Source organism: Leptopilina heterotoma, unplaced genomic scaffold, assembly GCF_015476425.1.
Source record: "Leptopilina heterotoma isolate Lh14 unplaced genomic scaffold, ASM1547642v1 Lhet_244, whole genome shotgun sequence".
Lineage (NCBI taxonomy): Eukaryota > Metazoa > Arthropoda > Insecta > Hymenoptera > Figitidae > Leptopilina > Leptopilina heterotoma.
This window is the reverse complement of record NW_025110959.1, coordinates 362412-650769: the sequence shown is the minus strand read 5'-3', so window position 1 is coordinate 650769 and position 288358 is coordinate 362412. Positions and strand designations below refer to the sequence as shown.

The 288358-nt window shown below is 23.2% G+C and overlaps 1 protein-coding gene across 1 annotated transcript; it reads left to right on the top strand.

The window, feature by feature from the left end:
- The first annotated feature begins 51692 nt into the window (after nt 1-51692).
- Nucleotides 51693-284864, top strand: LOC122503104 (dipeptidase 1-like). The gene is made up of 13 exons (XM_043613533.1): nt 51693-51884; nt 84538-85202; nt 100938-101216; nt 209743-210023; nt 210292-210448; nt 235972-236104; nt 250319-250469; nt 258588-258657; nt 267579-267755; nt 279361-279445; nt 279739-279814; nt 279902-280040; nt 283460-284864. Exons 2-13 carry the CDS (start codon nt 84939-84941, stop codon nt 283547-283549), a joined length of 1902 nt encoding a protein of 633 aa, XP_043469468.1. The 5' UTR covers nt 51693-51884; nt 84538-84938; the 3' UTR covers nt 283550-284864.
- The last annotated feature ends 3494 nt before the right edge of the window (nt 284865-288358 follow it).

Here is a 288358-nt window from a genome sequence, read left to right as displayed (position 1 = left end):
AGTAAGAAGAATATAAAGAGATTTTCGTCAGACTTTAAATTTTAAATAGAAGTAAAAGTATATAGTCAGAGAATTTTGTTTTTAAATAGCAAAAAATAATTTTGGACTAGTAATTATTTTTAAGTAGAACAAAACTGTTCGAGCCAGACAAATTTCACTTTTAAGTAGAACAAAGATTCTTAGTCAGACAGAATATATTTTGAAACCTAATTTTAAGTACAAAAAAAGAATTGTAATTTGACAAATGAATTTTTTAAGTAGAAGAAAATATTTATAGTCAGACAAATTGGTTTTATAAGTAGAAGAAAATATTTTAGTCAAATAGAAATTTTTAAGTAGAACAAAAGATTTTCAATTTATAGTCACACAAATTTAATTTCCAAGTAGAACAAACATCATTAGTCAGACACTAATTTGTAAGAAGAATAAAATGTTTACAATTCGCTAAATTTTTTTTATGTAGAAGAAATGATTTGGACGAAGAATAATTTTTAAGTGGAAAAATAGGTTTATAGTCATATTAATTTATTTTTTAAGTAGAAGAAAGATCTTTGGTCAGACACTAATTATTAAGTAGAATAAAATTTTTACAGTTCTCTAAAATTGTTTTTTAAGTAGAGTAAATGATTTTTGTCAGACTTGCAGTTTTAAGTAGAAAATAAGGTTTATAGTCACGCTAATTTATTTTTTAAGTAGAACAAACAATTTTAGTCAGACACTAATTTTTAAAGAACAACATTTTTTACTGTTCACCAAAATTAATTTTTAAGTAGAATAAATAATTTTAATCAGACAATAATTTTTAAGTAGAACAAATTGTTTTTAGTCACACTAATTCATTTTTCAAGTAGAACAATGATCTTTAGTCAGACAAATTAAATTTTAAATTAATTTTTTATAAAATCAAATTTAATTTTAAGTTGAAGAAATATTTCCATGTGAAATTTAATTATTAATAAGTAGTAAGTAATTTTTTAGTCAGACAAATAATTAACTGAAAAATTAATTAACAATTTCAAGACACTCATCTTCGAACAAGAACAAAAGAAATTTATAACTTCATTTTTAAATAATCTCTCGAGTGAATAATTATTTCTTTTTTTTTTGCCGAGAATTTTTTTAACTTGAAGTTTTAAAATCTTTTGTTCCCATCTACTGAGATATTTTCCCCCCTTTGTTTTATTACGATATTTCACAATAGAAAGTGTAATTAACTGAAGTTTTAATTGATTTTTTTTCTACTGAATAACTGTGTGCGCTAATGAAACAATGCATTTGTAATTTTCGAAATTCTTCGACTGTATATAATCATAAATGGCATTACTGGATATACACAGTCGAAGCAGAAATTCCTAGGGGAGCAGGAAAGTGAGTTGTTTGTTGAGAATGTAACTTGAATGGAATTCACATATACGTTTGGTAATTAATGTCGCTCTACACTATTCACAACTAGGACCAAGGGAGACCAAGTGGGGGGGGGCTACAAGTATAGCCAAAAGTCCAAACATTCTTCACCAGAATCACATGTTTATTTACATATATACACTATAACTTTTCCCTGTTCCTATTTTCCATAAATGAAGAAATAAATATTTCCTTCACACAAAGAAATCTCATCAACTTTTTTCAAGTGTATTAAAAATACCAAGCCGGTTATACAATGAAATTAAAATTAGTACTTTTCGTAAAAAGTCTGATAATTAAGAGTGAAGTGAAGAGCTTTTAAATTACAATTTAATCCAATAAGAAGTGGGTAGGTCGGTTATATCTTGAAAAGCAATGCAATTATTTGGAATGCTTTTAATTTTTACCGAAGGGTTGATCTTTGAGCTCTTTCTTGGTTTAAAAAAAAAACTTTTTTTTCCTGGAATATTTTTCCGGGATCGAGAATAATTTTTGTGTTACGAAAAAAAAAATCGCGATGAGAGACTTGCACAGACAATAGTTGTAATCGATCGAGAGCTTAAGATCATAAACTAACATTTATCTAATTATCAACTGCACGATATGCGTTAATGCAGATCCAAACGTAATCCATGGGGAGTATAATCCTCTCCACTGCATTGAAAAGCAGCCGCGAAGCGAAGCTTGCCTCGCTAATTGCCAATTATCAAGTTTTACGAGAGAAAACTGATCGAACATTAACTTGTCTCTATATTATTCTTTTTTTACTCCAATTTTTTTTTTAGTTACATTTTGTAAAATTTTTTTCTTACAGTTTTTTTGTAGTACATTTTTTTTAGTTGTTACATTTTCTTCGTTACATTTTTTAGTTTCATTTTTTGTAGTAAAATTGTTTTTACTAGTTACATTAAAAAAAAAAAAATTTAGTTACATTTTTAGTAACATTTTTTAGTTACATTTTTTGTAACATTTTTAGTACTATTTTTTATTTATATTTATTTCACTTTTTTATTTTTATTTATTTTTTAGTTACATTTTCTATAGTAACATTTTTATTGGTTTATATTTTAAGTAGAATGACGATTTTTAGTCAGACACTAATTTTAAAGTAGAAGTTCTTAAATAGTCCGACAAATTTGTCTGAAAAAAACTTTATTCTACTTTAAAAGTAGAAAAATAGATTTTAAACTTTGATTCTTACGTAGTAGACGAGTTTTAGTCAAATTAATTTGATTTTCAAGTAAAAATAGGTATTTCGTCAGACAAATTTAGATTTTAAGCAGAATAAATATTTTTTCGTGGAATTTTTATTTGTTAGTAGTACAAAGGCATTTTCGTCAGACAAGAATAATTTATGAAATAATTAATTACGTATTTAAAAAAATTAATGTATTATTTATTTATTTTCTTATTTATTTGTTGATTATAAGTCAGACTTTCATATGAGTCCAATTTTTCAAGTAGAAACAATGATTTTAGTCAGACAATATTTTTTAAGTTAAACAAACGATTTATAGGCACAATAATTTTTTTCAAGTAGAACAAAGATCTTTAGTCAGACACTAATTCGAAAGTAAAAGTCGGACAATTATTTTTAAGTAGAAGAAAAATTTTGTTGTCACACTAATTTATTTTTTAAGTAGAACAAAGATTTTTAGTAAGACACTAATTTTAAGTGGAAAAAATGCGCTTTGATCAGAGAAATTAGTTGGAAAAACTAAAAAATTAATCGGAAGGAAAATTTTTGCCAAAAAAATAATTTTTAAGTAGAACAGAACGTTTCTAGTCAGGCTAATTTTTTTTTAAGTAGAACAATTATCTTTAGTCAGACAATAATTTTTAAATAGAATTAAAGATTTCTACTAGTTCACGCTAATTAATATTTCAAGTAGCATTTTTTTTTTTTTTTTTTTTTTTTTTGAAATCAAAATAAAAAATAAATCAAACTGGGATGTACACATTATGCGGAGGTTCTGAACTTGTTATTTAGTTGAGTTTGTGGTGACTTGACGCTAGCTCGAGCTTCATTAAAAGCCACTAGACCGCGAGGACAGGCATCGTGGGTGAAAGTAAGGGGGTTCAGTGCACAATTCAATCCAGAGGCAAGGGGCGTATAGTTCATGGAGTCCGCAAGAGGTAAAGGGCACAGAACTGAGGGAAAAAAAGAAGAGTAAAGGTAAAAATAAAAAAAATGTCTGCATATTTAGCAAGCGGAACAGTAACAAGATTGTCTGCTGTAGCGGCCAGTCAAGTGCCATCGACTTTGGCCCAACAACCCCTTTTCTATCCCAGTTTCACACTCGATGTGACGATGAATATTTCATTATTCCCAAACGCATAATATACTACACACATTTTACCATCATCATCGTCATAATCATCGTCACACGAAATTATCGCATCATTACTATATTAGAAATTAACTTAATTAGTAATTATATAATTATTATTTTATTTTATCAAAAAAAACACGATTTTTTTATTGTTTTTATTATTTTTATTATTCTTATTATTTTACGCCCTTATTTATGCAGTGACGATTTATTTATTCAAGTAGGCGATTACTTTTCTATTCCCACTTCGAAAAATTCCATAAAATTTCCGTAGAGTTTCCATTGAAACTCTGCAAGTTTTTTATTTTTTAAATATATTAACATTTCCAGGGTTGTCATAGGTCAGGGAAATCAAAGAAAAGTCAGCGATTTTTTATTATTGAATTTTATTATTTATTGAATTTAGAAGAAGTTACAAATGATTGCCGAAATTCAATTTATTTTCAAAATTAATAAAATTCTTCGCAGAAATTCAATTATGTTCAAAACTTTAAAAATACCACGTCAAAATTTCAATTATCTTTAAAAATAATAAAATTCTTCTCCAAAATTTCAATTATTTTCAAAAATTTTCCACAATTCAATCATTTTTAAATATCTACTATTTTATAATAAAATTTTTCAAAAGATTTCAATTATTTAAAAAAAGTGTTGATAAAATTTAAGAGCAAACATTAAATTATTTTCATAAATAATAAAATTTTTTACCGAGATTGAATTATTTTCATGAATAACAAAACTCATAATAGAATTTCAATTATTTTTAATACAATTTTAATCGAATTCCTCGAAAAATGTAATTATTCTTGAAAATTTTATTAAAATTCGTCGAAAAAATTCAATTATTCAAAAATTTGTTGATAAAATTCTTTTATCAATGTTGGATTCAATGTTGAAAAAAATTTATTTATTCAATGAATTATTTATTTTTGTCTTTAAATAATTGAATTCTTGTAGAATTTTCTAATAAAAATTGAATTGAAAATGAATTTTAATTAAAATTTTACATAATACTTGAATATCAAAAGCATTATAGAATAAATTTTCGAAAATAATTGAATTTTGGATATTTTTGAAAATATTTACATTTTTCGGAGAATTTACTTAAAATTGTATTAAAAATAATCGAAATCCTATGAGAAATTATATTATTTAGGAGAATAATTGAATTCTTGCAACGAATTTAAATACATTTTTTTTAAATAATTAAAATCCTGTAAAGAATTTTATTATTTATGAAAATAATTAAATTCTTGCAACGCATTTTATTACATTTTTTTTTTAAAATAATTGAATTAGTTTAAGAAATTTTATTAAAATAGTAGATTTTGAAAATATTTGAATTTCAGCGAAAAAATTCATTATTTGTGAAATGCGTAATTAAATTCTTGCAAAATTTTTTGAAAATAATTACATTTTTCGGAGAATTTACTTAAAATTGTATTAAAAATAATTGAAGTCCTGTGAAGAATTTTATTATTTATAAAAATAGTTAAATTCTTGCAGCGAATTAAAAAAAAAATTTTTTTTAAATAATTAAAGTCCTGTAAAGAATTTTATTTTTTATAAAAATAATTAAATTCTTGCAACGCATTTTATTACATTTTTTAAAAATAATTGAATTAGTTTAAGAAATTTTATTAAAATAGTAGATTTTGCGAATATTTGAATTTCAACGAAGAATTTTATTATTTGTGAAATGTAATTGAATTATTGCAAAAATTTTTGAAAATAATTGAATTTTTGATATTTATGAAAATAAATACATTTTTTGGAGAATTTACTTAAAATTGTATTAAAAATAATTGAAATCCTATGAAAAATTGTATTATTTATGAAAATAATTGGATTCTTAGAACGAATTTTATTAAAAAAAAATTTAAAAAAAACGAAATTTATTTTTTTTTTATTTTTATGTTATTTTATTTTATTTTATTTTTTTTTTTTTATTTTTTAAAATAATTGAATTCATGTGAAAAATTTTATTACTTGTAAAAATAATTGAATCTTGGGAAGGGTTTTATTAACATTTTTGTAAATAATTAAATTTTTTTTTTTTTTTGACAAATTTTATGGAAATTTAAATTATTAGAAAACATGAAGATATCAATAACTCCGAGTCTTTGACTCGGAGTGATCGATATCTTTATGTTTTTTAATAATATTCTTGTAAGAATTTCTTTTATTTTATTTTTATTTTATTTCATCAAGATTTTAATTAGTAACTTTTTGAAAATCTTAATGTTTATTTAAAAAAGAATTTATTGTTATTTCGAAATAATTTTACAATTAAAAAAATTTGTAATTAAATTTAATTGAACAGAATATTCTTTATGGTCAGGAAAAAATTCAGAATCAAATAATTCTTATCTCGGATTTTTGTTCAAGTCAAATAAATTGTACCTGTTTTAACTTATAATTGCAGTATCTGAATTAAATATGAATTAAACCATTTAATGGACAAACATAAAAATTATTTGATTTAAGTATAAATAATTATGTAATTGATTGACAAATAAGAAGTTATTAGAATTAGAATTTTTTTATTAAAAAAAAAAATTTCACAGTGTATTCTTATTGTTTACGCAAAAAAAAAGTATTTTTATTTTTAAATATTATTCTTTTGCAAAAAAAAAATAATTTTTTTAGGTGAAAGAAATAGTATTTTTTCCCTATGTACTATTGTGTTTACTCGAGCGGAATTGTTGCATCGATTTCTAGACTTTAACATGATAATACACAAGAAGATATTCTCGCGCAGATCTGCCTTTATTGTTATTATAATATGTTCCTGACAGGTGTTCATTTGGCATATGACTTGGAAATTCAGTTAGACGTTGCTCAAAGTTAGAGCGTGTTACTTGATCCACATTTCACTTATAATAGTACTACTATGTTTTTAATGAGAAAATTTAACGAATATTTAATACTACAATAATCTACTTTGCATTTAGAAACTAATTTATTAATTATCATAGTTCCCTGATAAATACATACTTGCTCTCCTAAAATTGATGAGAGATAATCAAATGCAAGTATTTAAGAAAATGAATAAATTTTACGGACAAAAAACAAAAATTTTTAGAGCGAAAAATTTTTTATGCAAAAACAGAGTTTTGACAAAAAAAAATTTGATTTTTCCTCGATTTCCAACACAGAACTAATTTTAAAAAAAATTTAATTTAATTGAAATTGCATTGAGAATAATTGAATGCCCATAAATAATTTTTAAAAATAATTGAATTGTTGCAATTTTTTTTTAAGAATTTAATTAGAATTGAATTGGAAAAAATTCAATTCTTTTACAAACTTTTATTCAAATATCGCAAAAATAATTGAATTATTTCGAGATATTTTCTTAAAATTGGTATTGACAATAATTGAACTCTTTCGAGAAATTTTATTAAAATTATATTGAAAATAATTGAATTTTTGCAACAAAATTTTATTATATTTCTGAAAATAATTGAATTTTTGACATTTTTTTTTTAAAATTTAATTAAAATTGTATTGAAAAAATTCAATTCTTTTTCAACAAAATTTTATTAAAATGTAAAAATTTATTATGTAAATTTATTATGTGTCTGAAAATAATTGAATTTATGACAACTAATTTCATTGTTAACTATTCGAACTATTTACTGTTATATTGAAATGTAAACGTCATGACGTCAGAAATCTCACGTCAGTGAAGAATCGCATCGATTTTATTATTAACAAGAATGACCCTTTGAAATGAATGCACTTGTGTGCATATTGTTATTTTACTTGAATAGCAAATTAAAAGGAAAATGTCATTTTTTTCTATTCTCCTTATTTTCAGTTTCTCTCGAAATAAATAAATAAATAAATAAATAAAAAAAAACAAAGTAAATTTGTCGAAAATCCGTTATTAAAATTTTAACCCACTCTCCGATATAAACGGCAATGAATATTTTTTAATCTCTGTCATGAATATTTCGTAACTGATATAAATCAACATTTTTGTCATGTGTTTATAATGCTTTAAATAATTTTTTTTTAAATCTATTTTATTGAGACCCGAGATGAATGGATATTCATACGGAAAATATATTTAATGAAAAAATATATTCTGTAAATAAACTATATATTTTCATATTTAATTCTAGCTTTAACCGTCAGTCTATTTTTTCATGTTTTAAATCTCTTCATAGATATTAAATTCAGTTTTTTTTAAATTCTATTCATTTTTTAATAATTTATTCCATTTGAAATATTTTTTATCGTTATTTTCTCCGACAAATGACAGGATATTAAAAGCTTTTTTTCTCCAATACAAACAAATAAATAAAAAAAAAAAGGATGACTTTTCTGTCAGTTAAATAAAAGACAATTAAATTTGCAGATTAAGTTCCATAAAAGTTTGTTACACTTCATTTCCTATTTGAAATTCTGAATCTCTTTTGCATATTGCTTTTTTTTCGTAATGTTATTTATTCAATGAACGTTTCTTGCCACTGTATTCCAGATGGAAATTGTCTGCGCGCAAAGCAACGCGAAGAATACTGTAGGAAATTAACTCATATCTTTCATGGTGTATATATATATATATGTATATACACACAGCGGGAATAAAACTAAATGGTTATGGAGTTCGTTAAACATCGGACCAATATTTATACACTGTCGTCTCATCCACTACAAGGGGGAAATTTTACAAAACATTTTAATCGTTGAATATTTTTATTTTCTCTGTTTAGCATTGCGAGTGTATTATTTCAAAAAAAAACTAAAAATATATAAAATTATTTTTACCCAAGAGAGAATTAAAGAAGAAAAATTTTAAAAATAAATAAAAAATTAAAAAAACAAAAAAAAATCGTATTATAACTAATTAAATTTTTTTTATTTTCAATAATATTAATAAAATTTAAATGATAAATAAACAAATTGATAATTACAGGCCTTTAGATTATTCATTTTACCTCTAATTAATAGAACTCATTAAAAAAAATTTCCTTTTTTTTAAACTAATAGAATTCTTTAAAACAATTCATTTATTTTCGAACATTTTATTAAAATTCTTTCCAATAATTCAATTTTTTTATAAATCGTACCATTTTTCGCAGCGATTTAATTATTTTTAAATTTCAACACAATCACAGTAAATCGTGAGGTATTAAAAAGTGTTGCAGATTAAATTAACACCAAAAAAGATTAAAATAATCAAATTTGGTGTTATTTTTTACAATGAATGAAATTTTAGTTTATTAAATTTTTTTATAACTATAAAACATGAAAATATCGATAACTCCGAGTCTTCGACTCGGAGTCATCGATTTCTTCATATTTTATAATAATTAACGATGACCAAGTAATAAAATCATTATTTTATATTATAAGAATATTATACTTTTTCAAAATTATTTTCATTATTTCAATTCAATTATTATTTTCAAAAAATTTTAACTACAATTTTACTTTATATCAATTATTTTTAATAATTTTCGAAAAAGTTCTTTGAGAATTTTCAAATTCATTCGTTTACAATTCAATTTGACAAAATTTCAATTATTCGGAAATTCTGCAATTAAATATTATATTGAAAAATAAGAACTTGAAATAATTCCAATAAAAATCTTATTAAACTTTTAAAAAGAATTAAATCTACAGAATTGTTCGTCAAAAATATAAAAAATTAAGAATTTCAATGATTTTAATTTGAAACTATTTCAAAATTTAATTATTTCTAAAAATACACGTTATAATGCTTTTAATATTTAATTTTGAATTTAATTTAAATTATTTAAATACAAAAATAATGAATATATTAATTTAATGTTTCTTAAAATTAAATTCTCATAAAAAATGTTATCAACAAATTTTTTAAATCATTAAATTCTTTGGACGAATTTTAATAAAATTTTTAAGAATAATTACATTTTTCGAGGAATTTGATTAAAATTGCATTAAAAATAATTGAAATTCATGCAATGAGTATTATTATTTATGAAAATAATTGTATTCCTAAAAGAATTTTATTATTTATAAAAATAATTGAATCCCTGTAAAAAAGTTATTATTTATGAAAATAATTGACTTATTGCGAAGAAATTTATAAAAAAAATTTGTAAATAATTGAATTCCTGTAAAAATTTTTATTATTTATGAATTTTATCGGGATTTTTTTTAATAATGGAATTCTTTTGGAAAATTTTATTGAAATAGTAGATATTGAAAATCATTGAATTTTAGAAAACTTTTGAAAATAATTGAAATTTTGACATGAATTTGATTAAAATTTTGTAAAATAATTGAATATCTGGAGAAGCTAAATTCGTTGAATTTTTATAAATCGTTGACTTTGGTGTTTTATTTAAAGTAAAATTTCATTCATAGTTAAAAATAACACCAAAATAGATTATTTTAATCCTTTCTGGTGTTAATTTAACCCTAGAGGGATTAGACTGTTGCAGATTATTTTAATCCATTCTGGTGTTATTTTAACACCTCACGTTTTACTGCGTGTATTGAAATAAAATTCTTCCCAAAAATTCAATTATTTTCAAAAATTTTGACAAAATTCTTTAGAAGATTCTTTAGAAGATTCTTTAGAAGATTCTTTAGAAGATTCTTTAGAAGAATTGAATTATTTCCAAAAAATTTTGATAAAATAATAATTTGAAATAATTTTTCAACAAATATTCAATTAAAAAAAGAATTCCGTTCATTTGAACGTTTAAATTTAAAACTTTATATAGAGAAAATGTATTTAAATTGGATCGTTTTTCTATATATAGAAACAATAAATTGACTATAAAAGTAGTAGCAGTATTTAATTCCATTTGATAAATTTCATCCTCAAATGGAATAATACATACAATGTACATTAACGTTTTATATACATTATAATCTTTTGAAAAGAGGACTCTCTCTCTCTCTCCTCCTCCTCTTTTTTCCATTCTCTCATTACCATTGAAATTATTTTTGTGTGAACGACAAGAATAATCTGTTTGATGTAGTGGTGGTTTCGGTGGTTTCGGTGAGAAAGCGGAAGAGAAAAAGTAAGTTTGTTTTACAAGTGAACAAAGAAGAATGTAACTTTGTACCGACTGAGAGAGACTTTAATAGAACAAACTTTAATATCCGTTAGTCGCATGAATTTATTTTCAACGAAGTGCATTTAAATTATTTCTTACGAACAAAAGCAACTCTCTTTCATATAAATTTAAAGTAATGAAAAATTTCATGTAGTTGCGTATTTTTTTTTTGCAAAATTAAAGTTTATCTTTCTTTCGTCTCTATAATAAATTATGAATATTGAATCGATCTTCTTTTTTTGTTAAGCAGATATTATTTGTATTCAGAATTTAGAATTTTAAAAAATCATTTCGAGAATTCATTTCGAGAATTTATTTTCAGTATTTATATAATTTATAATTATATTTTCTATTTCCGTTTATAGCAAAATAGATTCTTTCCTAAAAAAATATTTTATCGAAAGTACTGTTGAGCAAAAACCTCATTTTTATAAACTTTTAATATTTAGTTCTACTTTAAGTGGAAGAAAAAGATTATAGTCAGACAAATTAATTTTTCAAGTAGGAAAAAACATTTTAGTCAGACAATAGTTTTACTGCAAAAAGAACAGTTTTTTAGTGACACAAATATATTTTTTAAATAAAGTAAATATCCTAAGTCGGAAACTAAATTTTAAGTAGAAGAACAGTATTATTGTCCGACAAATAACTTTTTTAAGTAGAAGAAACCGTGTTAATCAGACATCCAGATCTTAGTAGAATTTTCGAGTCTTCTTAATTTTATTTTTAAGTAGAAAAAATGTTTATAGTCCGACAAATTTGTTTTTTAAGTAAAAAAAAAAATTTTTAGTCAAATTAATTTACTTTTTATGTAGAACAACGATCTTTAGTGAGACATTAATTCTAAAGTAGAAAAAAAATTTTACACCTCGTCAAAGTTGATTTTAAGTAGAAGAAGAGACTTTAGTCAGAGAATAATTATTAAGCACTTAATAGTTTTTATTTATTGAGTGTAATTATATATAAATTTACTCAATAAATAAAAAAATGTAGTTTATATTTATTAAGTAAAAGTTTACCGTCCGTCAAAATTATTTGCTAAGTAGAAGAAAATTTTAAACTCCCACAGAAAAACGTGAAGTGTTAAAATAACACCAGAAAGGATTAAAATAATCTATTTTGGTGTTATTTTTAACTATGAATGAAATTTTACTTTAAATGAAACACCAAAGTCGACGATTTGTAAAAAATCAACGAATTTAGCTTCTCGAGGGAGAATAGTAAGTTAGTAAGTAAGTTATACTAACTTACTAACTAACTTACTAACTAACTTAGTAACATAGTTAATAAATTCAATTGTGTTCAAAAATTAAAAAAAAAATTCGTAAAAATTTCAATTTCCTTTATAAATAATAAAATTCTTCTCTGATATTCAATTATTTTACAAAATTTTAATCAAATTCTTATCAAAATTTCAATTTTTTTTTAAAGTATTCTAAAATTCAATGATTTTCAATATCTACTATTTCAATAAAATTTTCCAAAAGAATTCCATTATTAAAAAAAATCCCGATAAAATTCATAAATAATAAAAATTTTTACAGGAATTCAATTATTTACAAATTTTTTTTATAAATTTCTTCGCAATAAGTCAATTATTTTCATAAATAATAACTTTTTTACAGGGATTCAATTATTTTTATAAATAATAAAATTCTTTTAGGAATACAATTATTTTCATAAATAATAATACTCATTGCATGAATTTCAATTATTTTTAATGCAATTTTAATCAAATTCCTCGAAAAATGTAATTATTCTTAAAAATTTTATTAAAATTCGTCCAAAGAATTTAATGATTTAAAAAATTTGTTGATAACATTTTTTATGAGAATTTAATTTCAAGAAACATGAAATTAATAAATTACCTATTTTTGTATTTAAATAATATTGTGATTAGAAATATAGTGATTTTTGTTTGTTTGACCGTATTAAATATTCATTTGTAAGATAATGAAAAGGCCTATTTTACGGTTTGTTATATAATTAAATTTTAAAAAAATTTCAAACTAAAATCATTGAAATTCTTAATTTTTCATATTTTTGACTAAAAAATCTGTAGAATTAATTCTTTTTAAAAATTCAATAGATTTTTTTATTGAAATTATTTCAAGTTTTTATTTTCCAATATACATATATTTAATTGCAGAATTTCCGAATAATTGAAATTTTGTAAAGTGGAATCGTAAACGAATGAATTTGAAAATTCTCAAAAGAATTTTTTCAAAAATTATTAAAAATAATGGATTTATTGAAGAATTTTAGTTAAAAACACTAGGAAAAAATTTAATTTTAGAGAAGTTACAAATTATTGCAGAAATTTAATTATTTTCAAGAGTAATAAAATTCTTCTTAAGGATTCAATTATTTTTACTAATAATAAAACTCATCGCAGCGTTTCAATTATTTTTCATAGAATTATAATTGAATTCCTTGAAAAAAGTTTATGCAAGTTTTAATAAAATTCGAGAAAAGAATTCAATTATTTAAAAATTTGTTAATAAAATTCTTTATGAGAATTGAATTTTAAGAAACATTTAATTATTAAAAATATTATTTACTTTTGCATTTAAATAATTAAATTCTTGTAGAATTTTCTAATAAAAATTGATTTTCATTTCATAAAAATGAATTTTAGTTAAAATTTTAGATTATAATTAAATATTAAAAGCAATAAAGCGTGAATTTTTTAGAAATAATTGAATTTTGAAATTAATTTTTTTGAAAAAGTTTAATTGAATTTTCTTTTATATTTATTTGAAGTTTTTATTTTCTAATATGCAGTAAATTATAGAATTTAGGAATAATTGAAATTTCGTGAAATTGAATATTGTAAACAAATGGATTTGAAAATTGCCAAAGAACTTTTTCGAAAATTATTAAAAATAATTGATATAAAGTAAAATTGTAGTTGAAATTTTTTGAAAACAATAATTGAATTGAAATAATGAAAATAATTTTGAAGAAGTATAATATTCTTATAATATAAAATAAATGATTTTATTACTTGGTCATCTTTAATTATTATAAAATATGAAGAAATCGATGACTCCGAGTCGAAGACTCGGAGTTATCGATATCTTCATGTTTTATAGTTATAAAAAAATTTAATAAACAAAATTTCATTCTTTGTAAAAAAACACCAAAATTGATTATTTTAATCTTTTTTGGTGTTAATTTAATCTGCAACACTTTTTAATACCTCACGATTTACTGTGCCGACAATAATTTTTAAGTAGAACAAATATTTTTACAGTAATTTATTTTTTAAAGCACATTTACGAGGATTTTTTAGAATTCTAAAAATTTGTAACAATTGCAAATAGGAAAGTAGGTAAAATAACAGAAGGAGGAGAAAAGAGAGAGTGAGAGAGAGAGCAAGAGTTTCAAGATATAAATGTGAATAAAACTGGCCACTGGCCAGTGGGCGTTGAAGATATTATTTTTTGGCGAGCGTTGTGTAAATATGAAGGTGATATTCTTTCGTGATAAATATGTAAGATGTATTTCTTCTTAGTTTCAACGACCACTCGAAAAAGTTTCTCCAAAAACTGGTAAATTTACAACAAGTAAAAATGAAAAATTTTTCTTACTGATATAAAAAAAAACGAAAGAAGAAAAAGAAGAAATGTTTAAGGAACCTCGCCCCTCTCCTTTTCAACACGCAGTTTTCCAAATTATCCGAATGAATTTTAAAATAAACAAAATTGAAAAACTTTCAAGTCCACGCAAAATTTTGTGCTTCTTTAAAAGGTTTTCAAATTGACCAAACTTTCTTAATTTTTCATGAGCAAGAGAAGGCAGAGAAAAGTTAGATCTCTCCAGATGTAACTTGTTCGCACCAACGAGTGTTCTTTCTCTCAGGCGCAGACCTTTCCCAAGGTCTTTGCTTCGCCTTCAGTTTACTGTTTGTTTAGCATTCACTTAAAACTCTCGTGTACTTCCCTTTTCTCGTGGACACTATTCTCTCTCCCTCTCTCTCTCTCTCTCTATTTCTTTCACACATTTTCTTTTCCGCGCAATGTTGTCTTCTTTTTCTCTTTCTCTGCTAAGTTTCACTGATGATGAATCTGGAGTGAACCTCTGGAGAAGTTGACTCTCTTCATTCTCTTTTTCCCAGACTTGAAACCTCAACCCTTTCCTTTCCTCTCCTCTCCTCTCATCTCGTGTCCTTCGTAAAATCTCAAGCTTCGCAGAGCCTCATTACACTGACAGAGTGTGCGTCGAGCATCACATTGGGGGCTTCGGGTTTCTTATGCTTGGTCTTGAAGGGTTGATTGTCTCTGTTGAGAGAAAGAGAGAGAAAGAGAGACAGAGAGAGAGAGAGAAGAGGGATGGAATGAAGGGGATAGGGTCACTGACAACAGGTCACAGAATGTTTTTCTTTTCTTTTTTTTCTGAAAAGAAAAAAAAGGCAGGGGGATTTTCACCACAAAGAGCTCCTGAAAAATTATTTAACAAACATATGGCTCCTCATTTTCAGTTATGAATACCGAAGCAAAGGGGAAAATACTGTCTTGCCATTCTTCATACAGTAATCTGTATTTCAAACATTAAAGTACCTATTTCGTTCAAGGAGGGTACTGCTAAAGCAGATGTAAACTCATAACTAAAGAAAAATTTAAATGTAAAACAAAAATATTTTTACTATTTTTAATTTGTATTTTATTAACATTTTAATACAGTTTTCCTTGCGCATCTCAACAATTTTGATACGTTTTTTTTTGTGTATTTAACAAATATTTTTGGCGGACTATAAACTTAGTTAATAAATATAAACTACAATTTTTTTATTTATTAAGCAAGATTATATATAATTGTACTCAATAAATAAAAACTATAAACTACTTAATAATTATTGTCTGACTAAAGTCTCTTCTTCTACTTAAAATCAACTTCGACGTGGTGTCAAAATTTTTTTCTAATTTAGAATTAATGTCTGACTAAAGATCGTTATTCTACTTAAAAAGTAAATTAATGTGACTAAAAACTTTTTGTTCCACGTAGAAAATAATTTAGTGTGACTAAAAAACTTTTGTTCTACTTAAAAGTTCCTGTCTGACTAAAAACTTTTTTTCTACTTAACAAACCAATTTGTCTGACTAAAATATTTCCTTCTACTTGAAAAATCCATTTGTTGGACTACAATTCTTTTCTTCTACTTAAAATTTAGTTTCGAACTAAATATCATTATTCTTCTTAAATAAAAAAATGACATTGTCTGACTAAAGAACTTTGTTCTACTTAAAAGATAAATGAGAGTTACTATAAATCTTTTTTTAACTTGAAAATTAAATTTGACTAAAGACCTTTTTTCTTCTTAAAAAGTCAATTAGTATCACTAAAAACCTTTTGTTCTACTTAAAAAATTAATTAGTCTGACTATAAACCTTTTGTTCTACTTAACAATTATTGAATTGACTAAAATTTTTTCCTCTACTTAACAAAACAATTTGTTTGACTAAAATGTTTTCTTCTACTTAAAAAATAAATCAGTTTAACTAAAATACGTTTGCTCTACTTAAAATGTAATTAAATTTATTCTGTTTAAAAGTTAAATTAGTCTGACTCAATTAATGTTGTTCTACTTAAGAAAGATTATCTGGACAAAATAATTTGTTTCCTACTTAAAAAAAAAAATTGTCTGACTGTAAACTTTTACTTCTACTTAAAAATTAAAGTCTGACCAAAATCTTCTATTCTACTTAAAAATTAAAATTTGTGTGACTATATAAATATTTTATCCACTTAATAATTCAAGTCTGACTAAAATATTTTGTTCCACTTAAAAAAAAATTTGTTGGACTATAAAAATCTTTTCTACTTAAAAATTAGTGTCTGACTAAAAATTATTGTTCTACATAGAAAATAATTTAGTGTGACTAAAAACATTTTGTTCTATATAAAAGTTACTGTCTGACTAAAAAAATTTCTTCTACTTAACGAACCAAATTGTCTGACTAAAATCATTTCTTCTACTTAAAAACCCCATTTGTCGGACTACAATTCTGTTATCTTCTACTTAAAATTTAGTTTTAAAATATATTCTGCCTGACTATAAATCTTTGTTCTACTTAAAAGTGAAATTTGTCTGACACAAACATTTTTGTTCTACTTAAAAATGATTACCAAGCCGAAATTTTTTTTGCTAATTAAAAACAAAATTGTCTGACTACAAACTTTTACTTCTACTTAAACTTTAAAGTCTGACTATAAAATCTTTTGTTCTAATAAAAATTTAATTTGCCTGATTAAAGACCTTTTTCTTCTTAAAAAGTAAATTAGTATCACTAAAAACCTTTTGTTCTACTGAAAAATTATTTTCAGACTAAAAATTTTTCTTTTACTTCACAGTCTAATTTTTCTAATCAAACAGGAATTTTTCAACTTATTAAAGTCTGACTAAAAACTTTTCTTCTATTTAACAGGCTAAGTTATCCTATCAAACTGCATTTTTTACACTTAAAAATCATAATTTTTTGACACTAAAGATTTTCTTCCACTTAAAAATCCAAGTCTGACTAAAATATTTCTTCTATTTAAAAAACAAATTTTGTCTGACTATAATCATCTTTCTACGTAAAAATTAGTGTCTGACTAAAAAATTTTGTTCTACTTAAAAAATGAATTTTGACAAGCAACCTTTTGTTCTACTTAAATATTACGAATTAGAAATTAGTGTCTGACTAAAGGTCTTTGTTCTACTTGAAAAAAATTAGTGTGACTATAATCAGTTTGTTCAACTTAAAAATTATTGTCTGACTAAAATCATTTTTTCTACTTAAAAATTCGTCTAATAAGAAACTCTGACTTATAATCAATGAAAAAGAAAATAAATAAATAATACATTAAGTTTTATAAACAGATAAGTAATTCTTTCATAAATTATTCTTGTCTGACAAAAATGCCTTTGTACTACTTACAAATAAGAATTCCAATAAAAAATATTTATTCTACTTAAAATTTAAGTTTGTTTGGCCAAAAACATTTTTTCATTTAAAATTTCGCAAAAGCAAAGAATAATTTTCAAAAAATTTTATTGTTAAACAAAAATATTTTTACTATTTTTAATTTGCATTTTATTAGAATTTGAATACACAAATTTCCTAAGAATAATATCCAATTGAGTCAAAAAAAGTATCAAAAATGTTGCATTAATTTTGATACGTTTTTTGACTAAATTTATATCCTACGGTAAATGTTAAAATATTACGTTACCAAAAACATTTTTAAATCAGAAAAGAAGAAAAAAATTTCAAATTCAAAAATGACTCGAACGTATGGTCTAAAATAATATATATTACAAAAATTAAATTTTAATTATTAAAAATTCATAATTCTAAAGTGAATAAATGATGAATTTAAATTGGTTTTCAGAGTATTTGGTTTAATTTGGTTTTTAGAGTATTTGTTGCAGATATTTAAACAGGAACAAAATTTTACGAAATTTATATTTTTTAAAAGTGATAAAAAACAATTTTCAAATCAGTGAAAAATATATTTTTCAAATTATATTTTTTCTCCATTAAAATATAAAATCTAAAGTTATATTTTATTATGTTCTCTAATCTACTATATTTTGTTGGAGAATATTTTAACCAACAAAATGTTTTTCTTTGCATTTCAACGAACGACAAATTTTAGTAAAATTTCTAAATTGAAAAATGTTAAAAAGGCATTTAAAATGATTTTAAAATCAGAGAAAAATTATTCGAACTATATCTTTTTAAATTGTTTTCTAAATCAGTGTAGTATTTTTTCTTAAAATATTTAGACTGAAAAAAATTCGTTCATTTGATCGTTCAATAAATTTTGGTAAAATCTCGAAATTTCGAAAATTTTGAAAAGTTAGAAAAAACATTTTAAAATCAGAAGAAAAAGAATTCGGAAAATTCAAAATATTTCAATTTTTTAAAATCTTTCTTCTCTTCCTTTTTTCATTTCTTTCGTTTTTTTTTAAATATTTGTTATACTTTTCTAAATAAATTGAAAGAAAAAAAATTTCTGCGAAATAGTAAAGAGATTGTATAATAGTGAAAATTTTTCTAAATAAATTGAAAGAAAAAAAAATTCTACGAAATAGTAAAGAGATTGTATAATAGTAAACATTTTTAATTTTTTAAAATCTTTCTTCTCTTTCATTTTTTTAATAATATTTGTTGTATATGTTTCTAAAGAAATTCAAACAAAAAAAAAATTGGAATAGCAAAGATATTGTATTAATAGTAAACATTGTTAATTTTTTAAAAACTTTCTTCTCTTTCGTTTTTTCAAAATATTTTTTGTATTTTCCTAAATAAATTGAAATAGAAAAAAAAAATTCCACGGAATAGTAAAGAGATTGTTTGTTAATATTAACTTTTACTGCGTCCGTTCATTCTCTTAATGGTTTGTGATTTGAATACAGGTGCGCAGTGAAAAAAAAGGAAAAAAAGCACAAAAAAAGAGGAAAAAAAAAACGGTACAAAAATATAAATATTCATGAAAAATAGAACAATTCAGGCATATAGTTTTAGTCTTCTAATATTGGCACTCGTTCATCGATCTCGCGTTATCAGGGCTTGAACTTTTGCATTGGTAGAATACTTTTCCCTTACACTTTGAATAAAATGTACTCTGTATACATATTGAGAAATGGAGCAAAAAGGTAAATCAGAATAAAGTAAAGCTTTTTGAGGCAAATCGGAAAATACAGAGAGATCACTTAAGCCGGATTTGTGCAACTGCACTCTTCAATTTCAGATACAAAATAGAAAAAAAAACATTGAAAATAAATGTCAAAGATTCTTTTTCCAAAAAAAAAAAAAAAAAAAATACTCAAGTTTTCTGTCAGTATGAAAAGAAAATAAAAAAAGAAAAAAAAAGAACGCACAAAATGAAACAAACTCTTTTTGGTCAGAGTTGTATTTTATCTCACACTTGAATTCACTTTCCATTAAAACTCCAGCTTCAGTAACTTTCATTCTTTATGGAGCTTTGTAACTATTGAGCAAGAATTTTCAAAATGTACGAGCTCTTCAAGGTTTATACCTGTAAAGAAGACTATTGCTTTATCATTTTTTATGAGACAGTTATTATGGGAAAAAATGTTATTTTTTTTCTTTTGCGCAAAAAAAAAGAGAGAGAAAGAGGAGAAAAAAAACAACCCGTTGGGAAATGATGTGGGAAAAGAGGAAGCAATAACTTTGTTCAAAACTTGGCAATCGGACTTTAAAAGCCCCTCATTATATTCGGTTCCATGGGCAATGCCTTACACTATCTCTGTCTTTTGAACTTTATTACGAGCAATTAAGTCTTTATTGGCTGTGGCTGTGACGGAAATCATATATAGTTGTGCCACAACTTTCATTTCATTGTTTCTTTATATTCATTCGTTATACTTGAAAAGGAATTATGCAAATGACAAATAAAATTACACAAACTTCGTCATTAAGTTGAAAATTAACGTTCAAATGTCACCTGCTTCATTGATTTTTAATTTAATTTATTTTCTCTGCAGAAATAGAAGAAACTATTTTTTTAATTATAGAAAGAAGTTTTATTAACTATTTGTATCAGTAGAAGAAGACAGTTATAATTAATTTTAATTTTAGATTTTTCTCTTTATATTTTTTATTAATTTATTTCTATTTAAAATTCAATGTTTTGTTATAATAATAAATTCGATTTTCTACAAATTTTGTGTTAAGTAAAAATTCAAATTGACTAAAATTAGTGTTTTAAGTAGAAGAAAACATTTTAGTCAGACACTAATTTTTAAGTAGAAAAAAAGTTTTTAGTCCAAAAAATGTTTTTTTTTTTTTTTTGAAGTAGAAGAAATGGGATATAGTCAGCCAATTTTTGTTTTTAAGTAGAACAAAAGATTGTATAGTTAGACTTTTAGATCTTAGTAGAAGCTTCGAGCTTAACTAATTTGATTTTTAAGTGGAAAAAAAGCTCTTCGGTCATAAAATTTGTTTGTCAAGTAGAAAAAAAGTTTTTAGTCAGACAATAATTTTTATTTATTGAACAAAAGGTTTCTAGTCACACTAATTCATTATTCAAGTAGAACAATGATTTTAAGTCAGACACTAATTTTTAAGTAAGAAAAAAATTATTTTGTTACACAAATTTACTTTTTAAGCAGAACAAAAGATTTTAGTAAGACTTTAATTTTTAATTAGAAGTAAAAGTTTACAGTCAGACAATTTGGTTTTGAAGTAGAAAAAAATTTTTTTTTGTCCTGATAATCATTTTTAAGTAGAACAATAGTATTTAAGTCGGACTAAATTCACTTTTAAGCAGATGAATTTAATTACATGTTAAATAGAACAAAAGTATTTTAGTTACACTGATTTAATTTTTAAGTAGAAGAAAACATTTTAGTCAGACAAATTGACTTTTTAAAGTAGAAGAAAAATTTTTAGTCAGACAGTACTGTTAAAGTAGAACAAAAGGTTTCCAGTCACACTAATTCATTTTTTAAGTAGAACAAAAATTTTTAGTTGGACACTAATTTTAAGTAGAAAAGTTAATTATAGTCAGACAAATTTGTTTTTTTAAGTAGAATAATGATATTTACTCAGAAACTAAATTTTAAGTAGAAGAAAAGAATTATATTCCGAAAAATGGATTTTTTAAGTAGAAGAAAATATTTTAGTCAGACAAATTGGTTCGTTCAGTAGAAGAAAAGTTTTAGTCAGACAGCAACTTTTAAGCCGAACAGAAGGTTTTTAGCCATACTGTCAAACGAAAATTCCTCAAAAAAAAAAAAATTCTGTCACAGCGGAAAATTCTAAGAAATGACCTGCTTTAGTGTTTGAAAAATTTGACTTTTGCGACTCGTCAAAGAAAGAAAAAGTTTTTGAAATTCAAAGGACTAAATTCGAGGAGAGTAGTGGGTTTTTGATGAATATTCATGCGCAACTGAAATTTTAACTGTCTGTAATGATAAGGAAAACGTGAATAGTAAAGAAAAAGGGGCCTTGGGGGAATGAGACTTGTTTCCTTAACATGTTGCTTCAAGGAATAACGACCAGTGGCTGCGACATTATCTATTGTAGTTATTCTAATGCAAAGATATCTTATGCATTCGTTTGTTAACGTATTTGAAGAATCTCACTATCCATACGATTCTTATTCCTTTTCAATTTCTCTCTCTCTCTCTCTCTCTCTTCCTTTTTTTCTCTCATTTGATTCTTTTTTTTAAATTCAAAAACAAAAAACAAAAAAGTGAGAAACAAAGACAGAGAAAATAATTTAACAATCTTTTAATAAATATCAAAATTCTTTCAAGAAATTCAATTTCTTTCCATGAGTACACATAATATCCAACTTCCAAATAAAAATTATTTTGTTAAAAGATATTGAATTTTAATAAACAAAAAAATGGTTTATTTATAAAAAAAATACGTCAAAAACCACTTTACCCATGAAATTTTAATTTGAAAAAATTCTACTTATTCTCCAAACCTTTTTGAACAGTATTCCGAAGAGAAAAAAAAATAGCACGCATTAAGAAGTAGCTAAAATAATTATTTTTTGATATTGCGTACAAAATAATTCACACGTAATACATACATTATGTTTGAATTATTTCGTTTGGAGTTTTAAAAAATAATTTCTTCACCTATTTCTTAATGCGTGCCATTTTTTTCTCTTTGGAATATTATTCTAAAAGGTTCAAAGAATAAGTAGACTTTTTTTCAAATTAAAATTTCATGGTTAAAGTGGTTTTTTACATATTGTTTATAAATAAACAATTTTTTTGTTTATTAATATGCAATATCTTTAAAGAAAATAATTTTTAATTGAAAGTTGGATTCAAGATAAAAATAATGCAGGTCGAATCATTGAAAAAAACAAAAATTTTTTCTGAAATTAATTTAAAGAAAAAATGTAATCAAAATTTTCAATTGTTAATAACAAGAGTAAAATTTTTTTTTTGCAAATTCCTTTTACATAGTGATATAGGAAAATTAAAATTTAGGAAAAAATAAAATTTTTCAAGTTTTAGGTGGCAGGTTTCAGAAATTCTGTCTCTATTTCCAAAAGAACTGTTTCAAAAATTATTAAAAATAATTGATTTAAAAGGAGAATTTTCTTTAAAAAATTCTTGAAAATAATAATTAAATTGAAGTGATAAAAATAATTTTGAATAAATTGCAGCAATAATATTCTTATAATATAAAATAATGATTTTATATTCCGATTTTATATCGGTCATCGTGTAATTATTATAAGTTGTTGAATTTCACAAAAAGGTTTGAATTTTAATTCCTATTGAAAAATATTAATTAAATGTTTATTTAAAAAATAAGTTATTGGTTTTCAAATTAAATTAATTAAATTATTTGAATTTTCCCAGAATTTTTCACGAAACAATTGTCAATTCATTAGTAAGTCTGTGAAATTCGTAAAATTTTGGTTTGGAAATCAGGAAGAAACAAAATTAATTGTTTGTGGCAACCCTGAAGAGAGAAAGAAGGATAAATAAAGAGAGGGGATTAAAAAAAGAGGGAATGAGAGAAAGAAGGCGAGATAAAGAGAGAGTAAGAGAGATTTAGAGGAGAGAGAAAGAGTCTCTTGCATACATCTCAACCATCGTCACCAGCAGCAATGCGCTCCTTATTGGCAAGTTCGCGAGAAATTTTTCCTGGGGACAGAGAAATTTCCGACTGTTGCGAAAAGAGAGTGAGTGACAGAGAGAGAGAGAGAGAGCGTGCCGCCTCGGGGAATACATTTCAATCCGTGTCTTACTTGAACGTACACATCTCTTCCTTTTGCAATCTCCGACCATCTCGCCCAATTCCGTCAAGATTCTTCTTTTTCCGGCTCTTAGATTGTCCCGGTTTGCGCGGAGAGTTTTTCTTGATTGGATTTTCATCGCGGTCGCTTGCATAAAACATTCTCCCACCTTTTATTCATTCCCCCTTTATTGTCATCCCATAGTCTTACAGAGAGTCTTTCAACTTTTTCATTCCCTAAATATAGTATATCGCAAAATGTTCAACTTATATTTTTGTCTATCAACTTTTACCGCGACACTTTTCCCCAACCGCATATATGCAGCAAATGTTTATATCACTTATGAAAATTAGATGAAATAATTATTATTTCTTTTTTCTGCGCATAAATGATGACGAAATGAATACAGGATTGTCAAAAAAATTTTCATTTTGTTTTTCCCCGATTTCCAGATAAAATTTTAACTTTTTCCCTGAGTCCAGGGTGGCCACCAAAACTCGTGAATAAAATTCACGTCTATTTCCCGGTTTTTTTCAAGGTTTCTGGGAAATTTCCAAGGTTTTTTTTGTTGGTTCAAATTTTACTATAGTAATACTTAAAAAATTCAACTATTTCCACATTTTTTATAATTTTTTATTGCCGAATTTTTTATAGGCTTTTCTTACGATTCCGAACAATCAATCGTATAGATTTTAAAAAATTCAGGGTTGCCACAAATATTTAATTTTATTTTTCCCTGACTTTTCCCTGATTTCCAGACAAAATTTTCACTTTTCCCCTGACCATAAAGAATATTCTGATTCACTCTAAAAATTATTAGATACTCAAAAAAAAAAAACATTCTATTACATTTACTTACGAATTTCTTAAATTATAAAATTATTCGCAAACATCAATAACTAAATTTTTAAATAAGTATTTAATTATTATTTTTCCATAGGAATTAAAATTCCTCAAAACATTCAAATTCAAACATTTTTAAAATTCAACAACTTATAAGAATATTATTATAAAACATGAAGATATCAATTACTCCGAGTCGAAGACTCGGAGTGTTTGATATCTTCATGTTTTATAAAAATTTTAATTTCCATAAAATTTTTCAAAAAAAAATTAAATTATTTACAAAAATTATAATGAAATTCGTTGCAAGAATTCAATTATTTTCATAAATAATAAAATTCTTCGCATGGTTTCAATTATTTTTAATAAAATTTTAAATAAATTTCTCGAATAATAAAAATATCTTCAAAAATTTTTTGAAAGAATTAAATTAGGTACATTTCACAAATAATGAAATTCTAAGCTGAAATTCAAAAATTTTCAAAATTTACATTTTTAATACAAGTTTTTTAAAGAATATAATTATTTAAATAAAATGTAAAAAAAATTCGTTGCATAAATTCAATTATTTAAGAAAAATTGATAAAGTTTCGTTGTACACAGAAAGAAGTGAGTGTTATTTTAACACTGAATTCGGTGTTAAAAGTGTCTGCATCAAACTTTAGCTCGGAAGTGTTATTTTAACACCGAAAATAAGGTAAATTTTCTATTATAGAAAATTTATCCTCACTAAAATTACCCTACCAAAATTTACCCGCATCAAAAACAACACTCGCTTTTCTCTGTGTAAGAATTCCATTATTTTCATAAATTATAAAATTTTCTGAGGATTTCAATTATTTATAATACAATTTGAAGTAAATTACTAGAAAAATGGAATTATTCTCTTAATTTTTTTGTAAGAATTTAATTACATTTCACGAATATAATGAAATTCTTCGTTGAAATTAAAATATTTTCACAATCTACTTTCTTAATAAAAGTTCTCAAAAGAATTCAATTATTTAAAAAAAAAATGTAATAATATTCGATGCAGGAATTCAATTATTTTCATAAATAATAAGATTCTTTGCATTATTTCAATTATTTAAAAAAAAATTTGAAAAAATTCATTGCAAGAATTTAATTACTTTTATAAATTAATAAAATTCTTCACAGGATTTCAATTATTTTTAATGCAATTTTAAGTAAACTCTTCGAAAAATGTCACTATTTTCAAAAATTTTGTTAAAATTCTTCGAAAGAATTCAATTATGTATTTTTAAAAATTCATGCTATAATGCTTTTAATATTCAATTATTATCTAAAATTTTAACTAATATTCATTTTCAAATCAATTTTTATTGGAAAATTCTACAAGAATTCAATTATTTAAATACAAAAATAAATAATTTATTGAATAAATGAATGTTTTTCGAAACTAAATTATCATAAAGAATTTTATCAACAAATTTGATTTTTTTCAAAAAATTTTAATAAAATTTTCAAGAATAATTAAATTTTTCGTGGAATTCAATTAAAATTGTATTAAAATTAAAAATAATTGAAATTCTACGATGAATTTTATTATTCATGAAAATAATTGAATTTTTGTAAAAAATGTTATTATTTATGAAAATAATTGAATTATTGCAAATTTAGAATTTTATCAAAATTTTTTTTTTTAAATAATTGAATTCTTTTGAAAAATTTTATTAAAACTGTAGATATTGAAAATCATTGAATTGAGAAAAATTTTTTGAAAATAATTGAAATTTTGCAAAGAATTTTATTAAAATTTTTGAAAATAATTGAAATTTGGAGATGAATTTTATTATTTTTAAAGATAATTGAATTTTGACGAGAATTTTTTTTTATTTTTGAACATAATTGAATTTTTGCGAAGAATTTTATTATTTTTGAAAATAATTGAATTTCTGCAATCATTTGTAACTTCTCCAAAATTTAATTTTTTTCCAGTTACTTTTAAATAAAAATCTCTGACTTTTCCCTGACTTCCCTGACCAATTTTACTTTCCCTGACTTTTCCCTGAATTCCCTGATTTCCCTGACCTGTGGCAACCCTGAAAAATTTTAATTTTTTTAAAAAATAACATTTTGAAAATGGTCAAAAAAAATTTTTTTTGGTTTTAATAATATATAATACTAAAATTCAAGGTTTTTAAAAAAATTCACGTCCAATTCACGGTTTTTTCAAGGTTTTCAAAGTTTCAAGGTCCGGTGGCCACCCTGCAGTGTGACCCTAAAGAATATTCCGATTCACTTTAAAAATTATTGGATACTTAACAAAAATGTTCTATTACATTTATTTAGGAATTTCTTTAATTGTAAAATTATTCAAAAACATCTATAGTTTTCTTTCAAATAAATATTTAATCGCTACTATTTTTTCATAGGAATAAAGATTTTAAAAAATTTCAAATTCAAACGTTTTGATTCGTTTTTTGTCTCAATTTGATACCTATGGGAGAAAATAAAAATTTCCTTTCTATGTCCTTTAATAGTTTTTAGTAGAAATTTATTTCTGTTTTGTTTGCTCTTTTTTTCCTTCTGTATATGGTTTCAAAAATAGTTTCACAAGTTTCTTCGGCTGAAAAATATATGCAAAGCTGTACATTTTTGATGCAAATTGAAAAAGGTACGAAGTTAATAAGTTCGATCTTGCTGCTTTTCATGAGAAGTGAGTTTTTGTTTGACTTATTCTTAGATGAATATACTCTTTCATGTCAGATTAACATTTTCCGGATTATCTTTATATATATATAGAGAAAGTAAAATATCAAATGAAAGCTACATCTTATAACGGTCAGGTATTTCAATTTTTCTTTTTCCCCTTTATTCAAGAAAATAGAAATTAAACGTCAACTTTAAGTTCTAGAATAACTGCACTGTTTCTTTTTTAAAACAAACGAAAAATTGTATAATACAAAATTAACTTTAGAAAAAAGATGTTTGACTATTTTCTTTTATTTACAATTTTCACTTCTTCTTTGCTTTCTTTGTAATTTTCTAAAATTTTTACACATTTTTGAGGTGTTTCACTTTCGAAATTCATCAAAAAAGATCGATTTTTCAAAGTGAGAAAGAAAAAGAAAGAAAATTTGAGAAAGTGAGGTTAATTTTTAGAAAATTTAAAGAAAAAATTATTATTATTATTATTGACAAAAATGTAACCAGTCTTCAAAATTATTTTCATCATTTCAATTAAATTAATATTTTCAAGAATTTTTAACTGAAATTCTTCTTTAAATCGATTATATATTTTTAATAATTTTCGAAAAAATTCTTTGACAATTTTCAAATCCAATTGTTTATAATATTCATGTTTACAAAATTTCAATTACTTCCTAAATTCTTCAATTAAATGCATATTAGAAAATAAAAACTTCAAATAATTTAAAAAAAAATTAACAAGTAAACTTTTTCAAAAAAATTAATTTCAACTTTTTTAAATTAAAAATTAAAAAGTTTTAAATTTTTATATTAAAATTTTAACTCAAATTCATTTTTAAATCAATTTGTATTAGAAAATTCTACTAGAATTCAATTATTTAAATTTTAAATACAAAAATAAATAATTTATTCAATAATTGAATGTTTCTTAAAATTCAATTCTCATAAGGAATTTTATCAATTTTTATTATATTATTTATGAAAATAATTGAGTTCCTAAAAAGAATTATATTATTGATGAAAATAATTAAATCCCTGTAAAAAATTTTATCATTTATGAAAATAATTGAATTTTTGCAATAATTTGTAACTTAGGGGGCATTCAAGTATTACGTAAGCATTTAAGGGGGAGGGTCTAGCTATTGCTTATTTCCATTAGAAAAAATGGCGCTAATGCATATAAAAAATCTTACGATGGGGGAGGGGGGGTCTAAAAACCTGAAAAATATGCTTAAATTATACTTGAATGTCCCCTTATACAAAATTAATTTTTTTAAAAAATATTTTTTTAACTAAAATTCTTCTTTAAATCCATTATTTATAATAATTTTTGAAAATATTCTTTAAAAATTTTCAAATTTATTTGTTTACAATTCAATTTTACAAAATTTCAATTATTCGGATATTCTTCAATTAAATATTATATTTGAAAATAAAAACCCTTCAAAAAAATAATTTCAAGTAAGAATCAAATAAACTTTTTCAAAAAAATTAATTCTTTTACAGAATTGGCAGTTAAAAGAATTCAATTATTCAAATACAAAAATAAATAATTTATTGAATAATTAAATGTTTTTTATGAGAATTAAATTCTTTATAAGAATTAAATTCTCATAAAGAATTTTATAAACAAATTTTTAAATAAATGAATTCTTTTGACGAATTTTAATAAGGTTTTTAAGAATAATTACATTTTTCGAGGGATTTGATAAAAATTGCATTAAAAATAATTGAAATTCCGCAATTAGTTTTACTACTTTCGAAAATCATTGAATTCTTGTGATGAATTGTATTTACGAAAATAATTGAATCTCTGTAAAAATTTTATTATTAATGAAAATAATTGAATTATTGCGAAGAAATTTATAAAAAATTTGCAAATAATTGAATCCCCGTGAAATTTTTACTATTTTATGATAATAATTAAATGTCTACGTAGAATTTTATTAAAATTTTTGTAAATAATTGAATTCTTTTGGAAAATTTTCTTAAAATAGTTGATATTGAAAATCATTGAATTAATAGGAAAATTTAATTTAAATAATTGAAATTTTGCCAAAGAATTTTATTAAAATTTTTAAAAGTAATTGAATTTCGGAGAAGAATTTTATTATTTCTAAATATAATTAAAATTTTGACACGAATTTTTAAAAATTTCTAAACAGAATTGAATTTTTGCGAAGAATTTCATTACTTTTGAAAATAATTGAATTTCTACAATCATTTGTAATTTTTCAAAAAATTTTCAAATTATATCGTACAATTTATGAACTTTTCGTCCTTTTACTATCAAAATTCCGGACCTTTTTTTTAAAAAAAAATGATTTTTACCATCTTGAAAACGTAAAAAATATGCATAACTGAAATTAATTAACTACATATTTTCTAGCAGCTACGAGAATATCAGTACACATCATGTAGAGCACACACATATCTCTCAACTTCCTCTTAACACGAGAACTATTACATCAACGTTTCGCAATTTAAGCACCGTGCCAAATAGCATGCTTCATCTTCCTCCTCTTCTTGAGTTGAGGTGAGGGGTGACGAGTCAACTCGTTGAATTTAGTCAAATTTCGTATATCACTTGAAGGAAAATCAATATTCATCGAGGTACCCTCTCCCTCTCTTTTGCTCTCTCTCTCTCTCTCTCTCAATTTGCTAAAGCACATCAGAAATATCATTTCACTGTGACTCTCTCGTGACAAAGCAACTCGAAATGTTTCTGGCTCTTATATTCTATTTCTGCCTTCTTTACTTTTTGTTCCTTTTTCCTCCCCCCCCCCCTCCTTCCCTCCACCATTCTTTGTATATTGCCTTTGCCCGAATAATTTTCCATTTCCGTTTTGCTGGTCCTTCCGTCCATGATAACAATAATAATGTAAATACCCAAGAAAGAGAAGGGGTACAATGTGTACCAGCATCTTCGAGTGCATCCAGAGTCAGAAACGAGTTGTAGTCATCGAATTGGAAGAATTCAAGAACTTTGCCAGAATCGACGATCTTGCTTACGAACCAGACAACTGCTTATTTTCAAAAGAAAAATACACATTGGGTCATTTAATATTGCCTCAACATGTATGACAATATGAGAGAGAGAGAAAAGGAAACTTTAATGAAACCGCACCAAACGGATTGTTTTTGTATTACATTAAAAAAAAGGGTAGAGAGAGAGAGAGAGAGAGAGAGAGAGAGAGAGAGAGAGAGAGAGAGAGAGAGAGAGCTGTATTTTTTCCAACTAATAAAAGTTACATTATTTCCAATGCGAAGATCAAAAAGATTCCTTTCTGATACAAGATATTCCGAAAAGGTATTTAAAATAAATTCTTTTTATTCCTGGGGTATTTTCTTTAACGGTATAAGAAATATTCAACTATATGATACTTTCAGAGAGTTGCTTCTGAATGGTAGATTTTCGAATTGAAGTGTTTTTTCAAATGCGAATATTCTTAAAGAGAAAATATATTTTACTGTATTTGTTAATATTTTGAAAAGTGTCTCAATATGTATTACAAAAATTAATTAACTTTAATAATCTTCGTATTCATTCTTTCATTTTTTCTGTCCCTCACACTCTGAAGTTATTTTTTGTGTATGTTTTTTTTAATATTGTTTGTCAAATCAAAAATATGCAGTGTTTCATAATTTATAATAAAATAATCTAATTAAAATTAAAAAATTAGAAAACAATTATTAACAAATAAATTTTGTTCTTTATAACAAATTTCGTTTGACTGATTTAAATTATGCAAATTTTTCTCCTATTTATTTATTTACGATCATTGAGTCATTATTCGTACATAAAGTACTAAAAGTATTTAACAGTTGTAAAAATAAATTAATTAATAAAATAATTAATTTTTATTAATTTTACTCTGCTTTTATTAATTTGAAAATGTAAACATGCTAAATTTTTGTAAAATTAGAAGGTTAGTTTATTCAGAAAACAAATAAATATCACATAATATTCAATTGATTTTTGTCCATGGCTTTTAAACCCCCAAGACCTATAATTTAAAAAAAATAAAAGTAAAAAGTTTAGTAAAAAGCCTAGTGAAATGTCCAGTGAAATGTCTAGAAAAAAGTCCAGTAAAAAGTATAGTAAAAAGTTAAGTAAAAAGTCCAGTAAAAAGTCCAGTTAAAAGTTTAGTAAAAAGTCCAGTAAAAATCCAGTAAAAGCCCAGTGAAATGTCCAGTAAAAAGTCCAGTAAAAAGTCTAGTAAAAAGTACAGTAAAAAGTACAGTAAAAACTTAAGTAAAAAGTTAAGTAAAAAGTCCAGTACAAAGTACAGTAAAAAGTCCAGTAAAAAGTGCAGTAAAAAGTTAAGTAAAAAGTCCAGTAAAAAGTCCAGTAAAAAGTACAGTAAAAAGTAGAGTAAAAAGTTTAGTAAAAAGTCCAGTAAAAAGTACAGTAAAAACTCCAGTAAAAAGTCCAGTTAAAAGTTAAGTAAATAGTCTAGTAAAAAGTAAATACGAATAACTAAATTATTAAAAATAATTTAATTAAATTTACTTTAAAAGGGTAAATGTACCAATTGTCGAGGATGGTTTCAGTTGTCGAGATAGCAGACTTTGTATTTTATTAAAACATTGTAATACATTGTAAATGCAGTAAGTAATAAATAATTATTTTAGTGTGCCTTATCAATGTAATGCACAATGAATATTTATATTACATCAACAAATAAATGAGACATTTTAGACAAAATATATATTGGTTATCATAATGGTAGATTTGACAAATGGGACACCTTCGCTAATTAGTATAATTACCATATTTTAAATTTAAAATTAAATTGAATAAAGGAATAATTAATTTAATTAATAAAATAATTAATTTTTATTAATTTTACTCTGCTTTTATTAATTTGAAAATGTAAACATGCCAAATTTTTGTAAAATTAGAAGGTTAGTTTATTCAGAAAACAAATAAATATCACATAATATTCAATTGATTTTTGTCCATGGCTTTTACACCCCCATGACCTGTAATTTCTAAAAGCTCTAATAAATTTTAAATTTAGTATAATTTTCAAAAATTAACACTGTATATATTTTAAGTATAGTTTTCTCCTTATGAACAGACATTTACTTTTATTACCTGTTTACTGAAACTGGTTGTAATATGTTCGAAAAGTTGATCAAAATTTTATGCGCAGAGCAACTCAAAAATTAAAATTACAATAAAAACTATATTACTATAGGTGCAGCATTCAGACTTTTATCAAAAGTTGTGTTTTACCTAATAGTACTTATGATTATAAGTATTACTGTCTGATAAATCGGTTTAAGTTTTAAAATAAAATTCTAATGGCTTTTTTGACCTTGGCTATTTCACCCCGTTCTACTCTTTTTATTATATTTATTTTATTTAATTAATTTAAATAATATGTTTAGTTACAAGTTAAGTAAAAAGTTAAGTTAAAAGTCCAGTGAAAAGTACAGTAAAAAGTCCAGTAAAAAGTCCAGTAAAAAGTCCAGTAAAAAGTTTAGTAAAAAGCCCAGTGAAATGTCCAGTGAAATGTCTAGTAAAAAGTCCAGTAAAAAGTCCAGTAAAAAGTTTAGTAAAAAGTACAGTAAAAAGTATAGTAAAAAATTAAGTAAAAAGTCCAGTAAAAAGTCCAGTTAAAAGTTTAGTGAAAAGTCCAGTAAAAAGTCCAGTAAAAAGTCCAGTAAAAAGTTTAGTAAAAAGCCCAGTGAAATTTCTAGTAAAAAGTCCAGTAAAAAGTACAGTAAAAAGTCCAGTAAAAAGTCCAGTTAAAAGTCCAGTTAAAAGTTAAGTAAAAAGTCGAGTTAAAAGTCCAGTAAAAAGTCTAGTTAAAAGTAAAAATTAATAAATAAATTATTAAAATTAATTTAATTCAATTTACTTTATTAGGGTAAATGTGCCGATTGTAGAGAATTGTTTTCAGTTGTCGAGTTAGCAGACTTTGTATTTTATTTAAACATTGTATCACATTGTAAATGTTATAATTAACAAATAATTATTTTCGTGTGCGTTATAAATGTATATTTATAACGTTATAAAATATATATAAAATATATTTGCGTTATAAATATATATTCATATTACATTAACAAACAAATAAGACATTTTAGACAATATTTATTGGTTATCATTATGGCAACTTTGGCAAATGGGACACCCACTGTATTTGGTATAATGAACATATTTTAAACTTAAAATTTAATTGAATATTGTATTAATTAAATTAATTAGTAAAATAATTAATTTTGCTTTCTCGTGAGGAAGCTTTGTAGTCGTTTAATTTACAAAATTTTTAAAAATGCTTTTAACAAATTTTCTTCTATATGGGACTATGTTATATAAGACCCTGAACAATTGTCCGAATGTATGTATGTGTGTGTATGTGTGTCTGTGTGTGTGCGTGTGTGTGTGGATCCCGATTTTTGTGAACACGATAACTCGAAGAGGTTTTAACGAATTTGGCTAAAATTTACCAGGTATATTTATCATAAAAATATCTCGAAATGGTTTGGTAGACTTTAAAAAATTCTCAAAAAAAAATTTTTTTTTGACTTTTTTCTAAAAAATTTTTTTTTTTTTTTAAATTTTTTTAAGTTGTTTATTGAAGTTAATATATAATAAAATCTTATTCTTTGCATCAAGACGAATCGATTAGTATATAAGAAGTATAAATTGTATGAGAATTTATAGAGTTAATCACAATTAAAGCTGAAAAAATCGCATTTTTATCAAAAAAATGAGTTCTTTCCGCAAAATTATGTTGCTGTGTAAGAAAATCTTACTCATTTATTTCTAAAATCTTATTCATTACACCAAGACGGATCGATTGGTATATATGAAGTATATGTTTTACTTAAATTTATAGAATTAAAACCAATTATAGACAAAAAATTTGCACTTTTAATAAAAATTCATTTTTTCTTAAAAATCATGTTGCTGTACAATAGAATGTTATTATTTATTAAAAAATAAATCAAAAATCTTATTCTTTGCATCAAGACGAATCGATTGATGTATATAAAGTATATATTCTATTGAAAATTATAGAATTAATTACAATTAAAGTTGAAAAATTCACTTTTTAACTAAAAATTTTTTTGTTTATTTAGATTCATATTACTGTATAAGAAAATTTTATTCTTTCTATTAAGACGAATGAACTTTATTTTATAAATGTTAAATTGTATTAAAAATGATGTAAAAATAAAATATAATTATCGTTAATGCTTCCTTCACGAGGAAGCAAATTTTTTTTGCTGATCGTAAAGAGGAAGCAAAATGTTCATGTAATGAACATCTGGATTTACAACTTGCTTATTAATATTACTCTGCTATTATTAATTTGAAAATGTAAACATGCGAAATTTTTGTAAAATTAGAAAGTAAGTTTATACAGAAAACAATTCATTTTCACATAATATTAATTTGATTTTTGCTAATGGCTTTAACACCCCCGAGACTTGTTTTTCTAAAGTCTAACAACTCTTAAATTTAGTTTAATTTCCAAAAATTAACATTGTATATATTTTAAGTATAGTTTTCTCCTTATGTACAAACATTTACATTTATTACACATTTATTTTATCTGGTTGTAATATGTTCGAAAAGTTGTTCAAAATTTTATACTCAGGGCAACTCAAAATTTAAAATTACAATAAAAACTATATTACTATAGGTGCAACATTCAAACTATAATCAAAAGTTGCGTATTACTTAATTGTTGTACTTATAATCTAAATGGCTGATAAATCGGTTTAAGTTTTTAAATAAAAGTCAATCGGCTGTTTTGGACCTTGGCTTTTTCAGCCAGTTCTACTCTCTTTATTATATTTGTTTTAAGTAACAAATTAATTAATGTAATATGTTAAGTTACAAGTTAAGTAAAAAGTCCAGTTAAAAGTTAAGTAAAAAGTCCAGTAAAAAGTACAGTAAAAAGTCCAGTTAAAAGTTAAGTAAAAAATCCAGTAAAAAGTCCAGTTAAAAGTTAAGTAAAAAGTCCAGTAAAAAGTCTAGTCAAAATTCCAGTAAAAAGTCTAGTAAAATGTCTAGTAAAAAGTCCAGTTAAAAGTTAAGTAAAAAGTCCAGTGAAAAGTCCAGTTAAAAGTTAAGTAAAAAGTCTAGTTAAAAGTTAAGTAACAAGTCCAGTAAAAAGTTAAGTAAAAAGTCCAGTGAAAAGTCCAGTTAAAAGTTAAGTAAAAAGTCTAGTTAAAAGTTAAGTAACAAGTCCAGTAAAAAGTTAAGTAAAAAGTCCAGTAAAAAGTCCAGTTAAAAGTTAAGTAAAAAGTCCAGTAAAAAGTTAAGTAAAAAGTCCAGTAAAAAGTCCAGTTAAAAGTTAAGTAAAAAGTCCAGTAAAAAGTCGAGTCAAAATTCCAGTAAAAAGTCTAGTAAAATGTCTAGTAAAAAGTCCAGTTAAAAGTTAAGTAAAAAGTTAAGTAAAAAGTCCAGTGAAAAGTCCAGTTAAAAGTTAAGTAAAAAGTCTAGTTAAAAGTTAAGTAACAAGTCCAGTAAAAAGTTAAGTAAAAAGTCCAGTAAAAAGTCCAGTTAAAAGTTAAGTAAAAAGTCCAGTAAAAAGTTAAGTAAAAAGTCCAGTAAAAAGTCCAGTTAAAAGTTAAGTAAAAAGTCCAGTAAAAAGTCGAGTCAAAATTCCAGTAAAAAGTCTAGTAAAATGTCTAGTAAAAAGTCCAGTTAAAAGTTAAGTAAAAAGTTAAGTAAAAAGTCCAGTGAAAAGTCCAGTTAAAAGTTAAGTAAAAAGTCCAGTTAAAAGTTAAGTAACAAGTCCAGTAAAAAGTTAAGTAAAAAGTCCAGTAAAAAGTCCAGTTAAAAGTTAAGTAAAAAGTCCAGTAAAAAGTGAAGTAAAAAGTCCAGTAAAAATGCGTTATAAATGTAATGCACAATGAATATTTATATTACATCAACAAATAAATGAGACATTTTAGACAAAATATATATTGGTTATCACCATGGTTTCCATTACTTATTTATTGTATTAGACAATAGCAAGCAAAACAATTTTTCCTAAAAATCTTTTCTTTCACGGCTCTATTTTTTCTTTCTTTCTCGAAAAATTTTGTCCATTCAATAAATTTTCATTCAATAGAATTTCGATTCATCAAAATTATAGAGAGAGAGGGAGTCAGGGAGAAAATCTTTTTCGTTTTTAAAAGACAAGTGCAGAAAGCCATATATTTAACGAAAATCTACTAATAAATTTTTCTAAAGGGACATGAGTGCAAAAGTTGAAACATATAACGGGTTAATAGCAATACAAGAAAGATCCTGCTGACAAAGCCGTTTGTTTATGTGAACTGGCAAGCCGATGTCGATCGAATACTCGAAAAGCACGTGAAACTAAGAAAAGTGATTCTCCTGGGATGGAATGAGAGAGAGAGAGGGAGAAAGTTCGCGCAAAAACCTTGCTGCAGGAAAATATATCACACTCAGTCTCTCTTTCCACGGCCCTGGGAGAATCATATCCTCCATCTTTGGGTGGTAAAGTCCAGTCTTTAAGTGAAATGTGAACTTATATCGTGAAAGCAGGAGGAACAATTTTCTGTTATTTGTTTTTCCATATATATAGATATAAACGTATGAAAAATAAGAGAAAACACGGTTAGACGAATGGTCTATATTTTTTTCCAAAAAAAAGGAAAAAAAATAAAATCGACATCACAAACATTCATGTTTATTATAACCGTGCTACGTATCTATATAGGTCTATCTGTCTGTCTATCCGTTTGTTCCTGTGTGGGACGCAATAACTTGTTGACATGATAACTCTCGAAAAAATTATTCCATCGATCTCTTCTTTTGTTGTACATCAAGTTGCAGTTAAAATGAAAAAATTCGCTTTATGGTCATTTTTCATAGGGTGAAATTAAAAAAAAGGGCTAAAAGTTTTTTTTATAAATCTCTTTTCTTTTTTTTAATCTTTTTTTTGCACCCAGAGAAATTTTTTATTTAAACCAAGTATATAATTTATTTCAGTTGAATAAAAAGTATATTTTTTCTCACCGAATGCTAAATCATTTATTTGTTCTTCGTAATCACAGTTTATCACATTTTAGTAATCACATGAATTTGAGATAAAAAACAAATCAAAATTTGATTGAAATGAAAATTTTCTTGGATACAAATAACATTTTTGTTTGAACCAAATAAATTTTTGGACTAAAAAAATTGTTTAATTCAAATGAGAATTTTCTTCAACACAAATAAAATTTTCAGTTAAAAAAAAATTTGATTCAAATACAAATTTTCTTTTACACAATTAAAATTTCCATTCGAACCAAAAAGAATTTTTATTTGAACCAAATAAAATTTTACACTGAAAAAAATTATTTAATCGAAGTATAACAATTTTTTTTAACACAAATAAAAATTTCATTTGAACCAAATAAAATTTTACAGTGAAAAAAAATTTATCTGTTTCAAATCAGAAATTATTTTGGACAGCTAATAAAATTTTTATTTAAACGAAATAAAAATTTTGAACTGAAGAAAGAATGATTCAAAATATTATATGATTCAAATAAGAATTTTCTTCCACGTTAATAAAATTTTCATTTGTACCAAATAAAATTTTACACTAATAAGAAATTTATTTGATTCAAATAGGTAAGAATTTTCTTTCATACAAATAAAATTTTCATTCAAACCGAAAAAATTTTTTTATTTTGAACCAAATAAAATTTTACGCTATAAAAATTTAATTGATTTCAATAAACAATTGTTTGTCTAATATTAAGTAAATATTTATTTAAATTAAGTAATCTTCGAATAAAATGTGTTTAAAAAAATATTGTCAGTTTTTAAAGCAAATGCAATTTAATTGATTTAAATATTTCTTTTTTCTACGATTAAAAATTAATTTTTCTTTGATTCAAAGAACATTTTTGTATTAAAAAAAAATTTCTTCGATTAAGAAAAGTCTAATTCATTAAAAAAATCTATTTAATTCAAAAATAATTTATTTTATACAAAAAAATGTATTATTTTGTTTTAAAAAAAGTTTATTTGCGTTGAAAAAATATATACCGAAGAGAATTTGTTTGAAGAAAACAAAAGTTGTTTAAAATGAAAGAAATTTGCATTGAAAAATTCTCTTTTAGTTTAAAAGAAAAATTTATTTTCAATGAAACAAAACAACGAGTCTAAAAACCGAAATTCCCCAAAAAAATTTTTCTTCTGGAGTAAATTGAGAGTTTTGAAAACACGATTTCCTCCCTTTAAATTTTTAATTATTTTGCAAACTACTGTCTAGCAATAATTTTTATTCTTTAAATGATTTATGCGTTTTGCAATAGAATTTTTTTTTAAATTCTTTATTGCAAAGCATAAAAAAGCTATCAATTTTTCTGTAAAAGCAAATTTTTCGTGTACTTAAGTTTATGAATTTTTTTTCAATATTTAAATGTTTACATTTAGTTGAAAACATTGTGGGATTATTTTTTTTTAATAGTTCTAGAATATAGCCATCAATTTTAGTAACTTTTTAAAATTACATACCAAAAAAAGAGTGGGTGATGTTGACTCTGGATTGTTGAATATAACCCGTATGATCACTTTACGATTTCCACTTCATGAAGTCTATAAAAAATAATACAATAAACGAGAATTAAAAGAAATATATAAATTAAAAATATTTTAAAAATTACGTTAAATAGTAAAAATTGTACACTAAATATTTTTACATATTCTCAAAATTTTAATTAGTAAAAATGTTCACTAATTTTAATTAGTGACTTTTTGCTCTTGAATTAGACAATTTCACTAATAAATAGTAATTTTTACTAATTTATTGGTGAAATTTATTAATTCTAAAGCAAAAATTCACTCATTCACTAATTCAACTAATAAATAGTAATTTTTACCAATTTATTGGTAAAATTTACTAATTCTAAAGCAAAAAGTAACTAATTCACTAATTCAAATAATAAATAGTAATTTTTACTAATTTAAATTTCGAGAGCAGTTAAGAATTAATTTTTTAAATATTCAGAATAATTTTTTTAATAAAATACAAACTAAATTAAGTAAAAAAAATATTGTCGTTTGCTAAACTTGATAGTTTGAAGCTTTAGAAACACTAAAATCATACTTAATTTAGTTTAAATTAATAAAAAGAAAATAAATTAATTAAAATAAATAAATTAATATAAATAGCATGAAGTAAAGTAAATAAAATCGAATAAAGTAAATTAAAATAAATACCATGAAGTAAAATAAATTAAAATAAATAAACTAGATTGCTTTTTAATAAATGTACCGATTTCTTTCAGCAACAGTACAGTGGTTGTAACTTCAAAAAATAATTTCAATAAATTCTCTTAATTGTTCAATTAATAAATAAAAAAACCACAAACGAATAATAATGTCACTGAAAGTATTCGCTTCTATATATTTGAAACATAATATCTCAAGTTCCCTTGAGTCTGTGTAAAACCATATTTCACAGAGACTTGGAAATATGTTCGGATGCTTTGCAAAAAGTTTCCTTGAGAGTTTGAAACTTGCACATAATGTGAAGTGTATACTTTGTCAAAATATTTTTAATTCGAACTGGGAGAGAGGGGGAGATTATAATTTTATTCTCTTCAGTTCAATATAAAATTCTCATCAATCCCTTTATAATATCGGAAATTGCAAAATTTTCACTATATATTGTTGAACAATATTCGAGAACAAAAAGGAAATGAAAATTGATCTTATTTAGAAGACCATTATCTAGAGGTTACTAAACCTCTCGATCTAAAATACGATCGATAGTGCAGAATATATATTCTACATATTATTTAAGTTTACCTCTCTATATATAGGTAAACTTAAATATGTAGTTCGTGTTTCAGATAAGAAAATGGTTTATTGATTGATTGATTGTAATTTAATCGACTGGATCGGGATGTGAGAAGAATGGATTTTAGATTGGGATGAATTACGTAAAAGAATTTATCAAGTCGATCGTATTTTTTTATTTTTAAATTAATTTTTATGTAATTCAATTTTATTTATTTCAACTTTATATTATTTATCTTATTTATTGATTCCATTTTTATAATTTTATAGTTAAGAAAAAAAATTAGAACTATTTTTTTTTATCTAGGAATAAAATTTCTTGCTGCTTTTTTTAACGCAAAAAATTTTCACCTTCACTAAAAAAATTCTCACATTTTCATTTTCAATCAAAATATTTTCACTTTCACCAAAAAAATTTGTACTTTTACTGTTAATTAAAAAATTCCCACTTTCAATTTCACCCAAAATATTTTTACTTCCTATGAAAAAATTTCCACTTAGAATTTTACTCAAAGAATTTTCACTATTAAAAGATTCTTAATTTCAATTTTGCCATCAAATTTACATTTTCAATTTCACCCAAAATATTTTAATTTCAATATCACGAGCAATATTTTCACTTACAGTCAAAAAGTTTTTTCACTTTGAATTTAACGCAAAATATTTTCACTTTAACTCAAAATAATTTTAACTTACACTTTCAATAAAAACAATTACACTTACAATTTCACAGAAAAATTTTTCATTAAAAGTGAAATGGTTTTTGGCGAAATTGAAAGTGAGAATTTTTTTTGGTGGAAATGAAAATTTTTTAAGTGAAAGTGAAAATTTTTTGTTTGAAAATGAAAATATTTTAGGTGTAATTTAAAGAGAAAGTTCTTTTCGCAAAATTGAAATTTTTTTTGGTGAAATTGAAAATAAACATTTTTTTTTGATGAAAATTCTTTGAGTGAAAGTTACGTAAACGCACCCCAAAAAGTTTTTTCACTTTGAATTTAACGCAAATATTTTCACTTCAACTCAAAATATTTTAACTTTCACTTTCAAGAAAAACAATTCCACTTACAATTTCACAAAAAAATTTTTTATTATAAAAGTGAAATGTTTTTTGGCGAAATTGAAAGTGAGAATTTTTTTTGGTGGAAATGAAAATTTTTTAAGTGAAAGTGAAAATTTTTTGTTTGAAAATGAAACTATTTCAGGTGTAATTTAAAGCGAAAGTTTTGTTTCGCAAAAGTGAAAATTTTTTTGGTGAAATTGAAAATAAAAATTTTTGTTGGTTAAGTTTTGAGAGTGAAAATTTTTTGAGTGAAAGTAAAAGTTACGTAATCGCAATATTTAGTAATATTTAGTAATATTTCACTAAGATTTTAAACGTATTCAAATGAATAAATTTTTTTTGTTAAATTATTTATAAAAATTACTTCATTACATTAAATAGCAAAAATCAGTCTTTTATTTACTTGATAATTTTCATATAAAAAATATTTTTTAATAAAATATACGAATTGAAAGCAGTAACAAAAAAATTTTGGAGTTTATTTAAACGTTTAAGTCGTTAGAGACATTTTGTGATAGAAGAGATTAATTACAATTAAGTTATAATTATAGTTTATCAATTAGCATAAAATTTTTTGAAAGTAAAAAAAAATTCTTTTAAATATAATATAAAGTTCAATTAAATTTGACAAAAATAAAAAATTCCAATTAATTGAACTAAAATTTTAAATCAAATTCAATTTTAAAATAATTCTTGTTAAAAATTGAATTCTTTTAAAGTAATTTAATTGATTGGGAAAATTGTATTATTTTTGAGAATAATTTAATTCTTGTAAAGAATTTTATTACAAATTTTTTAAATAATTGAATTTTTTTGAAGAATTTTTTATTAAAAATGTTGAAAATAATTAATTTCTACCAAAAAATTTTATTAAAATTGTATTTGAAAATTTATGAAAATAATTGAATTTTTGCGAAGAATTTCTGTGAAATCTTTTTTTGAATAATTGAATTTTTGTGTGAAATTTTATTTTATTTTATTTTATATTGAAAATAATTGAATTTCAACCAAGAATTGCATTATTTGTGAGAATAATAAATTGTTATAAAATTCATTTCTAAAAATGAAATTTTGTTAGAAATTTCAACGAGAATTCAATTATTTAAATACACAAAAATAAGTTGATTGAATAATTGATAATTTCTGAAAATGATTATAAAGAATTTTATCAAAATTAAAAAAAAATAATTTGTTTCAAAGAATTTTAATAAAAATTTTAATCATTTTCGAGGATTTCATTTAAAGTTGCATTTAAAAAAAATTGAAATCCTGAGAAGAATTCTATTTAATCTTTTTTTTAAAATAGTTTGATTTTTTTGGGAAATTTTATTAAAATAATATTGAAAATAATTGAATTATAGTCGAAGTTATATTATTAGTAAAAATAATTAAATTCTTGCGAAATTTTTTTTTTAATTTTAGAAAATACATAATTCAATCGTTTCAAAGAAGTTGATTCAATTTTTTTGAATTGTTTACAAGAATTATGTAGAAATTAAAAATTAATTTAATTAATTAAAATTAAAATTAAATTAATTAATTAAAATTAAAAAAATTAAAAACTTTAAATAAATTTTTTATTAGCAAATCGTAAAATAAACTCGAGAGATAGTTAAGATTCACAATTAGTTAACTGCAGAAATAATATCGACTGATTTTTATTTTCAAGGTAAACATAATTTATGTTTCGAAAGCAAAATATATATATATATATATATGCTCGACAGAGTTTACCTATTCTGATGTTTGGTTCGTAAATCTCAAAGCTTGCGAGGCCAATAATATATAATCCATTAGAGAGACCCCGTTCATCAGTCATGCAAACTATCCGGACATGTGTACGTATAGTGGAAACATACTCATATTCAAACGGGTATATACGGGGAAAAAGTAATATTAAAGCCGACAGCTTATCAGTAGAGGTTTATTTATTGCGATGGATAGCGGTCGCCAGAAAAGCTCGCTGAGCTTTCGAATCGTCTAATTCAACCGTATATGTGTGTATAGTTAATTGCAAAAAATATTTTTAATTTCCTCTAATACATTTTTTTTCTATTTTCTAATTATTATTTATTTTAAAACTTTATGCATGACACACACACTGAGAAAATATTCAATTGAGAAAAAAAGCACAACATAATTAATACAATTATTTGTGACAAACAAAATTCGTATTTGTGCCAAGAAAATTAATATTTGTGACAAATAAAATTTATTTGTTTGAAATAAACTTATATTTGTGCCAAAAAAGAAATTAATACTAGTGAGAAACAAATTATTTGTGACATTTGTGTGAAACACATTTATTATTTGTGACAAAGAAAATTAATATTTTTGACAAGTAAATTTATATTTGTGCCAAAGAAAAATTTATTTATTTCAAATAAACTTATATTTATACCAAAAAAAATTAATATTTGTGACAAACAAAATTGATATTTGTAAAAAATAAATTTACACTTATAAAAAATAAATTTACACTTGTAAAAAATAAATTTACACTTGTGAAAAATAAATTTATATTTGTGTCAAATAAAATTTTTTCTTTTTTTTTTAAAAAAAATAAATATTTCTGTGAAGAAAAATTATTTCCGAAACAAAAAAAAAATATATTCTAAAAGAACTTTTCCTCTTTTCTTGTCAGAGAAAAAATTACAATTATTAAAAAGAGTGTACACTTTTTAATTGTAATTTTTTTTTCTAAATATTGCACTAAAATATATAAACTCGTGAAATAAAGCGGATTCCGTTTCGCAGAATATCAATTCCCTCAGGGGCAATATGTAATATAGAGAAATTCACAGAGAAGAAAATATTGTACGAACCAAAGTATGAAAATTGTTTTTCTTTTTTCCTTATCGTTTTTGTATTAAAACGGCGAATAATAAATAAAAACTAAGCACACAGCGATGAAAATTACCGCAAAAGATTGTATTGATAATTTTTTTTTCCTCTCTTTTTTGGTTGTGAAAAAAAATTCCCGTTTTCCAAATTGGATTCAAGTGCATAAATGTCGAATAGAAAAAAAAGAAGAATGATAGAAGCAAAAGAAGGCGAATTTTAAATTTTGTCTGACTAAACGCAATATGTTCTACTGAATTCAAGATTAGGGGGGAAATTTTAAAACATTTCATCACTTGGTCTTGTATTACAAGAAATTTCCATCGAGCCATGAACCTACAAATAGTTTTGTATCTTTTTTAGTATTTTTATGTTTCTCTTAATTTTTTTATGTTTTCTATTATTTTTTTTCTTCTTTCTTGTTTTGTGTTATTTTTTTAATTTTTCCTATTTTCTTTTTGCTTTTGTATTATTTTTCTAGTTTTTTCTATTTTTTTTTTGATTTTGTATTATTTTTCTAGTTTTTCTATTTTTCTCTAGTTTTTCCGTTTTTTTTTTTTTGCTTTTGTATTATTTATCTACTTTTTTCTATTTTCTATTTGATTTTGTATTATTTGTATAGTTTTTCCAATTTTCTTTTTGCTTTTGTATTATTTTTCTAGTTTTTTCAATTTTTTTTTTATTTTGTATTATTTTTCTATTTTTTCTCTAGTTTTTCCGTTTGTTTTGCTTTTGTATTATTTTTCTACTTTTTTCTATTTTCTTTTTGATTTTGTATTATTTGTCTAGTTTTTTCTATTTTCTTTTTGCTTTTGTATTATTTTTCTAGTTTTTTCTATTTTTTTTTTTTTTTTGATTTTGTATTATTTTTCTAGTTTTTCTATTTTTCTCTAGTTTTTCCGATTTTTTTTTGCTTTTGTATTACTTTTCTACTTTTTTCTATTTTCTTTTTGATTTTGTATTATTTGTCTAGTTTTTCCTATTTTCTTTTTGCTTTTGTATTATTTTTCTAGTTTTTCTATTTTTCTCTAGTTTTTCCGATTTTTTTTTGCTTTTGTATTACTTTTCTACTTTTTTCTATTTTCTTTTTGATTTTGTATTATTTGTCTAGTTTTTCCTATTTTCTTTTAGCTTTTGTATTATTTTTCTACTTTTTTCTATTTTCTTTTTGATTTTGTATTATTTGTCTAGTTTGTCCTATTTTCTTTTTGCTTTTGTATTATTTTTCTATTTTTTCTCTAGTTTTTCCGTTTGTTTTGCTTTTGTATTATTTTTCTACTTTTTTCTATTTTCTTTTTGATTTTGTATTATTTGTATAGTTTTTCCTATTTTCTGTTTGCTTTTGTATTATTTTTCTAGTTTTTTCTATTTTTTTTTGATTTTGTATTATTTTTCTAGTTTTTCTATTTTTCTCTAGTTTTTCCGATTTTTTTTTGCTTTTGTATTATTTTTCTACTTTTTTCTATTTTCTTTTTGATTTTGTATTATTTGTCTAGTTTTTCCTATTTTCTTTTTGCTTTTGTATTATTTTTCTAGTTTTTCCTATTTTTCTAGTTTTTCTATTTTTTTTTAGTTTTTCCGATTTTCTTTTGCTTTTGTATTATTTTTCTACTTTTTTCTATTTTCTTTTTGATTTTGTATTATTTGTCTAGTTTTTCCTATTTTCTTTTTGCTTTTGTATTATTTTTCTAGTTTTTCCTATTTTTCTAGTTTTTCTATTTTTCTTTAGTTTTTCCGATTTTTTTTAGCTTTTGTATTATTTTTCTATCTTTTTCTATTTTCTTTATGATTTTGTATTATTTGTCTAGTTTTTCCTATTTTCTTTTTGATTTTGTATTATTTTTCTAGTTTTTTCTATTTTTTTTTTATTTTGTATTATTTTTCTATTTTTTCTCTAGTTTTTCCGATTTTTTTTTGCTTTTGTATTATTTTTCTACTTTTTTCTATTTTCTTTTTGATTTTGTATTATTTGTCTAGTTTTTCCTATTTTCTTTTTGCTTTTGTATTATTTGTCTAGTTTTTCCTATTTTCTTTTTGCTTTTGTATTATTTTTCTAGTTTTTCCTATTTTTCTAGTTTTTCTATTTTTTTTTAGTTTTTCCGATTTTTTTTTGCTTTTGTATTATTTTTCTCCTTTTTTCTATTTTCTTTTTGATTTTGTATTATTTGTCTAGTTTTTTCTATTTTCTTTTTGCTTTTGTATTATTTTTCTAGTTTTTCCTATTTTTCTAGTTTTTCTATTTTTCTCTAGTTTTTCCGATTTTTTTTTGCTTTTGTATTATTTTTCTACTTTTTTCTATTTTCTTTTTGATTTTGTATTATTTGTCTAGTTTTTCCTATTTTCTTTTTGCTTTTGTATTATTTGTCTAGTTTTTCCTATTTTCTTTTTGCTTTTGTATTATTTTTCTAGTTTTTCTATTTTTCTCTAGTTTTTCCGAATTTTTTTTTGCTTTTGTATTACTTTCCTACTTTTTTCTATTTTCTTTTTGATTTTTTATTATTTGTCTAGTTTTTCCTATTTTCTTTTTGCTTTTGTATTATTTTTCTAGTTTTTCCTATTTTCCTTTTGGTTTTATATTATATCTATTTTTTTTCTATTTTTTTTTTTTTGCTTTTTTATTATTTTTCTACTTTTTTCTATTTTCTTTCTGTTTTTATTTTACTATTACTTTTCTAATTTTTTAAATTTTTAGTATTTTTTTTTCTCTTTGGTTTTTAAAAAATTTTTTATGTCCCTAAAGTTCTGAACGTTCAAGTGAATAAAATTTATTATTTTTTTTTTAAATTTAAATTTTCTTACAATAATATATTGTGTCCGGGGTTAAAAATTAATTTATAAATTTATAATGTTTGATATTGTTTAATTTACGTTTTTCATTTTTAATTGAGGTGAATAATTTTTGAAAATAGTTTTTAGTGAAAAAATAGTTCCTCTAATTGAACATTGAGAAATTTTTGAATGTTTTTTCTATTTTTTTTTCTGTTTATTTAAAAAAAAGGAGAATAAGATAAGTGGACCATTTTAAATCTCTTTTACTAGTATTGAATAATAATTTAATTTGAATTGGAAATTTCGTTCGGAATAAACAAAAGAATATAATTAGAGTCTATCGATTTCAATTGTTAAAATATTTTAACCTCAGAGCATCGCCAGTTCACTTTTAAGTCAAATTGTGTCTCGAGAGATTTCGTCTCCGAATAATACACGACTACGTCTGCATTTCAGACAAGTCTAAATTCTGAATAGAAACTATTAACGTCTCGAGTGTTAAAAATCAATCATTCAGGAAAAATTTTCTTTCCTAAAAATACGAATTCCACAATTTAAATTAGTTTCCCAAAATAAATAACAATAAAACAGTGAAATAATATTTAATACCTATATAAATAATAAAAGTAAATAAAAATAATTTATTTATTGAGATAGACAATAAAATAAATTAAAATAATGACTGAAATTCTTAGTTTTTAGAAGTATTTTTGGACCAAAAGTCAAGTCCCGTAAATAAATAAATAAAAATAATAAAATCAATAAATATATAAATAAAATTAAAATACACAATAGAAATAAAATAAAAGGTTCGTAAAATTAAATTTCCCTTTTATATAGAACATGATGCAAATAATAATAAAACCGAGTGTGAAGAAAAAAAATATCTGAATTTAACGATCCTAAAACAGAACTATATACTATTGTATTAACAACTTTTGTTGAAAGTGATTTGAAAGTTTTTTTTTTTTTTTTTGAAAAAAAACCGTCTCGAATAAAAAAGAGTATGGAAACACTCTCGAGTTTTCAGGCAGCTGTATTTTATAAAGACGAACAGTAATGGGATATTTTTTCACGTCTGAAAAGAACTAATCGTAAATCTTGTGTCGTTGAACATTCTGGTTCGCAATTTGTAGAAGACTTTTTTTTACACTATTACACTTAAGGATCGGCAAGAATTACAACTTTCATCGAAGCCAAAGAATTACAAATGTTCAATGTTTTCTCAACTAAAAAATATTTTCACCCGATACCACGATTAGTTATTATCAATTTCTTTACTATCTCCATTTTTCTATTTTAGAAACATTGATATTTATTCTCCCGCAAATATAAAAATATTGTAACAATTTTCGTATTTAATATCGGTTTAAATATTATATTAAATAAAATATATAAATCAATTCAATACAATTAAGAGAAATTTATTAAATATTTATGCATATATTGAATATTTATTTCATTTGTTATCTATATAAACACAGTGGAAAATTTGGGTCGACTGAATATTTGCTACCACTTTTCTACGCAAATATAAATATATAAATAAATATAAATATAAATATAAATATAAATTCAAAATCCAACTTTAAAATAAAATTAAAAATAAAATAAAAAATGAAATTAAAAATTAAATTTTAATTAGAAATCCAAATGTAAAATTAAATTAAAAATTTAAAATTCAAATGAAGAGAGTACCAATAATGCAGGATAAAAAATAAAAAATTCATAATTGTTTGAAGTTTAAATAATTCCGATTCATTATAATATTGTAATAAAAGATGCAAGAGGAAAAAAAATGATAACTGCGAGATTTTAGCTTTTAGACGCCTTGTGATAATTAATTCACAAAAAGTATTTTCATTTAATGAGTGACTAATCGTATCATGTGCTGTGCTTGTAGAAAAAACCGTATTCACGGGGGACTCGAGCTTTCTGCGTACTGCAGTGCAGTACCTTGTAACATGATAAAATATTTATAATGCTCTACATCAACAGCTTTGAACCTACTGAATAAAAATAAAGAGCACAAAGCATAAGGGTATTGAAGTAAGAGTTGTTGCTTTTAAAATTATACACACACACACACACACACTACTTTTGTACATTAATTGAAATATACATAATCACCAATTCAAAAATAATACTTATATTATAATTACATTATTTTAATTTGCTTGTAATTTTTTGTCTGTAAAAAAGAAATTCTCTAAAAAAATTATAATGAATTTTTCCTATTAGAGGAACTTCAAATAATACGTAATGATTTTTTTGTTGTTGAAAATTTTACCTCCTCTTCTTCTGTTTTATACAGTGATGCCACTTTTTCTACTTGACCCCCCCCCCCTTCCCCCCTAATTACGATTTTTTTTATTTTGTCAAAAAAATTTTATAGTTTTATTTTTAAATTCTATTTTATGAAAATACTACGAGAAGAGGCAAATTTTAGCCCTCGAATAGACGTTAATTTACGAGAAAAGTATTATTAGTCGATTAATAATGGAAATAAAGTAAACAAAAATTATTTATTTTATTCAGGGTTGTAATAAAAATTTAATTTTGAATTTATTTGATTTTTACCTTACTTTTCGAAAAGTTTTAAATTTTTCCCTTATTCTACATAATAATTTTAATTCTAAGTTTTTCTAAAATTCAATTATTTTTCTAGTTTTTCACTTTTTTCTTGAAAAAGACATTATTCAAATGTCCAAATAATTGAAATTCTAAACTCAATTATTCAAAACTTGAATAATTTTGATAAATAAATATTTAAATACTTAGAGTAATATAATTTTCCACAGGAGGATAAAATTTTCAAAACTTTCAGTTTACTTTTTCGAGATTCAAATATTTTTCAGAATTATCAATTAAAATTAATTTCTAATTAAATTATTTTTAAATTTTTGAGCAAGTTCTTTGATGTTAAAAATTCAATTATTTTCAATTTAATTTAACAAAATTTCGATTAGTCGAAATTTTTTTAATTGAATATTAATAACGAAAAATTTCAAAAAATTACTAATAAATGAGGCTCCGGATCTTAAAAGGACACTTTCCGCATAGACTTTACATGGTGAAAGTGCCCTTTTCAGATCCTGAGCCTCAAATAACTAATTTTGAAAAAATTTGATTTAAAACTTTTTTGGACAACTAAATTGTTTAAAATTTTTAATTAAAATTATTCAAAATTCAAATCTTGACAAATTTCAAGTCAAATCTTTTAAAAATTGAATTATTTATAAAACTTTCAGTTAAAAGTATTAAAAAATTCAAACTTTCAAAAACAATGATTTGAAACCTTTTCAAAATTCAATTATTACTAAAAATTCACGCTATAATACTTTCTCTTTTAATTAGAATTAATAAAATTGTTTACTAATTGGAATTAGTGACTGAATTTTTTGCTTTTGAATTAGTAAATTTTACTATTAAATTAGTAAAAACGAATATATATATATATATTAGTAAAATCTGCTAATTGAAAAGCAAAAAGTCAGTCACTAATTCAAATTACAAACCATTTTTACTAATTCAAATTTAGAGAGTTTAATATTCAATTATTATTTAAAATTTTAACTGAAATTCATATTTAAATCAATTTTCATTAGAAAAATCTGCGAAAATTCCATCATTTAAGTACAAAAAAAAAATTTATTGAATAATTGAATGTTTCTTAAAATAATTGAACTCTTATAAAGAATTTTATCAACAAATTTTTAAATAATTAAAATTCGAATTTTAATAAAATCTCTGTAAAAAATTTGATTGAATTGAAAAAAGTTTTTGAAAATAATTGAAATTTTGACAGGAATATTATTAAATTTTATGAAAATAATTGAATTTTGAAGAAGAATATTATTATTTATAAAGATAATTGAAATATTGACGAGAATTTTTTTAAACTTTTGATCATAATTGAATTTCTGCGAAGAATTTTATTATAGTTTTGAAAATAATTGAATAATCTTGAGACGAATTTTAATAATATATTTCGTTTTGAATAATTGAATTCTTTTGTGAAATTTTATTGAATTGGCAAAAAATGAAAAAAAAATTTCATTAAAATTTTTGAAAATAATTTAATTCTTTTAAGAAATTTAATTAAAAATGTATTGGCGCAATAATACTGAAATTCTAATAAATAAATTATTAGAAGGCTTTTTATAATAATTGAATTTCTTTTATGAATTTTTATGAAATGCAATTATTTTTAAGGAAAATGTATTTACATTTTTCGAGAAACTCCTTTAAAAATTTGTATTAAAAATAATTGAAATTCTGCGATGAGTTTTATTATTTATGAAAATAATTAAAAACCTATAAAGAATTGTATTATTCATGAAAATAATAATAAATAACGCTGATCAAAATATATTGTATTTATTGACATAAAACAATTTTACTGTATAACTTTGATGATTTTATTTTTTTGCAATATACAAAGTAAACACCAGGTCAATTTTCAGTAGTCTGTTACATAATTTTATAATTGTTACAAATAAACAAGAAATGTAAAAAAAATTTTATTTTTTTTTTATTTTTCGAAAGTAGATAAAATTTTGTTAATAAGTGACTTAAAATCGCGATTCGATTGATGCAAAAGTCGAGTAGATTTACAATATTATTTATTGCTTGGTCACCCCGGGTGGTCAGTTAGTAGCGCGAAGGTTAAAACCATGATTTTTTCAAATTAAGAAAGTAGAGAGTATTTTTTTTTTTTAATGCTTAGTGTCGACGCCAACTTTACGGACCTAATACAAAAACAAAAATTAGAAAATAAAAATTCTAAACAAACATTAGTGATTGATAAATAAAAATCAGAGTATATATAATTCAATGTAGCTTAATAAATCTACATAAATAATTGAGTGAAAGGGTTCCACAGATTTTTGGGGAAAATCTCGCAGGGAAGAAGAGAGAGAGAGAGAGAAAGAAAAATAGTGTGATGGATAGAATATATAAGGGAGTAAGAAGAGGAAAAGTGGATGCAGGACAAAATGCGCGAGGGAAGGAGAGAAAGAAAGTTCAGCCGGACGGGAGAACTTCCGGGTGGCCACGAGCTTCTGCGACTTTTCCTCGCGGAATCCGGAGCTTGCGCGTGCTTTTCTGCGGAGGGGGTGGAGCGAACCGAACTGAGGTTAGGGGAGTTTTCGGGGCTTGTCGGGTTGCCATGGCAGCTTCCCGGCCGGGCAGCAGACCCCAGTCGTGTCGCGGCGGTTGCCGAGTGCACTCCAAGTCGCAAATTCTCGTGTGTACATACAATATATAAACTGTGATACATCACTCTTCGCTTTTCGTATAAATACTACATCAACTGTCACTTCGACTCACTTTTTTTAAAAAAGTCACTTTTTTTAAGAACCAATTTTTTCAAAATATTCACTTTTCAATACGTAAGTTCAAGAAAATAAATTCTTGCTTTTTTAAAAATTATTTACAAAAAAAAAAATATTTTTTATTGTGTGACTCTGGAATTAAGTGCAAAATTTATCATTTCTCCCCATTGTGTATTATATTCCATTTTTCAATTGTGCTCGCATTTATTTGTCATATTGTTCTGCATTGCAAATAAATAACAGTGGATTATGCAGCGATTTGGTATAAATAAAAATTTTAAATAATAAAAATAGAAATTATAAATTTTAAATAATAAAAGTTGAAATTAAAAATTTCAAATACTAAAAGTTGAAATTAAAAATTTTAAATACTACAGTTAGAAATTTTTAATTTCAAGAACTAAAATTCGAAATTAAAAATTTGAAACACTGGAAATAGAAATTAAAAATTTTAAGTACTTGTTGATTTCGAAAATATATTCTCAACTTCGGGAAAAGACAGTGGATTATACAGCAATTTGGTATAAATAAAAAATTTTAAATACTAAAATTGAATATTTTCAATATTAAAATTAAAACTTGTAGGTTTCAAATACTAAAATTCAACATTGAAAGTTCCAAATAGTAACTTTAAAAATTGTAAGTTTTAAATATTAACATTAAAAATTTTAAGTTTCAAATATTAAAATTGAAACTCTTAAGTTTTTAATACTAAAATTACAAAATTGTCAGTTTCAAACACTAACATTAAATATTGTAAGTTTCAAACACTAACATTAAATATTGTAAGTTTTAAATACTAATATTAAAAATTGTAACTTTTAAATACTAACATTAAAAATTTTAAGTTCCAAATACTAACATTAAAAATTTCAAGTTTCAAATATTAAAATTGAAATTCTTTAAGTTTTAAATCCTTAAATTGAAACTCTTTAAGTTTTAAATACTAACATTAAATATTGTAAGTTTTAAATACTAATATTAAAAATTGTAAGTTTTAAATACTAACATTAAAAATTTTAAGTTTCAAACACTAACATTAAATATTGTAAGTTTTAAATACTAATATTAAAAATTGTAAGTTTTAAATACTAACATTAAAAATTTTAAGTTTCAAACACTAACATTAAATATTGTAAGTTTTAAATACTAAAATTAAAAATTGAATGTTTTAAATACTAACAATAAAAATTTTAAGTTTCAAACACTAACATTAAATATTGTAAGTTTTAAATACTAACATTAAAAATTGGAAGTTTTCAATACTAAAATTACAAATTGTAAATTTTAACTACTAAAATTAAAAATTGTAACTTTTAAATACTGAAATTAAAAATTGTAACTTTTAAATACAAAAAATTTCAAAATACGATTTTGCAAATATTCTTATCCTGAAGGAAAAAACAGTGGATTATTCTGCAATCTGGAATAAGTAAAAAATTTTAAATACTAAAATTGAATATTTTAAATAATAAAATTAAACATTTCTAAGTTTTTAATACTGAAATTAAAAATTTTAAGTTTTAAATACTAACATTCAAAATTGTAAGTATTAAATACTAACATTAAAAATTTCAAGTTTCAAATATTAAAATTGAAACTCTTAAGTTTTAAATACTAAAATTAAAAATTGTAAGTTTTAAATACTAAATTTAAAAATTGTAAATTTTAAATACTAAAATGTCAAAAAAAAGTTGATTTCGCAAATATTCTCAACTTCGTGAAAAAAAAACAGTGAATCATGCATCAATTTAATATACAAATGAAAAATTTAAACCACAAAATTTAAAAAAAGTTAGTTTAAAAGTAATAAATACTAAAATTTAAAGCTACGAGTTATTTTTGCAAATAAATTTTTTCAACGTCGAGGGAAAAATTTAAAACATATGTTTTCCAACTTTGAGGAAAAAAATTGCAAACATATTTTTTCTCAACTTTGAGAGAAAAATATTGCAAACATTATATTTTCAACTTCGAGGGAAAAATTGAAAATATATTTTCTCAAAACTTGGAAGTAAAAAATTGCAAATATATTTTCTCAAAAACTTGAAGAGAAAAAATTGAGATGGTTTCTATTTTCAGTGAATTTGGAATTTAATAATGTTGCTATTGACAAAATCATTATACTAACAAAGGGGGCTTGTTTTTATAGTGGATGGCACAGTAGCATTTATTGTATTGGAACGATTTTGAGATCTAATTGCCTTTCCGATTGGGGGTCTGTTGTATCCTTTAGTTCAGACCTGAACGAGGAAATTAATTCGGGAACAATTGGAATAGTTTCAACGTGTAGATCATCATTGTTTCGAAAATGTAGGTTAGAGAACAGAGAATAGTTGATAATTAACCAGTGGTTCAAAGTTCAATTTCTATTCAATTCGACTTAATTTTTCAACGGTAAACAATAATTTTAAAGCAGATCATTGTTATAACACACTCGGTGTAAATAATTTGTTATATTAAAGTTCTTGGTACACTTGCAACTGTTCTTTGAATTTTAATTGTATAGTGAAAACTGAATTTTGCTTTAGTGAGAAGTTTTACTGATTTTTAATAGTTTTTTAGTTGTTTTTCACTTTAGTGAGAATCTATACTGACTTCTAGTTGCTTTTTTGTCGTTTTTCAACTTAGTGAGAATTTTTACTGATTTTTGGTCGTTTTTTAGTCGTTTTTCACTTTAGGAAGAATTTTTACTGATTTTTGGTCGTTTTCCACATTAAAACTTTGTTAAAATAAAATTAGAACTGCTAAAGAATTATAATAATTATAATGAGTAACGATTAAAAGTTCCCCCACCCTCCACTTTTTAATTTTTTTTTGTTTACTCTACAAACGTAAAATAATGATAAAATTTCATAATAACCGGCAATTCTTAATTGTTTTATGCTGATGTAGAGGAATGAATTAACATTAAATTCTAAGTTTAATAAAAGTTTTCCAATCAGAACTTACAACTAATCCAAATACGAAAGATGACGAAGAGGTCATGGTTGGCGATGATAGCTTTAAGAGATGCGAAACTTTACTTTCAATTTACCAAATTGAAAATCTTGTAGAATTTAAGTCAGTCAAGCGGAGCGTTTTAAGTAAAGTGAGAATTAAAATCAATCCAGTTTTTTTCCCTCTCCTTAAAAACGAGTTATTTTAAACAAATCTTTTTTAAAAAAAGTCTTTTAAAACTGTCATTTGAAAAATTAAAAATTACATTTAAAAATTAACGAATTAAAATTCTAAAATATTTAAATATTGAAACTTTAAATTACATGTAAAAATTAAATTCAAAAATAACGGATTCAATTTCAAAAATATTCAAATATTGAACCTTGAAGATTAAAATTGACGAAAACAATAATAATGTTTTTTTTCGAAAAAAAAACTCGGGTGATTGCTTCTTATTTTTCCGACTTGATTCAGCAGAAACGAGTTTCCAGTTCAAGAACGAGTCTATACATTTCTATCTAACGTGTCCAATAGCCGCGAGGAGATCGTAATTTTGCCCAGTCAAGTTTCTGCAATATTGTCGAATGACACTACATTTCAAAATATTCCATGTGGAAATTTCATAACTTTTTTTTTTGTTATCCACAACATGTAGTTTGTTTCACTTAAAATAGAGTTGTAAAATTTATCAGTTTTATTTCTTAGTAGAAAAACTATTTTTTTATTTTATTTAACTGCAATTTTCTTTATTTAACTGTAATTTAATTTATTTACCTGTAATTTTATTTATTTAACTGTAATTTTATTGTTTTAACTGTAATTTTATTTATTCAACTGTAATTTTAATTATTTAATGTGTGATTTTATACATTTAATCATCAACTTTCTAAATTTGAATTAGTAAAAACTAAAAATGTTTACTAATTTGAATTACTGACTGCGACTGTTTGCTTTAGAAATTAGAATTAGTAAAGTTTACCATTAAATTAGTAGAAATTACTATTTAATGGTAAAATAAAAAAATTTATTAGTAAAAGTAGTAAATTTGACTAATAAATTAGTAGAAATTACTATTTATTGGTAAAATAAAAAAAATGTATTAGTAAAATTAACTATAATAATCGTCTTATTTGACAGATCGAAAAAATGCAGGTATATTTTTTCTTGATTTATAATAAAACAATATTTGAAATTATAAAATATAAAAAAATTATAATTAACAAATAAATTTTGTTTATTATTTGCTTTTTTTCTATAACAAACTTCATTTGATCGAAATTATGCAAATTTTTCTCCTTTTTATTTACAAAAAAATATGAGAAAATTGTTAATTGTTAAAAAATTATAATTTAAAAATAGGGGATATTTTATGCATAATTTATATTTTTTAATAACAATACTGTTTAGAAACTCATTTTTTTTTCTTTTGGAAAAGAAACATTACATATTCTATTCTATTTGTCAATTACAAATTTTAATTGAAAATGAAATTGAAACTTTTTAAATTTTTAGAAAATAAAGGAAAAAATTTTACTCAAAAAAATTTTCTGTTACATTTATTTACGAATTTCTTTAATTGTAAAAATTATTTGAAAACATCAATAACTCTTTTTTGAATAAATATTTAAATATTATTTTTTGGTAGGAATTAAAATTTTTCAAAACATTCAAATTCAAATCTTTTTAAATTCAATAACTTATAAAAGTATTGTTATAAAACATGAAGATATCGATTGCTCCGAGTCTTCAACTCGGAGCAATCGATCTCTTCATGTTTTATAATAATTAAAGCTGACCAAGTAATAAAATTTTTTTTCATTATTTTGTAGCATAAGAGTATTGATACTGTAACTTAATCAAAATTATTTTCATCATTTTAATTCAATTATTATTTTCTAGAATTTTAAATTATTTTTTATAATTAAATTTCATAATTAAATGTTTTGCATAAAATTTTATTAAACTTTTTTTTAAATAATTGAATTATTTTTGGAGAATTTTATTAAAATAGTAGATATTGAAAATCATTAAAATTAGAAAATTTTTTGAAAATCATTGAAATTTTTCCAAGAATTTTATTAAACTTTTTGAAAATAATTGAAATTTGGAGAAGAATTTTGTTATTTATAAATATAATTGGAATTTTTTTAGAATTTTGAACATGATTGAATTTCACAGGAGGAATTTTATTTTTTTTTTTTTTGAAAATAATTGAATTTCTGCAATTATTTGAAAATTCTATTATTTTATTTAAAAATTTTTTCTAAAAAATAAATTTTGTTTTTAAATCAGATTTTTTATTTTATAAATATATTTTAATAAAATTTTTTAAAAATAATTGCACTTTTCGCGGAATTTATTTAAAATTGTATGAAAAAATAATTGAAATTCTACAATGAGTTTTATTATTTATAGAAATAATTTGAATTTTTGCATCGATTTTAATTGAAAAAAAAAATTAAATTCTTAAGAAAAATGTTATTATTTAGAAAATTAATTGAATTCTTGCCCAAAAAATTGATTAAAATCTTTCAAATCATTTAAATTTTGTCAACAATTTTATTATTTATGAAAATAATTGAATTTTTGTGAAGAATTTTGTTAAAATTTAAAAAAATAATTGAATTCCCTTGAAAAATTTAATTATTTATAAAAATAATTGAAATCCCCTAAAGAAATGTACTTATTTATGAAAATAGTATTGAATTCTTTACAAGAATTTTGATTTAAATCTTTGAAATAATTTGAATGTTACAAAGAATTTTATTAGTTTTTGAAATACTTGAATTCGTCAGAAGAATTTTATTATTTATGAAAATATTTGAATTTTTGTGAAGAATTTTGTTATTTATTAAGATAATTGGAATTTTGACGAGAATTTTCTTAAAATTTGAAAGATAATTAAATTTTATGAGAAGAATTTTCTCACTCTTGAAAACAATTGAATTTCTGCAATTATTTCTAATTTTTCTAAAATTGGATTTTTTTTTAGTGTTTTCAAGAAAAAATTTGAATTACAAATTTTTAAATTCTATCATTTTTAAAATTGCTAATTTTATCCTAAAAAGTTAGCCGCGAGTTATCAAATAATTTTCAAATCATAATTTTAAAACTGTAATTTCTTTTTCCCTTTCATGTTTTAAATTCGGAATGATAAATTATCCTCGTATTTTTTGACACTGAACGAACAGGACATCAACAAATTTCTAAAAAAAAAATAACCATCGATATATTACGATAGAGACATAAAGATAAGAGCTACAGGTGATTATATGAATTTATAAGGGCATTTTTATTTCGTGTTTTACTTGGACGATAACATCCGATCCAATGTTTCAATAAAAAAAATAAAAAGTTACACTACATATACTTTTGTACATAGTGAATCCTATTATAAACTATAAGGCTATTTTTGTTCACTGTGTAATACACTATCTATGATAATCTTGCTTATTAAGAATTCATCAACTTAGGTAAAGTTAATTACGATGCTCGGAAAGTTTATAGAAAATTAATGTAAATAATTTTCGCGACTAGAATATTAAAGTCCTTTCAACAACAAAAAAAAAAAAATTCGGATTATAATAAAATAATTCCTCTATAATAATTAATAAGAAAGAATTTTATTATAAAACCTTTCCAACAACATTTTTTCTAATGTCTTTTATGTAATATTTTTTTTATTAAAAATTTTCTTCTGTAAAATTTTTTCTATTAAAAATATCTTTCTGTAAAATTGGTTCTATTAAAATTATTTTTCCGTAAAATTTTTTCTAAAATATCTTTCTGTAAAATTGGTTCTATTAAAAATATTTTTCCGTAAAATTTTTTCTAAAATACCTTTCTAAAAATATCTTTCTGTAAAATTTATTCTATTAAAAATATCTTTCTGTAAAATTTGTTCTATTAAAAATGTATTTCTGTAAAACTTTTTCTATAAAAAATGCTTTTCTACAAAATTGATTCACTATTTTCTTTTATAGAAAATGGTTTTCCAGGTTTTCGATAAAAAATGCGTTATCATAAAAAATATTTTCAAACCTTCTCCACATTTTAAATAAACATAAGGAAAAAAAATATTCCACTTTCTAATGTGACGAGAGTTTAATAAAAAAAAAAAAGCTCGAGATTTAAATTGACCTTTTAAAAGCTATATTCGAACATTTTATTATTGCTAATTGAAATAAAATATTCCGTCATTCATTTAAAATTTTTAACGATTTTATTTTCAAAACTAACGACATTTCTCACTCTGATTATACGTATCAATTAGTTTCGATATGTATAATATAGAATATAGAATATAAATTAAAATTATAAAACAGTATCCCTATTTATGACTCGAAATAAAAAATCTATAGAGAAATTTTATGCGATTATTTACTGAAAGCATAATATATAAATAAACGAAAATATCAGATTCATATTGTTTTATTAATTACACGAATTGTAAAATATTTATTATGTAATTAACACGTCATGTAATCTGATTTTTGATGTATTAATTGAATATTTGATTAAAACTACTGTCAGTAAATTGAAATTCGTGTGTATAAAGGGAAAATTTCATAAAATACATGCTACAATATTGCGCATAATATTATTGTAAATAATTAATTACACTGTTGTCTTGAAAGGTATATCAAATTAATATGAAATTGATAATAAAATTTTTAAATTTATGGGGAAATTTTGATTAAATTATGTTACTGATTGAAATATATTATAGTATCAATTCGTTTGCAATTTGATATTTTCGAATTGACAGTGAATCCAGAGAAAGGGGATTATTTATCTCGTGGATTAATGGATATTTATTTGTTGTGAATAAGTTTTATTTGTTACTAATAAATTTTATTTGCTAGAAACTAATTTTATTCGTCAGAAACTAATTTTATTCGTTAGCACCTAAGAAAATTAGTTAGAAACTAAAAAAAATCGTTAAAACTAATTCTATTCGTTAGCAACTAAAAAAATTAATTAGAAACTAATTTTATTAGTTAGAAACTGATTTTATTTGTTAGAACTAATTTTATTCGTTACAAATAAATTATATTCATTATAACAAATAAATTAAATTTGCTATAAATAAGTATAAAATTGTTACAAATAAATTTAATTTGCTACAAGAAAATATTATTTCTTTATTGAATACTATTTATTACAAGCAAATTTTATTTGCTTCAAATAAAAATTCTGTTTTCGACCCAAAAAAAAAATTTATTTGTGCCAAGTAAAGTTTTAATAAGTTTAGTTTATACAAATAAAACTTTTATTTTCCTTAAGTTTCAAACGTTCAAATAAACGAAATTTTTTTCCCTCTAAATATTTTTAAAACTTACTATATAGATGAAATGAAAAATGACATAAACGCTAAACTTTTTTATTTACATAGTTACAAATTAATTTTTTTTTTAATTAACACAATAATTTTTTTGTAATAAAAACACAAATTAAATGAAGTATAACAAAAATTTTTTCATTCACATGAACGTTTAAAATTTTAGGAGCATAAAACTTTTATTCGAAACAAATTAAAAAATTAACACAGAAAAACTGTGAAAAAAATTTATTTAATTAAAATAAACGAATAGAAGTCTAAATAAATTTTTTATGACGTAATTTTTATTTAAATCAAATAATCAATTTGAATTTTCTGCAAATACTGAAATTCTGATTTAGAAATAAATATTGGTTCAAATACAATTTATAGGATTTATGGAAAAATTATTATGCAAATAATTATTTATTCAATAATAGCCAAGTAATCGGTGAATTGACTCAAATACATTTTTCCATTTTTTAATTTAATTTTTTTTTAGTTTTAATTATTACATTTTGTTAAAACCTGAAACACTTTTCTGTGTGTTGTAAATCAACGAACTAAAAATTCATTTCATAATTAAATTGATTAATTTGGTAAATTGATTTATTCAAAATTAAATTTTTTCTTTTAAATAAAGAATAAATAAATTTTGTGAACAAATAAATAAATTAATAAAGTACAAAAATTTTTAAAAATACAAAAAATACCAAAAAATACCGAAAAAATTATAGAAAAAACTAGTAGATAAATTTTGAAAATAATTGTAAGTTAAAATTTGAGAAATGTCTGAAAAACATTCTATTTGTGTAAACCCTAAAGTAAAGTATCTTTACTTTCTCCGCGGCAGTTTGATTCTCTGAGCAACTAGTCTGCAAGATTAAGAATGTATGTGTTTGTGAGTGTGTGATTACTGTGAACATGCAACAAGAGAGGATGTGAAAAAAGGAAAAAATAAAGATTGCTCTATGTTCTTATGAATCCCTACATATAAGATTGAATAGGGAGCCCGAAGGGTTTGTTGCGGTTTGGCTCATCGTTTGTCAGTTTGGGAAAAAAATCTTTCCATATAACAAAAATCTCTTTCTCTTATATTATTATTTATCTCGTCAAATTTTTAACTTTTCTTCAATATTTGTTTTTTTCCTATTATTCTTAAACTTTATTCAAGTATTTTTAAAAAATATAAACTTTCTTTCTTTTCTGCTTCTTTTTCAAATTTAAAACTTCATTTATAAATATTTTTAAAAAATATAAACTTTATTTCTTTTCTGTTCCTTATTCGAATTTAAAACTTTATTTATAAATATTTTTTAAACAATTTGACTTTTTTGAAAAAAATTTGAATTTGAAGAAAATATATTTCTTTTCAATTTCAATCTTCTTGTTCTTTGATTTTCAACATTTTTTATGTCCCTAAATTTTTTAAAGTCCAAATAAACGAGATTTTTTTTATCGCTTTCCTTAATTTTAATTTTATTCCAAACTATTGTTTTTCATATCCATAGAAATTAATTTTTTACTAAGTAATAATAATTAATTAACAATCATTTTTATTGACATTACGTTTAATTGAAACTAAGTTTTCAGTACAGAGTAATTTCTAAAAAAAATATTTGGACAGAAATAATTCTTTCATTCGAATGTTCGAATATTTAGGAAAATCATTTTTAAATATTTTCTTTTAAACTTTAACTTCTTCTAAATGAAAAAAAATTTTTAACTTCTTTTAAATTAGAAAAAACTTAACTTCTTTTAAATTAAATTAAACTTCTTTTAAATACAAAAAAAAACTTTCAACTTCTTCTAAATTTAATTTTCAAAAGATTCTAAACAAGAAAATTAATTGCAAAAATTTGTCATGATTTTTCAAGAAAAATTCCATGTACACACACACACACACAAATGTATAAATATTGAGAAAGCTTTAGAAAAGTTGTTAAAAGTTTATAAAAGAATTGCACGACTACAACGACGACGACGTTGGAACAAACGAGAATCAACTTTAAGATATTTATGCGTCCAAAAGATCTCGGATCAAAGTTTCAAAGTGATATCTTTTTTTTTTATTGAATTCCCTCTGTTTTATTATCGTTTAATGTATTCACATTTTTCTTTACGGCAATGCGGCACCGCGAATAGAAGAGTAACGCGAGTTTGAAATTCACTCGCGATTTTTCAGATCTCTCTCTCTTTCTCTCTAACGAGTTACGAATTTTGCATTCACAACTTTCGAGAAATATCACCTTCCCCAGCATTTCCAGTACTTTAAGCAAAAAAAAAAAAAAAAAAAAAAAGAGAGAGAAAAAAAGTCTACTCACCATTATTTCGAAAGTTGTTATTGTTTGAGATTTCTATCCCTTTTTATAAAAATTTTATTTATTTATTATTCGTTAATAGACAATAATTTCATTAAGTCGCCCAGACAAAAAATAATGTAGAATTTTACTAGAAATTAAGTTTCAATGAAATGTAATGAAATTTAATTAAAGAAAATTAGGTAAATATGTAAAATTAACAAGATGTCCTCAAAAATTTGATTTTTTTCACTGATTTACAGACAGAATTTTGACTTTTTCCCTGACCCCAAAGAATATTTTGAAAAGTAGAATAAAAAATTTATAACTAAATTCAAAAAAATTTTAAAGAAATTAAATTTTTCCAAAAGTATAACTTTTTCTGAATTTTCAATTAAAAGTAATTCAAATTCAAATTTTCTAAAATTAAAAATTGAAACCTTTTAAAATTCAATTATTAATAAAAGTTTAAAGGCAACAATTATTTTTTGAATTTTTAAGAATTCAATCTTATTAATATTTTCAAAGTTAAATTTTAAATATTTAATATTTTTTCTATCCTTTTGATAAAAGTAATATCACTTTTGTTCTAATTCAATCAAATTTTTACTACTTCATATACAGAGAATAAATATTTTCATACCATTTTTGCAAAAAATTTGGAAATTAGGTACTTCATTTTGCACAATTTTGCGTAGAAGTAAATTCTTTTTCAATTTTAAAAGAGAACATTTTTGTTAAAAAAATGTTTACAATTTTTGTCATTTCATAATTTTAAGTTTGAAATAATTTAAATTTTCCACATAGATATTTATTAAATATTTTTGTAACATAATTAAATGCTTGAAGAGAATTTTATTACAATTTATCAAAACAATTTTCTGCATAGAATTTAATTCTTTATCAAAATAATTTGAATTTCTGTGTAGAATATATTTCTTAATTAAAATAATTGAATTCTTAACAAGAATTTTAGCTAAAGTTTTGGAAATGAATTGAATTCCCACAAAGAATTTAATTAATTATGAAAATAATTTAATTTTTTTCAAAAATTTTACTAAAAATTGTATTAAAAATTATTTAATTTCTGCTAAGAATTTAATTACTTATGAAAAGAATTGAATTTTCTGCAAAGAATTTTTTATTATTTACGAAAATAATTGAATTACTGCGAAGAATGAAATTCTTTATGAAAATAATTGAATTCTTGTGGAGAATTTTATTAAAATTTTGGAAATTAATTGAATTCCTGCAAAACATTTCATTATTTATCAAAATAATTTAATTCTGCGTATAATTTAATTTTTTATTAAAATCATTTAATTCTTACCAAGAATTTTATTAAAGTTTTAGAAATTATTTGAATTTCTGCAAAGAATTTTATTATTTACCAATTAAAATATTTTCACGAATTTCACTAAAATTGTTTAAAAAAATTATTCAATTTCTGCGAAGAATTTAATTCTTCATTATAATAATTGAATTCTCTGCAAAGAATTTGATTAAAATTTTTGAAAATAATTGAATTCATGCAAAGAATTTTATTAATCAGGAAAATAATTGAATTATTTCCAAAAATTTCGTTCAAATTGTTTTAAAAATAATTGAATTCCTGGGAAGAATTTCATTATTTATGAAAATAATTTAATTCTCCCTAGAATTGTTTGTTAAAATAATGCAATTCTTACCAAGAATTTGATTAAAGATTTGAAAATTAATTGAATTTCTGCAAAAAATTATATTATTTACCAAAATAATTAAATTCTTTTCACGATTTTCACTAAAAGTGGTTTAAAAAATTATTCAATTTGTGTGAAGAATTGAATTCTTCATTATAATAATTGAATTCTTGCGTAAAATTTTATAAATTAATTGAATTTCTGCAAAGAATTTTATTATTAACCAAAATATTCGAATACTTTTCACAAAATTTCACTAAAATTGTATTAAAAATAATTGAATTCTTTTCAAAGATTTTACTAAAACTCTACAAAAAATAATTAAATTGAATTCTTGCGAAAAATTTTATTATTTCTGAAATTAATTGAATTTCTTCGAACAATTTAAAACTTTAATAACCTTCGGAGAACACATGGGGTCTTTTTGACCCCACGCTTTTTTACGAAAAGCTTTTTATCTTTTTTTAAATATTTTTAATAAGGAATTTCAAGTATACAGACTTATTCTACAGAGTTTAAACTATAATTAAAAAAATTCTTTAGCTTGATTAGATGAGTAGTTTAAAATTGGTTGAGCTTTGAAAAATAGTCTAAAAAAGAGGTGTGTTCTCCGAGGGTTAAAATAATAGAATTGCTGCTAAGAGCTTTATTTAAATTTTTGAAAATAATTGAATTCCTGCGAAGCATTTCTTTGTTTACAAAAATAATTGAATCCTCAAGGAAAATGTTATATTAAAATTTTAGAAAATAATAAATAATAATTTTTAAATAGATAATTACCAATTAGTGAACAAGTGAATTTAAAAAATTTTTTAAATCAGTTTTTATTCAAAAATTAAATTTGATATTCTCTAAATAAAAAAATTTTCTAAATTTTATAATAATAAATTGAATACCACGTTTTGCACGTGAACATTTGCTGGTAATGCAAAATAATGCAAGATAATACAAAATAATTTAAAATAATACAAAATAATATAAATAATAATGAAAGAAATAAATTGATACAAAAAATATAACATTAAAAAATAAAGTATAGAAAAAAAACCTCCTGATCTTACATTCAAGAGATGAATGTAATAAGAGATAAGAAACTTGGATAAAAAAGAAATTTATGAAAAGAAAAACCCATTAGCAAGTTTCAATGAAATATAATCCATCCAGACTTTATCATTGTTCAAACAAAAGGAAGAGGAAAAATAAAGGAAAACCAACATGTATATAATTCTTCCCGCCAATTCAATATTATGATTCAATATTCCTTCTATTTTTCGACAACTGAATTCCTCACAGTAATAACAATCAATGTAGAACAAGATTACTGTGTGGCGAACGAACAGTATATTCTTTTGCTCAACACGACCCACTAACCAATAGAGACTCGGCCAAGAGGTTAAACTCCGAAACCCTATATGCGAAGGGTGAATACTCTTGAGTTGCTGCAGAAAGGAGTGTAAATTGTCTTGGAAAAACGATACAAGGCGAGAGAGAGAGAGAGAGAGGGAGGGAGAAAAGGGGAAAGATAAGACAAGCGAGTAAAGTATAAGAAAAGAGGGTTCTAGAAAAGACACTTGAGCCTGATAGACAGAGTGACTATAAAAAATCAATCGATAGCTTCTTCACGCAAGTTCAATACGTCTATTTCCAAAGGAAGAATTTATATCCACTAAAGGACGTCTGTCCGTGAAAGATTCTCTTGTAGGATTGGATCTTGGAATTCTAGACAAGCCTTGAATCGATGACAACTTACTTTGTGCAAGTGGATAAATTCGTTTTCAAGAAAAGAATTTTCCTTTTGCCAAAAAAAGAGATGAAGAAAAAAACCGTCGAGGAAAATTATTCATGATAAATTCAGTATAATCTTAATAAATAATTAATGCTCCGACTATGGAAATTAGTGGGAAAATTATTCCACCTGATACGATAGTTAAATAAAATATTACTAGCTAACTTCTTTCTACCCTTTTTTTAAATAAAATTAGAAATTTTAAAAATATAATTTAAAAATTTTCTCTAATTTAAATTTTTGTTGAAAACACTGCAAAAATTCAATTTTGGAGAAATTCGAAATAATTGCAAAAATACAATTTGAAAAAAAAATAAAATTCTTATAAAATTCAACTATGTTCAAAATTTTAAAAAAATTCTCATAAAAATTCCAATTATCAAAATTCTTCTCAAAAGTTCAATTATTTTCATAAATGTCAAAAAAATTCTTGTCCTAATTTCAATTATTTTCAAAAATAAAATGCATTTTTCTAATTTCAATGATTTTCAATAATATCTACTATTTTAATAAAATTTCCCAAAAAGAATTCAATTATTTAAAAAAAATTTTTGATAAAATTGTGATGCAAACATTCAATTATTTTCATAAATAATAAAAATTTCCCAGGAATTCAATTATTTTAATAAATAATAAATTTTTTTTAAGGAATTCAATTATTTTCATAAAAAATAATTTAAAATTCTAGAATATAATAATTAAATTTTTCTTCTTTTTCTAAAAGAAAATAATAATTTTGTTAAAAAAATTGTGATTCATAAACAAAAATAATGCAAAGTAAATAAATTTTCTATTTCCTAATCACAATTGTTTAACAATTTTCTAATTTTGCTTAGAAGTAAGGAACAAAAATCTGTAGAATTTCAATTTGACAAAACATAATATTTAACAAAATTGTAGTCTTTTATTGAAAAGAAGTGAAAAAAATTCTGATGATTTCTATTTGTCATTACAATTTTTAATTAATTATAAACTAAAAAATAATTATAACAATATAATATACAATCTAAACACATTTTTAGTTTTAGTTATAGTATAAAAAATTTTTTAAAAATATTACTAGTTTTGAAAATTAATTATTGAACAATTTTAAATGGTAATTTTGAAAATTATTGAATTTATTTTAATTTTTTAAAATTCAATAATTTTCAATATTTTCAATGCCATATATTTCCGAAAATTCAAATACAATAAATAATAACATTAAAATTTTTGAGAATCATTTTTATGTTTAATTAAATTGAATACAGTGAAAATTTTATTCAAAGTATTAAAGGAAACATCAAATTATTAAAAACTAGTCTGTGAATTTTTTTTTTCATCATAAAAAGTAAAAAAAAATCCATAAGTAGAGTAAAAATTGTAATTTTTAGAAATAATTGAATTTTTGGATACATTAGATTAAAAAGATTTAGAATAATGGAAATTTTGAAAAATAGATTTGAAAATAATTGAATTTTAAGAATTTATTAAAGGTTTTTTTTTTAATAAATGAAGTTTAATAGACTTTTGTTAAAATTTTTTAAAATAATGGAATGTCAAGATTCTTATAAAATTTTTAAATAATAATTGAATTTTAAACAACTTTAATTAACTTGACTCGGAGTGATCGTTAAATTTCACTATTTATTAACTTTAATTAAAGTTTTTTTTGAAAATAATTGAATGTTAATACTTTTATTAAAGTTTAAAAAAAATAATTGAATTTCAAGAAACTCTCATTAAAGTTTTTTTTTAAGTAATTGAATTTTAAAAGTCACTGTTAACTTAAAAGTATCAACTATTGAACAATTTTAATTGAAAAATTTTAAAAATCATTGAATTCATTTTAATTTTTTAAAATTCAATTATTTTCCATATTTTCAATTTCATATATTTCCGAAAATACAAATTCCTACATACAATAAATAATAAATTTCCGAAAATACAAATTCCTACATACAATAAATAATAACATTAAAATTTTTGAGAATCATTTTTAACATTTTGGAAAAAACAATCATGTTTAAAATTTTTAATTAAAATTTTTCAAAAAATTTATTATTTTCTTTTATATTTTTCAATCTTTCAAAAATTTAATCATATGTAATAGATTTTACCAAATTTAAATTGTTAGGAATTTTTTAATTGTAATATAAATGAAAAACTACTATCTTTCAAAAATTATTTTAAAATATTTAAAACCAATTAATTTTAAGAATTTCTTTATCATAATTTTTTGAAAATATTATACCTTTTAATAATTTTAAAAAAGAACAGTTACAGTTGCAATTATCATAAACAATTGAATTTTTGTATTTGAATAATTAAATTCTCGAAAAACTTTCGGAAAATTATTTTTAAAAATACAGATTTAGAGATGAAGTTTAATTAAAAATTGTAGAAAATAATTGAATTTTAGAATGGTTATGTTGTAATTTTTAAAAATTATTAAATTTTAATTGTAACTGTTACAAAATTTAATTATTTTTAGATGAAACTTTATTTTATTAATGATTATTTCGAAAAACATAAAAATATTCAATTCTAGCTCTCCATAAAACTCATTGATTTTTCAAGTTTTACAGAAAAAATCTTGAAATAATTCGATTTTTTCAAAAACTTTAATAAAAGTCTTTTAAAATTCTATTATTTTCAAAAAAAAACTTTAATGACAGTCTTTTAAAATTCAATTATTTAAAAAAATACTTGAATAAGAATCTTTCATAATTCAATTATTTTCAAAAAAACTTAGATAAAAGTTTTAAAATTCAATTATTTTCAAAAATTTTAATAAAATTATTTTAAAATTCAATTATTTTTTAAAATTGCAATTTAACACTTTAAATTGAATAATTTTCATAAAACTCTTTAAAAATTCAATTATTTTGAAAAATTTTAATATTGTAAATTTTTGCAACAGTGATTTTTTCAAAATTCACTCTTACTAGAAATTTTGACTGAAATTCTTTGCTAAATCAATTATTTTGAATACATAATTAATTACATTATTTTCTGAGAATTTTCTTTGAGAATTTATTTATTCAAAAAAAAGAAAATTCATTTTAATTAGTGTAACATTCAGTTGTTGCCATAAATAAAGAAATTCAAATTTTTTTTTATAAAATTTATGTTGATTTTCAAGTATTAAAGATGGAAAAAAATTCAAGGGCAATTTAGTTTCCAAGATTGTCAAAGGACAATAAAAAATCAGATTTATTTTTTCCTTCTTAAATATTCTTTTTTACAAAATAATAATAGGCTGTAATTAAATTATAAAAGTAGCAAAAATATTGTCATTCAATTGAATGTGAGAAACTTTAGGTGAATTTTCGTAAAAATATATATATATTTTTTTTTTAATTTTCTGACTTTTCCCTAATCTAATTACTTTCAAAAACGCAGCTTATTATTAAAAAAGAAAAAAGGAAACAAAAATAAATAACTCTTTCTCTCTCTCTCTCTCTCTCTCTCTCTCTCTCAACGAATAAGCAATTCTACTTGTATCAAAATGAGTTTTCGACAATGAAGAAAGTAATTTGAAAACGATGATATTTTCCAACAATAAAAGATAGAGAAAAGAAGAGAAAGAGAAATATTCACAAAATACTCTCTTTCTCTCTCGCAGCTTTTCGGCGAGATCGTCGAATGAATAAAACAGCACAGACTGCTCGGGAAAAATCGCACTGACGAGTCTCTACCTGATCATTGAAAGCCCGGAAAAGCTTTGGTCTTGAAGTACTAAGGAGGAAGGAGATTCCTCCTTAGCAAAGAAGGAAGAAGAAAGTGGGCTGAATAAGGACACGTACGCGAGATCGGAAGTGAACGAGAACGAGATGGAGGCTCGGAGAATTGAGCTGAAAAGAAAAGGGACGAGTTAAAGCATTTCCAAAGCAGATAAAGTTTGAATGCGAAAAAGAGAGAGAGAGAGAGCGAAACGAACACAATGATAAAAGAAGAAAGTTTTTTCCCCTCAAAATTTTGAATTCCCAGCTGAAAAAGTTCTATATATAGAATTTCACTAGAATCATTCTATTTGAATTCTAGTGAAAATCAAAATATTCTACAGAATTTCACTAGAACGATTCTATAGAATTTCTACATGAATTCGACTAAATTTTAGTCATTTTTAATTAGAAGGAATATAAATTTCGTGAAATAACTTTTTTTAACATTATATTATTTTATGGTTATTACAGGGCTCGAACTGGGTCCGTAAATTCCGTAAAGGTTCAAAAAAGATCAAAAAAAAGTATACGTAAATTGTACGATATAATTTGGAGAATTTTAGAGAAATTACAAATGATTGCAGAAATTAAATTATTTTCAAAAATAATAAAATTTTTCGAAGAAATTCAATTATGTTAAAAAATTTTTAAAAATTCTCGTCAAAATTTCAATTATTTTCGAAAATTTTAATAAAATGCTTGTCAAAATTTCACTTATTTTCAAAAATTTCCCTCTATTCAATAATTTTTAATATCTATTATTTTAATAAAATTTCCCAAAAGAATTCAAGTAATTAAAAAAATTTTAATAAAATTCTAAGCAAACATTTAATTATTTTCATAAAATAACAAAAATTTAACAGAATTATTCAATTATTTACAAATAATTTATAAATTTCTTCGCAATATAATTCGATTATTTTTATATAAATAATAAAATTTTTACAGAGATTCCATCATTTTTTTAAATATAATGAATTTTTCTTTAGGAATTCAATTATTTTTATAAATAGTTAAACTCAGCAGAATTTCAATTATTTTCAATAAAATTTTAATCGAATTCTTCGATAAATGTAAATGTTTTATTAAAAATTTTATTAAAATTCGTCAAACGAATTCAATTACCTATTTAAAAATTTGTTGATAAAATTCTTTATGATAATTCAATTTTAAGAAGCATTTAAATATTTAATAAATTATTTTTTTGTATTTAAATAATTGAATTCTAGTAGAATTTTTTAATAAAAATTTATTTAAAAATAAATTTCAGTTAAAAACAAATAAATTTGAAAATTCTCAAAAAACTTTATGAAAAATTATTAAAATTAATGGATTTATAGAACAATTTTAGTTCACACTAAAAAAAATTTAATTTTCGAGAAGTTACAAATTATTGTAGAAATTCAGTTATTTTTAAGAGTAAAAATATTCTTCGCAAAAATTAAATATTGTTCAATAATAATAAAATTCTTCTTAGGAATTCAATTATTTTCCATAAATAATAAAACTTAATGCAAAATTTCAATTATTTTTAATACAATTTTAATTGAATTTCTCGGAAAATGTAATTATTGTTAAAAATTTTATTAAAAATTGTCGAAAGAATTCAATTATTTAAAAATTTGTTGATAAAATTCTTTAATTTAATTTCTTTAAAATTTTATGAGAATTCAATTTTAAGAATCATTTAAATATTCAATAAATTATTTTTTTGTATTTAAATAATTGAATTCTAGTAGAATTTTTTAATAAAAATTTATTTAAAAATAAATTTCAGTTAAAAACAAATAAATTTGGAAATTCTCAAAAAACTTTATCAAAAATTATTAAAATTAATGGATTTATAGAAAAATTTTAGTTCACACTAAAAAAAATTTAATTTTGGAGAAGTTACAAATTATTGTAGAAATTCAGTTATTTTTAAGAGTAAAAATATTCTTCACAAAAATTAAATATTGTTCATTAATAATAAAATTCTTCTTAGGAATTCAATTATTTTCCATAAATAATAAAACTTAATGCAAAATTTCAATTACTTTTAATACAATTTTAATCGAATTTCTCGGAAAATGTAATTATTGTTAAAAATTTTATTAAAAATCGTCGAAAGAATTCAATTATTTAAAAATTTGTTGATAAAATTCTTTAATTTAATTTCTTTAAAATTCTATGAGAATTCAATTTTATGAATCATTTAAATATTCAATAAATTATTTTTTTGTATTTAAGTAATTGAATTCTAGTAGAATTTTTTAATAAAAATTGATTTAAAAATTAATTTCAGTTAAAAACAAATAAATTTGAAAATTCTCAAAAAACTTTATGAAAAATTATTAAAATTAATGGATTTATAGAAAAATTTTAGTTCACCCTAAAAAAAATTTAATTTTCGAGAAGTTACAAATTAGGTATTGCAGGAATTCAATTGTTTTCAAGAGTAATAAAATCCTTCGCAGAAATTTAATTATGTTCAAAAATAATAAAATTCTTCTTAGTGATTCAATTATTTTCCCAAATATTAAAACTCATCGCAGAATTTCAATTATTTTTAATACAATTTTAATCAAATTTCTCGGAAAATATAATTATTCTTAAAATTTTTATTTAAAAATCGTCGAAAAAATTCAATTATTTAATAATATTTTGATAAAATTCTTTATTAAATTTGAATTTTAAGAAACATTCAATTGTTTAATAAATTATTTATTCTTGTATTTAAATAATTGAATTCTAGTAGAATTTTTTAATAAAAATTGATTTTCATTTCATAAAAATGAATTTCAGTTAAAATTTTAGATAATTATTGAGTATTAAAAGCAAATATAGCGTGAATTTTTTGAAATAATTGAATTTTGAAACTAATTTTTTTGAAAAAGTGCAATTCAATTTTTTTTATTATTTGAAGTTTTTATTTTCTAATATATATTTAATTGAAGAATTTACGAATAATTGAAATTTATAAAATTGAATATTGTAAATAAATAGATTTTTAAAATTTGCGAAGCACTTTTTTGAAAATTAATTGATTTAAAGAAAATTTTTAGTGAGAAATTCCTAAAAATAATAATTGAATTGAAATGATGAAAATAATTTTGAAGAAGTACAATATTCTTATAATATAAAATAATGATTTTATCAATTTGCTATCTTTAATTATTATAAAACATGAAGAAATCGATTACTCCGAGTCGAAGACTCGGAGTGATTGATATCTTCATGTTTTATAGTTATGAAAAAATTTAATTTATTCTTTTAAGTAAAATGTTTTCTCATTTTACTTGGATTGGTTATATTTTTGCCAGTAATTGGTCCGTAATTTTTCATTTTTTTCCGTAAAGTCAATATTTTTAAATAAAAAAAAAAGTTAGTTAAAAAGTTGAAAAAAAAGATTAAAAAGTTAGTAAAAAAGTTAAAAAGTTAGTTTGAGCTCTGTTACTAAGTTAAATGAATTATACATATATTTAAATGATATAAACAATTTTTGCCTAAAATTTGTCATGGAAATCAAATGTAAAATTTTAATTACACAATAATATAAAGATTTGAGAATATTATTTCACGAATTTAAATTCTTTCTGCTTCAAAAATCACTAAAATTTAGTAGAATTCATGTAGAAATTCTATAGAATCGTTCTAGTGAAATTCTATAGAATATTCACTAGATTTCATATAGAATGATTCTAGTGAAATTCTTTAGAACTTTTTTCAACTAAGTTAACACAGCTTTCATTTTTTCTTCTTCTAATTTTTCCAATACCTAATAATTTAATACGATCGATAAAAATTTCGCAAAGAAACAATTGAATCTATCGTCCCCTTTATACTGAATTATCTCAAAGTTGTATGTATATTCCTTTATTCCCAAATGTTATTTCAAGGGATTAAAACCAATATTTTACGAGAAATTCAATAATAAATTCAATAATAAATTCAATAATATTCATTTAAAGTAACCATAAAAAAACGTAAAAGAATAATAAAATTCAAAGTGCCCCATAAAATGAAAATCATAAAATCGAGACTTCTATGAAGAATCTGAGTATAGTTGTGGTATGGTGGTAGTAGTAGAGAGAGGAGAAAAAAAAATGAAAGTAGTCTGTTGATATCCCCAAATCCCAGAGAGCGTAGGTATATATAAGACATGAAGAATCTGAAGGGACAGATCTGAGGGTGCACTTCACATGAATTATTCTAAGCCCTTTTATGGGTGCCATCGAATTTGTCCACACACAATCCTAGAGCCGCCATGGAGTAGGAAAAAGAAATTCATACGTCTATTTGTCCCACTACCCTATTGGAAAATATTTTAATGTCATTCTTGAAATCCAGAACCATTTGTTGGACAGGCAAGACTGATGACTCTATTGAAGTTTCGACCATTATATGTGATCTTAATGGGCAATGTAAATAAATCTCAAGATACACACATTTCGGGAGAGAGAGAGAGAGAAAAAAAAAAGAAACATTCATTATAATCTTTTGGTATTAATATAATTAATATTATGATATATGTGTAATACTCTCCAACCAACACCTACATTTGGTAATAAAAATGAATAATATCCTTTGAAATTTGTAGCGGTACATGGAAATGTGTATTTTAATAATTATACATGGACGATAAACGTAAATGCAAGTACACCGAGAAAAAATTGTTCCGTTCAACAAATACTTTTACATTTTTAAAACATTTTTTTTTTATAACATTTTTGTATTTTCAATACACACCGAAAAAAAAATGTTTTCAATTTTAGACAATTCCTCTTCTTTTGCAGTATAAATATATATTTTGCACTAAATTTTTCCTATCTATAATTGAGAGGATTTTCCTCTTTTAAATTTTCTATATTAAATGCCACTTTTCAAACAGTTTGAATCTGCGTTCAGAAAAACAAAAAACAACATAAAAATCTTCCATCTAGTATGAATTTGTTTCAATTTAAGAGGAATAATTTCAATCAAAGAAGAAAGATTAAAATTCATCTTTTAGTTAAAAAAAACTTTCAAATGTAAACAAAAATTCCTCGATTTTGTAGATGAATATTCGTTTATTGAAAATAAAATGTAAAAATAATTGTTAAGTGGAACTTTCTTCTCACTTTGAGATTAATTTGAGAAAATCTATGAAAGAGAAACACTTTCGCGCGCCTGAAATTTTACCTTCGTTTTTAGTTGAAAAAAAACTTTCTTTTTGAAATATAATTTAAGATTTTTTTAAAAAATTTAACTTTTCGAAACTATAATTCTTATCAAAAATATACAAAAATATTTTATAACAACTTTTAAAAGTAATAGAATTAAATTCTTTCAAATATTTAATTTACATCTATAAAATTAGACAAAACTTTTTATTTTTTCAATTTTTAAAATTATTTTCGTGAATTTAATTATCTTAAAAAAAATTTAATTACAACTTTTCAAATACATAATTATATTTAAAATTTCTACTGATAAAATTATTCAAAACTTATGTAATTTAATTTTTTTCTTAAAATTTCTGTGATAAAGCTTCTAATGTTCAATTATTTTTTTAAAATTTTAACTGAAATTCATTTAAAATTCAATTATTTTACATAATTTCAATAAGTCTTTCGAAATTCAATTATTTTTTAAAACTTTAATAAAAGACTTAAAATTGGATTATTTTAAAAAATTTTAATAAAACTCTTTTAAAATTTAATTATTTCCAAAAATTTTTTTTTTTAATTCTTTTAAAAATCATTTATTTTTAAAGAAAACTTTAATAGGAGTCTTCTAAAATTTAATTATTTTATTAAATTTTAATAAAACCCGTTTAAAATTTAATTATTTAGAAAAAATTTATTGAGAGTCTTTTAAAATTCAATTACTTTTTAAAACTTTGATAAAAGTCTTAACATTCAATTATTTTCAAAAACTTTAATAAAACTCTTAAAATTCAATTTTTTAAAAGAAAATTTAAAGAGTGTTTCTTAAAATCCAATTATTTTTTTTAATTTTAATGAAAGTCTTAACATTCAATTATTTTCAAAAACTTTAATAAAACTCTTAAAATTCAATTATTTAAAAGAAAATTTAATGAGTGCTTCTTAAAATCCAATTATTTTTTAAAATTTTAATAAAAGTCTTCACATTCAATTATTTTCAAAAACTTTAATAAAATTCTTAAAATTTAATTATTTTGAAAAAACTTTAAAAGAGTTTCTTAAAATTCAATTATTTTTTAAAATTATATTAAAAGTTTTAACATTCATACATAAATCATAACATTTTTTCAGGGATTCAATTATTTTTCTTAATATAATGAAATTATTGTAGGAATTAGATTATTTTCTTAAATAGTAAAACTCATCGCAGAATTTCAATTATTTTTAACAAAATTTTAATCGAATTCTTCGATTAATGTAAATGTTTTATTAAAAATTTTATTAAAATTCGTCAAACGAAATCAATTATTTTTTAAAATTTTAATAAAAGTCTTAACATTCAATTATTTTTAAAAAAAACTGTAATTAAAATTTTTTAAAAATGAATTATTACTCAAAAATTTTATAAGAGTCTTGACATTCTATTATTTAAAAAAAAATTTTTAAAAGTCTTCTAACACTCATTTATTCTAAAGAACCTTTAATAAAGTCTTAAAATTCTAATATCTTTAAATTCTCTAATAAAAGTCTTTTAAAATTCAATTATTTTCAATGCAATTTTACAAAATTTCAATTATTCTAAAACTTTTTAATTTAATGTATCTAAAAATTCAATTATTTCTAAAAATTACAAGTGTTAATCTACTTATGGATTTTTTTTTGCTTTTTAAAATAAGAAAAAAAATCATAGACTAGTTATGATTTTTAATAATTTGATGCTTTCTTTAATACTTTGAATAAAGTTTCCACTGTATTCACTTAATTAAAAATAACTAATTGTTAGTTGAATTCATCTTTAGTTTGTGTCAAAATAACCAAAAATTCTTAGTGGCAAAAATTAAATTAATTAAAATAATTAATTAAATCATTAATTTAATAAAAATTCAATTAATAACATTTTTAAAATTTTTTAATTTTGTTTTAGACCAAAAATTAATTATTCTCTTTACTAATAATTAATCATTTATTTACTGAAACAGTTTTTTTTAACTTATATTTAATTTATTTTTATTTATATCAAACCACAAAAAATTCTACTTTATTAATAAATTTAATTATTTAAAAAAACGTTTAATATGTGAAACACTACAGATTCTTTTTCATTAGTTTATTATAACTTTTATTATCTTTTTACTTATATTATATTATAACATCAGAGATGTTTTTGTTGGGATTAAATTATTCTGTGATAAATGGTTTATAACTATTATATTTATTAGTAAAATTAATATAATTTCAAAAATACTTTACATGTTTTAATGTTCTTTGGATAAAGCTAAAATAAGCACCCAGTTTATTTTTAAAATATAAATGTTTTTTAGCATCTGTGTACAGATGCTTAAACTGTAATCCAATTATCATAGCACCTGTTTATTAACTTTCAGAGTTTAATTTTATACCTAAATATTCTTTTTTTAAAAAAAACAACATAAATATCTTTTTAAAATAAAATCTTGGTGCTTGTTTAAGATTCATTAAAAAAATATTAAAACATGTAAAGTATTTCAGAAATTATATTAATTTTAATATTTTAATTAAACAAGGCAAACTGAAGAATTTTTTAACTGATTCTAGAAAGTTACTTAAATTTCTTTCTTCTAAGTTTAATTTTTATAAGTTTAATTGCTGAAAAAATAAATTATGTTTTAGTGACTTAGAGGGGAAAGATGTTTATTTATTAATTGCAATTACTTACAAAAAGAAAAAATTATTTTTATCACTAAAAAGTAGTATTTTACATAATTTTTAAAAACTTACGTCTATAACCTCCTTATCCTTATTTTAATCACAAAACTTTTTTCACTTCTTATCACTTATGATATTTTATATATATTTTTTATTGTTTTGTCACTTTTCACTTTTTATCATCCGATATATTAAGAATATTATTAAGAATGATGAAGTATATTTAAGAAAAAAAAACACGTGTTCTTCACTTTGTAATCTGTAATGTTCTGTAATACTCTGCAATGTTCATCATCCATGTATAGTACTCGTAATCGACCACGTGGAATAAATTAGAACCTCAAAACTGCGCGCGCACAAAAATTTGAAATTATTTCAGCCAATAGCGATCGTCATCATCGTATATCAACCAATCGCGACCATCATCATGTCATTTTCACAACCAATCACGACCGTCACTCTCAAACTGCAGCCAAAAAATAGCTATTTTTCTATTAAGGATTTTCACAACCAAGCACGACCGCCACTCTCAAACTCCAGCCAATAAAATAGCTGTTTTTTAACTAATTGTCAGTAGAAATATTACTATTTGAATTAGTGACTTACTTTTTGTTCTAAATCAGTTATTTTTAAATTCAAATTTAGAGAGTAGGTAACTGTTGTGATTTTAATTAATTAATTTTTTTTTTTGTAAAAAAACCTTGTTTAATATTAAAATTGATATTATCGATCAGCCCCGACTCAGGTTAAGAAAACATATAACAATTTTATATAATTATAAACCTTGTCTTGTTTTTATGGACTAATAAATAAATTCTTAATTATTGTATTCCTTTCTTCTTATATGGACCGTTGGGTGGTCTAAATAAAGATTATAAATACCCTCCGCAACTGTGTAATATTAAATTTGGTAATAAAAATGAATAATATCCCTTGAAATTTGGTGCGCCAAATGGAAATGTACTTTAACAGTTACACATGGACAACAAACATAAACGCAAATAAGATACGTCCATTTAATCGTAACTAATGCAACTCGCGTATGACTCTAGTAATACGAGAACATTAATAAGAGGATAACATATATGCGTTCAGGTGTGCATATGCAGTAGGTGGACTATCTTCTATGCAAATGTCGTGGAAATTCTCATGTTGACTGAAAACTCCAGTACAACTTTGCGCGCACGTGAACATCTCTCTCTCCCTTCAAATATACGAAAACTTTTGATATAATTACCCATTCAGTATTATATATTTGAATTTCAAGAACAATACTAATATATATTTGCATTTCAAATCAATTTCCATTGGATAAATATTGAAAGAATCATGCTTTTATACTGTTTATTATGGTTTGAGGATGATATAAATATTATTTGAATAGTAAATAATTCGAGGATGGGAGTTTATGTGTATGAATTAGTTCGGCGTCATTAGAAATAAGGAAATATCACCCTGGAGGAATGGCATTGTTATGGTTGGATGCATAAATGGTTACTGATGAATGGATTATTGGATGTATTCACCGTCTCTACTTCACTATTACACAGACAAACAGAAATTAGTTTTCCTCCACAGTTGTGTGTAGAGAGGAGAGGCCGTATAGAATAGTATGGCCTAGGGAATTAGCATTCAATGCCATCTGATTTTACTTTAAAGATTTCAAAAACTCTTTGACTTTGAAAATTCTATTTGCAAATTCTATTTGCAAATTCTATTTGCAAATTCTATTTAAAAATTCTTTTTGAAACATCTTTTCAAAGTTACTTTAATTCTCTTTTAAAGCAATAGCTTATAAGAGTGATTATATGCGATAAAACTGCATTTCGATAAATTCCAATCTTCTTCCTTAATCCTCCTCGTACTTTTAATTAATCGATATTCCTTTCAATTTACTTCAAAATTTTCTCAATTTTCTCAAGTCTCTAATTATGTAAAAATTAGTAAAAAATGAATAGTGTTGCAATGCTAAAATTTTAGCTACTTTATCGAATTTGAGTCATTTTATTTTACGACTATTAGAATCGTAATTAGTACTATTGGAATAAAAATTAGTTTTACGTGAATAACCCTAACGTGCCTCTAAAGTTCTCAACGTTTCTCGAAAGTTCTCTCATTTCTATACGTCTCGGCGAAATTCACATTTATGATCTAACGACTTAAACGAATTTTCACTGAAGAAGAAATTTCTTTGATTCAAATAATCGATTATAGTTGTCTATTATCAAATAATCCCTTACTTGGATCACGATCATCGTTTAATATAAATTTTAACCTAAAAAAAAACATTTACCAATAAATATTTACTATTAAAAAGAATTTTTGTTTAAATAAAAAAATGTGTAATTACTTCAAATAATTTTTATTTGAATTATCATAAATTAAATTTGCTTATTTGCTTCAAATACTAAAATTATTGGTTCAAATAAAATTCATTTTAAATTCAATTTGATGACGCAGTTTGTGATCGTTCTCTTAGTAGAAATTTTTTAACTAATTAGTTTTTTTCTAAGAGTTGAAAAAAGCAAATTAGGTTTAAAGTTTTTAAAATAGCGAAAATAGTTTTGAAATATATATTTACAATTTTAAGTTTAAAAATAAAAGATTAAAAGTTTAAAATCTTTACGTTAAAAATTAACACTTTTTGCAAAAGTAGAAGAAATTCGTATACGTATTTTATATAGAGCGAACTATATAAAATCACAATTTATAATGTAAAAAAAATATGCGGTTCATTGAATGGCAGAAAAGATCTAATCAGCAAAAAAAAAGAAACCACCTCAATTATAAAAAGAATCGTATATATTTAAAGCTTTTACCAATTTATTTCGAGGTTTTCTTTAAATTTCGTATTCAAAAGACATTCCTTTCAACGGAAACTATTTTACGAAATCAGAGAAATTTTATTAAATCAAGGAAAATTTCTTCCCTTGCAACGGAAAGCATTTTATGATTATATCATATATATATAGGATATGATATAGCAATATGTTTTTAAACCATAAAAGCTTTTTCGAGAATTTTTTTTTCATCTTAAAAGAGCACATTTTTTACTTTTTTCCAGCGGTATAAATTCCCTACTTCCCTCGCGGTATAGAATTACTTTTCAAATTTACGCCCGAGAATTATTGCATACTCGAGTTTAAATATGATTATTTTTAAGAATCAAATTCACTTTTTCCCAGGGTCTCACAAATAGCGTTTTAAATTAACAGGCATCACAGGTCTCTACCTTTTCCTCTTTTGTTCCTTTTTTTTCAATTTTGTCACTTTTTTGAAACTTTTTTTAAGATTTTGTCACCTTTTCCCTTTTTTCGATTTGCATCTTTTTGTAATTAAAAATAAAGAAGATTTTCTGTTTTTTTTTTCTTTTTGAAATATATTTCAAAGTGTCTCCAAAAATTTTAGACTCAATGATAGAATTTAGTGCGTTTTATTTTTATTTAGATTATTAATTATTAATTATATTTTTTAATATATTTTATATTACAGGATTGTCACAAAAATTGGATTATATTTTTCCCTGATTTCCAGACAGAACTTTGACTTTTTCCCTTACCCTAAAGAATATATACTTCTTCAAAATTATTTTATACAATTTTTAACTCTAAAATTCTTCTCGAATTCAATTATTTTTTGATAATTTTTGAGAAAGTTCCTCAAAAATTCAATTTTTCATTTAAAGAGAAAAAAAGTTAACCAAAAATATTTCTGAAATCCACTTGTTTAGAAAATGAATTTCATGAAATTTTAATAATTTTAAAATGTTTTAATTAAATATAATATTTAGTTAGTCCTTCATTTTGTCATAATTTTAATGTATTTTCAATTAATTTAATATTCAAAAATACAACTAAATTAAAAAAAATATAATTGAATTGAAATTGAATTGAGAATAATTTAATTCTTATACCTACAGAATTTTATAAGAATTTTGGAAAATAATTGAATTCTTTCTAAAAATTTTATCATATATGTACGAAAATAATTGAATTCTTAGAATTTTTTTTGACGAATACAATTAAAATTATTCTGAAAATAATTGACCTCTTATTATACAGAATTTTATTAAAATTAATTAAAAATAAATTAATTCTTTCCAGAAATTTTATTAAAATTTTATTGAGAATAATTTAATTATTATAAAGAATTTTTTCTAAAAATTTTTGAAAAAAAATAAAATAAATAAAAAGTAATAACAAATTTTGAATTTTGTTATTTTTGGTAACTACTAACAATTTACACTAATGAATTTTACACTACTTTAAATGCATTTTTTTTAACAAAATAAATTCTCAAAGAAAATTTTAAAAATTTTATTCAACTATTTTCAAAAATTTTAATAAAACTCTTTTGAAATTCAATTATTTTCAAAAAAAAAAATCTTTAATGACTTTCTTGAAATTCAATTATTTTTTTAAAATTTTAATAAAAGTTTCAACATTAAATTTTTTTCAATACGAAATTTAATGAGAGTTTTTAACATTCAATTATTTTTTACAAATTTTATAAGAGTCTTAACATTTCATTATTTTCCAAAATTTCAATAAAATTCTATTAAAATTAAATTATTTTCAAAAATTTCAATAAAAAAGTCTTAAAACTCGAATATTATTAAATAATAAATTTAATAATTAATTAATTAATTAATTCTTTAATAAAACTTATAAAATTCAATTATTTTCAATTCGATTTTACAAAATTTCAATTATTCACAAACTTTTCTAAATTTCAATTATTTTTATTGAATTTTTAAAGAAAATTATTATAAAATTATAAAATTATTATAAACTTCGCTAAAATGTTACTATTACCCAATGGGAAATTTACAACTGGCGTAGTACTGCGCCAGCACTGGCAGCACTGGCGGCAAGGCTGAGAGCCAGCACTGGCATGGCACTGGGATGATAACGCCGTCTGGCGCTGCCGAAGTACTGTCTGTCAGTGCTGCCAGACAGCGCTGGCGCAGCACTGGACCAGTGCTGGCTGAGAATATTGCCGCAATAAATGCCGTATTGTTATTAGTTAGTCGTAAATTCATAATTATAAATAATTTAACAACAAAATGGCAAATAATATTAATAAATAGTTATTATTCATAAAATATTTCTCTTCTTAAAGAAATTGTATTAAAGATGGAGACTAACAATGGATATAGTAAATGAAGTAGAAAAAAATTGTTTATAACATTTAAAAATTAAATAATAAACAATTACAGTAAGTGTGCATTACATTTTCATATTTTAGTACCTAACGATTGGAATCTAGAAATATCGCAAACCTATGAAAATAAACAAAATTGCTGACGAGGGGAATCGAACCTACGACCTACGGAGTAACAGACTAACTCTCTAACCACTATGCTAACGACACATGTGTACAGAAAAGTAGTAATATCTCAGTATCATTCAGACATACAATTATTGAGTCAAAGATGAGAAAAAAATAGGGATACGTTAGAAATAATAAATTAAACTAAATTTTTAATAATTAAATTAAATTACTTTATTCATAGTAAGAAGTATAATAGTATTTTAATAGGAACCAAATTATTATTGAGATTAAAGTTTAAATTTTGTTTATAATTTTAATTTGTTTAAATAATGTATTATTTACAAAGTTAGACAATTGTGTTAAATTGTTATTATTAAATTTAATAAGAATAAAAAATGAACAACTTAAAAGTAAAATATTAATTTTTTTCAATAAATTTATATTTATAAACATTTATAAACTTTTTTTATAATTTTTTTCAAGTTTATGTCAAAAAAGCAATGTTGGCAAAGAGCGTTGTGAACAATTTTTCTATACTCAGCCAGCACTTGCCGCCGTGGCTTGTCTAAGCTTTGGCGAAACAAAAATTCTGTACTGCGCCAGCACTAATTGTCGAGGCTCGGCTAGACTACGCCGAACAATCGTCTGAGTACTAAGCCAGTGGTGAACATCGGCACTACACTGGCATTTCCCATTGGGTATTAGTAGAAGTGTAAATATAAATTTTTTTGAATTTAAAAAAAATATTTTTTGAGTTATGGAGATTCAAAATTTTTACTTTTTGAAAATATTTTTTTTTCCGATTTAATATATTGATAGGTAAAATTAATCAAATTAAAAGTATGAATAGTGATGTTTAAAGGGTTTTTCACGAGCTACAAGTTGGTGATGAAAAAAAAGTTGTTTTCTTTTAATGTGACCTCGAAATTCAATGTCAAATTCTTATTTTCAATATATCTCAAAATCGTTTTTTTTTTTTTTCTAACCTATCCCAATGGAAAGCTTACCTTTTTTCCCATGAGCCATGTAAAAATCAGAGTGGGACCTTGAAAATGTTTGCAAAAAATAATAATTTATCATTATTTTATGTAGAAAATGATGATTTATAATTATTTTTTTCAAAAATTTTCAAGGTCCCACTCTGATTTTTACATGGCTCACAGGAAAAAAAGGAAGCTTTCCATTGGGATAGGTTAGAAAAATATTTAAAAAAACTGATTTTAAGATATATTAAAAATAAGAATTTGACCTTGAATTTCAAGGTCAAATTGGAAAAAATCAACTTTTTTTTATCACCAACTTGTAGCTCGTGAAAAACCCTTAAAAAATCACTATTCATACTTTTAATTTGATAAATATTATTTTAATATCAAAATGGATTAAAATAATTCGACGAAGGATTATTTTTTTAAACTGTTTTAAAAATTATTTGATTTTGATTTAAAGACACTTTTTTCACGAAAAATTCATAATTAATTAATTTAATCTTCTTTGGGGTTATTTTAACTTATTAGTGTTATTTTCTACCGAATTTGTCTCAATTTAATATCTGCAGAAAAACTCTTTTTTTAAGGATCACACTTTTCTTGAAAGTATCAAATTAATAGCAAAACTTTTGAATCAATTTTTAATTTGATCCACATTTTTGGTATTAATTTGTTGCAATTTGATACTTTTAAGAAGAATTAACAGTGACAGAAGATACTGTGCTGCCTGTATAATTAAATAACTAATAATTATAATAAGGAAATTATAATTAAGAATTATAATAAGGACCTTGCAAATTTTTGCAAAAAATAATAATTAAATAACTATAATTAACTTTGTAAAGTAGATTTTTTTTCCCAAGTACACTTGAATAAAATTTCTTTTTTTTCTCTTTTTTCCAAAAAGGCAAAAGGCAAAAGAAAAATGTCAAATCACCAACGAAAGATTGGCTCTCGAGTAAGAATCGACAAAGGATTGAAAATTGGACGCAGGAGATGGTGAAAAGAATGAAATAACGATCCGAGCACGACCTAAAGCGAATATATTTTGACCCCGGGGGGCCTCCACAGGAGACAAGCTCTCGAGGCCAGGGTAGAGAGTGAGGATGGACGAATTCGAGGACTGTAGTGACTTTCCTGCAGAGACAAAGTTAGCGTGCGATTTATTGTCGGGACGTGTGACTTTGACTACTACTACTACGACGAAGTGGTTTCAAAATCCCTGCGCACTGATGATGATGAAAATAATAATGCGACGACAGTGATTGTAAAGATCACGGGGGTCTTTGGGCGTGGATTTGGACGATTATGCATCACGGGTCAAATTATGGAACCGGGCCCCAGGAACGGGTACATCAGCAGCAGCAACAGCAGCAGCAGGCGGCCCGGACTGGGATTATTTCGGAGAAATGTCCCTATGAAACCTACACGACACAGATCCCGGATTGCTGTGCAGCCGCAGCTGCAGTTGCTGCCCAGGATCCCTATCCCCGCCCACCCAGTAGCTACGATGGAATGTGTTTCGACGACTGTCATCGCAGAACGCCTTATCAGGAAGATTCCTATTCCCAGGTAAGAAGAACGTGATAGTAATCTTAAAGTCTCGAGGAAGGCGAATCGATTTTTTTCTCTCAACACCCAGAGAGAGAGAGAGAGAGAGAGAGAGAGAGATAGTCCTCCTTCCGTTTCCCCCCCCCCCTCGCTTTAGATTAATGAAGTCCTCTCAGAAAGCTTTTTATTTCCACTCAATTATGGTCCATTAAAGAACCTTTTATTGAATTAAACATGTAATTACCCGCTCCTACATTAACTTGTAACATAGGCGTATCAAATTAATTTTTTTCAACGTCGCTGAAGCTAAAGTCAACAATTTATCTAGTCTCGGCTGCTAACAGTTTTCTCAGCAAGGAAGTGCTCTAAAAAGGAAATTTTAAATACTAATACTACTCCTGATAGCTCAGAAGAAATTTATCTTTAAAAAGCATGACTCTTCACTCTAAATTTTAATCAGTGGAAATTTCACTGATTTCAATTCAGTGGACGAGTTCTCTTTAATGAATCAGTGGAATTTCACTGACAATCAGTGAAAAACATAATTTATTCAATTGTATTCAATTGTATTCAATTATATTCAATTACATTCAATTGTATTCAATTGTATTCAATTATATTCAATTGCACTCAATTGTATTCAATTATATTCAATTGCATTCAATTATATTCAATTACATTCAATTGTATTCAATTGTATTCAATTGTATTCAATTATATTCAATTATATTCAATTGCACTCAATTGTATTCAATTATATTCAATTGCATTCAATTGTATTCAATTATATTCAATTACATTCAATTGTATTCAATTATATTCAATTATATTCAATTGCACTCAATTATATTCAATTGCATTCAATTGCATTCAATTGTATTCAATTATATTCAATTACATTCAATTGTATTCAATTGTATTAAATTGGTAAAAACCAATTGAAACACAGTAAAACGAGAGGTGTTAAAATAACATCAGTGCGTTCACGTAACTCTCACTTTCAATTTCACCCAAAAAATGTTCAGTCTCAATTTCACCAAAAAAAGTTTTCACTTTTACGCAAAAAAAATTTTCACTTTAAATTTTTACCTCCATTCAAAACATTCTCACTTTCAATTTCGCCAAAAAAAACATTTAATTTTCAATTAAAAAATTTTTGGTGAAATTTTAAGTGGGCATTTTTTTTAATAGAAGGTGAAAATATTTTCGGTGAAAATGAAAGTAAAAAGTTTTTGATTAAAAATGAAAATATTTTTTGTGAAATATTGACAGTAAAAATTTATTGGCGAAATTGAAATTAAAAATCTTTTAGAGGAAAGTGAAATTTTTTTGGGTGAAATTGTAAGTGAAAATTTTTTCATAAAAAGTGAAATTATTTTGGGTGAAATTAAAAGTAAAAATTTGTTGGCAAAATTGAAATTAAAAATCTTTTGTAAAAAAAATTCTTTGGGTGAAATTGGGAATGAAAATTTTTTTAATTGACAGTAAAATTAAAAATTTTTTGGGTGAAACTGAAAATTTCATTATTGAAAGTGAGAATTTTTTGAGTGGAGGTGAACCTTTTTTTTTACGTGAAAGTGAAAATTTTTTGAGTGAAAGTGAAAGTTTGGTGAACGCAGCCCAAAATGGATTAAAATAATCTGAAACAGTTTAATCCCTCTAGGATTAAATTAACACCAGAAATGATTAAAATAATCTATTATTAATCTACTATTTCAATAAAATTTTACAAAAGAATTCCATTATTAAAAAAAGTTTGAATAAAATTCTACGCAAACATTCAATTATTTTCATAAATAATAAAAATTTTTAAAGGAATTCAATTATTTACAAATTTTTAAATAAATTTCTTCGCCATAATTCAATTATTTTCATAAATAATAACATTTTTACAGAGATTCAATTATTTTTATAAATAATAAAATTCTTTTAGGAATTCAATTATTTTCATAAATAATAAAATTCATTGCAGAATTTTAATTATTTTCAAAAATTTTATTAAAATTCGACAAAAGAATTTAATGATTTAAAAAATTTTTTGATAACATTTTTTATAAGAATTTAATTTCAAGAAACAGGAAATTAATAAATTACTTATTTTTGTATTTAAATAATTGAATTCTCGTAGAAATTTTTAATAAAAATGGTTTTAAAAATGAATTTCAGTTAAAATTTTAGATTATAATTAAATATTAAAAGCATTATAACGTGGATTTTTAGAAATAATTAAATTTTGAAAAAGTTTCAAATAAAAATCATTGAAATTCTTAATTTTTCATTTTTTTCACAAAAAATTCTGTAGAATTAATTCTTTTTTAAAGTTTAATAGGATTTTTATTGAAATTATTCAAAGTTGTTATTTTTCAATATATATTTAATTGCAGAATTTCCGAATAATTGAAATTTTGTAAAATTGAATTGTAATCGAATGAATTTGAAAATTCTCAAAGAAGTTTTTCAAAAATTATAAAAAAATGCATTTATTAAAGAATTTTATTTAGAAACACTAGAAAAAAATTTAATTTTAGAGAAGTTACAAATTATTGCAGAAATTCAATTATTTTCAAGAATAATAAAATTCTTCTTAAGGATTCAATTATTTTTACTAATAATAAAATTCTTCTTAAGGATTCAATTATTTTTTACTAATAGTAAAACTCATCGCAGCGTTTGAATTATTTTTCATACAATTATAATTGAATTCCTTGAAAAAAGTAATTATGTTCATGCAAATTTTAATAAAATTCGATAAAAAGAATTAAATTATTTAAAAATTTGTTAATAAAATTCTTTATGAGAATTGAATTTTGAGAAATATTCAATTATTCAATAAATTATTTTCTTTTGCGCATTTAAATAATTAAATTCTTGTAGATTTTTCTAATAAAAATTGATTTTCATTTCATAAAAATGAATTTTAGTTAAAATTTTAAATTATAATTGAATATTAAAAGCAATATAGCGTGAATTTTTAAAAATAATTGAATTTTGAAATTAATTTTTTTAAAAAAGTTTAACTGAATTATCTTTTATTATTAATTTTTAAAATTTTAAAGAAATTCTTCGTAATAATTCAATTATTTTCATAAATAAAAAAATCCTTTTTAGAAATTCAATTATTTTTATAAATAGTAAAACTCATCACAGAATTTCAATTATTTTTAATAAATACAATTTCAATTAAATTTCTTGAAAAATGCAATTATTATTTTTAAAAGTTTTATTTAAATTCGTCGAAAGAATTTAATTATTTAAAAATTTGTTGATCAAATTCTTTATGAGAATTCCATTTTAAGAAACATTCAATTATTCAATAAACTATTTATTTTTACGTTTAAAATTTAAATAATTGAATTCTCGTAGAATTTTCTAAAAATAATTGATTTAAAAATGTGAATTTCAGTTAAAATTTTGACTGGAAATCAGGGAATAGTCAGGAAGAAAAATTAATTTCTTTAAATACTCTGGATAATTTCAGTTTCATATATGATGAAAAGTAGCCTATTTTTAGATTTTACTTTAAACTAGATTATGTCAATTTTAGGATTTAAAATCATACTCTCAAGTCTAAAATCTAGTCAAAGTGTTCGAATGTAAATAATTTAGTTTACTGTCAATCAAAAGTGGTCTGAAAGTAAGATATTCATTTTTCAGTGTAGTCTTTTTCTAATTTACATTTAGTGAGTGATTCAATAACACAGTTTTTCTCAGAATATCAAAATTGAGACAAAAAACGTTTCAAAATTGTTGCATCGCAACAATTTTTGATTCGTTTTTTGTCTCAATTTTGATATTCTGAGAAAAACTATGAAGTGAATTAAGTTAAGAAAATAATTCGCATGAAATTTTTCCAGTTATAGAATAATATTTCTTTTACGGTTTTCCAAAGAAAAGATAAATAGATAAATATTTAGCTCAGTTTATGAATTGTTTATAATTTGCGTACGTGACGAGTTTTAATTACAAACTCTAATCTTATTGGAAGTGCCGAGCTCCCCGAGCGTTCTTAAAGTGCAGAGACTAATTACTTAGGTGTTTAGCAATAAGAGCTAACCCATCCTAAGATCCTTACTTTGCAATTATAGAGTAATTACAAGGAGAAATTGCATGCATTACGCACAGCTCAAATATCACAAGCTGTGAATACTCATCTGGAATAACATGGCTATACTAGACATTAAACTGTTATCTGATATATACACAAGAACTTATAATCTTAAATCATTCTATTAACATAGGATTACCAACATTCAGCCCTAAAACGAAATTTAAAAAAAAAAAGAAAAAAAAATTAATATTTAAATTTAAAACTTTATTCTACTATTCTGCTCGAATCACTCTTCTATTTACTATACATTTCATTTGCTTCCCTCTATTTTACTGTATAGAGAAAAAAAAGTGTTATTTCAACATCAAAATAGTGTTGGAAAAAAACTATCAATTCTTTTGTCACTTTTTTAAAAGACGTCATCGTGAATGAGCATTCGTTAAAACAACACAATTTTTTTCAGTCGATTCGCCATTCGAAGAAAAATAATAAAAAACAATAAATAGAAAATATTTTTCGTTGGCAAAAAAAAAAGAGAGGAAACGAACCAAAAAATATTGACCATTTTCTGTTTGAAAATATATGTAGAAAATCCTCAAACATCAATAATAAAAATTTAATAAACAACAAAAGATTGCTTTTGTGAGGAAAAGATTTTCTTTGAATTCTTTGTGGGATTTTACAAAGGGCAAAACATCTTTAAAAACAAATATATTTACGAACAAATATTTTTTCTTTTTATTGCGAAACAAAAATTCCTTACTAAAAACAAAAAATTGTTTATTTATTAAATAATCTTAATTAATAAATAATAATGTTCGATACATTTTCTTTACTGCTATTCTCTTTACTTAAATTATATTTCAATAATAATTTTAATTTTCAAATTTAAATTTCTTTAAATTTCCAATTATAATTTTATTTTTTAAATAATTTTTCATTTTTTTGAGTTTTGATATATTTAAATAATTTGGTTTTAAATAATAATTTCTAAATACACATTTATTTCGACACTTTTTCACTCCTCACTGTCAGTTAATTTCCAATTTCAAGTCTGACAGAAAATTCACCGCGCAAGTGATAAATTACCTTCGACACTTCAATTTTGTTTCTTGCACACAACCTAATAGAGACAATTTTTTCAATCTAATGGGGATTAAATGTTTTCGAAACAATTGACATATGTCAACGCAATTACTATTCGAAGCAGGTATCAAAGAATTAGTTTCAAAAAGAAAAAAAAAATTTTTTTTTTCTTTCCTAACTATAAATAATGACACACTAACTTTTTATAGGGGCTTGTGTAAGCGGATTAAACCCCATAAAACTCACATTTTTCTAATAGGGGTTCTATCCTTAAGCCTGTCCTGAATACTAACTGTATTGACGACAATTTTACCTACCAGACTGTATAGGATTTCTTTTTCCCTTTATATATAGTCTAGCAAAAAAATAATATTTCTCCTTTTTTAGAAAAAAAAATAACACTGATTCAATTATAATTCCTTTTTGATAACATTTATAATAGTGCGACAAAATCAATTCTTATAGAGAGGGAAAAAAAAAATCACCAGTGTTGTTGCCGCTTAACCGGATGATGCTCTTCACCCCTTTGAAGTTTTTAAGGACACTTGAAAAAATCAATTGCTCCCTTGACGATGAATTAAACTATTTAGAAAAGTGACTCTTAATTCAACTGTGTGCCTACACAAAGAGTCGAGGTTTCAATTAACTTTTCGAGTATAGTTAAAATATTTTTATAAAGCATTTTTTTTAAATTATGTTCGGAAGATACAAAAATACCCTTTAGCGTTTATTCTACAATTCTTCAAAAGAAGAAAAAACATTAGTCACTTGTTTACAAATTTTCTTGTAAATTATAAAAAAAAATTGATGGAATCAAACAACATTGGAAATGTTTATTCAGAGTCTCTACACCCAGATAAAGATAAATTTAACTTAAAGCCAACTAAATTATTTATTAGTTTCAAATAAATTTTAATTAGTTTAAATAAATTTTAATTAGTTCAAATAATTTTTATTAGGTTCACATTGACTTGTACTACTTTCAGAGTAACAATAATGTTCAATATTTCCAAAAACTATAAAACAATTTTTACTAAGTCGGACTAAAATCTGCTTCTACTACTTCTACAATTTATTAAATATTTTGTCTGACTGCAAGTTGTCTTGAACTACTTCTACATTAACTGGAATTAAAATGTCTTATTGCAACTGCTGTTTACTCCTGACTCAAAAACTATAAAAATTGAAAAGTCTGACTACAATTTACTTTTACTACTGACACTTCGATTATATAAAAATTAAATTGCAGTCTGACTAAAATTTGTTTCTACTGGTAGTATTTGAAATAGTTATTAAATATCCTGTCAGACTAAAATATGTTTCTACTGCTACTGTAATTATTAAATAATTCGTCTGACTATAAATTGACTTAAACTACTTCCATATTAACAATAATTTTTAATGCCTTTAAATATTAGAAATAAATATTTCAGAAAGTCTGACTAAAATTCGCTTCTACTACTACTTAAAGAATTAAATACATCGTCTGACTGCAAATTGACTTGAACTACTTCTACATCTTTTTTTTTTCTTATAAAACATTCGATTTTTGAACTGAAAAATAGTGCACAATTTTTTATTTTGTTTTTAAAATAATCAGAAAGTTATAAAATATTTTTTAAAAAAACATAAGAATTAAAGAATTTAATTTAGTCTGACTAAAATATGCTTCTACTACTGTAATAAAAACTTGGCAATTCTTTGTCTGACTAGAAATTGACTTGCACTACTTCTCCTTTAAGTAGAATTAAAATTTCTTAAAAACTACAAACAAAAATTATAAAAAGTCTGATTATAATTTGTTTGTACCACTAGAATATTAAATACATAGCCTGACTACGAATTGATTTGCACTACTTTCACATTAATAAAGAATTTTCATTGTTCTCAAAAAACAAAAAAAAACAAAAATTGTTGAAAGTCTGACTAAAATCGACTACTACTACTGAAAATAATAAATACTTCGTCCGACTGCAAATTGACTTGCACTACTTTCACATTAACAAGAATTTTCATTGTCCTTAAAAACTACAAACAAAAATTGTAAATAGTCTGACTAAAATCGACTACTACTACTGAAAATAATAAATACTTCGTCCGACTGCAAATTGACATGAACTACTTCTACATTAACAAGAATTTTCATTGTTCTCAAAAATTGTAGAAAGTCTGACTAAAATCGACTACTACTACTGAAAATAATAAATACTTCGTCCGACTGCAAATTGACATGAACTACTTCTACTTTAATCATAACTTGAATGTCTTATTAAAATTGTTCTTTGCTGCTGATACAAAAACAATAAACATGGTAATGTCTGACTACAATTTACTTTTACTACTGACACTTCGATTGATTTAAATTAAATAATATTGTCTTCTACTACTGAAAATATTTAAGAATCTTATTAAATATATAATTTAATTTAAATTTGTAACTACTGCTATTACCAAACTAATTAAATATTCCGCCTGACTATAAATTGACTTGTACTACTTTAAAATTAACTAGAATTAATTTTTACTCTGACCAAAATTTGTTTATACTACTGATGGTATTAGAAATAGTTATTAAATATCCTGTCTGACCAAAATCTGCTTCTACTACTAATTATGGCCTTAAATAATTTGTCTGACTGCAAGTTTACTTGCACTACTTTAATATATAACAGGAAAAAACAACAAATAAAATTTATAGAAAGTCTGACTAAAATCTGCTTCTACTACTACTGAAATTATTAAATACTTCGTCTGGCTACATATTGACTTGAACTACTTTTACATTAACCGGAATTAAAATGTCTCATTGCAACTGTTGTTGGCCCCTGTTTAAAAAAATTATAAAAATTGAAAAGTTTGACTACAATTTACTTTTACTACTGACACTTTAATTGTAAGAAAATGAATTGCAGTCTGACTAAAATTGATTTCTACTTCTGTGAATAATAGAAATAGTTATTAAATATATTATTTTATTGAAATCTGACGCTACTACTACTACTAAAATTATTAATTAGTAAATAATTCGTCTGACTACAAATTGACTTGTACTACTTTCAGGGTTACAATAATTATTTATGTTTCCAAAAACTATAAACAAAATTTTTAGTAAGTCTGACTAAAATCTGCTTCTACTACTTCTAAAATTATTAAATATTTCGTCTGACTGCAAGTTGACTTAAGCTACTTCTACATTTACTGTAATTAAAATGTCTTATTGAAACTGTTGTTTCCTACTTATTCGAAAACTGTAAAAATTGAAAAGTCTGACTACAATTTACTTTTACTAAACCCAAAAAGAAGATGAATTCAACTCAAAGCCAACAAAATTATTTATTAGTTTCAAATAAATTTAATTTAGTTCATATAATTTTTATTAGGTTCAAATAAATATTATTTTGTTGAAATAATTTTTATTTGGTTGAAATAATTTTTATTTGGTTAAAATAAATTCTATTTAGATCAAATAAACTTTACTTTCTGAAATATTCTATTTGTTTGCATTAATTTATTTCATAAATTTTATTCGGTTAAACCACAAATTTAATTTTTATTCATTAAAATTTTTTTTCAAAAGATATAATGAAGTAAGCTCTGTAAAAAAGTTGTTTTTTATCTGATTTAAATAAATAATATTTGGTTTAAATCAAATCATTTCTCGGAGTTTAAAAAATAAAACGAACTGATTAAACTTCCACTTTGATGATTTTTAATTTCCATGAAGATTTGAATATTGAAATAAACGAAATTTGTCTTGTGTTTAAATATTTTTTTTAAAAGTTACCATAAATAGTATAATTTATACTAAATAAAAAAAAGTATAATACATTTTTTTTATTGAAAAATATTTTAAAAAATTATTCAGTGCAATAAAAATTAATACGCTAAATTTAAAGAAGTCAAAGTCCACAACGTTTATCAACGAAAAAAAATTTATTTAATCCATTCAAGTATTATTTTTAATTTAATATTTAATTGTAAAATAATTATTATCAAAATATAAACATCAATCACTTTTTTTTCTAAATATTTTTGTGTCAATATTGCTGCGTCATTTTTAATTAATTTACTAAGTAAACAATTTTTTTTCTTTGATCAACGTTGTGGACTTCAACTTGATAATATTTCGATATATTATGATTAATTTTGTTTGATATCCGATCAAAAATATTTTAATAAAATTTTAATATGGAAGAAGAAATAAATAAATTTCCTTCATTTGAACATTTAGAATTAGATATGAAATATCGAAGAATTTTATTTAAAATACTGAAAAATTAGTTTTTTAAAAATATTGTAATTGTATTGTTAGAAAATAATAATCTTTGAAAATACTAAAGAAAAATTTTTAATAATTTAAATTTTGTTTTGTTAAAGAACTTTTTTTAATGTATGAAAATAATCGAGTTCTTGAAAAATTTTAATTGAAAATTTTGAAAATAATTGAATTTTTCGATTTTCTTTTTACGGTTGAAATCATCTATAAATAAATTATATTACAAGCATCATTTTCTGCATCTAATGCTAATCATTTTTAGGTGTGAATTATAAGTTTTTTAGAAGCAATAATTTCCAAAAATTATTTATTAATATTTTCTAGATTCTAATCTTGATTAATGAACGGTAACTATTACTTATATTACAAAAATAATGAAAAATCGCGGTTCTTTTGTAACACAAAAATTTTGTTTTATATTCGTTAAGAGTTATTATTATTTTTTATAATTTAATTTTTTATAATAATATTAATTTATTTATTTATAATTGAAAACTTTTCGAACTTTTTTTCTTTGGAATGAGAAAAAGTCAAAATTCTGCTTTCCAGAAATCAGAATTTTGACTTTTTCCCCTATAAGGGGAAAAATAAAATGAAACTTTTGTGGGAACTCTGTAATTAGAGTTTAATTCTAATAGGATAAAATAAATTTATCTCTAATGAGTCTCCCTCTCTCTATAATATAATATATTGTGTAGAATTAAATACATATATATTGATCTCTTTCGGTTGACCTAAATCGATCAAATTCTAATCTGCTCTCCTTACAGATGAATGACCTCATAGCCTAGAAACATTCGAATTAAGGGTTCTTTATCATTTCCGCTTTTCTCTCGTTCGCTTTCAACGCGGAAGTAACACAAAATCAAGAATATTGAACACTAAAAGTTTAGATAAAAAATTAAAAAAAAAGAATGAGTGGAAACATATTTCTATTATATACGCGTCAAAAATTGAAAAATTAATGTCTGTTTGATTAAGAATATAATGTAATAATGATAAATTAAGGAAAATGAAATTATTCCCTCTCTATATATTTTGAAATTTAATCGCATTAAATTCATCTGGCATTATTTGCTTTGAAAATCGAAAACCTTTCAAATGAAATTGTCCGAATTAGCATATTCCATTTTCTAGGCAGGAAAATCAGATTTTTAGTACAATAATTTCATTGAATGGTTCGCTGGTTTTCGATTCTATTACTCTCAAAGCTGTTCACACAGTTTGGAGTTTAAACATTCAGTGAACACACTGAAAAATAAAACTATTTTGCCGAGTGTCACGTCTCTAACGTAACTTAAATCTTTGAATTCAGGTGTATACCTGACTGTACTCTCTCTCTCTCTCTCTCTCTCTCTCTCTCTCTCTGGGAGCGACGACGATACCTCCTTAAACGTTAAAGAGGGTGTCGATAGAAGATCCTCTAAAGAGGATCGTGATGTTAAGATTCAATAAGACATCTTGCTTTTCAATTCCAAGTGGTAAGCGTCACAAGTACGTTTTTGTTTTTTTCCCCTCTTTATTTTATTCTTTTTACGAGTGTTCTCTATTTTTTATGAGATGCACTTCAACATTCAAGGCGGTTGGATTTATATTTAAATGCTGACTTGAAGAATTATGTTCCTAGTTTCCAACTTTTGAATTAACGACATTTTTGGTACTTTCTCAATTTGTACTTTTTATTATAATCAAATTATTCTTATTATTATTAGTATCATTACTGTTATTATTAGAATTATTACTGTTATTATTAGTATTATTACTGTTATTATAATTATCACTATAAACTATTATTCGACTTCAATTATTAACTTCGAGTGTATGAAAATAAATTTCAGTCTGACTAAAATTTGCTTCTACTACTGGTATTCGGAATATTTGTCAAATATATTGTCTGACTAAAATTCTCTTGTACCACTACTACTACAATTATTCAATATTCGGTATGACTACAAATTGACTTGCACTACTTCCACATTAACATGAATTTTCAATCTCTTCAAAAATTAGAAACTGCTTCTACTACTACTAAAATTATTAAATACTTCGTCTGACTACAGATTGACTTGAACTACTTCTAAATTTACCGGAATTAACCTGTAGACTGCCGGGAATTGATAAAATTTATTCACCTTCAAAAATTTCAAAATACTGTGGCTATAACTTAGGAATATCTTGTAGAAAGTCCCATTCACACGTAGAGTCTATATATAGACTTCCCGGCGGTCTACAGGTTAAAATGTCCGATTAGAACTGTATTTTTCTGCTAATAGAAAAACTTGTAAAAAATGAAAAGTCTGACTACAACTTACTTTACCTACTAATAAAAATTAACATGCACTACTTCTACATTAACTAGAATTTAAAGGTCTTAAAAAATTAGAAACAAAAATGATAGAAAGTCTGACTATAATCTGTTTGTACTACTGGAAGATTAAAAAAAAATTTCTAAATTTTGTCGTATCAATTTGATTATTTAGTTATACTACTATTTGAAGTATTAAAAACTTCGTCTGACTACATATTGACTTGAGCTACTTCTACATTTACTGAAATTAAAATATCTTTTGAAAACCATATATTTTTGCTAATACGAAAACTATAAAAATTAGAAAGTCTGAAAAAAAAACTAGAAAAAAATTAGAACTTTTACTACTAAAACATTGATTCTATGAAATTAACCTTCAGTCTGACTAAAATTGGGTTTTACTACTGGGAGCATTGGACAAAGTTAATAAACATCATGTCTGATTAAAATCTGCTTCTACTACTAATAAAATTTTTAAATACTTTGTTTGCCTACAAATATACTTTTACTACTTGTATTTTTATCAGAATTGAAATGTCCTATTGAAACTGATGTTTGCTGCAGATACAAAAACTATAAAATTGGAGAGTCTGACTAGAATTTACTTTTACTACTAACACTTTAATTGCATTAAATTAAATTTCAGTCTGACTAAAATTGGTTTCTACTACTGGTAGCATTAAAAATAGTTATTAAATATATTGTCAGATTAAAATATGTTTCTACTAATATGTCTAAAAATAAAAAAAATAAAAAATAAATAAAATTCGCTTCTACTACTACTTAAAGTATTAAATACATTGTCTGACTACAAATTGACTTGAACTACTTCTACATTTTTTTTTTATTATTTAAACTGTTCTTTGTTACTGATTTGAAAGCGATCAAAAATAAAAAGTCTAACTAAATTTTAATTCTACTACAGATACTTCGATTGTATGAAACTAAATGTCAGTCTGACTAAAATTTGTTTATACTACTGATGGTATTAGAAATATTTATTAAATACCCTGTCTGACCAAAATCTGCTTCTACTACTACAGAAATTATTAAATACTTCCTCCGATTACAAATTGACTTACACTACTTTCACATAAACAAGAATTTTTAATATAAAATGTCAAGAAAAATATCAATCCTTCAAGTCATATATGAAAAGAATAAAAAACACAAGTTTAACGTTTCGACAAATTGTGTTTTTTATTATTTTAATATTTGACTTGGAGGATTTATATTTTTCTTGACATTTTATATTTTCTTTTACCAAGTAAAAAATTCTACAACTTATTTAAGAATTTTTAATGTCTTTAAATACTAGAAATATGAAATTTTAGAAAGTCTGACTAAAATCTGCTTTTACTACTACGACAATTATTAAATTTTTCCTCTGACTGCAAATTGACTTGAACTACTTCTATATTAACCGGAATTAAAATGTCTTTTTAAAATTATTGTTTGCTAATAATTCCAAAACTATAAAAAGTAAAAAGTCTGACTACAATTTACTTTTACTACTGACACTTTCATTTTATAAAATTGAATTTCAGTCTGACTAAAATTTGTTTCTACTGCCGGTGGTATTAGAAAAAGTTATTAAATATCCTGTCAGACTAAAATATGTTTCTACTGCTACTATAATTATTAAATACTTCGTCTGACTGCAAATCGACTTGCACTACTTGCATTGTTACCAGAATTCAAAAATCCTACTTAAACTGGCCTTTGCTGGAGATAAAAAACTATGAAAATTAGAACGACTAACTAGTAGTTACTTTTACTACTAAACCTTTGATTGTATAAAATTAACCTTCAGTCTGACTAAAATTGATTTTTACTACTGGTAGCATTAGAAATAGTAAATAAATATATTAATATTATATTAATTTTAATAAATATATTGTGTGACTAAACTCTGCTTCTACTACTATTGAAATTTTTAAATACTTCGTCTGACTATAAATTGACATGTACGACTTTCACAGTACTAAAAATTTTCAATAATTTCAAAAACTAAAAATAAGAAAATTAAGTCTGACTAAAATTCATTTTTCTACTACTTGAAGAATAAAATTCTTCGTGTTCCTACAAATTGTCTTTAAATACTAAAAATAAAAATTTTAGAAAGTCAGACTAAAATATGTTTCTACTGCTACTATAATTATTAAATAATTCGTCCGACTATAAATTGACTTACACTACTTCCATATTAACAAGAACTTTTAATGTCTCTAAAAACTAAAAATAATAATTTTACTAAGTTTTAATAAAATCTGCTTTTACTATTGCTAAAATTATTACGTAGTTCGTCTGACTAAAAATTGATTTAAATTACTTCTACATTTACCGGAATTAAAATGTCTTAGGTCTGACTTAAAAATGTTTATACTACTACCGAAATTATTAAATACTTCGTCTGACTACACATTGACATGTACTACTTCTACATTAACTGAAATTAAAATATCTCATTGCAACTGTTGTTGGCCCCTGTTTAAAAAAATTATAAAAATTGAAAAGTTTGACTACAATTTACTTTTACTACTGACACTTTAATTGTATAAAATTGAATTTCAGTCAGACTAAACTTTTTTTCTACTACTGGTAGTATTTGAAATAATTATTAAATATCCCGTCGGACTAAAATACGTTTCTACTGCTACTATAATTATTAAATAATTCGTCTGACTATAAATTGACTTACACTACTGTCATATTAACAAGAACTTTTAATGTCTTTAAATATTAGAAATAAAAGTTTCAGAAAGTCTTACTAAATTTTACTTCTACTACTGACACGTCGATTATACAAAATTAAATTTTAGTCTGACTAAAACTTGTTTCTTCTACTGGTAGTATATAAAATAGTTATTAAATATCCTGTCTGATAAAAATCTGCTTCGACTACTACAGAAATTATTAAATACTTCCTGTGATTACAAATTGACTTACACTACTACTTTCATATTAACATGAATTTTTAAAGTCATTTTAAAATTAGAAATAAGAATTTTATAAAGTCTGACTAAAATCTGCTTTTACTACTAATTATGTCATTAAATAATTTGTCTGACTGCAAATTTACTTGCACTACTTTAATACTAACAGGAAAAAACTAAAAATAAAATGTATAAAAAGTCTGACTAAAATCTGTTTCTACTACTACCGAAATTATTAAATACTTCGTCTGACTACACATTGACATGTACTACTTCTACATTAACCATAATTTGAAACTGTTGTTTGCTCCTGATTAAAAAACTATAAAAATTGTAACGTCTGACTACAATTTACATTTACTACTGACACTTCGTTTGCGTAAAATTAAATTTCAGTCTGACTAAAATTGGCTTCTACTACTGGTTGTATTTGAATTAAGTAATTATTTAATTTGTTATTATTTTATTAAATTATCCTGTTTGACTGAAATCTGCTTCTACTGCTACTAAAATTATTAAATACTTCGTCTGACTACAAGTTGACTTGAACTACTTCTAGTTGAAGTTCTGTTAGTCCGTATTAATTTTTCAACGTTGTTTAATTCTATCAATTTTCTTTTAAATTTACAAGAAATGCTGTAAATTTCGAAAACTTCGAAATTTCGAAAATTTCGACCTTTGGCAACTTGGATATCAAATTAAGACAAAAAACGAATGAAAAGTATTGCGAAGCAACATTTTTGATTCTTTTTTTTTTGTCTCAATTTGACATCCTTAGAAAAACAGTGAAAATATTTTCCCAAAAAAAAAAAATACAAGAAATGTATTTTTTTCCCCTCCTTAAAATACGATAAAAAGTGATTATACATATGTTACGACCCCTCATTCAGAAAATGATTTATGATGTTTATCAGAAAAGTTTAGTTCTCATATTGTATATATGAAGTAGGAAAGGAATTTGTAGTTGATAGTCTGGGAGTGTGTATAGTGATCGATCGATTACTTAATAGAAAGTTGTCGAGTTAAAGGGGATGTGTGTGTGTGTGTGTGTGTGTGTGTATTTCTGTATATTAAGGGTATGTTTGTGTTTGTGTGCTTTCAGCGACCACAGTCCAGATTGGGATATGAAGACCAATCTCGAGTGGGATTCACCGCGGATTCCAGGTGCACCAGCAGACTGGGTTACGATGAGACGAGGGGCGGCTACCTGGACCAAAGTGATCCGAGAATGTACTGCACGGGAGGTTACTGCATGGGTGATACGATGATGGCGACAAGGGGAGTTTGTGGCGAGGACGTTGAGCTCGACATGCAGAGGCATATTCAAGCTTGCGCTTGCACCTGCAACCACATGGGTTACGGAAATTACATGGACTATCAGGTGAGACACTTGAATTCACTCATCTCTATATCATATAAGAAAATATTAGTCGTCACACACCTCATTTTTTATTCATTCAATTTTTTTAAGGGTGTACTCTCGATATTTCGAGCGCAAAACTGCGCAAATACTAAAGAGAAAATTAACAAATGCTTATTCTTTATCTCGGGAATATAACTCTGAAATATGTTAATTAATTCGCTAAATTTAAATTAATAATTAATTTAAGCTAAATAAAACGAAAATAACATTCGGACAATGAATAAAATATTGATTTACTCCAAAGTTTCGAAATCTAAATAATTTCCTCTTCAGGGAGTCTACCCAAAAAAATATGTACAAAATTAAAATAATAATAAAAAATAATTTAAAAATAGATAAAATAAAAATTAATGAATAATTATCTAACCAAAAATTAATAATTAAAATAGACGAAAACTTAATTTTATGCCCTGACAATCTGGAGTAGAGTCTGGAGTCAGAAAATTATAAAGAAACTTAATATTAATAAAATAAATTTTTAAAAATAAAAATAATTGATAAATTAAAAAATTTTTGAGAGAAATTAATAATTAATAATAAAAGAATGGAAATTAGTAACAAATTAAAAATTAATAAAGAATCACTATATAAAAAAAATTAAATTTATGAAAAATTAATGAAAAATAATAATACAATTATGAAAAATAAATAAAAAAATATTAATAAATAAAAAAAATAAATAAACACTCGATAAATAAATAATCCGTTTTCTGTTTAAAAATTATAAATAAATAACACATAGATAATAAACAATTAAACAAATAACGGTTCACAATACAATAATTCACAATAAAATGAAATAAAAATAAATATTGCTAAATTAAGTAAAAAATTAATGAAAATGTTTTCTACTATAAATCCACAAAAAAATTGTTATTTTAACACAATTCTGGTGTTATTTCGCAGAAACCACCCTCTAACTCCAAAAAGGTACCTCCTTTATAATATAAAAAATAAAGTTTTATAAAAACTTTTTTCACATAAATTTGAGGGTCGAAAAAGTATTTTGAAAATTTAATTTAGAGCCTCTTCAATTTATATATGTATTAGATAATTAATAAAATCTTGAAATAATTTCAAAAAAATCCGAATTAAACTTTTTCAAAAAAAAATAATTCTACAGAATTGTCAGTTGAAAGTATGAAGAACACAGATTTTCTAAAGATTTTAATTTAAAACCTTTTCAAAAATCAATTATTTCTACAAATTCATGCTATAATGCTTCTAATATTCAAGTAATATCTTAAACTTTAACTGAAATTCATTTTTTGAATAATTTCACTTTTTTTAAAAATTGAATTCTAATGTAGAATTTTATCAGCAAATTTTTAAATAATTGAATTCTTTCAAAGAATTTCGATAAAATTTTCAAAAATAATTGCATTTTTCCAGAATTTTTATTAAAATGGCATTAAAAATAATTAAAATTCTGTGATGAGTTTTATTATTTATGAAAATAATTGAAGTATTGCGAAGAATTTTATAAAGAATTTTTCAATAATTGATTATTTTTTAAAACATTTATTCGAATTCTTTAAAAAAATTTTTGGTAAATAATTGAATTCTTTTGGGAAATTTTATTAAAATAGTAAATATTAAAAATCATTGAATTGAGAAAATTTTTTAAAAATAATTGAAATTTTGACAAAGAATTTTATTATAATTTAAAAAAATAATTGAGTTTTGGAGAATAAGTTTGCAATTTATAAAAAGAATTGAAATCTTGACAATTTAAAAAAAAATTTGAAAATAATTGAATTTCTGCGAAGAATTTTATTTCTTTTTTTTGAAAATAATTGAATTCTTATGATGAATATTATTATTTGTAAAAATAATTAAATTCTTACAATGAATATTATTAGTTGTAAAAATAATTGAATTTTGCAAAGAATTTTATCAAAATTGAAAATTCCGAAAAATAATTGAATTTCTGGAGAGAATTTTGATATTTATCAACCAGAATTTATTTTCAAAAATTGATTTTGTATATAATCCGTTAAAAATTCCAGAAGACAATTAAATTATGATAATTACAATTAAAATTTTTACGGTACATTTGAAGAATATATGAAAAATTTCGTAAAAAAATTGAAATTTCCAAGAATTTATTAAAAATAATTTAGCAAATATCAATAATTTTTTTTTACACACGCGTATAACGCAGTAATAAAAAAAAGCCACAGACAGAAAGTATATGCAAAATGAGAAATATTTAATCAAATTGTTTTCAAACTCGAAATTAATTTACTAACTAAAACTATTTTCCCGTTAAATTCTTTCCATTAAAATTATTTTCATTAAACTTATTTCCAATAAAAATCATTTCCATTAAACTTATTTCCATTGAACATATTTTCGATTAAAATTATTTACTCTATTTAATTTCTAATATATATATATATATTATATATTTTAATCAAAGTGCATTTATTCCTTCTCTAAATTAGCCAATTAGAGGAGACACTGATTTTAGACAGTCGCATGTTAATTTATAATTCGTTGTTGAACAAGTTTTCTACAGTTTCCACAAACTTTTAGATAATGGATTATAAATGTAAAACGAACACAATTGACCGAAATTTCTAGTTTCAGAAATAAATGAAAAGTGGAATGGAAATTAAAACTTGAAAAGCTCGCAATTAATAACTTTCAACTTTTTTTTTCCTTCGTTAATTTCATTAATTAAATTTGAATACCTACAATTATATATTACGATCAAACCTTTTTTTCTATTTTTTTATTTTCAAATTCGAAAGTCGTTTCTTAATTTGCATATAGTTGTACATAGTAAAGTAACGCTGCGTGTTATTATACAGAAAGCGTTAAAATTATTCATCAGATGCAAAAAGAAGTCAAGTTACATAAATTCTCCCGAAAAAAAAGAAGAGCGACAAAAAAATGAATAAAAATTAATGTTTTTTGTAATTTCTATAAAAAATTTCTATTTTCATAGAGGATTTCTCCTCCTGATTCAAAAACTTCATACGAAAATTTGTAGTAAGTCTGACTAAAATATGCTTCTACTACTATTTCTGGAAATATTAAATATTTCGTCTGGCCTAAAATTGACTTGCACTACTTCCACATTCAATTTTAAGAAATTTCAATTACTCCTAAATTATTCAATAAAATGAATATTAGAAAATAAAAACTTTAAATAATATAAAAATTAATTTAATTGTACATTTTAAAACAAATTAATTTCAAAATCCAATTATTTCTAAAAATTCAAGCTTTATCGCTTTTAATATTCAATTATTGTCTATTTTAACTGTACTTCATTTTTAAATTAAATTTTATTACAAACTTCTACGAGAATTCAATTATATTAATACAAAAATAAATAATTTATTGAATAATTTAATGTTTCTAACCATTCAATTCTCATAAAGAATTTTATCAACAATTAAATAATTGAATTCTTTCGACGAATTTTAATAAAAATTTTTAGAATAATTACATTTGTCGAGAAATTTGATTAAAATTATATTAAAAATAATTTAAATTCTGACATAAATTTTATTATATGTGAAAATAATTGAATCCCTAAGAAGAATTTTATTATTTTTAAACATAATTAAATTTCTGCAACGAATTTTATTGCTCTTGAAAATAATTAAATTTCTGCAATAATTTGTAACTTTTCAAAAATTCAATTTTTTTTAAGTATTTTTAACTAAAATTCTTCTATAAATTATTTATTTTTGATAATTTTTGAAAAAGTTCCTTGAAAATTTTTAAATTTATTTGTTTACAATTCAATTTTACAAAATTTCCATTCTTCGGAAATTCTTCAATAAAATATATATATATTAGAAAATAAAAACTTCAAAAAAATAATTTCAAGTTGAATTCAAATAAACTTTTTCAAAAAATTAATTCTTCTACATAATTTGTTAGTAAAAAATATGAAAAGTTCAAATTTTCAGAGATTTTAATTTTGAAACCTTTTCAAAATTCAATTATTTCTAAATATTCACGCTGTAATACGTTTAATATTCAATTATTATTTAAAATTTTAACTGAAATTATTTTTTTTTTATCAGAAAAAACTATTAGAATTCAATTATTTAAATACAAAAATAATTAATTTACTGAATAATTGAATGTTTCTTAAAATTCAATTCCCAAAAAGAATGTTATCAACAGATTTTTAAATAATTGAATTCTTTCGACGAATTTTAATAAATTTTTTAAGAATAATTACACTTTTCAAAAAATTCGATTAAAATTGTATTGGAAATAATTGAAATCCTGCGATGAGTTTTTTATATTTGTGAAAATAATTGAATCCCTAAGAAGAATTTTAATATTTTTGAACATAATTAAATTTCTGCGAAGAATATTATTGCTCTTAAAAATAATTAAATTTCTGCAATAATTTGTAACTTCTTCAAAATTCAATTTTTTTAGTGTTTTTAACTGAAATTCTTCTTTAAATCAATTATTTTTAATAATTTTTGAAAAAGTTCTGTAATAATTTTCAAATCCATTTGTTTATAATATTCAATTCTACGAAATTTCAATTACTCCTAAATTCTTTAATTAAATGTATATTAGATAATAAATTGAAATTTACCGATGAATTTTATCATTAGTAAAAATAATTGAATCCCTAAGAAGAAGTTTTAAAAATTTCTGAACAGAATTGAATTTTTGAGAAGAATTTTATTGCTCTTGAAAACAATTAAATTTCTGCAATAATTTTCAACTTCTCCAAAATTAAATTTTTTTAGTGTTTAAATTTTTCTATAAATTCCTTCATTTGTTTTTAACAGAAATTCCTTTTTAAATCAATTTGTACTAGAAAATTCTACCAGAATTCAATTATTTAAATACAAAAAATAGTTTATTGAATATTTGAATGTTTCTTAAAATTCAATTCTTTAATAATTTTTAATAGTTTTCGAAAAAGTTCTTTAGGAATTTTCAAATTCATTTGTTTACAATTCAATTTTACAAAATTTCAATTATACTCGTAAATTTTTCAATATTAAATATATTATTAGAAAATAAAAACTTTAAATAATTTCAGAAAAAATCCGCAATTAAACTTTCGCAGAAAAATTAATTTCACAGAATTGTTAGTTAAAAATTTGAAAAATTCAGATTTCCAAAGATATTAATTTGAAACCTTTTCAAAATTCAATTTTTTCTAAAAATTCTTAAAAAAAAAATTAAAATTAAATTTTTTTAAGAATAATTATATTTTTCGAGAAAGTTGATTAAAATTGGATTACAAATAATTGAAATTTCTCTAATTATTTATGAAAATAATCGTATTCCTAAAAAGAATTTTATTATTTACAAAAATAATTGAATTCCTGAAAATAATTTTATTATTTACGAAAATAATTGAATCTTTGAAAAAATTTCTTATGTATGAATAATTGAATGAATGTGAAGAAATTTATAAAAAAATTTATAAATAATTAAATTTCTGTAAAATTTTTATTATTTTATGAAAATAATTAAATAGGTTTGTGTAGAATTTTGATGATTTTTTTTTTAAATAATTGAATTCTTTTGGAAAATTTTATTAAAATAGTAGATATTGAAAATCATTGAACTGCGAAAAATTGTTGAAAATAATTGAAATTTTTCTAAGAACTTTATTTATTAAAATTTTTCAAAATAATTGAATTTCTGAGATGAATTAAATTATTTCTAAAGACAATTGAAATTTTGATGAGAATTTAATTATTTGTAAAGATACTCGAAATTTTAACGAGAATTTATCAAATTTTTTGAACATAATTGAATTTCTGCGAAGAATTTTAATACTTTTGAAAATAATTGAATTTCGGCAATCATTTCCAACTTTTTCATGAATTTTTTAATGTCTCCAAAACTACAAACAACATTTTTTGAAATTCTAACTAAAATCAGCTTCTATTTAAAAAATCTAGTCCCAAAAAAAATGATTTAGAAGCTAAAAGTCAGGTACTGATTGTAAAAACAGATTTTTAAATTAAAAAATTTTTAACCCATTCAAATTTAGACAGAATTAAAAAATTTGCTGACAAAATTTTTAATGTCAGGGAAATTTAACGCGTACATTTTATGGTATTGCACTCTTAATATTCTTGGTGGGGAAAACTACTTCCTGAAACTCGCAAATGAACTTAAAACACTTTATATTCGCGCAATGGAGAATGGAATATAATTCAACGCAATTAAAACATTCATGATGATCGTATTACTCTTGTGGATATATGAAAAGGACTCGAAAAACTTTCATTGCGCACAAGTCTCTTCTGGTCGATTCGTGTATTTCATCTTTTATATTTTACGCTTCGCTTTGACGTGCTCGCGCAAAAATCTTCTATAAAGTTAGAAAAACCACCAGAGGGTTGATTTAAAAAAAAAAAAAAAAAAAAAAAAAAAGAAGTGATGAAAAAGCAAAGCAAGTCCGTGATACAAGTTGGAAAAAGAGTGCTGACGTGTAGTCTAATAGAAGATCTAAAAAGAAGAAGCCGACATTGATAAAAGTGAAGACCATCACTTAAATCCACGTGATTCGATGATTTAACCCAGATAAGAAAATTCCCCCGCGTTTTTCTTTTTTCACAAAATTCCCTTTGGTAATTTTTTTCTATATGTATATATATATTTTTTTTAAATTTGATTTAAGAAAATTTTCCCTATTACAAAAAATATGAAACATTCTTGTGCTTATTTTCAACATTAAATAAATATAACTGCGGGAATATAATATTTACATTTACTGAATAAACGCTCGCGGAATCATGCGAGTTTTGTTCAGATGAGAAAGTTTGCATAACAAAAAAAAGAGATAAAAAACATATTAATTTAGCAAACATTCATATTTCCGCCGGTAAATGCTAATTATTTTGGATAAATAAAATTATAATCTATTTTATTAAAATTATCATGAATATATATTGTAGAAATTCATTCATACATTGTACAGAAATGCTTATTAAATTCCCACAATTTATTTTCATGAACTATTTATTAAATTTCAAAACTGCTCCTTTTATTTCATTTACAATTTAATTTTATAACATTGCAAAATTATACATTTCCCCGAGGTAATTTCCTTTTACGTTCTCATACTTTATAAAATGTCTAATAAAATGTGAAGGACCTTAAAAGTTTGGAAATTACATTCATCATAAATATTCATATACACATTCGCAACCTTTTATATCCGGAATTCCTTCTTGCCAAATTATTTTTTCAATTTTATTTTTCAAATTTTTTCAAATTTTCGTACATTTTTTTTTTTGCATGTTTCTTTTTTCTGAGTCTAAAGAATATTTTCATTCACTCTAAAAATTATTTGATACTCAAAAAAATGAAAAAGATTTCAAATTCTACGGGAATTCAATTATTTAAATACAAAAGTAAATAAATTATTAAATATTTCTTAAAATTAAATTCTTATGAAGAATCTTATAATGATTGTAATATTCAATTCTTATCTAAAATTTTAACTCAAATTTATTTTTAAATCAATTTATATTTATAATTGAAAATTCTACTAGAAGTCAATTATTTAAATACAAAAATAATTAATTTAATAATTAAGTGTTTCGTAAAATTAAATTCTTAAGAAGAATATTATCAACAAATTTTTAAATAATTAAATTATTTCGACAAATTTTAATAAAAATTTTTTAAATATAATTACATTTTTCAAGTTGTTCAATTAAAATTGTATTAAAAATAAGTGAAATCCTGTGATGAGTTTTATTATTTATGAAAAAAATTGAAGAATTGAGAAGAATTTTAAAAAGAATTTTTAAATAATTGATTATTCTTTAAAACATTTTTTCGAATTCTTTAAAAAAAAAAATTTTTTTAAATAATTGAATTCTATTAGGAAATTTTATTAAAATAGTAAATATTAAAAATCATTGAATTGAGAAAAATTTTTGAAAATAATTGAAATTTTGCTAAAGAATTTTATTAAAATTTTAAGAAATAATTGAATTTCGGAGAATAATATTGAAATTTATAAAAAATAATTGAAATATTGACAATTTAAAAAAAATTTTGAAAATAATTGAATTTCTGCGAAGAATTTTATTTCTTTGGATTTTGAAAATAATTGAATTCTTATGATGAATAGTATTATTTGTAAAAATAATTGAATTTTGCAAAGAATTTTATCAAAATTCCGAAAATAAATTGAATTTCTAGGGAGAATTTTGATATTTATCAACTGGAATTTATTTTAAAAAATTGATTTTGTAAATAATTTCCGTTCAAAGTATGGAAAATTCAAATTTTTTTAAATTTTAATTTGAAACGCTTTTGAAAATTCAATTATTTCTAAAAATTCACGTCGCACTAAAATGTTTTTAAAAATTCAATTATTATCTTAAATTTTAACTAAAATTTATTTTTAAATCAATTTTTATTAGAAAATTCTACAAGAATTCAATTATTAAAATACAAAAAAATAATTTTTTGCAGAATTGAATGTTTCTTAAAATTGAATTCTCATAAAAAAATGTTACATAATTAATTTTTTTTGAAAAAAGAAATTTTTTTTTAAAATATTGAATTTTTCGTAAAATTTTCATTATTTATAAGAATAATTAAATGTTCTCGTAAAATTTTATAGAAAATTTTTTTTTAAATAATTGAATTCTTTTTGAAAATTTTATTAAAATAGTAGATATTGAAAATTATTGAAAATTGAGAAAAAGTCTCGAAAATAATTGAAATTTTGACAAGAATTTTATTAAAATTTTAAAAAATAATTGAATTTTTCGTGAAATTTTCATTGTTTATGAAAATAATTAAATGTTCGCGTAGAATTTTATCAAAATTTTTTAAATAATTGAATTCTTTTAGAAAATTTTATTAAAATATTAAAAATATTGAATTGAGAAAAATTCTTTAAAATAATTGAAATTTTTACAAGAATTTTATTAAAATTTTGAAAAATAATCGAATTTTTCGTGAAATTTTCATTATTTATGAAAACAATTAAATGTTCGCGTAGAATTTCATCAAAATTTTTTAAATAATTGAATTCTTTTAGAAAATTTAATTAAAATATTAAAAATATTGAATTGAGAAAAATTCTTTAAAATAATTGAAATTTTTACAAGAATTTTATTAAAATTTTGAAAAATAATCGAATTTTTCGTAAAATTTTCATTATTTATGAAAACAATTAAATGTTCGCGTAGAATTTCATCAAAATTTTTTAAATAATTGAATTCTTTTAGAAAATTTAATTAAAATATTAAAAATATTGAATTGAGAAAAATTCTTTAAAATAATTGAAATTTTTACAAGAATTTTATTAAAATTTTGAAAAATAATCGAATTTTTCGTAAAATTTTCATTATTTATGAAAACAATTAAATGTTCGCGTAGAATTTCATCAAAATTTTTTAAATAATTGAATTCTTTTGGGAAATTTTGTTTTAAAAAATTTTAATTTTATTCAATTGAGAAATATTTTTGAATAATTTTACAATTTTTAAAGATAATTTAAATTTTGATGAGCATTTTTAACAAAATTTTGAAAATAATTAAATTTCTGCGTAGAATTTTATAACTTCAAAAAAAAAATTGAATTTCTATGAAGAATTTTATTAGTTTAGCAAATAATTGAATTTTTGTGATAAACAGGTTGTTATTTATGAAAATAATTGAATTTCGCAAAGAATTTTATTAAAATTCCTAGAAATTATTAAATTTTTGTGAAGAATTTTTATATTTATTAATAATTGAATAATTTACAAAATTACAAAATAAGAAATAAATAAATAAAAATTAATTAATTAAATTAATTAATTAATTATTAAATTAATTAATAAATAATTGATAATTGAATTCTTTCCAAGAATTGCGTAAAAATATAAAAAATGTCAACTAATTTCAACAAAATTGAAATTAGAATTTTTAAAAAAAATTAAATCTACAGAACTATTTATTAAAATTAAGAAAAATTCAGAATTTCCAAAGAGTTTGAAATCTTTTCAATTTAATTCTTTTTGAGAGTTTTGAACTAAAATTTTTCTCTAAATCCATTATTTTTAATAATGAATTAATTATATATCAAAAATTGTAAATAATTTCTGAAGATTTCTACGTAATAATTTTATGATGTGTAGTTCTTTAAGAATTAAGTTATTTAATAAGAAATTATTGTCAGAAATAAAAAAAAAATTGAAGGTTTTGTATCAGAATTCGTGGTAGTTTCACAATTTACGAGGCAAATAAGAAAGTCACAAAAATTCAGAATTCCCTTATGAATTTTAAACATTTAATTTTTCTCGAGTACTTTTAATAAAATTCCCTGACCTGTGGCAACCCTGCATTTGTTCGTCTCTCTTGACATTAGTTGAAGAAACTTATTGTTAGCGAATTTTCACTACCCACTTCCTCATTTCACTTTATTGTTGGCTAGACATCTACCTGCATCCGATTTTATGAGGTTTGAGGTTATAGCGGTTTTCGGAAAGTGGATAATTCAACTACACCAGCGGGTTCAAGCTCTTCCATTTAATGGAAACACTCACTTCAATTTTAAAGGTCACCTTCGAGCGAAAACTCAATTTACTGCTCTTAAAATTCGAATAACAATTCCTTTCTTCCCCCCCTCCAAAAAAAAAAGAAAATATACTTCTATTAATTTTAGAACAAAATTAATTTCACAGCAAAATACACGAATGATATATAATTTGTGTTTGAAAATAAATTATATATTCTCTAAAAAGCAAAGTCTAACGATGCTCTAAAATATGATACCTGCAAAGGCAAATATTATTAAACAGCTGCTGATATTTGATAGATAAGACTTGAACGACAGTTTTCCAGTTTATGAACCTAATTAGTTTTCGAGTTTATAAAATAAAATCTTGAAAGTTTTCTCTTTATCGACAAAGTGTCATTTGAGAAAGTCAATTATAACACCAATAGACAAGCCTCAATACACGTTTTATCAAGTTCACATGTAGTATTCTTCAATTTCTGTGAAAATCACTGGAAAATTATGTCACTCTCTATCTATCAGAGGAGCTAAAAATCTATTCAATATTTTACTCGGATGGAACACTATTTTCTTGAAAAAAAAACTTGCTCTATAAAAATATCCTTTTGCTTTCACTGTCATGACATGTCAGTTTAGAATTTTTCAACTTTCAAACGGCTTTTCCCATATTAGAGCTTATAGTTATAAACTTTCAATCTCAAATTTTTGCAGGTCATGTCAAACTTTGATTAAAGCTCATTAGCTTGTTCAAATAATTTCGAAATTGATTTTAGTTATAATGGGGATTATAAAATAAAAGCAAAAATGTTAAAATAACTTTTCTTTTCAAAGTACATTATTATATATATATTTAAAATTATGTACTCTCTAATTATATACTCTCTTTGAATGAAATTTTATAATAAAACTTTTATATTGCAATTAAAAAATAAGTAGGAAAAAGAAGTATAATAATTATTTATACACAAAAACCAATAATTTTAAAAATAAAAATGAAACATACATTTTTATTTTATGAGAAATGTGTGAAAAATACTGCAATATAGACTCAACATTTTTGATAGAGAGCCAAATGCATTTCATAAATAATTTTTTAGGTCAAAGATTTTATCTCTGCTTTAGAGTACATCAATTCACCCTTGAAAATGGATTCGTTGAATAAACTACTTTTTCTGTATTGTTAAACATTTTTACAATATTTTTTTATTATTGGCCTCTGGTTAATTATGCGGTCTTATCCTAATTTCTACAAATAATTGCAGTTATTTTTTATCTTCTTAAAGTGAACGAAATTTATTTATTTCTTCTTTTTCAAATTTTATTGAAATAATATTGAATCACGTTTGGAAAAAAATTATAGGTAAAGATTCTAAATAATTTTTTTTTGCTTTTTAAAACAGTCATTAATTTCTTTAAAATCCAATAAAATTTGTTTCATTCACAGTGTCTCTAAGAATAATATTAGTCAAATTATAAAAAAATTCTGACTGCATATTTATTTGTACTACTTTCAAATTAAGAAAAATTTTAAGTGTCTTACTAAATAGATTTCTCCTGCTGATTCAAAAATTTCATACAAATTATTGTAGTAAGTCTGACTAAAATATGCTTCTACTACTACTACTGGAATTATTGAATACTTCGTCTGACTTCAAATTGACTTGCACTACTTCCACATTAACAAGTGTTTTCAATGCCTTTAAAAACTGTAAATAAAATTTTAAGAAAGTCTGACTAAAATCTGTTTCTACTACTGTTGAAATTATTAAATACATCGTCTGACTACAAGGTGACTTGAACTACTTTCATGTTAACAAGAATTTTCAACGTCTTTAAAAACTAGAAATAAAAAAATTAAGACTGACTGAAATCTGCTTCTACTACTACTTAAATTATTAAATAGTTCGTCTGACTACAAATTGACTTGCACTACTTTCACAGTAACAAGAATTTTCAATATTTCCATAAACTACAAACAAAAATTGTAGAAAGTCTGACTAAAATCTACTACTACTACTACTAATGAAATTAATAAATACTTCGTCCGACTGCAAATTGACTTGAACTACTTCAAAATGTGAACTAGAATTAATTTTTAGTCTGACTAAAATTACTTTCCACTACTAATAGTATATAAAATAGTTATTAAATTTATTGTCTGATTAAAATCTGTTTTTACTACTCCTAAAATTATTAATTACTTCGTCTGATTGCAAATTGACTTGAACTACTTCTACATTTAACGGAATTAAAATGTTTAAAAAAATTACATACAAAAAGTATAGAAAGTCTGACTAAAATCTGTTTGTTCTACTGAAAGATTAAATACATCGCCTGACTATGAATTGACTTGTACTACTTCCACAGTAATAAAAATTTTTAACATCTTCAAAAACTAAAAATAAGAAAATTAAGTCTGACTAAAATCTACTTCTACTACTACTTGAAGAATGAAATACTTCATGTGACTGCAAATTGACTTGAACTGCTTCTATAATTACTAGAATCAAAATGTCTTATTAAAACTATATTTTTCTGCTAAAACGGAAAATATTAGTAAGTCTAACAACAACTTACTTTTACTACTATTACTTCGATTGTATAAAAATAAATTCCAGTCTGACTAAAATTGGTTTTTACTACTAATAGTATTTAAAATCGCTATTAAATATCCTGTCTGTCTAAAATCTGCTTCTACTACTAATAAAATTATTAAATACTTTGTCTGTCTGGAAATTGACTTGTACTACTTGCATTTTTATCGGAATTCAAATGTCCCATTAAAACTGGTGTTTACTGCAGTTACAAAAACTATAAAATTGAAAAGTCTGACTAAATTTGGTTTTTACTACTTTGAGCGTTAGAGATAGTTAATAAATATATTGTTTGACTAAAATCTGCTTCTACTACTACTAGAATTATTAAATACTTTGTCCGATCACAAGTTGTCTTGAACTACACTTCAGAAAAAAAGTTTTTGTTCATTTAACGAAATCGTTTCCTTTGATTTGTTTCTTCAATTGAAATAAAACAATTCGATGAAACTAATTTTTTTAAATTACCAAAATTTTTTTAGGATCAAAAATTATAAAAAGAGGAAAGTCTGACTATAATTTACCTTTTCTACTGATACATCAATTTCTTTTAGAAAATTTTGTTCACTTAAACACGTTCTAAACTTTTGTGGCTCATTTTTTTACTAATTGCTTAAGAAATAGTCATTTTAAACAATAATTATTGTTTAAATATATTATTGTTTATCTTTAAACTAATTTAGATATAGAGAGTACATGGCAAGTGTTAGAAAAATTTACTCATTTTTTTCGAATTGTTTGAGAAGAGTCTAACAATTTTTCTTAAATTCTATTTTCCTCCAATGATGGTAAAAATGAAATTGAACGGGAATTTACAATAAAAAAGTAGGACTAAAACCCTCGTGATATTTCTCTTTCTCTCTCTCTCTCTCTCTCTCGCTCTGTTTTCATTTGACCCGAGGAGAAAAACGGGAGGCGAGCAAACGACTCTCCACCTCTCTTCTTTTTATTCCCCTCCCGAAAGATCCATTTTCAAACTTCACTATTTGCCGAACTCCAGGGCAGTATAGCCCTGTGTGTCTCTGTGTATTGGCAATCCTGGAGTAATGCCAGGAAGCTGAGGATACAAAAAAGAAATATAGACACACGTGTGTCTGTGTTTGTATTATGTATACATATAATGCGCTCTCATATATACGAACAATGCAGCAATACATCGCAGGTGAACAGGTGAGCCAACTCACCAAAATCAAACGAGGTAAACCAGCGGCCGAAACTTTTGAAAACCATTTGTGCCAAAGCAGAAATCCTATGCTGAATATTGCTGCAGTGCGCACCAAGCAAAATTTCCTCGTATTTGTGAGAGAGAGAGAGAGAGTATACACACACGAATGCTAGACAGATGGGCTAATATATGTAAATGTGTAAACACACCTGTCACTCGTTTCCACATTCGCTTTTGCAAATGAGAATAGATTAGTTACAAAATAAATAAATGATTACGGGTACAAACAGCAGCCTACGAATCAACGACTATTTTTTTTTTTTTTATTTTTTGCTTCTTTTTTTCCCCTCCTGTTAACAAGCACCAACAACATCGTGCACCATTTGTGAATATGTATGCAACATACAATGGATTCACATTGCCAATAACAACTTTAATCAGTTTTCATTTAAATGAAAATTCCATTTGATAATATGTAAAGTATTTTCTCTTTTAATTGATATTGTTTTTGTTATTAGAGTCGGCTTTTTGAATTTTCAAATGAGAAAACAAAATTTCAATATAAACAATCATTATAGGGATTATAATTTACACACGTTAATTTGTTGACTGAATTTTATGTTCTTTTTAACTAACCTCATTAGGCGGTGAATGCTTACTGTGTTAATAAACGAATTTTCATACACTGACCGCGGATACACAAATGACAAGAATTAAAAATTAAAGACTAAAAACGAAATATAAATTTCCCGAAACCACTTAGAAAAATTTTCGAGTTTTACTCTTGTTTTTATGGAATTTTCAACAATATATAAAACAAAATCTGATTTCTCTTCTAATACAAAAACTACTAACAAAAATAGTAGAAAGTCTAATAAAAGTCTGATAATAATACTATTCAAATTATTGAATGCTTTGTCTGACTATAGATTAACTAGCACTACTTGCACATTAACAAGAGTTTTCAATGTCTCTAAAAACTACAAACAAAAGTTTAAAAAAGTCTGACTAAAATCTGTTTCTACTACTGCTAAAATAATTAAATACACCGTCAGACAACAAGGTAACTTGAACTACTTGCAAATTAACAAGATTTTCAGGGTTACCACGCTTTTGCTCTTTTCAAATTCCCTCACTTTTCCATGTTTCATTTCCATCAATAACTTCATTTTTAAATAAATATTTATCACTATTATTTTTTCATATAGAAATTAAAATTTTCAAAAATTTCAAATTCAATAACTTATAAGAATATTATTATAAAACATGAAGATATCGATAACTCAGAGTTTTCGACTCGGAGTAATCGCTTTCTTCATGTTTTATAATAATTAAAACTTGCTACTTTCTTACTGTAACATCTTCAAAAATTATTTTCATCATTACGATTATTCATTTCTAGAATTTTTAACTAAAATTCTTCTTCAAGTCAATTTTTTAAAAATAATTTTTGAAAAAGTTCTTTGAGAATTTTCAAATTATTTTTTACAATTTAATTTGATAAAATTTTCATTATTCTGACAGTACTCAATTCAATATGTATTGAAAATTAAAAACATTAAATAATTTTAAAAAATTACATTAAAAACTTTTTGAAAAAAATTAATTCTACAGAATTCTTAATGAAAAGTATGAAAAGTTCAAATTTTCAGAGATTTTAATTTTGAAACCTTTTGAAAATTCAATTATTATTACTAAAAATCCATGCTATAATGCTTCTTAATATTCAATTAAAATGTAAAATTTTTGACTGAAATTTATTTTTAAATCAATATTTATTAGAAAATTCTCCGAGATTTCAATTATTTAACTACAAAAATAAATATTTTATTAAATAATTAAATGTTTCTTAAAATTGAATTTTCATATAAAGAATTTTATTAACAAAATTGATAAATAATTGAATTCTCTTGACAAATTTTAATCAAATTTTTAAGAATAATTTTATTTGTTGAGAAATTTGATGAAAATTGTATTAAAAATAAATTGAAATTCTGACAAGAATTTTATTATAATTTTTGAAAATAATTGAATTTCGGAGAGGAATTTTATTTTTTATATAGATAATTGAAATTTTGAGGAGAATTTTTGTAAATTTTTGAACATAATTTCTGCGAAGAATTAGAATACTTTTGAAAATAAATAAATTCCTGAGACGAATTTTATTAAAATATCTTTTTAAATAATTGAATTCTTTTGTGCAATTTTATTAAAATAGTAGACATTGAAAATAAATGAATTTTGACAAATTTTTTAAATTAATTAAATTTCCACGAAGAATTTTATGAAAATTATTTTGAAAAAAATTTTATTGTTACAAAGAATTTCATTATTTATGAAAATAATTCAATTTTTTGAAGAAATTGAATTAAAAATGTATTGAAAATAATACTTAAATTGTAGTAAATAAATTTTAGCAAAATTTTTTAAATTAATTTAATTTCTTTGCTGAATTTTGATAAAATTTTTAAGAATAATTTCATTTGTTGAGAAATTCGATAAAAATTGTATGAAAAATAAATTGAAATTCTGCCAAGAATTTTATTATAATTTTTGAAAATAATTGAATTTCGGAGAGGAATTTTATTTTTTATATAGATAATTAAAGTTTTGACGAGAATTTTTGTAAATTTTTGGAACATAATTGAATTTTTGCGAAGAATTAGAATACTTTTAAAAATAATTTAATTCCTGAGACGAATTTGATTAAAATATCTTTTTAAATAATTGAATTTTTTTGTGAAATTTTATTTAAATAGTATTAATGTCTGTAAAAATTAGAAACAAAAATGTCAGAAAGTCTGACTAAAATCTTTTTCTACTACTACTGAAATTATTAAACTGTTTAATTGTATGAAATTAAAGGATTTGAAGTAGTTCAAGTCAATTTGTATTCAGACGAAATATTAAATAATTTCACTAGTAGTAGAAACAAATTTTAGTCAGACAATATAATTAATAACTATTTTATGTACTACCAGTAGTAGTAGTTATATACTAAAAACTGTTACTACTACTATCACTACGACTAAAATTATTAAATATTTCGTCACACTATACATTGACTTGAACTACTTCTACATTTGCCAGAATTAAAATGTCTGATTGAAACCGTTATTTACTCTCGATACAAAAATAATAAAAATTGGAGAGTCTGACTATAATGCACTTTTACTACTGATATTTCGTTTGAAGAAAATTAAATGATATTCTCTGGATAAATTTCTCTTCTACTACTAATAATATTTTTAAAAATTCTTACTAACATCGTCTGAACAAAATTTCCTATTTCTACTAGTTAATTTACCGAAAGGTCTGACTACAAATTGACTAATACTACTTATCCAAATTCACAAGATACAAGAGTTTTGAGTGCCTCACTGAAACTCTCTTTTACTACTGATAAAAATTTACAACATTATGATAAGTCTGACTAAATCTAAACTTTTACCACTAAATCTATCTAAAGTTAGGGGAGTAAAAAATAATCTTACATGAAATGTGTGAGGTCACCAAAAAATATTACTAATTCTCAAATATATATAGAAAAGGGGATTCTAGAAAAAAACTTTTCAAATATGCTTACTCAATACTTTCTTGGCCCCTTTCTTTTTCGTTCATATATTATTTCAAAATAATTTTCCTTTCTGTCAAAAGAATTTTCTTTCAAACAAAAAATTGCCCTTTTTAAAAGTAACAATATTCTTTTTTTTTCTCCAAAACAAATAATTATTATCATTTGTAAAACGCCGGTTGTTACTTGATTTTACAAGACAATAGAAAATCATTAGTATGTGAGATCTTAAGTAAGCTCAACTCTTATGTAAATATATCAAGTATTTACTTTTGCCTAATTTAATTCTCCACCGAGGTAGTTTGAAAGGCAGTGCAGTATAACAATCGAGGAGAAGCGTTAAGACCCACACACACACAAATATACACACAGTAGGAAGACGTTGGATTCAAGAGAGAAAAGGGAAGTTTAATAGTGACAGGGAAGGTCTAATACTCTTCCCAGTCTAATGCTATTAAAGCGAAACGAAGCTTGCGACGCTGAAATGGTCGTATTGCCGCTTACGTTAACGTTCAAGCTTAATAAGCCAAAACACATTGAGGTACATCTTGGGTTCACGCAGCAACCCATAAGCATAAACGTCCCTCTCTCTCCCTTCCCCCACCCCATCCCCTTCTCTCTCTTTAATCTTCAACCTTTTTTTCTGATAGACCCCGTTTCTACATTACGACCAATAAATATTACACCGTTAAATAACATACCTTTAACGTAATAAACTATTAAAAGGGAATATAGTAAAAAAATTATTCTCATATATCAAAAAACGGTCTGACGTTACTTTGACTTGCACTACTTTGACATTAAAAAAAAAATTTTCAATGTCCCAAGAAAATTAGAAACAAAAATTTTTGACAGGCCGGACCATAAACTATTTGTACTAATAGTGGATTAAATTGGTCAACTGACTACAAATTCACTTGCACTATTTCCAAAAATTTCAGAAAGTCTGACTAAAATCTGTTTCTACTACTACTGACATTATTAAATATTTCGTATGACTACAAGTTGACTTTCACTATTTTCACATTAACAAGAATTTTCAACGTCTTTAAAAACTAGAAATAAAAAAATTAATTCTGACTAAAATCGACTACTACTACTGAAATTAATAAATACTTCGTCCGACTATAAATTGACATGAACTACTTCTACATTAACAAGAATTTCCATTGTCCTAAAAAATTACAAATAAAAATTGTAGAAAGTCTGACTAAAATTGACTACTACTACTAAAATTATTAAATACGTCGTCTGACTACAAATTGATTTGCATCACTTTTACATTAACAAGAATTTTTAACGTCTTCAACAAAAAGAAATAAGAATTTTATAAAGTCTGACTAAAATCTGCTTCTACTACTAATCAAATTAGTAATAAAATAGTAGTATTCAATAATTTGCCTGATTGCAAATTGACTTGTAGTCTGACTAAAATCTGTTTTTACTACTTATAAAATTATTAAATACTTCGTCTGACTGCGAATTGACTTGTACTACTTCCATATTAACCGGAATTAAAATATTTTATTGAAACTCTCCTTTGCTCCTGATTTAAAAACTGTAAAAATGGAAAAGTCCGACTATAATTTACTTTTACTACTGACAATTCGATTATAAAAAATTAAATTTCAATCTGACTAAAATTTGTTTCTACTACTGGTAGAATATAAAATAGTTATTAAATATATTGTCTGACTAAAATCTGTTTCTACTACTACAGAAATTATTAATTACTTCCTCTGAATACAAATTGACTTGTACTACTTTCACATTAACAAGAATTTTTAATGCCTTTAAAAACGTAAAATAAGTTCGCCTGACTAAAAATTGACTTGTACTACTTCAATAATAACAAAAATTTTCAAAGAGTTTAAAAAATATAAATAAATTTTTAAAAGTCTGACTAAAATCTGCTTCTACTACTAATTAAGGTATTAAATAATTGGTCTGACTGCAGGTTGACTTGCACTACTTTAAAACATTAACAGGAAAAAAAATACAGTCAAATTTTTTTAAAAGTCTGTCTAACATCGACCATTACTACTGAAATTATTAAATACTTTATCGGACCGTGAATTGACTTGCACTACTTCTATATTAACAGAAATTAAAATGTCTCATTGCAACTGTTGTTTGCTATTGATTCAAAGAATATAAAAATTGTATAGTCTGACTACAAATGTACTTTTACTACTGACACTACGAAAATTTGTTTCTACTACTTGTAGTATGTAAAATATTCATTAAATATATTGTCTGACTAAAATCTGTTTCTACTACTACCGAAATTATTAAATACTTTGTCTGACTTTACATTGACATGAACTACTTCTACATTAATTATAAATTGAATCTCTTATTCGAATTGATGTTTACTTCTGATTCAAAAAGTATAAAAATTGACAAGTCTGACTACAATTTACTTTTACTACTGACACTATAATTGAATAAAATTGAATTTCACTCTGACTAAAATTTGTTTCTACTACTGTTAGTATTAAAAATAGTTATTAAATATATTATTTTATTGAAATCTGCTGCTACTGATACTAAGATTTTTTTTTACATTCAATATTTTGAATTTCCAAAATTCAATATAACATAGTTTTTCTATCAAAATTGTTGCAATGCAACAATTTTGATACGTTTTTTTATCTCAATTTGATAGCCTTAGAAAAACTCTAATTCTAATTATTCAAAATAAAGAAAATTTTAAATTGCCAATTGTTTAGAGAAAATATATATATATTTTTTTTTTTTTGAAAAATCGTTTATAAACTGTATAGCACTCGAGAGTAGACTGCTAGCCACGATCATAAAATACTTGAGCAAACACGATCTCCGACGTTCCATTAGGACGAGCATCCCTTCCTACAGATTCAGAACGATTTATATGCAACGAGCTCATCCCTCGTCATTTTGAGTCTCGACATTGGCCTAGACAAGAGGCCAAAGTTTCAGCCCCCCTTTTATTACTTTCACACGCAGCTCACGGCGGGTCTTCGAATTTTTTTTTTCCCCGACGACCTTCAGTAAAACTACCAAGTCAATTTTCTCGAACTCAATTTATCAACTTCTTACAATCTCAATTTTCCCTTTATGTCGAATACCTATTTAATAGCGCTCCGTAATTATTATTAAAGAAAAAAGAAAACCCTTTCTCTCTTCATCTAGAATCTCGAGAAAAAAAATTATTTCATTAAATTTTTAAAACAAAAATAAATTATAAAATTTATATTCTAATTAAATTTCAGTCTGACTAAAATTGGTTTATACTACTGGTAGTATTTGAAATGGTTATTAAAAATATTGTCTGACTAAATTCTGCTTCTACTACTACGAAAATTATTAAATACTACGTCTGACTACATATTGACTTGAACTACTTCGAGATTTACTAGAATTAGTATTATTACTGTACCTTTTTTAATGCTTCTAATACAAAAACTTTAAATAAAATCTGACTAAAATTTACTCAATAGTATTCGTAATTATCCCTTATGATATTTAATAACATTCATCATTGAAAAAAAGAATCCAGAAATCAATATTTTACTCCAAATTATTAAAAAAAAAGTTAGTTTTAAATTAGATTATTATAAAGGAATTTCAAAAGTAGATCTAAAATAACAGGAATTATATATGAAAAAGTAAACTTTGACTAATTACGAACGGAGAGCGTTCGATTTTCAATCATAAATTAAAAATCCCTTTTGCAATTAATATATCGTCCAAATAGCAAACGACTGACTCTCATTCCAAATTCTTTCATTAATTATGAAATTAATTACAAAAGCAAAATCTGAAGTCGCTCATCTATGAGGAAGTAATTAATTTTCGTGGAAAATGTAACCAGCTGAAAGGATTTGAAAGATATTTGAGATTTAATTCAAGTTTTAATATTCTCCAATAATAAGCCATACTCATGAACTTGCTCTCTAAACTCATTATTATAACATTATAAAGTTAATTAATCATCTGTTTATTAAGAACAATAATGGTAAGAAAAAATATTTTCTCCATAACTACTATGACTTTTTTCCATTAATTTACTTTTACTACAAAAATTTCGATTCTATGAAAATAACTTTTCAATCATACTTAAAATCTGCTTCTACTTAAATTATTAAATACTTTGTCTGACTACAAATTTACTTGAGCTACTTCTACATTTACAATACTTTAAATGTCTTATTAAATTTTTTTTTGCTGCTCGTGCAAAAACTGTAAAAATTGAAAAGTCTGACTATAATTTACTTCTTCTACTGACACTTCGATTGCATAAGATTAATTGTCGGTTTGACTAAAATTTATTCCTATTACTGGTAGTAGTTAAAAAGTTATTAAATATAAATGTGTCTGACTACAAATTGACTTGCACTACTTCCACAGTAAGAAGAATTTTTATCATCTGCAAAAATTATAAATAAGAAATTCTGTCTGACTAAAATCTACTTCCACTACTACTTGAAGCATTAAATACTTCGTCTGACTAAAAATTGAGATGAACTACTTCTACATTTACTAGAATTCAAATGTTTTATTAAATACATTGTCTGACTACAAATTAATTTGCACTACTTCTTCACAAACAAGAATTTTCACAGAGTTCAAAAAATACAAAAAAAATTTTTTGATAGTCTGACTATATTCTGCTTCTACTACTGAACGTTTCAATTTATTTGATTCAAACAAATACACAGTAAATCTTGAGGTATTAAAAAGTGTTGCAGATTAAATTAACACCAAAAAAGATTAAAATAATCAATTTTGGTGTTTTTTTACAATTAATAAATAATTTTCAATTACGCCTAAATTCTTTAATTAAATGCATATATTAGAAAATAAAAACTTCAAATAATATAAAAGAAAATTCAATTAAACTTTTTCAAAAAAATTATTTTCAAAATTTAATTATTTCTAAAAATTCACTTTATATTATTGCTTTTAATATTCAATTATAATTATAATCTAAAATTTTAACTGAAATTCATTTTTATAAAATGAATGAAATGAAAATCAATTTTTATTAGAAAATTCTACAAGAATTCAATTATTTAAATGCAAAAGTAAATAATTTATTGAATAATTGAATGTTTTTTAAAATTCAATTCTCATAAAGAATTTTAGTAACAAATTTTTAAATAATTGAATTCTTTTTGTCGAATTTCATTAAAATTTGCATGAACATAATTACTTTTTTCAAGGAATTCAATTATAATTGTATGAAAAATAATTGAAACGCTGCGATGAGTTTCATTATTAGTAAAAATAATTGAATCCTTAAGAAGAATTGTATTACTCTTGAAAATAATTGAATTTCTGCAATAATTTGTAACTTTTCTAAAATAAAATTTTTTCCTAGTGTTTTTAACTAAAATTTTTCAATAAATCCATTATTTTTAATAATTTTGAAAAAAGTTCTTTGAGAATTTTCAAATTCATTCGTCTACAATTCAATTTTACAAAATTTTAATTATTCGGAAATTCTGCAATTAAATATATATTGAAAAATAAAAACTTTAAATAATTTCAATAAAAAACCTATTAAACTTTTAAAAAGAATTAATTGTACTGAATTTTTTGTAAAAAAAAATGAAAAATTAAGAATTTCAATGATTTTTATTTGAAACTTTTTCAAAATTTAATTATTTCTAAAAATCCACGTTATAATGCTTTTAATATTTAATTATAATCTATAATTTTAACTGAAATTAATTTTTAAAACCATTTTTATTAAAAATTTCTACGAGAATTCAATTATTAAAACACAAAAATAAATAATTTATTAATTTCACGTTTCTTGAAATTAAATTCTCATAAAAAATGTTATCAACAAATTTTTTAAATCATTAAATTCTTTGGACGAATTTTAATAAAATTTTTAAGAATAAGTACATTTTTCTAGGAATTCGATTAAAATTGCATTAAAAATAATTGAAATTCTGCAATGAGTATTATTATTTATGAAAATAATTGTATTCCTAAAAGAATTTTATTATTTATAAAAATAATTGAATCTCTGTAAAAAAAGTTATTATTTATGAAAATAATTGAATTGTTGCGAAGAAATTTATAAAAAAATTTGTAAATAATTGAATAACTTTTTGTTTAAAAAAAATACTTTTTATAAATTGTAGTTTGAAAAAATAATAGTTTAAAAAAATTGTAGTTTGAATAAATTCTAGTTCGACAAATTAATAGCTTCAAAATTCGAAAAAAGACTAATTTCAATAAATTCTAGTTTAAAAAAATAATATAGTTTGAGTAAAATCTATTTCAAAAAAAATAATAGTTACAATAAATTTTTGTTTGAAAAAATAATAATTTGAATAAATTGTAATTTGAAAAAATAATAGTTTAAGTAAATTCTAATTTGAAAATTTTTTTTATTAAATTCTAGTTCCAACAGATTGGTGGAAAATGTTGGATTATTTTTTTTGGGAAATAAAATATTGGGAAAATTGACCCCCCACCATTGAAAATCATTGAATTTTAGAAAACTTTTGAAAATAATTGAAATTTTGACAGGAATTTGATTAAAATTTTGTAAAATAATTGAATATCTGAGAAGAATTTTATTATTTATAAAGAAAATTGAAATTCTGATGAGAATTTTTTTAAATTTTTGAACACAATTGAATTTAGTAACTATGTTACTAAGTTAGTTAGTAAGTTAGTAACTAACTTACTAACTTTCTATTCTTCCTGGAGAAGCTAAATAGTCGTTGATTTAAATAATCGTTGATTTTTTACAAATCGTTGACTTTGGTGTTTTATTTAAAGTAAAATTTAATTCATAGTTTAAAAGAAGACAAAAATAGATTATTTTAATCCTTTTTGGTGTTATTTTAACACCTCACGTTTTACTGTGTATATATTATTTGACTCAAGTAAACAATTATTTGATAATAGAGAAGTAATCGGTTGCCAAATTAATTAAATTGACTAAAATAAATTTTTTTCAGTGAATTATTTCTTTAAATAAAGATAAACGAAAAAAATATGTTTCAAAAATATTCCAAGTTTGATTTAAACAAATTATTACGTTTAATTCAAATAAATGGTTTTCTCAAAAGATGTGATTGATGTGAAGAATTCTCAGAACATATTTCGTCTCTAATTTATTTCTGAAGATAATGAGCCAACATCTGTTGTTACAATTAATAGGAGGAGATTTAATATTTGAAAAATTCGTTCATTATACATTATATATATATATATATAAACGGAGTTTGTGTGTATATCGAAATAAAGAAAAATGACAGTTTTCCCTCTCTCTCTCTCTCCCCAAATATCATATTCGATTAATTTCTCTGTCGACTATTGCGTTACACTCGAATGCCGGAATAGAGAAGCGCCACAGCAATAAACGTCGTTATTTCTTCCTGTCATTCGCAGCGGTCTAGAACTCGAGAGATTTGCGATTAATTCGCGCTATTCACAGATATCATGATCCACTTAGTGAATTCACGTTTGAATATTATAAAGGCGCACAGCCTTCGAAAAGCCAGGGACCTATCACTGATCTCAAGTTCATGCAGATTGTTCCAATTGTTCGAAAACTCATTAAGATTTATGTTAGTAATATCTCGCTCAAAAGACGTCGAAAGAGAGAGAGAGAGAGAGAATGAGCGACTGATTTGATAATAATTGATAACTGCCGAAATGATTTATAACTTCGTAAAAGACTAAAAAAGAAAAAGAATTCAATTTTCTATTATTTATTTTATTATTTCATCTTGAAAATAAAATGATATTAAAATAAATAAGTTTTCAAAATGAAATTAAATCGAGATTTTTCAACTCTTGAATATATTCCACTGTTCCCTCTATAATTCACTTCAGAATTACCGCAGTAAATTAATCTGTCATTGACTGAAAAAAGCTTCCTCTCATGTTTAAATTAACCTTTGAATTCTGTTTTAGTCTTTTTATCCTTTTATTTCGTCACGAATTCACGTTGAAGTACACCTCTGATATGAAGGGTACATTTGATTTCGCACCCTTCGCACGCAATTCTACTTTCACTCTCAAAAAACACTCTCTCTCTCTCTCTCTAACATTTTCTATTTCTGTCTTTATTCATATTGTAACTTTCCTTTTCTCCGAGCATTTCTTTTGTATACGTTTAAATGTTGAAGGCACGAGACATATGTTGTTGAAGCAAACAATCGTAATATGGAAGCGAATGAAAAAAGCGAGAGACGATGAAAAAGAAGAATACGTTTAATGTAAAGGACACACAGACGTGAATTTTTTTTCACAACAAAAAAAAAAAAGGGGAAAAAAATAGGCTCGAAGAAAAGAAAAGTTGTGTGTGCAGTATCTTGATGTAGTTAAAATTGAAGGACTCGACAATTGTCGGTGGGTTAATTGAATTTTTTTTCTTCTCTCTTTTTTTTGAAATCTCGATTTGATCGATATGCACTTGTATTTTTTTTTAAATTGTACAGTTAATTGGATTTGCTTGGCGATGGACCAACTGTGAATATACCCAGGTGCGAATTTTGGTCGGCCGCCAGAGTTGGAAGGTCGGGCGCAGGTCGGCCCATCTATGGCTGCCAATAGGTCGGCAGCCAAAGTCGGGCCGACTTTGGTTACTGTTTCCACCCAAGTTTGGGCCGACTATGGGTGCCAAAGTTTAGAGAACCTAATTTTAGTTGGTCGGGCCGACTCTGGCCTCAGTCGGGCCGATGGTCGGTAAAACTATGGCAGCCAGAGTTTAGAGAACCTAATTTTACTTGGTCGGGCCGACTTTGGCCTGAGTCGGGCCGATGGTGGGTTAAACTATGGCAGCCAGAGTTTAAAAAACCTAATTTCAATTGGTCGGGCCGACTCTGGCCTGAGTCGGGCCGACGGTCGGTAAAACTATGGCAGCCAGAGTGCAAAAAACCTAATTTCACTTGGTCGGGCCGACTCTGGCCTGAGTCGGGCCGACGGTCGGTGAAACTATGGCAGCCAGAGTTTAGAGAACCTAATTTTAGTTGGTCGGGCCGACTCTGGCCTGAGTCGGGCCGATGGTCGGTAAAACTATGGCAGCCAGAGTTTAAAAAGGTTAATTTCTGTTGGTCGGGCCGACTTTGGCCTGAGTCGGGCCGATGGTCGGTAAAACTATGGCAGCCAGAGTTTAAAAAGGTTAATTTCTGTTGGTCGGGCCGACTCTGGCCTGAGTCGGGCCGACGGTCGGTGAAACTATGGCAGCCAGAGTTTAGAGAACCTAATTTTAGTTGGTCGGGCCGACTCTGGCCTGAGTCGGGCCGACGGTCGGTAAAACTATGGCAGCCAGAGTGCAAAAAACCTAATTTCAGTTGGTCGGGCCGACTCTGGCCTGAGTCGGGCCGACGGTCGGTAAAACTATGGCAGCCAGAGTTTAGAGAACCTAATTTTAGTTGGTCGGGCCGACTCTGGCCTGAGTCGGGCCGATGGTGGGTTAAACTATGGCAGCCAGAGTTTAAAAAACCTAATTTCAATTGGTCGGGCCGACTCTGGCCTGAGTCGGGCCGACGGTCGGTAAAACTATGGCAGCCAGAGTGCAAAAAACCTAATTTCACTTGGTCGGGCCGACTTTGGCCAGAGTCGGGCCGATGGTCAGTTTGAAGTTGCAGCTTATAAAATCATTTTTGTTCTTAGGCTTTCATGTAAGCGTAGCGTAATGGTTAGCGTGTTAGACTTCGGTGCGTTAGGTTGCGAGTTCGATTCCTGCGAGCGTTAGAAATTTTAATTTGTATTTATGTGTAAGATTGCGTTTAGTGTTAAGATGTATACAATAAACAAATAAATAATGAATAATAATAATTAATAATAATAATAAATAATTAATAATTTTTTGCAATCGGTCGGCCGACTTTTGGCTGCCAAGGTCGGCACGACCAAGGTTGCCAAAGTGAATCCGACCTTCTTTCTCATGGTCGGCAAAGCTTTGGCACCCCTGGTCGGCCCGACTTTGGCAACCATAGTCGGCACGACCATGTCAGCCACTGGACGGCGGGTGTTACAATTCGCTAGTTCGGCCGACCTTTGGCTGCCAAGGTCGGCACGACCATGGTTGCCAAAGTCAAGCCGACATTCTTTCACATGGTTGGCAAAACTTTGGCACCCCTGGTCGGTCCGACTTTGGCAGCCATAGTCGGCCCGACCATGTCAGCCACTGGACGGCGGGTGTTACAATTCGCTAGTTCGGCCGACCTTTGGTTGCCAAGGTCGGCACGACTATCCACTTGGTCGGCGCGACCATGGCCCGACCAACTTTTCGCACCTGGGTAAGGGAAAAACGTTGCTACAGGCATCTTGTTTCTTTAGTATGAGTCTCAGACAAATTTATTTTTACGTTCAGATAAAAAAAAAATATGTTCTTTCTCATTTGATTTTTGAACTGAAAAATAGTGGACAATTATTATTTTGTTTTTGAAATAATCAGAAAGTTATAAAAAATTTGAAAAAACATAAGAATTAAAGAATTTAATTTAGTCTGACTAAAATCTGCTTATACTACTAGAACAGAAACTTAGCAATTATTTGTCTGACTATAAATTGACATGCACTACTTTTACATTGATTAGAATTAAAATTTCTTAAAGAGTACAAAGAAAAATTATAAAAAGTCTGATTATATTTTGTTTGTACCACTAGAATATTAAATACATCGCCTGACTACGAATTGATTTGCACTACTTTCACATTAACAAGAATTTTTATAGTCAACGAAAAACTACAAAAAAAAAATTGTAGAAAGTCTGACTAAAATCGATTATTAAATCGAAATTATTAAATACTTCGTCTGACTACAAATTGACTTGCACTACTTTCACATTAACAAGAATTTTCATTGTCCTTAAAAACTACAAACAAAAATTGTAGTATGTCTGACTAAAATCGACTACTACTACTGAAATTAATAAATACTTCGTCCGACTGCAAATTGACTTGCACTACTTTTAAAATAACAATAATTTATAACGTTTCCAAAAAGTACAAAATTTTTTTTAGAAAGTCTGACTAAAACCTACTACTACTACTGAAAGTAATTAATACTCCGTCTGACTACACATTGACATGAACTACTTCTACATTAATCGTAACTTGAATGTCTTATTAAAATTGTTCTTTGCTGGTGATACAAAAACAATAAACATGGTAATGTCTGACTACAATTTACTTTTACTACTGACACTTTAATTGTATGAAATTTAATTTCAGTCCGAATACAATTTTTTTCTACTACTGTTTGTATTAGAAATAGTTCTAAATATATTATTTTATTAAAATTTGCTACTACTGACATTAAGATTATTATATACTTTGTCTGACTGCAAATTGACTTGTACTACTTCAAAATTAACTAAAATTAATTTTTAGTCTGAATAAAATTACTTTTCACTACTGGTAGTATTTAAAATAGTTATAAAATATATTGTCTGACTATAATCAGTTTTTACTACTGCTAAAATTATTAAATACTTCGTCTGACTGCAAATTGACTTGAACTACTTCCACATTTACCAGAATTCAAATGTCTTATTAAAAATATTATTTGCGAATTCTTGTAAAAAAATATTTTACACTTCTTTGACCTATAATTTAATGGAAAATTTTTTTACTTTTGGGGTGAAAAATACTTTTTTTTAAACGTTGTTAAAAAACGATATCAGGGTTGCCACGGTTTTTCTCTACGAGAATTCAATTATTTAAATACAAATAAAATGCAAATAAATAATTTATTGAAGAATTAAATGTTTTTTAAAATTCAACTCTCATAAAGAATTTTATCAAAACAAATTTTTAAAATGGTATTTAAAATTCTTTTGACGAATTTTCATAACATTTTTAAAGAATAATTTCATTTTTCGAGAATATAAATTAAAATTGTATTAAAAATAATCGAATCTCTGTAAAAAATTTGATTGAATTGAGAAAAGCTTTTAAAATAATTGACATTTTGACAAAAATTTTATTAACATTTTTGAAACACTTTTAAAAGTAATTGAATTTAGGAGAAAAATTTTATTATTTATAAAGAGAAATGAAATTTTGAAAAGAATTTTTTAAAACTTTTAACCTTAATTAAATTTCTTCGAAGAATTTTATTTATGAATTACAAAGATATTTGAATTCTATCAAAGAATTTTATTAAATTTTTTAAAAATAATAATGTAATTTTTGCACAAAATTTTGTTATTTTGAAGATAATTTAATACTTGATAAGAATTTTGTTATAACTGTTGGAAATAATTGAATTCTTGGAATCATTATATTAAAATTTTTAAGAATTGATTTGTTTTGAAGACTTTTATTAAGAACTTTTAAAAATATGTAAATTATTTCAAAACATTTAATTAAAATTGTATTGAAAATAATAGCATTCTTGAGAAGATTTTTAACAACGAATTCTTAAATAATTAAATTCCTTTGACGAATTTAAATAAAAGTTTTAAGAATAATTGCATTTTTCGATGAACTCGATTAAAATTGTATTTAAAATACTTGAAATTCTGCGATGAGTCATATTAATTATAAAAATAATTGAATCTGTTTAAAAAATTTGATTATTTATAAAAATAATTGAATTATATTAAAATTGATTATATTTAAATAAAATTAATTTTGAAATATTTAAGAATAATTAGATTTCAAGAATACACTGAAAAAAAATGTTAATTGATTCAAATATCCATTTAATTGACTATTATCAATTAAATATTTACTTGAATCAAATAATATTTACTAATTGGAGTCAATTATATGGTATTTGAACCAATAATTTCAGTATTTGAAGCAAATATGAATTGAACCATTTAATTGCGACTAATAAATATTATTTGATTCAATTAAATATTTAATGGATAATAGTCAATTAATCGGTTAATTGAATCAATTAAATTTTTTTTCAGTGTAAGCACAATAACTTTAGAAAACAATAATTTTCCAGGATTCTGTTCAAAATTCCCTGACATTTCCAGGTTTTTTCAAGGTTTATAAAATTCCCTGACATTTCCAAGTTTTCCAGGTTTCCAGGTTGCGTACCAACCGTGGATATTCTTCATCGGCTTTTTTTATTTACAGACTGCACACTTTTGTTTATCATTTAAACTAAAAATAATGTTCCTTTTGGTATCAAATTCATTAAAAAATCAACTTTGAAAAATTTAAAAATCTAACGTAAGTTATTTATTAATTTTTTAAACCATCAAAACTTTTATAAAGTTATATAACAAAAATGTTATTAAGTGATGAAATTATTTTTAAAAAAATGCTATTTCAAGTTTAATTAATGTTTACATATATTTCTGAGCTTTCTACTAGATTACCTTCGACGGCATGATCTCAAAACACGATGTTTGCTGAAACCGGATCTACTACTTATCTAAATAGAATCCGGTAATTACGGAGCCGATAAATACAACAACCTTGATACAAAGCACGCTGTCGTGCATCGTTAGGCATCTATAATCTGAAACTGTAGCTTCAGGCTGATGCATATTCGAAAACAATTCAAATTCAAGTGCAAATTAGTTATTCCTATTTCTCCGGAAATGAACAATTATGCAATCATGAATAACAAATTAGCTATTTATAACAACCTTAAGGGGAATTCAATAAATTAAATCTCTCTCTCTCTCTCTCTGTCTCTCGTTAACTTGAAGTGAAAATTTGCGAAAAAAAAGATAAATAAAAATACAAACCTATATACAAGTTCATTTTGCAGCAAGTTTTCACATTGCTTCAAATGTTTCTAAAGTTTTTTAAACTTTCAGCGGCTTTACGCAAGTCGAATATTTCCTATTTTTTTCTTCTTCTCTTTTTCCTGTTCTTCCTCCTTCTTTTTTTTCTTGTTTTTGTTTTACAAACTCAATTTTTTGAAATGCTCAAAAGTTTTAAGGACTTTTCTCGTTTGGCACGGCTATAGTAAGACTCAAGAAAATCGCGGTAAGAGTTGTTGACTCTCGTAGTTAGAGGAAAACTCTCAACGAAAAACTCAAACAAGGATCTTTAGAGATTTTTCTTCTTTGATTTATGGCAACCACATGAAATATAGAACATTATAAATAATGCAAGAGGAAATCTATAAATTCTATCATTTCTAATCCTTTAATCTTGCGACTTCAAAAAGATTACCCACATACAAGTGTAACAGTTTCCGCAGGTCTGACGCTATCTTTACTTTTACTACTCGAAAGGCATTTCTCGATATGACGCTAAATTGCTTTTTATTTTTGATTTTTAAAATCTATTTATTAATTTATTATTATAGAATAACATTCTCTTTATTTCTTTAATAAATAAAAAGATCAAAAAAAAGAAAATTTAAAAATTGAAACAAAATCAAAAATTTAAAAATATATGTTAAAAAAAAGTGCAGTATAGCGAAAAAATAATAAAATCCGGAAATTATTTGAACTGACAAATAAAATAGGTTATATTTTTAATTGTGCATGCGTGAAATCGAAATCCTGAACTCTCGGAATAATGAAATTGAATACTACAATATTACCCAAACAATATTTTGCAACGATTTTTAAAAAATTGTTTTTCCAATAAAATTGCATGTTTTGTTTAAATCAAACTATATGACTAATGAGAGGGTTTTTTTTTATTTCTTTTTCTTTTTTCAACGTTATGTTTAAAATTGAATATTGAACTTATTTCAAACATTGAGATTTTTTTTGTGCACATATCAACAACAAATGGAAAAAATTTTTTTGATTATTATCGTTTAATAGTATTGTATTACAAAAACTATGTATTGTTTTACACGTATGCATATTTAAGTGCGGCAATAACAATAACCAAACTTTTATTGATTCATTGTTGACTGAAAAATTAAAATTTTATTTCTCCCTGATTTTTACAAAGGAAAAAATTTTCAAATCTTTCAAAATTTAATTCAAAGATGAAAAAGTTTGAAAAATTTTCAAAAGAACGATTCTTTAGAATTTCTATATAAATTTTAGTAAATTTTAATGTTATTTAATATTGAAAATAATATAAATTTCGTGAAATAATATAGAGTTTAAAAAAATTATTTCAGGAATTTGATATTTTTTCTAATTAAACCATTAAAGTTAACTAATATTTATTAAAATTTTTGTAGAAATTCTTGTTAATTTACTCCCACTCTCTAATAATATGTTTATAATTTTTGAAGACTAAAAAATCTTTATATGAAAGTAGTTGAATTATTTTTTTAGTCAGAAGGAGTATTTTATAATTTTAATAGTAGTAGAAACAGATTTTAGTCAGACATGATATTTATTAACAATTTAAAATTTTACTAGCAGTAATAAACAGTTTTAGTTTTTAAATCATCATTAAAAAACAGTTTTAAGAAAACATTTGAATTCTTAGTAATGTGAAAGTAGTTCAAGTCAATTTGCAATCAGACGAAGTATTTAATAATTTCCGTAGTAGTAAAAAAAGATTTTAGTCAGACAATATATTTTATAACTATTTTATATACTACCAGTAGTAGAAACAAATTTTAGTCAGAGTGAAATTTAAATTTGTATAATCGAAATGTCGGTAGTAAAAGTAAATTATAGTCAGACTTTACAATTTTTACAGTTTTTAAATCAGGAGCAAACGAGAGTTTCAATAAAATATTTTAATTCCGGTTAATATAGAAGTAGTTCAAGTCAATTTGCAGTCAGAGGAAGAATTTAATAATTTTAGTAGTAATAGAAGCAAGTTTTAGTCAGACATTTTACAAATTTTGCATATAGTTTTTTACTGTTAATGTGAAAGTAGTGCAAATCAACTTGTAGTCGTGTGAATTATTTAATACAACTATTTAATACTAATTTAATTAGTAGTAGAAGCAGATTTTAGTCAGACTTTATGAAATTCTTATTTAAAACGTTTTTAAAGACGTTAAAAATTCTTGTTGATGTAAAAGTAGTGCAAGTCAATTTGTAATCAGAGGAAGTAATTAATAATTTCTGTAGTAGTAAAAGCAGATTTTGGTCAGACAGGATATTTAATAACTATTTCTAATACCATCAGTAGTATAAACAAATTTTAGTCAGACTAAAAATTAATTCCAGTCAATTTTAAAGTAGTGCTTGTCAATTTACAGTCAGGCGGAATATTTAATTAGTTTGGTAATAGCAGTAGTTACAAATTTGAATTAAACTATATATTTAATAAGATTCTTAAATATTTTCAGTAGTAGAAGACAAATTCAACCAGACAATATAATTTAATTTCAATCAATCGAAGTGTCAGTAGTAAAAGTAAATTATCGTCAGACTATACAATTTTTATAGTTTTTGAGTCAGCAGCAAACAAAAGCTTCAATAAGACATTTTAATTACGATGAATGCAAAAGTAGTCCAAGTCAATATGTAGTCAGACGAAGTATTTAATAATTATAGCAGTGGTAGAAGAAGATTTTATTCAGACTTTCTAAAAATGTTGTTTGTAGTTTTTTTTCTGTAAATGTGAAAGTAGTGCAAGTCAACTTCTAGTCAGACGAATTATTTAATACCTTACTCAGTAGTAGAAGCAGATTTTTGTCAGACTTTATAAAATTCTTATTTTTAGTTTTTGAAGACGTTAAAAATTCTTCTGAATGTAAAAGTAGTGCAAGTCAATTTGTAATCAGACGAAGTAATTAATAATTTCAGCAGTGATAGAAACAGAATCTAGACTTTCTAAAATTTATTTCTATTTTTTAAACTCTTTCAAAATTCGTGTTTATTTTTTGTAAATTCAATGTTTAAGTAGTACAAATAGATTATATTCAGACATTCTATTTGTTTGGAGCTTTTTCGGAAATTTTACTTCTAGTTATTATAGAAGTAGTCAGGGCTCGAACCAGTGAAAGTATTTAAAAATACGGACTTTACAGACCAAAAATGAAAAATTACGGACCATTTACGGACCAATTACTGGCAAAAATATATAAGAGAACATTTTACTTAAAACTATAAATTAGATTTTTTCATAACTAAAAAACGTGAAGATATCGATAACGCCGAGTCTTCGACTCGGAGCGATCGATTACTTCATGTTTTATAATAATTAAAGATAAAGTGATAAAATCATTATCAATTCAATTATTATTTTCAAGAATTTTTAACTAAAATTCTTCTTAAAATCGATTATTTTTATATAATTTTCGAAAAAGTTTTTTGACAATTTTCAAATCCATTTCTTTACAATATTCAATTTTACGAAATTTCAATTATTTGTAAATTCTTCAATTAAAAATGTATTTGAAAATAAAAACTTCAAATAATATAAAAAAAAATTCGCAATTAAAATTTCTCAAAAAAATTAATTCCACAGAATTGTTACTTAGTTAAAATTTAAAAATATGAAAAATTCAAATTTTCAAAAATTTGAATCTGAAACCTTTTCAAAATTTAATTATTTCTCAAACTTTACGCTCTAATACTTTTAATATTCAATTATAATCTAAAATTTTAACTGAAATCCATTTTTAAATCAATTTTTATGAGAAAATTCTACGAGAATTTTATTATTTAAAAACAAAAAAAACAATTTATTTACATATGAATTATTAAATTGAATTCTTTTAAAGAATTGTATCAATCAATTTAAAAATAATTTGAATTCTTTTGCAAAATTTTATTAAAATAGATATTAAAAATAATTAAATTAGGGAAAATTTTTGAAAATAATTGAAATTTTGCCAAGAAATTTATTAAATTTTCTGAAAATAATTCAATTTTAGAGAAGAATTTTATTATTTATAAAGATAATTAATAATTTACGCAAAAGAATTGCATTAAAAATTTTGAATGCAATAATTTTATTTTTTAAAGAAATTTAATTAAAAATTTTTTTAAAAATAATATTTAAATTCTAATAAATAAATTGTAGCAAAGGTTTTTAAAATAATTGAATTTCTTTGATAAATTTCAATAAAATTTTTAAGAATAATTACATTTTTCGAGGAATTCGATTAAAATTGTATTAAAAATAATTGAAATTCTGCAATTAGCTTTATTATTTATCAAAATAATTGAATTCCTAATAAGAATTTTATTTGCCAAAAAAATTAAATACCTGTAAAAATTTTATTATTTATGAAAATAATTGAATATTGCGAAGAAATTTATGAAAAAAAATTTGTAAATAATGAATTTCCTGTAAAATTTTTATTATTTTTTGAAAATAATTAAAACTTTGTGTAGAATTTTATTAATTTTTTTTAAATAATTGAATTCTTTTGGAAAATTTTACTAGAATAGTATATGGATACATATTAAAAATCATTGAATTGAGAAAAAATTTTGAAAATAATTGAAATTTTTCCAAGAATTTTATTAAAATTTTTGAAAAATAATTGATATTTTGGAGAAGAATTTAATTACTTCTAAAGATAATTGAAATTTTGACGAGAATTTTTAAAAAATTTTGAACATAATTGAATTTTTGCGAAGAATTTTATTACTTTTGAAAATAATTGAATTCCTTCAATCATTTGTAATTTCTCTAAAATTATCCAAATTATATCGTATAATTTACGTACTTTACGGACCTTTTTCAATCAAATTACGGACTTTACGGACCTTTTTTCAAAAAAACGGACTTTTACGGACTTTTACGGGATTTACGGACCTAGTTCGAGCCCTGGCAAGTAGTGCAAGTCAATTTGTAGTCAGACAAATATATTTAATAATTCCTTAAATATTACGAGTAGTAGAAAGAAATTTTAGTCAGACTGAAATATAATTTTATGCAATCGAATTATCAGTAGTAGAAGTAAATTGTAGTCAGACTTTCCCATGTTTGTTTTCGTATCAGCAGCAAAAAAATAATTTTAATAAGACATTGAAGTTAATGTAGAAGTAGTTCATGTCAATGTATAGTCAGACGAAGTGTTTAATACTGTTAGTAGTAGAAGCAGATTTTATCCAGACTTTATAAAATTCTTTCTTCTAGTTTTTGAAGACGTCGCATGTAATTAAAATAAAGAAAACTCTTCCACGAGAATGACTGAAAATCATAGTTATATTCGACCAATTGTCACTGATATTTTTCTGATTCAAATTTAGCGTGTCCAAAAAGAGAATAATTTTTGAATATTGAGCTAAAATTCTTAAATTTGGAAGTTGCAGTAAATAGTTTTTTTCACCGTCAATAGATGGGGTTTTCAATAAGGAAAATTGAGTTTTCTCTCGTGTCTAGAACATGAGAGCAGCATCATGAAGTACATAGTGGATGTATGTATGTCGATAGTGGAAGGAAAGTTTGCTTGTGACTTTTGACTGTGCATGTGGAGGTGAGATGGTAGCGTAAGACGCGCGGTCCTAGCAGCAGGCAAAGTGGTGATTATTTAAATATTCGTCGGTACTCTCATCCCCGGGTGAGCGGAAATATTTCACGGACCCGAGCATATTACGCCAGTAACTTACACCAGACGTGTTCCAAGCCAGATGTTTCTGTGCCACGATCAAGGGAGGTAAATGCCCCGAGGGGTTGCGAGTGACTTCGGGTTACTTCGGTTATATACACGGTTGAATGATAAGGGGCTGTGCGGAGAAAGCGAGCAAGTACTTCAGCCCTCGCGAGAACGAGAGCGTGTACCGATATGCTATAGGTGGATTGTAGATTGTTGTACTCAGCGGCATTGATGTCAAGGTTTGGGTCGTCTCGAAGCGTGGGAAGCACGAAATCAATAGAATAAAATCGTTGTCGACAGTCACCCTCCATGTCTTCCACCTTTTCTCCCATTTTTTTCTCCTTTTTTTTTTATTCCCCGCGCCTTATTTTTCCTTACCTCTCCAATCGTCATAATTCTCGTTTCCCGACGATCGAGATTTATTGCGAGACATAAAAACAATAAAAAAATGCGAGACGTGCAAAACAATACATGATTTTTGTATTACATGTTCAAGGCTCGAACCAGTGAAAGTATTTAAAAATACAGACTTTACGGTCCAAAAATAAAAATTACGGACCAGTTACGACCAATTACTGACAAAAATATAACCAGTCCGAGTCGAATAAAAGAACACTTTACAGAAAACTATAAATTAAATTTTTCCATAACTATAAAACATGAAGAAATCGATCACTCCGAGTCTTTGACTCGGACTGCTCGATGTTTTATAATAATTAAAGATGGCCCAGTAATAAAATAATTTATTCAAAATGCATTGAAATATTGAATATAATTGAATTTGTTGCAAAGAATTTTATATTATTGACGAAAATATCTGAATTTTTTTTAAATAGTAGAGTTTCTTTAATAATTTTATAATTAGAAATTTTCAAAGTACTTGAATTTTATGAAAAATTTCTTTCAAGTTTTTAAAATAATCGTATTTTTTAATAATTGAAATTAACATTTAATACTTTTTATTAAAATTTAAAAAGAAATTATTAAATTTCTCTCAGAATTTTATTAAAATTTTTTTAAAGAATTTAATTGATTCAAAGAATTTTACTAAAGTATTGAAAATAATTGAATTCTTTCGAAAAAATAGATTCTTAAATTCTTTTAAACAATTTTACTAGAGTTTTTCGATAATAATGTAGTTCTTTTAATAATATTAATTGAAAACATTGAAAATAATTAAATTAAACAATATATTCTTCAACTTTAAAAAATAATCGTGAAATTTGATGAAAATCGTATTACAAATAATTGAAATTCTGCTAAGAATTTTATTAAAATTTTTGATAATAATTGAATTTCGAAGAAAAATTTTATTATTTATAAAGATAATTGGAATTTTCACCAGCATTTTTGTAAATTTTTAAACATAATTTGATTTTGAGAAGAATTTTATTAAAATTAATTTGAAAAAATATTGAATTGTTACGCAAAGAATTTCTTTATAACTTTGGAAAATAATTAAATTCTTTAAATTATTTTGTAGCAAAGGTTTTTAAAATAATTGAATTTCTTGGATAAATTTTAATAAAATTTTTAAGAATAATTACATTTTTCGAGGAATTTAATTAAAACTGTGTGAAAATAATTGAATCCCTGTAAAAAAGTGTTATTATTGATGACAATAATTGAATAATAATTATGAAAATAATTTGTAAATAATTAAATTCCTATGAAATTTATATTATTTATGAAAATAATTCAATAATAATTTATGAAAATAATTTGTAAATAATTGAATTCATGTGAAATTTTTATTATTTATGAAAATAATGAAATGTTTGCGTAGAATTTAATTAAAAAATTTTTTTAACTCATTGAATTCTTTTAGAAATTTTTATTACACTAATAGATATTACAAATCATTAAATTGAGGAAAGATTTTAAAAATAATTAAAATTTTGCCAAGAATATTATTAAAATTTTTGATAATAATTGAATTTCTGAGAAGAATTTCCCTACTTTTGAAAATAATTGAATTTCTGCAATAATTTGTAACTTCTCCAAAATTCAATTATTTTTAGTGATTTTTACCTAAATTTTTTTTACAAATCCATTATTTTTAATAATTTTTGAAAAATTTCTTTGAGAATTTTTAATTTCATTTGTTTATAATTCAATTATTCGGAAATTCTTCAATTAAATATATATATTAAAAAATAAAAACTTCAAATAATTTTTTTAAAAAAGTCAGCAATTAAATTTATTTTAAAAAAATTAATTCTACAGAATTGTTAATTAAAAATATGAAACATTCATATTTTCAAGAATTTAATTTGAAATCCTTTCAAATATATTTCTAAAATTTTAACTGAAATTCATTTGTAAATCAATTTTGAATAGAAAATTCTACGAGAATTCAATTTTTTAAATACAAAATTAAATAATTTATTAAATAATTGAATGTTTCTGAAAATTTAATTCTCATAAAGAATTTTATCAAAAAATTTTTAAATAATTGAATTTTTTCGACGAATTTGAATAAAAATTTTAAGAATAATTGAAATTCTGCATTAAGTTTTATTATTTATGAAAATAATTGAATTCCTAAAAAGAATTTTATTATTTCCGAAAATAATTAAATCCTTGTAAAAATTTTATTATTTATCAAAATACTTGAATTCTTGTGAAGAAATTTATAACAAAATTTGTAAATAATTGAATTCCTGTGAAATTTTTATTATTTTATGAAAATAATTAAATGTTTGCGTAGAATTTTGTTATAATTTTTTTTTTAAATAATTGAATTCTTTTGGAAAATTTTATTAAAATAGTAGGTAGATATTGAAAATCATTGAATTGAGAAGAATTTTTTAAAATAATTGAAATCATTGAAATTTGTCAATAATTGTATTAAAAATTTTGAAAATAATTGAATTTTGGAGAAGAATTTTATTATTTATAATAATAATAGAAATTTGGACGAGAATTTTTAAAGAAATTTTGATCATAATTGAATTTTTTGGAAGAATTTTATTACTTCTGAAAATAATTGAAATTTAGCAATCATATATAATTTTTCTAAAATTCCCCAAATTATATCGTACAATTCACGAACTTTTCGTCCTTTTTAAATCAAATTACGTATTTTAAGGACCTTTTTTCAAAAAAACTAACTTTTAGGTTAGTTCGAGCGCTGCAGGTTTGACAAAAAAAAAATGTAATTTTGTCATTTCCTGATATTGAGGCGATATTATTTTTAAAATATATAAAAAATTATTTCCCACGCACTTTAAGGATATTATTAAATTAAAAGCCTCTTATACTTGGAGCTTTCTTCTAAAAAAAGAATGTAGGAAAATATTTTTAATAACCATTTTTAGAACGCTACTTTTTTATATGAGGCAAAAAATATTGTGGTCCCTAAATAAAAGTAACATCCTATTACCGGTTCATTTTTACAGTATATAGTCAAAATGAGCAAGATAATGTCATTTTAATAAAGGCAAAATTACATTTCAACTCGTTAAAAGTTGTGTAATAACTATTAAAAGTTAACTCACAAAGTTATTTATGCATTTTGCTCGTGTTTTTGAAAGAGAAACCCCACATATACTGCGCAAAAACGAATCTTATGGATTAGCTAACGTTAAATAACCATAAATGCGTTTAAAGTGATTCACTTTCAGGGGGCGATAAAATTTTTACTCGATATATAATTAGATGTATAATTTTACTTATATATATGTATTGCATAGAGAAAATATTCTACAGAATTTTTTTATTTCTGTATTTTATATAAAACAAATTTTATACACAAACAAAAAGGGTTGTCAAAAAAATTTCAATTCGTTTTTCCCTACGACTTTTCCTTCATTGTTATGAATTTCAGATTTTAAAGCTTTTGAAATTCGACAACACAGTTTTTCCAAGGATATCAAATTAAGACAAAAACCGTATCAAATCGTTGCTTCGCAACAATTTTCATACATTTTTTGTCTCAATTTGATATCCTTATTAAAACTGTAAAATAAAAATTACTACTAAAACTTCTCAGAAATAAATTGCTACAATCTTTTACCTAAAATTTACTCTAAAAAATTTATCAAATTTTAAGAAAATTCTTTGAGAATTAATATATTAAAAAATTGAAACTTCACTTAAAATAATTTTGAAGTCCATTTGCTTAAAATTCAATTTCACGAAATTTCAATTTGAGAATTTTTCAAAAAATTATCAGTTTACACTTTTTTATCAAAATTTATTAAAATTCAAATTTACAAAAACTTTAGTTCGAAACCTACTGAAAATTAATTATTTTTCAAAGTTGTAAATGCAACTCTACTGTAATTTAATTATTTTTCGAATTTTTTAACTAAAATTCTTCTCTAAATCAAGTATTTTCAATTTTTAAGTAAAATTATTTGCTAAATAATTACTAAATAATAATTTTTATAATCATTTTTCAAAAATTATATTATTTAATAAAAACTCCATGCATTTTAAGAAATTTAATAATTTTCTTCTATTTTCTATAAAATTTCCATGACTTTTCACTGAATTTCCTCATTTCCCTAACTTGTGGCAACACTGATAAATAATTTTTTTTCCTAATCATATCAGAATTTTTTTTACTGGAATCACAGTGATTTTCTCATGTAATATTAGGGAAAAAAGATTTTATTTTTTTAAAAAGGGATTCAGTTTAAAAGAAAGTAAATTTCAGAAAAAAATTAGTAAAATTAACTTGGGACTTGGCAAAATTTTTTTCAAAAATAGTAAAATTTAATATTAAAAATTTTGATTTCCAGAATTACTTTTACTATTTTCAAAGACAATTTTTTTTTTTTTTTTTGATAAAAATTAGAAGAATTTATTTCAAAAAAATTAAGATTTACTACTTTTATTATTTTCAAAACAATTTTTTTTCATAAAAATTAGAAGAATATATTTTAAAAATATTAAAATTTACTCTAAAAATAAGAATATTTAATATTTTAATGTTCGAGAAAAATTTTGAATAACTTTTATAAAAAAATTTCCTTCAAAAATAGTAAAATTTAATATTAAAAGTTTTGATTTCCAGAATTACTTTTACTATTTTCAAAAACAATTTTTTTTTCTTTGATAAAAATTAGAAGAATTTATTTCAAAAATAATAAAATTGACTCTAGATAAGAATATTTAATATTTTAATGTTCGAGAAAAATTTTGAATAACTTTTATAAAAAAATTTCCTTTAAAAATGGTAATATTTAATATTAAAAGTTTTGATTTCCAGAATTACTTTTACTATTTTCAAAAACAATTTTTTTTTCTTTGATAAAAATTAGAAGAATTTATTTCAAAAATAATAAAATTAACTCTAGATAAGAATATTTAATATTTTAATGTTCGAGAAAAATTTTGAATAACTTTTATAAAAAAATTTCCTTCAAAAATAGTAAAATTTAATATTAAAAGTTTTGATTTCCAGAATTACTTTTACTATTTTCAAAAACAATTTTTTTTTCTTTGATAAAAATTAGAAGAATTTATTTCAAAAATAATAAAATTGACTCTAGATAAGAATATTTAATATTTTAATGTTCGAGAAAAATTTTGAATAACTTTTATAAAAAAATTTCCTTTAAAAATGGTAATATTTAATATTAAAAGTTTTGATTTCCAGAATTACTTTTACTATTTTCAAAAACAATTTTTTTTTCTTTGATAAAAATTAGAAGAATTTATTTCAAAAATAATAAAATTAACTCTAGATAAGAATATTTAATATTTTAATGTTCGAGAAAAATTTTGAATAACTTTTATAAAAAAATTTCCTTCAAAAATAGTAAAATTTAATATTAAAAGTTTTGATTTCCAGAATTACTTTTACTATTTTCAAAAACAATTTTTTTTTCTTTGATAAAAATTAGAAGAATTTATTTCAAAAATAATAAAATTGACTCTAGATAAGAATATTAATAATATTTGAATGTTTGAGAAAAATTTTGAATAACTTTTATAAAAAAAATTGACATTGAAAATAGTAAATATTGACCAATTGAAAATCATTATTTACAGAGTAAATTTTATAATAGAAGTACATTTTTTTGAAATTTAGTAAAATTTACTTTGAATTTAGTCAAATTTATTCTGAAATCAATAAAATTTGGCAAAAATTCCAAACAATTTGAATTTTTTCTAGAAGTAAAAGTTATTTTATATTTTTTACCTTTTAGGAAAAAAAATTCTAAATTTATAGACTGAGAAATAATAATATAAAAAGATTTAAGTTTCAAAATGCTGGAATTTTTCCAAAGTTTTCAAAAAGTAAAAATTTTTTTTTCAAGTATAAAATTTTGTTCTGTAACTTACAAGAAATGACAATTTTTACAAGTTTTTCTTCAAAATAAGGGAAAAAGGGGAGAAAATTTATGATTTTAGGTGTTTTAGGGAATTTTATTAATTTGAGGGGATAAAAAAGGGGACAAACTGTGATCCCTGTTATTATTTTTATTTTTTTTTATTATTTTTACTTTTTTTATTATCTTTATTTTTTTATTGTCTTTATTTTTTTTTATTATCTTTATTTTTGTATTGCCTTTATTTTTTTTATTATCTTTATTTATTTATTTATTTTTAATATTTCGTAAATTAATTTTCTTCTAAATTCTAATTATGTTTAGAATTAATATTTAGGAAAAAATTGACCAAATTTCCGAAACAAACTTTCACTATTCTCCGCAGAGGGAATAATTATAACTTTGTAAATCCCTTAAGCTTATTGGGGAAGTTGGCGATAGTTTCGTCCAGCCAGAGAGTGAGCAAGAGAGATGAGAGGAAAAAAGTAAATAACAAAAGAATTTTTGTTGCACTTTAAAAATGCAATGAGAGAAAAAAGAAGGTGAGGATGAAAAAAATAAGAGTAATTCCACGGTGACCAAGATGCGTTCATGGTAGACAAGAAGAACTTGGGGAAAATCCTGACAAAGTATCGAACGAGCAATTAATTTACTGTCGTGCAAAGCTTTACACACGCTACTGCCGCAGTGGCAACGGTGGCGCGCGTTTCAGTATCAACAAGGCAACAAATTACATTAGTGACAGTGCGCTGGTGTGCACCTCTACTTTTGTGATAATTTTACCATAAATTTTCTAAAATATCAATTCAATATTAATTACCGTATTCTTCTATATAGCTTCATTCGATATTTATTTTTCCCCATATTTCCTATTTTCCTTGCCCCGATTAAATTCCTCTTCATCATATCATTAACTCTCAATTCATTTTGACTTTTACCTGTAACAAAAAAAACGGTTCGAATTATGTTCATAAATCTCGTGCAAATAAAATTATATGTAATATAATAATAATATAATAAAATAATATAATAATATAATACTATAATAATATAATAAAATTATATAATAATATAATGTAATAATATAAAATATTTTAATAAACATGTCCCTAAAGTTCTGAACGTTCAAATGAACGAATTTTTTTGTTACTTTTTTTGAAATTTGAATTTTGGTAGAAAATATTATTTAATAAAATATTAATAAAATATTTATTAATATAAAATATTAATATATTAATAAAATATATTAATAAATATATTAATAAAATATTATTTCATTCAAAGAGAGTAATATTGAAAAATATCAAAAAGGAAAAACTTTCGCTCATTTGAACGTTCAAAACTTTAGAAACATTAATAAACTGAAAAAAATCTCTGAAATTAGCGTCGAAAACTATTATTTGAAGTTTTTAGATATAAAAATGTCTCTAATTTCCCTTTTTTATTCAGGTAGGAAATTAAAAAAATTTTCAAGACAATTTTTTAATGTAAAATCCTTGAAATGATTATTTGAGTTTTTTCGATTTCGTTAAAAATATTATTTTTGACACTCAGCGTCGACGCTAACTTCAGGGATCACAAAAAATTACTACTGCAACTTTTCCATAATTATTTTCAAGATTTCAAATTTTTTATTAAATTTTATTATTTAGGTATACTGGAGGTTTTAACTAGAAATCTTTTCTAAATTAACTATTTTTAATCATTTTTGAGAAAGTTCTTTAAGATTTAAATGAAATTTAACTTTTTAATTTAAATTTAATTTAAAATTTTTAAAATTATAATTTTCTAATTTAATTTAAATATTTATTGTTATTTTTTACGACAACTTAAATTTTTAAAAATTACAATTTCAAATCTTCTGAAATTAAATTAGTTCTTAAAATTGCAACTGTAGGTCTTCCAAAATTCAATTATATTCTAGAATTTTGAATTAAAATTCTTTTTAAAATTAATTATTTTTAGTAATTTCAAAAAAAAAAAATTTTTAATTAAAATATTAAAAAAAAGAAAGATTGAATTTACAATACGTCAAAAATTCAATTATTTTTCATTAAAATCTTATGATATTTTGAATATTTTGAAAATTTTTCAATTAAATATATTCAAAATTTGAACAATTTTCAAGAATTTCAATCAAAACTTTTTAAAAAACTAATTAATTTCAGTATTTTAAATTAAAATTACGATAAATTCTCATTTTTTGAAATTTCCAAATTGAAACCATTTGAAATTTGATTATTTATAAAAAATACTAAATTAAAATTTCGTTACATAATTTTAAAAAAAATTGAATATTTTAAACTAATTCAACTAATTTCAAAGAAATTTTTTATTTAGACAGAATTATGTCTTCAGAATTTTAATGTAAAAATATTTAAAATTTAATAAATTTTCTAAGATGTCAATTTAAAATCTCATTCAATTCAATTGTTTATAAAAATTATGAATTGTATGTTAGTAAAATTATTAGAAACAAATTGAATTTTTTTATCGAGTTTTTAAAAAATATTAAAAAGTAATAAATTTTTTTGGAAAATTTTAATAACAATTATAAAAATTCATGATTTCTCAAAAAGTTTTAATGACAATTAGTTAAAAGTAGATTTTCCAAATTGAAACCATTTGAAATATGATTATTTATAAAAATACTAAATTAAAATTTCGTTACATAATTTGAAAAAAAAAATTAAATATTTAAAACTAATTCAACTAATTTCAAAGAAAAAATGTAAATAACAATTTTCCAAAAACTTCTGTCTTCTGAATTTTTATGTAAAAATATTTAAAATTCAATAAATTTCCTAAGATTTCAATTTAAAATCTCATCCAATTCAATTGTTTATAAAAATTGTAAATTGAATGTTAGCAAAATTCTTAAAAAAAACAATTGAATTTTTTTATCGAATTTCTAGAAAATATTAGAAAATAATCAATTTGTTTGGAAAATTTTAATAACAATTATAAAAATTCATGATTTCTCAAATATGTTCTATAATGACAATTAGTTAAAAGTAGATTTTTCAGAAAATCTAAATTTATTTTTTTAATTATTTGAATTTAAAAAAACAAAAATTTCCCATAACAAAATTTTCCTTTTTTAAGTTAAATGAATTTTTAAAAAAAACCACTTTTCCTGTTTTCTGGGAATATGTCATTGAAAATATTGATAATTTCATTTTAAAAAAATTCTAAGAGTCACTTTAGAAAAAATGTGAATACAATTATTTTTTGAATCTAATCTTCATTATGTTTCACTTTAAAAAGTTTTCATTTGAAGATTTATTATTAAAACTTCTAAAAATTCAATTATTTTCAGAATTTGCAAATAAAATTCTACAGAATTCAATTTAAAAATTTTAATATGATATATTTAGAAAAAAAAATAAAATTTTTAATGAGAGTTTACAAAATTTGAATTATTAGAAAAATTTATTATTACCTTATAATTAAAAAATTATTTATTTCAAAAATTTAATTGTCTTGAAAAAAAGATTAAAAACTTATTAGAAAAAGATTTTACAAAAATTTTACTCTGGTTATCTTTTTCGCTCTATAAAAATCGAAATAAATTACGCAATTTATACCAAAAAATTTGATATTTTGTTGTTGCAATATTTGAATAAGAAAAATCGCTAATTTTCAAAGTTGTCAGAAAAGAATAATTTTAATTTTATTTAAATAAAATTTATTTTAATTAATCAGAAAAAGTATTACCATCCGAGGACAATTTTAGGAAACAAAAAATTTTTTTCGCAATTGAATATTTTGATTTGAATGAATCAAACACTGACGTGTTTGCGAAAAATTGCGAAAAAAAATTGCGAAAAATTTCCTTAAATTATAAAACCTAAATTTTCTAATAACCGAAAAGTTAATTTTTCATCTCCTAAAATATAATTAAAATCTTAAGTACAAAAATGTTTTTTTTTAGGGAAAGATTTAAAACTTGTTTTTATAACCCGAGCTTGATTAATTTCGTGGTCGATACGGTCAAAGTTTCTAACTCCATTAAAAGTGAGCGGCTAACTAAATCATCAAGTTTTAGATATGGGAGATTTAAATTCTCACTCGGGGATATGTTAAAATTTTTATAAAAATTCATTCATTTTAGAAAACTATGTTCTTTAATAAAATTATAAATAACGAAACTAAATTATTTGCTTTTTACTTTTATGCACTCAATTAAAAGTAACAATACAAACAAAAATGAGAATTAAAATATAATGAGAATAATAAAAAGCAAAAGCGAGCAAATGTTTTCTAAAATAATAAAAAAAGAAATATTTGAAAGAAAAATTTTTTTAATATTGAAGAATTGCAAGAACAGTAAAACATGACTTTTAATTCGTTGAATAACGGAAAAATGTGAAAATCAGCTCTTGTGTGAGGTCCAAAGTGTTATTAAGAGGAGAAAATTGCCTATCATTCTCAGCGAGAGAAATGATTTAATCGTGAAGGCGCTTCTCGTCCAATATCCGAGAAAATTATGAAGACAGTCTCGGATCGCAGTGGCGTAGTAATATTATGCCAAAATTATGGATCAAATTGCTCTCGAACGAAATAGAAATTATTGAATTCCCATTGAACTCTCGTTTACTTATTTTTCCAAATGGCGCACGATCGAAAAAAAAGGAAAAAAGAAAAATAAATGAAAGAGAGAAAGAAAGAAAAAAAAGAAAGATAGAATGAAGGAAAGAAAGAAAGAAAAGAGAAAAAAAGGGAGAAAATGAAAAAAAAATCAGACATCCGAGTTCTCTCGTATCGCTCCTAAACGCCTAACCAATAAAACCCACTGCGAGAGAGTAGAGGGCAAATGGGCCAGGCTATTTATCATACTCCAACTTTTCATTATCTCGTGTTTGCGTAAATGAAAAGCTCATTTGCAAAATTTCCTCGACCCCGCGTTTCGCTCGTAATTTGGGATTTTTCGACCTCTTCTTATCGGATCGACGATAAACTAGAAATAAATTTTAAACCCGCTGCGCCGCGTGACTGTGGGTCGCGTGCTCGTAAAATAATACAACTTTCAAAAATTATATACACTTTTAGTTTCTTTTTTTTCTATTTTTTGTTTTGTTTTGTTTTTTTTTTAGAGAGAAAAATAGAGAAAATATTGTAGTTTTATAACTTTTTAACGAACAAAGTCATAACTGGAAAACGAATACATCTTCTTTCGAGAAATAAAGTGAACGCGCATTAGGGTCAATATTACGATATTCATAAAATTGTTTATACATTTTTTAACAAGATATTCTTTTTTTTTTTTTTTATTAAAACGGTATTTATCGTACAAAAAATTTATGTTAATTCATAAATAATATTTTGATATAAATATTATGAAAATACAGATACAAAATACGAAAATGGTAGAAAAAAAAGTAATTTTCAATATTGAAGAAAATTGTTTTTCTTTTATTGGAATTTTTCCAAAAATTCTATACTCGATATCAAAAAGTTGAGATATTTCCAAACAGACACAGTGTGTTTATAAACTTACAGCCAAAAAACAAAACAAAACAAAACAGTTTGTGTAAATGGTGCGATTCGCAATTCACCCTAAAGTTCCAGAATTATTTACTTTAACTTTTATTCTTATTTTACATCTTTAATTATTTTATTTTATATTGCGTAACTTATTAAAACATTTATGTTCTATTTAAATTTTATCTTTCAGATGCAGTTTCATATTTTTAAAAATATTTGCATAGATAAAAAATTTCGTTCATTTGAATATTCAAAGTAAATCATGATTCGACTAAAAAAATCGATCTTTTTTCAATTGAAAAAAAATTTAATCATTATTATTTTTCCATTGGAATTAAAATTTTAAAAATTTCAAATGTAAATCTTTTGAAATTCAACAACTGATAGGAATATTTTTTAATAATTAAAGATGCCCACAAGCGATAAAATTATTATTTTATTTTTTAATAATACTGTTACTGTAACTTCTTAAAAATTAATTACTTCTTAAAATTATTTTCATTACAATTCAATTATTATTTTCTAGAATTTTTAACTAAAATTTTTCTTTAAATCAATTATTTTGAAAAATTTTTGAAAAAGTTCTTTGAGTATTTTCAAATTCTATTTGTTTTCAATTGAATTTTACGAAATTTCATCGATTATTCGAAAATTCTTTAATTGTATATTTTTACGAGAATTCAATTATTTAAATACAAAAATAAATAATTTATTCAATAATAAAATAAATTATTTTGTTTTCTTAAAAAAATTCTCATAAATAACTTTATCAACAAATTTTTAAATAATTTAATTCTTTTGACGAAGTTTAATACAATTTTTAAGAATAATTACATTCTCGACAAATTCGATTAAAATTTTGTATTAAAAATAATTGAAATTCTGTGATGAGTTTTATTATTCATGAAAATAATAAAATGTTTGCGTAGAATTTTATAAAAATTTACTATAAATTATTAAATTATTCTTTAAATTTCCTTTTAGATACTTTTAATAAAATAATTCTAGATATTAAAAATCATTAAATTGAGGAAAATTTATGAAAATAATTGAAATTTTGGCAAGAATTTTATTAAAATTCTTGAAAATAATTGAATTTCAGAGAAAAAATTTATTATTTATAAAGATAATTGAAATTTTGACGAAAATTTTTAAAAAAATTTTAAACATAATTGAATTTCTGCAAAGAATTTTCTTATTTTTGAAAATAATTGAATTTCTGCAAACAGTTGTAACTTCTCTAAAATTCAATTTTTGTAAATTTTTTAAACATTTTAAGAATGAATTGAATTCTTTTGAGAAATTTTATTGAAAATAATTGAAATCATGCGAAAAATGCAAAGTAATTGAAATTGTGAAAAGAAATTTATCATATTTAAGAATAATAAATTATAAATTCTACTTAAAAATAATTTTAAAAATAATAGAATTTAAAAAATTTTATTTCAAATTTTTATTAAAAACACTAAAAAAATTCAATTTTGAAGAAATTACAAATAATTGCAGAAATTCAATTATTTTCAAAAGCAATAAACTTCTTCTCATAAAATTCAATTATATTCAAAATTTAAAAAACAATTCTTGTCAAAATCCCAATTATCTTTATAAATAACAAAATTCTTCCCCAAAGTTAAATTATTTTCAAAAATGTCATTAAAAATCTTGTCCTAATTTCAATTATTTTCAAAAAATTTTTTCATTTCAATGATTTTAAATATCTACTATTTATATAAAATTTTCCAAAAAAAATTTAATTATTTAAAAAAAATTTTAATAAAATTGTACGTAAAGATTTAATTATTTTCATAAATAATTAAAATTTCACAGGAATTCAATTATTTACAAATTTTTTTTTATAAATTTCTTCTCAATAATTCAATTATTTTCATAAAAATAATTTAAAATTCTAGAAAATAATAATTGAATTGAAATGAAAGAAAATAATTTTGAAGAAATTACAGTAACAATATTTTTATAATATAAGATAATTTTAACTTTTAACAAATATAAAATAATGATTTAATCACTCGGTCATCTTTAATTATTAGAAAACATGAAGAAATCGATCACTCCGAGTCTTCGACTAGGAGCAATCGATATCTTCATGTTTTATAACAAATACTTTTAAAAGTTATTTAATTTAAAAAAGGTTTTAATTTCAAATTTTTTAATGTCTCAATTCCTGTCGAAAAATAAGAATAATTAAATATTTATTTAAAAAAGAAGTTATCGATGTTTTTGAATAATATTACAATTAAAGAAATTCGTTAATAAATTTAACAGAACATTTTTTGGAAGTAAAAAATTTTTTCCTTTATTTTTTAGAAATTTAAAGTTTCAATTTCGCATTTTGAATTAAAATTTGTAATTGACAAATAGAATTTATAAACATTTTTTTCCTTTACTTTTAAGAAGCTTTGAATTTTATTAAAGCAATTGTAATTAAGAAATAGAAGTGATGGAAATTATTTCCTTATGAAAATTGAAAATTTTCTACAAAATTATTAAGAAACGGGAATATATATGTAATTTTTTCCCCCAAAGAAAAGAATCAGTTTGTGAACAATATTGTTATTGAGAAATAAAAATTATGCATAAAATATTATGATTTCTTAATCATAATTTTTTAACATTTAACAATATTTTTTATAAATAAAAAGGAGAAAAATTTGCATAATTTTGATCAGTTAGACGAAATTCGTTATAAAAAAATTGTAAGAAAGACAAAATTTATTTGTTAATAATTTTTTTTTAATTTTTTAAATTTAAATAGTATTAATTTTATTATAAATCATGAAACACTGTATATTTTCGATTTGTCAAACAATATTTTTAAAAAATGCACAAAAACTAACTTCAGAGTGTGAGGGACAGAAAAAATGAAAGAATGAATACGAAGATTATTATATAGTTAATTATAGTTATTTATAGTTATTTATAGTTCATTATTGTTAATTATTGTTAATTATAGTTAATTATATTTAATTATAGTTATTTATAGTTATTTATAGTTAATTATAGTTAATTATAGTTAATTATAGTTAATTATAGTTAATTATAGTTAATTATATTTAATTATATTTAATTATAGTTAATTATAGTTAATTATAGTTAATTATAGTTAATTGACAGAAACAGAAAAAATTGAAGGTTTTGTTTTCGAATTCGTGGCAACCCTAATTTTCTTGAATCAAATAAATTTTATTTGAGTCAATTAAAGCATTTGAACTAATAATTTCAGTATTTGAGGCAAATATTATAACTGAATGAATTGAACCATTTAATTGACATAAATAAATAATATTTAACTCCAGTAAATATTTAATTGACAATCGTCAAGTAACCGATTATTTGAATAAAATAAATTTTTTGTTCAGTATGTAAATATCGCAATAAACGATTGTTTTATAATATTTAAAATCGAAGTATAAAATATATATTTATCCGCTTGCATACATGATGCACAACACGCAAACTAAAATGTAGAGTGCTAACTCCGATATCTCATCCCTCACAAACCACTTTACCCTCTCGAAGCAGCCCTTGGGGATGCTCACTGGAATCAATGAGCAGGTGAATTCATTGGATTTTACTCAATTCTCTATGTATGTGTCTCTTCAACAATAGTGAGAAATTGACCACAATAATATTTACCGCACAAGTTGTTGTATTACCCACATCTCAATAGTCATGCACATTGAAAAACTTTCCATTCAATGAATACTACACAAGAAAATGAATTAATTTATATTTCTTTTTTTTTTTTTTCATATAACAAAAAATTTATTCCATTTTTCTTTGACATCTATTCTACCTCAAAAGGGAATTATTTGTTTTTTGTTATATTTCAAAAAAAAAGACAAAGTTTTCAATAAATTTACCAATACAATATAATAAATACAAATGTATTTATTATATTAAATTTATTGAAAACTTTTTTTTTTCATTTGCGACAGGAAAAGGCAAAGAATAGAGAAAATATGGTTTTGGTTTGGTTAAACTGGGAATAGAGAAAATATGATATTTATAAAGGAAGAAATTAGGTGTTAGAAAATAACGAAATCATTTAACACAAATTTAACGAAAATTTATTCAGCTATAAACAAACGCGGGTATTTTCCGGTTGGAAAAATTGAATAAATGTGTTCAGTGAAAATTATATGCGTCACCTATGCAAATATAGCGAAGTTCTATTTTTGAATTTTTAGAAAAAAAATTTATCTAAAAACAAGCATATATTAAAAATTAAATCCACAAGAATCGACAGTGCAAGTGAAAAAATAGATTGAAATAATTTGCAATTACAAATTAAAAATTACAAATTTGCAATAGTTTCATATTTTTAGTTAAACTACTTCATAAATACCAAAGAAAATTTAAAAACAATTTTTAAAAGTAAAAAAAAATTCTTAAAACATAAAATTTAGTTCAATTAAATTAGACAAAATTTCCCATTAATTTGGACTAAAATTTCAAATCAAATTCATTTTTAAATTAAATGTTAGAAACTTCAACGAAAAATCAATTATTTAAGTTGAATAATAAATGATCGATTGAATAATTGATCATTTCTTGAAACTGAATTCTTTCAAAGAATTTTAATAAAATTTTTAAGCATTTTGCGGGAAATTTATTTAAAATTGTATTAAAAATAATTGAAATCCTAAAAGAATTTTATTATATTATTTATGAAAAAAAATTGCATTCTTGCAACGAATTTTATTAAAATTTTTTTAACCAATTGAAATCCTGGGAAGAATTTTATTATTTATGAAAATAATTGAATTCTTGTAACGAATTTTATTAAAATTTTTTTACAATTGAAATTCTGGGAAGAATTTTATTATTCATGAAAATAATTGAATTCTTGCAAATAATTAATAAATAAATAATAATAATAATAATAATAATAATAATAATAATAATAATAATAATAATAATAATAATAATAATAATAATAATAATAATAATAATAATAATAAATAATTAATAAATAATTAAATTCTTTTAAAGAATTTTTTATTAAAAATATCGAAAATATGTAAATGTGTCATTCATTTCGTTTTTACATCATTCATTTCTTTCGAAAAATTTTAGGATAATTGTATTTCAATTTTCAAATAATTGAAATTTTATGTGAAAATGTTATTACGCATTTATGAAAATAATTGAATTCTTGCAACGAATTTTATTAAAAATTTTTAAACCAATTGAAATCCTGGAATGAATTTTATTATTTATGAAAATAATTGAATTCTTGTAACGAATTTTATTAAAATTTTTTTTACAATATTGAAATTCTGGGAAGAATTTTATTATTCATGAAAATAATTGAATTCTTGTAACGTATTTTATTAACATTTTTTTTACAATTGAAATTCTGGGAAGACTTTTATTATTCATGAAAATAATTGAATTCTTGTAACGAATTTTATCAAAAATTTTTTTTAAATAATTTAATTCTTTTGAAGAATTTGTAATTAAAAATATTGAAAATATGTAAATTTGTCATTCATTTCGTTTTTACATCATTCATTTCTTTCAAAAAATTTTAGGAAAATTGTATTTCAAATTACTGAAATTTTATGTGAAAATGTTATTATTTATGAAAATAATTGAATAGTTGCGAATTTTTTTTTTTTTTTAATTTTCGAAAATAAATAAATTGTCTTAAAGAATAAAATTGTAATAAAATTTTTGAATTATTTTTTGAGAATTTAATTTCAAATTACATTAAAAATATTTGAAATCCTTCAAAGAATTTTATTATTTCAGAAAATAATTGAATTCTTGTAAAGAATTTTATGAAAATTTGTTTAAAATAATTATTCTTATGAAGAATTTTTTATAATACAAATTTTGAGAATTCTTTTGAGAAAAATAATTACAATTTTATTGAAAATAGATGAATATACGCAAATTTTATCAAAATTATTAGAAATAATTCTTTTTGCTTCCTCATGAGGAAGCTTTGCATTGGTGACGATTTTCAATTTTTCAAAACAAGGTTATATGGACTCATTTTCATCTAGAACATATGTATATTCAATTATGAGCAAATGTCCAGATGTATGTGTGTGTGTATGTATGTGTGTGTGTATGTGTGTATGTGTGTGTGTGTGTATGTCACAAAAATTGTGTACAAATTATCTCAGACAAATTTTGATGGATTGTCCTGAAATTTTGCAGGTTTATTGCAGTCATTAATACCTGAAATCTGACACAAGGATTTTCAAAAATATGTACAAAATTTTTTTTTATACAATTTTTTTAAAATTCAGAAAATTTTTTTTTTTGTATTTTCTGAAATAATTTTTTTATTTGTTAATATTTTTATTAATTATTCTCAAAATTACATTCCTGGCAAGAAAACGAATCGATTGATGTATACAAAGTATATATTTTATCAAAATTTATAAAATTAATAAATATTTTTCTTTTTCACAAAAAATTCAAATTTGGTATTTTTTTCATAATTAATTTAATATTAATATTAATATTTTGAAATGATTATTCTATCATAAAATAGAAGCAATTGGCAAATGAAAGTGTAAATTTCACCAAATATTTATACAACAACTTATAAATGATTTATATAATTTTATTTTTAACCAATCTTCTGGACGAACCCTTTTGTACATAATTTTTCAAAAGTTTGCAAAACCGCAATTTTTATATATTGAGGAAGCTTAATGGTCATAAAATGAACAACTTGTTTTCTTAGAATTCCATAAAAAATTGTTTAAACAATTCATTTCGTTCAAAAAATTTTATGAGAATTGTGTTTTTAAATAATTGGAATTTTCTCTGAAAGTGATATTATTAATGAAAATAGTTGAAGTTCAGCGAAAAATTCTATTAATTCTTTTTTTTAAATAATTGAATTCTTTCGAAATTTTTTTTGTTTAATTTTTTATTTAAGTCTTTTTCCAATTTAAAAAGAATTTTATCGAAAGTTATCTCAAGATCACTGATCACAAAAGAAGGGAAAATTTGAAACAATTTGTTGAGAATTATTCAACTGTATTTAATTTCGAACAGTCTAAATTCCAAATTTAATTCTAATTCATAGGAAACTTCCTTCAAGAAGGAAATTTACAAATCAAATTAAAATTTGGAATTTCCATTTAATTTCGAAATTCCTTTTGGAAAATGATTTACCGCATTTTTTTATTTTTTTTTTTATTGAAAACAGCACTTAAAAACTTCACTCGGAAAAAGCAGTAGGGAGCGAAAGAAAAATTAAATACAAATTGAATGAACATTTTCGATCGAGTGCAAGATGACTTGAAATTTTCAGATAAGAATTAAATGAATTTTTCTAATTTAAAAAGAATTTTTCAATTTGTATCATTCTTGCTAGTCACTGTAACTATATATATTTAGTTTCGATATAATAATTATTTCGCTTTATTGATTTCGAGATATATTAAGTAGATGCCCGCGAGACAATTTTGTCACTTGATGATTATTCAGATAGATGTAATTAAATGGAAATTCCACAGATAAATTGACGAATTAATTGAGTTAATATTGAAAATGAGGCTGTCAACTGTCGTTCCATTTTGTACTATTGTGATGCCCTCGTTGAAAATAGACTCGCATCTCATCGTCCCGTGCGTATACATATATAGAGGACAAATTTTGTGGAGGCAATAAGAGCGCGCGATAACAATTGACTCGCACACACGGTATATATGTATATTATAGTATTCGCCCTTCAGGCCTTACTGAGCGTGAATTAAAAATTCATGAGCCACTCATTCCCCGGATTATCGGGGCAAATGCCGACGCTGTACGGAAATTTGCAAAAGTTTCTCCAATGTTTAACGGCTACTCTCCTGGGCCATGGTATAAACGAATTTTTAATGGAAATTGACTTTAAGGGTGTGAAGTTTACAGTAACGATAAAAGTTCTTTTAAATCGACTGATAAAAAAAACACACGAGTCAAACCAAATAGACAAATCAAACAAAATAAATGAACCAAAAACAAAAAAAAGGAAAATAAAAATAAAAAAAAACAAACAAGACAAATAAAAGGAATGAAATTCAAAAACAAAACTTTTTCAAATGTTTTTCTTTCTACTTTTTGTTTGTTCTGTTTGGTTTCTTTATTTTTATTATTTTTTGTTTGTATATTTTCTTAGGTTTCTTATTTTTATTTTTTATTTTCTTTGTCTGTTATCTCTATTTTTATCAGTTTTGTTTGATTTCTTCCTTTTTATTTTATTTTTTGGTTTGTTTATTTTGTTTGCTTTCTTTCCTCAATTGCAGACTTTGCACTCAATAATTAATTTTAAAAAAATTAGCAACAAGTAGCTTTCAAACTAAAAAAGTAGTAAAAAAATAGCTATCGAAAAATTAAACTCGACAACCAAAAAAAAAACTCGTTTTAATCACTTCAGAAAACTGACAAAAATTCCATTCTATATTTTATTTTTCTGACTTTTTCCTAATTTTCATCAAAAATATTTACTTCTCTCTTATCCCGCTAATAAATTGAATTTCTGCAACAAACTTTATTATACTCATGAAAGAATTTAAATATTTATAAAAATAATTTAATTCTTGCAAAGAATTTTAGAAAAATTTTTAAAATAATTCATTTCTTTCGACTAATTTTATGCAAATTCTAATTAAAATAATAATTGAATTCCTAAGAAGCTTTTATTATTCATGAAAAGAATTAAATTCTTAGAAAGATTTTTACACAAATTTTTTAAATAATTAAATTCCGTTTGGAAATTTTATGAAAATAGTTTATATTAAAAATCATTGAATTGCGAAAATTTTTTTTAAATGATTAAATTTTACAAAGAATTCTATTCAAATTTTTGACAATAATTAAATGTCTGTGTGATATTAAATTTTTTAAATTTATTAAATTTTTTTTGAAATAATTGAATTCTTAAAAAGCATTTTATTATTTATGAAAATAATTGAATTCTTGCGAACGATTTTATTAAAAATTTTTTTAAATAATTGAATTTCCAAGAAAAAATTCATTACTTTTAAAAATAATTGAAATCTTGTGATGAATATTGTCTTTTCTGAAAATAATTGAATTTTGCAAAGAATTATATTAAAATGCCTCGAAATAATTGAATTTTCAGAAATAATCTTGTAATTTATCGACGTAATTGAATTCTTTCAAAGAATTATTCATGTAAAAAATTGAATTCTAGGGAATAATTTTATTAAAATCTAAAAAGAATAATTGAATTATTTCAAAAAAATTAAATTAAAATTGTATTTAAAATAATTGATTTCTTTCGAACAATTTTATTGAAATATTTGAAAATAATTGAATTCCTGTGAAAAATTCTAATATTTTTGTAATTAATTGAATTCTTCCAAAGAATTTTAAAAAAATTATAATTGCATTTAATAATTGCTTTTTTTGAGGAATTGAAATTAAATTTTTAAGAATAATTATATTTTTTTTATTGTTTATGAAAATAATTGAATAGTTCCTAAGAATTTTATTAAAATTTTCAAAAATAATTGAATTTCTGAGAACAATTTCATTATTCATGAAAATAATTGAATTATTGCGAATAATTTTATTGAAATGTTTAAAAAGAATTGAATTTCTGTAAAAAAATTTTGTTATTTTCGAAAATAATGAAATTCTTTATAAGAATTTTTTAAAAATTCTTTTAAATAATTAATTTTTTTGAAATTTTATAAATATTGTAAAAATATTATTTTAAATAATTGAATTCTTATAAAAAACTTTATTTGTGAAAATAATTGAATTTTTCCATTAATTAATTTAAAATAGTATTAAAAATAATTGAATTTCTTCGATGAGTTTCATTATTTATGACAATAATTGAATTCTTGCTTGTAAATTTATCAAAAATTTTTCTAAAAAATTGAATTTCCTGGAAAATTGTTATTGTTAGTGAAAGTAATTGAATTATTGTGAAGAATATTGTATAAAATTGATAATTAAATCTTTGCAAAAATTTTATTATTTATGAAAATAATTAAATTTTAGGATGAATTTTATCAATTTTTTTTTATATAATATTGAATTCTTTTGCGAAATTTTATAAAAATACTAAATATTGAAAATAATTGAGTTTCGAATATTTTATGATGTTTAGAATTAACGAACTTAAAGCAGTGGAAATTTAAAAAAAAATCAGAAATAGTAGCTTTTAGTGGGTGAAATCTATAAAAGTTCCCAAATAGTAGCATAACGAAAAAAGTAGTAAATACTAGGTTTTAGTAGATGAGTGCGAAGCCTGCAATTGTATTTTTTTATTATTGGTTTGTTTATTTTCTTCGAATTGTTTATTTAGTTTGATTTCTTGATTTTTTTGTAGGTTCACTATATTTCATTAATTATCACAAAAAATATTATTTTCGGATTTTTGAATATAAATTTTTAATCTTTTTAACAAAAAATTAAAAATAAAATCCTGTACGATAGATTTTTTTGTCACAAATATATAACATTTTTAGTTTGACATAAAAATGTTTACATTTGTGCAATCTTTAACCGTGTTATGGCTTCAGATCCTAAAGTGGATTAGTCTGCAGTCGTAAAAAAAATCGTCACAAACTTATCTTTGTTGTAACAAAAAGAATATTACAGAAAATAAAATATTATCGCAATGATACGTGATTTTAAAAAGTTTAAAATATCTCTCTCTCTTTCTCTCTCTATTTTTTTCTTTACTAGAAACCAAAAATTGAAAAAAAAAAAGATTAAAAAAAATCATCATATTTATGAAAAAAAAAAATACTTCGCATAGTAAGTAGTTCATTTTTATCAGAGGTATTATTTCCGATAAAGTCTTTTATAATATAAAAACATATTTTCGATCAAGCCATACACTTTGTGAATTCTAAAGCCGTAAACCCTTGTCTTCTCGCCAAATAGGTTAATAAAGGTGGCGTTCCCAGAATAAATCGATAAAAAAAAGTTCCTTTTCGGAAAAATTTCTAAAACAAAAATTGAAAAAAAACAAGTTCGTTTAATAAATAAAAGAATAAATAAATGAACACTTTTTTTGAGCAAAATTAATTACTACGGTTCAAGAGTGAAAAGATTGGAGAGGGGGGGGGGGGTAAGCGAGAGAAAATGAATTTAAACTAATTTTAATGTCAATCCCACATTTTCCATGTACTTAACAAGTCAAGATTGCGAATTACCGTTATTAACTCGCCCACGGTGTGTCGTAGACGGATAATAAGCTCGAGAATCTCTTTGTGTCCACATTTTTGCTCAGGTAATTAAAAAGAATTAAAAAGAATTTCTCGCGGAGTCAAGTATTTCTTTTCGTCCAACATATAACGTGGAAGCCACGTTAAGAAGACGGCTACTTTTTAAAAGTTGAAAATTAGTTTGTAAGGGTGAAATAATTATCTCAGTAAGAAAGTGCTGCGAGATAACGAGATCTATTATTCCCAGCTGAGATCCCCGCGCCTTTTATTTCAAGGGGAGCAAGGATTTTTTTATGAAAAACACATATATATATATATATAAGAACAACAACTGTGCGCGAAAAAGAAAAATATTAATCAATATTTCTTATTCTTTCACTAAAATTGCATATATTGCTCTATGAAGAACAAAATTCCTCCCCAACGAAATATTGGAACAAAATTTTTTATAATAAAATCAAGAACAAAATTTTTCACAACAAAATATAGAACAAAATTTTTCCCAACGAAATATAGATAAAAATTTTTCACCACGAAACGTAAAACGAAATTTTCACAACAAAATATAGAAGAAAATTGCTCACAACAAAATATATAACAAAAATTTTCACAATTAAATATAGAACAAAATTTCTCCCAACGAAGTATAGAACGAAATTTTTTACAATAAAAAAACAAAATTTCTCACAACAAAATAATAGAAGAACATTTTTCCCAACGAAATGAGACCAAAATTTTTAACAAAAAAGTAAAGAAGAAAATTTCTCACAACAAAATATAGAACGAAATTTCTCCCAATGAAATATAGAACAAAATTTCTCCCAACGAAAAATAGAACAAAATTTTTTACAATAAAAAGAAGATCAAAATTTCTCACAACAAAATAATAGAAGAAAATTTTTCCCAACGAAATGAGACCAAAATTCCCAACAGGAAAGTGTAGAAGAAAATTTTTCACAACAAAATATAGAACAAAATTTTACCCAACGAAATATATAAAAAAAATTTTCACTACGAAATGTAAAACGAAATTTTCACAACAAATAACAAAATATAGACCAAAATTCCTAACATGAAAATATAAAAAAAAATTTCTCACAACAAAATATAGAACGAAATTTCTCCCAATGAAATGTAGATAAAAATTTTTCACTACGAAATGTCAAACGAAATTTTCACAACAAAATATAGAAGAAAATTGCTCACAACAAAATATAGAACAAACATTTTCACAATTAAATATGAAACACAATTTTTCCCAACGAAATATAGATAAAAATTTTTCACTACGAAATGTAAAACGAAATTTTCACAACAAAATATAGAAGAAAATTGCTCACAACAAAATCTAGAACAAAAATTTTCACAATTAAATACATAATAAAAGCATTCTCAACAATATATAGAAGAATATTTTTTACAACGAAACGTAGAACAAAATCTTTTCCAACTAAATATAGAACAAAATTTTTCACAACAAAATCAAGAACAAAATGTAGAACTGAATTTTTCACAACAAAATCAAGAACAAAATATAGAACGAAATTTCTCCCAACGAAATATAGATAAAAATTTTTTACTACAAAATGTAAAATGAAATTTTCACAACAAAATACAGTAGAAAATTGCTCACAAAAAAATATAGAAGAAACATTTTCACAATTAAATATAGAACAAAATTTTTCGCAACAAAATATACAAGGAAATTTTTCACAACGAAACGTAGAACAATATCGTTCCCAACTAAATATAGAACAACATTTTTCACAACGAAATCAAAAACAAAATGTAGAACAGAATTTTTCACAACAAAATCAAGAACAAAATATTTTTCACTACAAAATATATATATATATATATATATATATATAAGGAAAAATCTTTTTATTTATCTTTAAAGCCAATTTATAAGAATAATTTACTTTGAAATTACCTACAAGGAATACAAGATTTCCATCAAGTTATTATAGCACAACCTTATACGATAAACCCGAACATCCATTATATTTAAAATGCGATAAAATTCAAGTTATTGGGTCGTTCATGACTAAAATATATTCCGATACTCAGCAACTTTATGACTTCTGTTCGTAAAGTATGGAGAAAGTAAGAAAAAACAGCTGACAAGCAAAAAAAAAAAAATAGTAAATAAGATTTTCCCAAGAAGAATTATTCAAATGTTTAAAATACTTGAATATTTTAAAATCTGTTTCAAACAATAATTCAAAATACATTCAGAAAAAAAGTAATCTCATATTTAGAGGAAAAATCCTCTTCTAATCATAATTTATCCTCTAAAAACAAAAGTATTACACTTGAATGTGAAATATTTTTATTCTTCGTTGGCTAATAATAAAACGAAAAATTCTTTTCGAGGCTCTGATGTCAAAAATATTAAATTCAAATGAAGTACCTAAATAAATTTATTAATTAATAAAGTAAGTAATTTAAATTTATATTTAAACATTAAACAAAATTTATTTGATTCAAATAATCTATAAATTCAATATTTAATTAAATCAATTACATGGTATTTGCCTCAAATAGCAAAATTATTGCTTCAAATACCATTTAATTGATTTAAATCAAAATTATTCATTTATTATCATTACTATTGTTCCAATCAATTAACAGAAAGCTATCGACATTCCAGAAAGCTATCGACATTCATTACTATTATTATTATTAATTATAATAGCCTTTTATTTATTTTATTTATTTATAATAATTAAATATATTTTAATTAAAAACATTTAATTTTTTGCATCAAAATAGCTTTTCCTTTTCAGTTCCTAACTAAAAATATAATTAATATCAATTAAGGAAAAATCTAACGGACATTCAAAACAAAAGTTAGTCCAATGTCATAATATCGTATTTTCAAAGAAAAAGATAAATTAAATTTGAAATTTGTTTTAGTGGATGGGTAAAGAATTTAATTCTCAACAATTAAAACAATTAAAAGTTGCTTTTGAATAGAAATTATAATTTTGTCATTAGGAAATTTTTATTCTTTTTAGAGTGTAAATAGAATTTTAAAAAAGAAAAAAAAGAAAATAAATAAAACTAAATAAAAATAAAGAAAATAAAGAAAATGAAAAAAGTGAACCTATTAATTACAATTAACTGTACCTTGGAAAATGAGAGAAAGTAAGAAAAATGTTCTAAAACTGTACAGATAAAAGGCATAAAAAAGAATATTAAAAAAGACATTTTAATTATTAATAGAAAATATTCTTCCTCTATATAAGTTCTATAACATAAAATAGGACGAAAAGAGGATTTCAGGCCTTTCTTGCAAAAATAGAACAAGTAAAATGCTTTGTTACCCTCGGGCTGTGCCAAAGTCGTCACAAATGGAACAGGATTTTCTACTCCGGTTCCAATTTTCCAATACATGTTATAATATTTTTTTAATCTATTTTACTTTTTTATTTACTCTTATTTATTTTCAGTATAAAAGTAATTATTTTAATTATGTTTACTATCCTCTAAAATAGAAAAAGAAAATAATTTTTTTCATAAATATTCGAAAATTACATAATGTTAATAATCAAAACCATTCAATCCTAGTAGTTTCTTTATAATGGGAATAAAAACGAAGACAATCCAACGAAGATTGTATCCTTTACTAATAAACTGAATATAAACAGGGTTGCCACAAATATTTAATTTTTTCCCCTGATTTCCAGACAAAATTTTGACTTTTTCCCTGACTCTAAAGAATATTTTGATTCACTCTAAAAATTATTAGATACTCAAAAATATTTTTTATTACATTTATTTACAAATTTCTTTAGTTGTAAAATTATTCGAAAACATCAATAACTTCTTTTCTAAATAAATATTTAATCATTATTATTTTTGCATAGGAATTAAAATTCTTCAAAACATTCAAATTCAAACCTTTTTAAAATTCAACAACTAATAAGAATATTATCATAAAATTTTTCAAAAAAAATTAATTATTTACAAGAATCTTAATAAATTAAATTATTTTAAAAAAATGTAATAAAATTCGTTGTAAGAATTCAATTATTTTAATAAATAATTAATCGATTATTCGAAAATTCATCTTTAAATCAATTTTTATTAGAAAATTCTACAAAAATTCAATTATATAAATTCAAAAATAAATAATTTATTGAATAATTGAATTTTTGTTGATATTGAATTCCCTTTAAGAATTTTAACAACAAATTTTCAAATAATTGAATTCTTTTGACGAATTTTAATAAAATTTTTAAGAATAATCACATTTTTCAAGGAATTCGATTAAAATTGTATCAAAAATAATTAAAATCCTGCGATGAGTTTTATTATTTATGAAAATGATTAAAATTTACTCAAGAATTTTATTAAAATTTTTCTAAAATAATTGAATTTCGGAGAAGAATTTTATTATTTATATAAAGATACTTGAAATTTTGACAAAAATTATTTTTTAATTTTTTAACATAATTAAATTTCTTCGAAGAATTTCATTACTTTTGAAAATAATTGAATTCTTCCAACGAATTTTATTCAAGTTTATAAAAATAACTGAATTTCTGTAAAGAATTTTATTATTTTTATAAACAATTGAATTCTTGCAACGAATTTTATATTTACGTTTATAAAAGTATTTTAATTTCGGCGAAGAATGTTATTATTTATAAAAATAATTGAATTCTTGAAAAGAACATTGTTAAATTTTTTTTAAATAATTGAATTCTTTGCGACGAATTTTATAAAAGAATCTTAAATAAATAAATAAATAAATTATTGAGAACAGTTTTATTATTTTTAAAAATAATTGAATTATTGACAAAAAATTTATGAAAAAAATTTGTAAATAATTGAAATCCTGGGAAATTTTTATTATTTATAAAAAAAAATTTGTTTGCGTAAAATTTTATTAAAATTTTTTTAATTAATTGAATTTAAGCGAAGATTTTTGCTATTTATAAAGAGAATTGAAATCATGACAAGATTTTTTTTTTAATTTTTGAAAATAATTGAATTTCTGAAAAGAATTTACTAACACTTGAAAATAATTTTATTCTCGTGATTAATATTGTTATTCATGAAAATAATTGAATTTTGCAAAGAATTTTATTAAAATTCTTGAAAGCATTTGAATTTTGTCGAAGAAATTTATCTAGATAATTGATTTCTTTCTAAGAATTGCGTTAAAATTTTGGAAATAATATTAAATACAATATTAAAAAGTTTAACTAATTTCAACGAAATTTAAATTAAAATTGTATTAAAAATAATTGAAATTCTGCGATGAGTTTAATTATTTATGAATTTTCATAAATAATTTTCAAATAATTTAATTATTGAGAAGAAATTTATAAAAAATTGTAAATATAATTGAATTACTGCGTGAAATTTCAATTATTATTTATGGAATTAATTAAATGTTTGATTAGAATTCAATTAAGATTTTTTTTTTATTTGAATTCCTTTGCAAAATTTGATTAAAATCATTGAATTGAGGAAAATTTTTTAAAATAATTAAATTTAATTTAAATTAAATTAAATTATTAAATTATTTTAATTAATTAATTTTAAATTAAATTTCGGAGAAGAATTTTATTATTTATAAAGATACTTGAAATTTTGACGAGAATTTTTAATAATTTTTGAATATAATTGAATTTTTGTGAAGAATTTTATTACTTTTGAAAGTAATTGAATTTCTGCAATTATATTTGTAACTTCTTCAAAATTCAATTTTTTTTAGTGTTTTTAACTGAAATTCTTCTATAAATCTATAATTTTTAATAATTAATTAAATATTAATTTAAAAAATGTAACTAATTTCAGAAGAATTTGAATTATTATTTTTAGTGCATGAATTTCAAAATATTGAAGTACTATAAAAAAATTCTTGTCCAAATTTCTTCGTTCCTAGTTTTAGAATATTTTATACTTCTTTATTACGTGTGAAAATTACAAATTTCTGAAATAAATCATCATATTTATCATCATTAATTATAAAACTTAGAAAAAAAATACCAAGTCTGACCTCGAAAGGAAATAATTTAATTTCAAAAAACAATTGCAATTGGCGTGGAGAAATTTGTAGTGTAGTGTTTTTGTATATATGTATAGCTATGTATTATAACATTTTCAGCATTGCATGTAAATTAGAGTTGAAATGATTCGGATAAATTTAATACCATACTGAGTCATAAATTCCCAGTTGAAATACCAAAAACTGTTCCAATTTATTGCGGATCTCATTTACTCTGAAGTTGCAGTAAAACTGAGGAAATTCGAAACAGTAAATTTTATAATGAACACAAATACATCTGTTTCTATTGTATCGAGAAGTATAATAATCTCATATTGAAAACAAAGCATAAAGTATTGATTAATTTTTCTCTTCTCTACATTTTTTCTCCGGAAAAGAACTTTAGACGCGTTTAGTAAAAAGAATTAAAAAAAAAACTCCCCCGAAGAAACCTCGAAAAATGAAAAAAAAAAGTGAAAAAGAAATAAAAAACCTAAAATATATATTTTCATTTTCACTTAAAAAATAATTTTCGAAAATTTTTTTCATCGACAAAAGAATTTCGTCTATTAAAATATTAAAAACTTAGGGATCAACATTTTTTTGTTCAATAGTATAAAGAGACATTGTTTCAAAAAATTCTACCAACAAGAGAGTTTAAAAAAAATTTTAAATAAATTTTGTTTGACGAAAAGTTCTTTTTTCCAAAATATGAATAAAAATCTACAAATGAAATAAAGAATTAAAAAATAGATTTTTACAGAAAGGTTTTCAAATTTTTCGCAACACTTTTAATTTAATACCACAAGCATTGAGCTTCAGATTAAAATGCATAAAATACTTTACTTTTAAATGATAAATAATTTAGGTTAAAAATAGAAAAAAAACTACAAATTGAGTTCACACTGCAGAAATACAAATATTCTGATTTTCGAATTTTTAATTGACTCAATATTATTGTATAACAAAGTTTGAATTTAAAATAGAAATCAAAAGTTCAGAGATATAGGGAAAAATTGAAAAATAATATTTTGATTTTTCCACAATTTTCCCAAGTTATAAAAATATTCTATAAGATTTTTATTAAAAGGACAACTTTATAAAATACATTTCATATTTTTTTTTATATAAAATCAAAATTAAATTACAAAATAAAATAGAAACATTTCCACGTCATTGTAAAAGTTTACAAAGTCCACTGAGAGTTTTAAATTAATTTCGTTTTACCACAAACGAATCCATTTGAAAAATCATTTACACGCTTTTGCTATGGTAAAACGATTTAAAACAGAATGCCCCAGGAGAAACTTGAAATCTACAACTCATCGCTTTGGAGATTTTTTATTATTTTTTTTTTGTGTTGAAAATATTGAAAGCTCAACATCTGCATGCATAGATTTGCGAATGGCAGAATAAAAAAGATAAAAATCTTTCGAATGAAGAAAAGAATACTGACTGGACTTTACGGACGTCAAATCGCGTGAAGAACTAAAAGTTTTTCTTTTTATACTTTTCATATGTATATAGATATATAGAATACTCTCCCAAGTTGCTGGATTCTATCTCTTTTTTCCTGTATATCTGTCCTTTATCTTTTTCGTTTGATTTCTTTTCTTTTCTTTCATTTTTTTTTCTTTTTTGACTCAGTCAGATTCTATCACCGACTCGTCATCTCGTTTCACTTCCTTGAAATCGGCAAGGAAACAGTTTGGCAGACGGGGAAAATAGCCGAAGCGTAATGTCAAGTCTTTGGCAGACTCTTTCATGCAAAAACAGGGACAAAAGAATTAAAAGCAAAAGTCTGCATTATGTAACCGCTTCGCACCATTTGCTTCGTTATACACGAAACTTAAAAATATAGCTTTTCAAGAAACTCTGCTTTCTTTATGTATAAAAAATATCACCTCAATTATAAATTGAGGAAAATAAAACGAAAACATTCGGACAATGAATAAAATATTTATTTACTCCAAAGTTTCCCGGTTTTTTCCCGGCTTTGTCTCAATTTTTCCCGGTTTTTTTTTTCATCAAATTTAAATTTATGATTACATGACAAAAAAATCAAATTCAAAAAATCAAGACCGAAAAATACAAGAAAAAAAGTCTAAAGTACAAAAAAATCCAAAATAAAAATGTCCAAAATCAAAAAATTCAAAATAAATAAGAAATAAACTCTTCACAAAAATTCAATTATTTTCATAAATAAAAAAATTTCTAGAAGAATTTGAATTTCTATATAAAATTTTTAAAACAATTATTCTCCAAGAAATACAATTATTTTCAACAATTTTGATAAAATTCTTTACAAAAATTCAATTAGTTTTTTTTTTCAATTCAATTCCAATTAAATTACTCGATTCATTTAATTATTTTCAGAAATATAAAATGTTAAGTTTACCCACTTTCGATTCACAGTCATCGAAATGAGGAACTCAAAAAAAAGGACAATTTCATTCAACGCAACCATAAAAATTTTTATATCTCAATTTGTTTTCATTGGATTTTGACCAGGACAAAAAATCTAAAAAATAAATCCAAAGTGAAACTATTTTTTTTTTTACATTTTTGGATTTCATTTACTTTTGATTTTTTGGTTTAGACTTTTTTATTTAGACTTCTTGTCAGGATACCTAAATTTATTTGATTTCGAACATAAATAAATCTACAAATGGCTTCCAAAATTATTTTTAGAATTTTTATGAATAATTAAATTCTTTTGACGAGTTTCTTGATATTTTTTTAAAATAATGTTTTTTTAATAATTTTAATTAAAAATTTGGAAAATAATTGAAATAAACAAAGAATTTTTTTAATTTTTTAAAATAATCTTGTTTGTTCATAATTATAATTGAAAATTTGATGAATTCAATTTTATTAAAATGTATTGACACTAATTGAATTTCTGCAAAGAATTTTACTATTATTTATAAAAGTAATTGAATCCTTCAAAAGAAGTTATTATTTATGAAAATAATTAAATGTTTTTGTAAAATTTTATTAAAATTTTTGAAAATAATTGAACTGTGGAGAACAATTTAATCATTTATAAAAATAATTCAAATTTTGAGGAGAATTTAAAAAAATTTTTAAACATAATTGAATTTCTGCGAAGAATTTTATTACTTATAAATAATTGAATCGTTTTTTAGAATTTTATAGAAATTTATATTAAAATAATTGAATTCTTGTGAAGAATTTTTTTTAAAAATAATATTCAAAAGAATTTAATAAATCTGTAGAATTTTGCTATTTATGGAAATAATTGAATTTTTGAGAAGAATTTTTTTACAGTTTCTAGAAATAATTGAATTCTTTCGACGAATTTTAATAAAAATTTTAAGAATAATTCCATTTTTCGAGGAATTTGATAAAAATTTTATTAAAAATAATTGAAATTCTGCAATGAGTTTTAATATCCATAAAAATAATTAAATATATTGAGGAGAAATTTTTAAAAATAAAATTATAATTACGGTGACTAAATTCCCTTAATTATTTTCGAAAAATTTAAATAAAATTCTTTAAAAGAATTTAATTATTTTCAATAGAATGTAAAGAAATTTCAATTATTTTATAATTTTTCAATTATTTGTTTATAAAAATCCAATTATTTTGAAACAATAGAATTAAAAAATTTCAAAAATCTTATTATTCAGAATTTTCAAATAAACTTTGGGAAAATTCAATTTTATTAAAAGACTTTAAGTATGTATCTTTCTTTAAATTAACTAATAAAAAATTTAATTATTAATCTTCGCACTAAGAAACATGAATACATTAGAATATGACTCTTTATAAAATTCAATTATTTATCAATTATTAAATTAAAATAGCGTGAAAATTCGATTTGTTAAAAAGTTCTTAATGAAATACTTTAACAAACTAAATTATTTTCAGTTGAATTTCAGAAAATTTCTATTAATTCGATAATTTTTTAAAAATTTATTTACATACTAAATTTTAGTGTTCAAACTAGGTTCGTAAATCCCGTAAAAGTCCGTTTTTTTAAAAAAAGGTCCGTAAAGTCCGTAAATTGTACGATATAATTTGGATATTTTTAGAGAAATTACAAATGATTGTAGTAATTCAATTATTTTCAAAAGTATATTAAAATTCTTCTGAAAAATTCTATTTTATTTTCAGAAATTTCTAAATATTCTCGTCAAAATTTCAATTATCTTTAAAAATAATTAAATTCTTCTCTAAAATTCAATTATTTTCAAAAATTTTTTAAAAATTCTTGGTAAAATTTCAATTATTTTCAAAAATTTTTTTAAATTCAATGATTTTTAATAGGTATCTACTATTCTAATAAAATTTTCCAAAGGAATTCAAGTAGGGGAACATAGTCTAGGTCGGCCACCTTTTTGACTTTTGTTTATAACTTTTTTTTAAAAATGAATTTGGACAATTGAAGTATATGGTTGGAAAGTCCTGTTTAATAGGAACATTTTTTCTGTACAAAGTAAATTGACAGGTTTAAAAATGAAAAAGTTATAAAGATTTAAAAAAAAAAAATTTGTAGTCCAGGTTGGCCATTACAGTCAAGGTCGGCCATGTTTAAAATTCAAAGGGCATTAATCGTTAAAAAATAAAATAACATGTTTGGAGTTACGGAAAATTGATTCTTTATTGTTTACAGCTTGTAACTTAATGAAATAATAAAATAATAAAAATAAACAATATAAAAAAATAAATATAAATAAAAAAAAATTTTGCACTAAAATATTAATAAAATTAAATAAAAATATTAATAAGATGATGAATTATATTATGAGTTATACAGAATTGCAGTTTTTGCAAATGAAGTAGCTCGTCCTCATCTTTGCGCATTTTAAACACATAGTGGCCGACCTTGACAGTAAGTAACATTACCGAATTGTTGTAACCATAAAGAAATACGTTTCGGGATTCGATTTTTTACTTTGTTTTTCTTTCAACCATGAGTCCCACAAATTTTCTGCATACTTGCCTTGACGATTCAATTTGTTTTTTATCTTTTATTAATGGTTTTTCACATTATGCACAAAACTTTTTTTCAGCTTTTTTTGTACCGACGTCACAGAAAACACAATTTTCGATTTTCCGAAAATGTAATTGAACAAAAAGTTAGGTTACACTAAGACAAGCTTCGACAAGCATGCGCGTAGGTGGCGCTAGTGAACTTGTCCAAAAAATCGCGATGGCCTACCTAGACAGTAGACCAACCTTGACTACATTCCCCTATTTAAAAAAAAATTTAATAAAATTCTACACAAACTTTCAATTATTTTCAAAAAATAATAAAAATTTCACAGGAATTTCATTATTTACAAATTTTTTTTTTATAAATTTCTTCGCAATCATTTAATTATTTTCATAAATAATAAAATTTTTACAAAAGAATTCAATTATTTACATATATAATTCTTCGAAAGAATTCAATTATTAAAGATAAATAACAAAATTATTCCCTGAAATCGTTTGCAAGAATTCAATTATTTTTAAAAATTTTAATATAATTCTTTGTATTTTAAAAACTTTTTTTGTTTCTTTAACTTTATTTTTTAAAGGATCTCGAACGTTAAAGATTATTTAACTAATTATTTTTATAAATACAGTCGAACCTGGATAAGTGACATTTCAAGGGACCGTGAATTTTTTGTCACTTATAGAGGTTTGTCACTAATAGAGGTTTTCACTTATAGAGGTTGAAGAGCGGCCTCAGTCACTTATAGAGGTTTTTGATGAAAATTGGGGAAAAGTGAGGAAAATATGGAATGGAATTTTTGTCAGTTTTGTGAAGTGTCTTAAATCTGTTTTTTGGTCGTCAAGTTTAATTTTTCGATAGCTACTTTTTTACTACTTTTTTTTAAGTTTAAAAGCTACTTTTTGCTACATTTTTAAAATTAATTATCGAGTGCAAAGTCTAATAGTATAAAAATTAGTATAAAAAATAGTAGAAAGAATAGTATAAAAAAATGACATTAAAAATAGCATTTAAAATATTTCACGATTGCTTTAACTATACTAAAAGAAGTTACATAAAATTACTAAAAGAAATCATACATAAAAAATTTATGTCCAACTAAAATGGATATTTGTCGTATTGACTCATAAAATTATTAGCAAGAATTTTTCTTATTAAGAAAGGAAAAAAATTAAAATCCATAAAAATAAGAAAAAGGAGTAAAGTTTTAAAATGTCGATAAGAACGTAAGTAATAATGATCCGTTTGTTGAGATAACATATATGGAAAATTTGTTGAAAGGAGAAGGAGAGAGTTTTTTCAAATTACTCTTTAGGCGTGTAGCCAGGTTATAGAGTCATTTACGCCTCGTCGCCTACGAATGTCGTTACACAATGTTGGCAGAAGCTCTGGATTATTGACGCTCTTGTGAGCAAACCTTTGTCGGCAATTCCAGAGGTATTGAGACACTCTAACGTCAAACGTTTCGTCAGTTTAGCCACCCGCTATGGACGACGACGTTAACGTCGCACATGGTCGGTGTTACAGAATTTATTTTCATTCAAAACGGCCAACGAACGATTTAAAGTTGCAAATTATTCGAGCGATTAACGAGAGATGGGTTTAGAGGAAATATCCGACAAAAAATAAATAAGAAATAGGAGGAAAAAAAAATAAACAAAAAAATATCTAGTCAAGGTGTCTACTAACTGGGAAATCCGGGAAATAGCCGGGAATTTAATTTGACCGGGAAAAAATCGGGAATAAGCCAGGAATTTCATGCCAAACTGGGAATTTTTTCACCAAATTAAAAAAAGTTTTATTATTTTAATTTGTTTTTAAAAAATCGCTTTTTATTTCAATTTTTATTGATATTTATACTGTTCTCTAAATTTGAATTAGTTAAAAATAATTAATTTGATAGTGAAAAATCAGTCACTGATACTGATTCAAATATGTTTCTTAAAATTGTATTCTCATAAAGAATTGTAACAATAAATTTTGAAATATATGAATTCTTTCGGCGAATTTTAATACAATTTTTAAGAATAATTACATTTTTTCGAGGAATTCGATTAAAATTGTATTAAAAATAATTGAAATTCTGCAATGAGTTTTATTATTTATCAAAATAATTGAATTTCTAAGAAGAATTTTATTATTTACCAAAATAATTCAATCCTAAGAATTTTATTAAAATCTAAAAGAATAATTAAATTAATTCAAAAAATTTTTATTAAAATTCTATTTAAAATTTTAAAATAATTGATTTCATTCGAAAATTTTATTAAAATATTCGATAGTAATTGAATTCCTGGGAATTTAATATTTTTTTAAATAATTCACTTCACAGGGTTGCCACAAATATTTAATTTTATTTTTCCCTGACTTTTCCCTGATTTCCAGACAAAATTTTGACTTTTCCTCTGACCATAAAGAACATTCTGATTCACTCTAAAAATTATTAGATACTCAAAAAAACATTCTATTACATTTACTTACGAATTTCTTAAATTGTAGAAATATTCGCAAACATCAATAACTAAATTTTTAAATAAGTATTTAATTATTATTTTTCCATAGGAATTAAAATTCTTCAAAACATTCAAATTCAAACATTTTTAAAATTAAACAACTTATAAGAATATTATTATAAAACATGAAGATATCAATTACTCCAAGTCGAAGACTCAGAGTGATTGATATCTTCATGTTTTATAAAAATTTTAATTTCCATAAAATTTTTCAGAAAAAAAAAATTAAATTATTTACAAAAATTATAATAAAATTCTAAGCAAGAATTCAATTATTTTCATAAATAATAAAATTCTTCACATGGTTTCAATTATTTTTAATACAATTTTAAATCAATTTCTCGAAAAATAAAATTATCTTCAAAAATTTTTTGCAAGAATTAAATTACGTACATTTCACAAATAATGAAATTCTTCGCTGAAATTTAAAAATTATCAAAATTTACATTTTTAATACAAAATTTCAAAAGAATATAATTATTTAAATAAAATGTCATAAAATTCGTTGCACAAATTCAATTATTTTTACAAGTAATAAAATTTTTCACATAAATTCAATTATTTAAAAAAAATTGATAAAATTCTTTGTAAAAATTCCATTATTTTCATAAATTATAAAATTTTTTGAGGATTTCAATTATTTATAATACAATTTAAAGTAAATTCCTAGAAAAATGGAATTATTCTCTTACTTTTTTTGTAAAAATCTAATTACATTTTACGAATATAATGAAATTCTTCGTTGAAATTCAAATATTTTCACAATCTACTTTTTTTAATAAAATTTCTCAAAAGAATTCAATTATTTAAAAAAATGTAATAAAATTCGATGCAGAAATTCAATTATTTTCATAAATAATAAGATTCTTTACATTATTTCAATTATTTAAAAAAAAAATTTGAAAAAATTCATTGCAAGAATTCAATTACTTTCATAAATTAATAAAATTCTTCACAGGATTTCAATTATTTTTAATACAATTTTAAGTAAATTCTTCGAAAAATGTAACTATTTTCAAAAATTTTGTTAAAATTCTTCGAAAGAATTCAATCGTGTATTTTTAAAAATTCATGCTATAATGCTTTTAATATTCAATTATTATCTAAAATTTTAACTAATATTCATTTTCAAATCAATTTTTATTGGAATATTCTACAAGAATTCAACTATTTAAATACAAAAATAAATAATTTATTAAATAAGTGAATGTTTTTCGAAACTAAATTATCATAAAGAATTTTATCAACAAATTTGAATTTTTTCGAGAAATTCAATTAAAATTGTATTAAAAATAATTGAAATTCTATTATGAATTTTATAATTAATGAAAATAATTGAATTTTTGTAAAAAATGTTATTATTTATGAAAATAATTGAGTTATTGCAAATCTTGCTTAGAATTTTATCAAAAATTTTTTTTTTAAAAAATTTTATTAAAACTGTAGAAATTGAAAATCATTGAATTGAGAAAAATTTTTTGAATATAATTGAAATTTGGAGAAGAATTGTATTATTTTTAAAGATATTTGAATTTTGACGAGAATTTTTTTTAATTTTTAAACATAATTGAATTTTTACGAAGAATTTTATTACTTTTGAAAATAATTGAATTTCTGCAATCGTTTGTAATTTCTCCAAAATTCAATTTGTTCCAGTTACTTAAATAAAAATCCCTGACTTTTCCCTGAATTCCCTGATTTCCCTGACCTGTGGCAACCCTGAATTTTCATCGAGAAAATGAAATTAAATTTTTAAGAATAATTACATTTTTTGAGCAATTCCTGTAAAATTTTATTAAAAATAATTGAAATCCTGCCATGATTTTTATTATTTATGAGAAGAATTGAATTCTTGCTTAGAATTTTATAAAAAATTGAATTTCCATGAAAAATATTATTTGTGAACGTATTTGAATTATTGTGAAGAATTGTATAAAATTTTGTCAGATAATTGATTTTTTAGAAATTTTTTTAAAAATGCTATTCTAAATTAATTGAATACCTGTGGAAATTTTATTATTTATGAAAATAATTGAATTTCGAATATTTTTTGAAAATAGTTGAATCGTTTTAAAGAATTTGATTATAATTTTTTTTATTTCTAGTATTAGCGAATTTAAAGTAGTGGAAATTCTCGAAAAAAACAGAAATAGTAGCTTTTAGTGTATGAAATCTAAAAAATGTACCCAAATAGTAGCATAACGTAAAAAAAAAGTAGTAAATAGTAGATTTTACTAGATGAGTGCGAAGCCTGTACTATTCTTCATAAGTAATCTAAAAACTTTTCAAAATAATAAAATATTTTTCTTCGCAACACTTTTGATTCGTTTTTTTGTCTCAATTTCATATCCCTAGAAAAAAGGGTACAATTTGTAAATATTTCATATAGAAAAATTTTATACCAAATAAAGAAATTTCCTTCTTGAAAAAACCATTATTTTTAATCTATTGGGAAACAAAAGGCAATAACGTTGCAACCTGAATTAGACGTTTACGTTTCTGAGACCGATATATTTCTATACTCGCACTTTAAAGTTTATATAATGGTGTATACATATATATACGATTCGACGAACCCTGATTCGCGATTTTCTCGATTCCCTCTCTCGTCTGGCGGGCTAGTAGAATTCGTTGGATATATTGGTGATTTAAAGAAAAAAAAAGATCAATTTTCCAGGATCATTTTTCATAATACTACACATCTCTCAATTCCCTCTCTTCTTTTCCATTTCGCTTTCTCTTTGCGGAGATGGATTTTTCCCATATTCCAAAGAAGGATAAATTTTCCATGGATTGCGCGCATGGTCTAACAAAATACCGATAATGTTTTATGCATATTTCATTCCCGCTCGCATTTTCTGTCAAAACGAAGAGAATCAACCCTAGATTTTTGCTATGTAAACCGATTTTTAACGCATTTAGTTAGAAAAGAGGATATCAAGTTTCATTTTTCCGATGAAACAGATGTCAGAGTATTTTTTTTTTTTTTTTTTTGCTACTGCTGCATTTATTAATTATTTGTATGAGGGAACTTTTTTCATTAGGAAAAAGATTATGTATTTGGCAAAAAAAAAAAAAAATTACTTCCCAATAAGAGAGAGAGAGAGAGAGAGAAAGAAAGAGATTATTTCAAAACTGAAATATGGCCAATAACATTCGTGAGGGAAAAATTCCTCCGATACTAAATAAACTTTTTCATCGGTAGATTTTTTTTTTCCCTCTGAAAATGTATCAGTGTGTTTTTTTTTTTGTAAATTCGTGAAAAGAAAAAAAATGACAATTATTATATGTTAATAATAGAGAGGAATATTTATCCAATATGGTTATTTAATTATTTTACTGATCAAAGTTATCTTGTTTAATGAAAACAAGTTTTGCTTTCGTTTCCCTGTGAGAGATCGATTCCTCTCGGCACACTCTAGTTATCGGCCCTTCATACCCTACACCTTCATTCCACACTAATTTACCTCGTGAACTATATAGAGTATAAAACCGTTATATGAGTAGATAATAAAGTGTACACTACATTTTAGAAAATTAAAATTTAACAAACCCTCTTACATTTTAAAGCGCTCAAAATTATCTCTTATATCAGTGTGAAATAATATAATTATAATAAATTAATTAAAATTATTATAAGCATTTATTATATAATTTAGAAAAGAATCAGCATCAACACAGTTTTTTTTCTGCAGATATCAAATTGAGACAAAAAACGAATGAAAAGTGTTGCGAATCAACATTTTTGATTCGTTTTTTGTCTCAATTTGATATCTGCAGAAAAAAACTGTAAAAAAGAATTAGTATCAGAAAAGTATTATTATTATAAAAGAAGATATTTAATAATTATTATTTTGCCGTACGAATAAAAAATTTCAAATTCAAACCTTTTTGAAATTCAATAATTTATAAGAATATTATTACAAATATTATTAAACATTCAACATATTATCTAAAATATTAACTGAAATTGATTTTTAATCAATTTTCATTAGAAAATTCTACGAGAATTCAATTATTTATATATAGGGGAATGTAGTCAAGGTTGGCCTACTGTCTAGGTAGGCCACTCGCGTTTTTTGTCAAGTTCACTAGCGCCACCTACGCGCATTTTTGTCGAAGCTTGTCTTAGTGAAAACCTAACTTTTTGTTCAATTACATTTTCGGAAAATCGAAAATTGTGTTTTCTGTGACGTCGGTACAAAAAAAGCTCAAAAAAAGTTTTGTGCATAATGTGAAAAACCATTAATAAAAGATAAGAAACAAATTGAATCGTCAAGGCAAGTATGCAGAAAATTTGTGGGACTCATGGTTGAAAGGAAAACAAAGTAAAAAATCGAATCCCGAAACGTATTTCTTTATGGTTACAACAATTCGGTAATGTTACTTACTGTCAAGGTCGGCCACTATGTGTTTAAAATGCGCAAAGTTGAGGACGAGCTACTTCATTTGCAAAAACTGCAATTCTGTATAACTCATAATATAATTGATCATCTTATTAATATTTTTATTTAATTTTATTAATATTTTAGTGCAAAACTTTTTTTTATTTATATTTATTTTTTTATATTGTTTATTGTTATTATTTTGTTATTTCATTAGGTTACAAACTGTAAACAATAAAGAATCAATTTTCCGTAACTCCAAACATGTTATTTTATTTTTTAACGATTAATGCCCTTTGAATTTTAAACATGGCCGACCTTGACTGTAATGGCCAACCTGGACTAGAAATTTTTTTTTTTTTAAATCTTTATAACTTTTTTATTTTTAAACCTGTCAATTTACTTTGTACAGAAAAAATGTTCCTATTAAACAGGACTTTCCAACCATATACTTCAATTGTCCAAATTCATTTTTAAAAAAAAGTTATAAACAAAAGTCAAAAAGGTGGCCGACCTAGACTATGTTCCCCTACAAAAATATAAAATTTGTTGAATAATTAATTAAATGATTCTCAAAATTGAATTCTCATAAGAAATTTTATCAAAAAACTTTTAAATAATTGAATTATTTCAGTGAATTTTAATAAAATTTTTAATAAAAATTGCATTTTTCGAGGAATTCAATTAAAATTGAATTAAAAATAATTGAAATTGTACAATGATTTTTATTATTTATGTAAATAATTGAATTATTGCGAAGAATATTCTTTTTTAAAAAATTGACTTTCTGTGAAATTTTTATTATTCATAAAAATAATTTAATGTTTGAGTAGAATTTTATCAAATTTTTTTTAAAATAATTTAATTCGTTTGGGAAATGTTATTAAAATAGATATTTAAAATCATTGAATTGGGAAAAACTTTGTAAAATAGTTGAAATTTTGACAAGAATTTTATTAACCTTTTTGACAATAATTGAATTTCGAGGAAGAATTTTTATATTTATAAAGATAATTGAAATCATGACGATAATTAAAAAAAACGATAAAAATAATTGAATTTTCGCAAAGAAATTAAAAATAATTGTAATTTTGACTAGAAATTTATCAAAAAAATTTAGGAATAATTGAATTGTGATATATTTCATTGCAATTGTATTGAAAATAATTGGATTCTTGCAAAGGATTTTAAAATAATTGACTTCATGCGAAAGATTGAAAATAATTAAAATTCTGCAAAGTTTATAAACAGTTTTAAGAAAAAATAAATTCACAAGTTTCATTAAAATTGTTTTAAAAATAATTGAATTCTTGTAACGAATTATAAAAATAATTGAAATTTTGACAAGAATTTTATAAAAAAAATTTAAGAATAATTGAATTCTTTTAAGTAATTTGCTTGAAAATAATAATTGAAATTTTGCTAAGAAATATATCCAAAATTTTAAGAATTATCTACTATTTTAATATAATTTTTCAAAAGAATTCAATTATTTAAAAAAAATTTTAATAAAATTCTAGGTACACAAACCTTTAATTATTTTCAAAAAATAGTAAAAATTTCACAGGAATTTCATTATTTACAAATTTTTTTATAAATTTCTTCCCAACAATTTAATTATTTTCATAAATAATAAATTTTTTTACAGGGATTCAATTATTTTCGTAAACAACAAAATTCTTTTTAGGAATTTAATTATTTTCATAAATAATAAAACTCATTGCAGAATTTTAATTTTTTTAAATACAATTTTAATCGAATTTCTCGAAAAATGTAATTATTCTTAAAAATTTTTTTAAATTCGTCAAAAGAATTCAATTATTTAAAAATTTATTGATAAAATTCTTTATGAGAATTCAATTTTAAGAAACATGCAATTATTCAATAAATTGTTTTTTTGTATTTAAACAATTGAATTCTAGTAGAATTTTCTCATAAAAATTGATTTAAAAATGAATTTCAGTTAAAATTTTACATAATAATTGAATATTAAAAGCATTATAGCTTGAATTTTTAGAAATAATTGAATTTTGAAAAGGTTTTAGATTAAAATATTTGAAAAATTGAATTTTTTATATTTTTCATTAACAATTCTGTAGAATCAAATTTTTTTAAGAAATTTTAATTGCGGATTTTTTTAAAAATTATTTGAAGCTTTTATTTTCTTTATATATATTTAATTGAAAAATTTACGAATAATTGAAATTTTGAAAATTGAATAGTAAACAAATGAATTTGAAAATTCTCAATGAACTTTTTCAAATATTATTAAAAATAATGAATTTATAGAAGAATTTTATTTAAAAACACGAAAAAAAAATTTAATTTTGGAAAAGTAACAAATTATTGCAGAAATTCAATTATTTTCAAGAGTAAATAATATTTTTCTCAAAAATTAAATATTGTTCAAAAATAATAAATTATTCTTATCTTCTTAGGGATTCAATTATTTTCATAAAATAAAAATTTCACAGAAATTCAATTATTTACAAATTTCTTATAAATTTCTTCGCAGCATAATTTAATTATTTTCATAATTAGTAAAACTCATCGCAGAATTTCAATATTGTTTTAAATAAAATATTAATCGAATTCCTTGAAAAATGTAATTATTCTTAAAAATTTTATTAAAATTAGTCAAATGAATTCAATTATTTAAAAAATTATTAATAAAATTCTTTATGAGAATTTAATTTTAAGAAGCATTCAATTATTTAACAAATTATGTTTCTTTTGTATTTACACAATTGAATTCTCGTAGAATTTTCTAATAAATATTGATTTAAAAATTAATTGAAGTCAAAATTTTAGATAATAACTGAATATTAAAAGCAATATAGCGTGAATTTTTAAAAATAATTAAATTTTGAAATTAATTTTTTTTAAAAAAGTTTTCGTAAACTTGAATACTGTAAACAAATAAATTTGAAAATTGTGAATTGTCAAAAAACTTTTTTTTAAATTATTAAAAATAATCGATTTTAAGAAGAATTGTAGTTAAAAATTCTTGTAAATAATAATTGAATTGTAAATGATTTTATCACTCGGTCATTTTTAATTATTATAAAACATGAAGAAATCGATTACTCCGAGTTATGAAAAATTTAATTTATAATTTTATGTAAAATGTTCTCTTAATTGACTCAGGTTATATTTTTTTTTGGTCCGTAAATGATGAGTAATTTTTAATTTTTTGGCCGTAATGTCCGTATTTTGAAATACTTTCACTGGTTCGAGCCCTGCCCTGATTTACTTTCCCTGACTTTTCCCTAAATTCTCTGATATTCCCCGATCCTTGGCAACCCTGAATTAGTATCAGAAAAGTATTAATATTACTCTCTAAATTAGAATTAGTAAAAATGTTTACTAATTTAAATTAGTGACTGACTTTTTGCTCTTGAATTAGTAAAGTTTACTGATAAATAATCATTCCTACTAAATTAGTAAAATTTACTAATTAAAAAGCAAAAAATCATTAGTAAACATTTGTACCAATTCAAATTTAGAGAGTATGAAAAGAATTTAGTTTCAGAAAATTGGTATCAGAAAAGTTGTAGTATAACGAATTATGAATTTTGTTTAATAATTGAAGGCAAAGTAGTAAAGTTTTATGAACACGTAAAAGCAAAAGTAGCAATCAAGTTTATATTTATTTATATAATAATCGAAAACTCATTTTGGGGTTAATTTAATACGATATAAAAAAGTTTACGGTTTTTCTACCTCTTGGAAGATAAATGGATTTTTATTTCTCAATTCGATCTATTCTATGTAGGGCATAACCTCCCAACGGGAAGTTGCCAATGTTAACGATTGGTTCAATAATGGGCCATGCTTGGTACCCAATGGTTTTTTCTTGGCAAAACAATTGGCAACCATCATTGGACCACCAATGGTTTAAACTTGGGATGATCACGCTACTGCCAATGATCGGTAGCCAAGCATCGGGCCAATATTATTTGCCAAGGAATTGCCAAGGAGACAAAATCGATTTTCAAAAGCTTGATTTTTTATTGGCAGCCAACAAAAAACCAAGGTTTTGAAAATTGATTTTTTTTAATTATTAATTAAAATTTATTTTAAAAAAATATATTTTTCAAAAATTTATTTTAAAAAAATATATTTTTCAAAAATTTATTTTAAAAAAATATATTTTTTAAAAATATATATTTTTTTAAATTAATAGAACATATTAATTTAATTTGTCACCTCTGGTAAAACAAAGATGAAAGACTGATAAATTCCCTCACTTTATATTTTACAGTGGAGGGATGACTGTGAATGTCTTTGCGAGAGAGGAGCAGGTACTTATATAGAGCCAGTGAGAAAGGTCACAAGCGAGAACAAATCACTAGCATGCACTCTGGCGGCGCTTGTCGGAAGTGGCGCAACGTTGGTTGCCAAGCGCTGCGTCGATAATGTCAGGATATGCATGCGCGCCAGAAAACAGTTCCGACAAGCGCCGCCAGAGTGCATGCTAGTGATTTCTTCTCGCTTGTGACCTGTTTCACTGGCTCTATATAAGTACCTGCTCCTCTCTCGCAAAGACATTCACAGTTATCCCTCCACTGTAAGATATAAAGTGAGGGAATTTATCAGTCTTTCATCTTTGTTTTACCAGAGGTGACAAATTAAATTAATATGTTCTATTAATTTAAAAAAATATATTTTTTTTTAAAATAATTTTTTGAAAAATATATTTCTTAAAAATAAATTTTAATTAATAATTAAGAAAAATCAATTTTCAAAACCTTTGTTTTTTGTTGGCTGCCAATAAAAAATCAAGCTTTTCAAAATTGATTTTGTTTCCTTGGCAATTCCTTGGCAACTAATATTGGCCCGATGCTTGGCTACCGATCATTGGCAGTAGCGTGATCATCCCAAGTTTAAACCATTGGTGGTCCAATGATGGTTGCCATTAATGTTCCAATAATGGAACGGAGTTCGCCAAGCATGGCCCATTATTGAACCAATCGTTTACTTCCCATTGGGCTGTAAGTGACTTTAGAGATCTAATGTTGTGCCTGGGAAGCATTGCGTGTGCTGTAAATGGCGTCTTTCTTCACTCTAAGAAAAGCCTTCTAACCTTCTATTGGAACATCTATTGGCAACAGCAGGAAATCGGTCGACTAATCTTGTTAGGAGCCCGAGTAATTGTAAGGGCTTTAAGGCGCGAACGAGGAAGTTGCTCGCAAAGGCTTATGCTTGACTGATGAACTTCTTTCTTCGAAATACGCCAACAAACAAATCTCATGTCCACAAATACAAAATAAACACTGGAAATCAACATTACTGCAACATTAATCTAACGTATTTCTAACGTAACTTTAATGTTAGTCTAATGTTACTCTAATGTTACTCTAACATATTACTCTAACGTGTTTCTAACGTAACTTTAATGTTGGTCAAATCTCTAATGTTGCTCTAATGTTAGTCTAATGTTACTCTAATGTTACTCTAACATATTACTCTAACGTATTTCTAACGTAACTTTAATGTTGGTCTAATCTCTAATGTTACTCTAATGTTAGTCTAATGTTACTCTAATGTTACTCTAAAATGTTATTCTAACGTATTTCTAACGTAACTTTAATGTTAGTCTAATGTTGCTTTAATGTTAGTCTAATATTACTCTAATGTTACTCTAACATATTACTCTAACGTGTTTCTAACGTAACTTTAATGTTGGTCTAATCTCTAATGTTACTCTAATGTTAGTCTAATGTTGCTCTAATGTTGCTCTAATGTTAGTCTAATGTTACTCTAACACTACTCTAGTCATTACATATTATACGAATAGCCATGAAAAACCCGCATTAAATTTTCAAGGAATTAATTAATTTACCTCAAGACACTTGAGACGAACCACAACTACTTAAAGCTCCTTTGAAATATTCAAAATTCTATTTCCATCATGTAAATGAATAAATATTCAAGTTGAATAATACAAGCTCTTTATTTCTCCCCTTTTATTATGAAGCATCATTCTTTTAGTTGCGAAAGCTATATACATATATATATATGTGTACGAAAGTACGGAAATGCTAATGAATATCAGCTTCATTTGACGCGTAGTTGGGAATTTCCAACTGGTTGAAACATGAATTCTGACCAAATTGATACATGAGCGTAATGAACCTTGGAATAGAATCGAGCACCGCTTTTCATTCAGAAATTTCCATTTCAGTTTTTATATCACTCGCGAGCTTTTTTCTAATTGGTATACTTTACCCTCCCCGTTTTAAATTTAATAGATATTTTCTCCATACTGCATAGGAAGAAAAACTTCCAAATAATACTTTTTTCGTTTCGTTAAAAAATATACTTTTTTTTTTTGAAAAAAAAAACTTAAAATTTACTTCTTAATTTTTTATTTAATAAAAAAGTAAAATTTCAATAAAACTATAAGTAAATTTTTAAGTTATGATAATGAGAATTATTATCATATAATAAATTATCGTCACAATTATTACAACATTTCAACAATTTTGAAGAAAATATTTTAAAGTTCATAATTACATATCAAAACTTTTTATGCAAACGACTTTGTTCTTTCCATAGTAACTGCATGAATTTTCACTCTTTCTGGAATATAAATTATCGAGTATAATTATAACGAAGTTGCCACAAACATTTTATTCCACTTTCCCTTGATTTCCATATAACAGAATTTTTTACTCCTGATTCAGATGAAAAAGTATATTCTTGGAAAAATTAGTTTTTAAAATAAAAAATTTGAACCAAAATTTTCAAAAATTATGATTTATTTTAATTAATTAAATTAATTAATTAATTTTTAATTTTAATTTTTTAATTCATTTATTTACAATATCCAATTTTACAAATTTCAATTATTCGTAAATTTTTCAATTAAATATACATTAGAAAATAAAAATTTCAAATACAATATAAAAAAAATTTAAATACACTTTTTTAAAAAAATTAATTTCAAAATTCAATTATTTTCTAAAAAATTCATAATATTGCTTTTAATATTCAATTATTATCTAAATTCTGCTAGAATTCAATTATTTAAATACAAAAATAAATAATTTAATGAACAATTGAATGTTTTTTAAAATTTAATTCTCATAAAGAATTTTATCAACATATTTTCAAATAACTGAATTCTTTCGACGATTTTTAAAGAAATTTTTAAGAAATAATTGAGGGGCTGGATGCTATAATGTGTTACGCGTGAACACACGGCCAGTCAGTTGGGTTATGGAGAGAAAATTTTGAAGTTGTTCAAAATGAATTTAAAATTATTGTTTCTTGTTTAGAATTTCAAGGCGAAACTTTTTTTCTAATAAAATTTTTTTATATAATTGTTTGTTTTTAAGTAAATTGAGAAAAGCGTGATTTTCTAACGTAAGAAATTTTAATGAATTTTTGACTTCAACTCGTGATTACTTCGTTAAATATTAATATTTTTCCACGAAATTTACACACAATATTCTTCAAACTAGTTCAAAAGTGAAACAATATTTAGTAATTTTTCAAAAAATTCTATGTCTAAGTAAATAATTATTTAAATAAATGTGCCGGAAAAATGATGCAGCTATTTTCAATTGAAAAAGTTGAGTGACGAATTTTCGTTTTCGGAAAACTTCCAGTGACAAAAATATTCATCAATATGTTAGGAAGTTTTTTTGAAAATTTTTCGTCATTTGATAGTAAATTAAAGAAAATAGAGCAATTTTAACAGCGTCGTGCTCTGCTGTAAACGTAAACATTGACTCACTGTATACATTGGTCTTGTAATGGCGGCCATTCCACACGTGCGCGGCCACGCCGTAATTTTACAGCAGAGCGCGACACTGTTAAAATTGCTCTATTTTCTTTAATTTACTATCAAATGACGAAAAATTTTCCAAAAAACTTCCTAACATATTGATGAACATTTTAGTCACTGGAAGTTTTCCGAAAACGAAAATTCGTCACTCAACTTTTCCAATTGAAAATAGGATAATCATTTTTCCGGCAAAATTATTTAAATAATTATTTACTTAGACATAGAATTTTTTGAAAAATTATTAAATATTGTTTCACTTTTGAACTAGTTTGAAGAATATTGTGTGTAAATTTCGTGGAAAAATATTAATATTTAACGAAGTAATCACGAGTTGAAGTCAAAAATTCATTAAAATTTTTTAGGTTAAAAAATCACGCTTTTCTCAATTTACTTAAAATCAAAAAATTATATAAAAAAATTTTATTAGAAAAAAAGTTTCGCCTTGACATTCTGAACAAGAAACAATAATTTTAAATTTATTTTGAACAACTTCAAAATTTTCTCTCCATGACCCAACTGACTGGCCGTGTGTTCACGCTTAACACATTATAGCATCCAGCCCCTCAATTCGATTAAAATTGTATTACAAATAATTGAAATTCTGCATTGAGTTTTATTATTTTAAAAAATAATTGAATTCCTAAGAAGAATTATAATTAAATTTTTGCGAAGAATTCTATTACTTTTGCAAATAAGAATTGAATTTCTGTAATCGTTTGTAACTTCTCCAAAATAATTTTTTTTTTTTTAGTGTTAACTAAAACTTTTCTATAAATCCACTATTTTTAATAATTTTTGAAAAAGTTTTTTCAGAATTTTCAAATGTATTTTTAAAATCAATTTTTATATTAGAAAATTCTACGAGAATTCAATTATTTAAATACAAACATAGATAATTTTATGAATAATTGAATGTTTCGTAAAATTGAATTCTCTAAAGAATTTTATCAACAAATTTTTAAATAATTGAATTCTTTCGGCGAATTTTAATAAAATTTTTAATAATCATCACATTTATCGAAGAATTTGATAAACATTTTATTCAAAACAATTGAAATTCTGCGATGAATTTTACTAATTATGAAAATAATTGAATTTCTTAAAAGAATTTTATTATTTATAAAAATAATTGAATCCCTATAAAAATGTTATTATTTATAAAAATAATTGAATTATATTGCGAAGAAATTTATAAAAAAAATTTGTAAATAATTGAATTTCTGTGAAATTTTGATTATTTTATGAAAATAATTTAATGTTTGGATAGAATTTTATTAAATTTTTTTTAAATAATTGAATTCTTTTGGAAAAATTTATTAAAATAATAGATAGGTATTTAAAATGATTTTTAAATCATTGAATTGAAAAAAATTATTGGAAATAATTGAAATTTTGTTAAAAATTTTATTTATAAAAATAAATGAAATTAAGATGATAATTTTTAAAAAAATTTTGAAAGTAATTGAATTTTGGCGATGAATTTTGCTATTTATAAAAATAATTGAAATCTTGACGATAATATTTTTAAAAAAATTTGAAAGTAATTAAATTTTGGCGATGAATTTTGCTATTTATAAAGAGAATTGAAATCTTGACGATAATTTTAAAAAAATGTTGTAAATAATTGAATTTTGACGAAGAATTTTATTTTTTTTTGATAATAATTGAATTTCTACAATCATTTGTAATTTCTCTAAAATTCTTCAAATTATATCGTACAATTTACGAACTGTTTGTCCTTTTTTAATCAAATTACGGACTTTATGGACATTTTTTTCAAAAAAAACTTAAATTCTATAGAATATTCACTAGAATTTATATAGAATGATTCTAGTGAAATTCTATAGAACTTTTTCTGTTTATATTATTTTATATTTTTTTCTTTTTGTTTTTTTTGTTTTATTTTTTTTATTACACTGAAAAAACGATTTATTTAATTCAAACATATTTTGGTTAAATCAAACTTAAAATATCTTTGCTATACAGTCAAACATATTTAAGTTTAATTCAAACTTATTTTTTCGTTCATTTAAAGAAATAATAATATTTAATTCAAACATAAGTTATGTTTGATTTAAAATTATTTATAATCAACTTTTAAGTTTGAATCAAACATAACATTTTTAAACATAATTTTTGTTTAAATCAAAACAAAAAATATGTTTGAATTAAATATAATTATTCAAACAAATAATATTTTTGAATCAAGGCATTAGATATTTTCTATATATTGGAATTAAGCTTAGAAACTAATTTCAATTAAACAAAATCACTTAAAATTATTTTTCTTTTTGAATTAAGTATAATGTTTTCTCAGAGTGTACACTGAAAAAAAAATTTAATTGATTCAATTAACCGATTAATTGACTATTATCAATTAAATATTTACTTGAATCAAATAATATTTATTGAAGTCAATTAAATGGTACTTGAATCAATAATTTCAGTATTTGAAGCAAATGCGAACTGAACCATTTAATTGACTCCAATAAATATTATTTGATTCAATTAAATATTTAGGTAATTCCTAATAGTTAATTAATCGGTTATTTCACTATAAAAAAAAAGATTCGAAATTAGAGCTGATTTCGGTACTAAAATAGAACCAAATTACGATTTAGTACCAATTTTGGTACTAAATTAGTACCTTTCTTTTAACAGTGTTGAATCAAATAAATTTTGTTTTCATTGTAAGAAATAAAACAGGTTTAGAATTTTTTTTTAGTCTTGTTTACAACTTTAGGATTGTTATATTAGAGAATAAACTAATTTCACATCATAGCAGTGGGTGCGAGAAAAAAAATGATGCGGCAAAATTCGTCGTCATTAAAGTTTCGTTGAAAATTGCCGTAATTAAAAGGAGATGATATTATATACGTGGATGAGTAATTGCTACCACGATTCTTGGGAGTAATATTTCCTAAGATATTCTCCTCTCTCCTTTTTGTTCGAGAGAGAGAGAGATTTTTGTCCTTGGAGACCAAACAAACAAGGACTACTAATTTCTCATACTTGTGAAGCGTTAACCTCAGTAAACTCAACAAGAACGGAGAGGGAAGTAGATGCGAGCTGGTGATGAAGGGGTGCAAGGGGTTGCAAGGGGGACTGCAGAGGTTGCAGGTTGCATCCCTCTCTCTCTCTCTCTCTCTCTCCTCTCTTTCGCCTCCCGTGTATAGTATATAGACGATAGAACGAAAAGGATGTTCGAGCCTACTAACTCCTTGCACTCTCTCTTCCTCTCTTTCAAAGCAATTGTATTGTAGAACTGCGGCTTTTGAATTTACGTCGAGGAGAAATTTATACGAAAACTTGACAATGCTTGCTTGGATGAACATTTCCATCGCTGCTATTCCCCCACCCACACCCCCCTTCTCGCTGTGTTTCAAATTGTACACTTTATAGAGCAAGTGGTTTGGGCGAATTGTTGGAAACAGTTAAGCTGGACAAACTCTGAGCAATGTAAATCACTGCGATCGTTGAGCTTCGTTTCAACGATACTGGAAATCTCAATTCTCTGACGCATATATCTGGGATGCGCGACGCTCTCTGTTTGTGTGTAATCTGCATCTCTCTCTCTCTCTCTCTCTCAAACCTTGGGTCATTGACATAGTCCCACTTATCGGGTTACTAGTTTACCGCAAACTTCATGGCGGACACCCAAGTAAACTCTGTTGAGGGCTGTGATGGGTTTCGAACCCGTCATTTACAACACGTTAACCCACACAACTCGTCCTTGATTCCCCGGCAACTTGCATAATCGCTATATACTTGAGATGGAACGTAAATGAATCATTTACTCCTGAAATTACTTGGGAGATCAAGTACAAATTGCGAAACTGGAAATTTCCAAGTAGCCGAAAAGAGGGATAGTGTGACGACAGCTATTAAGAAATATTTCAACTTTGATCACAGTTATATTGCCGCTTTTCAAAACGAGACGAAATTCTTGGGCTACAAGTTTCAAAACTGGAAATGTCAAAGTTTTCCTTAGACGCTTTAAATGCTCTCTATCTCTCTCTCTCTTTCCAAAGAAATTGTCCGATAAACTTTCTCTTAATCGTGTCACTACTTTGATTCTCCTCAATTTCTTCTCATTTAACCTCTCTCCAATACTTTTATTATCCGCGATTTCGAAAATTGTCACAAAAATTGTTTGAATTTCACATTCTCTTCTACAGTTATATATATAACTTGGTATTATTTTTTCCCTTTTTACTTTTAATTACACTCGACTTTTTTTTAATTTTAAAATAGAGTGAAAATTTAAGCCTTCTAATTGTCACTGAAGGGACAATTGCAAGTGGTCGTTAGGATAAAAAGTTGATTATATAATTCTGAAGCAAAATTATTTTCTTCATAGAGTAGATAATTAGTAATTACGAAAAAAATAATTCAAATTTAAGTTACTTACAATTAGTTAAATTTTATATACAAAAGTAAGATTGCCACAGGTCAGGGAAATCAGGGAAAATTCTCCTAAACTATGAAATTACCACGAATTCTAATGAAAAACGAATTTATTTTAAATTAAATTTAATTTTTCAAAAAAAATTCAATTATTCTTAAAATTTTTTATGAATTTCCTGTCAAAATTTCAATTATTCTAAAATTTGTGGCAAGAATTCAATTATTTTCAAATACAATTTTAATAAAATATCTGAATTTAATTATTCTCTAAAGTTTTGATTAATTTCTATGCAGAATTTCTACTGTTTTGACTTTTAGAAAATTTGAATTTTGAATGAATTTAAATAGTAATTTAAAGGAACTTATAATTTGTGAAAAATTTTGATAATTCAAATTCTTCTACAATTATAGTTACATTTTTAAATATATATTCTTTGCAAAATTCAATTATTTTCATAAACAAATTGTTGTTTATTAATCAATTGTTGTTTATTGTTTTATCACAATAATTCAATTATTTTCAAATGTAATAAAATTCTTCGTAGAAATTCAATTACTTAAAAAAAAATTTTTAAACTTATCCTCAAGATTTCAATTTTTTTGTAAATAAAAAAATTCTTCCTAAAAAATCAATTATTCTTTGTAAGCGAATCAATTTCAAAAGATTTCAATTTAATATTTTACAAAATTTGAATTTTAAATAAATTTAAGTAGAATAATAAAATTTTTCAAAAGAATTCAACTAATTCTAAAAATGTTTAATAAATTTACAAACAATTGAATTTTAGAGAAGTTACAAATGTTTGCAGAAATTCAACTATTTTCAAAATTAATAAAATTCTTTGAAGAAATGCAATTATGTTTAAAATTTTTTTTAAATTCTCGTCAAAATTTCAATTATTATTATAAATAATAAAATTCTTCTCTGAAATTCAATTATTTTCAAAAATTTCAATTATTTTCACAAATCTTCCTCAATTTAATGATTTTTAATATTTAGAATTATTTTATTAAAAATATCTAAAAGAAAATTTAAAGAATAATTTAATAATTTATAGTAAATTTTTATAAAATTCTACGCAAACATTTAATTATTTTCATAAATAATTGAAATTTGAAAGAAATTTAACTATTTACAAATTTGTTTATAAATTTCTTCACAATAATTCAATTATGTTCATAAATAATAAAATTCTTTTTAGGAATTCAATTATTTTCATAAATAAAACTCATCGCAGAATTTCAATTATTTTCATGAATAATAAATCTCATCGCAGAATTTCAATTATTTTTAATACAATTTTAATCAAATTTGTCGAGAAATGTAATTATTCTTAAAATTTTTTTTAATTTTTTCATAAATAACAATATGCATCACAAGAATTCAATTATTTTTAAAAGTAATAAAATTCTTTTTGGAAATTCAATTATTTTAAAAATTCTAATAAAATCGTTCACAAGAATTCAATTATTGTCAAAAATTTTAATTGAATTCTTAATTATTTAATTATTTTTAAAAACTTTTCGCAATTAATTGATTTTTAATAACTACAATTTTAATTAAATTTTCCAAAGAAATTAAATTATATTACAAAAATATTTTGATAAAATTCTACTTAAATATTAAATTATTTTCGTAAATAATAAAAATTTGACAAGAATTCAATTATTCAAAAAAGAATAATCTTCACAATAATTTAATCATTTTCACAAATAACAATATTCATCACAAGAATTCAATTATTTTAACCAAAATTTTTTTAAATTATCGTCAAGATGTCAATTATCTTTATAAATAGCAAAATTCTTCGCCAAAATTCAATTATTTTCCAATTTTTTTTCAAATTATCATCTAGATTTTATTTATCTTTATAAATAGTAAAATTCAATTACTTTCAAATTTTTTAAAAAAATTATCGTCAAGATTTCAATTATCTTTATAAATAGAAAAATTCTTCTCCAAAATTCATTTACTTTTTCAAAAATGTTTTTTAATTATCATCAAGATTTCAATTATCTTTATAAATAACAAAATTCTTCGCAAAAATTTAATTATTTTCAAAATTTTTTTAAAAATTATCGTCAAGATTTCAATTGTAGCCAAATTCTGTGACAAAATTCAATTTTTTTTTAAAATTATCGTCAAGATTTCAGTTTTCTTTATAAAGAGCAAAATTTATCGCCAAAATTCAATTATTTTCAATACAATTTTAATCGAATTTGTCGAGAAATGTGATTATTCTTAAAAATTTTATTAAACTTCGTTAAAAGAATTCAATTATTTAAAAATTTGCTGATAAAATTCTTTTTATAAGAAATTAATTTTAAAAACATTCAATTATTTATTTTTATATTTAAATAATTAAATTCTCATAGAATTTTCTAATAAAAATTGATGGAAAATGAAATTGCAGTTAAAATTTTAAATAGTAATTGAATATTAGAAGCATTATAGCCTGAATTTTAAGAATATAAAATAATGATTTTATAACGCGGTCATCTTTAATTATTAAAAAAGATGAAGAAATCGAGCACTCCGAGTCGAAAACTCGGAGTTATCGATATCTTCATGTTTTTTTTGAGTTTTTTTTTTAAGAATCTTATAATTTTTAGAGGGAATCAGAATATTCTTTAAGGGTCAGAGGGAAAAAATCAAAATTTTGTCTAGAAATCAATAAAATTTTTGTGGCAACCCTGATACTGTCTGGATGATGAATTTCGTGTATAGTTCAATTCGCAATTATCGATTTCGAATTTGAAATTTTTGAAAATCTTAATTCCTATGGAAAAATAATAATGATTAAATATTTATTTGAAATCAGGGAAAAATGAAATAAAATTTTTGTGTCAACTCTGAAAAGAATATATTTTAATAAAATTGAATAATAAATTTAATTAATTAATTGAATTGAATTGAATTGAATTGAATTGAATTGAATTGAATTGAATTGAATTGAATTGAATTGAATTGAATTGAATTGAATTGAATTGAATTGAATTGAATTGAATTGAATTGAATTGAATTGAATTGAATTGAATTGAATTGAATTTTATTTTATTTTATTTTATTTTATTTTATTTTATTTTATTTTATTTTATTTTATTTTATTTTATTTTATTTTATTTTATTTTATTTTATTTTATTTTATTTTATTTTATTTTATTTATTTTATTTTATTTTATTTTATTTTATTTTATTTTATTTTATTTTATTTTATTTTATTTTATTTTATTTTATTTTATTTTATTTTATTTTATTTTATTTTATTTTATTTTATTTTATTTTATTTTATTTTATTTTATTTTATTTTATTTTATTTTATTTTATTTTATTTTATTTTATTTTATTTTATTTTATTTTATTTTATTTTATTTTATTTTATTTTATTTTATTTTATTTTATTTTATTTTATTTTATTTTATTTTATTTTATTTATTATTTATTTTATTTTATTTTATTCATACGAATAAATGAAATTTTTTTTATTCTTTAAGCAAAACCTAGTGGCAATTTACAGGAAAAATTATTGAAAAAGAATCGAATTTTGCTTTTAAAGAATAACATCTCTCAGGAACTAAATACTCGAAAGCCAATACTCGGAAAAAGGATTGTGTGCAATTCGAGACAACTTTAAGAACAGACGTCGCGAAGAAAACACCGACTATTGATTTAAAACGCCTTTTAAACGGTCAAAGGTGTAAGAGAACCCTTGCCATACAGCGTCAAAGTAAAAGGACTTTTTTTTTTTATAGTACCTGAACAAATTGACGGCATTTTTATATTATAAGCGACTGCTTTTCTCAACTCTATTTTAGCTCCGACTAGACGAGACCAAGACAGTTAACCGATAATCAATCCCTTTTTTATTTTACACAAAAAAACCTTAATTTCAAAACTTAGCACCTCATCTATAAATATACCGTTTTATTACTTCCTTCAAATGCAAATTTCAAACTTTTTGTCTTAGATTATAATTATCGAAAGTTCAATAAAAAAAAAAAACTCTCGTCCGATTAAAAAAAAATCCTCTAAATATTATTATTCCGCTATAGAAAAAAACCATCAGTTATTAAAACGACAGTATCTTTGCCAAGAAGAACACTTTAATATCTCTATAGTGTTAAGGAATTTATCCTCTGGAAAGTCTCTCAAGAGCCACCATATTCCAGTGAAAATTGGTTAAAGAATTTTTAATTAAAAACAGTAAAAACTGTAAGCATAATACGCGACTTATAACTATTTACGACTCACCTAACGACCATTCCTTAATTACAATAGTCAGACACTAGGTTGGAAAGCGAGAAAGTATAGAAAAATGAAGAAAAAAAATCCACACTCACACAGTTGTACTATTTCTTTCGATTTAATAACGTATTATAAAGAGAAGAAAAGTATTATAAACGAAACAGAAATTTCATTACTTTCATAGAAATTTTTCCCTCGAAAAAAAAAACAAAAAAATTTTCCAGTTTCTAATGAAATAATAAAAAGAAATATTTGCCACAATTGACTTTTAAAATAAATAAAATGAATTTTCACCATTTTTCACTTTACAATTTTCAACAATGGCAATTTTTTTAAACAACAATTTTTGAAGAACAACAACAAATTCGTAGGAAAAAAAATTACCATTTATGAGATTGATTTTTTTTTCTAAAAGTTTTGTGTTTGTTGCTTTAGTTTAAAAATCAATTTTGGCCAAAACTCACGGCAATGTTTCGTAAGCAAAACATTGTTTCATATATTCGTGGAAAACCGGGCGTTCATTCACAATACATGTTTTAGCTCGAGGCTATAAAAAAACATATATTTGAACAAAAGATAAACCAAAGGGAAACAAGAAAGAAGCAAGTTATAATTTCAAAAAAAATATATAGAATTAAAAAATAAATAAAAGGCATGTTCATATGTGTACTTCTAATTTCACAAAATATAAAAAATAAATATGCAAGTTTCAAACGTTTTAGATTATAATTGTAATATAATTTATACTAGCAACATATACCTCACTCGCTAACGCTCGTTCGGTTGTATTTAAACTTATTAGTTTTTACTTATTTTTTTTTTTTTTATTTGAACTAAGTAAATATTTACTGGACATAAATATTTTAATTTATGGTATCTATTAAATAGTTATTTGAACCAAATACAAATTACTTAAGTCAATTAAATAGAATAATTTAATTTAATAAATATTGCTTTAAATCAATTATAAAAATTACTTGATTAAATAATGCATAGTTTTTAATTAAAATAAATATTTATTTGCATCAATAAAATAATTTTTTTGAAATAACTAAACTTAGAAGGTTAGATTTTGAATGTTAGCCTGATTCTCTGAATAATTAGTAAGAAAAGGGCGAAGATACGTCCATTCTTTTCTTACTAATAGGATTTTCTGTAGGTAATGATCAGGGTGTTTTTTTGAAATTTTTACTGCATTATTCTTACGCATGTCACCGTCACCAATATTGTTACAATATATATTGTAACAATATTGTTACAACAAAGTCTAGACTTTGGGTTTTTGCAAGTCTAGACAATATAGTTGTATAATAATATAAATTTTTCTTTCTAAACCAGAATTTGAACATTTACAAAATTAAAACCTTATAGTGGTTAGAAAATGTAAAAAATTATTAATATTTATAAAAATATAAATTATTTTATTTAAAATCATTGTGTAATAAGACAAAAATTATGAAGTGACATTTACAAAAAATGTCATTGTACATTATACGAAATGTTATTTTTACGTATTCTCTTACTAAATCTTTCATTTTCGTCCGCTATCCTGGATTCGCCATTTTGTATTTTTAAAAAGTGACTTTGGATTCATAATCAGTGGAATTTTACTGAAAATTAGTTGAAAAGTACTAAAATATCAGTCATTCTTCACTGATTATTATTTTATTGTGATTTATTTATTAATATTGTAAATTTCTGTCAAACAAATAATTTTACTAAAAGTCAGTTGAAAATTACACTTACAGTAGTGTTTCATTCGAGCAACACGATCCGAGAAACGAACAAAAAACGATTTTCTTTTTGTTTTGATAACCAAGCTGTCATGTTCGCTCGTCTTATTGAAGTAAATTTTCATAAATGTTTATTTACATTATTCGAAGATAATTAAATCTTAAAAAATTACTATAAAAAAATTCTAATAATATTAGTTTTTAAAAATATTATAATGTTATTTTTCGAAAATAATTGAATTTCTTAAAATAATTCTTATATCCTAATTTACCTTTAAAAATTTTTTTTAAATTTTTGGTAATTCAATTATTTTCAAAATTTGCAATTAAAATTCTTCAAAAAATTGTAACAAAATACTTGAAATAAATTAATTATTTTCAATTAAATTTTGCACAATTTCAACTATTCAAAAAGGTTTCTATTGTAGACATATTTGAAAAATTTAATTGTGTTAAAAAATTATTCAAAGAAATCTAAGTATACTTATTTTTAATTATCTATAACTTAATCTATTGAATTTAGAAAAATTACATCAAGAGGACAAAACTTTGTTCTTTCGTCTACTTTTGAATAATGTTTAGAAAACTAAATTTTTATTAATGTTTATTAAAAAATTATTTTATACCTAAAAATGTTAAATTTTTTTAATTTAGGCATGATTACAATCACAGGCACACAAAAAAAAAGTTGTCTGTTCATTGAACAAGACCTACATGTCTTATAGTATTTTGGCCCCCTGAATACGAATATGAAGTCAGAATTGCTCCAGCACCCTCTGTTTTTTTAAATCGAAAAAAACTACCCTTAAGTCTAAAATTCAAGAATTAAAGTAAAAAAAAATAAAAACACGGCTTTCTTCGGAGTAGAAGAATATATTTGTGCGTTTTCTTCTTTCAACAACTCAAATAATGTCAAAATTGCTCCACCACCCCTGTTTTTTTAAATAGGAGAAACTACCCTTAAATCTAAAATTCAAGAACTAAAGTCAAAGAATGAAATAACCACTTTTTTGCGAAGTAGAAGAATATATTTATGCGTTTTCTTCCTTCAACCACTCAGAAATATTGTCAAAATTGCTCCACCACCCCTGTTTTTTTAAATGGGAGAAACTACCCTTACATCTAAAATTCAAGAACTAAAGTAAAAAAATATGAAATAACCGGTTTTCTTAGGAGTAGAAGAATATATTTATGCGTTTTCTTCCTTTAACCTCTCAGAAATAATGTCAAAATTGCTCCACCACCCCTGTTTCTTTTAAATGGGAGAAACTACCCTTAAATCTAAAATTCAAGAACTAAAGTCAAAGAATGAAATAACCAGTTTTTTTGCGAAGTCGAAAAATATATTTATGCGTTTTTTTCTTTCAACAATTTAGAAATAATGACGAAATTGCTCCATCACCCCCTGCCCTTAAATCTAAAATTCAAGAATTATAGTAAAAAATGATATAACAGGTTTTTTCCAAAGTAGAAGAATATATTTATGTACTTTTTAAAAAAGCATCAGCATTGCTTCATCACCCTCTTATTGATTTATATTGAAAAAACTACCCCTTTAAGTATGAACCTAGAGTATACTAACAACAATAAAAACAATTAGTTTTAGACAAAAGCATACGTTCCTTTATTTTTGTTCTCATAACTAAAAAGCAGAATCAGAGTTAATTTATCATTATTTGTTGTTGAAAGAAGAAAACGCATAAATATATTCTTCTACTCCGAAGAAAACCGGTTATTTCATTTTTTTTCACTTTAGTTCTTGAATTTTAGATTTAAGGGTACTTTCTTCGATTTAAAAAAAAGTAGGGGTGGTGGAGCAATTTTGACATTATTTCTGAGTTGTTGAAAGAAAAAAACGCATAAATATATTCTTCTACTCCGAAGAAAACCGTGTTTTTATTTTTTTTTACTTTAATTCTTGAATTTTAGACTTAAGGGTAGTTTTTTCGATTTAAAAGAAAACAGAGGGTGATGGAGCAATTCTGACTTCATATTCGTATTCAGGGGGCCAAAATACTATAAGACATGTAGGTCTTGTTCAATGAACAGACAACTTTTTTTTTTTAATAATAAAAATTAAAAATAATTATTTTTAATTTTTATTATTTGAATACACAATTAAAAATAATAATAATACTCCGCAAAAAAGCCCAACTAATAGAAAAATAAAAAAGTAGGTTAATTTTAAATTTAGATCCAACTATTACAATGTTATAGATTTATTAAGTAATATATAACAAGTAATATTATATATATTTCTCTAAATAAAGATGTCTATTGACTTTTTAAAATTGATTTTCTTAAAAATTTCTTTATTAAAAGTATTAATATTTAAATTTTATAGTAATTGCTGTTTTAAAAAATCAATCCGGGAATATTTATTTTTGGTCCGGGAATTTAAAAATAATTATTCACTAGACACCTTGAATTAATTTTTAACTTGATATAATAATTTTAATTCACTAAAATGAATTTAATTTTAGTTTTTAATAGAATTAATAAAAAAGAATTTAAATGTTTTTGGATATCGATTTTTTTCAAAAAATAGGTTATTATTGTATTATTTTTAGTTGTCAGTTATGGGAAAGTCGAGAAGCAGTCGAGAAGTTCGGTCGATGACAATTAGAAAATTAGACGATACGATTTGACAATTAACAAAAGAATAAACAAGATGATCGTTTGAAAACCAAAGACGATAACCAAATAATCGCTCGAAAAAATGAAATTCGCGGATCGAAGTGAAACACTAACTTACAGAAATATAAGTCATTTTTCACTGATTATCCATTTAAAAAATTATTGTTGATGTCTGCCAAACAAATACAGGGTTGCCACGGACCTGGAAAACCTGGGAAACCCGGAATTGTCATGGAATTTTTTTTCAGTCATGGAAAACCTGAAAAATCTGGAATTGTCAGGGAATTTTATAAAGCCTGATACTAAAAGCTCAATTTTTTGTATTTGAGTCGTAAAAATTTCAAGTTTTCAAGTTGACATACAACTTTTTGATTTTAAATTTAGTGCTTACAATTGAAATCAATATGGCATTTCTAAATTTTAGTTTCTTTTGGTCTCTATCTTCCTTTAAATAATTTTTAAATTAATACATTTTAGAAACCCCAAAATGTTATGAAACTGAAGCAACTTTTATGCAATGAAAATTTTTTCTTTTGCTAATTGTTTTTTAATGTAAGAAGCCCTTTAAAAAATTGCAATCGAAAAAAAATTGCTTCTGAAGCAAGGAAATAATAATTTAGTTAAAATTTCGGGATATTTGGAAAATCTACGAAAAAATAATTAAAAATCACTAATTTCCTTGCCTTCCTTAGATCCTCTTACAATTTTTTTAAATGACTTGTCACATTAAAATAAATAATTTGTAAAAGAAAAAATTGCTTATGAGGTGAGGAAATAATAATTTTGTTTAAATAATATATGGATTTTTCGAAAATCTGTGTAAAAAATCAAAATTAATAATTTCCCCGACTTCGATCTTTTAAAATTTTTTAAAAGGCTTCTAACATTAAAATAAATAATTAGCAAAGAAAAAATTGTCATTGAATAAACGTAGGTAACTTCAGTTTCATAAAATGTTATTAAAATGCTTTTTAAAATACTGGTTTAATAATTGTGAAAAATTCTAAACTTAACTAAATTTTTAAATTTAAAAAGATTTGCTCCTCATCTTTCTTCGGAGCGTATCTCAAATAACCTTACAAATTTTAACTTAATTTTTTGTTAATAATGAAATTAAAAATTAATAACTTATTTTGTTAACAATTTACTTAAAGGATTTTATACTTTTTGTCGTAATTAGCTAAAAACATACCAAAACAATTTTATTTCTGGTTTGGAATTTTTTAAGAAATGGTCTGGAAAACCTGGAAAAGTCATGGAATTTTAAAATCGATGTCTTGTGGCAACCCTGAAATAAATAAGTAAATACACAAGTAAATAAATAAGTTCCATTACAACACAGACAGCGCAGCATTAGCATAGATACATATATGTGATTTGTGTATATGTAGGAGTTTATATCTGCATATGAGCAGTATACATGTGTATGTAATTTATGAACATGTGTGAGTATACATGTACATGTGATTAGTGTATATGTGTGAGTATACATGTGTGGGTGTTATGCGCGCATGCTTGATATTCATAGAACACTACTGCGCATGCCTGATATTCATAGAACACTACTGCGCATTCCTCACATTGATAGAACACTACTGCGCATGCCTGACATTCATAGAACAATAGTGCGCATGCCTGACATTGATAGAACACTACTTCGCATGCCTGATATTCATAGAACACTACTGCGCATGCCTGATATTTAAAGAACACTACTGCGCATGCGTAATATTGACAGAACACTACTGCGCATGCCTAATATTGACAGAACACTACTGCGCATGTGTAATATTGACAGAACACTACTGCGCATGCGTGGCACTAATAGAACACTACTGCGCATGTGTAATATTGTCAGAACACTACTGCGCATGTGTAATATTGACAGAACACTACTGCGCATGCGTAACAGTGATAGAACACTACTGCGCATGTGTAATATTGAAAGAACACTACTGCGCATGTGTAATATTGACAGAACACTACTGCGCATGCGTGGCACTAATAGAACACTACTGCGCATGCGTAACATTGACAGAACACTACTGCGCATGCGTAACATTGACAGAATACTACTGCGCATGCGTAACATTGACAGAACACTACTGCGCATGCGTAACATTGACAGAACACTACTGCGCATACGTAACAGTGATAGAACACTACTGCGCATACGTAACAGTGATAGAACACTACTGCGCATGCGTAACATTGACAGAACACTACTGCGCATGCGTAACATTGACAGAACACTACTGCGCATGCGTAACATTGACAGAACACTACTGCGCATGCGTAACATTGACAGAACACTACTGCGCATGCGTGACATTGTGAATATGTATACATTTGTGTTAATATTATTTTTAAAAGATATACATATATATACGGCTAGGGTCGGTCGGTCGGTCGGTCGGTCGGTCGTTCTTCAACTTAATATAATAAGAGATTACCAGGGTTGTCAAAGATTAGGGAAATCAGGGAAATGCTGGAAAATTTTATGAAAAGTACTTAAAATGATTAGAAAATCTGAATTTTTTTTTCATATTTTTAGTTAATAATTCTGTAAAACAAATTTTTTGAACAATTTTAATTTCAATTCTGTTAAAATTAGTTGAACTTTTTAAAATATTATTTCAAAATTTTTAACGCAATTCTTCGTAAGAATTCAATTATCTTGATAAATATCAAAATTCTTTCCAGAAATTTAATTATTTTTATGAATTTTAATAAAATTCTTTGCAAAATTCAATTTTTCTTATAAATAACAATATGCATCAAAAGAACTCAATTATTTTTAACAATAATAAAATTCTTCTTGGAAATTCAATTATTTTAAACAATTCTAATGAAATCGTTAGGAAGAATTCAATTATTCTCAAAAATTTTAATTGAATACTTGGTAAAATTTAATTATTTTAAAAAACTTTTCGCAATTCAATGATTTATAATATCTACAATTTTAATAAAATTTCCCAAAGGAATTAAATTATTTTAAAAAAATGTTGATAAAATTCTACTCAAATATTAAATTATTTTCGTAAATAATAAAAATTTGCCAAGAATTCGAAAATTTAAAAAAGAATAATCTTCGCAATAATTCAATCATTTTCACAAAAAACAATATTCATCACAAGAATTAAATTATTTTTAAAAAAAATTTTTTAAATTATCATCAATATTTCAATTATATTTAAAAATAGCAAATTTCTTCGCCGAAATTCAATTATTTTCAAATTTATTTAAAATTATATCATCAAGATATCAATTATTTTTAAAAATTGCAAAATTTTTCCCCAAAATTCAATTATTTTCCAAATTTTTTTAATAATTATCGTCCATATTTCATATAAATTTATAAATAGCAAAATTGTTCGCCAAAATTACATTATTTTCAAAAAATTTTTTTTAATTATCGTCAAGATTTCATTTATTATTATAAATAGCAAAATTCTTCGCCAAAATTAAATTATTTTCAAAATTTTTTAAAAAATTATCCTGAATATTTTAATTGCAAAATTGAACGACTTTCAAAAATGTTTCTTTAATTATCATCTAGATTTCAAATATCTTTATAAATAGAAAAATTCCTTGCCAAAATTGAATAATTTTCAAAATTTTTAATGAAACACTGAAAAAATTTTATTAATTTAAAAAATTTTTCTGAATTCAATGATTTACAATATCTACTATTTTAATAACATTTTTCAAAGGAATTCAATTATTAAAAAAGAATTTAATAAAATTCTACTCAAATATTAAATTACTTTCGTAAATAATAAAAATTTGCCAGAAATTTAATTATTTAAAAAGAGCAATCTTCTCAATAATTAAATTACTTTTTATAAATAATAAAACTCATTGGAGAATTTCAATTATTTTTAATTATTTATTTTTTTTATGTATTCAAATAATTGAATTTTCTAATGTAAATTGATTTAAAAATGAATTTCAGTTGAAATTTTGAATCCTAATAATTGAATATTATAAAAGCGTTATAGGATGATTTTTTTTTAGAAATAATTGAATTTTCAAAATATTTCCAATTAAAATCTTTGAAAATCCGTATTTTTCATACTTTTAACTAACAATTCTGAAGAATTAATTTTTTTCAAAAAAGTTTTATTGATTTTTTTTTTTTTTTGTAATTATTTGGAGTTTTTATTTTCTAATATATATTTCATTGAAGAATATTTCCGAATAATCGAAATATGTTAAAATTGAATTTGTGAACAAATGGATTTAAAAATTCTGCAAAATAGAACATTCTATTGAGTATCTAATAATTTTTAGAGTGAATCAGAATATTTTTTAGAGTCAGGGAAAAAGTTGGGAAAAAAGGGAAAAGCAAGGGAAAAACAAAATTAAATTTTTTTGAAAACCTTGATTATATAATAATAACTGAATTTTCATTTTTGAAATTTTGTTTTGAAAAAGTGATCAATTTTTTTAATTAAAAAAACTTTGAAATTCCACCTGAAGGAAACGAAGATGAAGAAGTAGAAGAGTTTTAAAAGTTGGTTATACATCGGCAAGTGACATTATATGGTGATAGTTTAATACGGTTATTATGCACTTCACGGTGTCTCTCGAGATTACGTGATCATCCACCTAAACCTGAAAAGCCGTAGGTCTTCTCTTCCCATTGCGACTAAGTAAGAGGGGTGCGAGGTGGAGAACGCTTAAAAGATTCAGGGGCACTCGATTGAAAAAGTTGGCGAATTGCTGGGACTTCGTGCTCTGCTTACATGTTATGTTACTCGAAAAAGCTCTTGTAAAATGTTTCCAGTCAAAGCGACCCACTTTAATAAATAGTTGCCGCCCGCTCTGCTTATATCTTCTTCACAAACATATTTTAACCGTCTCACATATATGTGTGTAAACATATGTGTGTTTGTGTCTTTCCAAGGTCAAGCATTCGTAAAAAGAAAATTTCAAAGGGATTTTAACATCCTTTTCAAAATTTTAACATAATTTCAAAAAAAATTTTTCATTTTAAATATTTTCTATTTTAAATGCAAAACTTTAATATTTACTATTTTAATCCTCTGTCTCAGGGCTCTAACCAGTCAAAGTATTTAAAAGTACGGACTTTACGGACCAAAAATGAAAAATTACAGGACCAATTACTGATAAAAATATAACCAGTCCGAGTCAAAAAAAGAACAATTTACGTAAAACTAAAAATTTAATTTTTTCATAACTATAAAACATGAAAATATCGTTCACTCCCAAATATGTCCCAGCAATAAAATCATTACTTTATATTGTTAAATAATATTGTACTTCTTCAAAATTATTTTCATCATTTCAATTCAATTATTATTTTCAAAAATTCCCAACTAAAATTCTACTTTAAATCAATTATTTTTAATAATATTCGAAAAAGTTCTTTGACAATTTTCAAATCCATTTGATTACAATATTAAATTTTACGAAATTTCAATTACTCCTCAATTCTTCAATTAAATGCATATTCGAAAATAAAAACTTTAAATAATATAAAAAAATGCAATTAAAATTTTTTTAAAAAATTAATTTAAAAATTCAATTATTTCTAAAAATTTAAGCTATATTACTTTTAATATTCAATTATTAACTAAAATTTTAACTGAAGTTCTTTAAATCAATTTTTTTATTAGAAAATTCTACTAGAATTCAATTATTTAACTACAAAAATAATTTATTAAATAATTGAATGTTTCTTAAAATTCAATTCTCATAAAGAATTTTATCAACAAATTTGTAAATAATTGGATTCTTTTGACGAATTTTAATAACAGTTTTTAGAATAGTTACATTTTTCTAGAAATTTGATTAACCCTCGGAGAACACACCTCTTTTTTAGACCATTTTTTAAAGCTCAACCAATTTTAAACTGATAATCTAATCAAACTAAAGAATTTTTTTCAATATAGTTTAAACTCTGTAGAATAAGTCTGTATACTTGAAAATCCTTATTAAAAATATTTAAAAAAGATAAAAAGCTTTTCGTAAAAAAGCGTGTGGTGAAAAAGACCCCATGTGTTCTCCGAAGGTTAAAAAAATTATCTTAAAAATAATTGAAATTCTGCGATGAATTTTATTATCTGAAAAAATAATTGAATCCCTAAGAAAAATTTTATTATTTGAGAAAATAATTGAATCCCTAAAAAAAATTTTATTGCTCTTGAAAATAATTGAATTTCTGCAATAATTTGCAACTTCTCCAAAATTCAATTTTTATAGTGTTTTTAACTAAAATTCTTCTATAAATCCATTATTTTGAATAATTTTTGGAAAAGTTCTTTGGAAATTTTCAAATATATATTTGAAAATTAAAACTACAAAAAAATAATTTCAAGTAAAATTTAAATAAACTTTCTCAAAAAAATTAATTCTTCTACAGAATTGTTAGTTAAAAGTATGAAAAATTAAGATTTTCAAAGATTATAATTTGAAACCTTTTTAAAATTCAATGATTTCTAAAAATTCAAGCAATAATGCTTCTAATATTCAGTTTTTATCTAAAATTTTACCTGGAAATTCATTTTTAAATCAATTTTCACTAAAAAATTCTACGATAATTTAATTATTTAAGTATAATACAATGAATAATTTATTAAATAATTGAATGTTTTTATAAAAATAAAATTCTCATAAAGAATGTTATCAACAAATTTTTAAATAATTGAATACTTTTGACGAATTTTAATATAATTTTTAAGAATAATTACATTTTTCGAGTAATTTAATTAAATTTGTATTACAATTAATTGAAATTCTGCGATGAGCTTTATTATTTATGAAAGTAATTGAAATTCTGGCAATTATTTACGAAAATAATTTAATATTTGAGTGGAATTTTATCAAACTTTTTTAAAAAGAATTGAATTCTTTTGGAAAATTTCATTAAAATAGTAGATTTTGAAAATCATTGAATTCAGGCAAATTTTTGAAATCAATTAAATTTTTACAAGTATTTTATTTAAAATTTTAAAAATTATTGAATTTTGGCGACGAATTTTGCTATTTATAAAAATAATTGAAATGTTGATGATAATAAAAAAATATTTTTTGAAAGTCATTGAATTTCGTCGAAAAGTTTTGCTATTTGTAAAAATAAATGAAATCTTGACGATAATTAAAAAGAATTTTTTGAAAATAATTGAATTTCGGCGATGGATTTTGCTATTTATAAAGATAATTGAAATCTTGACGATAATTAAAAAAATATTTTTGAAAATAATTGAATTTTGAAGAAGAATTTTGCTATTTATAAAGATAAATGAAATCTTGATGATAATTAAAAAAAATTTTTGAAAGTTATTAAATTTCGGCGAAAAGATTTGCTGTTTATAAAGATAATTGAAATTATGACGATAAATTTAAAAAAAAATTGAAAATAATTGAATTTTGAAGAAGAATTTTGCTATTTATAAAGATAAATGAAATCTTGATGATAATTAAAAAAAATTTTTGAAAGTTATTAAATTTCGGCGAAAAGATTTGCTGTTTATAAAGATAATTGAAATTATGACGATAAATTTAAAAAAAAATTGAAAATAATTAAATTTTGGCTAAGAAGTTTGCTATTTATAAAGATAATTGAAATTTTGACCACAATTTTTTAAAGTTTTTTGAAAATAATTGAATTCTTATTATGATTATTCTTTAGGCCTACTATTCCCACATAGCACAATAGTATGAGGTAAGGTTATGTTGAGTACTAATCGTAAGGCACATAAGGTTACACAATATTGCTGCGGTAGACCTGAGGTGAACTAAAAACTTCCGCCATGGAGGTAAGGTTACATGTTAGGGTGTGGTGAGTATATATGATAAGGCCATGGTAACCTTACACGTTAAGGTTAAGGTAACCTTACACGTTAAGGTTGATGTAACCTTACACGTTAAGGTTGAGGTAACGTTACATGTTAAGGTTGAGGTAAGGTTACATGTCAAGGTTGAGGTAAGGTAATTATTAAGTTGTAAGGTTGAGGTAAGGTTAAGGTAAGGTTGTGATAAATTTACCAGTTATGGAAAATATTGAAAAAATAATTAATAAATAAATATTCAATTAAAAAGTTAGTTTGTTGCTCCTCTCTATTTTGGAAACCTGACATGAAGCAGAAAATTTTGAAAACAAATTTGGGGGGACTGGGATTTGAACCCGGGATCGACGCGCATAAACCTATCATTCTAACTAACTGAGCTAAGTAGAGAACTGGTAGAAGGAAAATTAATATTGCCTTTAAGGAGTTAATCATCTTCTTGGTTCACCTTAAAGGCATCATTAATTTTCCTTCTGCCAGTTCTCTACTTAGCTCAGTTAGTTAGAATGATAGGTTTATGCGCGTCGATCCCGGGTTCGAATCCCATTCCCCCCAAATTTGTTTTCAAAATTTTCTGCTTCATGTCAGGTTTCCAAAATAGAGAAGAGCAACAAACTAACTTTTTAATTGAATATTTATTTATTAATTATTTTTTCAATATTTTCCATAACTGGTAAATTTATCACAACCTTACCTTAACCTTACCTCAACCTTACAACTTAATAATTACCTTACCTCAACCTTGACATGTAACCTTACCTCAACCTTAACATGTAACGTTACCTCAACCTTAACGTGTAAGGTTACCTTAACCTTAACGTGTAAGGTTACCATGGCCTTATCATATATACTCACCACACCCTAACATGTAACCTTACCTCCATGGCGGAAGTTTTTAGTTCACCTCAGGTCTACCGCAGCAATATTGTGTAACCTTATGTGCCTTACGATTAGTACTCAACATAACCTTACCTCATACTATGGTGCTATGTGGGTTGTTATTTATGAAAATAATTGAATTTTGCAAGGAATTTTATTAAAATTCAGATAAATAATTGAATTCTTGAGAAGAATTTTCTTTTTTAAGTAATAATTAAATTCCTTTGAAATATTTATTTCTGATGAATATAATTGAACATTTGCGTAGAATTTTATTGAAACTTTTTAGAAAAAATTGAATTCTTTTTAGAAGTATTATTGAAATATATATAGAAGATATAAAAAATCATTGAATTCAGGAAAATTTTTGAAAATAATTGAATTTTGGAGAAGAATTTTTTCAATTTTAAAAATAATTGAAGTTTTGCCAAGAATTTTTAAAAAATTTTTTTGAAAATAATTGAATTTTGGAGAAGAATTTTATTAATTTTAAAAATAATTGAAATTTTGACGAGAATTTAAATAAATTTTAGAACCCTAATTGAATTTCTGAGAAGAATTTTATTACTTTTAAAAATAATTGAATTTCTACAATTATTTCTAACTTTTTTAAAATTTCCAAAATTATATCGTACAATTTACAAACTTTTCGTCTTTTATCAATCAAATTACGGACTTTACGGACCTTTTTTTAAAAAAAACTGACTTTTACGTACTTCAAGCAAATTTACGGACCTAGTTCGAGCCCTGCTGCCTTTATCCCCACTCCAAGAGACAGAGGTTTAAATATAAAATATTTGCTATTTTAAATACAAACTTTAAATATTCGCCATGTTTCAAAAAACCTGCAAATATTCAAATATTCAAATAAGAATTTAATTTTCATTGTATATTTGAAACGCAGGGTGAAAATTTTCAATTCCGAACGATTAAATATTTATGGGAAAACTTGTTGGGCTTTTACAGACAACGTGCCTAACAGAACTGCCGGATGTGGCGCCGTGCAATGGAACTGTGCGGCTTCCACCAACATGCGAGGAATCTCCTAGTAGCGGAAGTAGCAAGGAACGCAGAGATGAGAGTCCTCGGCGGAAATGTCGAGTTCTAGCACCTATCTTGCTTTTGGTGGCAGCCCTGCTCCTCGGAGGCCTCTGTCTGCCATTGTTACTACAATCCTCCCCTGTCACGCACCAACAACGATTGGACGTGATTAGAAGGATTCTTACTGAAGTGCCTCTGATCGACGGGTAAATATTTACAAATTTCATCAAAGAAAAAAAAATATTCCTCTCCGATGGGAGAGAAATTCAATAAAATAATTAAATTATTTTCTAACTATTTATTTTAATATTTTAATGAATTTATTAAAATATTATTTCCTTCCTTTGAATTTGGCGCCAAAATAGGTTGTTTGAATTGCCGCCTAGATGGCATGAAACTTCTCTCATAAACGAAGTGAATTGAATCTAATTTTCAAACTCAGCTCTCGACTAAAAGTAAATTACCTTTTTTCAGGCACAATGATTTGCCCTGGAATGTCAGAAAGTTCGTTCATAATCAATTGGGTGAAGTAAATCTGAGCAGTGACTTGGGAAGAGTTGATCCTTGGGCCAGATCAGACTGGAGTCACACTGATATACCAAGGTTACGAGCTGGATTAGTCGGAGCGCAGGTAACTTTTACAAAATTTATCTCCAACCACTTTCAAACTTTTCCAACTACTCTACTTCCAATATGTGGTAATCTTGCAAATCAAAAAAATAATCCTCTATATCAATTTTGGTAAAAGGAGAAAGTTTCAAAAAAACAGATTTAAAAAGATTAAAAATAAGAAACGTATTTAGAAAGGTTAGAATAGTGTTAGAAAGTGTGTTAAAAATAGTGAAATACTAGGTTAATATAAGTTCAGGGCTCGAACCAGTGAAAGTATTTAAAATTACGGACTTTACGAACCAAAAATGAAAAATTACGGACCATTTACGGACCACAAAAAAATATAACCAGTCTGAGTCAAATAAGAGAACATTTTACTTAAAACTAAAAATTAAATTTTTCATAACTATAAAACATGAAGATATCGATAACTAAGAGTCTTCGACTCCAAGTGACCGATTTCTTCGTGTTTTATAATAATTAAAGATGATAGAGTGATAAAATCATTTACAATTCAATTATTATTTACAAGAATTTTTAACTAAAATATTCTTCTTTAAATCGATTATTTATAATAATTTTCGAAAAAGTTCTTTGACAATTTTCAAATCCATTTGATTATGATTCAATTTTTCGAAATTTCAATTATTCGTAAATTCTTCAATAAAATAAATATTAAAAAATAAAAACTTTAAGTAATTAAAAAAAAATCCGCAATTTAACTTTAAAAAAAAAAATTTTTAATTCAATTATTTTTAAAAATTCACGCTATACTGCTTTTAATATTCAATTATTATATAAAATTTTGACTCTAATTAATTTTTAAATAAATTTTTATTAGAAAATTCTACGAGAATTCAATTATTTAAATACATTTAAATAAGTAATTTACTGAACAATTGAATGTTTCTTAAAAATCAATTCCCATAAAGAATTTTGTCAACAAATTTTTAAATAATTGATTTCTTTCGACAAATTTTAATAAATTTTGTAAAAATAATTACATTTTTCGAGAAATTTGATTAAAATTGTATTAAAAATAATTGAAATTCTGAGATAAGTTTTATTATTTATAAAAATAATTCAATTAAATATATATTAAAAAATAAAAACATAAAAAGAAAATTTAAAGAAAAATTTAAATGAACTTTATCAAAAAGATTAATTAAAAAAAAAAAAAAAAAATTAAAAAAAAAAAAATAAATAAAAAAATAAAAAAAAAAATAAAAAAAAAAATTTTGAAATAACATTAAATATATGTTACATAATTCAACTAATTTTAGCAGAATTGAAATTAAAATTGTTCAAATCAATTAGTTCTAAAAAATTATTAATTACAAGTATTTTTTGAAAATTTATATTTTCAAAAGATATTAATTTGAAACCTTTTCAAAATTTAATTATTTCTAAAAATTAATCCTACAATACTTGTAATATTCAAATATTATCTAAAGTTTTAAATGAAATTCACTTTTAAGTCAATTTTAACTACAAAATTCAACGAGAATTGAATTATTTAAATACAAAAAAAAATAATTTGTTGAATAATTGAATGTTTTTAAAAATTTAATACTCATAAAGAATTTTATCAAAAATTGTTTAAATAATGGAAATATTTTGTCGAATTTTGATTAAAAGTAATTGAAATTATGCCATGAGTTATATTATTGATGAAAATAATTTAATGTTTGCGTAAAATTTTATCAAAATTTTTTGAAAATAATTGAATTTTTATTATGAATATTGTTATTTATGAAAATAATTGAATTTTGTTAAGAATTTTATTAAAAATCCTTTAAATAATTGAATTCTTAGGAAGAATTTTCTTTTTTAAATAATAATTAAGTTCCTTTCTTTATTATTGATGAAAATAATTGAATGTTTGCGTATAATTTTATCAAAAAATTTTTTTAAACAATTGAATTCTTTTGGAAAATTTTATTAAAATAGTAGATATTGAAAATCATTGAATTGAGGAAAATTTTTGAAAATAATTGAAATTTTGCGAAAAATTTTTAAAAAATTTTTTAAAATAATTGAATTTCCGAGAAGAATTTAATTATTTCTAAAGATAATGGAAATTTTGACGAAAATTTAAAAAATTTTTTGAAAATAATTGAATTTCTGTAAGTTTAAAGGTCAAAATCGTTTCTCCAGAAAAAGTAAATAATTACTTAATCAATTACATTGGAAAAGCCACCGAATTTTTCAGTTATAACCTGTCAATTTGTAACAGTACCGCCAAGTCCTATTTTCCACAAAAGTCGATCGCAGAATCCGAGAATTCTAACAGGGCACTGATCAAAGCCTGCAGCATCACAAAGGATAATGTGCAATGTACAATACTCTTCAAAGAGACGATAGTTGATAGTATTTGACAGCCTGGGGACTTGTTTGTGGACACTCCTTTAAAGATAAATTTCAACTTACAATATAGAACACGATGCAAAATATATTCAACCTTGCATCGTAAATAACTCACGAGAAGATTTACAACCGTATACCCTAATTGCCCTAATTGGTGCACGCCTTGATGATCTACACTAATTGCCGAACTACAGATATACCAACCTTACACCCAATTCAATAATTATAAATCGATCCAACTTTCCTAATCTTTAAACATTGAGAATGATTCTCAATTGAGAATCAATATCCTCAATGTTTAAAAATTATGATTATATGTTTAAAGATTCTCAATTTAGAATCAGTATCCTCACTGTTTAAAGTTTACGAGAGTTACCTTTTTAAGAACCCAGTTTTCAAATTGTCCCCGAGCATATCCGATCAAGCTGAAGAAATAGCCCACAGCTCTCAACAAAAGCCCAGACGATAATTATGGAACTAGTTCAGGTGAAAGCAAAGTTTCTGTTATTGCTGTTCGGCAACATTGACTGTCAAAATCTTGAATTGGTCTATTTCAAAGTCTAAATAGTTGAAACGGTCCCAAAGCGACTTGTCCAAGTATCCGCACCAAGTTCTCGGGCAGATATGAACCTTACACCCCACATACACATACAGAATACATAATGACATGGACTTTAGCTCGCTTTAGCTCGCTTTAGCTTGCTTTAGCCTAATCTCTAAAGCGAAGAGTATCCCTAATGGTTTCATAGTCACGTGGTTGACATAGTCACATCGAACATTGCTCTTTGAAAATTCAAACATATAAACCAGGAACTGCGAGTCATTCAACCGCACATAATATAATCTCAAAGATTTTCAATTGATTCCTTTCAATATGATTTACTTACACGATATCTAAATGGAGCCATTGAAGGATGTGCTTCAGCTTCACGTGCACTTGGCATTAAAATCGATAATCGCGAATTGAACTTTACACGAAATTCATCATCCAGACAGTATCAGGGTTGCCACAAAAATTTTATTGATTTCTAGACAAAATTTTCGCATTTTTTTCCTCTGACCCTTAAAGAATATTCTGATTCCCTCTATAAATTATTAGATACTCAAAAAAAAAACTCAAAAAAAACATGAAGATATCGATAACTTCGAGTCTTCGACTTAGTGCTCGATTTCTTCATGATTTATAATAATTAAAGATGGCCCAGTAATAAAATCATTACTTTATATTATTACAATATTGTTACTGTAAATTATTTAAAATTATTTTTATTATTAAAATGAAAATAATTCAAAATACATTATTTGTATTTTGAATAAATAAATAAATAATTATTTGTATTTTGAATAAATAAATAAATAATTATTTCAATTCAATTACTATTTTCAAGAATTTTCAACTAAAATTCTACTTTAACTCAATTATTTTTAATAATATTCGAAAAAGTTCTTTGACAATTTTCAGATCCAGTTGTTTACAATATTCAATGTTACGAACTTTCAATTAATCGTAAATTCTTCAATTAAATAAATATTAGATAATAAAAACTTCAAATAATATTTAAAAAAAGTCAATTAAACTTTTTTAAAAAAGTTAATTTCAAAATTCAATTATTTCTAAAAGTTCAAGCTATATTGCTTTTAATATTCAATTATTTTCTAAAATTTTAACTGAAATTCTTTAAATCAATTTTTATTAGAAAATTCTACAAGAATTCAATTATTTAACTACAAAAATAATTTATTGAATAATTGAGGCTCCGGATCTCAAAAGGTGAATTTTACCATTTAAAAATTTAAAATCAATGCTGAAAGTGCCCTTTTAAGATCCGGAGCCTCAATTGAATGTTTCTTAAAATTGAATTCTCGTAAAGAATTTTATCAACAAATTTTTAAATAATTGAATTCTTTTGACGAATTTTAAGCAAATTTTTTAGAATAACATTTTAATAACATTTTGAGAGAAATTCAATTAAAAATATATATAAAAATAATTGAAATTCTGCGATGAATTTTATTATTTGAGAAAATAATTGAATCCCTAAGAAAAATTTTATTATTGTTAAACATAATTAAATTTCTGCTAAGAATTTTATTGCTCTTGAAAATAATTGAATTTCAGCAATAATTTAAAACTTCTCCAAAATTTCAATTTTTTAAGTGATAAAAAATTCTTCTATAAATCCATTATATTTTTAATAATTTTTGAAAAAGTTCTTTGGGAATTTTCAAATTTATTTGTTTACCTATTAATTTTACAAAATTTCCATTCTTCGGAAATTCTTCAATTAAATATATTAGAACATAAAAACATCAAAAAAATAATTTCATATAAAATTTAAATAAACTGTTTAAAAAAAATTAATTCTTCTACTAAATTGTTAGTTAAAAGTATAAGAAATTAAAATTTTCAAAGATTTTAATATGAAACTTTTTCAAAATTCAATTATTTCTAAATATTTTCGCTGTAATGCTTTTAATATTCAATTGTAATCTAAAATTTTAACTGAAATTCATTTTTATGAAATGAAAATCAATTTTTATTAGAAAATTCTACGAGAATTCAATTATCTAAATACAAAAATAATTTATTGAATAATTGAATTTTTCTTACAATTCATTTTCATAAAGAATTTTATTAACAAATTTTTAAATAATTGAATTCTTTCGACGAATTTTAATAAATTTTTAAGAATAATTACATTTTTCGAGAAATTCTAATAAAATTATACTAAAAATAATTGAAATTCTGCGATGAGTTTTATATATTTGGAGAAATAATTGAATCCCAAAGAAGAATTTTATTTTTTTAAACATAATTGAACATAAATTTCTGCGCAGAATTTTATTGCTCTTGAAAATAATTGAATTTCAGCAATAATTTGTAACTTCTCCAAAATTCAATTTTTTAAGTGATAAAAAATTCTTCTATAAATCCATTATATTTTTAATAATTTTTGAATAAGTTTTTTTTAGAAAATTAAAACATCTAAAAAATAATTTCAAGTAAAATTTAAATAAACTTTATCAAAAAAATTAATTCTTTTAGAGAATTGTGAGTTAAAAGTATAAAATATTAAAATTTTCAAAGATTTTGATTTGAAACTGATTTTAATTTGAAACTTTTTTAACATTCAATTATTTCTAATAATTCAAGCAATAATGCCTTTAATATCAAATTATAATCTAAAATTTTAACTGAAACTCATTTTTAAATCAATTTTCACTAAAAAAATTCTACGATAATTTAATTATTTAAATTAAAAATAAATTATTTATTGAATAATTGAATGTTTCTAAACAATTAAAATCTCATAAAGAATTATATCAACAAATTTTTAAAGAATTAAATTCTTTTGACAAATTTTAATAAAATTTTTAAGAGTAATTACATTTTTCGAGGAATTCAATTAAAATTGTATTAAAAATAATTTAAATTTTCCAATGAGTTTTCTTACTTCTGAAAATAATTGAATTCTTGTGATGAATATTTTTATTTATAAAAATAATTGAATTTTGTAAAGAATTTTATTAAAATCTACAAAAAATTATTGAATTTTTGGGAAAAATTCTTGCAAAAATTTTTTAAATAATTTAAATTTTCCAAGTAAATTTCTCAAACATTGTATAAGAATAATTAAATTCGTTTGAGAAATTTTATTAAAAATAATTGACTTCTTGCAAAAACTTTAAAATAATTGAAATTCTACAAAGAAATTTGTCAACATTTTTAAGAATAATTGAATTCTTTTGAAAATGTTTATTTGAAATGATTGAAATTCTGCTAAAAATTGATTATAAATTTTAAGAAATATTGATTTCTTTAGAGAAAGTTTATTGAAAATTCAAATTTTTTAAAATATCAAATCTGAAACTTTTGGAAATTTATTTATTTATGAAAATTGTAGACGCTACTTTTATAAAATTGAATTTTTTTTGAAATTTTCAAGTAGAATTATATGAAATAATTTTATTTTTCTTCTTATAAAATTAAGTTATTGTCTGAAATGGAAAAGGTTGAAGGTTTTGTATTAGAATTCGTGGGAATTTCATAGTTTGTAAGTCGAACAAAAAAGTATTTGTTATAAGTATAAAAAAAAGTACAAGTTCAGTATTTTCTTATGAATTCTCCAAATATAATTTTTTGCAGTACTTTAAATAAAATTTCCTGATTTTTCACTGATTTCCCTGACCTGTGGCAACCCTGCAGTATATATAGAATAACAGAAATGCGAATTTTGAAAAAAGGGTTAAATTTACTTTACTAAAAAAAGGAAAAATCCCCTCTGAAGAAAGTGTATTAACACGTAAACAGTGAATCATCGTGAAAATTTGACATTTATTGCACAAAAGGCAATTATCAATAGTATTCTGAAAGGCGATTCTGTGTCGAGATTACCAGCGGTAAATGGAGTGTTAGAGTATGACCCTTTACGTGCTTGGTTCTTGAACGAACGTGTCACACAGGGTACCATGTACTTACCACTTCTGCTTCCTGAAACTCGAGATTAAACCGAGGATCAGAGACGTCTAATTCCCTCACTCAAGTAATACTAACGTACATATGTGTATATATTGCTTATTATAGCAGTGACTAGTAGGACCACTCGACACTAAGTGAATGGCTCTACGGAGAACTCTGCTGATTATGGTATCGTCATTGATCCCGATCGAAAATTGGCTTGCCTGTGTTATGCCACCCCCGAGAGCCATTAATATCCACATTCTGAATCTCTCTGGATTTACGTTAGTCACCTAAACACGCTTATCAACAAAGAGCTTAACTGATTGCCGCAAAGAGAAGATTCTATGCAAGTTTAGCGTTCCCTCAAGGCCACAATCATAGAAACGGAAACAAAAGGCATCTCGCATACCTTTTCGAGTTGCGGACACGAATAATTCTCATCCCCGCACAATAACCGCAAGAACATTTTTAAAAACCTTTATTTTAAAACCAATTTTTTTTATCGCTTATTTAAAAAACTCCACATATATAACAAATATCGAGTATAAAATAAAAATGTCCATGACGCCTGCATGTCTGCTGAGAGAGAGAGAGAGAGAATCGCTAAATCATAAAAATCCACTCGGCATTTCAACTTTTAAAAGCTCTTTAAACTCCACATGAGTTACAATAACGTATGTGAAATTTTCATCATTCTCTTCCACTTGGAACAGAATTTAGAAATTATCAGGGAAGAAAAGGAAAACTGCTTAAAAGGGAAATGAATTTCGATAAATGATAAAAAGTATCAAAATAAGTAATGACTGAATAATGTTATATTTTTAATTATTTCAATTCATTTAAATTATTCAATTATTTTAATCATTTAATATTTTAATTATCTTTATACACGGAGAGAGAATATATATTAAATTTTGTAAAAATATTTTCAAATTGGGGAAAAAGTGCGACAAAGCGAAATTTTGATATCAAAAAATACTAAACTTTAAAAAAACTTATGTGAAATTTAGTATAATTATATCAAATATCAAGAATATTAATTAAATTCTAATATAACTTTACTAAATTTCATATAAGTTTTTTTAAAGTTTAGTATTTTTTGATATCAAAATTTCGCTTTGTCGCACTTTTTCCCCAATTTGAAAATATTTTTACAAAATTTAATATATATTCTCTCTCCGTGTAAACAGCAAAATTTTTTAATTTTTACCGAAATTCAATTATTTTTAAAAATTTTAAAAAACCGTCAAATAGGGTAACTCCGGACAGGAGGCTAACTTCGGACATTCGTATATTTCTGTAAATATTTTGTATTTCCATTCTACCTAAAAAGTTTTATAAGGATTTCGCATTTCTATTGCTTTACCGAACATTCAAGGAACATTATATGACAGTTGAGAAATAAAAATAATCAAAAAAATTTAAGAAAAAAATTAATTTAGTTAGAAGAGATTTCAGGAAGTTATTGAACTTTGTGAAAAAACTTATTTGTATAAGCGAACATATGTAAGGTAAAAGCTATTTCTTTTTTAAAATTTAATCTACTATGTCTTGACATAAAATTAACACTAATTTCAATAACCTAAATTCGAAAATTATTTCGTAAATGATTTTTATTTAAGAAAATGTAATGGTCAGATACACGTCTTCTGGCGTTGATTACAGTAAATTGAGTCAAACTTTACTTTTATTAAATGTTTAAAAGCTTTAAATATATATATTGTTTATATTTTCAAATTGTATTACGTTCTTATGTCCGAAAAATTATATTAAAAATCGCTAAATTTTAAAAATGTTCATTTTTCAAATGCACCATTAATTGAATTTAATTAGTTTTTGTTTTTCTAAAAAAATTATAATAAATAGTCTGAGAACCTTAGAATGGTTTCTTGTTAAAACAAAAATACGTAAATAATATAATTATCCAAAATAATTTTAAATTACACAAAAAATTATACGGTGTCCGAAGTTACCCCCCTTTGAAGGCTAACTCCGGACACTTGTTTTTTACTTCACAGAAAATAACAGAGATAAATAAAAAAATGTTAAATAGAAATATCAACACAAAAGACCCTAAGGATGATATATTCTGAACGTCAAACTTCCAGATATTATATTATAAAAAATATTAATAAAAAACATCGAAAACCGTCCGAAGTTACCCTATTTGACGGAACCTTTTGTCTTAATTTTAATTGTTTTTTAAAAAATTTCTCAGTTTAATGATTCTCAATATCTACTATATTTTAATAAAATTTTCTAAAAGAATTCAATTATTGAAAAAAATTTTTTAATAAAATTATACGCAAACATTCAATTTTATTTTCATCAATAATAAAAAAAGGAACTTAATTATTATTTAAAAAAAAATTTTTTTCCAAGAATTCAATTATTTACATGATGAATTTTAATAACATTCTTTGCAAAAATCAATTATTTTCATAAATAACAATATTCATAATAAAATTTCAATTATTTTCAAAGAATTTTGATAAAATTTTACGCGAACATTTAATTATTTTTATCAATAATATAACTCATGGCATAATTTCAATTATTTTTAATCGAAATTCGCCGAAATAATTCAATTATTTATAAAATTCTTTAAAAGTATTCAATTTTTAAAAACATTCAATTATACAAAAAATTATTTATTTTTGTATTTAAATGATTGAATTCTCGTTGAATTTTCTAATAAAACTTTACTTGAAAGTGAATTTCAGTTAAAATTTTAGATAATAATTGAATTTTAGAAGTATTATAGGATGAACTTTTAGAAATAGTCTTTTGAAAATATTTTCAAAAAATACTTGTTATTAATAATTTTGTAGAACTAATTAGTTTTGAACAATTTTCATTTCAATTCTGTTAAAATTTATTTGAATTTTTTAACATATATTTAATGTTATTTCAAAATTTTTAACGAAATTCTTCGAAAGAATTCAATTATCTTGATAAATATCAAAAATTTTCTGAGAAATTTATATTATATACATAAATTTTAATAAAATTCTTGTCAAAATTTCAGTTATTTTAAAATTTTTTTTCCAGTTTAATGATTTTCAATATCTATTTTGATAAAATTTTCTAAAAGAATTTAATTATTTACAGGAATTTCAATAAAATTCTACGCAAACATTTAATTATTTTCATTACCAATAAAGATTTCACAGGAACTTAATTATTATTTAAAAAAAAAATTCTCCCCAAGAATTCAATTATTTACAGGAATTTTAATAAAATTCTTTACCAAATTCAATTGTTTTCATAAATAACAATATTCATAATAAAATTTCAATTATTTTCAAAGAATTTTGATAAAATTTTACGCAAACATTAAATTATTTTCATCAATAATATAACTCATGGCATAATTTCAATTACTTTTAATCAAAATTCGACGAAATAATTCAATTATTTAAAAAAATTTTGATAAAATTCTTTATGAGTTTTCAATTTTTAAAAGCATTCAATTATTCAACAAATTATTTATTTTTCTATTTAAATAATTGAATTTTCGTTGAATTTTCTAATAAAAATTGACTTAAAAGTGAATTTCAGTTAAAACTTTAGATAATAATAATTGAATATTACAATTATTATAGGATTAATTTTTAGAAATAATTGAATTTTGAAAAGATTTCAAATTAAAAGCTTTTGAAAATATAAATTTTCAAAAAATACTTGTAATTAATAATTTTGTAGAACTAATTGATTTGAACAATTTTCATTTGAATTCTTTTAAAATTAGTTGAATTATTTAACATATATTTAATGTTATTTCAAAATTTTTAACGAAATTCTTCGAAAGAATTCAATTATCTTGATAAATATCAAAATTATTCTGAGAAATTTAATTATTTTTAGAAATTTTAATAAAATTCTTTGCAAAACTCAATTAATTCCATAAATTACAAATTCTTCGCAGAAATTAAACTATTTTCCAAAAGTTTCTCGTAAAGATTTCAATTATCTTTATAAATAGCAAAACTTGTCGACAAAATTCAATTATTTTCATAAATTTTAATAAAATTCTTGTCAAAATTTCAATTATTTTAAAACTTTTTTCTAAGTTTAATGATTTTCAATATTTACTATTTTAATAAATTTTTTTAAAAGAATTTAATTATTTAAAAAAATTCCAATAAAATTCTACTAAAAAGTTTAATTATTTTCATGAATACTTTAGAAATTTCACAGGAAATTACTTAAATTACAATTTTTTAAAAAATAAAATTCTTCACAATAGGTAATTCAATTATTTTCATAAATAATAAAACCCATTGTAGAATTTTAATTTTTTTTTAATTTTTAGACAATTCTAGTTGAATTCCTCGAAAAATGTAGTTATTCTTACTTAAACATTTTATGGAAATTTGTCAAAAAAATTCAATTATATTTAAAGATTTGTATAAAAAAAATTTTTTTACAAGAATTCAATTTTAAAAAACATTTATTTATTCAACAAATTATTTTTTTTGTATGTATTTAATACGGGAGTTGAATTCCGGTAGAATTTTCTAATAAATATTGATTTAAAATTAAATTTTTGATAATAATTGAATAATATTAAAAGCACCATTTTTTATAAATTCACTTGCAGAATTTAAAATATTTTAGAATTCTTGGCAAAAATTCTATTGTTTTCAAAAGTAATAAAATTTTTCGCAGAGATCCAATTATTTCTAAAAATTTCTCTAAAATTATCGTATTAAATAAAATAAATAAAAATTTTGAATAATAAAATACAAATAATACTACTATATAAAAGTATAGTGCATATACTGAAAATCAATATGAATACTAAAAAATACTAAAAAATACTAAATTGTTTATATGCAAACGGATATATTTTTTAAATAATGTATGAAAACATGTTTATATTTTAGGATAACAAATTTAAACACCACTTTATATTTCTAAAATATTCGCTCAAAGCAATAGTATTCATTTTACATAAGTTCATCTCATGTTTGCCTTCCCCAGAAAACAATATACGTGCAAAGAGGAAAACGTCTAAGCAATTTCCAACTCAGTTTCTGGTTTCAAATTTACTATTTCTTATTCCTCTTTCATTTAGAAAAAAGTTTGGATTTTCAAAAACAATATCTTTTGTATATATTTGAATTTTCTTCGCACAAGAAGAAAAACTGTCATCTTCAAAGAATATATCAACGAGTTATATATATACAATAATATATCACCCAAATATATAAAATATAGCCAAGAGATGTTTATGGAAGAAAGCAACGTTTTATTACTCTTATAGTAAAACCTAAACTGTCAAGAATTTCTACAAATTTCTGCTTTGTCTGTCGACAATAATTTTTCTAAGGATATCAAATTGAGACATAAAACAGGGTTGCCACAAATATTTAATTTTGTTTTTCCCAGACTTTTTCTAATTTCCAGACAAAATTTTGACTTTTTCCCTGACCATAAAGAATATTCTGATTCACTCTAAAACTTATTAGATACTCAAAAAAAAAATGTTTTATTACATTTACTGACGAATTTCTTCAAAAGTAAAATTATTCAAAAACATCAATAACTTTTAATAAATAATGTTAAACAAAAAGAAATATTAAATATACATTCATACAAAATTAATCTAATGGTTCAACGAAACTAACGTGCAAAATCAGAAAAAATAAATAACTTCTTTTTTAAATAAATATTTAATCATTAATATTTTTCCACAGAAATCAAGATTTTCAAAAATTTTTAATTCAAACCTTTTTCAAATTAAACAATTTATAATAATTTATAGATTATCATAAAATTTTTCAAAAAAATTTAATTATTTTAAAAAATCCTAATAAAATCCTTTGCAAGAATTCAATTATTTTTACAAGTAGTAAAATTTCTCAAAAGAATTCAATTATTTTAATAAATAATAAATCGATTATTCGGAAATTCGTTTTTACATAAATTTTTAATAGAAAATTCTACAAAAATTCAATTATTTAAATTCAAAAATAAATAATTTTTTGAATAATAATTGAATTTTTTTTAAATTGAATTCTCATAAAGAATTTTGTCAACAAATTTATAAATAATTGAATTCTTTCGACGAATTTTAATAAAATTTTTTAGAATAATTAAATTTATCGAGAAATTCTAATAAAATTATACTAAAAATAATTGAAATTCTGCGATGAGTTTTATATACTTGATATTTGTGAAAATAATTGAATCCCAAAGAAGAATTTTATTTTTTTTTAACATAATTGAACATACATTTCTGCGAAGAATTTCATTGACCTTGAAAATAATTGAATTTGAGCAATAATTTGTAACTTCTCCAAAATTCAATTTTTTGAGTGATTTTAACTAAAATTTTTTTATAAATTCATTATTTTTAATAATTTTTGAAGAATTGATCAAAAAAATTAATTCTTTTACATAATTGTTAGTTAAAAATATGAAAAATTAAAATTTCCAAAGATTTTAATTTAAAACCTTTTTAAAATTCAATTATTTCTAAAAATTCAAGTAATAATGCTTTTATTATTCAATTATAATCTAAAATTTTAACTGAATCCTGCAATGAGTTTTATTATTTATGAAAATAATTAAATTCCTGAGAAGAGTTTTATTATTTATAAAAATAATTGAATTATTGCGAAAAAATTTTAAAAAAATTTTTAAATACCTAATTGAAATCCTGGGAAATTTTTATTATTTATAAAAAAAAATTTGTTTGCGTAAAATTTTATTAAAATTTTTTTAAATAATTGAATTTCAGCGAAGATTTTTGCTATCTATAAAGATAATTGAAATCATGACGAGAAATTTTTTTAATTTTTGAAAATAATTGAATTTCTAAAAAGAATTTTCTTACTCTTGAAAATAATTTTATTTTCGTGATTAATATTGTTATTTATGAAAATAATTGAATTTTGCAAAGAATTTTATAAAAATTCTTTAAAACAATTGAATTTTTATATTTTTCTAGATTATTAATTTCTTTCTAAGAATTGCGTTAAAATTTTGGCAATAATATTAAATACAATATTAAAAAATTCAACTAATTTCAACAGAATTGAAATTAAAATTGTATTTTAAATATTTGAAATTCTGCGATGAGTTTTATTATTTATGAAAATAATTGAATCCATGTAAAAAAATGTATTTATAAAAATAATTGAATTATTAAGAAGAAATTTATAAAAAATTGTAAATATAATTGAATTACTGAGAAATTTCAATTATTTATAGAAATAATTAAATGTTTACTTAGAATTTTATTAAGGTTTTTTTTAAATAATTGAATTCTTTTGGAAAATTTTATTAAAATAGTAGATATTTAAAAAATTTTTGAAAATAATTGGATATCGGAGAAGAATTTTATTATTTATAAAGTTTTTTGAAATTTTTACGAGAATTTTTAATAATTTTCGAACATTAATTGAATTTCTATGAAGAATTTTATTACTTATGAAAATAATTGCATTTCTGCAATTATATTTGTAACTTCTTCAAAATTCAATTTTTTTTTTTTAACTAAAATTCTTCTATAAATCCATAATTTTTAATAATTAATTAAATATGTATTAAAAAATGTAACTAATTTCAAAAGAATTTGAATTATTACAATTTTTTAAAAAACTAAGTTCTTTAAAATTTCTAATTAAATTAATTCAAAATTGAGAATTTTCTTATAAATTTTAAAAATTCAATTTTTTCCGGCACTTTTACTAAAATCTCTGACTTTTTCTTGATTTCCCTGACCAATTCTACTTTACCTGACTTTTCCCTGAATTCCCTGACCTGTGGCAACCCTGAAAAAAAAAATGATTTATTTTTTGTCTGAATTTGATATCCTTAAAAAATTTGTGATTCGTATAAAATATGAATCATTTTGCGATTAAATTTATTCGACGAGATTAAAAAAAAAAAATAAGACCTCCTCATTAATAAATAAACGGAAGATTTTTTTTACATTCATCATACCCCGAGTCTATATTTGTGAATAAGCTTGATTTGAATTGTCACACGCAGGATTTGCGAATCCTCCTCGTTTAATATAAATGAAAACATTAAATGTTGAAAACAGAAAGCTTCGATGTATTCGCGCAGCTTATTTCACGTTGATTCTGATACGGTTTTACACAGGGAGGATTTGTAATAAAATCGACTCATGATGTGAAACGGACAAAAACTGTTATTCACCAGGTTTTTTTTTTCTTTTTTTTTTTTTTTTTGATATGTTTAAATGCATTTTTCACAATATACACACAGAGGGAGAAAATCATATCTCTATATGTGAATTTTATATTGCATAAGCGTATTACGAAAATAGTGCGCCAACTACTCACAGATGCATGGGATTCTCGTTTATGTCTGCAGAAAAATGCCATTCATAGAGAACTCTTCGATGTGCCCAATGATTCGTTACGAATTCACGAACCAAGCTTTACAGTTATATGTGAAATAAAAATTCCATGGAAGCTCAAGTAGTGGCAATCGAAAATATACAGTGCAATTTTCGCTTCGCTAAACAATTTCGTATATATCTAATAAATTTTAATCGCTATCAATTTTCAATTAATTCAAGAGCACTAAAATTTTAACTTCATTTCATGAATAATTTAATTTAATATAAATAACTTTATTTATCGATTTTAATTTAAGTTAATAACAAATAACTTAATTTACCTTTTAATTTAATCTAATAACAAATAATTTAATCTACTAAATAAAGAACTTAAATCAATAAATAACGACGAATTTTATTATCTCTTAATTTAATAAAATACAAAGCTTACTCAAGAGGGAAGCAAAAATAATAATCCGCACTAATTGTATGGATAATTAGAAATAATATCTATCAATAATTATCGAATATCTGCAATTTCTATTCTTGTGATTGAAAAAAAAATTTGATTCAGTAAAGATTGGGCTTATAATTTCCACAGAGAAAAAATTAATTTCAAGTAGTGCCTTACAAAAATACTTTTAATTTATAACAATTGAAAAAATTTTCAAAATTATCAAGTTTTAATTGCAGAATTTTAGTTATAAATATTAAAAATAAAAGATTTTTTCTAAATTATAATAATAAATCTAAAAAAGTAGATTGTTTAAAAAATTTGAATTTCTATTTTTCAGCTAAATTGAATTTTAAATAATTATCTTTAAAAAATTCCGAAGAATTAGTTTTTTTTTTTAAATATTATAATTTTTCGAAAATAACTGAATTTCTTACAAAAAACTTTGAACTATTTAAAAAAAACGTAATAAATTTTGTTGAAGAATTTTAATTAAAAATTTGGAAAATAATTGAAATTTTAATTATAATTCTGAAAAATTTGATTTCTTAAAATATATTAATATCATTTTTTGTAGATATTATTTAAATTTTTATTTTTCATTAAAAATTTTCAGAAATTAACAACTTTCTAAAAAATTTTGTTATAATAATTTAATTTTTTTAAAAGAATTTTTGTAAAGTAAAAAAATAATCAAGTTTTTCAAGAATTTTAATTACAATTATATGAAAATGTACGAATTTTTTAAAATGTTAATAACAAGACTAAAAAAGTAAATTTTTTCAAAAATTTGAATTCACTTTTATTGAGAAGATTTGAAAGAAATTCTAATTTCATTTTTCGAAAATAATTGAATTTCTTAAAAGAATTTGACACTTTAAAAAAAACTAATCAATTTCTTGACAAAAATTTTAATTAAAAATTTGGAAAATAATTATTTTCTCCAAAATTTTAATTATAATTCTGAATAATTTGATTTCTTAAAATTAAAATATATTACTGTTATTTTTTGTAGATATTATTTGAATTTTGATTTTGATTTTTCATTAAAAATTTTCAGTATTTAACAACTTTCTAAAAAAATTTTTGTTTTAATAATAATTTAATTTTTTTTTTAAAGAATTTTTGTAAAGTATTATAAAATAATTAAGTTTTTCAAGAATTTTAATTACAATTATATGAAAATATACGATTTCATTAAAATATTAATAACAAGACTAAAAAAGTAGATTTTATTTAATGAAATGTCCATGTCATTTTTTGTAGATATTCCAATTTTCCTTAATATGTAATTAAAAATGTAGGGAAATCCTTATTGAATTTTAAATAATCACTTCAAAGAATCCTAAGAATTGCTTTTTTAAAAAAAAAATTTCTAAATATACTTTTTTGTAAAGCTAATTTTATTTTCAGTTTTCATTAAAAATTTTAAAAATTCCGTAATTTTCAAAATTTGAAACAAAACTTTTTCAAAAATTTTTATGAAATAGTTTGAAAAAATCAGTTAATTTCAGTAAAATTTTACAAAAATTCAATTATTCAAAACTTTTTAATTGTATAGGTATTTCAAAAAATTAATTTATCATAGAAAAATTATTCAAAAATATTGTTTCAAATATTTGACAATAGTCATTTTTCATTTTTCACACTAAAAATTGAAATTTTTTGCATTTTCTACCAAAAAAAAGTGGTATTTTATTCCAATATTTTGAAAAAAGTCCAAAAAGTAACATTATTACGAAGAATTGTAATTAAAAATTTTGAAAATAATTTGTTCCAAAATTGTAATAATAATTCTAAATAATTGGACTTTTTAAAAATTTTAATGCAATTTCTTTGTATATTTCAATTTTCGAAATACATATAGAATTGAAAATATTTGAAAATAATTAAATTTTAAAAAATAATAAAGAAATTCTTAGAATTTCTTTTTTTAAAGAACTTTTAATGTCCTTTTTCTAAAATTTATTTTCATTTTGATTTTTTATTAAAATTTTCAAGAATTTAATTATTTAAAAAAAAAATTTAATGTACTTTCTTTGTATATTTCAATTTTTGAAATGCATAGGATAAAATTGAAAATATTGGAAAATAATTTAATTTTAAAAAATAATAAAGAAATTCTTAGAATTTATTTTTTTTTAAAGAACTTTTAATGTCCTTTTTCTAAAATTTATTTTCATTTCGATTTTTTTATTAAAATTTTTAAGAATTCAATTATTAGAAAAAAATAGTATTTTCTTCCAATATTTGTAATAAGAAACTTAGTTGAATACAATTTTTCCCAATTGAATATTTTTATTTGAAGGAACCAAACACGTTAGTGTTTGGTTTATTCAAATAAAAATATTCAATTCTGAAAAAATCCGTCTTTTTCAAAAATAGTAAAAAAAAAGTCCAAAAAGTCCCACCAAGGCCTTAAAAAATGTATTAAAAATTCTGAATTTATTCTTTAAAAGAATGAACAGAAAGAAAATAGTCGCGTGTGACTTGAGAGAAAACAAAATAATAAAAACCCGCACTTTTTTTGTTCTTTTCTTTAACAAAAAGTTTTCGCTTTTCATTGTTCAACTCAAAAGTTAGTCCTCTATATTTTTCTCTAAATGACTTTGGCTCTGGTTGAAAAGTTTCTTTTGAAAGATGTAAAAACCCATTAAATACCTTTTTTCTTTTTATATTACTTTTTTTTGCAAAGAGCTAAATTGTTAAGTTACATAGTTTACAGTTGTCGATACTTTTTGAAAGAAGATCATGTTTTCGACATACACATCGCCATGTGCATTCTTTTGAAAATCTACGAGGGATAAAAAAAATGGTTTGACGCTCTGTGTGATGGGTAATAAAAGTCACTGAGTGACAGTGAAATTTTTCCCCCTGAGCGATATCAGTTTACTTTTTTTTTGAAGATAAAAATTCAACACAGTGAATTAAATTTTTCCCAAGCACAATTTAACATTTAACTGACACAATATGTCGCCCGTTTCTTTGTTGTTTTTGATATGACAAAGAAATTATATAATTTAAATATTTTTAAATATTTTTACAAATGAGGTAAAGTTGATATAAAAAAAATGGAGATTTAACGTTTAAAAGCTCATAAAAATTTATTTTTCCATTTTGAATAAGAGATAACTAACTTAACAGTGAATTAATAATTTACTATTTAAAATCAAAAGAATTTTTAATTCGATTTGCAGAGTGGGGGGAATGCTTGAAATTTATTCTGGCAAAGAACATAAAATAAAAGCAAGAAAAACGAAAACAAACGACCACTAAAATGCAAATGAAATTTAAGGAAACAAAGGAGGACTTGATGTGACAGGAACGCACAGAGAAGCAGTGGGATCGATTTGAAATTCCTATCGCGCGTTTAACGCCGTAAACTTGAAAATGTAGACACCCTACATTTAATTCGCAATTGCATTTCAATTATCGAATTTGTAATCTTAAAGCGAAAATTCTATTTTCTTTTATTCCTCATCTCTATCTCTATTTTTTTTCCTCCGCATGTGAAAAATTCAATTTTGTATTTTCATTATCTATTGATATTGCTCACTATATCTTTTGTGGCAATTAGTTTCGTGTGAAATTGAATGCTGCGCAGTGCATTGAGCATTCGGAAATTAAATTAAATTGCAGGTCAGGACTGGGCTTCTCCGCGCGCTAGGTAACACTTAACGACTAACGCTTTTCTACCTTGGATGAAAGCGAAAAAAGTAAAAAAAAAAAAAAAAAAAAAATAGACTTCACACTGGTCAGATGGTTCGTTAGTTTTTTTTTTACAGCAAATAGGAGTTTTAAAAATTGATTTCCAAAGAAAAAGGATAAAAATAAAACACAACAGCTCTCTATTAGAAACCTCATAAAAATTTTTATCTCAACGAGTTTAGTCACTTTAAATTGAGTTAAAAAATAGAAGTAAAAAAAAAAATAAATTTATTTTTAAAATTTTCAAAAAAAAAAATAATAAACTAATTTTTCAAAATTAAAAATACGGTGAAATAGATTTCATACAACTTGATATAAACACGTGTTGAATAATCCGACAGCAACTGGTGGATTTGCATAGAACCGAATGAAACTAATACAAAAATGTATGTATCATAAAAACAAAATGAAAACCATTTCTAATAACGAGAATAGAATAAATTTTAGAGAAAAATAAATTCAAATAACAGACTTCGCACTCGATAATTAATTTTAAAAAAGTAGCAAAAAGTAGCTTTCAAACTGAAAAAAGTAGTAAAAATGTAGCTATCAAAAAATTAAACTTGACGACCAAAAAAACTGATTTTAGACACTTCACAAAACTGACAAAAATTCCATATATTTTTTATTTTCCCAACTTTTTCCTAATTTTCATCAAAAAAATTTACTTCTTTCTTATCCTAATGCTAATAAATTGAATTCCTCCAACGAATTTTATTATTCATGAAAGAATTTAAATATTTATAAAAATAATTTAATTCTTGCGAAGAATTTTATAAAAAATTCTAAATAATTGATTTCTTTCGACTAATTTTATGCAAATTCTAATTTAAATAATTCGATTCTTAACAAACTTTTATTATTCATGAAAAGATGTGAATTTTTAGGAAGATTTTTATACAAAAATTTTTTTAAATAATTGAATTCTATATGGAAATTTTATAAAAATAGTAGATATTGAAAATCATTGAATTGCAAAAAGTTTTTAAAAATAATTAAATTATACAAAAAATTCTATCAAAATTTTTGACAATAATTAAATGTCTGTGGTATTTTATTAAATTCTTTTGAAAACAATATTGAATTCCTAAAATGCATTTTATTATTTATAAAAATAATTGAATTCTTTCGAACGATTTTATTAGATTTTTTTTAAATAATTGAATTCTTGTAATGAATATTGTTATTGATGAAAATAATTAAAATTTGCCAAGAATTTTACTACAATGCCTAAAAATAATTGAATTTTCCAGAATAATTTTCATATTTATCGAGATAATTGGATTCTTTTAAAAAATTATTTATGAAAATAATTGAATTCTCGGGTAGAATTTTATTTAAATCTTAAAGAATAATTGAATTATTTTTAAATAAAAATTTAATAAAAATTGCATTTAAAATAATTGAATCATTGCGAAAAATGTTATTAAAATGTTTAAAAAGAATTGAATTTCTGTAAAAAAAGAATTAAATTGAATTTCCAAGAAAAAATTCATTACTTTTAAAAATAATTGAATTCTTCATAAGAATTTTATAAACATCGTTTTAAATAATTAATTTTTTCGAAATATAATAAATATAATGAAAATTTTATTTTAAATAATAACAAAAAATTCTATTAAAACTTTTAAGAATATCATTTATTCTTAAAAGTTTTAATAGAATTTTATAAGAATTTTAATTAATTAATTAATTAATTTTAATTATTTTATTAATTTTTTAATTTTTTTTTTTTTTTTTTTTTTTTTTTTTGTCTGTGTGGCATTTTATTAAATTTTTTTTTAAATAATTGAATTCCTAAAAAGCATTTTATTATTTATGGAAATAATTGAATTCTTGCAAACAATTTTATTAAATTTTTTTTAAATAATTGAATTCCTGTGAAAAATTCTAATATTATTTTAAATAATTTAATTCTTCCAGAGAATTTTTAAAAACATTTTTTTTTAATAATGGATTTTTTCGAGGAAATAAAAGTATTAAAAATAATTACATTTTTCAACAATTCCTGTAAAATTGTATTAAATATAATTGAAATCCTGTCATGAATTTTATTAATTATGATAATAATTGAATAGTTGCAAAGAATTTCATTAAAATTTTCAAAAATAATTTAATTCTAGTGAAGAATTTTATTATTTTGTGAAAATAATTGAATTATTGACCAAAATTATATTAAAATGTTTAAAAAGAATTGAATTTCTTTGAAAAATATTGTTATTTTTTAAAATAATTGAATGCTTCATAAAAATTTTATAAACATTGTTTCAAATAATTAATTTTTTCAAAATATAATAAATATTATGGAAATTTTATTTTAAATAATTTAACTCTTGTGGAAAATTTTATTTGTGAAAATAATTAAATTTTTCGATTAATCAATTTAAAATAGTATTAAAAAGAATTGAAATTCTTCGATGAGTTTTATTAATTATGAAAATAATTGAATTCTTGCTTAGAATTTTATCAAAAATATTTAAAAAGAATTGAATTTTCATGAAATTTGTTATTATTAGTGACAGTAATTGAATTATTGTGAAGAATTGTATAAAAATGTTGTTAAATAATTGATTTTTTCGAAATTTTTTTGAAAATGATATTGTAAATTAATTGAATTCCTGTGGAAATTTGTTTATTTTTGAAAATAATTGAATTTTGGATGAATTTTATCAATTTTATTTTTAACTAATTGAATTCTTTTGCGAAATTTTATGAAAATACTAGATATTGATAATAATTGAATTTCGAATATTTTTTGAAAATAACAGAAATTCTACCTTTTAGTGTCTGAAATCTAAAAAAAAAAATAACCCAAAAAAAGCTTCTTTGTTTCAAAGAAAGTTTCTTTGAATCAAATAAATTTGTGCATTGTTATAGGGTCAAAAAAAAAGTTTCTTTGACTTAAAAAAATTATTTCTTTAACTGTTTTTTGTTGTCTCAAAGAAATATTTCTTTGGATTTAATAAATTTTTTTTAAGTCAAAGAAATAAATAAATCAAAAAAAATAATTTCTTTGAATGTTCTCGGCCTCTTATTTGTCTTAAAGAAATTTTTCTTTCGATCAAAAATATCATTCAAAGAAACAATGTCTTTTACTCAAAAAAAAACCTCGAAAATTGTTTTTCGTAAAAGTAAAGAAAACTTTTTTTAACTGAAACAAATTTTTTTTTGATTCAAAGAGAGAGTTTTAAAAAACGATTTCTTTATTTCAAAGAAATCTTTTTTCTAAGTGCATATAACGTAAAAAAAGTAAAGTAGTAAATAGTAGGTTTTAGTAGATGAGCCTGAGATGAAGAAAAAAACAATAATCCTTTTCAATTACACTACTTCTAATTGAATCGAATTTCCCACGCGGAAAGAATGAATAGTACATGTATCCTATTAACAACACGATCCCCAATGGAATCGGGTGAAATTTATTTGTATAATGCCAAAATACCAAAATGTATTATCGAAGCAAACTAAAATGACTTATCCTAACAATGATTCAGGAGCACCTGTGTAAAGCTTGATGTACAGTATTATTGGCCGTATGTGTATTCACGGTGGCTTTGAAGACCGTGCTACCAATTAACCACGCGGTCTAATTACTTCGAGTTTCTGCGCTAGCGTAAATATTGAATTTTGGCTTCAGCCTAACATGATTGGCATCCCCTGATTCCCCCGTGCTCCTTTCTCGCCAGCGATATTATGCTAATCACTTGCAATATTCGTGTACTATGCAAAATTCTATTGTATATAAATTTGAATTTTCTCCCAACAAAAAAAAACCAATAACAAAAGGTAAATAAATAAGAAGCCCATCACGCTAACAAACTAATTGGAATATAAACCCTTTAGCATGATACCGAATTATTTACCTGGAAATTACATTTTCCTTTACATATAGTTAAATATAAAAATCTCACTCTTTCACTTTTGTTTCCAAATCTGAAAAGGATTTTCGTTTTAAGAAAATTTTAATTAATAACAGGGTTACCACGCTTTTGCTCTTTTCAAATTCCCTGCCTTTTCCAGATTTTCCAGGTTTTTAATACGAAAATTATTCGAAAATATCAATAAATTAATTTTTAAATAAATATTTATCACTATTATTTTTTCATATAGAAATTAAAATTTTCAAAAATTTCAAATTCAATAACTTATAATAATTAAAACTTGCTACTTTCTTACTGTAACTTCTTCAAAAATTATTTTCATCATTATGATTATTAATTTCTAGAATTTTCAACTAAAATTCTTCTTCAAGTCAATTATTTTTTGAAGATTTATTTGAAAAAATTCTTTGAGAATTTTCAAATTTTTTTACAATTTAATTTGATGAAATTTTAATTATTCTGACAGTGCTCAATTAAATGTGTTAGAAATTGTAAACTTTAAATAATTTTAAAAAATTCCATTAAACTTTTTGAAAAAAATTAATTCTACAGAATTCTTAATTAAAAGTATGAAAAGTTCAAATTTTCAGAGACTTTAATTTTGAAACCTTTTGAACATTCAATTATTTCTAAAAATCCACACTATAATGCTTTCAATATTCAACTATAATGTAAAATTTTAACTGAAATTCATTTTTAAATCAATATTTATTAGAAAATTCTACGAGATTTCAATTATTTAACTACAAAAATAAATATTTTATTAAATAATTAAATGTTTCTTAAAATTGAATTTTCATATAAAGAATTTTATCAAAACAATTTTTTTTAATAATTGAATTCTCTTGACAAATTTTAATAAAATTTTTAAGAATAATTTTATTTGTTGAGAAATTCGATGAAAATTGTATATTAAAAATAATTGAAATTCTGCCAAGAATTTTATTATAATTTTTGAAAATAATTAAATTTCGGAGAGGAATTTTATTTTTTATATAGATAATTAAAATTTTGACGAGAATTTTTGTAAATTTTTGGAACATAATTGAATTTTTGCAAAGAATTAGAATACTTTTGAAAATAATTGAATTCTTAAGACGAATTTTATTAAAATATCTTTTTAAATAATTGAAATCTTTTGTGAAATTTTATTTAAATAGTAGACTGAAAATAATTGAATTTTGCCAAATTTTTGAAATTAATTAAATTTCTACGAAGAATTTTATGAAAATTATTTTGAAAAAAATTTTATTGTTACAAAGAATTTCATTATTTATGAAAATAAGTCAATTTTTTGAAGAAATTTAATTAAAAATGTATTGAAAATAATACTTAAATTGTAATAAATAAATTTTAGCAAAAGTTTTTAAAAGAATTTAATTTCTTTGCTGAATTTTGATAAAATTTTTAAAAATAATTTCATTTCTTGAGAAATTCGATGAAAATTGTATATTAAAAATAATTGAAATTCTGCCAAGAATTTTATTATAATTTTTGAAAATAATTGAATTTCGGAGAGGAATTTTATTTTTTATATAATAGATAATTAAAATTTTGACGAGAATTTTTGTAAATTTTTGGAACATAATTGGATTTCTGCGAAGAATTAGAATACTTTTGAAAATAATTGAATTCCTGAGACGAATTTTATTAAAATGTCTGTTTAAATAATTGAAATCTTATGTGAAATTTTATTGAAATAAAAGATATTGAAAATAATTGAATTTTGATAAATTATTGAAATTAATTAAATTTCTACGAAGAATTTTATGAAAATTATTTTGAAAAAAATTTTATTGTTACAAAGAATTTCATTATTTATGAAAATAAGTCAATTTTTTGAAGAAATTGAATTAAAAATGTATTGAAAATAATACTTAAATTGTAATAAATAAATTGTAGCAAAAAGTTTTTTAAATAATTGAATTTCTTTGCTGAATTTTAATAAAATTTTTAAGAATAATTACATTTGAGGAATTCCATTAAAATTGAATTAAAAATTAAAAATAATTGAAAGCCTGCCAAGAATTTTATTATAATTTATAAAAATAATTGAATCCTTGTAAAAAATATTATTTATGAAAGTAATTGAAAAATAATTTTAAATTAAAATTTTGTTAAAAATCTTTAAAAACAGGCGAAATTCCAAAAATTTTTTTAAATTCCATTCTATTTCCAGGTTATCCATACCCTTTTCTAAATTCCATACCTTTTCCTTTTTTCAATTTAAATTCAGATATAGAAATTAAAAAATTTAATTCGGATAGAAAAATTGCTAAAAAGTGAGATTAAAACTTTATGAAGAAAATATCAAAGATCATAAAAGTAAAAAGAGTATTATTCAATTTTCCAGTTTTGGTCGGCTTATGTTCCTTGTGGAGCGGCACAACTCAATGCCGTTCAACTTTCCTTGGAGCAAATCGACGTAATTCGGCGACTAGCAGAAATGAATGCTCAACATTTAACTTTGGTTACTAGCGTCAAAGGTAAGATGCACTAAATATCTCCAAACTAAATCTTTTTTATTGCTTCGATTCAAAAGGAATTTTTAACTTTTTTCTATTCCACTTTAAAACATTTTTTGACGCTCAGCGTTGATATCAACTTAATTATCAGCATAGAATTCTACTAATTGCTATAGCCAAAATTGACTTACTGCCAATTAGCAGAAATTTACTGGTTCAATCAATAAAATAGAGTTCACTGTTTCAATCAATTGTATAAAAATTTAAAAATATTTATATATTTCGCTTTTTATTTTATTTATAGTACTGATTTTCAAAAAAAAAAAACCCAACTGAAAAAGTTCTATACAATTTAAGTAAGAATATGAATTTATGAATATATGAATTTTAGTGAATTTTTCTATAGAATTTCATTAGAACGATTCTATAGAATTTCTACATGAATTCTACTAAATTATAGTGATTCTTAATTAGATAAAGAATATAAATTTCCTGAAATAATTTTGTTAACATTATATTATTGTATGGTTACTGCAGGGTTCGAACTAGGTCCATAAATTTGATTCAAGTCCGTAAAAGTCAGTTTTTTTTTTAAAAAAAAAAGGTCCGTAAAGTCCGTAACTTGATTAAAAAAGCACGAAAGTTCGTAAATTGTACTTTATAATTTGGAGAATTTTAGAGAAATTACAAATGATTGCAGAAATTCATTTATTTTCAAAAGTAATAAAATTTTTCACAGAAATTCAATTATGTTCAAAAATTTTTAAATATTCTCATCAAAATTTCAATTATCTTTAGAAATAATAAAATTCTTATCCGAAATTCAATTATTTTCAAAAAATTTCTTTAATTCAATGATTTTCAATATCTATTATTTTAAAGAAATTTTCCACAAGAAAACAATTATTTAAAATTTTTTTTATTAAATTCTACGAAAACATTGAATTATTTTCATTAAATAATAAAAATTTCAGAGAAATTTAATTATTTACAAATTTCTTCGCAATGTAATTCAATTATATTTCTAAATAATAACATTTTCTCAGGGATTCAATTATTTTTCTAAATAATAAAATTCTTTTCAGGAATTCAATTATTTTTATAAATAGTAAAACTCATCGCAGAATTTCAATTATTTTTAATAGAATTTTACAGGAATTGCTCAAAAAATGTAATTATTTTTAAAAATTGAATTTTAATTCCTCGAAAAAATCCATTATTTAAAAAAAAATGTTTTTTTACATTCTTTGGAAGAATTCAATTATTTACAAAAATATTAGAATTTTTCACAGGAATTCAATTATTTTCAAATATTTTAATAAAATTGTTCGAAAGAAATCAATTATTTTAAATACAATTTTAACTAAAATAAATAAAATTCTTTATGAGAATTCAATTTTAAGAAACAGTCAAATATTCAATAAATTATTTTTTTGTATTTAAATAATTGAATTCTAGTAGAATTTTCTAATAAAAATTGATTTAAAAATGAATTTCAGTTAAAAACAAATAAATTTGAAAATTCTCAAAAAACTTTTTCAAAAATTATTAAAAATAATGGATTTTAGTTAACACTAAAAAAAATTTTATTTTTGAAAAGTTACAAACTATTGCAGAAATTCAATTGTTTTCAAGAGTAATAAAATCCTTTGCAGAAATTTAATTATGTTAAAAAAATAAAAAATAGTAAAATTCGTCTTAGAAATTCAATTATTTTTAAATATTTTTATAAAATTGTTTGAAAGAAATCAATTATTTTAAATACAATTTTAACTAAATTTTTTTGAAATTTCTCGGAATAAGTAATTATTTTTAAAAATTTTATTAAAAATCGTCGAAGGAATCCAATTATTTAAAAATATGATGATAAAATTCTTCATGAGAATTGAATTTTAAGAAACATTAAATTATTCAATAAATTATTTATTTTTATTTTCAAATAATTGAATTCTTTTAACTAACAATTCTGTAAAAGAATTAATTTTTTTGAAAACGTTTATTTGAAATTTACTTGAAATTATTTTTTTGAAGTTTTTATTTTCTAATATATAAATTCAAATGAAGAATATCCGAATAATTGAAAATTTGTAAAATTAAATTGTAAAAAATTGAATTAGAAAATTTTCAAAGAACTTTTTCAAAAATTATTATAAATCATAAATTTAAAGAAAGTATTTTAGTTGAAAAATATTTTTCTTGAAAGATTTTAATTTTTTTCATAAATAATACATTTCATCGCAGAATTTCAATTTTAATGGAATTTCTCTGAAAATGTAATTATTCATACAAATTTTATTGAAATTCGACGAAAGAATTTAATTATTTAAAAATTGTTTAATGAAATTCTTTATGAGAATTCAATTTTAAGAATCATTCAATTATTCAATAAATTATTTATTTGCATTTATTTGTATTTAAATAATTGAATTCTCGTAGAAAAATAAAAAAATTCTCGTCGAAAAATAGAAATTGATTTAAAAATAAATTTCAGTTAAAATTTAAGATAATAATTGAATATGAAAAGCAATATAGCGTAAATATTTATAAATAATTGAATTTTGAAATTTTTTTGAAAAAGTATCATGTAATTTTTTTATATTATTTGAAGTATTTATTTTCTAATATATATTTAATTGAAGAATTTACGAATAATTGAAATTTGTAAAATTGAATATTATAAACAAATGGATTTGAAAAGTGTCGAAGAACGTGTTTGAAAATTAATTGATTTAAAGAAGAATTTCAGTGAAAAATGTTTAAAAAATAATAATAGAATTGAAATGATGAAAATAATTTTGAAGAAGTACAATATTCTTATAATATAAAATAATGATTTTATCAATTTGCCATCTTTAATTATTATAAAACATGAAGAAATCGATGTCTTCATGTTTTATTGTTATGACAAATTTAATTTATGGTTTATGGTCAGTAATTAGTCCGTAATTTTTAATTTTTGGTCCATATAGTCCGTATTTTTAAATACTTTCACTGATTCGAGCTTTGTTACTAAGTTAAATAAATTATATTATATTTAAATGATATAAACAATTTTTGCCTAAAATTTGTCATAGAAATCAACTGTAAAATTTAATTACACAATAATATAAAGTTGAAAAATATTATTTCACGAATTTAAATTCTTTCTAATTAAAAATAACTAAAATTTGTACACGACTTCTTATAAAAAAAACAAGTAGAAAGAGTCATAAACAATAAAAATCCTAAAGATGATAAAACGTCCACTAAAGTTGTTTATAAATTGAAATTAATTTATACACTCAAAAGGGTATGAAAATAAAAAGAAAACAGTGAAAAGAGAAAAACGGTCTCGCAGAAAGATAAATAAATTATACAATAATCTTCAGAATGTTAAAGTTGAATTATCTCGAAAGGTGTATTATCTTCTTTATTTTAAAGTTTTACTTATGAAATATTAAAAAGAAAAGCCGTTGTAAAGGAAAGCAACGTTATAAATTTATGCACGACTTTTCCAGTCGCGCAAATTTATAGTCAAGCCGCCAAGCATTTCTGCAAAAGCGAAGAGAACAATAGGCAGCTGCAGTTGCCCATTTGTTAACATAGCTCTATCCTAAATCTTCCAATTCTAACAAATATTTCCTCCCAGATTTCCCCACTCTCACAATTGCATTATTTTCTATTCTATAACTGCGGATAATTATCTGTCATTTACTTTTTTTGTCCAAAACAAAAATTAAAATAATTACTTTACAAACTTAAGTATTAAACGCATATAAATATTAAATATTAAATATTAAAAGTATTATAAAAAATAAAATAATATCTTCTAAGCTCTGTTTTTATCGCATTATATATCAAAATAAATAAAATTTCCTCATGAAAGAAATAAATTTGACATATAAAATATTATTCTCTTCTCATTTACACTCGAAAAGAAGAACTTGCTTTTCGCCGGGGAAAAAAATTTCGTATAAAATGTTTTATGTCACTAGAAGAGACTGCACTAGAAAATGATTAATTCCTTTTAAACTTTTTAACTATTTTTTTTCTGCCCGAATAGTACTTAAATAAATTACTCTGTTGAAAATTGTCTCGCTCTCTTTAAACGGATTACTTTTTTAATTGAAAATACAAGCGAGAGCCTAAAACAATTCCCGGAGCATTAAACAAAAAAAATAACTCTCATTTATCGCAATGATTTTTATAGATTCTCAAAATTTCCAACACTACTGTTAAAATAATTATTATAAGTATTAAATTGCAATCAATTGAGGATCAAATCAGAAATCAAAAATTGATCCAAATTTGATACATTCAAGAAAATGGTGAATCAGGGTGTATACCATTTTCGTTCAACAAAATTCCAAGTTATTTACCGGTTTTTCCCCTAATTTGTCTTAATTTTCCCCGGGTTTTTTTTCTCATCAAATTTAAATTTATTTGATTTCGAACATAAATAAATCTACAAATGGCTTCCAAAATTTTTATTAGAATTTTTATGAATAATTTAATTTTTTTGACAAATTTCTTGACATTTTTTGAAAATAATGTTTTTTTTAATAATTTTAATTAAAAATTCGGAAAATAATTGAATTAAACAAAGAATTTTTTCAATTTTTTAAAATAATCTTGTTTGTTCATAATTATAATTGAAAATTTGATTAATTCTATTTTATTAAAATGTTTTTTTTAAATTTTTTTAATTAAAATATATTGATACTAATTTGAATTTCTGCAAAGAATTTTACTAGCAGGTATTTATAAAAGTAAATGAATCCTTCAAAAGAATATGTTATTATTTATGAAAATAATTAAATGTTTGCGTAGAATTTTATTAAAATTTTTGAAAATAATTGAATTATGGAGAACAATTTAATTATTTATAAAGGTAATTGAAATTTTGAGAAGAATTTTTTTAACAGTTTCTAGAAATAATTGTATTCTTTCGACGAATTTCAATAAAATTTTTAAAAATATTAACATTTTTCGAGGAATTCGATTAAAATTGTATTAAAAATGATTAAAATTCTGCAATGAGTTTTATTATTTATGAAAATAATTGAATTTCTAAAAATGATTTTATTATTATTATGAAAATGATTGAATTATTTCGAAGAGTTTCTTTTAAATTTTGAAACTTAAATGAATTTCTGCAAAAAACTACGAAATTAATTACAAATTAATTACGAAAATCATTGAATTCTTTTCACAAATTTTACTAAAAATTATTTAATTCTTGCGAAGAATTTCATTAATTATGAAAATGATTGAATTACTGCTTATAATTTAATTGTTTATTAAAATAATTTGAATTCTTTCAAAGAATTTTTATTAAAGTTTTGGAATTTAATTGAATTTCTGGAAAGAATTTCATTTTTTACTAAAGTAATTCAATTCTTGAAAGAAATTTTACTAAAATTGTATTAAAAATTATTTAATTAATGTGAAAAATATAATTATTTATTATAATTAATTCACTTTTAATTATTATAAAAAAATTTTTAAAAATTGATTTTTCAAAAAATTTATTTCAACATTCTTTTTTAAATAATTCAATTTGTTTAGGAATATGTGTTAATTCAAGTATTTGAGTTATTATGAATGTCCTAGTATTAGTAAGATTTACGAATTTTCTCGATGTAACCCGAAAGGTATTTGCAGGATTGTAACGAATTCCTTATCGAATCAGTCTTCGTCTTGAACAGAAGAGAGAAACACTCAATTTTCTTTCTAAACAAAAAAAAAAACAATACTAAAGTCAAATTTGTAGTGATTTAAAACAGACATCTCTGGTTATTATTAATTTTGAAATTCTTGTGTAAGTGAAATTGATTTTGAAATAAAAGTTGATCAATTTTTTGTAATTAAAATGGTTTTGTTTTATTTTCAAAGATGATTGTGTTCCGATTTCCATAAAGTTTTATGGCTTATCTTTAAAGTTACTCAAAAAATTATTGTGAGTGAATAATAGTGGTGATAAAAAAAAAATCTAAACTCTCAATCCTCAACAAATTGGCGATCCTGCCAGGATATTTCGGTACGCATCTCAAAAAAAAATCGAAAGATTCATTACACAAGTGATTCATCGCGTCGCGTCCTGTCGACATTTTCTATATGGAAAATTACAAGTTCCTTCATTTTCAAAATCATAGAAGTCACGTATAGTCCATCATGACGTCATACCAACAGTGAGTCATCATCCATTCATCGAAATTAAGACGAAGACTATTTAAATGTCAACATGTTCTAAGTTGACCCGTTTAATAACGTCGTTCATACGTTACACACATCAGCTGTTCTATTCAAAATAATATCACCACCATGACAACAAGTGGAAGTGGTGATACAAAAACATTTATAACATTAGAAACATTACTAAAGGATCAGTACATTGATCTAGAATCTTTAAATAGATGTATGAGTTACATCGAAGATCTCCAGCAAGATGCTCGATTGGGGCCTGTTTTGGAAAATCGAGCTAAACATCTATTCATGTGTTGGACAAGCTTTGTCTCAAGACATTACCAGCTTCATCATATAGCAACAAACGATGAAATCAAAAATCGTTCGTACTTCAAAAATAAAATCTTCGAAACTACAGAAGCAAAGTATCTCTCCATCAGTGACCTGTTATCTCTTTGGATGACGACTGCAAATCCACCAAGCAAACCATCAATCTTTCAAGGACAACCATCGGAGCAGTCCAACGTTAAATTACCACCAATAAGTATCCCGATGTTTTCTGGTAAGTTAACTGAATGGGCCACATTTAAAGATAGTTTTCAGTCCCTCATTGTATCTCAAAAAAATTTAAGCAAATTAGAAAAATTGCATTATTTAAAAGCTTCGGTGCAGGGGGACGCACATGAATTAATTTGCAATATAACATTAGTAGCATCAAACTTCGAAACTGCTTGGGATTTGTTAACAACGCGATACTCAAATACTAGAGCTTCAGTGAATGCACATATAAACGAAATTTTTTCTATCGAACCCATCAAAAAAGAATCTGCGTCTAGCTTACTTAATTTGCGAAATATAATAAAACGAAATTTATCTGCATTAAATAATTTAGATCGTCCGATTGAAAATTATAGCGATATTTTAATAAACAGATTGGTTGATCGACTTGACCCAAACACTCAGCGTGACTGGGAACTTAGTTTGGCTGCAACTACAAATTGTCCAAGTTACGATGATTTTGATAAATTTCTTTTAAATCGAATTCGTGCTCTAGAAGCCCTAGGTCGAGTTGAGACTGTGGTTAAGTCGAATCCAAACAAACAAATCAATTCACAAACAAAAACTAATACCTCAAAAAACAAATCAATTCTAGCTAATTCTTATGTAATTTCACATGAAAATTCTCAATGTTTAGTTTGCAATGAAGAGCATAAAATTTACAAATGCCCCACATTTTCAAGTTTGTCGCCTATAGATAGATTTGCTAAAATTAAATCGCTTCAATTATGTACAAATTGTTTAACAAAAGGTCATAAACTTCAAAATTGTAGTAGTAAACACACGTGTTTCGAATGCAAAATGAAACATCACACGTTACTTCATCGTCAAAATGCAAATAAAGTTAAATTAAATCAAGTTGACGAAAAAAGTTCAGCGTTGATATCAAATCAAGCTGAATCTAGTAATGTTCAATCTCATTTTTTAACAACAGAAAGTCTTCGAGAAAAACGGGTTATTTTAGCTACGATTAAATTATGCGTTTTTTCCAATTCAAATCAAAAAATTGTAGTAAGAGCTCTGGTTGATCAAGGATCAACATGGTCTTTCGTCTCCAAAAAATTAGCTACTGCATTAAATGCAAAACAAACTCGTGTAACAGCAACATTGTCGGGATTGAGTGGTAATTCGGCCGGTACATCTTCGTCAGCAATTGAAATTAATCTTTGTCCAATAAATTCAGAAAAACCTAAACTTTCAACACAAGCGTTAGTCATCCCTCGAATCACCACCTACATTCCTGAAAAAAGAATTGCGTTTGAGAAGTGGCCTCACTTAAATAATATCGAATTTTCTGACGATTTTAAAAGTGATGAAGAAATTCATATGCTCATTGGAGCTGATCTATATGGCGGATTAATATTAAATGAAATCAAAAAAGGGGGTTTAAACGAACCAGTAGCACAAAACACTATTTTTGGTTGGATATTATCTGGTCCAGTTTCATCTGGCATATTTTCTAATTTAAATCCTATCTCGATTCATCTTTGCACAGAATTTAATCAATTAAATTCCACATTAAATAAATTTTGGGAAATTGAAAATATACCCACTGAAAAACCTATTTCGCCGGAAGACGAATTTTGCGAATCTCATTTCATGTCCACTCACTCACGTACGGAGAAAGGTCAATATATGGTTCGAATTCCTTTTAGTTCTGAATCTCCTCAGATTGGTCAATCTAGACATATAGCAGAACGTTCATTAAAAAGTATTGAGTCCAAATTAGAAAAAAATTCCGAACATAAAGAAATGTATAATAAATTTATGAAGGAATATGAAACCTTACAACATATGACTCGTATAATCAATTTAAATTCAATTCCAAAGCCGATAGTTTTTATTCCTCACCATCCAATTTTTCGATTCTACAGTCAGACCACAAAAATGAGAGCAGTATTTCATGCTTCAAAAAAAACGTCAAATGGGAAGTCTCTTAATGATCATATGTTAACTGGTCCAAAGCTCCAACCTGATCTTTGTCATATTCTTTGTCAATGGAGGTCATACCGTTTTGTATACACTGCTGATATCACAAAAATGTATCGACAAATACTGATAGATCCTTCCGATAGACATTACCAGTGCATACTATGGAGAGTATCTCCAACTTTTCCAATATCTGAATACCAATTAAACACAGTGACTTACGGTACAAGATCTGCTCCATATCTCGCATTAAGAGTAATGAAACAACTTGTTTCCGACGAAGGATCTAATTACCCGCTCGCATCTCCCGTTTTATTACACGACACATTTGTTGATGATTTTCTATTTGGTTCACATGATAGGAAAACTGCTAAATTAACACGTGATGAGGTCATATCCCTGTTAAAGAAAGGTCAGTTGGAAGCGCGTAAATGGGCGAGCAATGATTCATCTCTCATATCAGATATTAATCCTGAGAATCACGGACTTGCTTGGAATACATCTGGATCTGGTTCAGATGAACAGATGCTCAAGGTTCTTGGAATTACTTGGAAAACAGATACAGATACATTTCATTATGCTGTTAACCTTGAAATTCCGGAAATATTGACTCACCGCGTAGTATTATCTCTTTTGGCCCAATTATTTGATCCCGTCGGGTGGATCTCGCCTATCATTGTTAAAGGGAAAATTTTGATGCAAAAAACGTGGTTATGTAAAGTAAATTGGGATGAGCCATTGCCAAACTCACTTCAAAATGAATGGTATAATTATTTTTTATCATTAAAAAAATTATCTAAAATTTCAATTCCTCGATGGAATTATTATGATCCAAAAAATTCTCAAATTGAATTACACGGATTCTCAGACGCATCTGACCTTGCGTACGGCGCGGTTATTTATCAAAGAACAATTTCAAATAAAGGAGAAATTAAAGTTTCATTGATTGCTAGCAAAACCAAAGTATGCCCAATAAAGAAAATATCAATACCACGAGCAGAATTACAAGGGGCTGTTCTTCTTGCTCGACTTTTTTCGTCATTAAAAGGAGTCAGAGCCTTTTCTAATATCTCTATTTATTGTTGGACTGATTCTATGGTTGTGTTGGCCTGGTTAAGTAAACATGCTTCTTCGTGGAAGCTTTTTGTGGCAAACAGAGTTTCCGAAATTCAAACTCTTCTCCCATCACAAAAGTGGAAACATGTGCCGACAGACAGTAATCCTGCAGATTTAGCATCGCGTGGACAATCACCATTACAACTCCATGAATCAACTATATGGTGGAATGGACCTAATTGGTTGATGCTTCATCCAGATCAGTGGCCGAGTCAAAATCTGCCATCTGATGAGGAATCATCTGTTGAACTGAAATCAAACACTCACCATATTAATGATCTTTCCACACATCCCTTGTATAATCATTTAATAAAATTTTCATCTTGGGAGAAAATAATTAGAATAATAGCTTATGTTTTAAAATTTGTTAAACTCTGTATCAAAACAATGAGTAAAAAAAGTTTCTCTTTCAAGACCTTTCGCGAACAAGTTCAATTTGATCAATCTGACAATAAAGTAGAATCAACGAAAAATCTAACTGCAAAGGATTTGTTGGATGCAAAAATCATTTTATATAAAATGTTGCAACAACAATTTCTTTCTGAAGATATAAAATCCTTGATAGAAAGAAAATATGTTTCATCAAAAAGTCCGTTGCACTCCTTAAAATCCCTTTATCGATAAACAAGGAGTAGTTCGTGTTGGTGGTAGATTGGAAAACTCCAATTTACCGTTCGAAACAAAACATCCAGTGATATTGAAAAAACACCCTATTGTAACATCATTGATACGATCAACTCATGTTAATTGCCTGCACGGGGGAATGAAATTAACATTGAGTACGTTAAGACAACAAGTTTGGATAATAAACCCGAGACCTCAAATAAAATCAGTCCTGTTTAAATGTATATTATGTACCAGACTTCGGGCATCAATGGCCACCCAATTAATGTCAAATCTACCAAAATCACGCGTAACAAAACCGCCCAAACCGTTTACTCATTGCGGGTTGGATTACGCAGGCCCTCTTCAAGTACGATTAGCAAGTGGTCGAGGTCATAAATCGCAATCCTGTTACATTGCGCTATTTATTTGTCTTTCCGTCAAAGCGATACACCTTGAACTTGTTTCAGATTATTCTTCGGAAAAATTTATTGCAGCCTATCAAAGATTTTGTTCCCGCCGCGGTATTCCTGCACATATTTATTCTGATCATGGGACAAATTTCAAGGGTGCATCGCGACTTTTACAGGAAGATTTTGCCAGAATTACGGCTGAACCAGATTTTCATGCATTATTAGCGAAAGATAATGTCATTTGGCATTTTATCCCTCCAGCTGCACCTCACTTTGGAGGTATTTGGGAGGCTGGTATAAAAAGTGTGAAGACACACCTCAAACGTATTCTTTTAGGTAAAACTCCTACTCTTGAAGAACTACAAACACTTTTATGCCAAATTGAATCGATTTTAAATTCAAGGCCAATTGCTCCTTATACCGACAATGTTGATGATTTAGATCCACTAACGCCAGGACATTTTCTTATCGGCGGTCCAATTAATGCTGTTCCATTTGAATCATTAATTAATTTAAATGAAAATAGGTTAACACGCTGGCAACAAATGCAACAAATGTTTGAAAAATTTTGGAAACGCTGGTCGACTGATTACCTTCAATCATTACAACACCGAACTAAGTGGCAAATATCTAATGTTCAAATAAAAACTGGACAAATGGTCCTGCTTCGAAAGCCAGATTTACCTCCCACAAAGTGGAATCTTGCACGCATTTCTGAATGCTTTCCTGGCACCGACGGTGTAATTCGTGTTGTCAAAGTAAAAACATATAAATCCGAATACATTCGACCGATAACCGAACTTATTTTATTACCCATTGATTTAAATGAAAATTGAATTTATTGTTAGTATATCTATAAAAAAAATATTTTTTTTTGAATAAATCGTCAATAACGATGTTTATTTAACATGTATTGAAATTTGTTATTTCAAGGCGGGCGGTTTGTTTAGGAATATGTGTTAATTCAAGTATTTGAGTTATTATGAATGTCCTAGTATTAGTAAGATTTACGAATTTTCTCGATGTAACCCGAAAGGTATTTGCAGGATTGTAACGAATTCCTTATCGAATCAGTCTTCGTCTTGAACAGAAGAGAGAAACACTCAATTTTCTTTCTAAACAAAAAAAAAACAATACTAAAGTCAAATTTGTAGTGATTTAAAACAGACATCTCTGGTTATTATTAATTTTGAAATTCTTGTGTAAGTGAAATTGATTTTGAAATAAAAGTTGATCAATTTTTTGTAATTAAAATGGTTTTGTTTTATTTTCAAAGATGATTGTGTTCCGATTTCCATAAAGTTTTATGGCTTATCTTTAAAGTTACTCAAAAAATTATTGTGAGTGAATAATAGTGGTGATAAAAAAAAAATCTAAACTCTCAATCCTCAACACAATTGTTTGTAAAATTTTCATTATTTATGATAATAATTATATTTTCGCGTAGAATTTTATCAAAATTTTTTTTTAAATAATAATTGAATTCTTTTGGGAAATTTTATTAAAATATTAGATATATTGGAAATCTTTGAATTCAGGAAAATTTTTAAAAAGAATTGAATTTCGGAGAATAATTTTATTACTTTTTATTTTTTAACAGTTTCCAGAAATAATTGTATTTTTTTTAAATAATTGAATTCTTTTGGGAAATTTTATTAAAATATTAGATATTAAAAATCATTGAATTCAGGAAAATTTTTAAAAATAATTAAATTTTGTAGAATAATTTTATTACTTTTGATATTTTTTAACAGTTTCTAGAAATAATTATTGTATTCTTTTGACGAGTTTTAATAAAATTTTTAAAAATAATAACATTTTTCGAGAAATTTGATTAAAATTGTATTAAAAATAATTGAAATTCTGCAATGAGTTTTACTATTTATGAAAATAATTGAATATATTGCGAAGAAATTTTTAAAAATAAAATTATAATTACGGTGACTAACTTCCCTTGATTATTTTCGAAAAATTAAAAAAAAATTTTAAAAGAATTTTATTATTTTTCATAGAATATAAAGAAATTTCAATTATTTCAAAAATTTTCAATTATTTGTTATAAAAATTCAATTATCTTGAAACAATAGAATTGAAAAATTTCAAAAATCTTATTTTTCAAAATTAAAAAAAAAACTGCGAAAATTCAATTTTATTAAAAGACTTTAAGTGTGTATCTTTTTTTTAAATTAACTAATAAAAATTTGAATTATTAATCTTCGCACTAAGAAACATGAATACATTAGAATGTGACTCTTTATAAAATTTAAGTATTTATCAATTAATAAATTAAAATACTTTGAAATTTCAATTTGTTAAAAAGTTTTTAATGAAATTCTTTAACAAATTTAATTATTTTCAGTTGAATTTCACAAAATTTCTATTAATTCGATAATTTTTTTATAAATTTATTTACCTACTATATTTGAATCAGTGACTGATTTTTTACTTTCAAATTAATTATTTTTAACTAATTCAAATTTAGAGAACAGTGTAAATATTTATAGAAATTGAAATGAAAAGCGATTTTTTTAAAAACAAATTCAAATAATAAAACATTTTTTAATTTGGGGAAAAAAATTCCCGGTTTGGCATAAAATTCCTGGCTTATTCCCGGTTTTTCCCGGTTAGTAGACACCATGGATCCTATTCTTTTCAAAATTTTATCATATTTCAAAAAAGAAAAAAAATTTAGTTTCCATAAATTTTATGTTTTAAAATATTTTTCATTCACCTAAAAATGGGTGGTCTCTCAATTATCACCGGTAGTGTAAGTAAAGAGTGAAAAGTATTAATAATAATCAAAAGTAAGCATATTATAATTTTTGAGAAATAAAAAATTTTCCAATGTTTGATGCATTGCGCGCTCTCTGAGAAATAGATTGAAATATTTTCCGCTGATGGTTTGATACTTGCAAAGCTTTATCGATCTCTCATATATAATATATTGGTGGGTTTTCTGAAGTAGGAAAAGTTGAAGAAATAATGCTATAAGCCATCAGTTGTTTCTATAAACTCGCAACTTGCAAAGTAGTGCGCGAAAATGGGGTTACGAAAGGAATAAAACAAGGCAGAAAAGATGCGAGAAACTGGGAAGCTGGAAAAGAGAGGAAGGTAATAAAAGCGGTTACAGAACAAACAATTTCAGTCTGTACATGTAAACTCTTGTTGAAGTGAAAACGCCAGTTCTTATGCTGCATCACGAAAATAAATTAAAGAAAAAACATGTTCTTATTGTACTTTCTGACAATCTCCCTCGTGTGCATGGAATGCAAAATTTTCGAGAAAACTTATTTCTTAATGCTTTTATAGGCAAAGGGATAATGTAAAAAAAAAATAGGATCTGTTCTTTATTTAGTATTATTTTTTACTAAATTAATTAATTCTTTTTGGTTTCGTTCTAATTTTAACAAGGTTTTTTTTAAAAAAAAATGTTAATTTCTCTATTACGCAGGTCTAATCGAGACTCATCGCGAGGGAAAAATAGCGAGCCTGATCGGAGTCGAGGGTGGTCATTCCCTCGGGAATTCTCTAGGAGTGTTAAGAACATTTTATGGTTTGGGAGCCCGTTACCTCACCCTAACGCATGCCTGTGACACTTCCTGGTGAGTAGATTTTCTTTAGAAATTGTTAAGATATCCAAAATTTATGTTTACTCTTAACTTCACCCTATGTGATCCGAGAAGATAAAAACTCTTAATGAACATGATAAATGTACTGATTCCATACATCACTCTTTTGTAATTTTTTCAAAGCTTCATTTTTAATTTTTTTTTCATCCACCGATTTTTTTCTTTCCCCCGATAAATGATTCAGTTCGAGTCTGGAGAACAACTAAGTGAGTCTGTCACTTTCCCTCAAAACAATTTTCCAGAATGTAAAGGAGCATAAATATCTTACACGTCTAAAACCTTCGAGAATGTGCGGCAGTACTTTTATTTAAATCACAAACAAACACTTCCACTATGCCGCACAGTTTTGTGTGCGATGGGTCTCGTTAAAATTCTGAGAATTCCCAAGTGGTATGATGATGCCCTATTCACCCCATTTGCAAAGAAACTGAGTATAAAATCGTGTCAACATTATGAAAACAAAGTGCTATTAGTTTTGCAGCATTAAGAGGTTAAGTAATGATGCTAATTTTTCCGATTTTTGATCAAATAGTATTATCACAGAGTTTGTAGTAATCTTACCTTTTAATATGCTGTCAATTATGGTACACGTGTCCTCCGTCCTGCGAACTGTTTGACATTGTTGTTCTGTTATGGTAACGTTGAACCTGCAATAGTAAAAAACAATTCGATTTAAAATAGAGTAAAAATTTTTTTGTCTTAGGAAAACAATGCAACTTAAGCGAAAAGAAGCTGATTTCCGATGAGTTTGTAAATTGCTGCTCTCGTTTCGCTCAAGCAGCTATTTACAAACTCATCGGAAAACAGCTTCTTTTCGCATGAGGATCAACTTAGAGTCCACAATGTTGATCAACAAAGAAAGTTTTAATATTACTCAAAGATTATGCAACAAAAATGTATGAAAAAGGAGTTTTTTATTTATACTTTAACAATATAATTGTATATTTCTTGAAATAATTTTTGTCTACATTTATCAAACTTTTTTCGTTGATCAACATTGTGAACACTTCAACTTCTCATAAGGAGCACAATACACTATATTCTTTTACCAAATCAGTATAAACAGAGTTACCAAAAAAATTAAATTTTGTTTGTCCCTGACTTTTCCCTGATTTCCAGACAAAATTTAGACTTTTTCCCTAAACCTTCAACTTCAACTAAAGAATACTAAAGAATACGTAAAAAATTCGAATTTTTCTATGCTTATTAGAATTATTAATCTTAATTAATTTTCGAGTTATAGGAGTTAATTTTACTAAAAAGCACTATATACATCACTTTGTAGAGGCTACGATCTTGATGGACTTGAGCTCAGTTCTCCAGATTAAATAGCATACCTACGTAGATATGCTATTTAGTATGGATTCACTACGATTTTGCACTTAATTAATTAGCACATCTACTGTTTTGCATATTTGCAATGACAAATTACAATATTTATTTTGCATAATAAAATTCAGCATACTCGAATTACTCAAGAAGCATCGTTACATTTTAAAAAAACATTATACGAAAAAAAGTACAGATAAAAACCCGTTTTGTCAAATATCTCAAAACAACGCTAAATGTAGATGTTGTGTTTTTAAATCAGAACGGCAGACTGTAACTTCTTCAAAATTATTCTCATCATTTCAATTCAATTATTATTTTCTAGAATTTTTAACTAAAATTCTTCTTTAAATCATTTATTTTTAATAAGTTTCAAGAAAGTCTTTTGAAAATTTTCAAATTCATTTATTGACAGATTCAATTTTAGGAAATTTTGATTATTCGAAAATTTTTCAATTAGGTACATATTATATACATTATAAAATACAAAATAAAAACTTCAAATAATTTCAAAGAAAATTTTAGTTAAACTTTTTCACAAAATAAATTCTATAGAAAATTGTTAATTAAAAGTATAAAAAATTCATATTTTCAAAAGATTTTATAATTTAAAACTTTTTCAAAATTCAATTCTAAAAATTCTTCCTAATAATGTTATAATACAAAACTTTATAATTTGATGAACAATTAAATGTTTTCAATAATTCAATTCTCATAAAGAATTTACCAACAAATTTTTAAATAATTGAATTACTTTGGGAAATTTTAATAAAATTTTTAAGAATAATTACATTTTTTGAGGAATTTAATTAAAATTGTATTAAAAATAATTGAAATTCTGCGATGAGTTTTATTATTTATGAAATTGAATTTCTAGGGAATTTTTATTATTTATAAAAATAATGAAATATTTGAGTAGAATTTTATCATAATTTTTTTTTAAATAATTGAATTCTTTTGGGAAATGTTATTAAAATTGTAGATAATGAAAATCATTGAATTAGGACAAGTTCTTAAAAATAATTGAAATTTTGACAAGTTTCTCAAAATAATTAAATTTTACAAAGAATTCAATTAAAATGTTTGACATTAATTAAATTCCTTGGGAAAATGTTATTAAAATATAGTAGATATTAAAAATCATTAAATTTAGGCAAATTTTTCAAATTAATTAAACTTTTACAAGTATTTTATTAAAAGTTTTGAAAATTATTGAATTTTGTGGAAGAATTTTGCTATTTATAAAAATAATTGAAATCTTGATGATAATTAAGAAAAAATTTTAAAAGTAATTGAATTTCGGTGAAAAGTTTTGCTATTTATAAAAATAATTGAAATCTTGACGATAATTAAAAAAAATTTTTTTTAAATAATTGAATTTTGTCGAAGAATTTTGCTATTTATAAAGATAATTGAAATCTTGACGATAATTTTTTAAAGTTCTTTGAAAATAATTGAATTCTTGACGATCGGGTTAAAAAAAGTTTTAGAAATAATTGAATTCTTATGATAAATACTCTTATTTATAAAAATAATTGAATTTTGTAAAGAATTTTATTAAAATTCCTTTATAGTTAATTGAATTTCGACGAAGAATTTTACTATTTATAAAAATAATTGAAATGTTATTAAAGATAATTTTTGAAAATAATTGAATTCTTATGATAAATATTGTTATTTATGACAATAATTGAATTTCAGCGAAGAATTTTGTTATTTATAAAGATAATTGAAATCTTGAAGACAAATTAAGAAATAAATAATAAAAAAAATTTAATTCCTGCGAAGAATTTTATTATTTTTGAAAATAATTGAATTCTGGTGAAGAATATTGTTATTTATGAAAATAATGGAAATTTGCAAAAAAAAATATATTAAAATATTTAACTAATTTCAATAGAATATGAATTATTAAAATCTTTCAAAAAACAAAGTTCTTTAACATTCCTAATTAAATTCATTCAAAATTAAAATTTTATATAATTTCAAATTGAAACCTTTTGAAGTTCATTTATTTATGAAAATTGTAAACGTAACTCATAAAATTTAATTATTTTTGAAATATTTAAGTAAAATTATTTATTAAATAATTTATAAGTAATAATTTTATAATTGTTCTTAGAGAATTAAATCCATAATTTTTTTATGAATTAATTAAAAATTCTCCAGTACCTATTCTTAATAAAATTTCCTGACTTGGCCCTGATTTTCCCGATTATTTCCTGATCTTTGACAAACCTAATAAGAAATAATTTAATTCCTTTTTCCAATAAACAAGTTATGAAACGTATACCAAATTAATATCTAATCACCAAAAAAATTAAAAAATACAGCACAACCAAAATAATAATTTAAATCAGAACCAACATGAAATCGTCCACTTCCGTAGATTTTCCCAGGTACACAAACACAGCTGTACGCGGTAAAGAAGCGTTGCATACAAAATGAAACTTTTCTCTGATATTGGGAATTTTTTTTCCCTTTTTTATCAGTGAAGAATGTAAAAATAGATAAAATGTTGAATCCTTTTACGAGAGGAGAAATAAAAATGCAGAAGAAAAGCTAAACGGAAGATAAATAGAAAACGTGTAGGGAAAAGTCAGCGAAAAAAGTAATTAGAGGTAAAAAAAAAAAGAAGTGTATAAAAGGCGCAGTAGCAAAAGGATGATACATGTAATACGTTTTACAATAACTTAGATAATTAAGCTCGAAAGAATGCAGTGATGAATATAAAGAATATAGAGAGAGAGAGAAAAAAAAGAAGCACAATATTATCATCGTCATACTTTTCCTAGAATTATATAAACAAAACTTTTTAACTAGATCATTCGAAATTAAAATTTCTTGAAAAGAAACTCTCAATTGTAGAAAAAAAAAGTATTTCGCTCTTCTTTCAGTGAATTCGCTAAATTAAATCCACTTGCGCCAACAGTGTCGTCTCCAGCAGGTTGGCAATACTCGCTAGGCCAGTGTGCACATATATATAGTGTATAACTCGTGTGAGAGTTTCTTGTGGTTTTTCAATCCTCGCTTGGGTTTGCTTTACGCGTCCCTCGGCGCCGACATTGCGCGGTTGTAAATAAGGGAGGGATTTGTTCTTTGGCAATGTACAGTGTGCCTATACTTTGATGCAACGTGGTTTTGCGGCGTCTGCTTTGCTACCTTAGGTAATGTGTGCAACTCTGCCGATAGAGACGTCATAAAAGTCAGGGGTCAATCCCCAAACGACTCACGTTACCCCAAACTTACAGCCCAATGCTTTTATTAGGACAATATCGAAATTGCTTTTGAACGTGTTCCCAAGGCCTAATGTCCTACTGCTGGTGTGCGCGATTTTCAGAAGAACGAGATTGCTTCTGTGCGCGATTGAATCTTTTGCGGTTGCCTCCCACGATAAGTGTATCCATTCCAAACTCTAATGGGCATTCTAACTTTCAAGGAGGATGCACCATATAAGATCCACTGTACTCAGAGTTGCCACAAAATCAATTGTTTTTCCCTGACTTTTTCCTAATTTCCAAAGACAACATTTAAACATTTTCCCTCACCCTAAACAATATTCTGATTCACTCTAAAAATGATTATTATTAATAATTATTCAAAAACATATTTTCCTAATTTCCAGATAGAATTTTGCCCTTTTTCCTTACCCTAAACAATATATTCTGATACACTCTAAAAATTATTATTATTAATTATTAACAAAACATGTTCTATTACATTTATTTACGAATTCAATTATTTTCAAAAATTTTTCAAAAATTATGGTTAAGATTTCAATTATCTTTATAAATAGCAAAATTCTTTGCAGAAATTCAATTAATTACAGGAATTTTAATAAAATTCTATGCAAAATTCAATTATTTTCAAAAATAACAATATTTATCATAAGAATTCAATTATTTCTAAAAATTTTTTAAACCGGATCGTCAAGATTTCAAATTTTGCAAAATTTTATTTAAATTATGGTCAAGATTTCAATTATCTTTATAAATAACAAAATTATTTGCCGAAATTCAATTAATTACAGGAATTTTAATAAAATTCTATGCAAAATTCAATTATTTTCAAAAATAACAATATTTATCATAAGAATTCAATTATTTTCATAATTTTTTTTTAAAATGATCGTCAAGATTTTAATTATTTTAATAAATAGCAAAATTCTTTGCCGAAATTCAATTAATTACAGGAATTTTAATAAAATTCTATGCAAAATTGAATTATTTTTATTAATAATAATATTCATCATAAGAATTCAATTATTTTAAAAAAATTTTAAAACCGTACCGTCAAGATTTCAATTTTTGCAAAATTCTTATTTAAATTATCGACAAGATTTCAATTATCTTTATAAATAGAAAAATTCTTCGCCGAAATTCAATTATTTCCATAAATAACAAAAATTTTCATCAGAAGAATTCAATTCAATTCAATTTCAATTATCTTTATAAATAGAAAAATTCTTTGCCGAAATTCAATTAATAGACAGGAATTTTAATAAAATTCTTTGCAAAATTCAATTATGTTCATAAATAATAACTTTCATCAGAAGAATTTAATTATTTTCATTATTTTTTTTTAAATGATCGTCAAGATTTCAATTATTTTAATAAATAGCAAAATTCTTTCCGAAATTCAATTATTTATAGGCATTTTAATAAAATTCTTTGCAAAATTCAATTCTTTTCATGAATAACAATATTCATCATAAGAATTAAATTATTTTCAACATTTTTTTCAAATTATCGTCAAGATTTAAATTACCTTTAAAAAATAGAAAAATTCTTCTCCAAAATTCAATCTTTATAATTATCTTTAAGATTTCAATTGTCTTTATAAATAGTAAAATTCTTTACGAAATTCAATTAATTACAAGACTTGTAATCAAATTCTTTGCAAAATTCAATTACTATCATAAAATTATTACTTAGAATTTATTTAATAAATAATTTTAATTAAATATTTCAAAAATAATTGAATTTTATGAGAGTTACGTTTACAATTTTCATAAATAAATGAAAAAGTAAATAAATAAATAAATCAAAAGTTGAATATGAATATTGTTATTTATGAAAATAATTGAATTTTGCAAAGAAACTTCAAGTAATGTTAAAAAATGCAATTAAACTTTTTTAAACACAATTAATTCTACAGATTTGTCAGTTAAAAGTATGAAAAATTTAGATTTTCAAAGAATTTTAATTTGAAACCTTTTCAAAACACAATTATTTTTGAAAATAATTAAATAATTAAATTCTTTTAAGAAATTTAATTAAAAATGTATTGACAATAATTATTGAATTCCAATAAACAAATTATATCACAATTTTTTTGAATGATTTTTATAAAATTTTTAAGAATAATTGCTTTTTTCGTGAAATTTATTTAAAATTGTATTAAAAATATCTAAAATCCTGCTATGAGTTTTATTAGTTATGAAAATAATTGAATTTTTGCAATAAATTTTATTAATATTTTTAAAAATAATTGAATTCCGGAAAAGAATTGATTTTTTGAAAAATTTCATGTAAATTGTGTTTTAAATAATTGAATTTCTAAGAAATTTTATTATTTTTAAAAATAATTGAATTTCTAAAAAGAAAGTTATTTTTTATAAAAATAATTGAATCATTGCAAAGAAATTGAGTTATTTGTAAATAAATTGTTGTCAGAAATAGAAAAAATTGAACGTTTTGTACTAGAATTCGTGGTAATTTCATTGCATTTCCAATTTTCAATCGTCATTTCACCGATTGTGTGCCATATTGAGGGAAAATGAAGAAATACAAATAAGGAGGGTGGAAAAAAGTAGTATTAAAAAAACCCCTTCTCATCAATTCGGAGCAAGAAATTCTATCTACAGTTTTAAAGTCACTTTTTTTCTTTTTAAATAAATCAGTACGTTTTCAAAAAAAAAAAAAAAAATGCCATAAAAGCTCCAGATCGATTTCACATATATATGTAGGTATACGAAGTAAATAAAAAATCGTAATGTCTATAAAGTTCTCGATTCGCATATCAATTGAAGTTTATGTCATAAGCCGTTCTACATCGATAAGCAGATAGACAAAAAAAACAAAAGGAAGATTTAGAATCGATTTTTTATTGAGAACTCCATTTTCCGAACTGTCTTCATCAATATTTATGTCATGTAGTAAAAGAAAAATATGATGACAGGTAACCAATGATGGAAAAATGTTAACAATTATCTCATAGTTTTAGTGCCATACAGTCCCTAAAATTTTCAACCTTCAAAAGAAACGAACTTTACATTTTTTGCAGATTCAAATTTTTTTTATAAACAGTAGGTACATCAGGAATTACAAAAAATTCATGTCCTGATTTATACTACACTTTTACATTTTTCTATTTTTACTCCACTCACTATATTTAATTAAAAAAATATCTATATTCAAAAAATGTTTCATTTAATTAAAATATCCGACTTTTTCAAAAAGATTATATTGAAAAAAATATTTCGTTTAATATTGAAAATTCAGAATTTTCGGAACAAAAACACAAAAATTGTCGAATTTGCAAAATTTTGATGATGTAACAGAATATAGAAATTGTTTTACTATGAAAGTAGAACGAAAGTTCAAGTATAAAAGTAAAAAAAAAGGAAAATCTACTTTAAAAATCCTTTTTTAAAACAAGATTTTCTTTCACACTACGCTTACAAATTCTCATGTGTCCTTTTAATTATATGGTATAAATTAGCAGCGTTTGATATATTTCTAACAAGAATTTTCCCGGCAGGGCAGTCTGTTCGCTGGGTGAAACAAATAGTACTGAAACCTCGGCGCCTGGCCTCAGTGAATTTGGAAAGGTAAGCAAAATTAGCATTTTGTAAATTACAATGAATTCATGTCAATCATTCAACACTTTAGTAAAAAAAAAGTAGTTTTCTCTTTTAAATTTTTATAAATTTTTGTTTAAGTAATATTTTAATGATTTCTTGACAAATAATATAAAGAAGAAAAATTTATAAACAAATTTTATTGTTTACTAATGCCAATATAGTAAAAATACTCATACAATGTAGTAAAAATATTCGAGCAATACAAGAAAAAATACTGATATAGAAAAATACTCATACAATACAGTAAAAAATACTGATATAGTAAAAATACTCATAAAATATAGTAAAAAAATACTAATATAGAAAAATACTCATACAATATAGTGAAAAATACTAATATAGTAAAAATACTCATACAATACAGTAAAAAATACTAATATAGTAAAAATACTCATACAATACAGTAAAAAATACTAATATAGTGGAAATACTCATACAATACAGTAAAAAATACTAATATAGTAAAAATACTCATACAATACAGTAAAAAATACTAATATAGTGGAAATACTCATACAATACAGTAAAAAATACTAATATAGTAAAAATACTCATACAATGCCACAGTAAAACGTGAAGTGTTAAAATAACACCAGAATGGATTAAAATAATCTGCAACATAGTTTAATCCCTGTATAGGATTAAAATAATCTATTTTGAGGTTATTTTTAACTATGAATAAAATTTTACTTTAAATAAAACACCAAAGTCAACGATTTGTAAAAAATCAACGAATTTAGCTTTTCCAGGGAGAATAGTAAGTTAGTTACTAACTTACTAACTAACTTAGTAACATAGTTACTAAATTCAATTGTGTTCAAAAATTTTAAAAAATTCTCGTCCAAATTTCAATTCTCTTTATAAATAATAAAATTCTTGGCAAAATTTCAATTATTTTTAAAAGTTTTCTAAAATTCATTGATTTTCAATATCTACAATTTCAATAAAATTTTCCAAAAGAATTCCATTATTAAAAAAAAATTGAATAAAATTCTACGCAAACATTCAATTATTTTCATAAATAATAAAAATTTTTACAGGAATTCAATTATTTACAAATTTTTTTTATAAATTTCTTCGCAATAATTCAATTATTTTCATTAATAATAAAATTTTTACAGGGATTCAATTATTTTTATAAATAATCAAATTCTTTTAGGAATTCAATTATTTTAATAAATAATAAAACTCATTGCAAAATTTCAATTATTTTTAATGCAATTTTAATCGAATTCCTCGAAAAATGTAATAATTCTTAAAAATTTTATTCAAATTCGTCCAAAGAATTTAACGATTTAAAAAATTTGTTGATAACATTTTTTATGAGAATTTAATTTCAAGAAACATGAAATTAATAAATTATTTATTTTTGTATTTAAATAATTGAATTCTCGTTAGAAATTACTAATAAAAATGGTTTTAAAATTTAAAAACGAATTTCAGTTAAAATTTTAGATTATAATTAAATATTAAAAGCATTATAACGTGGATTTTTATAAATAATTAAATTTTGAACAAATTTCAAACTAAAATCATTGAAATTCTTAATTTTTCATTTTTTTCACAAAAAATTCTGTAGAATTAATTCTTTTTAAAAGTTTAATAGAATTTTTATTGAAATTATTTAAAGTTTTTATTTTTCAATATACATTTAATTGCAGAATTTTCGAATAATTGAAATTTTGTCAAATTGAATTGTAAACGAATGAATTTGAAAATTCTCAAAGAACTTTTTTAAAAATGATTAAAAATAATGGATTTATTGAAGAATTTTAGTTAAAAACACTAGAAAAAAATTTAATTTTAGAGAAATTACAAATTATTGCAGAAATTCAATTATTTTCAAGTGTAATAAAATTCTTCTTAAGGATTCAATTATTTTTACTAATAATAAAACTCATCGCAGCGTTTCAATTATTTTTCATAGAAAATTATAATTGAATTCCTTGAAAAAAGTAATTATGTTCATGCAAGTTTTAATAAAATTCGACAAAAGAATTCAATTATTTAAAAATTTGTTACTAAAATTCTTTATGAGAATTGAATTTTGAGAAATATTCAATTATTCAATAAATTATTTACTTTTGCATTCAAATAATTAATTTCTTGTAGAATTTTCTAATAAAAATTGTTTTTTATTTCATAAAAATGAATTTCAGTTAAAATTTTAGATTATAATTGAATATTAAAAGCAATATAGCGTGAATTTTTAGAAATAATTGAATTTTGAAATTAATTTTTTTGAAAAAGTTTAATTGAATTTTCTTTTATATTACTTGAAGTTTTTATTTTCTAATTTATTGAAGAATTTACGAATAATTGAAATTTCGTGAAATTGAATATTGTAAAGAAATGTATTTGAAAATTGACAAAGAATTTTTTCGAAAATTATTGAAAATAATAGATATAAAGTAAAATTGTAGTTAAAAATTTTTGAAAATAATAATTGAATTGAAATAATGCAAATAATAATAATGAAATTTTGAAGAAGTATAATATTCTTATAATATAAAATAATGATTTTATTACTTGGTCATCTTGAATTATTATAAAATATGAAGAAATCGATGACTTTGAGTCGAAGACTCGGAGTTATCGATATCTTCATGTTTTATAGTTTTAAAAAATTTTAATAAACTAAAATTTCATTCATTGTAAAAAATAACACCAAAATTGATTATTTTAATTTTTTTTGTGTTAATTTAATCTGCAACAGTTTTTAATACCTCACGATTTACTGTGACAGTAAAAATACTCATACAATGCAGTAAAAAATAATAATATGGTAAAAATATTCATACAATATAGTAAAAAATACTAACATATATATAGTAAAATTCTAACCCAAAATATTAAAATACTAACACAATATACAAAAATAGAACTAAATTTGCATGAAAAGAAAATTCAACACAAAATAATATCACGAATATGAAACTATTTGAAGAATAACAATGCTTACAAAATATAAATTTCCCCTAATAGTTGAAAATTCCAAATATAAATCTGTCTCAAGTTTAAACAATTACTATCTGTCTTTTGTAAAATATGAGGGCAAAGTGTTTAATTTAACTCTCACGACAAACCCACCCCCACCCCCCCCCCTCTCCTCGCTCCTCCTGCTTTCGTACACTTACAGTTTTGTGAGAGAGGTGAAGAAAACAAGATCGTAAATAAAATATTCCGCCAACGTTCACTGCAGGATGCACACACAAATACATATGTCGCGCGTTGACGTTATTGAATATTTTCAAAAATAGTACACATGGAAAAAAAGAAAGTATTAAAAAACAATAAATACATAAAATTCCCCACAAAACTTGCGGTATATGCACGTACGTTCCCTAAATTTAAAAAAAAAAAACTTTTTTCCAACGATGAATACGAACCGAAAAAAAAGGAAATGAAACTAAGGGATGTAAATCAAGTATTCAAAACGCGAGTGAGCATTGCAATCGACCTAAATCTTTTATCGCTTTTCCAAGACTGACTATAGTTAAAAACTATTTTAAAGTATCATTTTTGAGAGACTACCATATTGCAGAATCGAAAAATGGTTATTATTTATAGTGCTTTATTCATTTTTTCCTAAAGTCATGTCACGTGGGAGAAAACTATATAGTTATATATGTACGAGAGATGCAGCACTTGTGTAAATATAATGGGATCAGAATATGCATACGATTGTAAATGTGCCCCTACAAATAACTACAATACATGAATCAAAATTTTACATCAAAGGCTAATTAATAACAAAGGGTTGTTAATGTAAGTGGAATATTAACACAGAGACTGCCGCACGTTGGCTTAATGCTTTTTAATAATTAATTTTACTTAACAGCATGTGACTGTTACAGAAATCAATGTTAATTTTTTCGACCACTTTTCTCTTAAAATATTAAATAAATTAAGCTAGTTTTTTGTGAATAACTCTAAAATATAATAAAGAAGAGCAGTGATGTGCAAAAGTTTTAATAATTCTAAAATAAATTATAAAAAAATACTTTGAAATCGGAAAAGACGAGAAATTGATTAAAAGTGATTTTGAGAACTGATAATTTTAAAGTTATTTTTTTAATTATTTTGGAACAAATATTTTTGAAACAAGTAATTTTGAAACTAATAGGTATTTTTAAAACAAATATTTTTTATACAAGTATTTTTTGAACAAATATTTCTCACACAAGTATTTTTGAACGAAATATTTTCCAAACAAATGTATTTGAAACAAACATTTTTCAAACAAATATTTTTCTAACAAGTATTTTTGAAACAAATTTTTTAAAACTAACGGAAAATTTTCGATTACACTCACTTAATTAGTGTTTTCGTATTTCTATATTCAATATTTTTTGTATATTTCTGTTTAAAAAAAATTTGAATTGAAAATTTATGAGTGAAAGAAGACACCAATTATAATCAACGTTATTGTTTTTATATAAACGGAATTATTGAGAATGAGAGTTATGGATTATATTTCCGATACGAGCGACCCCAAGTAGAGAGAGAAAGGTTTTAGCAGGTGAAAAAAGAGAGACAAAAACAAAAAAAAATTCTGACTGTTCGCCTTAACCAATAGAAACCAATGGCTGACGTGAGAGTAAAAAAAAAATGCTACGATATAAACGGCACGTCGATATATATACGAATGGCTAGGACAATGGCCGCGTTTCGAGCTGTGCACGCTTAACGAATGTTCTGTTCGTTTTTTACATACGTGTCACACTGATGCTTGTTCTAGATGCTTTGGAGAAAAAAATTCAGAAACAAAGAAGCTTCGCGATTATTAAAATGACAAAAGACGAGTTAAACTTTGTATTGTCATTTTTCTTTTTTTTGAGAGTCTTTAAATTGTATTATGAAATTTTTTTTTTATATTTGAATATTAGATTGCAATTTAGGAAATTTACTTTGAAGTATATAGTAACATTTTTGGAAAGATTTTGTTGGTGCGGAAACGATTAAAATCTAATTGAAAAATATTTGGTCAGTACACCTTTGTTTCAAAAATACTTGTTATTAATTTCATGAATAACAATATTCATAATAAGAATTCAATTATTTTCAAAATTTTTTTAAAAATAATCGTCAAGATTTTAATTATTTTAATAAATCGCAAAATTCTTTACGAAATTCAATTATTTATAGGAATTTTTTAGAAAGGTTTCAAATGATAATCTTTGGAAATCTGAATTTTTCATACTTTAAACTAACAATTCTGTACAATTAATTGTGTTTGAAAAAGTTTAATTGAATTTTTTTTCCATTATTTGAAGTTTCTTTGCAAAATTCAATTATTTTCAAAAAGTATTGCCAAGATTTTAATGATCTTTATAAATAGCAAAATTCTATCCAAAATTCAATTATTTATAGGAATTTTAATAAAATTCTTTGCAAAATTCAATTATTTTTATGAATAACAATATTTATCACAAGAATTCAATTATTTTTAAAAGTAATAAATTTCTTCTTGGAAATCTAATTATTTAAAAAAGAATTCTATTAAAATCGTTCGCAAGAATTCAATTATTTTCATAAATAATAAAATGCTTTTTAGGAATTCAATTATTTTCACAAATTTTAATAAAATTCTTTGCCAAATTAATAACATTTTTCGCCAAAATTCAATTATTTTCAATATCTACTATATTTTAACAAAATTTCCCAAAAGGAATTCAATTATTTAAAAAAAATTTTAATAAAATTCTACTCAAACATTAAATTATTTTTATGAATAATAAACATTTCACAGAAATTTAATTATTTAAAAAAGAATATTTTTCGCAATAGTTCAATTATTTTTTTAATTATAAAACTCATCGCAGAATTTCAATTTTTTTTTTTCATTTTTCATCAAAAAACTAGGAAAAATATTTTTTTGGACAAAAATGTATACAAAAATTTTAATAGAAGCGTATTTTTTCTTCTGAATCGTTAATTACTAACGTTGTGATCTTCAGTAACACTCCATAAAAAATTTATTTGGTTCATAAATAACCGACTACTTTTATTACTATTACCAAAAAATTATTTACTTAAATTAAAGTTAATTTAAATCAAATAATTTATATTTCAATTATGTTTGTACAAGCCCTTGATAGTTAATTTTTAAAAAGTAGCTTTAAAAATAAAAACAGTAATAAAAAATAGCTGTCAAGAAACTGATTTTGAAGATTAAAAAAAATTCATTTTAGTCTATTCATAAAAACTTGATTCAGTATTTCCCTGACTTTTTATCATTTCCATCAAAATATTCAAATTTTTTTTAACTTGGTAATAACTACAATTCTACATTTTTCTAAAATTTAATTATTTTCCAAATTTTCAGTTAAATTTTTTCAAAAATACGATTAGGTATTATATATTAAAAAAAAACTTTTAAAAGTAAAAAAAAAATTTAGTTCAATTAAATGTGACAAAATTTCCAATTAATTAGACTAAAATTTTAACTGAAATTCATTTTTAAATCAATTCTTGTTATAAAGTTCGACGAGAATTCAATTATTTAAATACAAAAATAAATAATTAATTGAATAATTGATCATTTCTTAAAATTGAATTCTGAAAAAGAATTTTATCGCAAGAATTTTAATAAAATTTTTAAGCATTTTTCAAGAAATTTATTTAAAATTGTTTTAAAAATAATTGAAATCCTGCGAAGATTTATATTATTTATAGAAATAATTAAATTGTTTATGAAAATTTATTTATACAAATAATTGAATTCTTGTTAAGAATTTTATTTAATTTTTTTTTAATTAAATAAATTTTTAATAAAAATGTTGATAATAATTCAATTCTTTTGAGAAAAATAATTGCAATTGTATTGAAAATAAATAAATTTTTATATGCATCTTTTATTAAAATTATTCAAAACAATTGATTTTTTCGGAAAATTTCATAAAAAAATTTGTTAAATAATACATTTTTTAAAAAAAATTCTATGGAAATTGTATTTGAAATACTTGAAGTTCTCTGTAAAAATGTTATTATTTAGAATTTTCGCGAAGAATTCTATTTATTTTTTTTAAATAATTGATTTTTTTAAATTTCATAGAAAATATAGAAAATAATTGAATTTCAGACAAAACTTTCCTTATATTTCTAAAAATAATTAAAATCCTGCGAAGAATTTTATTATTTATGCAAATTTATTTATGAAAATAATTGAATTCTTGTTAAGAATTTTATTAAATTTTTGATAATAATTTTTCTTTTGAGAAAAATAATTGCAATTGTACTGAAAATAAATAAATTTTTGTATGCAACTTTTATTAAAATTATTCAAAACAATTGACTTTTTCGGAAAATTTCATAAAAAAATTTGTTAAATAATAAATTTAAAAAAAAAATTCTATGAAAATTGTATTTGAAATACTTGAAGTTATCTTGTAAAAATGTATTATTTATGAAAATAATATAATTTTTACGTAGAAATCTATTTTTTTTAAATAATTGATTTTTTAAAATTTCATAGAAAATATAGAAAATAATTGAATTTCGGCCAAAAATTTCCTTATTTCTAAAAATAATTGAATTTTTGTGAATTCTGTTTTTCATTTTTGAAAATAATTGAATCGTTTCAAAGTAATTTAATAAACTTTTTAAGAATTATGCGAGAAATTCATTTAAAAATGTACCTATTAAAAATCATTGAAATCCTGCAAAGTATTTTATAATTTATAAAAATAATTGAATTCTTGCAACGAATTTTATTAAAATTTTTGAAAATAATTGAATTCTTGAGAAGAATTTTATTATTTTTGACAATATAGTTGAATTTTTGTAAAGAATTTTATCAAAATTCTTTTAAACAATTGAATTTTTTTAAAGAATTTTTTATTACAAATTTTAAAAATAATTAAATTTTTTTTTTGAGAAAATTTGAGAAATATAAATAAAAATGAAATATTAGAAAAAAAAGTACAATTGTATTGAAAATAAATGAATATTCTTATAAACAAATATTATGGAAATTATTGAAAATAATTTATTTTTTTCCGAAAATTCCATAACAAATTTTTTAAATATCTAATTAATTAACAAATTTTTTAAATATCTAATTAATTAACAAATTTTTATAAAAATTGTATTTCATTTAATTGAAATTTTTTCTAAAAATGTTATTATTTTTTGTAAATAATTAAATTTTTGCGAGGTGAATCATGTACTCTATTCACTTTATGTCGTTTGTGAGTGAATTTTCATGCCGTCTAGGCGGCAATTTAAAGAACTATATTGGCGCGAAATTCAAAATACAAAATCTCCAATTGAACCCCTTAATGCAAGAACCAGACATAGCCCATTGAAATTAAATGGGCTGCGTCTGGTTCTTGCATCAAGGGGTTCAATTTACTTTTGTTTTACAAGGAGGGGGGGGGGAGTACTTAAAATCTTACATAAGATTATTTTAAATGTAAATTTCGTCAACTTATTTAATTATCAAAAATTTACTTTTCAGAAAAAAAATCTGACATAAAATAAAGGGGGATGATCCAAATCCAAGTCGTTTTAAATGCAAAAAAAAAACTTAGAACAAGACACATTTTCTAGTGTCTGTAATGTAATTCGAAAAGTGTATACAGTATCAACTCAGAAAACCGGAAATAGAAAACAATTTACAAAATGCAGTTCCCAAGGGATTCATTTACATCACCTCATATTTTTTTCTTTTTCTTTTTGAAATCTCGGTGAGAAATAAAAATAATTAAAAAGACAAACAGTCATCTCTCATCCCCTATAATACACAGAGTGTCGTCTATATATTATCAAAAATTTGCGTCTTAAGAAAAGATTTGTTGAGAATAAATTTGTGTTTTTTTTCAAGATATTGTACTTGCTATAATTACAGTGCGGTATGCATACTGACAAATGATGTAAATTTACAGGCCGTCGTTAGGGAACTAAACAGGCTTGGGATGTTGGTGGACCTGTCTCACGTTTCAACAAGAACGATGAGAGCAGCCCTGCAGACGACAAGAGCGCCGGTGATTTTCTCGCACAGCGCAGCAAGAGCGCTCTGTAATTCTAGCAGGAACGTGCCAGACGACGTGCTCAGAAATCTGGTGAGTTATCAAGTAAAATCTCGAAAATAAAGCATCGTTGTCACACAGTGAAGAAATCTAACGTATACACACCACTGTTTCTTGTCCTCATTCATTATACTCCATTTATAATTGGAACTTTTATTATCCAAGACAAAAATTCTCTCTCCCCTCGCAAGTATATATATATATCTCTCAAATTTTACCTCTTCTTCTATATCTCTTTATCTCTCTCTCTCCCTCACTCTCTTTCTTTCTTCTCTCACCTTTTTTTCCCGCACCTTTTTTTTTTCTCTCCCTATATTTTAGTGATTGAAAACGTTATTAAGTTTGTCAGTTTCTTTGACATGCGGGGATATAGGTATATAGAAATTTTTCGCACAAGATTTATAGGGGAGGAAAGTGTGTCTAAAATCTGAGTACTAGAAATCTTTAATCTAGCTGCGCTAAGCGTACTCAAGCATATTTCACTTCTCCACTTATTCACTTTTCCATATACCTACTTTCATTCTACTGCACAGAGTCTCGGGAAACAATTTTCTAAGAAATAGTGAATTGAGAACGATCTTGAGAGTATGAACACACGTTAGTAAACGTGCAACGCGTGCATTTGAAATTTAAGCTTTTTACATATACACACGATCAGACTTTATTTATAAACTTCATCTCATTTTTTCTCCAACTACTTTTCTTTTTTACCTACAAAAATCTATAAAAATTCAATGAACATACTACACTACGGAATCATGATTAAAAAGCATATGAAAGAATAGATGCAAAATAAAAAACTGCCATCAATGAAAGTCAAAAAATGACGAATAATTAATTTCGTTTTTCCATGACTTATATAAAAAGAAGACAACATAAGAATATTATTATAAAACATGAAAATATCAATTACTCCGAGTCTCATGTTTCATAATAATTATGAAATATTCATGTTTTATAATAATTAAAAATGACTGAGTGAAAAAAATCATTATTTCATACACTGTAAAATAAATTTATTTGATTCAAATAACCAATTAATTGAGTATTATCAATTAAATATTTACTTGAATCAAATAATATTTATTGGAGTCAGTTAAATGGTTCAGTTCATATTTGCTTCAAATACTGAAATAAAGGGTTCAAATACCATTTAATTGACTCCAACAAATATTATTTGTTTCAATTAAATATTTAATTGATAATAATCTATTTTATTTGAATCAAATACATTTTTTATTCAGAGATGTATTATAAGAATATTGTTACTGCAACTTCTTCAAAATTTTTTTCATCATTTAATATTCAATTACTATCTACAATTTTAACAAAAATCCATTTTTAAATACAATTTTTATTAGAAACTCCTACGAGAATTCAATTATTTAAATACAAATATAAGTAATTTATTGAATAATTGAATGTTTCTGAAAATTGAATTCTAATAATGAATTTTATAAATAAATTTTAAAAACTGTATGAAAAATAATTCAAATTCTGCAATGAGTTTTATTATTTATGAAAATATCTAAATCCATGTTCAAAATTTTAATTCATTCTAAAATGCTTCTAATATTCCATTATATTACTTAAAATATTAACTGAAATTCATTTTTAAATCAATTTTTATTAGAAAATTCTACTGGAATTCAATTATTTACATACGAAAATAAATAATTTATTAAATAATTGAATTTTTCTCAATATTGAATTCTCATAAAGAATTTTATAAACAAATTTATAAATAATTGAATGCTTTCATAAAATTTTAATAAAAATTTTTAAAATAATTGCATTTTCCGAGGAAGTCAATTAAAATTGTATTAAAAATAATTGAAATTCTGAGATGGGTTTTATAAAAATATAAAACTAATTAACTTCCTAAAAGAAATTTTATTATTTATGAAAATAATTGAATCATTGTTAAAAATTTTAATTCATCCCAAAATCCTTCTAACATTCAATTATTACTAAAGATTTTGACTGAAATTCATTTTTAAATAAATTTTAATAAGAAAATTCTACAAGCACTCAACTATTAAATACAAAAATAAATAATTCATTGAATAATTGAATGTTTCTCAAAATTGAATTCTCATAAAATAATTGAAATATTGCAAAGAATATTCTTAAAATTTTTGAAAATAATTGAATTTCCGAGAAAAATTTTATTATTTATAAAAATAATCGAATATTTGAGGAGAATTTTTAAAAAATTTTGAAAATAATTGAATTATTAAGAAAAAATTTATAAAAAAAAATTTGTTAATAATTGAATGCCTGTGAAATTTTTATTATTTATGAAAATAATTTAATGTTTAAGTAGAATGTTATCAACATTTTTTTTTTAAATTAAATTCATTTGGGAACTTCTAATAAAATTTTTGAAAATAATTGAATTTCCGAGATGAATTTTATTTATTAAGATAATTGAAATTTTAACAAGAATTTTTAAAAAATTTTGAAAACAATTGAATTTCTCCGAAAAATTTTATAACTTTTGAAAATAATTGAATTCATGTGAAATTATTATTATTTACGAAAATAATTTAATGTGTTTGAGTAAAATTTTATCAAAAATTTTTTTAAATAATTGAATACTTTTTAGAAATGTTATTAAAATAATAGATGAAATATTAAAAAGAAAAGCCGTTGTAAAGGAGAGCAACGTTATAAATTTATGCACGACTTTTCCAGTCGCGCTAGTAATAATTGAAATTCACTAGTATTTTATTAAAATTTTTGAAAATAATTGAATTTTACTATTTATAAAGATAATTGAAATTTTGACAATCATTTTAAAAAAATTGTGAAAATAATTGAATTTTGCGAAGAATTTTATTAAAATTCCTATAAATAATTGTATTTTGCAAAGAATTTTTTTTAATTTTTGTAAATAATTGAATTTCAGCGAAAATTGTTTGCTATTTATAAAGATAATTGAAATCTTGACTATAATTTTTAAACAATTGAACAAAATAATTGAATTTTGCGAAGAATTTTATTAAAGTTCCTATAAATAATTAAATTTTGCAAAGAATTTTTTAAAACTCATGTAAATAATTGAATTTCGTCGAAGAATGTTGTTATTTATAAAAATAATTGAAATCTTAAAGACAATTTAAAGAAAAAAATAATTTATTTTCTGCGAAGAATTTTATTACTTTTGAAAATAATTGAATTCTAATGAAGGATATTGTTATTTATGATAAAATATTACATTTTGCAAAGAATATATTTTAAAAAATATAAATAATTTTAGAAGAATTTAAATTGTTAAAATTTTTTTCAAAATCAAAGTTGTTTAAAATATTTAATTCAATTCATTCAGAATTGAAATTTTATAGAATGCGTTAAATTGAAACCTTTCAAATTTCATCTAACTAAAATTCTAAATGCAAATTTTAAAATTCAATAAATTTGATATTAGTTCTTCAAGAATGAAGTTATATTTAAAAAGGATTTATTGTCAGAAATAGAAAAAATTGAAGGTTTTGTATTATAGAATTCGTGGTAATTTCCATAGTTTATGAGGGCAAACAAAAAAGACAAAAATTTAGAATTTTCATAATATGAATTCTAAAAATTTAATTTTTTTGCAGTAGGGGAGAGTGGGGCAAAGAGAAAATTGGAAAATTCAATTGTTTTTAACCAAATTATTTTCAATATTGCCTTTGCCCCACATAACAAACTTTTTTTTCACTTTAAATTTCAAATATTTATATACAAAATTAAACTAAAACACCACGCAAGTTGTGTAGAGAAATATTTAATTTATTTACATGTTATGTTTTTAAAAATTAAATACTTAAACTTATGTTTTAAAAAATAAGAGTTTGTTCAGTAAAATTATCATTTTATTTTTGCAAAACAATTTTTTTGTTATATTTCTTAAAATATTTGATATTTTTAGGTTTTTCTTTTTTTAATCAATTGGTCTGATTGCATTGCAACTTAATTTTTAATACCAATTGGAATAGACAGAAAATAAAGGAGATATTTTAAAAAACGTCTTTGCCCCGCATAGCGCCTTTGCCCCACTCTCCCCTACTTTTAATAAAAATTCCTGACTTCCCTGACCTGCGTAGCAACCCTGACGACAAAATAAAAAAAAAATTTTGTCAAAAAGCAACAAAATACAATAAACTAGAGAGCATAAACACGAATTTTTGAAACACAAACTGGTTGTCCGCGGTAAGGTAAAATGTAAGGTTCTGCGACTCGGGGTCAATTAGCAAATGGAAGTCTCTGAATCGGAGCTTTGAAAGCAAAAAAAGAGAGAATCTAAATGAAAAGTCCGCAAGCGAGAAAGAAGGAATAAAAAAGGGGGAGATGAAAAAGGCGGAAAAAATGGCACGCCCTATATCACTGCGCGCGAAATGGGATCAGAGTACCACGCGAAGTTGCACATACAGTCAACACATACATATATATATATATATATATATATATCCTCTCTCCTTTCTCCTATAATGCATTGCACTTTAGCATTTGGCCAACAGCTACTATTCACTATCGCACTACACTGCCCCCAACGGGGTGTATATTCCCTGTTGGCACTGGACCCTTCCATAATAGAAAACCTATATCTCCTCTTCCAACCTAACCCAAAAGCGAACAAAACAACCCCAAAAACCAAAAGTTTTCACCCCGCACTTGAAAACGATTTTGGTCAAGTGAAATTACACCGTTTTGGACCAGTAAACATACACCGGCAAATCGAAAACTATTTCAACCGAATAGCGTGAAAAAAGAGAAGTGCGCGCAAAAAAAAAAAAACTAATAAAACATACCAATTTAAATCTTCAACAACAATATTTTAATACAATTTTTTTTTTTTTTTTTTTTCTGAAATTCATTTTCCACTATGAGAAAGAGTTGACCTTTTTTAGCGCGCCTCTTCTACAAATTTGTATTCATAGTTTTTAAAGTTTTACACAAATTCACACGAGGCGACCGCGAATATTTTAATTTTTCATTTGCTTTCTTCGTGTCAGAAGAGGGAAAACGATAGAATATTTTTCGCACGAGGCATGTTAAATTTTTAAAATTAATATTTAACACCCATAATATAACTTTTTCGAGTTTTCGAATCAAATATTAAACACAACATTAACTGCACAAAGCTGAAGTAAAAATCATAAGAACATTATGCTATTTTAATAGATTAATTTTAAAACTTGTTTCAACAAAAATACAAAAATTTATCAGATATTTAATTTTAAATCAAGTTTTTAATATATACTAAATTAATCTTCTCTCTAAAACTAAATGAGCGAAATTTCATTTCATTTCAAATTTCAGTGAAATTAGTAAAATTTACTTATCTGACCAGAGTTGCAACAAAAATTTAACATTATTTTTCCACGACTTTTCCCTGATTTCCAGACAGAACTTTGACTTCTTCCCTGACCCTAAAAAATATTCTGATTCACTCTAAAAATTATTAAATACTCCAAAAAAATGTTTTATTACATTAATTGAAGAATTTCTTTAATTGTAAAATTATTCAAATCAATAGTTTTATTTAAAATAAATATTTAATCATGATTTTTTTTCATTGGAATTAAGATGTTCAAAAATTTCAAATTCAAACCTTGAACAACTGATAAGAATATTATTATAAAGCATAAAGAAATCGATCACTCCGAGTATTCAACTCGGAGTAATCGTTTTCTTCATGTCTCATAATAATTAAAGATGACCGAGTAACAAAATCATTATTTTATTATTATAAGAATATTATTATTGTTTCTTCTTTAAAATTACTCTTATCATTTCAATTCAATCAGTATTTTCGACAATTTTTAAATAAAATTCTTCTTTAAATCAATTACTTCAAAAAGTTCAAATATTATTCAATTAAACTTCTTCAAAAAAAAAAATAATAATTCTACAGAATTGTTAGTTAAAAGTACGAAAAATAATAATTGAATTCTACAAAATTTCAATTATTTAAATACAAAAATAAATAATTTATTCAATAATTGATTGTTTCTAAAAATGTAATTTTTAGGAAGAATTGTATTAACAACTTTTGAAAATATTTAATTTCCTTTAAGCAATTTAATTAAAATTTTAATAATTATATTAAAGAATTTTATAACAATTTTTGAAAATAATTGAAAACTTTTTGAAGAATTTTATTAAAATTTTTAAAAAAACTTTTAAAATAATTGAATTCATGCGAAGAATTTTGTTAAATATTGTATTTAAATATTGAAATTTTGCCAAGAATTTTATTATAATTTTTGACAATAATTTAATTCTTGATAAGAATTTCACTATCTATTTATAAGAAAGATAATTTAATTTATGTTGAGAATTTTTTAAAAATTTCGAAAATAATTTAATTTCTGCAAAGCATTTCATTACTTTTTAAAAGAATTGAATTCTTGTGATAAATTTTGCAATTTATCAAAATAAATGAATTTTGAAAAATAATTTTATTAAAATCCCTTAAAATAATTGATTTTATGGGAAGAATTTTGTTGTTTATCAAGCTAATTGAATTTTTTTGCAGAATTATTTAAAAAATTTTGAAAATAATTGATTTTCTGCGACGAATTATAAATGTTATTTAGGAAAATATTTGAATTATTGCAACGAATTATATTATTTTATCGAATAATTGAATGTTTCTTAAAATTGAATTCTTTTGTCAAGTTTTAATAAAATTTTTAACAATAATTGCATTTTTCAAGGAATTTATTTGAAATTATATTAAAAATATTTGAAATTCTACGATGAAAATTGAATTCCTAAATGAAATTTTATTATTTGTGAAAAATAAAAATAATTGAATGTTTTCGTAGAGTTGTATCAAAAATGTTTTTCAATAATTAAATCTTTTGAGAAATTTTATGAAAATAGTATAAAAATATTGACTATTGAATTGCGAAAAACTTTTGAATATAATTGAATTTTTTGCGAAAAATTGTGCTATTTGTGAAGATAATTAAATTCTTGACGATATATTTGTTAAAATTTTTAAAAATATTTGAATTTCTTTGAAGAATTTTATGACTTTTGAAAATAATTAGATTCTTGTGATGAATATTGTTATTTATGAAAATAATTGAATTTTGTAAAGAATATTATTAAAATTCCTAAAAGTAATTGAATTTCTGTGAAGAATTTTGTTATTTATCGTGACAATTGCGGTAAAAGTTTTGGAACAATAAAATAATATTAAAAAAATTCATTTTTAGCAGAAATAGAAAAAAATTTTGAAGGTTTTGTATTAGAATTAGTGGTAGTTTCATAGTTTATGAGGTAAACGAAAAAGACAGCAAAAATTCAGAATTTGCTTATGAATTTTAAAAATTGAATTTTTTCCAGTATACTTTTAATAAAAATCCCTAACTTTTCCCTTATTTTCCTGACCAATTCTACTTTCCCTGAGTTTTCTCTGAATTCCCTGACCTCTGGCAACCCTGCTGACGTAGTAAAATTCACTCTAGAAATAGTAAAAATTATGATATAAATGCAAAGAAATTGCAGGCAGTTTAGGTATTACTTTGTAAATAGTTAAAAGTTATTATTTCTGTGTGTGCATTAAAAATTGTAATACGTAAAAATAGAAGCAGAAATACAAATAATGCATTATTTTAGTTAAATATCTACATTACTAACAGAAACAAACAATAAAAACATTTTATTCACACCAGTTGTGAACAACAAAACAGGAAGAGAGTTGAATTTTAGCGGAACAGCCGATAACCTCTTAATTATGTCGATGCGACAACGAGCTGTGCCAGGGCACGATAATAGGTTTTCATAATCTATTATTAACCATGTCATCCTTCCGTCCCAATTAACTTTACGGAGATCAAGTCTATCAGATGTTCTTCGCTCAACGGACTTGATCTATTGGCTGGATTTTTCATGAGCTGAATGAAAATTGTGTTTAGAATAAAGTCTTTTGGATTATACAAAAAACGTCATATATTTTTTAAGATTGTGACGAGTGATGAATCCCAAAAAGAGAATAGAAAATTTTAATTCTTTTCACTTTAATCTATCAAAGTGTAGAGACGGTGAAGAGGAATTTAAAGTATAAACTTTTACCATTTTCATTCTACAAGCGAATAAACTCCGTTTGTGTAGTTTCTGCGTATTTCTATACTTTACTAAAGGGGAATAAAAATTTTTTTAATAAAAAGAACACAACAATGAGTAAATAATAATAATCTGTTGATACCCACTAATACCTAAGTCTTCATTACTCTCTTTATTTATCTTCCAAAATATTCAATAGAAAATTATTTTAATTTTACATTATTAATATTATTTTTATTTATCGTCTAAAATATTCAATAGAAACTTATTTCAATTTTACATTATTAACCCCTTAATGAAAAAGATTTGACGGCTGAAATCTTTGCCATCGGCACTTAAAAGCTAAAAAAGTTAAAAATGAACTTTTAGTCGAAACTTCTTATAAAGAAACTTCTAATCAAAGAACTTTCAATCAAAAAACATCTTATCTAAAAAAGTTCTAATCAAAAACCTTTTATTCAAAATTTCAAATAACTTCTGATCAAGATAAACTTATCATAAACGTAAGCTACAATTCGTTTCTTCTAAGATCCCTTTTTTCGAAACTCATCACGAATAGTATAAAAGTTACTCTATATTTTTTCAGACAAGGTCCAGCTTTTAAAATTAATATTTGAAATAATTGTAAAAAAAAGAAGCAGCAAGATTCTCACAGAGAATTCTAAAAGAATGTGAAAGAATCTATAAATAGACAATTTTGCAAGAATCATAATACGAAATTGAATTCGATTAAATTAATAGATAATTCGAGATTAAATGCTACTTTATTCAAAACAATGTCTTTCAAATGATTGCAGAAATTTAATTATTTTCAAAAATAATAAAATTATTCACAAATTTTTTTAAAAAATTTCAAATATTTTCAAAAGTAGTAAAATTCTTCTCCGAAATTCAATTATTATCAAAAATTTAAATAACATTTTTGGCAAAATTTCAATTATTTTCAGAAAATTTCCTTATTTCAATGATTTTCAATATCCTACTATTTTAATAAAATTTTCCAAAAGATTCAATTACTTAAAAATAAATTATGATAAAATTCTACGCCAACATTCAATTATTTTCATAAATAATACAAATTTTACAAGAATTCAATTATTTACAAATTTTTTATAAACTTCTTTCCTATAAATTCAATTATTTTTATAAATGACAATATTCATGACAAGAATTCAATTATATTTTCAAAATTAATAAAATTCTTTGCAGACATTCAATTATTTTCAAAATTTTTTTTTAAATTATCGTCAAGATTTCAATTATCTTTATAAATAGCAATATTCTTCGACAAAAATTCAATTATTTACAAAAATTTAAAAAAACTTCTTTGCTAAATCCAATTATATTCATAAATAACAATATTCATGACAGGAATTCAATTATTTAAAAAAATAATAACATCTTGAAAGAAATTCAATTATTTAAAAAATTTTCAAAGCAATGATTGTCAACATTTAAATTATCTCTGTAAATAGCAAAATTCTTTTCATAAATTGAATTATTTTCAAAAATTTTTAAGTAATTCTGCAAAAGAATTCAATTAGCTTGATAAACAACAAAATTCTTCCATAAAATCAATTATTCTAAGGCATTTTAAAAAATTATTTTCCAGTAATATAATACTTTGCAGAAATTAAATTATTTTCCAAATTTTTAAAAAATTCTCGTCAAGAATTAAATTATTGTTAAAAATTTGAATAAAATTCTTGGCAAAATTTCAATTATTTAAACATGTATTTAATAAAATTCTTGGTATGAATTCAATTGTTTTCAAAAATTATTATTTAAATTCTTCTCAAGAATTCAATTATTTTTAAAAATTTTAATAAAATTTTTAGCAAAATTTCAATTGTTTTAAAAGATTTTCCTCAATTCAATGATTTTCAATATCTACGATTTTAATAATATTTTGCAAAAAAGTTTAATTATTAAAAAAAAAATTCTTGATAAAATTCTGCACACAACATTTAATTATTTTAATAAATAATAAAAATTTGCCAGGAATTCAATTATTAACAAATTTTTTATACATTTCTTCGTAATAATTCCATTATTTTCGTAAATAAGGAAACCCATTGCAGAATTTCAATTTCTTTTAATAGAATAAAATTCTAATTGAATTTCTCGAAAAATGAAATTATTCTTATAAATTTTATTAAAATTCGAAAGAATTTAATTTTTTAGAAATTTGTTTAAACAAGAATTTTTTCTTTAAAAGAAAAAAATTTTAAGAAACATTCAGTTATTTATTTTTGCATTTAAATAGTTGAATTCTCCTAGAATTTTCTAATATAAAAATTGATATAAAAATAAATTTCAGTTAAAATTTTAGATAATAATTGAAAATTAAATGCATTATAGCGTGAATTTGTAGAAAGAATTGAATTTTGAAAAGGTTTTAAATTAAAATCTTTGAAATTTTTAATTTTTCATATTTTTAATCAACAATTCTGTTGAATTAATTTTTATGATAAAGTTTAATTGAATATTTTTAAATCATTTGACGTTTTTATTTTCCAATCATATAGGCATTTAATTTAATTAATTATTTTCTTAAATAATAAAAATTGCACAATGAATTCAATTATTAAAAAATTTTGTATACATTTCTTCGCAACAATTCAATTAATTTCATAAATTAGGTAATAAATTTCTTCGCAATAATTCAATTAATTTCATAAATAATAAATTTTTTCTATGAATTCAATTATTTTCATAAATAATAAATTTGTTTTAGAAATTCAATTATTATTTTCATAAATAATAAAGCTCATTGCAGAATTTTAATTCTTTTTAGTATACAATTTTAATCGAATTCCTCGAAAAATGTAATTATTCTTAAAAATTTTATTAAAATTTGTCAAAAGAATTCAATTATTTGAAAATTTGTTGATAAAATTCTTTATAAGAATTAAATTTTTAAAAAATATTAAATTATTCAGTAAATTATTTACTTTTGTATTTAAATAATTGAATAATTTTGGGATTTTTTCATACATTATTTCATGGAAATGTTTTGAAATTCATAGGAAGTTTTCGATAATTTTTTTAGAAAAATTCCCTTATTAATGTTAATAAATTTTTTTAAATTAATAATTAGTAGAATTTGCTTCCTAAATTTTTTTTGGGAAAATTTCCAAAATTTTTCTTAGTGTATTTAATTGAAGAATTTCCGAATAATCGAAATTTCGTGAATTTAAATTTTAAACAAATGGATTTGAAAATTATCAAAGAACTTTTCCAAAAATCATTAAAAATAATTGATTTAAAGAAGAATTTTAGTTAAAAATTCTAGAAAATAATAATGATTAAATATTTATTTTAAAATAATGTTATTGATGTTTACGAATAATTTTACTTTTGAAGAAATTCGTAAATAAATGTAAAAGGCATTTTTTTGAGTATCTAATAATTTTTAGAGTGAATCAGAATATTCTTTAGGGTCAGTAAAAAAGTCAAAATTTTATCTGAAAATCAGCGAAAAACAAAATTAATTTTTTGTGTCAACTCTGTATAAACATGAACAAAAACTTATCTATACTCAAACTGAAGCTAACAAAAAATTTTTCTTTTTCAGGCAAAGAATGGAGGCGTAGCTATGATTCCCTTTTATACGTATTTCATAACATGCAACAGCACAGCAACCATTAAAGACGTGATTGGTAAATGACTTTTTCTATCCTATCTATCAGAATTAAGTAGAATTTACAACAGAAAATAATCTTCTAGCAGCTAAAAAAAATATTTAGCTATTAAAATTATTTTACGACTATAAAAAGACATCTATATATACAAACATCTAAAAATAAATTTTTATACGAGAAAAATCAACGTAAAAAGAGAGAAAAAAAAATGATATGAATAGATGAGAAATTGCACAGTGTACTTTAGCTTTATCTCGTATATAAATTTTAACTGGGAATGCATGCTTACTTAACGTGGCGTTACATTTCAGCGCACATCAATCACGTAAGGAACGTGGCGGGCATCGATCACGTCGGCATAGGAGCAGGATTCGATGGAATAAATTTGTAACTATCACTGAACTAATCTTCTCTGCGATTACATATGCGAAATCGATTCGACAACGTAAATTACAATTGTTCTTGATTTTCCAGCACACCTACCGGCCTGGAGGATGTCTCCAGATATCCTCAACTCCTGGCAACATTGTTAGAAGATCCATTATGGACCGAGGAGGACATTAAAAAATTGGCTGGTCTCAATCTACTTCGAGTATTCGCCAAAGTCGAACAAGTATGTCTGTCTTTCAATACCAACTTTCGAAAATATTTTTTTCTTAAATCTAACAGTATACTTACTAGCAGGCTTCGTACTCATCTACTAAAACCTATTTACTATATTTTTTTTACGATTTACTAATATTTGGATATTTTTTTAGATTTGTGACACTAAAAACTTTACTTTTCTCTTTTCGTTTGAGAATCACCATAAAAATTCTTATAAACAATTCAAAAAATGTTTAATAAAATTCCTTGAGACGATTCAATTATTTTCAAAAATTGAAAACAAAAAATTTCTCGAGAATTAAATTATTTTTACAAATAATGAAATTCTAGGCTGAAATTCAATTATTTTCATTAATAATAACATTTCCACCAAAAATTTCAATTATTTCAATTACAATTTACAATTATAGTAAAATTCTTTCAATGAAATTAATTATTGTGTTTTCAATACAATTTTAAATTATTTTTCTCAAAAAAATTTAATTATCTTCAAAATTTGTAATAAAAACTTCAATTATTTAAAAAAATTATAGGTAATAAAAAATTCTTTGCAAGAACTCAAATATTTTCAGAGAAAATTTTAATTATTTGAAATACAATTTTTATAAAATGTTTCGAAAGAAATTATTTAAAACATTTTTATGAAATTCTCCGAAAAAAATTAATTATTTTTAATAAAATTTATATTATAAGAAATAAAATGTATTGAAATAATTTCCAATACAATTGTAATTATTTTTCTTAAAAAAATTCAATTTTTTAAAAGAATTGTGATAGAATTCTTTACAAAAATTCAATTATTGACAAAAAAAAATATATCCCAGGAATTCAAATGTTTAAAAAAAATTTAATAAAATTCGTTGCAAGAATTCAATTCTTTTCAAAAATAATAAAATTTTTCGTAGGATTTCAATTATTTTTAATTGTCAATTTTATCAAATTTACTTCAGCTAAATTTGATGTTTTAATGAATTTTTCATTCTTTTAATAATTAATTAATTTTTAAAGATGTTTAATTATTAAAAATTTGGTAAATAGGAAAAAAAATACAATTATAGTAAAATTCTTTGAATGAAATTAATTATTGTATTTTCAATACCATTTAAATTATTTTTCTCAAAAAAATTGTAGTATCTTCAAAATTTGTAATAAAAAATTCTTTACAAAAATTCAATTATTTAAAAAAATTGTAATAAAAAATTCTTTGCAAGAATTCAATTATTTCAGAAAATAATTTCAATTTTTTCCCAGGAATTGAATATTATTTAAAAAAATTTTAATAAAATTTTTTGCAGGAAATCAATTTGAAAGAATTCAATTATTTTCTTATATTCTGATAAAATTCTTTATAAAAAGTCAATTATTTTTTTATATTCTGATAAAATTCTTTATAAGAATTCAATTTAAAGAATTGATCAATTATTCAATCAATTACTTATTTTTGTATTTAAATAATTGAATTCTCGTAGAACTTTGTAAGAATTGATTTAAAAATGAGTTTGAGTTTTATATTTTAAATAAGAATTTTTTTACTTGATAAAAATTTTTTTTTAAATATATAATAGTATTTTTGAAGAAGTTTAACTAAAAATTTGGAAAATAATTAAAATTTAGAAAAATTTAGAATTGGAATTATTACAACGAAAAAAAAACGTAAATATTTTGATGGAAATTAGAAAAAATCAGGGAAATACTGAATCAATTCAAAAAATTTCTCTGAGACGATTCAATTATTTTCAAAAATTAAAAAAGAAGGAAATTTAGCAACAATTCAATTATTTTTACAAATAATGAAATTCTTGGTTAAAATTCAATTATTTTCAATATCTACTATTTTAATAAAATTTCACCAAAAAATCAATTATTTGAACAAAAATTTAATACAATTCTTCGCAAAAATTTAATTATTTTCATAAATAATATTTTCAGAGAAAATCTTAATTATTTGAAATACAATTTTTATAAAATTTTTGGAAAGAAATTATTTAAAACATTTTTTATATTTAATTTTTACAAAATTTGTTATAAAAAATCCAATTTTTTAAAAGAATTGTAATAAAATTCTTTGCAAAAATTTAATTATTGACAAAAAAATCTATCCCAGGAATTCAATTGTTTAAAAAAAATTTAATAAAATTCGTTGCAAGAATTCAATTCTTTTCAAAAATAATAAAATTTTTCGCAGGATTTCAATTATTGTTAATAAAATTTTAAATTAATACCTCGAAAAACGCTAGAAAATTTTATTTAAATTCTTTGAACTAAATCAATTATTTTTTAAAATCTAGATAAAATTCTTTATAAGAATTCCATTTTAATAAAAATTCAATTATTCAATAAATTATTTATTTTCATATTTTAATAATTGAATTCTCGTAGAACTTTCTAACAAGAATTGATTTAAAAATGAATTTGAGTAGAAATTCTATTCCAATTAATTGAAAATTTTGTCAAATTTAATTTAACTAAATTTCATCTTTTAATAAATAAATTATTTTTGAAGGAGTTTAACTAAGAATTTGATAAATAATTAAATTTTGATGGAAATCAGAAAAAGTCAGGGAAATGCTGAATCAATTCTTAGAAACAATTCAAGAAATCTTAATTAAATTTTCTGAGACGATTCAATTATTTTCAAAAATTAAAAATAAAAAATTTCGCAAGAATTCAATGATTTTTACAAATTCAATTCTTTCAAAAAATAATTTCAATTTTTTTCCAGGAATTGAATTATTTAAAAAATTTTAATAAAATTCTAAGCAAGAATTAAATTCTTTTCAAAAATAAAAAACATTTTCGCAGGATTTCAATTATTTTTAATAAAATTTTAAATTAATTCCTCGAAAAACGCTTGAAAATTTTATTAAAATTGTTTGAAAAAAATGAATTATTTTTTAAAATCTTGATAAAATTCTTTATAAGACTAGAATTTTAAGAAACATTCAATTATTCAATAAATTATTTATTTTTGTATTTAAATAATAAATTGAATTCTCGTAGAACTTTCTAAGAATTGATTTAAAAATGAGGTTGAGTTTAAATTTTAGTTTCATTAATTGAAAGTTTTGTCAAATTTAATGGAAGTTTTTGTATTTTAAAGAATTTTTTTACTTGTAAAATTTTTTAAAATATATAATGGTATTTTTGAAGATGTCTAACTAAAAATTTGGAAAATAATTAAAATTTAGAAAAATTTAGAATTGAAGTTATTGTCAAGATAAGAAAAAATGTGAATATTTTGATGAAAATCAGAAAAAGTCAGGGAAATGGACAATTTTTTTACTATTGTTTTTAGTCCTAAAGTTAATTTTGACTACTTTTTAAAATTAATCATCGAGTTCGAATCCTGCATTTGAATACTTTTCTTAAATCACAATCAGAAAAGAATATTTGTCATTAATATTGAAAAAAAAATCAATTTTCCAGATTCGAGACGAATGGCAAAGGGCAGCGGTACTACCAGTCGAGAAAATAAGCCCACCAGAGAATTCTGCCTGCGCATACAGAGCGTCCTGATCTCAAGAACTACTAACTTCAGGGACTCTGGATTAGGCTCATTTCGCCAAAAATAAAAAATGACTCTCGTGAGACCGACATTAATACAATCAGTGTGTCTTTGCGTACCGAGTGTTACGAAAAAATGGGAGAAACTAAATGACTTATTAAAAGGCAATAAGTCCGAGTAAATTTTTTCATAGACTCTAGTATCAAGAATTCTTTAAAATTTCCAAAAGAGTGCGACTTATCATCTTGCGAATTTAATTAAGAATTAGAAATAACAAGAATCGACGTTCCCCCCCCAAACAATTGTTAACTCCTCCTTTTTATAACAAAAAAAAAACCTTAATATTTTCTAAGCTGATTTTTTAAAAAAACAATTTTACACATTTTATTACTAGTGAAAAAATAAAAATAATTTAATATTTCACTTTTTATAGGAACATAAGTTTACATATGTGAACAAATAAATACCGGTTTTCTTTTTGTACCAAAAACATTTTTCTATTTTAACACTTAAATTCCGAATATAAGTACATGACACTATTCGGACTATTAGACAAATTAAAAAAATATGTCGAGTCTTGAAATTTCAAGTTTTATCAACAAAAAAAAATAACGACTCTTGAAAAAAATTACACGCGCATAATTAAAATCGTGATTTCTTAATTTTTAGATAGAATTAAAATATACACACGAAAGAGACCAAAATCGCCAATGTTCTTCAAAATAAAAAAAAAAAAACAAGATCAACATTTAAAAGATTCGAAAATTCAGGGCTACGAGTGCCAAAAAATGTTAAATCGTTTTTAATCAACACAGTATTATGAATTAGAAAAATGAAAAAAAAAACTTGACAGTAGCGTCGTATTTAGATAACAAATATTAAAATGAGCAGCATTTCATTAAACTCTTCGCATTTTTTCCTGCGAGAAATATTCAAAATGTTTATCTTTTTCGCAAAACAACTTTTAAACTTATTGTTTTTATATTAAAAGAAAAAAGAGAGAATTTTTAAAAAGTAGAAATACTGCTATTAACAGAAAAAAAACAGCACTGAATGAAATTAGAATAAATGATAAAAAAAAAGAAAAGAAATATGTTGTAGAAAAAGAAAAAAAAAATTATCTCAGTAGTTTTATCAAAGCACTTTTACCATTTTTGCAATCAGCTTTTGTGTACAGTGCGATTTGTTGAAAACAAGTAAAATATTGCTATTCATCTCTACAGTTGAAACAGTGCACGCAAATTACAAAAAAAAAACAATTCCAAATAGTAAATAAAACTAATAAATATTAATTTATGGTTAAAATATTAATTTATGGTTCACTTAAAACCAAAATTTTATTTTCGAACTAAAGAATTAAAATTTTTCTTTAAGAAAATGTTTAATTCTTTAGAAAATAAAATTCCGTTTCAGTAGAAAATTTTAATTTGAAATTTAAAATGTTAAAATTAAATTAAAATTCAAAAATAATTAAAATTTAAAAATGATTAAAAATTCAGTTCGAGCAATTTAAAATTAATTCATTATTTAATTAATTAATTTATTATTTCCTTATTTATTATTAATTTATTTATTCAACTTAATTTAATGTTTATTTTAAAATTAAATTCGACAAATTGTAGAAAGTAGAAAAGCAAAATTTTACTCAATCTGTTTAGACAAAAAACCAAACTATTAAATTGTATTGGTACTTGTCACCATAAACAAATTTTACATCATCGAGAACAATTTTTATACATTATTGATAAAAAAAGAAGACATCAATAATGCGTCCCATTTTTTAAAAGCGATACGTATACGTTTTTTGAAAATTGCAAAATACATAATTATGAATAATAATTCTACGAAAGAAACCAATAGAAATGCTATTTTTTAGTAGACAATGAAAGTGACATTTTTCATTATTTATTAACTTTTCCAAAAAGATTTCAAAAAAAATTCAAAACTAACACTAAACAACATTAAAAAAATTCTATAAAATTTGTAATTTCTACTCAAAGAAAGAATTCAAATGGAAAAATGAAGAAAAAAATGAGAAAATGAAGTGAAAAAATGAAATTTATAATTCTACAAATAAAAATATGCAAATAAGTAATGGCATTTTTAGCGAATGAATAATTGAAAAATTACTGCAATGAAATTTTCTGAACTTCATATCATAAGAGGCAGTACAATAAAAAAAAATATTTATTCAATAAATTGTTCCAAGCCACTTGTTTTTTTTTTTTTCTTAAAAAATTTTTCATAAAAATAATTATTGCGAGAAATTAAAAATAATTATTGCAAGAAATTAGAAATAATGATTATGAGAAATTATAAACAATTATTGCAAGAAATTATAAACTTGAGATTGAGTAAAATTTTCTCTAAGACTTTTTCAATAAAAAATTTTTTTCTATAACGAAAATGCAAATTTTTTCCCCAAACTAAGCAGAAAAAACTAACTAAAATATAAGTAGAATTGCAACAATAATAAAAAGAAAATTTCTTACACCATTTGATAAATAAGACATTAATTCTTTTGGTACCTGCACTGATCAATCAAAATTAAAATTTCATCGACAAACTAATCGCAAAAAATTACAATAAGTACACGCGAAATTTCCTTGAAACAATTTTTTTGTACATATTTCCAAAATTTTCATTCAACCACAATAATTTATTGTTATCTTATTTCTAATCGTTAAATTTACTAAAGAAAATATTGCCTATTTACTTTAAACTTGTTAAACAATTAAAATGTTATTTTAAATAAAAATGTTACAAACAATTCACAATTATACGTATAGAAAAATGTGATCCTGTTAAAGAAAAATTGTTCGTAACATTTCGATAAATCTCGAAATTTTTATTATCATCATCATGTTTAATAAAAAAAAAACTGTTGCGATTAATGTTATATGAAAATAAAAGAAAAAAAATTTCGATGAAATTCGTCAGGAGTGAAAAACTGGATAATCATTTTATTGAATGCGTGTTCGTTTACAAGTGAATGAAAGAATGAATGAGTGAATGAAAAAAAAGGAAAGAGGAAATTTATAGAAATTATTGTATGATAGAAAAAAAACTCGATTGTAAAGAAAAAATAAACCAAAAATTGGCACATAATAAAAAAATATTTAAAAAAAGAAAAAATAGTAATGAAAAACAGAAACAAATACTAAACAAAAAGAAGAAAAAAATACTAGTGAAAAGAAAAAAAAATACTAATTCAAAAAAGAAATAGAAATTTCTAAAAAAATGAGAAAAATACCAATAAAAACAAAACCATATGTAACAAAATGTGAAAGTGAATATCAATACTGTGCAGTGCCAAATTGAAAAAAATATACACCTATATTATGCAATATTCTCGAAGGCTCAAACAATATTTTCGAGAAACCCGTGTTCAATTTTTTTAAATTAAAAAAAAATAAATAAATAAAAAAATCAACGGGTTATGTGTTTTAGAAAAAAATGAAAAATTTTTGTTCGTAAGCACATACTGTAAGGGTGAATTATTCAAATGAGAGAGAGAGAAAAAGAAACTTTCAGAATAACCTCAACATAATTTTAATAACACACAACTGCCTAGATCTCAGATTATAATTATTATAATATTGATTATAATATATTAGGTCCAAACGCACAAAAAAACATGTTTGGAAAACTATACATACACCGAGGAAAAAATGATCCGACACAGAAATATTTCGTTTTCGAAAATAAAATATTTGGTCAACAATTGTGCAAGTGAACTGTTTTTCACTCAATCAATTATTTATTTAAATAAATAATTTAAATAAATATTTAATTAAATATTCATTTTCTACATTTGAATTAGTAAAAATCTAAAAATGTTTAATAATTTGAATTAGTAACTCACTTTTTGCTTCTGAATTAGTAAATTTTACTAATAAATAGTAATTTACTAATAAATAAATTTTTACTAATTTATTGGAAAATTTTACTAATAAATAGTAATTTTTACGGATTTATTGATCAAATTTACTAATTCAAAAGCAAAAAGTCAGTCACTAATTCAAATTAGTAGAAAATTTTTATTTCTACTAATTCGAATTTGGAAATAAATATTAATTCAATTGAAATTTAAAATTTAATTTCAGTCAGATTTTAAAAAAATTTACTTCACTATTAATTCAAGAATATTAAAAAGTCGAATCAATTTGTTATTTAATTATTTTTGGAGTCAAATTTTAAAAAAATTTACTTCACTGTTAATTTAAAAATATAAAAAATTCGAAATTTGTAATTTAATTATTTTTGGTGTTAAATTTGAAAAAAAAGTTAATTCGAAAACAAAAAGTAACTAATTCAAATTAGTAGAAATTTTTTATTTTTACTAATTCAAATTTGGAAATAAATATTAATCCAATTGAAATTTGAAATTTAATTTCTTTTCAATTTAAACAAACTTTACCTTATTTTTAATTCAAAAATAACAAATTTTCGAATGAATTTGTAATTTAATTATTTTTAGAGTCTAATTTAAGAAAAATTTACTTCACTGTTAATTCAAAAATATCCAAAATTCGAATCAATTTGTGATTTAATTTTTTTTTTGGGTTAAATTTAAAAAAAATTTAATTCAAAAACAAAAGCTAACTAATTCAAATTAGTAGAAAATTTTTATTTTTACTATTTCAAATTTGGAAATAAATATTAATTCAATTAAAATTAAAAATTAAATTTCTTTTCAATTTAAACAAAATTTACCTTATTGTTAATTCAAAAATAACAAATTTTCGAATCAATTTGTAATTTAATTATTTTTAGAGTCTAATTTAAGAAAAATTTACTTCACTGTTAATTTAAAAATA

Excerpts from the sequence above, each read along its gene's own strand:
- LOC122503104 (XM_043613533.1), top strand. The coding sequence starts at position 84,939 with ATGCATCACGGGTCAAATTATGGAACCGGGCCCCAGGAACGGGTACAT. Across the intron at positions 258,658-267,578 it reads GCCTCAGTGAATTTGGAAAG|GCCGTCGTTAGGGAACTAAA; the intron begins GTAAGCAAAATT and ends GTAAATTTACAG. Across the intron at positions 279,446-279,738 it reads AACCATTAAAGACGTGATTG|CGCACATCAATCACGTAAGG; the intron begins GTAAATGACTTT and ends GTTACATTTCAG.